The sequence below is a fragment of the Lissotriton helveticus genome, chromosome 9 (assembly GCF_964261635.1).
Source record: "Lissotriton helveticus chromosome 9, aLisHel1.1, whole genome shotgun sequence".
Classification (NCBI taxonomy): domain Eukaryota; kingdom Metazoa; phylum Chordata; class Amphibia; order Caudata; family Salamandridae; genus Lissotriton; species Lissotriton helveticus.
The window spans coordinates 925,504,098-925,792,455 of NC_136070.1; the positions used below are offsets into that span (position 1 = coordinate 925,504,098).

The 288,358-nt window shown below is 46.1% G+C and overlaps 2 protein-coding genes across 5 annotated transcripts; one reads left to right on the forward strand and one right to left on the reverse strand.

Annotated features, from left to right (window-relative positions):
• Positions 1-28,008: 28,008 nt before the first annotated feature.
• COX7A1 (cytochrome c oxidase subunit 7A1) lies at positions 28,009-64,333 on the reverse strand. 2 transcript variants are annotated; one of them, XM_078661122.1, is made up of 4 exons: positions 64,186-64,333; positions 44,272-44,364; positions 44,065-44,149; positions 28,009-28,266 (listed from the first exon to the last, which is right to left on the reverse strand). In XM_078661122.1, the coding sequence occupies exons 1-4, from the start codon at positions 64,198-64,200 to the stop codon at positions 28,208-28,210; spliced, it is 252 nt and encodes an 83-aa protein (XP_078517248.1). In that variant the 5' UTR covers positions 64,201-64,333; the 3' UTR covers positions 28,009-28,207. The 2 variants fall into 2 exon arrangements, with proteins under 2 accessions (XP_078517248.1, XP_078517249.1); XM_078661123.1 differs by having other exon boundaries at positions 44,272-44,361; positions 64,186-64,255.
• Positions 60,862-189,700, forward strand: LOC144782012 (ribonuclease Oy-like). 3 transcript variants are annotated; one of them, XM_078661120.1, is made up of 10 exons: positions 60,862-60,950; positions 86,667-86,775; positions 101,164-101,221; positions 119,150-119,217; positions 129,350-129,407; positions 130,143-130,207; positions 148,155-148,268; positions 165,720-165,768; positions 168,927-169,001; positions 188,639-189,700. In XM_078661120.1, the coding sequence occupies exons 2-10, from the start codon at positions 86,672-86,674 to the stop codon at positions 188,807-188,809; spliced, it is 762 nt and encodes a 253-aa protein (XP_078517246.1). In that variant the 5' UTR covers positions 60,862-60,950; positions 86,667-86,671; the 3' UTR covers positions 188,810-189,700. The 3 variants fall into 3 exon arrangements, with proteins under 3 accessions (XP_078517246.1, XP_078517245.1, XP_078517247.1); XM_078661119.1 differs by lacking the exon at positions 60,862-60,950 and adding an exon at positions 79,714-79,832 and having other exon boundaries at positions 188,639-189,699; XM_078661121.1 differs by lacking the exons at positions 60,862-60,950; positions 86,667-86,775 and adding an exon at positions 79,753-79,832.
• The last annotated feature ends 98,658 nt before the right edge of the window (positions 189,701-288,358 follow it).

Below are 288,358 nucleotides of genomic sequence, written 5' to 3' on the forward strand. Positions count from 1 at the left end.
CTATATCATTTCATTTTCCCTCCCTGTGCACTCCCCTGCCAAACCCCCTCGCCCTCAAAACATCTGGGTTCGAGCTTGAGGCCGAGCCAATCTGCAAGATCTCTCCTCCTCGCTCACCGCCTCCCCCCCTCCGTTACAGGGTTTATCCACCCTCTCCCAGGTTATGGCCATAGAACAGTGGCTGTCTTCAGGTTGTGACTCTGTGGCGCCGCTCAAACGTATCACTTCTAAGCGCGACAAAGACGCTAACCGTTGGTTCAGTAAAGAGCTTAAGGCCACCAAGTTAGCGGTACGGCGCGCCGAGCGGGCCTGGAGGAGAAACTACAGCCCCACTGTGCGTCTGGAGTATGTTACCATCTTGACCCAGTACAAAAAAGACATCTTGGAGGCCAAAACCACCTATTTCTCCTCCAAAATACTGGCTGCTGAAAATCAGTCTAAAGAAATATTTGCAATTGTTCACAACCTGGCGTTCTCGGACAGATCCACCCTTAAGCCTGCCCCGTCCGAGGAACTCTGTCGCTCTCTAAACAATTACTTTATCCATAAAATAGTGACCATCAAGGCCAATATTCCTCCCCCTTCCCCCTCTTTTGCTGATCCCCTGTGTCCCCTTCCTAAGGGCGAACTCACTTCCTTTCCCCTCATGACTAGGGAAACCTTGTCCACCTTAGTTCCCTTGGTCAAGTCCGGTTCTCCACGGGATCCTTGTCCCGCCCATGTTCTCCGTCACATCTTCACCTCCTGCCCTGACCCTCCACTTCACCTCCTAAACAGTTCACTTGCTCAAGGTGTGGTACCCGACCCGTTGAAATCTGCGGTCATCGTGCCTATCTTGAAAAAACCCGGCTCGGACCCTTCTGTGCCTGCCAATTTCCGCCCCATCTCCCTCTTGCCATTTCTGGCAAAGGTGCTCGAGCGCCACGTCACCTGCGCCTTGAGCTCCTTTGTGGAGATGCATGGAGCCCTTGCCCCCCGCCAGGCCGGCTTTCGCCCCGCACACTCTACGGAGTCCGTTGTCATTTCGGTCTTGGACAGCCTCAGGGAGGGTATGGACACTAACCAACGCCAGGCCCTGGTGCTCCTCGACCTCTCAGCCGCTTTTGACACGGTGGATCATTCCATCTTACTTTCCCGTGTCAGGGCGGCGGGGGTCGGGGGGACGGCCCTGGTCTGGCTTTCCTCCTTCCTGAGTGACCGCACCCAGGCTGTCCGCCTGGGTGATTTTACAGCGGACGTCCGTAGAGTTCAGTGCGGGGTCCCTCAGGGCTCCTCCCTTTCCCCCCTTTTATTTAATCTTTATATTGCTCCTCTTATTTTTTCTCTGCAACAAATGGAGGTCGCCGTGTTTAATTACTCGGACGATCTCCAGCTTGTTTTTGACCTGTCTTCTTCTCCCTCCTCTGCTTCTAACTTCCAATCTATTATGCTTTATATCCGGGACTGGATGAGCCACAACCACCTTAAACTCAACCCTGACAAGACAGAGTTGGTGTTGACAGGTGGTTCATCCAGCCCCTGGACTCCTCTGTTTTGGCCCCCTTCTCTTGGCCCCTCCCCGACTCCTGCTACCTCAGTTAAAACCCTTGGCATAAAAATTAATTCCCAACTGTCCCTTCACTCCCAGGTTGGCTCTGTGGTTTCTGCTTCTTTTCTTGCACTGCGTACTATACGCAGGGTGTCCCGTTTCTTTTCCTTTTCTGCCCTCAAACTTATCATTCTGGCCATGGTGGTGTCCCGCCTGGACTATGGTAACGCCCTATATGCGGGGATCCCTGCATATAGTTTACGGCGTCTCCAACTCATACAGAACCAGGCGGCCCGCCTGGTCTTTAACCTCCCGAAATTTCACCACTCTACCCCCCTCCTGAAGTCTCTACACTGGCTGCCTGTTCGAGCCCGGGTCCAATTTAAGATCGCTTCCATCGCCTTCCTTGCTCGTCTAGGTTCAGCCCCAGCCTTTATCTCTTCTGAGATTACCCCTTATGTTCCGTGTAGAGAGCTCCGTTCATCCTCCCAGGCCCTTCTTATGGTTCCACGTTTCCGAACAAAGAAGTGGGGAGGCTCTAAATTTTCCACTCTGGCCCCGTCCCAGTGGAACTCTCTTCCTTTGGAAATTCGATCCCTCACCTTGTACCCACAATTCCGGAAACAACTCAAGGCCCACCTATTCAAGAAGTCTTTTGAATAATCTCTAACGGCCCCCTGCCTCCTTTTTTTCTCCTCGGTAGTCTGTTAGTTGTAGCGCCAAGAAACCGCTGGTGTACGCGCGCTTTTACAAATAATTTTAAACTCAAACTTTAAACTCAAACTACTGGTGCCAGCATGCAGTATTCTGCCAGGATCGTCATGTGATCGGCATTTCAGTGCATAAACCACGTATTCTGTATGACAAGAGACGTGCTTCATGATTCTGAAAGACTAACACGATGTTGACAACATTATCTCTTTTGTATTATGGCTGAATTTACACGCTTTGCAGCGACCACATACAAAAAATCCCTGAACCGGATTGTCTTTTCTTTTGCTGGCTACCAGTGTTTGGCACACTTTGTCCTTAAGGGACCTCGGTCTCCTGTAAGTAATTTGTGCGAACTCTTGGATACCTTGTTGGATATCCTTGTCTGTTCTGAGGGCGCTCCAGTATTTATTAATGGCTCCCCTGACCTCCCTGGCTTGGGAGTTGTAGTCTGTTATAAACCTAACCCCCTCCAGGCCAGTGGCTTCTTTCTTTACTGGTGTTTGATTTGTCTCTTTCTCTTTTACTTTACGTACAGCTTCAGCAATACATTTTTTACTGTACCCCCTGGTTTTAAATCTTTCGCACATAGTAGCTCTTTCTTTCTCATAATCATCCGGTTTAGTGCAATTTCTTTTAGCTCTAAGAAGCTCACCATAGGGGATGGAGTTAATTAGATTCCGGGTATGACAGCTTTGTGCGTGGAGAAGGCTGTTTCCGGCCGTCTCTTTCCTGTACAAAACTGTCAGGAGGCGCTTATTTTATATTGTGACTCTGAGATCTAAAAAGTCTACTGTTGCGCTGTTTATATGGCTAGTGAAAGAGAGGTTGAAATCATTCACGTTGAGGATATCAACAAACTCTTCAGCTTCCTTCACTGTTCCATCCCAAATGATGAAAATATCATCAATGTACCGGAGCCATGTCCGAACTCCGGTACGATATTGGTCCAGCTGTCTGACTACTTGCTCCTCCCATCAGCCTAGGTAAATTCCAGCAAAGCTGGGAGCAAAGCAAGTGCCCATTGAAGTACCAAGTAACTGGTGGTAGATGGTGCCATTAAACAGAAAATAATTTTGGGTGAGACATGTGTATATCATATCGAGCACCATTTCTGTATGAAATAAGTAGGACACTGATCTGTTACTGAGGAAGTGTCTGCAGGCTTTGATTCCCATCTCGTGTGGGATATTGGTATACAGGCTGTTTATGTACAAGGTCATCAGTATACATCCTGTATCCAATGAGACATTAGTGATCTTTTCTAAGAAATCTCCAGAATCTCTCAAGTAAGACGGCAGGCCCTGCACAATTGGCTGCAGAAAATAATCCACATATCTAGATGTGTTCTCCAGGCAACTATTCCTGAAAGACACAATCGGCCTGCCTGGAGGATTTGTGGGGTTTTTATGTAATTTGGGTAGTAGGTAAAGTGCTGGTATTTTGGGAAATTTGCACTTTAAAAAGTTAAACTCATCTGTCTCAATCAGTCCCTGGTTTCTCCATTCATTCAACTTCTCATAGTATGCTTGATTCTTAGTGTCATCATTTTTCTATTACTCTTTTCATATTTAACAGCATCACTTAGTTGGTTCATGCCTTCATCTATATACATTTCTTTTGACATAATCACAATATTGCCCCCCTTGTCGGATTTCTTTATGACAATACTTGAATCATTGGTTAAACTGTCAATAGCTAGTCTCTGTGCTTGACTCAGATTGTTTCTTCCCCTGTTTTTCTTGTTCGCTAATGTTTTAAGTTCAGATACCACACCTCTTTCGAAAACATCAATTGCGTCATTACTTATCATTGGTAAAAAGATTGATTTAGGTGTGAACCCACTTTTACTGTTGAGGTCCAACCTTATGTTTTCGTTTATTAAATTGAGGGTGGGATTTTCGATGACTTCTGGGTTCCCCCCTAGGTCATGCAATACTTGTAGCATTTCAGCATCCCCAATTTGGATTGTACTTGGTGTTACCGTACTAGTAACCGGCTCATTGCTCATCCTTGTGGCGAACCATTTTTTAAGTCTCAGCTTCCTAGTAAACTGAAAGAGGTCAATCCGGCTTTGGGTATAATTAAAGTTAGCTGAGGGACAAAAAGATAATCCAAATGACAGTACTTCAATTTCCGCATCATTGAGTATCCTGTTGAAGAGGTTGATTACAGTCTTGGTGTCTTTCATTTCAGCTTCCTTTGGCCCCTTGTTCTTGTTCCCACCGGGCTTGATACGCTGACATTCACTGCGTTTGGCTTCTTTCCTCCTCTGCCTCCTCTCCCTCGTCCTCTTGTTCCTCCTATGTGTGTTTTGCTCTGAGATTCCAATCTTCCTTTGGCCATGAGCGATAATTCTTTTAAAATTTGGTCTTTTGGGCTTAAGAAACCTGCCCCCATTTCATCTGGCTGGTTCTCACCCTCTTCTACCTCCTCGACCTGGTCCGTGACATTGTCTTCAATTATTTCCAGGGAGGTTTTAGTTAGTGCTGTCTTGGTTTTGGTTACTTGGGTCTGAGCACGTAGGTGATCATACTTTTTGGAGAATGTGAGGACTTGTCCTTTTTCATAGTCCACGTGGTCTCTTAGAAACTTTCTTTGTTTCTTCTCTTTTATTTCTTTTTCAATGATTTCCAATCTTTTTTCAAGTTTACCCATGTCGGTATCGAACTCTTCTTTACTACACATAGATTTCAATTCATCCGTTAGTTTTTCAATCTCCAAAGCACATTTTTCACAGTCTTTGTTTGCATATTTTACTAGGAGTTTTAACATAATTATTGAGCATTGGTGACTGTTTGTCGACCATTCGTCCACTAGCTCGGGGTCTGGGTCATTAAACGTAGGAGTAGTGTAAATCCTGAGGCCACGGGGGATTCGACCCACCTCAATGTATTTAGCCAGTGTGGTGGCCTCCCACCATTTCGTTTGTTCTAGCTTTAACAGTTTCCATAATTTAGTCCAGAGGTCTTGTTTGGACTTTGCTTCACCACTGTTACCCATGCTCGATGCTGTTTCTGTACTTGACAGTGTCGTTTGGATGTCAAACATTTGCCTTGCTGCTTCATTCCTCTTTGTATTCCTGGATGAAGCCATGATTTCATTTAAATATTTCAATGCCAGCGCTGTATATTGAAAATGCGCCCCTTAGTTTTGAACGTCCGTGCGTGTACTAATTATTCTTTCCACAGCAACCGGACCTCCGCTTGCCTTTGTTATTCTATTGATTATCCCGGGACTCCCGCCTCCGCTCACCTTAACATTGAAGAGGTTTTCACGTCTTGTCTCAGCTTGTTGATCAGCGTACAGCTTTTCTGCCTCTTAGTTGTCTTTCAGCGGAGTCAGTCCGTGTTCGGCTCTTTCCGAGTAGTCCCTACGGGGATATTGCGTCCGATGTACGGTAACAAAGGCGGGCCAAAGCTTCTTAAATTTGATCCAACAGAGAAGTCGGCGCGAAGCATCAATGGCCGCTTACAGCGGCGGGCCAGGACGGGATCGCCACTCCCAAAGTATTCCACCACACTCGTTCACCTTTTGTAAAGAACGACGTCCAGGCCAGAAATTTGGTTCAAAAACTGGTGTTTAATTCACAGCCTACTCAACGCGTTTCGGGAACAACTTCCCTTGCTCACGAGTAAATGTGTCTGTTTACAATCCAGTATTTAAAGGTGTATCATGTGATCGTGATTTACAGCAAACATAATAAACAGACTACCGATTCATTGCTCATCTGGAGCTGTGAAGACAGATTCAAAGTTCTTGTCAGCAATATGTGGAAAAATTACAGCGTGTCTATTACTTTGATATTCGTTGATCACCAGTTGCTTTGAACACCTTGATAAATCATTTTGCCTTAGAGCGGTCTTTTTAAACAAACTTAAGTTCATTAAATAAAAAAGAGACTGGAGCCTCGAACTCTCATCCTTACAATAAAACTATGCTTTTACGCCAGGGTCTCTGTGCTTGCGTCATTCACAATTGTGCCTCTTTTGTGTCTCATACCGGCATAGACTTATTTCATGCATTTGAGCCCAAGTGGGCTAAGACCCTCCAGTATATCCGTTTCAACTTTCATACCTCATATAGTTTAGTTCCCGCAAATTGTCTCTTGCCTGTCACTTAATTACTCAAGGTTTAGCGATGAATCATACTTTGATTATAGGATCACCGCCTCTTGCATAATCTGCCACTTGATACACCGTGCCACATACTTTCTGTCTATATATATATATCCGAAATGCATTCGCCGCCACCGGTTTGAAATCTGCTGCATTAAAGTCTTTCCAACCCGTCCCCCTGGGGTCCTGCTTCCTTCTTTCAGACGGAATTCATTTATATATATATATATATATATATATATATATATATATATATATATATATATATAACAAGCAATTTCCACGCGCAGCATGCAGCAACGTGAAACCGGCCACACAAGCGTACTTCAAAGAATCCTTTATTCCGGGCAAAATCAGCATGACGCGTTTCGAGGTAACAGACCTCTTAATCATATGCTTTTTTTCTTTCCAATGGTGGGTTCGTTGGCTTGTTTTAAACGTGACTAAAACATTGAAGAAGGACATTGTCCATTCATTTAAAGAGGCAGTCCGTTTTTATGGCGTTTTTCGTTTTTCACATTTAAAATACATTTGTTTAGTTAAGGATTATGAGTACTTGTTTCGTTCTTTCATGATGTCTAGTGCAAAGGTATCATTATGCTTAAAATGTTCACCTTAACTGTTTGTACTTGCTTCACTCGGACTTTAGTTCCCACAATGCCTCTTGTCAATCCGACTTTCAGTGATACTTCAATGCTGATGTTGGCAAACTTCACACATGTCACCCAAACACTCTCCAAAGCCTGGATATGGAAGAAATCGCCACACTGACAGCCTTTTACTGCCAAAGAAATTCCCAAATGACGAAGAGTAGCCCCGTAAGTTGCTGGTGCAGAAAGTGCTTTTATTTAATTTCGTGCCAGCGCGTCCGCCATGACGCGTTTCGCCTCAGGAAGAGGCTTGATCACATGACATACCACACACCAATAGGCAGACTTTTAAAGTGACGATGCAAAGAATTACAGCATAGACATGGTAAAAATACTCATTGCCTCTGAGTCGACGAATAAATACATAAATAGATACATAAATATTTCAATAATAAATACATTTACAAAATGTCATATGTATAGCAGCCAATTTCAAAAAACCTCTAATGCAATATTGTCAAAAAATACAGAGGAGTTAGATATCTCCCTCTGTCCTGAATAGTAAAGTCCAAGATGCCCAAAGTGTATCGTGCAAATTATATTCAAGCCACAGTGGCTGATGCCTATTGAAGGTTTTATCTGTCCGCTTGCCCTTGCTTGATATCAAGTAGGGCTAAACCTTCACTGTACGGACCCTCTGTTCATTTGGACTGCAAAAGAGGGCTTCTGCTTAACATCGATCTCATTCTTATGTCACCAAATCATGTCATGTCTGTCTGATGCCATCATCACTCTAGAGTGTTACTCGTATCATAATGCCCAAGTGGGCCATAGAGTTGTTTCAAGTGTGCCCAAGTGCTGTAAAGTGCCAATAGTGATGTGCAAGGTGCTAAAGTTATGTGCAAAATGTGCGAGATAAACAGATTTAAAAAAAAAAAAATACATGTATTTCATAAGTTTTTCTCATAATGCCAACAAACTCCTATATTAAAAACAATGTAAACATTCAGTTGTATGTACCTATCCGGACAGGCTACTGGTATCCTAAGAAGCTTAGATGTAGGTGTGTAAATCCTCCCTGTCATTCAAACCTCCCGGGTTCTTTGAATTAAGCTCTAGTATGTACCTGGTCTCCAGGAGACGGAGTTTGGACTCACGATCCCCTCCCCTCCTGGACGCTGGTACAGTATCAATCACATAGTACTGGAGCTGATTAGGATTGCCTGCATGCTTGGTTTCAAAGTGCCTGGCAACCGGATAGGATTGGTCGTGCCCCACAATTGCCCGTATGTGTTGGAGTATCCTCTTGTGGGCCGGCAGGCGGGTACTGCCAACGTACCTGAGACCACAAGGGCACTCCAACACATACACGGCAAATTCTGTTCTACAAGTCAACCTTTTACTGATGGCAATGGGCTCTTGTCAGAAAGGACTGCTGTAATGTGTCCTATTGCTCCCATGGCGACAAGCTTTGCATTGAGGGCATGTTTTAAAGCCCCTACTGGGGCCAACCAGGTATCAGAGAGTTTAGGCTCCAGGGTATTTCTTACCAAAGCCTTGGCCATGGAGGGGTATCTGCGAAAGGTCAAAAGAGGTTTTTTGTTTACTTTATGACCTATGATGGGATCACTCTGGACAAGGTTCCAGTTCTTATTTAGTATTTTCCTTAGTTCCCCATGTTGGCTATTGTACGTCAGTACAATACGCGATGATATTTCGGGATCCCTGTCTTCCTCTAGGACATTGTGATCTTGTGTTCTGTCCCTAGGTATCATGGCCTCCTGTCTGGTAATGGACTGAGTACGTTGTATTGCCTTGGTTATGCTGGAATTCGAATACCCTCTGGCCAGAAATTGTAATCTACTAGATTCCTGCACCACTGCACACACTGCATCAGTGCTACAGATTCTTCTGATCCGGAACATCTCCCCAAAAGGGATGCTCCGGATCAGATGACCCGGGTGGTGGCTCGTAGCGTGCAACAAGGTGTTGCCCGCAGTGGGCTTCCTGTATAACCTGGTTGTGAGGGCATCATTAACAACATATATCTCCGCATCCAGAAAGCACAGAGCAACTGAGCTAATGTTGGAAGTAAATTTTAAGTTGATGTTATTTTTGTTAAGTACCTCACCAAAGTCCCTAGCACTTTCTGGACTACCCCTCCAAATAAGGATCAGATCATCGATATACCGCAGGTACAGTAAAACATTTTTAGAGGCAATTTCGTGGTGTTGGCCGAAGAGGACCTGCTCCTCCCACAGCCCCACGTGCAAGCACGCGTAGCTGGGAGAAAAGCAGGCCCCCATCGCCACACCTCTGACCTGCTGGTAGATGGCTCCATTAAAGATGAAAAAGTTCTGTTCCAAACACATCTGTGTCATATTCAGTAGCATTTTGTTGTGAGCCGCTGAACTGGTGGGGCTCTTCGTGAGGTAAAATTCCATTGCTCTCAGTCCGTCACAATGCCTTATGGAGGTGTAAAGAGCCGAGACATCAAGTGTCATCAGTAACATGTTGGGGCCCCAGGAGAACTGCTCCACCTTGCGGAGGAAGTCGAAAGAGTCCTTCACATAAGAGTTCAAAGATTTAACAGAATCCTAAAGAAAGAAATCGATGTACTTGGATACATTCTCCATCGAGCTGTCAATAGCAGAGATAATGGGCCGACCAGGTGGAATGTCGGCCCCTTTGTGAATCTTTGGTAATAGATAAAAAGACTGGATTACCGGATGTTCCTTTTTCAAGAAACGAAACTCATCCTCCGATAAAAGTCCCCCACTCCTCTAAGCTTGTAGTTTCAAATACTGGTCCACCCACGCTGTTTTGACATTTTGGATGTTACTTCTACGGTAACATGTAGAATCTTCCAGATGGACTTCAGCCTCATCCAAGTACATCTGTCGTGGCCACAGGACTACATCACCGCCTTTATCAGCCTGTTTGACTATTACGTCATGATTTGTCTCTAGTTTGCTGATTAGTTGTTTGTAACATCTATTCTGATTGGTTATTTATTTATTTTTTTTTTTTAAACCTTTATTGAGTTAATCAAAGTATGACAAGCGCAGGCCTACAACCACAGAGGCCGGCCGCAAACACAGGAATCAGATCAGATCAGGAGTCATGCACGTATATACGACCAAATAATATCGACAATACAGATACAACATGTGATTGTATATGCCTCAACGCAGAATGATATCAAAGGTTTAATTTTAAAGTTATGAAGAAGCAGAAGTGGCTGTACTATCGGTGGCGTCACACCATAACATGAAGTTAAGAAGAGATGGGGGGAGGTACCCCGCAGTGCAAACAAGTCCAGGTGATGAGCAATATGAACATTGGGCACACTATGCCCGCCGAGGCTGACGAGGAATAAAAGACAATGTAATAGCAAGCGATTAGCGAGCACACCCTCCCGAAAACCCACCCTCCGGAGACAGTAAGGTATAGGCAAGTATAGACGCCAAACAGAGAAAGAAAAAGATAAGGAGAGACACCCAACCCTACTGTAAGGGAGGAAAAACCCTACCCAAAGAAAGAGGAAAGAAAGAAAGGGGACCATAGAACTAAACAAACTAAAATAACAAACCCCCCCAACACCCGCCACCCTGCACCCCTGTAATGGCTACGGCCTACCCCACTAACAGCGTGCCTGTCGCCCCGGAACACCCCAAAGAAGGGAAATAAAGAACGCGGAGGAGGAGAAGAACAAACATACTCCCGGCCACCTATACCCCCCGCCATTAGCGACCTCCCCAAAACATATTGTCCATTATTAAAAGCAAGTATTAAGCACCAATATGGGGAGGACCTCAACCAAAACCACCCGACTCCCAGTGAGATACACATACAATCCCGGCATAGATCACAAAGCGTAGCTAACCCCAAAAGTCAAAGACAACCATGACAGTTCGATTCTTCACGATAATCTACGTCGCCAAAGCCAGCAATCTCGCAGAAAGCGAAGCGTCCCAGATAGTACAAAGCAGTGGCGTCGGATCTAGGGCAGGATACAAGATGAAGTCAGCCCTGACCAGTGCGATTCTTTATGAAGACCCATGCCACCCAAGCCACAGTATTCATGTGGTAATCGAAACGTCCATAGCAGTTCGAAGCAGCTGAATCGGACCGGGGACAGGATACAAGATGGCGGCATCCACAGGACCAACGGGGAAAGATGAAGGAGATAAGCAGACCTCTCCGACGGTCACTAAAGAGCTGTTCTTGGCGATCAAAACCTTCGGCAACGATGTTTCGCCGAGCTGGAGTCATACCGGGAAAGCTAACTACGGTCTTAGGTGCAACATTCACGAGGCCAAAATCATCGACGTGAGCTGAGTCGGGCTGCCGTGCGGGAACCTCAGAACAGTAGGCCAAATTTTCCACTGGAACCACAGAATGCTGATCGTGTGTCGCAGCATCATCGTCCAGTCGCAAGCAGATATTTCCCAGCGTTTCTGACATTCGGTCATACGTGACTGTGAATTGGGAGTGGAGCGCCCCAATGGCGGCCATCACGGACCTCAACGATGGTGCGCCATCCGTCCTCTCCATCTCCCCCCCCCAAAGAGACGAAGCAGGACTCGAGCCCCAGACTCACTTCCGAGGCTCCAGGCACACACGAAGCCGATGGCAACAGCAGGCGCTCCCTCAGCTGGTGATCACGACACCTTCGCCGACCGCGGGGGCCCCCCCTTCAACACCGCCGTCCCCAGCAGGGTCTCCGGGCGAGCGGCCCCCGACCGCGGCGCACGATGCACACCCTGTGTCACGAGACCGAGTCCTCAGTGCCAGCTGGTAACTGGATTGCAGATCGGAGATGCAGAAAAGATCCGAGTACGGAAGACCGGACGAAACACTGGTTCCACAGCCGCTGTTGATCAATTCCAGCCCGGATGGGCTAGAAATCGAGGTCCCGGCTTCAGCCCTGGAGTAGGCCGAAAATGGAACACGACATAACTCCACCACCCAGTATGTTAGGGAGTCCGGGATTGCACCACCGGTATCAGGCGAGCTTCATACACACGCGAGTCCGGCGTAGGTAAAGGATAAAGGACAGGATATGCGAGCTGCCGGCGTAGCTCCTCTCTCTATTCTGATTGTTGATATAGAATTTCTTTTTGTTTGTGGCGGTATATAATTTCTTGAGGTCCTGAACCACTATTTCCTGGTAAGTGTCCAGATTGTCATGTACCATGATTGGCTGGAAAGTGGATTTATTCATTCATTTCAATCTTTATTTCGATCTATTTGGCTCATAAAAGAAATGCAGAGAGTATACAATTGATTTAAAATAATACCAGATAAGACAAAGATTGAGAAGCATTACAATAAACCTGTTAAAATCAATGACAGTGTGTTACATTTAAAATCATCAGTACATTTCATTCATCCGGAATCTGTCTCAGACTTCATGTAGCGGGTGCGGGTGTGCCACATTGCTGTTAAAAATGTTGCCACCGCAAACACAATCGGGGGTGATAGATCTGTCTTTAAAATTCTATAAGCTGGGAGGTAGTGACTGAAACCTAGGGTTTTTTTTTGGTTTTTTTTAAACCTTTATTATGCAGTAAGGAATATACAAACACGGGCCTACAACCAGTCAGGCCGGCCACGACACAGTATGAGAGGCCAATGACTCCGGAAGGATGTGCCCTGGAATCAGCCAACAATATAGAAGCAATCAGTTCAGTCTGGAAAGGTTAAGTACGGCCATCGAGCAGGATCAAAGAAGGTTAATTTTATAATAAGGGTGTATAGCAGGATCAATTGCAGTTTATGGATATCCGAGTTCCCATAGCGGGCCACAAGCAAACAGCAAAACATAAGGGCATCAATATGGATAATCATCAGCAACAGTTTACATCAATCAGGATATGGACGCCGTATATCAGAGCAGTACCCACCGTGGCTCGTCTCTTGTCTACCTATCACCCAGTTACGTGTTTTAGACAGAACGGAGGAACCGGAATAGCAACAGTGAATATAATCATCCGATATACTAACCTAAAGAAGAAAAAGAGGGGAGAAGGGAGGGAGGGAAGGGGAGAAGTAATAGAAGCAAGAAGGAGAGAACGCCGCGCCGTTGCAAGCGCCCCACAGCAATAAGCACGCAAAGAAAGTAAGGATATCGCCAGCAAGGTGGGCATGTGAGTCGTAATAGCAATGTGGCAAAACCGTAAGAAGGAGAACAACACACCTCCAGTTCCCACCCTCAATCGTACCATGGGAGACAAGCACAGACGCGGCGCTTCGATAAAGGGATACAAAAGAGCCATAGAACTAAGGAAAAGAAAACAGAGAAGAAGCCCCGGCCCACCCACCCCACCCTGCACCCCTGCAGAAGGCTACGGCCTACCCCCCCAGCAGCGTGCCTGTCGCCCTAAATCAGAACCCGAAATAAAGAGAAGTCAAGGAGTGAGAGAGGAATAAAGAGGCAAAAAAAAAAAAAAAAGGAAAGAAATCAAGAGGGGGGGGAGGAGACCATCAATCGAGACGTTCGGCCCCAGCCCCCCGCCCACCCACACAATTATGCAGCATCTAAACGAGATCGACACAATCTCAGGTATCATAAACTCTCAAAGGGGTCGTCCACATTATCATGATTGGGGGTCTGCCTCATCACAATCCGTTCACCGGTAGTCCTCAGGGTTCAGTTTGGCTCACCCCTGGCCTTTCCTAGTCATCATTACCACACATGATATAGCAGTGGGAAGCAAACATTTCAAGATGGAGAGGCTACTCGATCGGAAGAAAAAAAGGCAAGGGTGTAGACCAGGGGGCCCTGGCAACCAGCAACAAAACAAGAATCTTTCTCCGCAGTACGGAACTCTCAACAATGACACCAAGAGCAGCAAAAAACAGGAGTTCAGTCTCGCCGTATAAGAACAGCACGACCTCACCAAAGTAGATCGGAGCAGCAGTCCACAACGCTCCTCGAACACTCGAGCAGGATCGGGCCCCAACATGGAGCCCACGCCCTCGCACTCTACACTCACAACTGCCAGGAGTTTCGGGGCCGCAGGCTTGCAGTCTTGTCGATGCACAGCGGTAGCACTCCTCGCAGCGATCAAGGGGGACGAAGCAGCGCCACCACGAAGTCGAGCCGCATCCATGAAGAACGGTCCATCAAAGATGGCGGCGGACCGTATACCTTTCACAGGGGCACCGGGGGCCAAGGCCGCATGCAGAGACTGCAGGGCGTCAAAAACATCACCAATCGTGGGCTCACGCTCACATGACCAGGCCCCCGCGCACTCCAGCCACACAAGTCCGCCGCCCTGAGGAAATCCGTGTCCCAGGGCGTCGGCCGCCATTTTGCGGGTTCAGCCGCGTCACCACCCTCCGCAACTCTCGGAGCGGGCTCTTAAGCGAGGACACCCCTGAAGTTCACGCAGGCCCCAAGAATGGCAATCTTGGTGCAGAAAGGAGCGCCACCAAATTCGGGGGGTCAGCCTGCGCCACCACCCACGGGCATCACAGCCGACTCCGGGCGCAGGGCTTCAAGATGGCTGGACGAGGCAGCAACGGGGGCGTCCTCCTGCACGGTCTTCCCCCATCCACGGCGCGCCGCGCCCTACCACAGGACCTCCCGGCCGCTGGACCGGGCCCGGTCAGTATCCACCGGGACAATCACACAACGGCCTCTCACAGTCGGCCCTCTCTCCCGCCGGGGGCCGCCGCCCACACCGCCACCCCGGCCGATCCACGCAGGCAAGGCTCCGGTCTCCACACCGCGAAGGCCCCGGACCAAGCAGGAGCACAGCTTCGGATCCACAGCACGCAGGAGCCCCCAGGCCAGACGGTGAGTACGAGCGTTGCTTCACGTTTCCGTTTCTTCCCGAGTGTGTCGTCTCGGGGCAGGATATTTGTCAGGATTTGCGTGTTGGGCAGGAAGGCTGACGGAGCCGAGCTACAGAGCGGCCATTGCGGTCACGAGCTTGGCTCCTCCCCCCGAAACCTAGGTTTTTAAGAAGAGGAACAAGCCAATATTTCATCGATCTGTGATAGGCATTACAGAAAAATATAATATGCAAGTCGTTTTCCTGATGGTGTGAGCATGACGGGCACTGTTCTCTAGTCGATGACTGGGCCCAACGTTAAGTAAATGCCCTGATGGGGAGTGTGCCATAACGCCACTGCATAAATAGTTTTCTGGTCAGAACGGGAGTAATACCATCGAGGACATGCTCTAGATAGTATGAATCTTTAGATTTAATAAACAGATTTGTAAGGGACCCCTCCCGTGTATTCCCCATTAAGGCCAGTAACTTTAGCTCGTAAAATTCCCTTGAGAGGAGTTTGCGTGGGATCCTACTGCATGCATTTCCTGGATCTAGCCATAGTTCTGGTCTTCCTAGGGTCTCACATGTTTGTTTTATGTATCTCAGCCATGGGATTTGTGTTGCATTGGGTAGGCGTAGGATCTCTTGGAGCTCAGTCCTATAATTCGTAAGTTCTGGCATGCTCCAGATACGGCGCCAGAAGGTTATTGGTTTTAGTCCCAGCTCTTCTATAATTGGTCTAAGACCCAGGTCCAGTCTCATCAGGAGAAGCGGGGTGCTTATTGGTAAAGCCGCCAACTGCCTGATGAATTTGTTTTCAGTAGTCAGTAGGTTTTGGGCAGGAGTGTGACCCCACAATTCCCCTCCATATAAAACAGCCCCTCTTGCCTGCATTTTATAAATTTGAAGCACAGGACCTAAAGGTTTATAGGTGGACCTACTTGCCATCCTACAAATGCCTCCCATTAGCTGGACCAATTTCATGTTAGCCTTGGTCCGGTGCGTGTCCCATGTCATATCCTGGTTGATAGTTACCCCCAGGTATTCAAAAGTGAGAACCCTCTCGAGTCTTAGTGCACCTATGGTAGGATTGGGCGTGTTGAGGAGGGGGGGGGTTGAGAATCATGTATTTGGTTTTCAAGGCATTGATCTCAAGCCCCCGCTCCACACAAAAAGCTGAAAACCCGTCCAAGACCCGTTGTATTCCCATGGGGGACTTGGACAGCAGCAGGGTGTCGTCCACAAACATAATAGCGGGCACCCTGCTGCCATTTAGCTTGGGGTGTCAATGTCACCCATCCTGGTCAAATGGGTGATTACCCCGTTGACAAAGAGGCAGAACAGGGTCGGTGCAAGCACACAACCCTGTCTCACCCCCCTGTCAACGGGGAACCCTCCAGAAAGTGCCCCATTTCTACCGCACCTGACACGTGCAAAGTTCCCCTGGTGTAATCTTATCAGAATGGCTAAGATGTCAGCCGGAATACCCAACTCCGCCAGTACGGTCCATAGTCTGTCTCCTGGTACTAAATCGAAGGCGGCTCACAAGTCCACAAATACCGTGTACAAACTGCCGCCCTCGATTACCGCGGTCTTCCAGAACAGAAGATTCAGACGGAAGATCTGGTCCATGGTTAAGACCCCTCTTCTGAATCCCGCCTGGTAGGGACTAAGAATGGTGAATTCCTCTATCCAATTTTGGAGGCGATCTAGTATCAGCCTACCAAATAATTTCTGGGGTACATCTATGAGGCTGATGGGCCTGTAGTTGGCTGGGAGCAGAGGTGATCCCTTCTTAAATATGGGAACAATCTCTGCGCCCAGCCAAGTACAGGGGACCTCCATACCCCTTAGGACAGCGTTGAATATCATCACCAAGTAAGGGGCCCATACATCAGGCTCCTGTTTGAATAAGTCGCCCGGCAAACCGTCCAATCCCGGCGCTTTGCCTGATGTCAGCCCTGCAATGGCTGCTCGTACCTCCATCTCTGTGAAGGGGTCCCCTTCCACTAGTGCGCTGGTGATAGGTGGAGGGTTGTCAATAACACTGTAAAGGGACTGGTAGTGATCTTGCCAGGCCTTGGCTGAGATATTAGGTTCGATAGCCGAGGCTAGCTCCTCAGACCCCGTGTTGACAATACGCCAAAATTTGCGAGAGTCCCTACTAGCTAGTGATATAGTGAGGTTTTCCCATTTGTCCTGTTCCCATTCGCTTTTGGCATGGGTAATCAGGCGCCTATAGTCCCTTCTCCTGGCCTGTATCACAGATCTATCTGTACCTTCCTTAATCGAAGTCAGAAGATCTAATTTGACCTTGCGGCATACAGCATTATACCAAGTGGGGCGGTTATAACGACCACCCGCACTCTTACCTGTGGAAAAAAAAACTTCGGCCACAGACTTGATGAGGTCCTCATGCGCCAACCACAATTGCTTGTGTGTGCACTGGGAGGTGGGGTGCTCCATTATTGCACACACCTTTTCAAGAGTAGGAATGAGCCGGGCGTAGAGCCCAGAAACCTTCTCTGGATTCGAGGCCAACTTCTCCCACCTCACTCTCCGTCTATTATTCATCAGCGCCAGCCCTGGAGAAGCGGCTTCTGCCATAGCCCCTCTAACTTCTAGGCCGGGAAGGGCGTATTCCAGTTTGAGCGCATTGTGGTCGCTGTCTTCCCTAGGTATCACCCGGAAGTCAGTGATATGTGACCACAAAGAGAGTTGGACCAGAATATAATCCAATCTGGACTCCCTGCCCTCTCTATGGTATGTACATTTGGGGGGATGTCGGAGCTTGTACGTCCATTGCAAGCCCGCACACCGTGTTTCAGAGTTAGAGCAGTAATTTGGACAGCTAGAGGGGTCCAAGCTCTAGGGGGGGAGCTGCCGAAGGGGGTACCAACCACACGGCATCCTCCTCCTGGGATAATCCATCCAATAAACCTAAGAGGGGCTCAAAGTGGCAGTTAAAGTCACCTCCTACCAAAAAGGGTGTACCCTGGGGGATGTCACTGAGAAAGATTGAGAGTTCCTCGATGGTGTGTGACACTTGTGTGATGTTTACCGGCCTGGAGTAAACATTTACCACGACCAATCTACTCAAGTTCGGCCACTGCAACAAAACACCGAGAATATCCTCTGAAGCTGTGGGGAGTAATGTGGCCTCACAGCCCATGTCGACAGCCACCCAGGTTGCGAGACCTCCTGAAGGAAAGTGGATTTAGGTTTGAAAGGAGTCTTGCCAGATCTCAGATTCATGCTGCTGCTCCATTGACTGGATGCCTGTTCATTTTGCAAAGACCAGATTTCTTCCAATGTGTTTAGATCTTCACTGTCTGTCATCACCAGGCTAGGTAATGCTCCAACCACGATTTTCCTTTTTGGTTGGAGCTGGAAGAATTTGCTTAGTTTTAACTTACGGGTGAATCTATAGATGTCCATCCTGGTATCTGCATAGTTCATATTGCAGGGCGGGCAATAAGATAGCCCCAAGTTCAGGACAGAAATTTCACCCGCAGTCAGTTTCAAGTTCGTAAGATTGATTATTGATTTTGAGTCGGTTGTTTCCCGATCTTCCTTTGGAACCGATTCCACTGGCCGATTCACTGTGCTTCTACCTGGATCTGCCAGTTGTATGACGGAACAACGCAGGTAAAAGCATTGCATTCCTCTACAACGCCTTTTTTACCTTGCATTTTTTTAGCATGCATTTTTTTTTACCTCACGTCATTACAACGCATTATTAGTATAACTAAGGTAAGTATCAGTAAGGTAAGTTTAAGTATATGTGTGTGTGTGTATATATATCTATTTTTAAAAAAAGGGGGTCGGTCAGGAGGTATTACCTTGCAGAACTCATAGCAGATTAGCACGAGGGACCCCTACGTCTGGATTTTGGCTCATGGGGCAACTGAACCCCTTCAAAACAGTCAGCTATTCAGCGGCATTTTGTTAGGTACATTGATTTACCTGCACTATATATTTCACTTTTTGTATTATAAAAATCGTCAAAAAGTAGAGAAACGTGAGTAAGGTGGGGATTTGTGTACCCCAGTCCTGAAGAAGGTTTTTTTTAAACCGAAACATGTTGACACACACAAAAAGGAGGTGATGCACATTGTTTTGCATACTATACTTCCTACACTTAATTTTAATAGCACCAGCTCGGGGGCCCAATAAAGATTTTTGTTACCCCACGAGCCAGGTACTTCTTAACGTCACTCACTTAAAAACCTAACCCTACTAGTGGAGTGGTGTGGCTCACTGGTAGTGGAGTGGTGTGGCTCACTGGTTAGAGGCGGCAGACCCGAGAGCAGAGAACAGCCTGGGACCAGGGTTTGATTCCCGACGCGGCAGGGTCTTGGACCAGGATCAGCGGACTCGATAATTCTCGCCTCGGTGCCTACTCTAACCAGGGATCACACTCGGCAACTCTGGGCATTAAGCTTGCCTCATCTCTACAATGGCCCCTCACAAACGCCGGGGATGCCTGGTTTCACCTTGGAGACTCCCAGGAGGGACTATCTCACAGGGAAAGCCAGGACGGGTTCCCCAGCGGTCTATAGCGCTACGAGGCCTGCAGTGCGGGTAGCAGTGCGCTTTACAAGACACACAATTTATTTATTTACAATTTACTACGCACTCACATAGGAAATCCTCACTCACACCACACATAGTCATTGTAAGTGCTCCCACGTAGTCGTAGGTTGCAGCACGCCGCACCCCGGAGAGGGGTGCGAGGACCCCTATGATGAAGCATGACACCAAGGGGCCTGTTGGTGTGTGAGGGGTATCAAAACAACTAGGGTGTTCCCCACCATTGGAGGATACACCCGCCACCGAAGGAGTGGATTCTCTTTGTTTAAAAACATTAGCCAAGGGAGAACGAATCCATTTTCGACCAAATCTCTCTCTCCCCCCCCTTTGTTATTGATAGTATATATATATATATATATATATATATACATCTATACATACATGTATGTTATATCTAATCTGGACCCCCCGAACCCCCATGATTACCTTAAATGCGTGGTAAAGTCATGCACGTTAAAGGCGTATTTGTGGTAAAAACGTGCGTGGTAATAAATGTGTGGTAAAGGTACTGCGATGTAAAACTCATGTTGTAAAGACTGTTTCCCGATCTGCCTCCACTTGTTCATGTTCTCACTAGTGAAGGGACTTCATCTATTTGACAACAACCAACGTGGGTCTCGATCACCTGTGGAGTTCCACAGAATGCCCCTATTTCGTCTTACCACATCTGATACATTCAATGGCACCTCTAATAATTTGAACATTGTGCTTTATACCTTGGGTTCCCATGATATTTTAGTAGTGTATACTATTTTAGTGGCATACATTGGGAGATTGTAGAGTTCTGTGAGCAGTTGCAATCTAAATCAAACGGCTATTTCTCATCCAAAGGTTAAACCTAATCACACATCCCAATTTAGTTTTCTATACATATTCCCAGTGATAACACTGAGTGGTGGCAATTTTTGAGAGGGCGGTGAGACACACAGTCACTCCTGTCTGCTTAATTTGTAAAAGAATCAGCAATGGTGCCCAAAGCTCTGCTCCGGCGATACTCAATAAAATCGGCGTGCTGAATACCAAGGCTGCGCACTCATAACTTCACCTCAGGCCTTTTTAATTCACTTGCCTTATATTCTAACTCTTGTAGGTTCCTCCTTTCTCCCTTTGTGATCGTTTTTCCAGCTCTTCCTCAGTCTTTTCACTTTGTGTTGTTTACCTCTGTTGCTCTCGGTCATCATCTGATGAGGGAAAATAAGTGCGATCATCAAATATGAGTGCCAGTGGGCCCCACTGGCGACCAAAGGCTCAAATTAAGCACTGCCTGTGGGCCATAAAACAATCTCAGAGAATCGAGTCAACATGGTGGTAGCTGATCACACAGGGAGGAACTGAGTTACTGTGCCTGAAAAGAGGCCATTGCAATTATGAGGGTCACAATCATGCTTGGTAATTTCAAGTCAGTGGAACTGCCAAGGTAGGTAGTATCTAATTCATGGAACTAACTTCAAGTCTGAACAAAACAATGTGTTGTGGGGTACATTCTCATACATACATTCTCCACCACTTCTGCTCTCAAACCAGTGTGATTGTGGAAATGTTCAACAATACTCTGAGCAGCATGATTGGCTACCAAGTCGGAGGTCCTTTAGGTCTTATAAGGGTAGGAAAATGGTCCTAAGAACCTTACACTGAATGTTGTGGATTAGTTATAAACCTCATGTATTTTGAAGGCGGCGAGATCTGTGGGATTCCTGTTGGAGCACCATTGTCTTTCTATGTGCTTGCATTCGTGTTTGATGGTTCTGAATTCCTGTGTTTACCTGCTGGTGTATTTGTTGGATCTGCTGGTATTGGCCGTCTTCATGTGGGTGACTTTGTCAGCACAATTGGAGATCCAGGCGAAGAAGTTGTTCCAGGTTGCAAGTGGTGTCGGCCCAGGTGGTACTGAGGGCGGCCATTCACTGGGTCTCTTTAACTTCATTCCAGCAGCAGTGGGGGCAGCTCGGGGGCTTGGTGGTGGCACCCGGGGAACCTGCGATGGTGAAGTGCACAATGATGTGGTCGGTCAAGCAGAGCTCAGTGATATGGCTGAACTTGACTCTGTCGTTGGTTGTGAAGATGGGTCCAACGTATGTCTTGCACTGTGTGTGGGGCAGGAGACCAGCAGTGTAAGGCCGATTTTGCTCATGCTTCCCAGAAGGTTGGTGGAGTTGTCGTCTTTGGGGTTGTTGATGTGGAAGCTGAGGTCGCTGAGGAACAAGTAGTGCTTGGAGTCGATGGCTAGAAGGAGATGAATTTGGAGAAGGCGTTGCATTAGCCGGCACGGAGACCAGGGGGTCTGTAGATGAGGGTTCCCCTAATGGTTGTCTTGGCATCGGTTTGAAGCTGGAAGTTGAGGCGTTCGATGAACGGTGTGGTGTCGTCTTCAGTGGTGGTTCATTGGAGGGTTTCCTTGTGGATGATGGCAGTGCACCCTCTGTGTTTGTTGTTGCTGTCAGGAGTCGCTTTGGTGTTGTTGAGGGATGAAAAGGGGTTGAGCCAGGTCTCGCTGATGAAGATCACCTCGGGTGGTGGTGGTAATGGTATCGTGGCATATTTGCAGAGGGACCAGGCATTGAGCAGAATGTACTGGAGCTGTTCCAAGGTGTCAGAGGTCTGCTGGACGGGTGTGGCACAAGTTCCTGTGCAAGCAGGAGGACCACTGTTGCATGTGCAATGACAGTGGCAGCAGGAGAAAGGGTCCTTCTGTTGATTGCGGAAAGGCGATACTATAGATGTTGCGGCATCCGGGGGCCCGGGCCAGGAGCTCGACAGTGGAGTATTAGTGGGTGGTCAGAGGGCCAGTGTTCCTTGCGCTGGATGCGCTCCAGGTGTGGACTGGGAGCAAATGGGCTTGCCTTTGGTGCTCCGGCATTCGCGGCCACGCTGGGGCATCCATTAAGTAGGTCCTGGGAGAGGGAGGGTAGCTTGGCATCAGGAGGTGGTATTGGGGAAAACAGCGGGAAACAGGAACAGCAGTGAACAAGAAATACTTGAGAAATATGTGCATGGCTAAAGGAAATGACTAATGATGGAGCAAGGACTCGTGTAAAAGAGACTTGCTCGGACGCAATTCTCTCATATAACCCGGTAACGAGGTATTAATAATGTTTTGTAATACTAATTATGCACAACATTCCAAATATTTCTAGATAGAGGAAGCTTACCTAGCGCAGCTATATGTGGAGTTAGCGCATAGATGTTACAAGAGAAGCCTCCACCTCACAAAATACACAAATCCATATGCTCCGACACTAGCCTTTCGTCAGGACGCCCAGAGGCAGAGACCCTATAACGGATGCGATGGACTGTAGTGGGAATCGACACGATAGGAGACTTGTATGCAGATGGCATCTTGTTACCCTTTGAGACATTAGCAGCGGGTAACGGACTACCGATGGGCCAGTTCCTTTTACACGCAGCCATTATACATACACTAACGCTAGCATGGGGAGACATAACTGTTGAACCACCGGCACATCAATTATTGCAATATCTACACATCATGGGGAAGGCATCCATGTTATACACTGGCTAGCTCAAGCCCTGCTTGCCCACGTATTACAACCACTTCAGAGGGTTAGCACGCGCTGGACTGAAGACAGAGGCCATCCCTGGACTGATAAAGAGTGGGAGCGTGTATTGGCCAGTGCTACATACATACCACGTAACTCAAGGTTCAAACTAATACAAACTTACATACTACACAGGGCGTATTTATCACCAGATAAAAATAAACAAGTATTTTGCCATCAACACCTCCGAGTGCCCGAGATGCCGTTCCCTAGATGCTGACCTGCTACACATTCTATGGTCCTGTCCCTTGCTTTTACCCTACTGGCGCGCGATCACAGGCACACTTGCCATATGCACTAATGCTGACACATGGGAGCTCTGTATTCTGGGGTTTTCTAAAAGAACTAAGGCCAACAAAGTAAGTTTCAGATTTCGCGACCTGGGCCTAATAACAGCGAAGCGACTTATAACTAAGTGTTGGAAACATAAGGATCCTCCGGAAGTAGTAGATTGGGTGAGATACCTCGAAGTCTGGGCGCAGGCAGAGTATATCACTTTGCTTAGGGAAGAAACGGCAGGGCTGCGAAAATATCCAATTGCTCAGTCCTGGGATGGCATGCTCAAGACCCTTTACACACTGCTGCTGCTCTACGGGGGCCTCCCGCACGGTAGGCATGACCAAACCTCCTGCAGACTACAGGGAGGAAGAGAATATTCTGTACCTAAATGTCACCTTGATCATGACTGCTATGATTGGTGTGGGCCTTGCAACCCTCACAGGACATTGCACATAAATGGCTTTGAGTTGTGTCACCCTAGAATTTCTGTGAACCGCATGACACAAGAGAATAGTGGCCCACATTTCTTGATTGCATGTTGCTCTAGCTGTCACCATGCCTAAATGGCATGTTGCGCATTAGCTATGTATCCTCTCAGTTTTTTTGATATCTCATTGATTTGCTTTGACATTATTATTTTATTTTTTAGGTCTCGCCTGTTAATCCCGCAAGGGATAATAGGCGAGAGTATAGAGCCCAAACCAAGGTCTGAAACCATCGCGGATTTCGGACAGTTCGTGTGGTGTACTCGTGCGGAAAGTGCGTCCACATCAAAGACATCAGCCTCCCTCCCACAGGCATCTGAAGCTTCCCCCAGCGTGCGCTCGGCCTCAGGCTGTTTCACTTTCACGGCCGCGAGGCGTGCTTCAAAGGGATCCGCTCCCCCGCCCCCTGCTTCACACTTTCAAGGAATGCTCTCCCCGCCCCCCACAGCAATGCCAAGAGCTTGTTTTTCTTTTGCTCTTACGTTCTCTTTATGCTCAATATTGAGTCCTTTGACCTTAATGCAGCTTTCTGTGATATCCTATCATTCTTGCTTTCGTTACCATGGTTCCTATGTTACTGCTAACCCATGGTGGTTGTCTCCTTTCTCGTCTTCCCCCCTTTCTAGACCTGCTACCCCTCACATGCACTGCTCACCTCCCCTTCTCTCTAATTCTTGCCTTCCCCTAGTCCGTGCTTTCCCCTCTATCCTGGCTCACCCACACTTTCTTTCTCATGCACTGACTGTGAATCCATCCCCTACCACTAGCCCCACCCTTCTCGGGCCTTTATTCCTCGCTCTAATTCTGACCGAACATGCCTGCCTTCTTTGTCACTGGTTCCTCTTTCTCTCATGAGTGCGCAGACACACTTTGTCACTGCCTCCATCTTGCTCGCTCTCCAATATTCCGTAGCTTCTCGTTCTTTCTTTTCAGTTCGCAACACGTACTTTAAGAGCAAGCAGCAACAACAGCACGCACGCAGGCCGCACAATATCTTGTGCTTCCCAGTCCCAAGGTCGTCATCTTGCAGCCGTCTTCTCTGTGCAGCCATTCTTGCCATCTGTACTGTTGAATGTCTGTCAGACCACAGGCATGTTCATGCCCTCTGAGCAAGGGCTGGGCCTGTTGCTTCTCTGCCTGGCGGCTGCCCATACTGTCTATTAATGTGATATGCTTTCTGAGCTATAATCCCCTGGCCCAGGCGTCGCCCTTTTTTGCACATTTTCTTATGCGGGCTCTCACACACCCATGTCTTTTAAAAGCATTGAAACTATTTGCGCATCCTATTTTCGTGCTTTCGTTAAGCCTCCCCTTGCCAGATCTAACGTTATAACACCGTACAAAATGGAGGCCTCCTCGTTTTTTGTTTTTTCGATTGAGTTGTGCACGTTTAGGTGCAGTCGAGTTCTTTTACTGTTCCACGCTGGGTCAGGTGCTCCATCTTACCTCATAAACGGTCTGTTCTCAATTTCAGGTATCGTTAGCTTTTCACATGAAAACAATATGGTGTTAGGTGCCCACATGGTCATCCCCAATGCTTTTGTAACATGGTGTGCAAACTAGAATCCTGCAGCAGTAAAGGGCTCGAGGTATGTGGCAATATTCACTAAATTATTCGCCATGGAAGGCCATATTATGCAATTAAGTTATGCGCCAGTTTGTGTGTCACTAATGTTTGGTATTTTTTTGACATTTTAGCACACTTGTACAAAAATGATAGTATTATGAAATATGTAAAAGAAAGGACTAGTTTAAATTTGAAATCAACACGACAAGTGCACACAAAAATGGCGCCTGCCGCCCGCAGCCCTGTCCCGCCCTTGGAAATGATTTCAGTCTTAATCAGCCTGTTTCGTTATCCTGTTAAAGTTGTAAACGTGATTACGTTTTCTCCCGAATTTCTGTTCTTAGTCATAAAGTGAAAATCACGCGCTTGTTGGCTGCTAGTAGCCTGACTCCCTTGGCAACAGCTTTACTAATGCCATGAGTCACGCTGTAGCTATAATACATGTGCGACTTGGAGATTTTATTTTTTATTTCGGTTGCTGCTATTTAAAGAGGTGGCTTTTTAAATGGACCGAATTGGTGGAAAGAACATGTTGTCTCGAAGCCCCCTCTAACTCCCCTGCACACCAATCACAACCAACCCCGTCCATCTTCTGTGCATCATGCTGGTACCAATGCGTTTTGCACCAGTAAAGATATGCAAAAGGTCTCGCATTTATGCGAGTCTCACACTCACACACCCTCACCCTCACACACCCTCACGCTCACACCCCCTCACCCACACACCCCCACACACACCCTCACCCTCACATCCCCTCACCCTCACACCCCCTCACCCTCACACCCCCTCATCCTCACACCCCCTCACCCTCACAACCCTCTTACCCTCACACCCTCACTCCCCCTCACTCACCCACCCTCACACCCCCTCATCCTCACAACCCTCTCACCCTCACAACCCTCTCACCCTCACTCACCCACACTCACCCTCACACCCTCACCCTCACACCCACTCACCCTCACAACCCTCTCACCCTCACAGCCCTCTCACCCACCCTCACCAACCCACCCTCACCAACCCACCCTCACCCACCCTCACTCACCGTCACTCACCCTCACTCACCCTCACACACCCTCACCAGCATAGCATAACAAAACATAGCATAGCATAACAAAACACAGCATAGCATAGCATAACAAAACAAAGCATAGGATAGCAAAATAAAACATAGCATTACAAAACACAACAAAACATAGCATAGCATAACAAAACATAGCATAGGGATGTATGACGGTACAACGCGTGGTATTACCACGCGTACCATTACAACGCGTCTTTTACAACGCAAGTCGTTACCACGACTTGCGCTGTAGGGGGGGCAGACTTAGGAATAGTTACATTTACTATTCCAACACCAGCCTACGTACAGTAGGGAAGGTGTTGGAATAGTAAACCTACTATTCCTTATCCTTGAGCGCCCTCCAGCGCAAGTCGTGGTTATGACTTGCGTTGTAAAAGACGCGTTGTAACGGTACTGCGGGCTAACATCCGCGTTGTAAAGGATGTTCCCCTAGCATAGCAAAACACAACAAAGCATAGCATAGCATAACAAAACACAAAAAAACATAGCATAGTATAACAAAACATAGTATAACAAAACAAAGCATAGCATAACATAACAAAGCATAGCATAATATAACAAAGCCTAGCAAAACAAAACATAGCATAGCATACAGCATCACTCAGCACCACCCCAGCATCACTCAGCACCACACCAGCATCACTCAGCACCACCACAGCACCACTGAGCACCACCAGATTATCACTCAGCACCACCACCGCATCACTCAGCACCACCACAGCATCACTCAGCACCACCACAGCATCACTCAGCACCACCACAGCATCACCACAGCACCACCACAGCACCACTCAGCACCACCACAGCATCACGTAGCACCACCACAGCATCACTCAGCACCACCACAGCGTCACTCAGCACCACCACAGCACCACTCAGCACCACCACAGCACCACTCAGCACCACTCAGCACCACCACATTATCACTCAACACCACCACAGCACCACTCAGCATCACCACAGCATCACTCAGCACCACTACATTATCACTCAGCACCACCACGTTTCTTTCTAGTGAATAGATTATTGTTATGACTGCAAAAGAACCGACACTGTAACAGGAAAATTACATGCATCTAATTGTATTGTATTAAATAAAGGTGTTACATGTAGTAGTGACCCACCCAGGGTAATCATTAAATCACAGTGCCATAGCATAGCATACAGCATCACTCAGCACCACCACAGCACCACTGAGCACCACCACATTATCACCCAGCACCACTCAGCACCACCACAGCATCACTCAGCACCACCACAGCATCACTCAGCACCACCACAGCACCACTCAGCACCACCACAGCATCACGTAGCACCACCACAGCATCACTCAGCACCACCACAGCGTCACTCAGCACCACCACAGCACCACCACAGCACCACCACATTATCACTCAACACCACCACAGCACCACCACAGCACCACTCAGCACCACCACAGCATCACGTATCACCACCACAGCATCACTCAGCACCACCACAGCGTCACTCAGCACCACCACAGCACCACTCAGCACCACCACAGCACCACTCAGCACCACCACAGCACCACTCAGCACCACCACATTATCACTCAACACCACCACAGCACCACTCAGCATCACCACAGCATCACTCAGCACCACCACATTATCACTCAGCACCACCACGTTTCTTTCTAGGGAATAGATTATTGTTATGACTGCAAAAGAACCGACACTGTAACAGGAAAATTACATGCATCTAATTGTATTTTATTAAATAAAGGTGTTACATGTAGTAGTGACCCACCCAGGGTAATCATTAAATCACAGTTCCATGGTTCGTTGAAATTTAAAGTGTACTCCAGTCTTATGCTAAGATGTTTCCATCTTGAGGATCAAAGGCTGGGGAGAGGAGGATGATGGGAACAAGGACTTCCTCGCTGTAGTCTCATTTCGCCTCCTTGGGGAAAGCGGCCTTCACCAGCAGGAAAATAGAGTAGCCGGTTCCTTGAAAAAGAGAGATAAAGGAGAGGTAGTCAAAGAGAAGGAGAAGAGAGACCAGGGAGAGAGAGAATCCTCGAGGAGGTCAGCAATAGCACAACCACACAGAACTCTTTAAGCAGACATCTGCACAAACAAAAAGCCAGAACATGCAATATCTGATTATTAAGGCATTTAACAGCACTTGCAAGGGTCAGCTATTTATCACAAAGATACATTTGTTGTGCAGTAGGCACCTATATCAATAGAGGACCTACTTAAGCAATTTGGCTTGCCCTCCAAAAAGCACTGCCAAACGCACCAAAATGACCTCAAACCTCCACAAAACCGAATCGGACTCCAATAGGTGGCCTTTTTCAGACACCCCTTTGAGAGCAAGTGTCAACTGAGACTACATTCTAGAAAATTGACAGTGATGCAAACCATATGGAAAATCCATTCCTGAATATGCAATATGGAATAGAGTCTTGCCCGAGTTCAGATTACATCTCAGCCCATATTTATCAAGTTTTCATGCAACGCAGCAAGCCACTTTGCTGCACTGTGTGAAAGGAAAAAGGCAGGAATGCGCTGCATTTACCATTATATGGTGCATTTCTGCCTTTTCCTAGTGCTAGCGCACTTCTGCCTGCCTTGCATCAATGCAGGCCCCATTGCACCATGGTACAAGCTTGCCTGCGTTGTAAGCAGGGTTGTTTTTGTGCAGGAAGGAACCCCTTTTCTGAACAAAACCAATCCTGATAGGCATTTTCCTCTTTTTATGCGTGCTGCAGAATGTAACACATGTAGAAAGAGGGAAAAACAAAACGAAATAAAGATATTTCTCCTCGTTATGCCTATCCCTGGGGAGATGTAGCATTTTGACACATTCCGAGGCCTATAACAAATGGTAAATCAGGGAATGCATCAAAGTCCATGGGTTGGTGCATGGGAACACCCACCCACCACACATGGAACGCCTCCCTGAAGCAAAGTAACCCAACGCAGGGATTTGCGCTGACTTGCGTTATTCTAGATTCATCAAACCACTCAGGACCTTGCAGGGTGCCCTTATGTGGTTTGATAAATATCACTTCTGTTTTGCGTCGTCCTTGCGCCCCCTTGAACGGCAAAAGGGTAACACAAAACCTTGATAGATATGGACCCTAGTTTTTATCACCAGGATAAAAATTGGGAAATTGGAATGTTGAACAATTGCTCCATTTATGAATTAGACCTTTGTGCCAATAAAATCTTATTTTATTTTTGTAACATATCTTACTTTTGTGTAGTAAAACGGAGCTTAATTATTTTGACTCAAGCTTAGTCCTATCTTCCAGAGCTGTAAGTGGAAGAAATGTGTGAAGTAAAATGTTGAAAATTGATTTACCCTGTGGTTTTTTTTTGGGCGCAAGTGCAAAGTTTCTGTAATATGTCCCCACTGTGACGGCAAACAAGAAGATGGATGTGTGAGAGCTCAGGTGGTTTGATAATGGTTGTAGGGAGAGGGCTATATTGTGAGAATAATTACTTCGTTATTAGATAATCCAGGTTTTTTTTTTCGTTTTTTTCCCCGTGATTTTTTTATTGAAAAAAGAAATATTTACATGGAGCATTACATAAACATGGGAACATGGGAAGAAGAAGAGAGAGGAAAGGAAGAAGAGAAGAAACGCCCGGGGGATGGGGTGGGGGGGGGGGGTGGTCCGGTGAGTTTTATTAGCCATAGTCCGTGTATCCTCACGAGTTTGAGGTTAGCCATCAGAGCAATCCTTAACATATATATCCTGGATCAAACATGCAATACTCTCATTGGCCACAGGGTGTCACATCTGCACCAGTGTCTGCTCCCTCCAAGAACTCAGGTAATTATCACATTCCTCCGAGTGTCAGTTACTTCAGCTTTAGTGATCAGCAGCTTCCTCTCTATGGCCGCAGCCAGCGTTGATGGAAAAGAGTGTAAAAAATTAAATTCAAATACATCTAATGGCATGAAAGAACGCGACCATATCTAAGAACAGCCCAAATCTGTGGGGCAGATTCAACTGCCAAACAAGGTCTTGGTTTGACAGTGTGTTCAGTATGTTTTTTTGTATTGGTTTGTAAATTTACTGAATTCATTTGTTGTTGAATAATTTTTATCACTGAGCGAATTTGTACAAATGTCTGCTAAATTTGATATTTTTATTCAACATTAAAATGGCAAAGAAGGAAGGATCTGTAGACACTTTTACATTTGTAAAGTTGTTTTATTGTGAAAGTGTAAAAAAATAGCATCGGTCAATTGAAAACATTTCCAATTGCTAATAAAACACATAAATGCCGAAATACAAAGCAGATATTTAAAGTTTAAGTGATGCATGGGGAAAACGTGTTAACGACTATAATAGTTTTTTTTAAACACAGAATGATGTAAGCAGTAAGGGCCTCTTTTATGACGTCCCGTGGCGCAGGAGCCTGCTCCATATTTACCAGGCAGCACTAAGCCACTTTTTTAACTTAATGCTGCCTTGTGAATATTGCCCCCTTTAACACAGTTTTCTGCGTTAAAGTGGCATGCAGTGGGTGTTGCTAGGGGCGTTCCCAGCAACATCCATGGCATTTTGACACTGCCCAAGATTTACGAGAAATTGTAAATCTGAGACAGCGCTCAAAACGTACGCCTTAGTGCCTCATTTATGAGGTTTTACAGTAGGGCAGCGTCGCAGGCCTTCCTGCTGTGCTGCCTTACGGCAAAGGAAAAGGGCAGGAATGCGCCTTAGCTATAAGATATGGTGCATCCTTGTCCTTTTCGCCTGTGCCAGCGCACAATTGACTGCTGTGTGCCAATGCAGGCACTATTGTGCAAAGGGGCCTGTGTTGAGGGTATGACGGGAAACCTTCCTGCACAAAAACAATCACAAGAGGCTTTTTCCTTTTTCTTTGTGTGCTGCAGAATGCAGCACACATAACGCAGCACACATAGAAAAAGAAAAACCAAGGAGAAATAAAGATATTTCTCCTCGTTGTGCCACCCTTACGCCTCCCCTGAGGAGGCGTACGTTTTTGGCACTGCCCCAGATTTACGATTTCTCGTAAATTTGGGGCAGTGTCCAAACGCCATGGATGTTGCTGGGAACGCCCCGAGCAGCACGCCGCTTTAATTCAGAAAACTGCGTTAAAGGGGACAATATTCACGAGGCAGCATTAAGCCAAAAAAGTGGCTTAGTGCTGCCTCGTTAATATGGAGCGGGCTCCTGCGCCATCGGAGCGTTACAAAAAGTGACGTTCTGACGGCGCAAGGGGCCTCATAAATGAGACCCTAAATGTTTAAAATGAGAAGGTGAGGCAGATGAGACAGAATGGCAAAGATAGATGGGACAAAGAAAGAGAGAGATGAAAGAGATAACGACTGGTGAAACAGAAAGACAAATAAAGAGGCCTTGTTACAGGATAACTAGAAATAGATCGAAATGAACAAAAAGATCAATGGAAACTGACAGAAAAAGAGACAGAAGAGACCAAGAGAGAAGAAACAGATAGTGGCATAAATGGAGATAGACACAGATAGAGACAAATAAAAGAGACAGATATAGATACCGAGGTACAGAAATACATTAAGATAAACAGACAGACAGAAATAGACAGGAAGAGATAGAAAAAACAACAACAGAGAGTCAAAGACCGAGGCGGACTTAATGAAATCGAGATAGATTAACATCCTAGCTAGCTGATGAAATATGGCATATGCAGAGGCAAAATGCTGCCACTCATCGTAACTGACAAGGAAATTACATAATGGCTATCTTTTTAACTAAACGGAAATAAAGTTGCCACTGCTAAGAAGGCCAATAGCTACAATGGTAACCCATTCCCACAGCCTGTACACAGCCCTGGAGGTTGACCACACTTTTAAATGACAGTCAAACTAACCAATGGTAAAAGAAGGCTGACCAAAGCCCATTTGTTCTATGTAAGATTAATTATTATTTGTTGTTTGTCAAAACATAAGGTGGCACACAGTTGTAGAAGTCTCTAGGCCAGTTTAAAAGGGCAGATAGCTATTTCTAAGATAGACCTAAATATGCATTTGTCTTAATGAACACTTATGTTAAAAGCCTTTGTAGCCCAGCAGTCTTACTCGCTCGGGGACTCTTGTGAATGCTCTTGCCACCCTGATGACTTCATATAATAAGCAGGGCTGTGCTCTTAGACATACACACCTGCAAAATGACACAAGAAGGATGAGGAGATTTGCACAAAAGGAGGCTGAGGAGATTTTTTCAAGATGGGAACAGGGATAATACATATTTCAAAAAAATATAGGGGCAGATTTACAAGCCCCTTGTGACACTTTTGTGCCACCGCTGCATCACTTTTTGTGACACAGCAGCGGCGTAAACAATGCGGCACTTTGTGGCCCATTTACAATATGACGCATCTAGGGAGATGCGTCACGTTGTAAAGCCCTGCGTCACATTATACTTACGTCAGGTATAATGTAGTCAGGGTGGGCGTTCCTACGCAGGAAAGCCTCATAGAAGTGATGCAATGAAATCTACAAGATTTCACTGCATCAATTTTAGAACGCCACTGCGTCCAAACCCTGACGCAGTGTATTGGGAATAGGCCTCCAATACCGCTAAAACAGCGATAATGGGCTTGATAATATGCTCTATGGAATTCCAATTGAAGCCCTTGTTAAATGTCCTTCACATTTAACATGGGCTTCAATTGGAATTCCATAGAGCATATTATCAAGCCCATTATCTCCGTTTTAGCAGCAGTTTTCTGCCGCTAAAACTGTGATAATTGTAAATGTAAATGTACATGGATTTGTATAGCGCAAATCACTACTGGTTTCTAAGCGCTTGCTTAGGGAACCCGTCCTGGTATTCCCCTGTGAGATACCCCGGCAGGGTATCTGCAAGGTGAAAGCCAGGCATCCCGCCGCGAGGGGCCGTTGTGGAGATTAAGCAATCTATTGCCCAGAGTCGCAGAGTGTGAACCCATGAATCGATTAGGCACCGGAGCGAGAATTGTCGAGTCCATGGACATTTTAGGACTCAAGACCCCGCCGAGCCGGGAATTGAACCCTGGTCCCGGGCTGACCTCTGCTTCCAGGTCTGCCTCCTCTAACCAGTGAGCCACACTTCTCCACTTCTCCAGGAATTTTATCACCTGTCTTGATAATATGCCCCTATATTTCCTGTTAGACCTGGTGATCTGGAGAATTGATTACTGTGACGGAATACAAGGGGCTTTCTAAGGAAGGCTATGAACAAGTTCCAAAGGTTGCAAAACTGTGTGGCAATTGTATCCGTGGGGTACAACGTAATGGCCACTTTCACTCTTCAGTGGTGCTGCTCTAATGGTTGTTGACCACGCACAGTGTTTAATTAAAGCCCTCACGCCTGGTGTATGCAGCTCTCCATAGACAGACAGCTTCTTGCCTTTCCTACCAGTTGGAACCATATCCATTAACCAGATGCTGAGGTCCCCACCCAAAACCAAAACCTTGGTACTGAAGACAATTTCTATAATATTCTCAGGGCCCCTATTCAGATTCTCTTATGGAAATTAACAGGTGCCAAAAATGCTCCGGTGACCTCCTAGCGGGAAACAACCTTAACTACGCGGTCAAAACACCGCAGTGCCATCACAACGCAGATTTTACAACACAAGTCGTTACCACGACTTGCACTGGAGGGCGCTCTAGACTAAGGAATAGTGTGATTTACTCTTCCAACACCTTCCCTACTGTACGTAGGCTGGAGTTGGAATAGTAAATCATACTATTCCTAAGTCCAGCACCCTACAGCGCAAGTCGTGGTAACGACTTGCGTTGTAAAAGCTGTGTTGTGATGTACCGCGTTGTGATGAACCGCGTGGTAACGTCATACATCCCCTCCTAGCACTATTGTTATCCTCCTGTTAACTAAGACCACTTCATTCTAATCTACAGCAGCATTTCACTTGGATGTGCTTGGTGCTGACGACTTGACTGCACGAGCGCAATCTAAAAATATTAAATGTAATAAAATTAGACTATTGAAAATAAATTAATCCAGTCAATTAAATTTTTTTTTTTTTTTTTTGCAATTGTCATTAAATACAGAAACACTGCATATTTCATGTTATTTCTGCAGAGTTTTTTTTTTGGGGGGTGGGGGGGGCGGCAAATTGGGATTGGTGCCACCGGTTATAACACTGGACAAAAACAGCCGAATATAGTTGGGTAGACATACTTGATATCACAATTGATGCCTAACCTAATGCTATACTCTAATACGTGTCAGCTATTTTCTGTTACACTTTCGTGAAACATAATTGATACATGGGTCATGATTTCATGTGAATTTTCGAGGCTAATGAACTCAACCGTCCTGATCTAGTGACCTTTTGCCTTCTGGATCTATCAGCACCAACTATCCTAGGTAACTTCCTGTTTGGCCGTTTTGTTGAATCCCTCCATCTCCTTGTTCATTCATTGCCCCTTTCGCCTCCAAATCTCCCACTCTGATTCACGTGGACGTAGAAACCCCCTTTGTCTTTTTGCGCAATCTGTGACTAAATCTCCTGGAGTAGGGAGGACAACTGTTTTGGTTTAAGATTTGCACAGAGTTTTTTTCCAACGCAATCAAACCATAAGGCTTGGAGGGTACAAATCCACTCAGCTGGAGAGATTTTTGTCCTAGGGTCGCTGTGAGGGTCCCTGAACACGTAGGGGCCTACATACAAGTTGGTTTGAGTCGCTCAAGCACCATGCAACGTGGTGCTAGAGTGACGAAAACCTTAATTCAGATTTATGAAGCCACACAAGGCCACTTCATGTGGCTCTGAGTGGGTCCATAAATCTGGAGTAAGCCAACGCAGTGCAAATCGCTGCGTTGCATTACTCTGCCCTGGGAAGGCGTTCCATGGACATTGCGTGGGTGTTCCCACTCAACTCCCATGGTTTTTGACTCATTCCCAGATTTACCAGAGCTAGGAAACCAAAAAGGTACACCTTTCCAGGAGGGGCACAACGAAGAGAAATATCTTTATTTCCCGTGTTACTTCCTCTTTCTATGTGTGCTGCATTATGCAACACACATAGAAAGTCACAAATGCCTCTCAGGATTGTTTTTGTGTAGGCAGGTGTACAAAAACTATCCTACAGGGACCCTTGCCTTGGCGCTGGGCAGCCGAAAGGGTGCCACTGCAGAGGAAAATACAGGAATTGTCTTAAATACAGCGCATTCCTGCCCTTTCCCTCTCACGGAGCGCAGCGCAGGAAGGTGAGTTGCTGCGCTGCGTGACTTTTTCATAAATAGGCCCCTTAGAATATTATTCACATTCAGACGGTTTGTGCATGCTATTTTGTACAAAATCGTGCCATGTCAGCATAAATGACGATTCAAAATGAGAGAAAAGGAATATTCTAATTAAGAGTCACTCTCCAGAGAAATGTCACTTCTGAATGGCTTTTGTAGTTTTGGTCACTGCAAATCTTATCTATAAATAATAAAAAAACGACATTATTAACTGTTTTCGTTTAGAAAACAAATTCCAAGCTAATAATTCTATCACAACATGCCGTTTACGGTATGTTGACAGCACCAATATTCTACTACGAATAAGAATATTTGAGCATTTGGGGACAATTAAACAATATCAGCCTGATTCATCAAGGTACCGTTTTGCGAGTCTCTAATAGAGATTCATAAGGAATTGCTATTAGAGACTCGCAAAACGGTATTCATGTAGGAATTGCTAAATAAATAGCGATTCCTACACATTCCTTATTTGCGAGTAGCAAATTGCTACTCGCAAATAAGGAATAACTCCCCATTCATTCCTATGGGCCAAAAGGCCCATAGGAATGAATGGGGAGTATTCATACACAGTATATGTGTGCAACATGCAACTTAGAAAAATGCTTTTAAAAGCATTTTTCTAAGTTTTTGCTATTTACCGAGAGGTCTGACCTCTCGGTAAATAGCGGGCCAAAATTGCAAATTCGCAATTTTTAAATGTGTCATGAATAGCATTTAAGGAATCTCTAATAGAGATTCCTTAAATGCTAATCCTCGCATATTTGCTAATTCTTTATTAGCGATTTTTGCATTTGGGATGATGAATCCCAAATGCAAAAATTGCACTCGCAAAGGGCCAGATTCTGAGAATCTGGCCCATTTGCGAGTGCATTTAGCTTCATGAATCAGGCCGTAAATCTCTGAAATATATAGCCGTAGCAAACCCCTTAGAGGTGAAAAAAAGCTGCATTACTGTTGTCCTGTTTTGCGATTAATAGGGCTGAGAAATAAGAGTGTATAAAATTAACTTCATCGACAGAGACCAGAATTGAAATTGATCTTTAAGGTGAAACTGAAAACATCAAGAGAGATGAACCAAAATTCAGACCTTTCTGCTTTTTGGGGGATTGACATGAGTAATAATAATAATGTAGTCAAAAACTGACAAATGGATAAAATGAATAACGTAATTTGCTTTAGTGGTATATTTAAGTATCACAGTGGGTTTTCAAAATTTGAAGTTGAGCAAGAAAATTCAATAGATGGCAATGAGTACTCAAAGTATAGTGAGAATAGTTAAATTCAAAGTTGCAACACATCATTTTGTAGAGAACAAAAAAAAACTGATTTCAAATGAGAATTAAAGGAGACTGTGTACCGATGACCTCTTGCTAGAAAAACAGTGAAGAATTAGGTTCAAAGGTTTGTTGAATGGTTAGACAGTGAGCAGGAAGCTAAACAACTAAAGTAGCCTTTTGGCAATTTTACGGTTACAATTATTACGAGAGAGGATTAAGCAAACAGGAACCTGTAAAAACTTGGAAAAGTAGGGTACAAAGCACTGCCTTGGTATGGCATGAATGCTCATATTTGTAAGCACATAGATTTTAACAGCACCTAATTTGTAAAAGAATAAGTGCCAGGGCTTAAACTTTGGCTCAGAGGCCCATGGCCAGCGCTATCGAATGTAGGGGGTGCTGAATACCGAGGCTGTGTACTTTTGACTGCACTGCATACCGCTTTCATCCGACACCAGGCACTTCCGGCCATATTACCTCACTCTTTCGTGATCTTCTTCATCTGTGCTTTCTTTCATTGTCATTGTTTTTCCTGTCTTTCTCTTCCTCCTTTTCCCCCCTTCTGTGTCTGTGTCTCTCTTGTCTGAACAGGAAATATACATGCCAATACCCAAAAATAAGTATTGGTGAGCCTCACCTGCAACTACCAGCTCAATTTAAGCATCGTATCTTATACAATAAAAAGATGGAATTTTAGAATGCAAGCTGTGCCACTGAACATGTATGGTCCATAAAATCTGCCACCCAATTCCGCAAATTGCACAACTGCTAAGAAGAAATCCATGCCTATAAAGAACATGATTGAAGGTCTTCCCATCTTTTTAGTAGCCGGGACCTCCACAGGACACTTTGCGGACAAGCCAGCCATATGGGGTAGCAGGTGTTAGCAGAATGCATAAAGAATTCTCACCAAAGTACGTGCTACCTTGGTGAACACCCTTGGGGCGAACTTCAACCAAAGGGGAGTTTTCTGAATTTTAGATATCTACTGTGAACGACGAATCAATGGAAATGCACTGCTCTGGAATAATGCAGAATTCCCTAATGAAGTTTCTTAAACTGGTAATTTGGAATGGCGTGGAGTGGGAACTGTGGCATACGGAGATGTTGTGAGGGTAAGTAAAATTTGCACCTTTGCTGATGGGGGGACCAGATGTGCGACCGTTTTTTGCGTTCGCAAAAGGGTATTCAACACTTTTGCAACAACAAACAAGGCCCAAAATCTGCCCATTGCCTCAAAATGCCTATTTGCTATCAGCAGCTCAGTGTCGTTCTGCACCTTCCTCATTCATCATCTGACCATCAGCCTGATTCATGTACGGGCCGTTTTGCGTGGCCCTAATAGCGAATCATAGCGACTCGCTATTGAGGACACGCAAAACAGCATTCATGTAGGAATTGCTAAATAAATAGCGATTCCTACATGATCTCTATTTGCGAGTAGAAAATTGCTACTCGCAAAAAAAGGAATAACTCCCCATTCATTCCTATGGGCCAAAAGGCCCATAGGAATGAATGGGGAGTATCCCTCATTTGCGAGTAGCAATTTGCTACTCGCAAATCAGATAGCGATTTTAAGGGTGCCAGGGGTGTCCAAAGGACACCCTGTAGCACCCCTAAAATGCACATTTGAACAGGTGTTGCGCACACACATGTCCAAAGGACATGTGTGTGTGCAACATGCAACTTAGAAAAATGCTTTTAAAAGCATTTTTCTGAGTTTTTGCTATTTACCGAGAGGTCTGACCTCTCGGTAAATAGCGGCCCAAAAGTGCAAAATCGCAATTTTTTTTTGTGTCATGAATAGCATTTGAGGAATCTCTATTAGAGATTCCTTAAATGCCATTCCTCGCAAATATGCGAATTCTTACATAGCGATTTTTGCATTTGGGATTGTGAATACCAAATGCAAAAATCGCACTCGCAAAGGGCCAGATTCTCAGAATCTGGCCCTTTTGCGAGCGCTTTTGGCTACATGAATCAGGCTGTGGCCATGGCTTCACCTGTTCATCCCAAAATATCTGCATAAACGTCTCTCTGCCACCAGCCCAACATTTTTATGTTGTTTCCTCTATCCATCCCAGCATTTTCCCACGGCCCATCTCAGCCTAACACAGATTTCCATTTTTTCTTTTCAGACAAGTATACTACTCTTCTGTCTACAATATAATTTGGAAACTTCTCCTATCTTTAATTTTTACCTTGTTTTTTCCACCATACATTTGTATGAAATGCATTTATGTGCTACTTTGAAACCTCACATGTAATGGGGTGCTCATGAACCCCTTCTTGGATGGAACGTCACTTCAAAATAGTTTGCAGAGGTACAGGTCCTACCCCACACTTGGTTCCCTAGGCTCAAAACAATGAGCTGCATTTGTTGTAGGATGTAGTAAAGTTTACTTCAACAAATGCAGAGTAAAGCCATGTTAAATGTGTCATTGTGTGAAGTTTGCAGAGTAGGTGAACACCCATGAACAAGCTTATGCTTGTGTTGCTCCTCAGCTCTGGCACCCCTCTCATGCCTCGCCACACCACCTCGAAGCCCATTTTGTGTGACTAGGCCCTATGGTTGAAGTGGGCAGGATCTAGTTGGTACAACGTTCCTAATCTTTCTTACTTTCACTGAATCAGTTCCCTGTTCTTTTTGTTAAAGAAACAACTGTCACTGGATGGTTAATTCTGACATTCGGGGTGCCTCTGGATGAAAGGGATGAGGAGGGTCTCCTGTACTGTGATACCAGAGGAGAGGGAGACTCTGAAAACAAAAAAACAGCCTTGTCATGTTGCCTATTACGTCAAATAAATGTAAATGTGTGCAGTTGGCTCATCAGCAGACTTAAACGCCGCTTGGGAGCAGTATGTTGCTTTAATTGGTGGGAGGTATTTGAAGCTTTGTGGTGATAAAACTGTGTTTCTAATGAAAACAAATAAAAAAGGTTTGCTATGGGTACAGTCCGATTGCATGTTCTTGAACATATGAATGCATTGAAGGCACTTATTTCATCTTAAACGCTAAATCTCTTTACACATTTTTCAGCATCCCAACTTATATGGTAATAGAGTTTTAAAATAACGATTTGCATACCACAGTGGTTTTTATGTATCTACCTGAAGTCGAAAGGCCCAAAATATAGTTGCAGATCACTAAGTTCTTTTTTAGCTACTTGCCTGGGACTGCCGCTTAGTCACTGACCCAACCACATTGCACTCAGGATCACAGTACCCATACTTTTTTATGCACTTCAACCGCTGGCTAGTCCAAACATCCCCTCATGTCAATCCACACACCTCCTCACTTCCACTCTATGTGTAAACCATTTCCTCCTAACATCTCAGACATCCATTGGCTGCAATACCTCCCAGTCACTTGTTCGATGCCCCTTCGCTCCAGCATCTCTTTCCTCCTGTATCTACCCTTTCTACGGGACTAGGTCAGACATCCCCTCACTTCAGTCTGCACCACCTTGAGCTCAGACGTCTCCTCTCTCGCCTCCACGCAACCTCACCTTCACACACTGCACTCCCTCCCGTCTGACTGGCATTGCGTTCCCCCTCTCTGTAGTGCCTGAATGAGTGGCGCCACTCGCTGCCTACCTTAGCGCCTCGCATGTCCACCCTCACGGCGCCAGCGAGTGAGAGCCAGGCAGCCTCCTTTAACGGCGCAGCCTTTGTTTCCGGCTCAGGGGTGCTTGCCCCTCGTTGCATCCTGGTCTTTCCGGCACTGATTATTATTGAATGATGGATTCGCCTCACGCTGCCCGTCCTGTGACTCTCGAGCACCAGTGTTCATTCTTTGATTAACCCCACTCCCACCAACCCACGAACGTTTAAAATGAAGCGCCTACGCCCGTGTGTAATTCGTCTGAGCACGCACTTTGAAGTTGGGGGGTGGTGGCGTCTCAGTGAGCCGAGGCGCCCCGACTTTGTGGCTGCACCAGCGGCTAAAGCTTCCGCCTCGTATCCCTCTCCTCCTGATGTCTGTACTGCTTCTACGTGACTAGGTCAGACTTCCCCTCACTTTAGTCCACACCACCTCGCCCGCACTTATACATGCGAAGCACTCCTACCTCGCAGTTGAGACGCTCATTCACTCTCGTCTGGCCACATTACACCCCAGTGCCCTCTTTGTGATGCCCCTCAGTTCAGGTAACCCTCCCCATCTCAGGTCTCGCCACACCACCTCACAGCACCTGCAGGCCATCTCCCTCACAGACTTCAGTTCACAGTTATCAGTTCACACTAGCTCAAAATCTCCAGTACTTGCCACCCCCTCCTCCCCGTCTATCGCAGACACCCCCTCACTCCTGTCTGGCCCCCCACCTCCCTTCTAGCTCAGACGTCTCCTCTTTCGCCTCCACGTGACCTCACCTTCACGCACTGCACTCCCTCCCATCTGACTGGCATTGCCTTACCCCTCTCTGTAGTGCTTGAATGAGTGGCGCTGCTCGCTGCCTACCTTAGCGCCTCGCATGCCCACCCTCACGGCGCCCCGCGAGTGAGAGCCAGGCTGCCTCCTTTAACGGCGCAGCCTTTGTTTCCGACTCAGGGGTGCTTGCCCCTCGTTGTATCCTGGTCATTTCGGCACTGATTATTATTGAACGATGGATTCGCCTCGTGCTGCCCGTCCTGTGACTTTCGAGCTCCAGTGTTCATTCTTTGATTAACCCACCCCCAACCAACCCACGAACGTTTAAAATGAAGCGCCTACGCCCGTGTGTAATTCGGTCTGAGCACGCACTTTGAAGTTGGGGGGCGGTGGCGTCTGAGTGAGCCAAGGTGCCCCGACTTTGTGGCTGCACCAGCGGCTGAAGCCTCCGCCTCGCTGGCAGTGCCAGGATGACTCGGCTGTTTCACGGGGTGGGCACTCTTTTAGCCCCGTCCTTTTCAGACAGGCTCGGCATGACTTACTGCTGCGGCAAAAGGTTAATTATCTTCTTTATGGGGCGAAACAGATGGCCCCATAAAGAAGATAAGAAACCTTTTACTTCAGCAGTAAGTCAAGGAGCCCAGTCTGAAAAGGACGGGGCTAAAAGAAAAAGAAGAACGTCACTAAGACCTCTTCTCCAATGGCTGGCCACCGTTTAGGAGGCCAGCCAATGGAGAAGAGGGGCAGGGCTTAACCCTCGCTAGTGAAGTACACCTAAAAACATAAAATCTCGCGAGGTCGACTGCGCATGTGCGCAGTACGCCACGCGAGACCTAAAGACGGTAGTGGTATGTACTCGCAGTTTACCACCTACTTCAAGTAAGTAGGTGGTAAACCATTGCAAACAGGAAGGGGTCCCCAGGTGACTCCTTCCCCTTTGTGAATGGGCGCAAAAATATTTTTTAAGAGCAGACAGTGGTCCCAGGGACCACTGCCTGCCCTTAAAAATGAAGCTGAAAAGTTTCATTTTTCTTTTTTAAATGCATCCCGTTTTCATTCAAGGAAAACGGGCTGCATTTAAAAAATAATAAAACTGCTTTATTTGAAAAGCAGTCCCAGACATGGAGGTCTGCTGACCCCAGCAGGCCACGTTCCCTGAGAGTGCTAGCCGTTCCCAGTGGGGTCGCAAATTGCGCTTGTCTCATGAATATTGATGAGGCTTGCAATTTGCGACCCAAAGAAACATCCCCACTAAACGAATGGAAAAGAAAATGATATAAAGTGATTAGGTGGGAAGGGATTATTTTGCTTGTTATTGCCCAACCTATAAGGGAAACGTTTAAGGATGAAATAACAAATTTCTAATACGGTAGGTTTCAAAACTGAAACAAAATAGTGGGAATCAACAATGCTGCTTGGTTTTATGTTCTCATTTAATTGTTTTATTATAACTATTATTTTTTCCCCAACAAAAAAAATCTGAAAAGGGAGTAAAGTAGTTGTCTAATAGTGCAGATGGTTCTGGGACACCAACAATTAGGGTCACTACTCACAGAGCCTACTGGTCAAAATCCAGCGACTCCAACTGAGTCCCATGGAATGGTATCACAAGGCAAAACCACACAAATGCAATAATAGTGTTTGTGGTTGTATGTGAGTCACAGATGGTTCTAAAACTTTTTTTATGTTGTTTGCACTCGTATTTTAAGTACCTTACATTTCCTGTATGAAAGTAAAAAAAACTGTTTCAATGTTATAGGTCTATTTGGACAATTAGTGTAATTACTTGTATCTAACAGTGTGTGAGCTCCAGATCTATAAGCACCTCATGGAGTAAACCTTGACTGCTCAACTCACTACCCTTGAATTGTCAACTATAAAACTGAACACCTTGGTTATAAATTAGTTCCTACTGCTTTGCGACACAAGCTACGAAGGACAATATCCACCAAGAATGCTGCTCAGTAACCACAGACTGACACACAATAAAGGAAAAATATTCCCCCAATTTAAAGACATTTTAGGGGTGAAGAGAAGAAGTATAGGGAAGGATGACAAGCATTTGCAATGCAACCGGTCTCGCCTTTGGGACCTTATAGGCATTTAGCTATGCAGCACATTACCCTGGGTGCTGAAACATCTACTGTTCTTTAACATGGAGGGAAAGTAAGCACCAAACTGCTTGACACGCCAGGTAAAGGAACACATGGATAGTAATATTGCCTTTCAGCCGGAAATAGTATAGTCCAAAGCTCTGTTTTTAATATAAAATCAGTGCCTTTTGGTGGCAAATCCCTGAAAATACAAGATTTGAAAAAATATTATTGTCTACGGGTGCTCATGGAAGGCAATTTCTATGGACGGGAATCTAGAGAATTCTAATGTGATTCTGGTATTTTACTGACCTCTGCTGGTCGTTTTCTATTAAGAAAGTTAACTAGAGGCATTTGTCAAAAAAAAAAAAAAGAAAGTCCCTCAGCAGAAAGCAATTCTGGTATTTTACTGACCTCTACTCGTCGGTTTCTATCAAGACAGTTAAATAGAGGCAGTTGAATAAGCAGAAAACAATTCTGGTATTTTACTAACCTCTACTGGTCGTTTTCTATCAAGACAGTTAAATAGAGGCAGTTGAATAAACAGAAAGCAATTCTGGTATTGTACTACCCTCTACTGGTCGTTTTCTATCAAGACAGTTAAATAGAAGCAGTTGAACAGAAAAAAGTCCATAAGCAGAAGCAGCCAAGTCCTAGGGCTGATCTCCAGAGCCCACAAAGTACATACATATATACGTATATACTAAATTATATACAAGAGGTCTCGAAAGCTCGATTTAAAAAACTGCTAACTAAAAATAGCCAATCACAGGAAGCACAGCTCTTACCAAGCAGAGACAGAGTCATGGTGATTCGGTAGAGAAGGACATCACTCACACCACCTTTCAGGTGCACCGGCAAGTTATTGTCTGCCTAATTAGGGGGTGGGGAGACAGAAAACAAAGTAAAATAGTCATTTTACCCAGAATTCTCATCACCTCCCAGTGAGGAGTTTTTTAACTGCGACATCAAAAGATTGAACACAAGATGCACACCTGAAAGATTTTCTGCTGCTCAAGGACTCGGTTTTGGATCCGGGTTCTACTGGATGTGGTAAATGCACGGAATAATCCCTTGCTTAATGCCTGCTAAAAAAACAGAAAGCACCAGAAAATTAAATTAGGTCATACGTTAGAAAATTAGAGAAAAGCATTGCCGCTTTCAAAGCATTGGGATACTATAAATGTATGAACATCTTATATCTGTGTCCAGAATTAAAACAGGACCTGGCATTCAGGGGCTGTAGGATTCCAGGAAACCTATTTTTCTAAAACATCTATTTAAAATATCTTGAGAAGAGCAACTTGATCTACATTCTTTTTTTTTTTTAAACCTTTATTGTACAAAGAGTGCTCACAAATACGGGCCTACAACCCAACGGGCTGGCCACCACATAGCAAAAGCATAATTAGCAGTACAAACGTGTCCACAGGATATGACAACAAGAACACAGGAGAGATACCAAAAGCCATAGAGCAATCAGCAGGGACAGGATATGTGAAGGTTGATTTTCTTTTATGGGAACGGGGAGTACAGGATCATGACGGGCAGTGAGTCAAGCAACAAGGGAGGGGCCGTGGTGAGCCGCGATCCGGCGATCATAGAAATTACAGGATAAATCCAACACGAACTAAACATATCGATAAATACAATCCCAACTGAGGTACCACAAGGAGAGGCAATGGCGTTCGCCGTCCAGCGCCCACCCACCACAGCTACAACCCGACTTAACAAACATAAGTAAAAAGGATCCCATCCTTGAAAGCAATACGGTACACACCCCAATAAAAGGAAGGGAATCCCCCACAAAAGAGGGAGGGGAAGGAAGAAAAAGGAAAAAGGAAGGGACTCCTCCTCAAGCACGCGCCCCCCGGCGACAAAGCAGGAAAACATAAACCGGTACACGGCATCCATTAAAGATCGATGACAGAACACGTAGTGAGCCATCATCACAATAAGACCGGAAGGTCAATGCATCAGAAACACCCCAGGGGGGCACATGACGAGACGGAGTCCCGAAAAAGAGAATACTAAGAGCCATAGAACAAAAAAGGGAGAAAAAAAAGGGGGGAAAAAGACCCCCCAAAGTGACAGACCCCCCCACCCACCCCTCAAGCCCACCCTGCACCCCTGCAGAAGGCTATGGCCTACCCCCCAGCAGCGTGCCTGTCGCCCTAATTAGAACCTGAAATATAGAAGAGCAAAGGCAAGACGGAAACAGAAGACAAAAAAAGGGGGAGGGGAAGGGAAAAGGGAAGAAAACACACGGAAGAGGGCCAAGGAACAGAATTATCTGCACCCACCCACCCGCCTGAGAAAAAAGGCAAAGCCCTCGGGAAGTCAAAAAGTATCAGGATACACTCCAGGAGCACCATAAAGTCACACATAGTCATACCGTTACATGCCGATCATCCAACCAGTACAAGACTACCGCACACAGAGGCAAGTTTGTCTCAGCCCTGTCCTTGTTTGTCCAAAGTTGTAGCCGTCCGATTCACTAAGAACCAGACCGCGAAGAACAGAAGGCAAAGAACAGGGAGATCAAACGGCAGTCCAGATAAGACACGTGGAGTAAAACCCGGAAGATCCAGAAAAGTCAGGGAACATCGCACACAATGCAGGCACAGTTTCAGGGACAGTTCGAGAAAAGCCGACCCAGCTGGGTTGGCACAGGAGCCATGGTCGGTCAGTCGAGGCGAAAAGAGGCAGAAAGAGTCATCGAGTCCAGTCCAGACGGGATCCGGCCCCCGGACCAGCGGCGGAGGAGACAGCACAGGACGATGAAGGGCAACGGAACTCCGCACACCCACAGACGCGGCAGTCGCCGGGCCCATGCTTCCCAGGATAGTTCCAGCCGCACCCTGCAACGGCGAACCCGCACCCAGTGTAGGGGGCCCGAACGGCCCGAAGAGAGGATCCACCTCCAGGGTGACAACGGGTGCGGCCAAAGAAGCTCGCCAGGAGTGTAGGGCTTCCAGGATGTCCTCAAGTGTAGGAAAACCCTTACAGTATCCGGCACCCGGGCCATGCGGTGGGCCTCCAGCGCTCGTCCAGGCCCGGCTGAGACATTCAGGGTCGGCCGCCATCTTGGAAGCCCGGCGGGGCCGCGGCGGCCGTCAACCCCCGTCCGGGCAGCAGCGAGGCAAATGAAGACCAGCCGACCGGCAGCAGGGCACTCCAGGGCAGGAAGGGGGGCCACCAGAAGATGGGGGATCTCCGGCTCCCCAGTGCCGCCGGTCCCGTTCTCCGAGTCCGGGCGGAAGAAATCAAAATGGCCGGACCGGAGAACAAAGGGGGAGCAAGCCGAATGTACGGTTAGCCCCGTCAACGGAAGGCAGCACCTCCACCCAAGGCCTCCGGCCCACCGGAGCCGGCCAGCAAGCCACAGCCAGCCTATACGCACAACGGCCTCTACGACCACGTCCACTGCGCCATCAAGGGCCGATCATCGTGCTCCGCCCCGTCCGGGCGCCGCCGAGAAGATCCAGGCCAGCCCGCTCCGGAGACCCCGAAGCGAGCGGGAGCGCCGTACAGGATCCACGGCATCCAAGGACCACCGGAGCAAAAGGTGAGTGCCTGCAAGGCGTCTTAGCGCTACAGCACAACAAAGAGGGCTTCCCGGGGCAGGATAACAGCAGGATAGACGATAAAAACAGGCAGGCGAAAGGAGCCGAGCTAAAACGCGGCCATCTCGGACGCGAGCTTGGCTCCTCCCCCCTGATCTACATTCTTGATAACTTCTATTTAACAGTTATATTTATGGTGTGAGCGTAAACTGTCAAAACATAACTATGGGTACAAAACCTACTTACCATTATTGAGGTTTGTTCTCCAGTGCAATATACACCTTTTAATAATGAAAAAATTTGACATACCGGTGGTGCAAGGGGCGTGTAAATAATCTCCCAGATTAGAACAAGAGTTCGCAAAAATGTAATGTGGTATTTGACTAAAGGTCTTTATCAGTCAGAACACATTCTCTGAAGCACTACATATGCCAGTGGTGTTAGCCAACGAAAAGCTCCTGGTGTTAACCCCTTCCATGCTGATGACGGCCCCCGGCCGTCATGCACTATGGTGGGCGTGTGCTGATGATGGCAGGGGGCCGTCATGAACCCGCCCACTCATTAAAAGCGCCGCACAGGCGCAGAATCGCGGCCGCGCCCAAGGGGTTAAGGACAACCTATATAGTTTTGAAAAATCTTACTTTACCTTTGTTCATGCTAAAACAACAAAAGTGTAGGATTTTTGGAAGAGTGTCTAGTAAGATCCGCTAAATGCTATTTCCATGTTTAGTTATAAAATGCCATGCTAAATATTTCGAACTGGCTCCAGTGTGCTTAAGCCTAAGGCCATTTTGCTTACAATCCCCAAAAAATTACCAAATATACACCAGTGTGATTAATCACTGAATGCAAATGCAGTATCATTTGTGTAGGTATTGTCACATTTGTCATAGGCGGGTTTCCATTGTTTCTCCGTTTGTATTGCTTCCATTTCTGCTTTCCATTCGGCTACAATCTTTACTAAGCACTCTGTTTTCCAAGCTGTAGTTTTTTTTATATTAAAAGGGTTAGAATTTGTTTCATTTCACCGTATTCTCATTCATAGTAAAATTGGCGATTCTAAGATACAGAAAGGCTATCAGCCTGATTCATGAAGGTAAATGCGCTCGCAAAAGGGCCAGATTCTCAGAATCTGGCCCTTTGCGAGTGCAATTTTTGAATTTGGGATTCATCATCCCAAATGCAAAAATCGCTAATAAAGAATTAGCAAATATGCGAGGATTAGCATTTAAGGAATCTCTATTAGAGATTCCTTAAATGCTATTCATGACACATTTAAAAATTGCGAATTAGCAATTTTGGGCCGCTATTTACCGAGAGGTCAGACCTCTCGGGAAATAGCAAAAACTTAGAAAAATGCTTTTAAAAGCATTTTTCTAAGTTGCATGTTGCACACACACATGTCCCTTGGACATGTGTGTGCGCAACACCTGTTTCAATTAGCATTTCAGGGGTGCTACAGGGTGTCCTTTGGACACCCCTGGCACCCTTAAAATCGCTATCTTATTTGCGAGTAGCAAATTGCTACTCGCAAATAAGGGATACTCCCCATTAATGAATGGGGAGTTATTCCTTATTTGCGAGTAGCAATTTGCTACTCGCAAATAGAGAATATGTAGGAATCGCTATTTATTTAGCAATTCCTACATGAATACCGTTTTGCGAGTCCTCAATAGCGATTCGCTATGAATCGCTATTAGAGACTCGCAAAACGGTACCTTGATGAATCAGGCTGTATATCTGCTCTTCTGTAGCTCATCATTTTTTTTAATAGTAATGTGTGTGTAACAGATGTTTCCCTGCAATTCTGTAGTTTACAGGATGGAATAAACTTCTTGCTTGAGAACATCCGATTACACTGTGATACTTCAATTACTTCTTCTTCTTTTACAACTTGGTTTGACTGATGACACTTTTAATTACCACCAGTCCAAAGAGCCAAGAAGAGTAATTCCAATATCTTATGTTGACCTAGTGAAAGAAAACCAAAATGTAAAACAGAGGACTCCAAGCGAAGAATCACACAAATGCTGGGATCACCAAGGAATCCAACCACCGTTGGCAAACGACACTAACCCAGACAACTACATGAAGACAAGTAAAAAGTATGGTAACAGTAAGAAGTGTTTATGAAACCCTTCCTGAAAGGACAAACGTCAATCAACATAGAGCACCATGGTCACCAAGGGGCTTGAACCCTTAATAAATGCAAATAAGAACAATTGATGGACAGAATGCAGAACAATGTCATACATTTACCCCAGTACAGAGATCTGGGCCTAAATCTATCGTTTTTTTGCTCACCGTGCCATTCCAGTTTGGACCCAGGCATGTGCAAATCAGTCTTGACCCTGCGCCCAATGAGAACAGTCCAGCCCGAACTGCCAGGCCAGGTCCTCCCTGGACTGGAAACAAGCATACTAGGACCAGTTTCGGGCTTTCAGCCCTCATCAGCAGGATAGCTTGACTCCAGTGGCTTGGAGAGCACGGAACCCACGTCTAGGCATACCCGTCCCACTCGGGGTGACAAATGAAAAAAGAACAATTGATGGACAGAATGCAGAATAATGTCATATATACACCCCAGTACAGAGATATGGGCTTAAATCCATTGTTTTTTTGCTCACCATACCATTCCAGTTTGGACCCAGCCATGTGCAATTCAGTCCTGACCCTGCGCCCAATGGGAACAGTCCAGCCTGAACTGCCAGGCCTGGTCCTCCCTGGACTAGAAACAAGCATCCTAGGATCGGTTCCCAGGATGTTTGTTTCCAGTCCAGGGAAGACATGGCTGGGCAGTTCTGGCTGGACTGTTCCCATGAGGCACAGGGTCAAGGCTGATTTGCAAATAGCTGTGTCTGAACTGGGGTGGCAAGTGAGCTAAAGAACAATGATGGATTCAACCCAGATCTGTGACTGGGCATGAGTGTCTGAAAAGCTTCAGCACTCCGTACATCATCTCTTTGTGTTTGCTTTGTTTGCCCTAAGTTGGCAGGGCATGCCCAGTTGTGTGCCCCTTGCTCACGTAGCCACTGGATTCAAGCTAGCCTGGCTGATGAGGGCTGTTATCCCGAAACCGGTTTACAGTATAGGGAAGACATGGCTTGCCAGGTCGGGTTTTACTGTTCCCATGAGGCACTGGGACTTGGGGTGAGTGTCTGAAAAGTTTCACCGCTCCGTCCATCATCTCTTTGTGTTTGCTTGATCCCTTAATACTCATTGTGAAAGCCAGAGGGGCTAAAGAAAAGGATTATTACAAGAGATACAGATGAGAAACTCCATTGTCCAAGAAAAATAAAAAAGCAACTGCAAGCAAACATCCCAAGGAGGGATAGCAGGTCAGCGTAAAGCACAAACCCAATCTCCCAGCGCCAGTATAATGGAAGAGGAACTTACAGGGCCAAAAGCAAATAGCTACGCAACAAGGGTATGCCCCTTATAGACAGAAACCAATTATGAAGGAACTCAACTTCAACTAAGCCTAGACAGGAGTAATTTCAACAGGACATGCCGCAGGTGGGCAGGGCTGTCTAAAATTTGGCCCACTATCCAATGGGGGCACCTGAAGAAAGTGCAGGTCGCAACTACCATTGCAACAAGAAGTAAAAACATCTAGGAGTCCAGACCATGCTGCCAAACCAGGGATGCAAATTATGGGAGTCACAGAGCCTAATTAGAGTATGTTCAGGAGCCTTAATTAAAGTAAGCCATCAGATGGGTTAGAATCAGACTACGTGCAGAACATACCCAGCACCGAATACAGAATATCAAATCCCGGCTGATGTGCTGACATATATATATATATTAGTCCCCGCCACACCCAGGGAGCCTGAATCTTTCTGGGGATTGGTGGTGCTCAACATCGACTGAGGGATCTGCAACAAGAAGATCCTATCTCCAGTAGCACATAACAATCCAACAGCAGGCAGATGAAGAATAGGAACTACCAATAACATTGTGTCAATACGCCGTTAATAAATTCTGACCGAATGACAATCCCTACTGGACCTTTGACCCTCATTCCGAAAATAGAAGGAACACTGGGCCACCCTAAATATAACAAAGTAGCCCTTAACATGCCCTTCATTCTTATGAAGGATCCACCCAAACGCCAGACCTTTAGGTTGGGAAAGTACAACGACGACAACTAAGCACACCCTGTAAAACCATAAAGGTAGGGAGTCATAAAAACAAAATAATCAAACAAACCCAAGTCTGTGAAAACCCATGTTTCTCACAAGTGACCATCACAAGAGACCAAGCACACATCTTGGAGTGTAGAGTAGAGGACAGAGCTGCCAATTTGTAAAGCTCAAGAAGTCCAACGGGGAAAGCCTCCATATGTCAAGCTGTGGCCAAACGCAGCCAGCAATGGACCATCAGACTCCCAGTAGGCCCAGCTCAATGCCCTTTGAGTTGTCCTGACTCCGAGCCAGGACAGTGCACATGAGCATTGACTTGCCGAAACCTATACTAAAACTATTGACTACAGGAGAGAACATTAAAACACCATAAGACTAAACAGACCCTCAAGCGGGGAAAAGCTGTGGTGAGCCTAAACCATCACCAAATGCCCCCAGAGCTGTCCGCCGAAGCCCGGTGTGGAAAATTAGTACGGTCTGGTAAACATTATCTGCGCCATCTTGCCTTCTTCCCTGATGCCACACTTTTTGTCGTGCGCACCCGCCATTTTAGGTGCCTCGATCAGAACAACCCTTTTTGCATACCACTGGCCCCCGGCATAGCCCTCCTCCCTCACAAAGCCCGCACTCTGACAACCCCCGCTCGCACATGCCTTGGGTCATAAACCCCTCTTCAGCGCAGCGTTGCCTCAGAACCCCATCCTGTCCCCAGCGCGACACCTCCCTTCCTTCCTTTCATGTTCCCAGGCCCTTTTTGATACAAAACCCCTTTTCCTGTGTGCCCGTTTGTCTTCCTCGTTCCCAGGCCGACACCTAGCTCTGCCGATACTGTTCCTTGCCCCTCCCCGTACAGTAGAAAGCTTCCCTCATCAAAGGACCCCCGAGTTGATCAAAGCCCCCACCCTACGAGATCCGATCAAACCCCCACATTCCATGAATCGGCGGAATGTCCAGCTGCGCGATAATCATCACCTGTTGTGACCGGGGTGGGGACTTCAACTGTAAATGTGTGTGGGAACGGGCCTGAAGGGGAGATTCGGAGGATATCCTTTCACACTTCAAAGCATTACAAGACTGTGTTACCTGCAATAAAATTCATTTAACTGTGTATAAGAGGCCAGGCCTCAGAGATGCGGCTAGAGCACCTCATGACGATACCTGCTGTCTGAATTGTTGTGTTCTCCTCCGGAGAGAATAAACCTTGTTTCCTGCCTTCCCGTCTCCAGCGCCTGCCTCTGCATTGATTAATAATTCGTGGGTTAAAGAGGCGATACCGCCGGGCAAATATCGATTGTCCCTTGACCTTAGATTCAACAATTGGCGCCCAACGTGGGGCCCATCAGCGACTCGTGGATCCAGTGGGAGAGGTCCTGACGACAGAGTGAACGACTGCAACGATCGGGAGAGCTCTTGCCCAATAGACCCTCGTCTGGCAGCCGATCATCCGAACTTCACTGGTTCCGAACAGACCTCTCTCGAGTGATCTACGGTCCTGACTGGGAACCATCAGGAGTGCTGCGAGGAATACAAAGAAAAGAGGACGATCGGGCGCTGGATTCGGAAGACAAGAAACTGTCCATACGGTCCGGGTAAGGTCGTGTAGACACGACGAATCACGAAATAATTGTTTAATTGTTCAGAAAATACTAGTATTACTCTTTGTTGACCTATTTGGAGATTCACTGTCTGCACACGAAGAAACAGTAGGCTCTTTCTCTTTGCAAACAGTGAAGGATAGGTAACGCAGCCGTCGTGCCTATCTTCCTCCCCCACTGAATTAATTATTTATTAACGGCCACTGATTAACTGTTTTTGACCCCGAACTACTGTTCGCGGATTGTTTTCTGGAGATTCTCTGTCTGCAAACAGGAAAGAACAGGTTCCCCTTTGCAGATAGTGAAAGGGTAGAGGAAGCAGACCTTTTGCGAATCTACTCATTCTCCCCACTGAATTGTTTTTTTTTTTTTATTGGTTCATGAGGTATTCACTGCCTGCAAACAACGTAGAATAGAAATATTCTGTCTAGTCTTTGCGCGCAGTGATAAGATAGGCAGTGCTGACTTTTTGTCCCTCGTTGTGAGCTGTCATGTCTGTCTTCTCCCCACTGGTCGATAGCTGGTTCAACCCGGACCGTTTATTAGAGGTGGATCATCTAGCTCCGCTGGAAGGCACCCCTAATAAAGACATGTTCATAAACTATGGATTAGTTACCATAGCCTATAATAAACTGTGGCACAGGTATACCAAAGAAAGTCAAGAGAAACAGTGGCCACTGATAGGATCCTTCGATCTTGATAAAATAGAAACGTTAGAAATAGCCCTTCGTGATAATAAGACAACGCCTATTATGCTCGACTGCCTCGGTATGTGGCGCAAAGAAGCAATGCAACGAAAGAAAAGAGACGAGGACAGAGCAGGTAAAGGAACATATCGACAGGACGACCCCAAGACACAACGTCCCGAAAGTAATCCCCCGACACTACGCACAGGACGGCCAGACTTAGGGCAAAACCAATGTGCTTTTTGTAGATATGCCGGGCACTGGAAAGCCCAATGCCCGACTCTACTGAACGTGAATAGGAGCAGAGGACCGACAGGAATAACAGGCCGGCAGAAAGGGAAAAGGCGCGAGACAAAGATGAATCAGACTGACTTGAACAGGCCAGATAGAACCACCACGTTTGATTATGCCCGATGGCACAGATTTCGCCAAGCCGATTTCAGCGACATGTTCGAGTCCTCATAGATCCAACAACGATAAGACGGGAAAACCCAGTGTAGCTCTAAATTGACAGACGACAAACCCCGAAGAAAACAGAAAGAATAATGTACACACATGATCAAGCATCCTTACGTTTAGCCAAGTAGGGAAAAGTTTAGGGTATTTCGAGGTAAAGGGTTACACAAGTATCCTTCGCCGAGAGGACTAGGGATATTGCCTATGTCTGAAAACCTACTACCTCCTTTCTTCGGCATCCTTATAGGCATATAACTAAAGCCTGCCCCATTGCTCTAACAAAAAGTATGCGCAGCATATAGGAATAAGATAATTATGGCCAATAACTGTTTTATGTTTGTCTTGGGTCTTTTTATATCATATTTGTACTGTCTCCCCGTCTGAGTTTGTGTGTACGTGATACATGAATCTGCGTCATCCCTCTGCCTGTGTTACCGTGGTACTTAAACTTCTGTTAACAGAAGCTTTAGCATGGAACAACCTGGAAAGAAAGGAGTGGGAAAACGAAATCCGTAGGCCACTTATGAACTTGAACTTTTATTTAACATAACGAACAAGAAACAAATAACAATACGTAATAATAACACCTATTAATGCCCTAACAACAGAAAACGTTTGAAACAAGAACGGTAAACTAGAAAATGAAAGTCAGCAGAACATTCGCCCCCCCATTCTGGAACCTTCCAAAGTAGGGCAGGGTTGCGGCTACGCCCAACCGGCAGCAACCCATATAAGGCGGGTCCTGCTGCCAACAGTCGGTCAGGAAATCATAACATAGGGTGGAGCTGGAGGAGAGACAGGGGCCGGCAGAGTCCGGCCGCAGCGGCCCTGGGTAGTTGCAGGCAGTCCCGCCACATGTCCTCCCGGTCCGGCCACCAATGGCCAGGGACCGGGGCCAACTGGATCCGGCTGCAGCCGATGAGCCAAGGAACTCGTTCATGGGGCCAGAGCAAGGGGCGTCCGGCCGACCTCCACCGGAAGCCCGGCCCAGAAACGGACAGGACACTTCTTTCTTTTCCCCTCCGTAATGGCCGCAGCAGCACGCCCGGCGCCACTTCTGTCATGAACAATGGCCGCGACAACTCTGGGCGGCGGAATGTCTTGTACATACCTCCGCGAAAATTAGTCCAGGTCGGGCTGGGAGGGAGAGGCGACGCGGACGAGCCTCTCCCACCTCCACGGATAGGAGGTTTCCCAGCCCCCGGCCCAGCGCCGAACTCCTCCAGCCAGGCGGTGGTGCCAATACCTGCGTAGCACCGAACATACCATGGTGGCGCCCCAGTACTTGCGCAGCACCGAACATGCGCCGCAGGTGGCCATACTTCCGCAGCACTGGGCATGGGCCTTGTGGAGCACAGGGTATGGAGAGACCATCGTGCATGCCCATGAAAGAGAGCGGCATGGAGTGCACCGGGAGAGGGAGATGGCGCGAACGAGTCTCCCTCGCCCCCCAGGTGGGGGTACCACAGCTGCGCCCTAGCCGAACGTCCTGCTTCCACAACACGGAGTTCCATTCCCTATTTGTCCCCAGAAAGGTCTCTTCCACTCTTGCAGACTCGACGAGGGGGGCTGCTGCAGGCCTCAAAATGGCGTCTGGGTCCGCTGGAAGACGGGCCTCGGCCACTAGAGTAACTTTGAACAGCAATGTAACTCGGGCGCTTGCCCACCGGGGCACGAGCCCCCACCTCCGACAGCACCCCCACAGCCTTGAAGATTCTACAAACATCCCAGGAGCCCTCAGCCCCTGCAGGTTTCCGGTGAGGGACAACTGCCTTGATCGCTAACGAAATAAGCATGACGTAGCCACTCCTTCTGTTAGCATGAATTCTCGAACTGCTGAAAAGGACTCTGGTCCAACTGCCGGTTGTAGGAAACATTTTTTTCTTGATACTACTTCCGGACCAACCCGGCCCCGCCCAAAATGGCGCCGGTAACAATAGGAACTTACGAACGCCTCGTGGTGTTTTCTTTTGCTAAAAAGACTCGATGTTCCGAGATATGTTATGATCCTTTGTACACTTGACGGAAAAGAGGGAGGATTCACTCGACGAACATATAAAAGGACCGCGTGAAAAATGTTTTTCAAATGTACAATTCATTATGATATTATCATGTCTGACATGTAACCTCGCTTTTTTACACACTCCCATGGTATACCTATAGGAATTTGATTACAACTAGTCCAACTGTGTTTCCAATTATGAAATGAATGCCCCTTGGTCCCTCAACTATTCGATAGACGTTTTTAGTTCCCTGCAAATGAATGAATGAACCTTTTAAAACATGTTTTTAATCCTACAAAATAGCCTCCCCCCACTGTACGCACTTTAGCCATTGCCGTATCCGGCCAACCCCGATCACACTGTCCTATCAACATGCTGAACGAATGTGAAAATAAAGGTTTTCGAAACTATGAACGGGTATTGCATGCTTTATTTAAAATGTGGGATCGGCGGGAGGGTTCTTTTCTGTGCACCCTACTCTGCTCTCTCTTTAAGGTTACTAGAAGATGGTTGCCCAGCACCGGATGGAGGATCGAATCTGAAACACGACACTCTGCCGTCAAATATGCGAGTGACTCAGGGACTCGCGCATGGAGAAAGACCTCGACTTCTGGGGATGGGTAAAAGCGAAATGGTGTGAAAGATGGAATATAAAGGATGGGTAAAGTGAAACGATGTAAATGATAGAATATTATAAAGATACGACACTCAAAGGTACTAGGGAACAGAGTTGCCCGAAGAACTGATAAACCTTAGAACATCACAGCGTTGAAAGAGGTTTAAGGACCCCGATAGCTAAATACACCTACCAACTAGAAACCTCGCACTAAGTGCTTCTGATTCTCTAACGTTTCCCTACTCACAGCCTATAAGGACACACTGCCCCCACCCCCCCCTTGGCTCCAGAAACCAAAACCCCAGGGATTCTATCCCGAGGAGATAAGACGAGTATGAGGTAAGTAAAAGACTTTCGTACCCGTGCTTTTGATATGCTCGAATGTTGTCCCCCTCCCCTCCCCTCTTTTCCCCCCCTGCAGGCCACATCGGAATCACGACCAAGGTATGGTGAAGATCTGAAGCCTCGCCATGTCTGATACACGAAGCGGACTAACACTGCCTGGTGGCACCTAAACACACCCACAAACTGCTCTTTTACCAAAAGAGCCAATAAATTGTATGACATAATGAAAGCGATCACCCTTGATCCGTGTTGCGTGAATGGACACCTGTCACGTATGTCTGAAACTATGAGATGATGTTTGTGTATGACTGACGCGTGGACTTAACTGGTTAAAGGACCGAGGATACAAGAAATGCGACAATAGGTGCCCTTTTTACTCGATGCATGTCCCCTGTACCCGGCCTAATGCTCATCCATCCCAAACTGCATGCTTTCAAAATTCTAACACAGACCCGTAATGTCTTATGTTGTGTAATGCGCTGAATAGCCTATCTTAATGCACGGCCACTCCCCATGTCGCACGTGTACTATTTAGCCTGTTGTTGTACATCTCTCTCTCTCTCTCTCTCTCTCTCTCTCTCTCTCTCTCTCTCTCTCTCTCTCTCGCTCTTCCGAACGACTGGCACCTAAATTGGCAAGCCGCCACCCCTAGTGCCCCACCAATTGGCCCCAAATACCACAAGTATTTGCTCAAAATTTATCCTAAATAAAAATCACCCTGACGCCGTGTCACTACCTCTCCTTTCTGCTAAAAATTGATGAAACCGAGATTTGGCCATTAGGGAAAGGACAGGTAAGACGACTGTGTTATAAAAAGATGCCTCAGATAACGCGACCTTCCCCGTCCCGAATTGTCGCAATACCCAAACAGTAAAGGTGATCGAAACATCCCCATCTTCCCAGAACACCCCCAGTTTCGTATCAGCTGCCCCAGACGAGAGTTTTAAAACTGTCCCTCACCCCCGGTTGTAAGAGATGGGTCGATTTTCGCCCTTACCACAGTTTTCTATGTCCCTAGTTGTTTTCCACCAGACCCCGGTTTTTAATTAAGTAGTCAGGTTGTAAGAGGCTATGTAGGAACCAGAATGATGTTTACAAAGTTAAGATTAGACCGAAGTGAAGAAATCGTTGCAATGAACCCTGTTGAAAGTAAAATGTTTAGCTGAAAAGGCAGGATGCATTGATAGAATGAAAAATGTTTAGCCTATGTTCATCTCTCAGAAAGATACCTATCAGACCATGGTGATAGCACATTGCGTTTTTAATATAAAGCCCAGGAGAACGGTATAGCTTTGTAAGGCTCGTACTAGGAAGGTGGGTCTCCGTCAGAAGAGCTGACGTAACTGTAATGCAATGAAAGGTACCAGATCTCGTACCATGACCAGGCAGAAAACACCATTGTATTCTCATTTACCTGGAGCTGGGAGAGAAATAGACTTATGTGATTACCTTCCTCTGCCAATTCTCTAAAGACTGTCTTTTCAAACTCATTTAAGGGTACGACTGTCGGAGGAAAGAAGGACCGGATGTGGGAGCACGTGGCCTGACTACAGACTATGGAACATCTGGGACATTGGCCAAGGCGAGACCGCGACAGTAAGGAGCTGCAGGACGAGGCACTGTTTTCGACAAAAATAAGAGGAAAGGGCTGACCTGATGCCCCTGCTCGATGTCCAATGTATGCCGAAAGGTCCCCGCTCTCTAAACTCGGTCATGAGCCCGCCTATCTGAAATTTTCCGTCCCCCTAGTCTGTTCCCGATCTGGCCCTGCTCCATCCCCCTTTTTCTCCGACCTACCCTAAAGGACTGCTCACACGCACATTTCTTCCATCTGAACCTTTTTGACAATCAACTCAAAGGACACAGGGCGAAAAGGACCTTTTTGACCAGAAACGCGAGGAAAAGGTCGTGCCCTGCAACGCGGGACCTAGAATAGAGCTGAACCCGTAGCTCCACCGCCGGTGCTCCACAGCGCCAACAAAAGACGACAAAGAATGCTGAGAACTCATTAACTCCGAACATTGACACCCTTAATTATCGTTTCTACTACGTCTCATTTCTCTCCCAGCCACCATTGTATTAATTATGCTCCACCCTAACATGAACAGAACTCACATATGTAATGACCTATCAATTCACATTCCAAACGACTATAAGTAGCTATGAAATGTATTCAATGCTCTCACTACAGAATCATTTTTTGTCTGTTATTGCATTACTATGACTTTCCTGCAAACTAGTTTTTTTATCGATAGACCCGCCTCCTAAGATGAAAGATTTTAAAATGTAATGTTTATAACTCCTTCACCTGGGTACCTACTTCTTTTCTTATGACCACCACAGTCGACATGAATTGGAAATAGGCCAGCAAGATGTCTTGGATATGTTAAAGGGGGGACTGTGGAAAATTAGTACGGTCTGGTAAACATTATCTGCGCCATCTTGCCTTCTTCCCTGATGCCACACTTTTTGTCGTGCGCACCCGCCATTTTAGGTGCCTCGATCAGAACAACCCTTTTTGCATACCACTGGCCCCCGGCATAGCCCTCCTCCCTCACAAAGCCCGCACTCTGACAACCCCCGCTCGCACATGCCTTGGGTCATAAACCCCTCTTCAGCGCAGCGTTGCCTCAGAACCCCATCCTGTCCCCAGCGCGACACCTCCCTTCCTTCCTTTCATGGTCCCAGGCCCTTTTTGATACAAAACCCCTTTTCCTGTGTGCCCGTTTGTCTTCCTCGTTCCCAGGCCGACACCTAGCTCTGCCGATACTGTTCCTTGCCCCTCCCCGTACAGTAGAAAGCTTCCCTCATCAAAGGACCCCCGAGTTGATCAAAGCCCCCACCCTACGAGATCCGATCAAACCCCCACATTCCATGAATCCGCGGAATGTCCAGCTGCGCGATAATCATCACCTGTTGTGACCGGGGTGGGGACTTCAACTGTAAATGTGTGTGGGAACAGGCCTGAAGGAGAGATTCGGAGGATATCCTTTCACACTTCAAAGCATTACAAGACTGTGTTACCTGCAATAAAATTCATTTAACTGTGTATAAGAGGCCAGGCCTCAGAGATGCGGCTAGAGCACCTCATGACGATACCTGCTGTCTGAATTGTTGTGTTCTCCTCCGGAGAGAATAAACCTTGTTTCCTGCCTTCCCGTCTCCAGCGCCTGCCTCTTCATTGATTAATAATTCGTGGGTTAAAGAGGCGATACCGCCGGGCAAATATCGATTGTCCCTTGACCTTAGATTCAACACACCGGGGTGCCATGGACAGATGCACACAAACAAAACAGGATGTGGATTGGATGAGTCCATCCTTTATGAGGTCTACGAGGGGTGTGGCCTATTCAGGGACTGTAGCAGAACGTTGTTGTTACTAAGACTTAAGGAGCTCGGAAAAGAGTGCCTGGCTTGAGCAGACGGACTGTCCTCATAAAGTAAGGAATGGAACGCGGAAGGGGATGAGGAGGTAAGCAACTGTGAGTACATCTCCTGCAATGCGTCCTCTGCAAGAATGAAATGGAAGTGTTTGTCATTTGGCAAACGTGTAATTTATGAGCACGCCTAAACTCAATTTATAATTTGTATAAATTTCTCATGTTTCTCCCCTTGCGTTGTGAATCTGCCCCGTTGTCTCTGCCATCATGGTATACTCCTGTTCCTACAACATTCCATTTCTTTCTACCAGATTCTTTTTGCGGTACCCCACTTTCCGTCGCTCATCCTCAGTCGCCAGGCCTTCTCGGCTCTTTCTTCGCTCCCTCTCATTCTTTCTTCCTTGAGGCCTCGCCTTTGCTCATCTATTGCCCTACTGGCCATATCTTCTTTGCTTTCTCCACACAGCTTTCCCCTGCTGAGCCTATTTTTTTCTCTCCACATCTACTTCTAGGGTGGACCTTTCTGCTGAGGATGTACAAGAGCAAAGTTTGTGGCATCAACCTGCAGTGATTTATTTAGGAAATTAGGCTCTGCTTGAACAGTTTTCCAAATCACTTTCTTGGTGCGAGGCCGAATGCAGTCTTCTCACCACCAACACTCTAGGGAACCAAGCCCAATTTTTGCGACTCACTTCCTCAAAATAGTCGAATGTAGCTGCAATGTAAACCACCATACTCTACCATCTGCCCTGTGCTCATGTTCTCTCTCAATACTGCTTCACAGAGAAATGAAACTCAGACCAGAATGTTTCTCTCACAACCATACAGATTCAGAGACTGGTCTAGAAGGAGCCGATTGGAGGACAGTGCATGGTGGCGTACTGGGTAAGGGAATGTGAGAGATAGACGCACATTTATTCATTTGATTCAATGCTGGTAGCTCTGGTTAGCTCTGCAGGTCCCATTATTATGTTTGTAGATTTTTTTATGTTCTCAATCCATTGTCTCCTCCTAGTTGTGGCAAGAGGTCGTCCACTCTGAGTTCCTACGTATCTGGGAGAGACAGCTTGTGCAGAGAAGGAGTAAAGTCAGTTAGATATCGATCCACAAGCACTACGTTTCAGTATTCTTTTATACGATTACCACTGGGTGTCATGCAGTGAAATCTTCCAAAATGCACTGCTTTATGTTCATTCTTTATATAATTGATATTATAAGATGTCAGTGCTCAGAGTATGAGGCTAGTTAGGACCTGCAGGTTGGTCTATGTTAGAGTCCTCCAGTGACCAGCAGGGTAGGGATTATGTAGCGAATTGGTATAAAATAGGATGTATGACGTTACAACGCATACTTTTTACAACGCAACATCCATTACAACACATTCCATTACAACGCATGCCATTACAACAAATTTTTAAAAACTAACTTTACAATGCATTCCATTACAACGCATACTACCTTTACAACGCATACCATTACAACGCATAACATTACATTGCATGTATGGTAAGTATTGGATAGTGTAGGGGTAACAATTACTATTCTAACTCCAGGGGGGTGCAACAGTAGGGTAAATGTTGGATAGTGTAGGGGTAAAAATTACTATTCTAACTCCAGGGGGTGCAACAGTAGGGTAAGTGTTGGATAGTGTAAGGGTACTATGCGTTGTAATGTTATGCGTTGTAATGTTATGCGTTGTAATGACATGCGTTGTAGTGGTATGCGTTGTAGTGTCATGCGTTGTAATGGTTGCGTTGTAATGGCATGCGATGTAATGGATGTTGCGTTGTAAAAGTTTTGTTGTAATGGTAGTGCGTTGTAAAAGTTGCGTTGTATAGGTTGTTTCCCTATAAAATGACATGTTTAAATAGATAAAGTTAGTGTCATTTCTCTACCCCCAAAATGTGTGTATGTAAGAGGACCCTTAGTAATAGACTGGTGGAAGTCTTGTTGACCTCCCTAGAGTGAAACGATAGGGTGGATTATGTGTGTAGCTTTGTAAAAGTCAGAGTGTCAATCCATTGTTTTTTTATTTAGGCGAAATGATGTGGCTCTAGATTGAGTTCAGGGCCAGCGTTCTTTAATCTGCACCTTTGTGGACGCTGTGACAGTTGGACACACGCAGTGGTGCCCTCTCATTCTGAGGGTGTCTTGTGGAGCATAAATCTACAGGAGGTATGCGAAATACTGTGGGGCATATTTACAAGCCCCTAACTCCACCAGAGCGTCACTTTTTCTGACGCTCTGGTGGAATTGCGCCATTCCCCATATTTGCAAGGTGGTACTACGTCACTTAATGTGGCTTAACTCCACCTTCTACCACAGTCCACTGGCAAACGGGAAGGCAATGGGTGTAGCAGTGGGCGTTCCACTGTAACACCTGTTGCTTTTTGACATTGCCCCATATTTACAATGCTGGGGCAGCACCAAAAACTAAGGCCAGGTAAACTAAGGCCAGGTAATACCTGGTCTTAGATTGGCGATACGAGGATAAATTATTAATTTCTCCTTGTTTTTTGCTCTTTTTATGTGTGCGCTGCATTCTGCAGCACACGTAGAACAAGCAAAATCTCTGGTATTGATTGTTTATATACAGAAAGGTTCTCCTTCCTGCGCAGGCACCCTTGCAACATGGCGCATGGTGCTTGCGGTGGGGCTAGGCAGCTTTTTTACCGCCAGCGCTAGGGGAACGCAGGGGTGCAACGTATTTTTATAAATATGGCGCATCCCTGCATTTTGGAAATGTAGGAGCGCGACGTTGACAAATTTGGTGTAACACCACGTGTCGGAATTTTCTTGTACATATCCCACTTTGTTTCCTGTCTCTGATTCTGCAAATGCCCGATTTGACAGTTAGTAACTCCTTTTGTCATAGTAGGTCATGGAATGGTAAGGAGGGACATATTTACAAGCCCCTATCTTCCCAGGAACATAACTTTTAATGACGTTCCTTGGGCAATAGGGGCTTCGCTTTTTTTACAAGACGGCGTTAAGCCACGTTAAGGCGGCATTAAGCCACTTAATGTGGCTTAACGCCACCTTGTAAATATGATCCCCTATCACGCTACACTTAGCGTGAAAGGGGCGTGCAATGGGTGTTGCGGTGGCCGTTCCGCCGCAACACCCATTGATTTTGACACTGCCCCATATTTACAAGGGAGGTGCAAATATGAAACAGCGCCAAAATTAAGACCAGGGAATAACCACTTTAACCAACCTTAAAATAATAAACGTTTCAGTTGTCTTACAGGTTTTGCAGTTAGTGGATAACTCATTCATCTACTTTAGCACTTTGTTAACGCGTGATCCGTCAGTTATACATGCATCGATGAACACATGCAATAACTCACTGAGCAATCTTACTGAGAATTCAAATAAGTGACCTACAACTTACATGCAACATTCTGCAATAGGCACTTTTGACCCTCTAAGTTATTTTATAATTCAGACCTGTGATTAGAGTAACCACAAACCTCTCCTGCAAGTGCATTAACCACCTGCGCTGTATTAACCACCTGAGCTGTATTAACCACTGAGATGTATTAACCACCCGAGCTGTAATACTAGCATATCCTGCGACTTGCTGGAAACAGATGCCTGCAGCAGGTGCCTTAACCCTCGAAGAAATCTTAACAGGTGGTATTTGACAAATTAAGGAAGGCAGAACAGTTTTACTGCTACATTTTCCGTCCTGTCAATTTATTTGGGGGGGGGGGGTCAGTGTTTGTAAAATGAATCTATACGTACTGCCAGACCAAAGGCTGACTATCACCTACTCCATTCCTCCTAACAGTGCTGTCTATGGCGCCTCGCCCCTTTTCAGACGCCACCCCTTGCCTCAGCTTCAGCGCTGTTGGCAGTTGACTGACTCTGCCCCAGCCCGCTCTCTTCTAGAGAATTAACAGGTTTTCCCCGGGACTATTCTGGCTACTAACAGTCCCTTGAATGTCCAAAGACTGCAAGCCCCTGTAAGAGTTTCTAGAGTTCAGGGAGCCCCGCTGCATGAAACGAGGGAGGCGCTGGGTGCAAGGGCTGTGGCGCAGCAAAGCTCCCTGGGAGTTCGCAGCAGGCCCCAGCGGTCGAGGTTAATTAATGCCCGGAGCCGGAGCTCGGCAGTTACCGGAAGAGACGCCATGTCCTCGGCCCTGTTCCTGCGTCTGCTCTCGCTTCCCTCTGCCGTCTCCCTGCCGTCCTCTCAGTCACCTTACAAGGGCACCGGCTCGCAGCCGCGGGCCTGTATTTTTGTCCCAGTGCCAAAGTAAGGCAGGCCTCGCGGTTCAAATCTCGACCTTTGGAACGGGTACCTCGGCTGGTTGGCAAAGGGCCTGGCGCTGTACTGGGTTTCATCTCTCACAGACTAGGAGAGAGCTCGGACTGGGCCGAGACAAGGCCCATGTGCTGGTGCTGAGACAATATTCATGGGGGGGGGCCAGCAAAATTAGCAAAACTTAGATAGTGAAATAGAACAGTGGGTTGAGCGCCTGCGGCGAAGGTCTGTTGTCACCTGCAAGCCGTGGGTATGAATCCGGTATTTCATCTTTCTGAGGTCAAATATATATATATATATATATATATATATATATATATATATATATATATATATATATATATATATATATATATATATATATATATATATATATATATATATATATATATATATATATATATATATATATATATATATATATATATCACGCTCGTTCAAATCCAATTCCAGGAAAAGAAAAGACAGCACTCGAGGGATACTCGTCACACAGTAGTTTATTAACTACAAGCTCGCCACAGACGCGTTTCAGCACTTGGCCTTCGTCAGTGTGTATGTGTTTTGCACACGTTAACCGGTCATACATATACCTTGCAAAGTATAAAGGGAACACCTCTCAGTCGACATCGACAGAGGACTGCAGATCACCCAGTGAGCGCCATCTTAGAATGGTCAGTTATATACATAATACCACAATGGCTAAAATGTAAATCTTAACCCTCTATCAAACCTTGGATAGGTAGCAATGCTCATATGGGGGATACATAATAATTTACAAATAATGTACTATACATTACTAAATCAAGCCGTGGATCGGCAATGGTCCTCTAAACTGAAGAGAGGTGACTGTATATACATCCTATTATACATTTTATATGCATCAAAAAAGATTATTAACCTTCAACATGTCATAAACAGGGCAAAAGCGTGTGAGATTCCAAAAAGAGGAAAAGAAATGGCGAGATGAAAAACATCCTATAAGTGGTAAATAAAAATCTAGTTGAGCGTTGATTTAGACACGCAACGTAGGAAACAAAGAGCCCTTTGAACCTAACAGAATACCACTTATGGCGTGTGTACAAAAACAAATTCTCCATAATGGTAAAAATGCATATGCCTAAATTGGAAAGGAAATCAATGTATCATCACACCCCTCCTACGACTATGCACCACTATACAGTATGTACACAAGCAACCATTTATATACAATGATATATACAGTGTGATCCATTAAGTTTCAGAGAATACAGAATAGACTTGGATCATGAGACAGTATAGCTGCTATTCGCCTAGATGGACCACCAATTCTTCCCCACTATTCATCCCTTTAGGCCACTTCGTGGAGAGGTCTATGATGTAACGCGACTCGAGCCTCCGCAGGCGTCGCAAGCAATCCCCCCCTCTGGCATTAGTTTTGATGGTATCCAGGCCAAAGTATTGAAGCTGGTTGCGGTCTCTATTATGTTTCTCGGCGAAATGCCGGGCTACCGGATATGCTTGATCGGCCTTATCGATAGCTCTAAGGTGTTCTAGGATCCGCAGTTTCAGCATATTGATAGTGCTCCCTATGTAGCGAAGGCCACAAGGGCACACTAAACAATACACTGCTAGGGGGGTGCTGCAGGTGATGAACTGTTTTATACGCAGTATCTTGCCCGTCTCTTGGTTCTCCACTGTGAGAACTCTTTTGCTCCCAGCGCAGGCTTTGCATTTCCCACAGGGGAAAAACCCGCTCATGGTTCTTAAAGTATTGCTTTTGGGGAGTGGTTTCTCTAAGTGGCTAGTCACCAGATGGTCTCTTAAAGATCTGGTCTTGTTAAAGGTTACAAGTGGGTGGGTTGGTAGGTCATCTTTGATGGTACTATCTGTTTTAAGAATGTGCCAATTTCTCCGCAGCATAGATCTAAGATCCTTAGCTCCAGCCGAAAAGGGAGTTATGAGTCTGAATTTCCCCTTGCCATCCTCAACTTTCTTGGTGAAAGGTTTGGGGGTAATCAGTGAATCTCTAGGGATAGCCCTAACTTTTTTTAAGGTATTTTTCAAAATAGATTCTCCATAACCCCGAGCTTTGAACCTGTTAACACAATCATAGGCTGCCTTATCAAAATCTTCGATTCTTGAGCAGTTCCTACGGAGACGGAGTAACTCTCCGTAAGGAATGCTTTTGATCAATTGAGGCGGATGGCTGCTACTGGCGAAAAGAGTGGAATTACCAGCTGTTGTTTTTCTGTGTAATGCTGTATGGATCTGCTGGTTATGCGAAAACACTTTCAGGTCCAGATATTCGGCAGACGCCGAACTAACAGTCCCCGAAAAATGTAAATTATAGGCATTGTCATTCAATAGATCAATATAGGCTTGCGCTGTTACTGTTGAGCCCCGCCAAATAATAAACAGGTCATCGATATACCTGAACCAACCCTCCGTCCTTCCCTCCTCTCCATCCACCTTGCAGCTCCTGGGCACCTGCTCCTCCCACCAGCCCACGAAAAGATTCGCGTAGCTGGGAGCGAAGCAGGTACCCATCGCTGTCCCAGACACTTGTCTAAACAATTGATCCTCAAATAAGAATATGTTATTGTTCAGACAAAAATCAATGAACTCAAGAATCATGATATTATGGGTCATAAACCTCAATTGTCTTAAGTTCAAGAAGTGTCCAATTGCCTCTAAGCCCTGTCGATGATCAATGACAGTATATAGACTGGTAATGTCTAGTACAATCAATAGGCATTCCTTGTCCCAGTTCACAGTTCTTATTAAGTTCAAGAAAGCCTTGGTGTCTCGTACATACGAGGGAAGTGTTGTAACCAACGGAAAAGGGAACTTATCTATGAACTTGGACATTTTTTCAGTTAAACTGCCGATCGATGAGACAATTGGACGGCCTGGGGGGAATTGACTGTCCTTATGTAATTTTGGCAGATGGTAGAAGGTCGGTGTGAGTGGTTGGGTAGTCCGGAGAAAGAGAAATTCATCTTTGCTCAGCATGTTGCACTGGTGCCATTTCCCTATCAGTTTGTCATAATTCCGGATACTTTCCGAATATACCTCGTTATTGCATTTGACATAAAACTTGGTATCGGATAGTTGGCGTAATGCTTCAGATCTGTAGTATTCTCTGGTAAGGATCACAACATTACCCCCTTTATCCGAAGGTTTAATGATGATTTTTTCATCCTTCGTAAGATGTTGCAGGGCCATTTTTTGTTGTTCAGTAATGTTGTGTTTTATTGGATGATTTACTTTCCTGTATTGCATGAGATCTTGTGTCATGGCCTCCGAGAAGGCATCGATCGCATCCCAGGGCATCTGTGGGATAAAAATTGATGGAGGTTTATATCCACTCTCCTCGCGATCTTGTTCGATACCAAGAGCGAGAGCCCTTTGACCTCTATTCAGGGATCCAGATGGGTTCAGTGTGTTTACTTCTTCACGCAGTTCTTCAAGTGTCTCGAGAGATTCAATCTCTCTTCCCACCAGGGCATCCGTTGCTGTTGCCCTAATTCCTACTCCTCCTTTTTCTTTCAAATGGGGCCGTAGTTTGAAGTACTTATGTAACTTTAACTTGCGTGTAAATCTGAAGAGGTCTATCCTCGTCTGGGTATACTCAAGTGGAGTACTGGGGCAGAAAGTGAGCCCAAGACTAAGTAAGTTGGTTTCGGTCTCAGTTAAGATTCTTTCAGATAGGTTAACCACCGTTAGATTTTCACTGGTGGTTTCTACTGTCTGACTCATTTCTTGGTTCCTCGTGTTCGGTTGCTCCAGTTGTTGGACTTGGCTCTGCCTCTTCCCTTTCCGCCATCGTTTGTTGCCGCCGCCTCCTCTCCTTGTCCGCCTCTTTTTCTTGTTGTTTTCTGCGATGGATCCGCCATGTCTGGTGGTTTCGTCTTGCCATCTCTTAGCCATGTTCCCTTGATGATATCGTACTCCTGGTGAAAACGGGTCTTTCCACTGTCAGTCTGTTCAGTTGATCGTGACTTTTGGCGTGTTGTGGGTGGCCCCCTTGCTTGTTGTTGTTCATCCCCTGATTCGCCTTCGGTCACATCCGATTCGGACGTGGGGATTTCAGGTGCTGAGGAGGTTTTCGCTTGTAGTGCTTGACGCGATGCATCATACTTCCTTGCGTATGTTAAGACGCGTCCCTGCTGGTAATCATTCTCGTCCCTCTGATATTTTTCCTGTTTTCTCGTGCGTATTTTCTGCTCATACTTAGTGAGACGCACTTTCATTTCCATCTTCAGTTTAAGCACTAATTCCTTGTCTGATTCCTCCTCAAGTTTCTCTTCCAAGATTTTAATCTCCTCCAATGCCTTGTCACGGTCACTCCAGGCGTACTTGATTAATATTTTCAGGGTGCCTTCTGTATATGTTGCAGTATGTTGTTCCCAATCTGTGAGTAGCTGGGGGTCAGGGTTCTCATATGATGGAACAGTGTGGACCCTGAGCCCCCGTGGTACTCTCTTTTCTTCAACATAGCTAGTGAGGCTTGTAGCTTCCCACCATTTGCGTGTCTCACGCTCATGCAACCGTTCTAGCTTCATCATCGTCTCCTTAATTTTTGCTTTATGTGGATCTAACACTGGCACATCTTCATTGGGCCTCTCACGCTTGTCGCGCTGTTTAAACATGTCTTTTGCCGCTGTGCGGCGTTCTGCATCTGAAAACATAGTCCCGGTTACTAATTGCGCTCTCGCTGGTTATAGCGCATGCGCATAGATTTGTGGGCTTCGCTTGTGCCGGCTGTGTATAAACGAGTTGTCCCTCTAACGCTCTGCCCGATATCCGCTCTCTTGTGTGAAATGCACACCAATGCCAAGGAAAATTATGTCATACGGCGGTCCGCTTACCCGACCCCGTGTTTCCGATTGACTCCAACGGATGACCCACGGCACACCGGTGCCCTCCAGGAAACAACACGTACTCTCCGGGAAGGGGGTGGATCTTGCCGCAATAGACCCTCCTGCTGGCGGTAGGGCGGTTGGGCGGTGCACGGAGATGCCGTTAAGTTCGTCGCTCCGTACTTCGAAGACTCTGTGCACTCGTGGGCGGGTGCTGTCAGCGGCTCGAAGAACGCCGCAGAAACATCACGCTCGTTCAAATCCAATTCCAGGAAAAGAAAAGACAGCACTCGAGGGATACTCGTCACACAGTAGTTTATTAACTACAAGCTCGCCACAGACGCGTTTCAGCACTTGGCCTTCGTCAGTGTGTATGTGTTTTGCACACGTTAACCGGTCATACATATACCTTGCAAAGTATAAAGGGAACACCTCTCAGTCGACATCGACAGAGGACTGCAGATCACCCAGTGAGCGCCATCTTAGAATGGTCAGTTATATACATAATACCACAATGGCTAAAATGTAAATCTTAACCCTCTATCAAACCTTGGATAGGTAGCAATGCTCATATGGGGGATACATAATAATTTACAAATAATGTACTATACATTACTATGAATAAGGTGTTTGTTAACACGGAAACGCGTCAGGGAACAGAAATGGAGGGATTTCCTGCAAGGTTTGCAATAAAGGGTTCTGTGAAACCGTCCTTTGTGGAGTAGCGTCTTCATGATATGGGGCATTTTGGAGAAATGTTACGACGCGGCAAGCCCTGAGCCGCGGAAGATGCACCGCCTGTTCATATCAGGTCTGCGAGGTGGCTGCACTGTCTTCACCTGCCAGCTCAAGGGATGCCAAAATTATAACCACGCAAGCAATCCACAAGCACACTGGAGTGCGATTTAAATAACTATACATTTGGGGATTTTACATAAATATGGCACGAAAACGGAACCTACTGGAAGGCTGAATTGGGACTTCAACACCCAGCATGCCACTTACTGGGAAGTGACTGCATTTGGAGAAAATGTTCGTTGAAGGACAATCCGTGTCTTGCCAAGTTCCCCCTCCCCCTATGAATAAGGTGTTTGTTAACACGGAAACGCGTCAGGGAACAGAAATGGAGGGATTTCCTGCAAGGTTTGCAATAAAGGGTTCTGTGAAACCGTCCTTTGTGGAGTAGCGTCTTCATGATCTGGGGCATTTTGGAGAAATATATATATATATATATATATATATATATATATATATATATATATATATATATATATATATATATTTTCACTTAAAAAACCATAGGTTTCAGGCCTTATATAGTTAGGAATTAGCATTTAAAAAAACATTGAAATTGCTCCTATATAGTTAGTTGTACTAACTATATTTCGCGCACCCGCAATCCACTGCTGATGATGTCACATATTACATCATTCATGACATGGTCAGTGACATCACTGATGACATCACTGATGACATCTCAAATTACATCACTGATGACATCTCATTTGACATCACTGATGACATCATCCAGTGACTGTGTGTTTCTGTAAAGTTTAAATATGTTTTACATATTGAAGAATGAGTGGATGTATAAGTGTCTGGATGAAGGGTTTAGTAGGTGCGTGACTGACTATGAGTGAGTGATTAAATGTGTCTTACTAAATGCAAGGGTTAGTGACTAAACTGTCTGAATGTGTGCATCAGTATGTCTGTTGTTGTGTAAGCTGCTGCATGTGTTGATAAGAAGCTATATGAGTGGCTATATGGGTTATTGATTGGTTGCCCAAGTATTTGAATGGGAGACTGAGTGTGTGTGTGGGTGGCTGGGAGGTGTGTGACTGTGCATAGATGTGTGAGCAGTTGATTCACTAGGTGTATGAGTTCAAGAGTGCATGTGGAAACAGCTATATGGGCGGTTGACTGTGTGCATGGGTGTGTTGATGAGTGAATGGATATCTCAGTGCTACATGTCCAAGTAAGTACATATGTAAAACACAGTGCATGTGAGAGTTGGCATATATAAATGACTATACATGAGAGCCAGTGAATGTGCGAGTGGCTGTATGGATCATTGTGTACTTGTATCAGTGATTGTATAAGAGAGTAAGTATGTGTTAGTATATGTTTGAATAAGTAAGGTGTTGTGTGTATAACTGTATAGTTGAGGAAATGGAAGTGTGATTGATTCTTTGCATGACTGACTAGGTGTGTGAGTAACTCCATGAATGAGTGGCAGTGTGTGAGTGTCTGTATAGGTGTATGAGTGCATATGATAGTGTTGTATTGATGAGTGACTGTATGTATGAGTGATTCTATGGGTGAATGAGTGAATGTGTGTGTAGACCTAGGAATCAGTGAGTGTGTATGTAGTAACTGGTATTGGTGTGTCAATGGTTTCAAGAATGGTAGTCTGTATTTAACACTGGGTGTATCAAAGGTTATATTAGAGTGTGAGGAGGTGCATCGTATTATCACATGAATGATATCATCAGTAATGTGATCAGTGATGTCAAATGAGATGTCATCAGTGATGTCATCAGTGATGTCATTTGAGATGTCATCAGTGATGTCACTGACCATGTCATGAATGATGTAATATGTGACATCATCAGCAGTGGATTGCGGGTGCGCGAAATATAGTTAGTACAACTAACTATATAGGAGCAATTTCAATGGTTTTTTAAATGCTAATTCCTAACTATATAAGGCCTGAAACCTATGGTTTTTTTAAGTGAATTTGCAAGGTTTTTAAAATGCTAATTCCTAAATATATAAGGCCTGAAACCTATGTTTTTTTAAGTGAATTTGCAAGGTTTTTTAAATGCTAATTCCTAACTATATAAGGCCTGAAACGTATGGTTTTTTAAGTGAATTTGCAAGGTTTTTTAAATGCTAATTCCTAACTATATAAGGCTTGAAACCTATGTTTTTTTCAGTGAATTTGCAAGGTTTTTTAAATGCTAATTCCTAACTATATCAGGCGTGAAACCTATATTTTTTTTCAATAAATTTCAAAGGTTTTGTAAATGCTAAGTCTATTAGCGGATAACGTTTATATATGTTATTATCCTTCAGGGACCACCTGAGCAGCCATCTTGTTTTCTCAGGAGAAGTGAGGCACAAGAGAGCACAAAACAAGAGTGGAAAACGTGAAAAGGGGGCAGGGTTGAGACCCCCTGACCCCCTAGCCCTTTTCAGGGGGTCCCAGAAAGACCACCAAGTACAAAACATTTTTTTTTTTTTAAATCGTGGGTACGCGCACGGTACGCGTACCGTACGCGTACGGTGCGCATACCCCGCGATTTTTTTTAATGTATTTTTTTTTTTTGCCCTTGGGGGTCCTTTTGGGACCCCCTGAGAAGGGCTAGAGGGTTGGGGGGTCTCTACCCTGCCCCCTTTTCGTGTTTTCCACTCTTGTTTTGGGCTCTCTTGTGCCTCAGTTCTCCTGAAAAACAAGATGGTGGCCAACACTTCCTGGTTTGGACAGTTTGGAATGTTGACAGTCGACTGCCAGCCAATCAGAAACTCGCTCGCGCACGTAAGGGTACGCGCACGTACGCGTACGATGAGCGCATATAGATATATAATATGCTCAAATTCAATTTTCTCAACAACTACTGGAGGGATTTTCACCAAATATAGAAAAGGCACTACTGCATACCTGTCCCTACCATTTTGCCAAGTTTGGTGTAATTCCGTTCAGCCGTTCGGGCTGTAGCCGTGTCTAAAGGTCCCATAGAAAATGCCATTTGAAAATTTCCAAATTCAATTTTCTCAAGAACTATTGGAGGGATTTTCACCAAACATAGCAAAGGCACATCTGCATACCAGGCCCTACCATTTTGCCAAGTTTGGTGTAATTCCATTCAGCCGTTCGGGCTGTAGCCGTGTCTAAAGGTCCCTATGGAAATTAACATGGGGAAAACACGTTTTGGGACCCCCCTTTCAGCCCCCGCTTGACGAATCCCCCCAAAACTTTCAGGGAAGGAGCGGAGCGGAGCTGGCCAAAATTCTGGAAAATTACACACAGATTCCTCAATCGGCGCCAAAGTTATTCCCAATAGAATGTTGAGCGCATAGAGATATATAATTTGCTCAAATTCAAATTCTCAACAACTACTGGAGGGATTTTCACCAACTATAGAAAAGGCACTACTGCATACCTGTCCCTACCATTTTGCCAAGTTTGGTGTAATTCCGTTCAGCCGTTCGGGCTGTAGCCGTGTCTAAAGGTCCCATAGAAAATGACATTTTAAAATTTTCAAATTCAATTTTCTCAAGAACTACTGGAGGGATTTACACCAAACATACAAAAGGCACTGCTGCATACCAGTCCCTACCATTTTGCCAAATCTGGTGTAATTCCGTTCAGCCGTTCGAGCTGTAGCCTTGTCAGAATGTCACTATGGAAATTAACATGGGGAAAACACGTTTTGGGACCCCCCTTTTTTCTCAGCCCCCGCTTGACAAATCCCCCCGAAACTTTCAGGGAAGGAGCGGAGCGGAGCGAGGCAAATTTAAGGAAAATTACAGGCAGATCCCTCAATCGGCGCTAAAGTTATTCCCAATAGAATAATCGGAATTTCCTATGGTAACTAGGTCCTAACTATATATACCTACTGGCCACCGCCAGTAGGTAATATATATATATATATATATATATATATATATATATATATATATATATATATATATATATATATATATATATATATATATATATATATATATATATATATATATATACAAAAACAGAGTGCCTGCAGTAAGAAGAACCTCTCGACAGGTAAGATTATGCTACCATTCTTTATTGCAGGGTACAGCAATGGAGAAGCCTCACAGCCAACAGCAGTATTTCCAGGTTTCCTGACGCGTTTCGTGGACCAACCACTTCTTCAAAGGTACTGGAATGAATGAAGCACAGGCATGTCGCTTTTTAAAACACAAGAGTTCCGCCTCATGGGCGTGGCCACCACCGTGGCATTCTGGTATTTGAAGTATTCAACATTCATAACTTCTGTGTTTCGTCATACACATAGTGAGTTTGCATGACTCTGCTCGCAAATGTTCATCAATGAAATCCCAAGTGGGTCGTGGTAAATGGGGCTCCACCGTCGCTGCCACGGGTTATCTGCAATAAATCAGCCACTGTCGTCTTAAGCAGCTGCGTCGCTTGGCGTCGCTGCAGAAGTGCTAGGAAAGCACCAGGGTTGCTCCCGCGGCTCAGGCGGGGCCGCTTCTACATCCAAAAACAGAGTGCCTGCAGTAAGAAGAACCTCTCGACAGGTAAGATTATGCTACCATTCTTTATTGCAGGGTACAGCAATGGAGAAGCCTCACAGCCAACAGCAGTATTTCCAGGTTTCCTGACGCGTTTCGTGGACCAACCACTTCTTCAAAGGTACTGGAATGAATGAAGCACAGGCATGTCGCTTTTTAAAACACAAGAGTTCCGCCTCATGGGCGTGGCCACCACCGTGGCATTCTGGTATTTGAAGTATTCAACATTCATAACTTCTGTGTTTCGTCATACACATAGTGAGTTTGCATGACTCTGCTCGCAAATGTTCATCAATGAAATCCCAAGTGGGTCGTGGTAAATGGGGCTCCACCGTCGCTGCCACGGGTTATCTGCAATAAATCAGCCACTGTCGTCTTAAGCAGCTGCGTCGCTTGGCGTCGCTGCAGAAGTGCTAGGAAAGCACCAGGGTTGCTTCCGCGGCTCAGGCGGGGCCGCTTCTACATCCAAAAACAGAGTGCCTGCAGTAAGAAGAACCTCTCGACAGGTAAGATTATGCTACCATTCTTTATTGCAGGGTACAGCAATGGAGAAGCCTCACAGCCAACAGCAGTATTTCCAGGTTTCCTGACGCGTTTCGTGGACCAACCACTTCTTCAAAGGTACTGGAATGAATGAAGCACAGGCATGTCGCTTTTTAAAACACAAGAGTTCCGCCTCATGGGCGTGGCCACCACCGTGGCATTCTGGTATTTGAAGTATTCAACATTCATAACTTCTGTGTTTCGTCATACACATAGTGAGTTTGCATGACTCTGCTCGCAAATGTTCATCAATGAAATCCCAAGTGGGTCGTGGTAAATGGGGCTCCACCGTCGCTGCCACGGGTTATCTGCAATAAATCAGCCACTGTCGTCTTAAGCAGCTGCGTCGCTTGGCGTCGCTGCAGAAGTGCTAGGAAAGCACCAGGGTTGCTTCCGCGGCTCAGGCGGGGCCGCTTCTACATCCAAAAACAGAGTGCCTGCAGTAAGAAGAACCTCTCGACAGGTAAGATTATGCTACCATTCTTTATTGCAGGGTACAGCAATGGAGAAGCCTCACAGCCAACAGCAGTATTTCCAGGTTTCCTGACGCGTTTCGTGGACCAACCACTTCTTCAAAGGTACTGGAATGAATGAAGCACAGGCATGTCGCTTTTTAAAACACAAGAGTTCCGCCTCATGGGCGTGGCCACCACCGTGGCATTCTGGTATTTGAAGTATTCAACATTCATAACTGTTTTTGGATGGGATTTCATTGATGAACATTTGCGAGCAGAGTCATGCAAACTCACTATGTGTATGACGAAACACAGAAGTTATGAATGTTGAATACTTCAAATACCAGAATGCCACGGTGGTGGCCACGCCCATGAGGCGGAACTCTTGTGTTTTAAAAAGCGACATGCCTGTGCTTCATTCATTCCAGTACCTTTGAAGAAGTGGTTGGTCCACGAAACGCGTCAGGAAACCTGGAAATACTGCTGTTGGCTGTGAGGCTTCTCCATTGCTGTACCCTGCAATAAAGAATGGTAGCATAATCTTACCTGTCGAGAGGTTCTTCTTACTGCAGGCACTCTGTTTTTGGATATATATATATATATATACCCCCCTAAACGAATTATTGAAAAAGCCTAATTAAACTGAGAGGTGCAAATTTAATCTTTTTTATTTATTTATTTATGCGTTTTTATATAGCACAGACTTTACCCGAAGGTGTCAGAGCGCTTCACAATAGGAACAGCACTGATACATGAGAACATTACAAGTGAACAAATTACAAAAGCAAACGTTACATTACATGAGGCAAAGTGACAATCGTGAGCAAACAAAATACAAGAGGTAGCAAACGGTGCATCACAGGAGGAAAAAGTGACATGTGTGCAGGTTACAAAAGCGTACAAAGTACAAGTAGAGGTATAATACTGCAATAAATGGAGGACACTCAAACACAAGAACAAACGTTACGTAGGCAATGGTGGCCCTTGTGCAAGTATTGAAAGCAAACAAAATGTAAGAGGTAGCAAACAGTGTGTCACAAGAGAAAAGTGACGTGTGCATGTTACAAAAGAGTACCAAACACAGGTAAAAGGGTAATACTGCAATAAATGGCAGACTCTCAAACCACAAGTACACTGGGAAGGCACTTCCATAGTCATGGAGAATAGAAATTTTCTATAGTTTTCTTAGGTTACCAAATAGCTGCCTGACTGTCACCTAGGGATCCGTTAGACAATGGGTACTCACAAACATTTTCCCAAAGACCAACAAATTAATCTGTGGTGTGACTGAGGGCCGTGCTGATGCCAGTAGCATGCTTCCGGTCGGGGGAATTAGGAGATGTAAGCTGGGTGTAAGGGAGCGGCCCATGCACAATTAGTGGTTGAATTGCACATGAGATCAATCCCAGCTACGGCCCTTGACCAAAATGTGTGAGCTTTGGCAATTGTTTTATTTCACTTTGCCTATTAGCATTGCTGTCAGGGTGAGGGGAGGCGTGAATTTTTCTAAATTCATGTTTGAAAACTGTCACTTAAAAAATGTAATCGCAATGCACTTTCATAATCTGATGTACTAAGGTGAAACACTTCTGGAGGTTAATGAAATCAAGTTCTTTCAAAATTAGAAAAAGTGTATCATATTTTTACACGTTTGTTGCGAGATTTCTTTAAAAATGTAAATGTTCTCAAAGTGGTGCAGGACAGGTGCTGTGCTTTTTTTTTCTTTTTTACGTCAGTTCGACTGTAAATAAATGCTTGCCATTTATTTTACATGTTTATGAGTATTAGTGCTTTGTAAAGTAAACAGCAGCGTAGTGCTGCTGTTCAACCAGGGACCACATGTAAAAGTCAGGAGGGGCGCATGCGGCCCTGGGCTGTACTTTGAGTATCACTGCCATAGACCAAACAATTCTTTCGTTAAGCGAGGGTCATTATAAACACTGGTGCTGGTTCCGGTGCGCTTAGTGCAGCATTGTTGTTATCATATGTAAGAACTGCTCATTGTGCCTTGAATGTTGTTCAATGTGCTTTAGGTTCAGCCAAGATATGATAGAGGTGTTCCATGTACGGCCTCCGCAGCCATTAATGCCTCTTGCCTACTGAGCTCACCCCTTGTCTAGAGTTGCATGGACCACTCATGCAACCTCAGCATTATACTGGATGGTTAGCCACGCCAGCAGACTCGACTACAGCAATGCACTCTATGCCGGCGTCACCCAGAAACTGCTTCGGAAGCTCCAGAACATTCAAAACGCCGCAGCCAGGCTGGTCTAAAACATCCCTTGCCGCAGCCACATCGCACAACATGTGTGTGATTTTCACTGGCTCCCAGTCAGCAAAAGAATAACATTCAGGCTCCTCACCCAGGCATTGAAGGCCCTCCACAACACCAGACCAGCATACCTGAACAGCTGCTTCTCATTCCACACACCCAACAGATCCCTCTGCTCTGCACAAGTTTCACTGACCACCGTCCCACGCATCTGCAGGTCCAGACCCGGAGGAAGATCCTTCTCTTACCTCCCATCAAGGAAGGACATCAAGACCTGGCTCTTCGTATGAACCCAGTGCCCAGATGGATCTGCAGCACCCCCTGCGTCTTGAAACCCTCAGGAGTGAATAGCAGCGCTTTACAAACCCCTGATTGACTAATTGATTGAAAGACTGTTTAGCAGCTATCAGCCACGCAGAAGCTCCAGGCATTGGAGAGAGCAACATGCTCCTCCTTTACACTCTGACGTCATCTGATGTGGGTGAAAACAGCCCTGTGCATGGTTCGCATCCTATGTTTGGCCTGATGTTTGTTGCCTCTGAAGGGCTAAAAGACTAATGCAAAATTGCATTTGAGCATGGACTCAGACAGTATCCTGCAGCTCAAAGGATGCTCAAATGTGTGACGCTAATGGCCAGGCGCCCCCTGCAAATCGCAGAGGGGCTCCCTTATTCGCTTCACGGGCTGGAGCCTTGGAGCAGATTCTCTCGTTTGTGTCACCAGGAAGTGAAGGAGGGCCGGACGTGGTGTCATCAGGAGGTGCCAGCGACAGGTGCATTCAAGGCCTCGAGAGGCGGGGATCGGCCTCTTTTTCTCTCCAACATGCTCCAGCTCGCAGCTGGCTGGATCTCACTCCCACCACCCACATCTGGAAATAGGTGCAATTGGTAGAATTTCTAGCAGCAGAAAAAAAGCCTACCCAAAAGTGTGGACTGCTTTACTGAACTGACCCCTTGGATGGGGTGTTGATTTGTGTGGGCACTGGGCAGCAGGAAGGGGGGGCTGACCTGTGGGTAGTCCTGGACCTTTCTACTATACCCAGGATGCCTTGAGTTGGACATTATGAGGTAATTTGCCTGGTGACAGGTGCCCTGGCAGGGACAGAGCGCTAGACAGGGCCCTTGTGTATGTGTTGGTAGGGAACTGCGGGTATTGCACATCCCTTGGTGTGATTGGGGGGGAAGTGTCTACTGAGATATGCTTGCCAGTAATCTCCAGGATGCCCTTGGGCGATGGCTAAGGTAAAGGGGCCTTCTGGCACTTTGCATCCTGAGTGTTGCACTGTAATGAAAAGCTGAGACCATTGTTATATTTCTTGCACAATCCTTGAGCTGTTGTGCTGATCTGTCATCTTCTATTCTCAAAACAATACTATCTGCTTTACTATGGTTATCATTGCTCAACGATACTATGTGTCTATGTGTATAAAAGGCAACACCTTTGTTAAACCATGTTTATCACTGTTGTCTCTTATCTTTTTTGGTAGCTGATTCAAGGGGGCAACGACTGCGCGTTGTGAGCGCACTATACGTGTGGGAAAGTGGATGTGAGAAATATTTCAAGGAACGGCCTGTTGTGCATGTGCATTTACCTCTGAGCTGGTGAAAGAGGAAACAATCATGCGGTCCCTCCCCATGCCTTGCATTTATTGCTGCTGTTGTGATGTGTCACTTTCTGGTGGGAAGTGTCAGCAGCCAGGGGCCACAATCCTCTGCTGTGTGGAAGTCAGTGTTTTGCATGATGTATGTGTGTTCAATTACTGCCATTTTCCATTTCTAGATTTTATGTGTGGACAAAGAGCAAAGAAGCCCAGGCCATGAATGAGACCTAAAAATAAAACTGAAAATAAATTAAGACCCTGGGGTCGTGGTGGCTGAGGGTTTCTGAACGAAGGGCTGTGATTGGGCTCCCCCTGGTCCTGGTTGTTGTGTTGTCTCCCGTGCTCTATTTGTGGAAGTGAAATTGCGCCGCTTCCCCTTTCTATAGTGCGGCTGAGTCTGTTCTGCACGAGAGCTCTTTATTCGGTGTCCCCCTGAGCAGATAAGAGGCGCAGCTCCGGGCGTCTGGAACATTCCACCCTCTGAACAGCATAAAGACAGGACCTTCGAGGTATGTGTTTGCTCGGACAAGTGGTGACGTTGTGTTGGAATGCTGCTGACGCAGTTTCGAACGCAATGGTCTGCTGGGGAGTCTCCTCCTGGGACAGGGTTTGGTATAAACACGAACTTTCTTCTTCGCGTCTTCGTGTTTTATGGGATGTTGTGCCTCACAGTCCTAAAATACGGAGACACCTTTCGGCTTGGATCATGATGGGACTTTCCTTTAGAGCTGGCAGTCACATTTTTCTTCCGACCGCTACAGCACGGGGCAACTTTTCAGCGCAATCCGCCCATTGGCTAACTTCACCTTAAGCGACTCCGTTCGAACATTCACAAGGAGCACATCCGCACAAAGTAGTTCCCCTTATGCTAGACGCTACATAGGTAGTGTATGATTTTTGAGGCAAAAAATGTCGTCAGACTTTTTTAGGTTTCGTAACCTGGCGAGGGGCGAAGCCCCTCCCAGATCGAAATCTGTTGTTTTTAATAGTGAGGTTAGGACAGCCTCTGTTTCCAATTGGCTAGCTCCATAAATGGAGGCTAGCCATTGGGAGGCAGAGGCTGTCAATCGCGCTTTCTCACGAAAACGCGATTCGGGGGCGTTTCTGGTGCTTTTTTTAAGCCCCGCCCCTTTGTCCCGGGCCGCGCTGCGATTGGCTGCCGGCCCGGGACACCCCCGTGACGTCATTCCCGGGCCGCGCTGTGATTGGCTGCCGGCCCGGGACACCCCCGTGACGTCAGCCAATCACAGCGCGGCCCGGGACCTGACTTGTTATATTTTCCTGTTTCTTGACCTATTTTTTCATTCTCCTCTTTTTACTTTTTCTAGTCTTTCACTACTGCGGATAGCTTATTGTCCGATTTCGAATATGTTCACTCCCACATCGTTTCATGTGATGTTTTTCCTCCCTCCCAGCAGAGTTCACTCCTCTGCTTTATCGTCTCTTGGTTCTCTCTCCACCTTTTTCTTTGAGGGATGCTTTTTCGCTCGCCCCACTCATACTTTTAGGAATAGTGTCCCTGTTTACACTGCATTGATAATATCCGACAATCCTGCCCCCCCCCTGTTTCAGGACGCTCTCGCTCCTTTTCATTATCTTTCTCCACATGAGGATTACTCTCGGGTTTACAGCAGTTGACCAGCAGAGCGTGCGCTTTTGCAAATTAGTTTTCCATCTTCAGATTTGCTAGACAACATGCAATAAAACCGGGTCAGCGCCAGTGCACAAGTTTATCAGTTTGGGAAAGATGCCATTGCAACATTCTTGCTGCTGCTTTTGAAGTGATCTCATATACAGGTAGGACATTTTGGGATTTCGGTAATCGATGTAGTAGCTGTCTTTTATTACTGTAGTTTTACGATTCGAAAATGCTTCAACACTTAGGTGTGCTATCGATCTGGGTGTTTGGAAAACAAAAAAAATACATCTACCCAAGTTCTGTTTAGAGCAATAAGATATTGGACGAGGTTCCCGCCCGTAAATGCGGTTTCTTTGTATGCAGGGGCACGCACAAAACGCATTAGAATGTCCTTTGCCTGATGTTACCATACAAATTGGAAGTTCCAGAGGAAATGCACTTTTAAGAAAAGGAATCATTAATATTGTTTTATGATGGCTCCCTCCAGTCGCTGCAGCTCGGTTCCATCTGAATGCAGACTGTGTCCGCCATGCAAAATCCTCAGCTGGTGCCTTTTGCCGGATTTAGAAGTTAACAGAGGAATAGTAACGGCAGCTCAGGGAGCAATCAAGAGCAAGCTCCTGTCTGTTGTGTAACATTGACCCGCTTCCTTAAATCTTCATGTGACGTAGTTGAGTATCGTTTCTGATGAATTGTAAATCAGCTGATCAGAGTGATAAAGTGTGGTGGACACACCACTAAAATATTCATTTTCTCACAGTGTTTACCTCTCGCCTAGAGATTACAGTCCAGTTTTCACGGAGCCTCCCTTCAACACTCCTGTGACACTAGGATGTGTTAATACCGAGTTAACATTTTTCTTGTATTTCGCACTGTACGGGCAGAGCAGTACTAATTGTTTGAAGATTGTATATTTATTGTATATTTCTTGATTGTGTCTCATTTTTTTTGCGTGATTTTGTGTTATGATTGTATGCATCTTTAATGTATGCTGTTGCCTCCCCGGTTTAATTTGAGTGCATAGCTAACAGCGCAGGGACCTGGAAGGGGCTCTGCGAGCCTTACCTTATGCTCAGGGAGCAGTCCCACAGATGCGAAATGAACAACCTCCACCGTCCCTTGCCGTCCTCCAGTCATAGCAATGGCACCGACCAGGTTGTAGGTTGGGGTCAGGAGAGGAAATCCTAAACGTTGTAGTGCCTGTTCTCTTGTAGGTAGGCCTGGTTGTATATGTTACGTGGCTATATGGGAACTCATCTGGGAACAGCAACCTGCAAAAATGGTTGACATCAAACTCAGGATTGTTCTCTGGTGTCTCAGTTAGTAATCCACTAAGAAGGAAACTTGAGGTTTGGTGTTCAGGGGAAAAGGAACCAGAAAACAAAAAGTAGGGAAAGGCAGGAAGCACAGCCATTGGAGGTTGTGTATAAAGAAAGGATAAGCGCTCCTGTGCAAGTAGGAAATGAGCAGTGAAGAGAACAGCCTCTGGAGTCACTCCTACAATAAAGACAATGTGCTTGTGCGCGTGTGAGTAGAAAGGTATACATGGAAGCGCTCCTGTGCTGGCACTTCAGGCTCCCCCAGGGTTGATAAGGGTTTATGCAATGTGCAAGCGCTCCTGCGCTGGGAAATCAAATGTGTAAATGTGAACACGCCTGCACTCACCCAAACGGCAACAAATGACAACCCTCTCCTGCGCTTGTGAAAACAAATGCAGGAATGCAAGGGCTCCTGCGCTTGCACAATAGGTAGATATGATAATGCGCTCCTGCGCGTGAGAAATAAAATGTGTGAAGGTGAGCGCTCCTGTGCTCACTCAATTGGCAACAAAGGACAACGCGCTCCTGCAGGTGTGAAAATAAATGCAGGAATGTAAGCGTTCCTACGCTCGACAATATGTAGTATTGACAGCGCGCTCCTGCACGTGTGAAATCAAACTGTAGAGTTGCAAGTGCTCCTGTGCTCATACTGTAGACCCCACTGGTACCGCTGGTCAGTACTCACTGGGCTGCTGCGGTACGCTGGAATCCAAAAGTTTTGAACAGGCCAGCTTCGCTCGATAACAGGTGAATCCCCGATGGATACCGCGGAACAAGAAGAGAGGCTTACAGGATAGAAATAGAATAACGCCGGAGAGAGAGGGGCGGCGAGGAAGAGAGGGGAGAGTGAATAGAGGGGAAGAGAGAGAGCGACGGGGAAAAGACTTAGAGAGGGGGTGAGCAGATGGGAGATCGCGATAGAAACGGAAGAGATTCGGAGGAGTGTAGAGAGAGTGAACAAGCAAGTGAGGGGACGGGTGATCGTGATACAGAGGGCGTGTAACCCTTGGTGCAACGTTTTCAGAATAGCCATGGCCTGGCCTTTCACCTCCCCTTTCTCTGTACTGTAAATCTAGCCTCAGACCAGGACTGACAGTGGCCACCCTATTTCCCATAGTCCATTGAACCAGCCAAGTTCCACAACAGTGCTTTCCCTTCTACTTAAACCTGGCATCTCCAACAAGTGGCTTGTGAGCTACCAGTAGCTCGCCGCCTACCAATGAGTAGTTCTCTTATGTGCAGCCTACTAAACATGAAAGCCTTTGCTTGGTCGACATTTTATTAGTTTGTCAAAATTTAAATGCATATATTTGAGACGAAAATGTGTGTGTTTTCAGAACTGACAGGGTGATGTTTGGAGAAAAAGCATTTACATCTTCAAAATAAATTTAAAGCTGTTATTTAAGTTGGAGAGATGTATCACTCATATTGTTACCCTGGTGCATGGTGACTGCTGCTATGGCTGTTATGCATAAGCAATGTAGATACAATGCAAATTTATAGTGTTTATTTACTTTACTGCTAGCAACCCTGCCTAATGCACTGATGTATTTACTGCTGACAGTCTTTGATGGACTATCACATCACTTATAGTAGCTCGGGATACAATGCCAATAGCTCTAACTTTGGCAAAGGCGAAACCGTTGCATTGTAAATGCTTGTTTTTATATATCGGTGAGGGCTCAGTGGTTCCCCAAATAGTTACCTGAATGATGAAACAAAACAAACATTTCCACCGCCAAAAGGTTAGCAGCTAATGCCCGACCTACAAAAGTTGTTTTCATGAAAGTATTTCGAGTGGGTGGGAAATGAGGAGGCACTTCGTGTCTTAATTTTAATGTTTCCATAGTATGAACAAATGTAGTTTGGTTTTAAAGCACTCGTAAGCTTTGATAGGTTTAATTAATATAATAATTGCAAATGATTAATGTTTGCATATTCTTCAGTATTGCAAGTGCTGAAAATGGGGGACAACTGCAAGTTATCAGGGACTAAACAGATTAATCCAGCACAGAAGTAATGGTACCTACTGCCACTGCTTTGAGCTTTGCCAATTATAGTAGTGGGAATAAACTGTATTGCTTGCGTACATTTCACCCCTCCCCTTGCATTCATTCTATGTGATAGTGACTTTTGTTTCAATTTCCAGCACCATCTCTTTTTTTGATTTATATAATCAATATCTGCTGGTTCTACATAAGGTCACCTAAAAAGTTATTTCTAAAAATACCCAGTTTTTTCGAACACTCCTTTTCCTGCTTGCTAACGGAGGAAGGGGTCCATCTAAAGATCAAAGGGCAACATGCACACAGAGCTTAATTTGAGCTTGTAGTTTCCAGTGCTCAGCACTGGAACTTAATTGTCGGCACTGGCATTTAGGTGTCTGCACTGGCACTTATGACAGCTGCCACATGGTGGCGCTGTTTGTATGAATTAGAGATGAGCAGAACAGCGATTGTTTATTAATTCAGTACGCATTAAAAACAACTAATATATACCACCCAGGCTAGTTTTATAGCTTTGGGGGCCTGAAATAGGTGGCTTTGTCAAACTTTTAGTGTGCTAGTTAGTACTAGATGTGTAGGTACTGCCATTGGCAATGACATCAGTGGCAATGAATGGTGCAAGCTGCAGAAGCCTTCTGGCTAGAGCCCTGGCACTTATATTTTTAGAAATTAATCACTGCATGCACAGCCGTTGAACTGGAATCACTGAGGTACACAAATTGCCTACATTTAACCCCTGTAATCTTTTTAATTCCTAAAGAATTTTATTAGGATCTTACAAGGTTGATCATACAAATAGTAACCGTAGAAAGAAGCCGTGCATGGGTGCACGTTTAGTAACCCCTTTGTTCTAGTCTAAGGATACAGTATGTGCATCCCATGCCAGTACAGCAACACACTAAGGGGGAGATTTTCAAACCTTTTGTGCTGGTTTTGTGTCACAAAAGTGATGCTAACCACCACATATTTTTTTTGTTGCTATTTTTTTGCGCCGGAAAACACCCTCTAAGTAGCGCACTGCTTTGTGTTACTTTGCAAAAAAGGGGCGTTAAATGGGTGGTAGATGGGCGTTCCATGCAACCACCTATGGCTTTAAAGCAAAACCATATTTACAAAGATTTGTAAACATGGTTTTGCACCAAAGGTTAACGCCCCTTCAAAGGAGGCGTTAACAGGAAAAAAGCTTTAATTTCTCTGTGCTTTTCTGACTTTGCATGTCTGCTGCACCGTGCAGCATGTGTGCAAAGTGGGTAAACCTTGGCATCGTGCCTAGCATAGTATTTTGTGCAGGAAGGGTAGCCTTCCTGTACAAATCCTATACTAGACTCATGCACACATCTTAGCTCTGCCGCTAAGGTGTGTGCATGGCACACAGCAGCTGATATAATAATAATCCACATTTGTAAAGCGCACAATCACCCGAAAGGGTGTCTAGGCGCTAGGCGCCGTCGGGAAGATTAAGCAAGCTATTGCCCAGAGTCACATGGTGCTGGGCTAATCTGCCGCCGGTGCTGGGGATCGAACCATGATCCCCAGATTCTGGAGTCAGTCGCCCTGGCCGCGGCGCCACACCTCTGCCATCACTTCCGGCACAAGGGAAAGGGGAGGAGAGAGCCATATATTTAAAAATATGGCACTCTCCTGCTCTCTTCCTGTACAAAATACTATGCTAGGCACGATGCAAAGCTTTTTCCACTTTGCATAAGTGCTGCACAGTGCAACACGCATGCAAAGTCGGAAAACGAAGGAGAAATGAAAGCATTCGCTCATGACACTCGGTACTCAGAAAAAGAAGGGAGCTTATTGACCGGTGCTAGCTCTAGTGAAGGCCAGGTCAACAACTGTGGATGTCATGGCCAACCACAAAACAAAAGTTCATGTCTTTGAAGGAAGTGAGCTGGTCTTGAAGTACTAGAAGAGTCGCTCACCTGCACTTACACTCATCTTTGCCATCCTGCGCCAGTCTATGATGTCTCACAGGGTGCCACTGGAGGGCTGCAAGTTCATGTGTGGGCACCTTTTAAGGAGATTCCTAGACTGATATGGGTGCTCTCTTCCACGTTAGGTGGGCATTCACAGCTGCCTGTTTCCCCAGGAAATTACCCCTCCCTGCTCTTGGTGTTGTAGTCCATGTATCTTGTTGTGTCTATTCCTTTGTTGTTGTTGAAGTGCCCTATGGCCCTTCTGATGTCCCCCAGCTGTGGTTTGAATAAAGGAAAGTATGTATCATGTCCCTGCCATCCCACATGAAGCAAATGTCTGAACAAGCAGGGAAGAAACTGTTTGTTACCTGGAATATATTGCTGCCAGGGCTGCAGGTTAGTGGGACAGTAAATTGGCCATACCGAATGACAACCAGTTACTCTGTTTCTTTTGCAGTGAGGATGTCGAAGGCCAGTTTATGCTGGGCCCTGTGGCTCTTTGCCGCTCTGCTGGCTGTAGCAAGGACTCAGTGGGAGCAAGAAGCGACTGACAAGGAAGCACCCGGGTGAGAGGCGCTCACTGCCCTTCTTAGAAACAAGATACATGGATAGTTGTTCACAGAAACAGCAACTAATGACACCCCCTACATGCTCTGCACAGAAAGGGATACACACAGCACACACAGGCAATCCCTCATAGATAGGGACAGTCCCTCACAGATTCAGCCCACAGGATTGCCCATCTGGGCACACCCCATAGGGCCAGTCCCTCATACACACAGCAGATAAGTTTAGTTCCTCACAGCCACAGCCCTCAGGGACAGTTCCTAAGAGATCCAGGCCACAGGGACAAACCTTCACATATAGAGAGAGAGTGCTATGCAGATACAGGCCACAGGGACTGTTCCTCACAGACACAGACCACTGGCACAGCCCCTCACACACAGTATACACAAAACTGGTAAAAGTATAGGCAGGGCACAGGAAAGTTAAATGTCACAGCAGTTTCTGTAGGTAGGACTGATCCTCAAAATTGAGTGTGATTAATATATCCTCCACCTTCTTTTATTTTCACAAATATTGTGCAATATAATTTGTACTGCCGATTTAATACATATAAACATTAATGTATTCAGAAATGACAGGAATTCACATTCAAATGTTGGCCCTACAGCATTTAGAGGTCTTCTTCAGGAGGACTACCTGTGCCCGTGCTTAATTTGAGCCGGTGGTTTCTGGTGCTTGGCACCGGCACCTAATTGTCAACACCCACACTTATGACAGAGGGACACATGGTGGTGCTGTCTGTCTAATTTAGAAATAAGTTCAACAACAGACGTTTATTAAATCGATATACATTAAAAACGATTAATACCTGCCACGCGAGCCATTCTTGTAGTGGTGGGCCCCTGGAATAGGCTGTATTGTCACACTAGTAGGAGTGTGACGGCTAGCAGTTGTGTTGGTACTGTCATTGGCAGCACTGGCCGCGGAAATCGATGCTGCAAGTTGCAGTGGCCTCCTAACACGGGCACTTGTTTTTTCAAATTAAGCAGTGCTTGTAAGCATCATTGGAAGGAAACAATTGACATGTTAATTGCAGTTAAATCATGTGCTTAAGGTACCACATGTTGCTACATATAGAGAAAATGACGTTATTAGGCTGCACTCTGTTAAAGACGTACAATATAGTTAGTGGGAAGCCTGTGACATTTAGGTACCACTAGGTGTGGTCTACGCCAAGTGTTCTTCTCTTGCATGGGTCAGATTAAAAATATTTGCTAGGTCAGGGTATATCTTAATAAGAGACTACATGGTCTATGACCTTGCTATCTGCTTGCCCCGTACCTGCATGTTTAAAATATCATCGGATCTTCTTTTTGCTCTAGCATTTCTGGGGGACTGCGGTTTTAGTGCTGCATTGTGAGGTATTTTTTCGGTAATTCTTTTATTACTTGAAACTGCTGGGTAGATGTGATGTGATGACAACCCCTAGCATGGAAGCCAGAGTTCAACCTTTGTTTTAGTTATGTTCATGTAAAAGACTTGTCTAGATGTCTCATGTTCACTCAGAGTTGGTACTGTTGTCTATAAATTTTCACGCAGGCTTATTGAGCGCCATATTGAATGTGTTAGAATAGAGGCACATTGTTGAAGGCCGTATATGAACAGGAAGAGAAATCTTGGTCAGATGTACTAAGCATTTAAAGGTCGTAAAGGCTCCAATTCAGCGTTTAAAACCATCAAAAGACTTTTTTTCAATGTACTAACCCCATTTTAGGAGTCTGAAAAGTTTTTCCGACTGCTAAAATGGGATTGCTTATCGATACCGATTCGGGTTCTGATCGGGACGTGCTGTAGGCATCCTTCCAAATACGGAATCAGTATCATATGGAGCAATGTTTTGCTACCGAAATCAGGTTGCAAAACAGTGACATTTTATCAAAATCTCAGAGGTGCTGGTAATGCATACGCAAAAACAAAGAGTTCCCATTGGGATCACTACCACTTTAAAAAAGTTTGCTTTATTTAAAAGCATTCACAGACATGGTGGTTTGCTGGACCCTTAGGCCACCATCCCTGTGATGGCCTCCAATCATAGTGAACGCAATTTGCAACATACTGCATTAATATTCATGAGGTAATTAGGATTGCGATCTACTACAATTCAGATTTTTAAGAACCAACCTATTAGTGCGTAGGTCGGTTTTTAAAAATCTTTACTGGTTGCAATTAGCGACCAGACATCCATACATCTGGCCCTCATTCATTTATGAATAGTATGCAAATATCAAGTACAGATACGAGATCTCCGAATATGAATGACTGCCGCTCATAGATGTAGAAAATTGCAGAGATTTCTGCTTGTGTAAATCAGTTTATTTGGATAGTGAAACTCTCTACTCCATCATGGTGTCGTGTGTTCTCAATGCTGGGTTGAGTGAGGAGGAAACTGGTGAGCTCGATCATACTTTTTTGTCAACTTATGAAGTGTTTGTTAATGAGTCTGCAGTAATAAATTAGTTATGCTTCTATCCGCAGATCTGCTGGAGGTTTCAGATGTATACGTTAATGCTGTTGACGTATCTCCTGTAGTGCATTAGTTGTATTGTTATGCTTAGATCTGCTAGAGTATTCAGAAACTTACGTTTTGGAATGATTTTCAACTAGTATAATGTGTACCCATCAGCACTTGCAGGACTGACTTTGTATCTAAGGGCCTGTTTACGATGGTGGTGGGACCGAGGTGGTCCCACCACCATTGTAATAGTGTTTTCCGCCCGCCAAATTAGGATGGCGTGCGGATGGGTGGCGGTCGGAGAGACCAACCGCCACGGATCCGACAGGCTCAAGGACCCCGTCAGTCTGTTGGAGGGACTCTTATCCCTACTACAGTGGCAATGCCTGCCAGGCACCGCCGTAGGAATTACGATGTCCCTTCCCGCCAGCCGTTTCATGGCGGTTTACCCGCCATGAAAATGGAGGCGGAAAGGGACATTGGGGGCCTGTTGCGGACCCACCTTCCATTCTGGCCCTCCAACATGGCCCCTGGCGGGCACCTATGGTGCCCCCCAACATATTCCATTCAAAGTAGACAAGCATCACCCTATTCACACGGAACCAGGGTGCATTTTACATTACAAGAGACAATGGTACCTGTGGAATTAGTATGGAAATAAACCTAGTATTTATAATAATGATATTGATTCAGCACGATTGCAATAATTTCGGAGAAGATGTAAAAATTTCCAAGAAAGCACATATGAAGCCCAGTAAGTAAAATGCATAGTAATTTTATATTATAGGATGCACTAACATAGTGGAGTGGTACAGAGTAGAGTAGAGAGGCGTAGAGTGTAGTGATGTAGCGTGCAGTGTCTGAGTGCAGTGGTGCTTAGCAGATTAGAGTGGCGTAGAGTGGATTGGCATAGAGTATAGTGGCTTAGAGTGCATTGGCATAGAGTCCAGTAGAATGGCATTGAGTGGTGCAGAGTAGAGTGGTGTAGAGTTCAACAGCAGCAGAGTGCAATGTTGCAGATTAGTGTGTCGTACAGTGCAATGGTGTAGAATGCCTGGAGCGCATTGGGGTAGAGTGCAGTGGCAGAGTAAAGTGACAGAGTGCAATGGTGTAGAGTGCAGTGGGTTAGAGTAGAGTGTTGCAGAGTAGAGTATAGTGACGTAGAGTGCAGTGATGCAGAGAGGATTGGCACAGAGTGTACTGGTTTTGAGTAAAGTGTTGTAGAGTGTGCAGCAGCGTAGAGTAGAGTGGTGCAGGGTAGATTGCAGTGGCGTAGAGTGGAATGGCACAGAGTGGAATAAAGTGATGGAGATTAGATTGTTTCAAAGTATAATGAAGTGTCACAGAGTACAGTGGCATAGAGTAATGTTATGACTGCTGTCGAATAAAGTTTTGAAATGTTATGTATGTAATGTCGTTTAGAGCAGTGGTGCAGAGTAGATTAGAGTGGCTTAGAGTGCAGTAGCATAGAGTGCAGCAGTGCAGATTAAAGTAGTGTGGGTTAGAGTGCAGTGATGCTTAGTAGAGTGGTGTGGGGTAGTGTGCACTGGCATAGAGTAGAGTAGTGTAGAGTAGAGAGGCACCGAGTAAAGTGGCGTAGAGTGTAGTAGTGAAGAGCAGAGTGGAGTGATGCAGTGTGGAGTGGAGGGGCGTAGTGTGGAATGGTGCATAGTAGAGTGGAGTAGGGTAAAGTGGAGTATGTATGCATGGTGTGGTAGTGAACTGCTTTTACAAACAACACATCTACATTTGAAAAGACTGTTACATTTGCAAAGACATACAGTATTACTGATAAAATTATACAGCGCAAAAACGATTTTTTTTGGTCCTATTAAAATAATTGTTTCCACCATACTTCAGAATTACCCAAAAATTTGCTTTGTTTGTGCTTTCTATATTCTGAAATATCTGCACAGTTCATTTAGTCATTTAAATTTAGCTTTGTGCTAGAAAAAAAGAACATCGTACAGCACACCTGCAGTAGCCAGCTAGAAAAAATAACATCCTACAGCCTTTCTTTCTCACATGGCTGCCCAGCAGGATTGTCACCTATATCCTCTCACTTTTAAGTCAGAGAAAGAAAAGTAAACACCAAGCTCCCTGAAAGACAGAGCGTGACATATAACCTTTGTTTTTGAATACACAGCAAATATGACAATGTATAGAGACCATGTTACATAAATGTAATACTAGTGGAAAAATACAGTAAATAGGGGTTGGGCATGGGAAGGGACAGACTCAAGCTGGTCAGCCTAAACAAATAAAAGCCAGCAAATAGAAAGCAAACAAACGCAAGTTAGAGGCCTCAAATCCAATGGTAAGCAATGGTATACACCCGTTACAACGGATCTTTTACTCCGCACTACCATTACAACGCGACCATTACTCCGCATACCATTACAACGCATTGCGCTGGGGGGCGCTCTAGGATAGGGAATAAGTATAATTTACTATCCAACACCTTCCCTAGGGTCCACGGGGACTGGAGTTAGAATAGTAAATTATACTTACCACTATCCAGCGCCCCAAGGCGCTATGCGTTGTAACGGTATGCGGAGTAAAAGTCGCGTTGTAATGGTCTGCGGAGTAAAAGTATGCGTTATAACGTCATACATCCGTAAGCAATGGGCAGAATGCATTCCCATGGAAGCATTCCAAATGTCTTCAATGTTGTGCTGTCTGGTACGCTTCATCCTAAAAAGTGCTTGCTCTCCGCACAGCTGTAATCATTTTGTTTATTTATCCAGCTGCCTAAACTTGAACTTTCAGGGGCACACATAGGCTATTGGAATGCTATTAAAGTTAGCCAGATAATTGCTGGTGTTTTTTCTCTGGCATCAGCACAGATGGGAGGGCAGTCATAACCCTACAAGGATTTTTAGGTCTGGTTTGACAGTGCACCTTATCAGACCTTTTACCCTACTCCAATATCATTTTATTGGTCTTTGCTTCCACACAAATACTTATCTATTCCCATGCTATTTACTTGTAATGCTTTGTATTACCATACAACATTCCTCTAAAGCCAGGCTATGAGCATTGCCAATGTTTGTTTGAATATTTGGCTCTGAGATTAGTTTGGCGCTATATTAGTTCTTTCGCCAGGCATCTGATGATGTAAGGGGCACTGTTAGGAAACAACCTAGCCTTCAAAGACCTCTTCTGAATCCAGCAGTGTATTGTTTGACTCTAACAAGGTTCAGGTTGCTTCATAGCATGTGCATATCCCACTGCAATGATTTATTGCATGGCACGTTTTATGGGTGCATTGAAATATAAATAATAGTTATGAATAAGTGAAGTAATCAAAGTCAGGTAGCCGAGACGTGCAAGTCAAAAACAACAGTAATGCAGCCTGCAAGGAGAACAGGGAAGTGCGCATGACTTGTTTGGGCGGCCCGAGAGGGCTGACCAAACAGTCATTGCGCACTTTGGAGTGGGCAAACCACTCCTCATCTGCCCTGCCCAGACAGCAGAGCAGTCCTACCCACCCGCCCGCCTGCCTGCCACAAAGCAGCAGGCCAGGAAACATAAAATGGCAATAACTCTAAGTTATTGTCATTTTATGTTTCTCACTGCTTAAACGCAGTGGGGCGAAGCTTCTCCGCCACAGCTGAGGCGCCGCCCCCTGGGTAAATTTTGCTTGATGCGTTCTGTGCTTTTACTCTGCCCTTGGATCTGAATAAAAAGCATGCCTTCAGCAACAAACAAATCAACTTGTCTACATAAAGAGGAAATACATATTTTTATTTTTATTTTTATTGTTGCTTTTTCACATTTTTACTTTCCTTCTATCTGACCATGTGCACCACTGCCAGAGGCATATGCCGTGTATGACATCTTCAGCCAAGTCTAACTTTTCAACCAACTCAATGGCCGAGGTGAATTATAATATCCCTCTACATTTACAGTAGACGGAATGCCAATCAATGTAAAAAGTTGGCTCCCCTCTATATCTGAATTATCATCTACACGTGACTCTTTTTTAGCTTCTGTTTTAGGGGGCAGTGGGTAAACATGTTATCTGACAAGACTTTTTCTCTTTCTAACCCCATCAGCTATTCTGTCACTGAGAGAAGCAGAGAGTGGAAGACAAAAAAGCATTGGCCAAGCCAATTGGGCTTTGCTTTTCAACCAAATGGCTTGCCAATGTTTTTTTGCTGGTGGTCTACCGTATCGGTAAAAATAAAAAATATCTGAAAAAGAGTGCGACGAGCAAGTTAGTGCCATTTGTTCACATCATCACACGATGGTGGTCCAGATGTACGTGCCCTTGCATTACCATGCTTGACCCCATACGGCAACAAATGGCGGTCATTTTAATTATTGTTTCATTTACCATTGCAAGATGGTGGACTCCACTTGGAGGGTGGGTAACTAAAAAAACAAGCATTGGCAAAGCTCATAGGTCTAGGCAATGTGAGAGATATAGGCTTTGTCAATGTTAATGTTTTCTAGTCATGTATATTCGTTTATTATAATACTTTTTGCATTATGAGTATTAAGAACCTGTCAAATAAATATTAAGCTATGCAACCATGTGGGTCATCTAAGAAGTACATTTCGATAATATCTTTGAAAAAAGTTTCCCTCTCATTTTGTCAAAGGGCAATGATCCTAAATGCTACAGGCAGTGATGACCTTAGGCAAACGTGGCTAAGCATTTGTAAAGCGATCTTTTCCTAAAGCGTGCCAAACAAAATAGTCTGTGCCTAGAAAGAAGTGTGCTGCTGAAATACTTATATTTATTTAAGGTAATAGAGAATATGCTGAACTCCTATCTTCTATATTCACCACCACTTTGAGCCAGGGGAAAAAATAAGGCGATCGTGTAAAGTGAAGCCTACGACGAGGCGGCGTTATGATATTCTTCAAGCTGAAGTGTCACACGTTCTCGTATTGGCCGCAAGGTGGCACTATGGATTCAACTACCTCTAGAATACGCACAAAGAAAATATCTTCTGATTAACTTAAACACAGAACTGGAATTTTACATGTAATCATTGGAAAGGAGCACTATTTGTTTCAGTTTTTTTAGCAAACATGCTAAAGTAGTCAAACACACCGCAAAGCGCGTTGTCATGTCTTGTGAATAACGACAGACAATATCATTAATTCATAAAGGAGCTTTATTCTGTACCTCCTTTCATGTTCCTGTCCCTACTCTAACTGCCCTAGTTCCTGTCCCCCGGCTCCTCCTGTTCCTGCTCCTCCCTTTAACTCCACCCCCCAACCACTAGACTGCATCACACAATCCCACATCTCCCCCTTCCTTAACAAAATGAGCTTAATGTCCTCAGTGTTCGCAGTTCTGCAATCCACCACACGGGTTGGCGGACAGCCTGTTCTTCAAGCCTCAGTAGTGTCGAATCAGTGGTGGGCTTGGCTTTGGTCAATCTTTCCATTGTCTTAATCAGGGCATTCTTGACCACGTTGCGTGTGAACTGTTTACTCTCGCAGTCCGCAGTCCTCATGTTTCCTTCCGGTGGTGTAACTACGGTTGGTTCAGATGCTCGATCTCTTTCATGAGTGGATAATGTTCTGGTCCTCTTCCGAGCACCCGCATCTACTTTTATTTCCTTTTGTCTTGTCCGGTCGAGGGCAACACTGCCCTCCAATTCAGGGTCATGTATACTAGACAGTACGGTGCTATCTGATGAGACTGTCTTGGTTTGGTTCGGTACTCATTCGCCGCATCTACTTTTACTTCCTTTTGTCTAGTCCGGTCGAGAGCAACACTGCCCTCCAATTCAGGGTCATGTATGCCAGACAGTACGGTGCTATCTGATGAGACTGTCTTGGTTTGGTTCGATAACTCATTCACTGCCTCGGGTTGTCTGGCGAACTCGTGAGCTATCTGTGCATAGGCATGTTTCTCTCTCATCTGATGATCTCTCTCTACTGACACGTCCGGCTTTCCTTGCGGAGTGACTGGCTGGTCTCTTCCCATCCGGTGACTAAGGTCCACTGTCTCTGTTTTCCTTTTGTAGGTCCTTTGAGTCAGCCTCGCGGACCCCTTCAGGGGTGACGGTGTCTGATCTATATCTGGATATATTTGTGACTGACATGACAGGTTGTCCTGTGGAGTGACTGAGTATTCAGAGAACTTAGTGTGTGACATGTTGCTCTTGACGGGACGGATGTCCTTTGGTTCCATGGTGCGTTCGGGTGGTTGACGCCATGTCTGTTGTCGGGACCATGACTCGGTCGACTCACGGGATTGAGCAGACGTGCTTTCTGGTTCAGAGAAGTCCTTTGTCGACTTCCAGGATCGGACAGAGGCACTCTCTGAATCAGAGGAGTTCCTGGCCATACCCCTTTTAAAGGATCGGACAGACGCGCTCTCTGACCCAGAGGAGTTCCTGGCTAGGCCCCTTTTAAAGCGTTCCTTAGAGAGGGTATCAGGTAATGGATTTCTGCAATGAGTAGGCCGTGACACGTTGTTCTTTGACTCAGGGTTGTCTTTAAGACGCTTCTCCGGGCGCCTTCGACGACTTGTCTTTGACGTTGTTTCATTTGAGAAGTTGTTCAATAACCACGTGCTTGTTCTTTGTGTTTGGTCTTGAGATTTTCCATCTTTGCCTTTCTCACATATCAACGACTTCTTCTCAGTTTCTTCATTGTCCTGGGTGCCATTGATGCGTTGGTCTTTTCCGGTTCGTTGTTGGGGAGGACCATTTCGTCTTATGCAACCTATTTCTTCTTCCCACTTGTTTGGTGCTCGGACACCCATGATACGGGTGTGATGTGTTCTCCTGCTGGATGTTCCCTCAGACTCATCTTCACGACTTGACGAAGAGTGTTCCTGCGCCGACTTCCAGTTTTGACCATTTTGATCTCTCCTTCTATAGTTTGTCTTCCTTACTCTCTTGTTGTGTAGGTTGCCATCTTGTCCAGGGGTGCGATCTGTCCCACTTGACGCTCCCTCCTCGTCAGACTTTGAATGACACCTTGAGGGTGAAGAACTCCTTGAGGTTGTCCTTTGACTGACTGACTCTGAGTGCTCCTTGTTACTGTGTCTCTCCCGTTGTCTTTTCGCTGGTCTGCCTTCCCTCTCTCTCTTTTCCGTTTTGTTTGTTTTCCGAGTTTCATCTGTCCAGGCATCTTGACAATTTGCCTTCAGACCCAGGTCCTTTGATCTGTCTCTTGCCTTGACGTGCATTCCAATTTCAGCCTTCCTGATGATTTCTTCTAACGACCAATGCCCTCGCAGGATCTTGCGCTTTGTTGCGGGGTTTGCGCAGCCTTCAATTATCCGGAGTCGAACTGCGTCCTCATTCGTAAAGGTGTTGAAATGGCAGCCTTGTACCAGGTTTTGCAACCGAATGATGAAGGTTGGCAATGGTTCACCTGGTTTCTGCCGAGCTGTGTTGAAGACGATGCGGTCCTGATCCACATCTGCTTGTGCGGAGAGATGAGCACATAGCTTCTCTTGGAGTCTTTCATAGATTTCGGTGTCTTCTTTGGAGAGTGTTCTGATCGGGCATCGGCCCTCAGGACCCACCAGATGGAGGAGTAGCATTAGACATTTTCTTTCTCTTTGTTCACCATTGGCGTCCAGGAAGTCACCCAATGTTGCCAGCCATTGGTTCCGTTCGAGACACAGACTCCAAGTATCATACTGCACTCCTGGGGGTGGTGCTTTGATGCAAGGGTTGCGCCGTTGTGCTACTCCTTCCCCCGCCATGAGAGGAGGATTCTGATCAATTATAGTCACAGGGCACGGGCTGTTCACTCGACTTCTCGTCTTCTTAGCTGACCTTCTTCTGCCGAGCTCCTGTGCCTGATCGTTTCTTTTGATTCTGGTACGGTTCGCCACACCTGGGTGACTACTGTATTCTGTCCACCCTTAGTAAGGTTGTCTCAGTGAGTTGAGCTTCGATTTCCTGACCATGCGTGACTCAGCAAATCCCCACTTTCTTTGAGTTGCCTGCTAGCTGCAGGTGATTTGGGGCTCTTCCGCGATGATACATGACACCAGTGACATCTCGTTCTTGTGTTTCTTTCGGTCTGGCACAGGTTATCCAGTGGTTTCAATGATGAAAGAATATTTCCTTTTATGTTCACTTACTCATGCTTCTGGATCATTTATTTTCTTTGGTACTTGCCTTTTGCTCGTGCTCGTTACATTCAGGATCTGTATTCGTCCATGCTTGGTATGTTCGGGTTTGTGTTGGTTTGTGCTTGCTTTCAGTGTATCTCTTGCACTTGCCAGTGCTTATTGTGTTTATTGACACTTTGGTTCCTTTTACTTCAGGTTGCTGGTACTCGTGCTTGTTTATCTTTGGGCACCTCTCGCATTTGCCCATGCTTGTTTGTGTCCACTTGTTGCTTCTATCTACTTCTGTTTCTGTCAGTGTTTGTTCCTTTATCTTCGTTAGTGCTTGCTCTCTACATTTGCCAATGTTTGTTGTGCTCTTTCTCTTCTTGTCTTTACCAGTGCTTGTTTTCTTTTCTCCTTTTACATTTAACAATGTTTGTTTTCTTGGGCTGACCACTGCTTGTCTTGTTCCATTTGCCAAGTCTTGTTCGCTTGCACTCATCAATGCTTATTTTACTTCCATTCGTCAATGTTTGTTCTTTTGTAGTTGCCAGTGCTTGTTCACTTATTCTTGCCAATGCTTGTTCCTTTATATTTGTCAATGCTTGCTTCTTTTGTTGACTTACATTTATCCAGGCTTGTTCCTCCAACTTGATTTGCCTGACTTCAATATGGCCGACTCCGATCCCTGACGGGATTGGAGGAGTCGCCTGACTCCAAAATGGCCGCAGCTATGGGAATCTCGTTTCCCACGAGATTTTCGGTTTTTCCATTCTTCAGGCTCCCTCCGCCACAACCGGCACTTACCGACAGACGGTTTCTCCAGTGATGACACCTTCCCCGGTCACCAGGCCAACAGCACCCCAGATCAGCAGGTAGGATCGGAGTGGGCTCCCAACCTTTTCTTCACCGCTGCACTCCACTCTTTCTACCGCATCCGGGGTGAGCACCTGGTCGAGCGCTCACGCGCGCTTCTTGGACGGGATCTCCAGCGCTTTACCAGCGCTCTTTCACTTGGGCTCCACGCAACCGGCAGGTCACGGAGCAGGGGGTCACATCACGAGCCGCCTCACCTTGCTTTGCCAGGTCCCGCGCTCACTCGGCGATCGCGTGCCAATGCTCACGCATCGGGAGTCAGGTTTCCGATGCCGGGAGTCTTCGAGCTCCGTTTCGAGCTCTGCTTTCGTCGCGCTCGTTGTCGCCTGCAAGCAGGTCTTCTGGGGGCAGTCTCCCTCACCTGGGGTACTCTTCACCACCTTGGGTGCACAGCAGAGTCGGGGTGGGCTCCTGACTCCTGTTCCATCAGGGCACGCCAACTTGCACGCATCAGGCGTGAGTCGCTTTTTGGCGCGATTGAGCGTTTCTGTTCTTCAGACGCTCGGGCGCTCGTTCCCTCGGCTTCCTTGGGCTCCCTCGATCTCCTGGCTTTGGAGAGAGGGTTACTTGCTGCTGGCTTCTCGTTTCGGGCGGCAGCTCGGCTCCACACGGCAGTGTTCTTCTTGTCTGGACACTGCATGGGACAGGGTGCTCTCACAAGGTCCGGTGAGCAATGGGCATGCACATCCCACCCTCGTCGCCAGTTGTCATGTCTTGTGAATAACGACAGACAATATCATTGATTCATAAAGGAGCTTTATTCTGTACCTCCTTTCATGTTCCTGTCCCTACTCTAACTGCCCTAGTTCCTGTCCCCCGGCTCCTCCTGTTCCTGCTCCTCCCTTTAACTCCACCCCCCAACCACTAGACTGCATCACACAATCCCACACGCGTGCTTTTGAATTTTGAAGACTCATTCTGAGCTTTGCAGACTCATTCTGAGGTATATTAAATTGTAAATTAATTTACAGAACGAGAACACCTGATGATGCGTTTATAACTTCAGTGTTGTAAAACAAGTGAGAAGAAAATTTAGCTTATGTCTTCTAAAGTTTTCCTGCATGTATTTCATTCACAGATAAAGCAGAATTTGGATGTGAGGGCGTTCTGGCTGGGGTTGAGATGGGGCAGGTGGGAAGGGGAAGAGGAGATGGAGGACGGAGCAAGTGAAAACACAAACACTCGCGTGGAGTGCTCAAACACAGAGAAAAAAGTAGCTTCTAAAATAGGGGCAGAGGATGGAAACTAGCACTTGGTCTATGCTCTGGGGAGGGCTAAACACATGGACAAACTGACATAAAGGATATGACAGCGACAATGGAGGGAGCAAATGGTAAGCCTACGGGTGGGCTGAAGCCCACATAATGAAAAGAACATGTCTCTTTGAGACAGCGCATGCACTGTCTAGCTGAGACCTAAAAAAAACAAATGATTTCAAAAGGTGCACAAAAACGCTGTTGAAAACAGAGAGCTGCCAGGACATCCAAAAAAATGAATTTATTTTTAAGGAATGTGACTGAAGGAGTGCAATGGAGGAGCGGGTTGGGGGGAGTAAATGCATGGGGTCAACAGGCAAAGGGAAGGGTAGCAACAGAGGAGCTTGAGGCAGGGGAATAACCAAGAAGAAAAAACAAACAGGGTGGGAATGTTAGCAATGGACAAGCTGTGGGTGGTAGAGGAGGGGCAACATGCAGCACCCATTGAGTGGAGTAGAATCGTAGGGTGGAGTGGGGTAGAGTGGAGTGCCGTGCAGTGGCACATAGTGAAGTAGAGTGTTGTAGAGTGTCAGAGTGGAGTGGCAAAGGGTGGATTAGGGTAGAGTGAACAAGTGTACAGCAAACACACAATCATGTATGGAAATGGCATCACCTAGTGTACTGATTTGTTTTGATCACATTAAAATATATGTTTCCACCACACTTCCGAATTACAAAAAAGGCACTTGATTTGTGCTTTTCTAATTCTGATATATTTTGAAATATTTGCACAGTTCATTTACAGACATATACATTTTGTTGTGTGCTAGAAAAACTTTTCTTTTTCGGTACCCGGCAAGACTGTCAGATAAATTGTCTCACTTTGAAGTTAGAGAAAGAAAAGTAAATACCAAGCTCCCCAGGAAGACAGAACCTGACATTTGACCTTTGTCTATGAACGCACAGCAAATGTGATAAGATAAGACATATTTTAAAGGCCTGTTTACAGAAAGTGAGAACTCGTTGAAGAATACAAGGAGGGATGATGAACAAGCTTTGCTCCACAGGAGAGGCAAAGACATGCTGGACAGCCTAAAACAAATAAAGCCAGCAAATAGAAAGCCAGAAAATGTGTGTTATAAACCACAGAGTCAATGATAAGCAATAGGCAGAATGCATTCCCAGGGAATCCTTCAGAATGCTCACAAGATATCTTTTCACACCCTGACAGCTGTAATGTCTGGTAGGCTTCAACCCAAAAAGATGCTGGTCTGTGTGCCTGCTCTGGTCACTTAGCGGTTGTGAGAAGTGGGGTGAGGAGGCGCTGGCGTATGCAGCCGGCTCAATTCAAGACGAAGAAGGTCATAAAGGACTCCTTCCTTCCACGTGTAATGGTGCAGAGGTCAAGCTACATATGTCACTACTTTCATGTAAAATATTATTACAAACCACCAGGGATGTCATTTTCGTATCACAGGCTCAGTCTGACATCAGAACACTCCTCTAAATAAGAACATAATGTAACTATTTTGAAGGGAGATTGCAAACTTCCACTTTTTACAACATTACGGCAGCCCTGAAATGTTTATTAAACCTGATTTAAAATTTCCATGCATACATGTGTTATAAAAGTGGCACTCCCCAGTTCCCTCCAATTATGTTTGGAGGAGCGTACCAATCCTTTGCAGGTGTCAAATGCACTATTGTTCTGTGCTCACTGCAGTATTGCCTCATATTAGTCTTGAAGTAAACCTCATTTTTTGTAGAATGGGATATGTAGCATTCTATTTATTGCACCTTTATATTTTTCTTCATGTTCTAGGTTTTGTGACTGGACATGCATGAAGTTTGTACAAATATGGCCTGGTTCATTTTGTGTGGTAAGTAAGATACTTATAACCTAATTTCTTACCCAGACACCTGCTTTAAGTTCATGCACCTACTTTAATCGACAGTAATGGGGGTTCTAGGCAATTCATGCAATCAGTGCTCCCAGGTTTTGCATTTTCATAAGCATTTTTATTATTGAATTTGGGGCTGTAAGGCAGACTAATGTAGCCAGAAATATTGTTGGACATCAATATTGTGTTATGAAATTGTTTAACCGATTAACTGCGGCGCGAATTCCGCTGCGGTGTGGCGATTTTAACAAGTGGGCGGGGCCGCGTCACCCAACGGTCGTGCGCAGCACTAGCCAGGTAGTGCTTGCGACGGCCGTTGGCCGACAGGAGCACGGAAGGGGCTAAAAGAGTACTTCGCCATTGGGTCTAGATTTTCTACTATTAACTCCAGTGGGGCAATATTTTTTAAAACAATAGCCATGACATGTTAGTAATGCATGGCAATATTCTTACTACGATATTCTTGAACCATACTCAACTTGGCAGGGCTGTGACTGGTGGATCTGGCGCTGAGCTGGTGGGGGTGGTGGGGTGGGGGTTGGTGTGTTTAAAATGAATCTTTGGTTTACAAAGCACTTGCTGCAAAGTTCATGTGTCCAGTAGTTTTCAGGCAACAATAAAAATGTCAAGATAACTCTGGTGATTAATGTACCTGATGGAGATAGATCAGAGTTTTGTCTTGTGGCAGTTTTGACTCATCACTAAGTAGAGCAGAGGGTTAATATACCTGCTGCAAATAATGTGTCCCATGCAGATCACAGAACTGTGTTTTATGTGGGTAGCTCAGTGGGTTACTACTTTTGTTACAGAGATCCCTTTGGTACTTGAAGTTCATTAGTTAATCCTAATATAACAGAGTGACCCATGAATTGTCATTAAAGAGCTGAATGCAAACTACATGGTAGAAATTAGAACGTTATGTTTTTCCTCCCCAGTCTTTCATTATCCCAATGTTGCTGAAAAAGGTTTGTTTGGGTGGAAATATTCGTATTAGTAAAGCCAGCCCCAACTACTGTGGTTTGTTTGAAATCCTAAGTTTGTGTCCCTCCAGACCAAATATTCTTAAGATATACTGCCTACTACCATGGATGATGTGACAGCTTGCAATCCTCATTGTTTTATGTAACATTTCCTATAGACTGATTTACACACGTATGATTCATTGTCTCTGTATAAATGTGTGAGTAACGGTAAGTGCTCTGACGCCCTACACTGCAATGAGTAGCGCCATGAAATGCATGCGAATGAGGGGCTACGGGGAGATGAGGGGCACTGCTGGAGGGATCAATCTTTCCTTCTTTTGCAGCACCTGTTCTTTTAGCACATGCAAATGTCCATCAGGGAGATGCTGCAATTCTGCTTTACCTTCCGCTGTTCTCCTTTCTTCCCTTCATTAACCACCCCAGAATCTTATTTCACCCTCCTTTCCATCTATTTTATGGACACTTGAGGTTTTGCAGTCCTCCAGCTTGTCTCCAAAAGCAGGGTAACACAGGCTGCTATACTTCCTGCTAAAAGCATCTCATTCCCTGAAAGCTTCTGTGACAAACAATCATTTACGATTTTAAGATGGCAAAATAACGGTACTCCAGCTCTTCAACTACGCAAGACACCAGTCAGCCCAAACCTGTGGCTGAGACTGTTTTAACTAGGACGTTCAGTGCCATTGTTATATGATATGGCCCCTGTATTTCACTAGTAGAAAGTGTAACATTGTTTAATGGAGTAAATCTGCTGCACCACTGCAGGCAGGCAATAAACAGATAACTGACACAATATCGAAAACAACAATATCATGATACGAAAATATTGGAACAACAATGCTCATTACAATAATATCGTGCACCTATGCGTATAATGGTAAGTGCAAAAATAGCGAAAAAAATATTGTTTCACACTAATATTGTTAAAAAAAATCCAAAAATATGGGGCGTGTCCAAGCCGCTGGCCGCGGAGGCTTGGAGCTCCGCCGCGGTTTCCCTTTGTTGAGCACGTAATGGTGGTGTAAATGGCGATCAGGAACTCCGACGTCACCTTGTGAGGTGTAGGAGATATTGGTGTGGCTCATGCTGGGGGAGATAGGCTGATAGAGGCTCGCGGTACGGATCGGCGCAGAACTGCCTGAACTGACTCGGTGTGGCCTACCACCACGAGGGAAGCCGGGCCTCGAGTCACGAGCCAGCCAGAGCGTGGAACTGCAAGATTGTTGGGAGCGGTGGGTGTGGCCCGACGGAGGACATGTTGCTGTGAGAGATTGTGGGGGGGGGGGGTTGGAGGCTTGTTCCAACGGCATCAGGGGCACTGGCATTCCCCGGAAGCCCCGTGGCGACAGGGGCCGCAGGCGGGCTTGTGAATCGGCCTCCTGGCTGTGTACTGTGCTGCCTGCACTTGCCCCTCCTGCGGCTGCACCCGTCCTGCCTGTCTCCTGTCCCGCCTTGGCATTGTGGTAACCCCCCCCCCCCCATCTTCTCTCTCTCCCAGTGCGTCGAGTCGGGTCGTGTTAGAGGGTCGGGCCTATCTGGGCTGAGGGGCATCCTACCGAAGCAGTGTACTGTGTGTGGGGGCACTCATACGTACCGGCTGCGCCCCAACCTGCAATGGGGGCCCCACCCCAAGGCCTGACCTTGCAGTGCCTGCTCGAGACGACTGCCTAGATCTGGGCAGCTGATTCCTCCTGACACTCTCTGACCACCACACTGTAGTGAATGCCCTGCAACACGTCTGGGACAGCTGTTGGGCACTGTTGTCGTTGTGTATGCACTAGCTGCTGGGATACGGCCACATTTACGCTTTTGTTGGATACACCTACTGGAGTGTATATGCTTGGCTGTGAATCCTTTACCACCACCTTTGTTTTTGAGCGTGCACATCATATTTTGGGGCCATGACCCAACCCACGGTACCCGCCAAGACCGATCATAGTCTGGCTCCTGAATTTTAGGGATATGGATACTGCCTTACGGCTGGCACGTGAGAAGGGTCAGCTTGAGTGGCAGGGCTCGAGCTTATCCCTGTACCCGGACTTCACTGCTATGGTCCAGGAGGCACCTAGAAAGTACCCAGGGGGAAGGAGGCCCTGCGGAAGATGGGACTACGATATGGGATGTAGTACCCAGCACGGCTGAAGGTGGATGTTGATGGTTGGTCCCGAGTGTTCGACTCCCCCATGATGCCCAAGAGTTCTGTCAGAAGTATTCCAAAGCTGTGAGAAAGAAAGGCACAGCATCGCCACAGCATACCCAGGACATACGGTGCTAGTGCAAACCTTTTTTCCGCTAATTATTCAGACTACACCTTTTTTCCCAATTGCAGTAGTATGATGCTACGTTCCCTCTGCTTGTGCTGCACCACGGTGGACTCATGCCTGTGGCACGTTAGTATGCCGCCATAGACGCATCGCATGCAATTATGCAGGCACCCTATACCAATAATAGGGGAAGCGGCGGGGTGTTGGCACCCCCCCAGTGCAGTTGCGCATTTGTTTATGTTTGCATGATTCTTTCATCATGGTTCTAAGGAATAGGGACTTTGCTCCAGAGTTAGGTGTTGCGGATGGGTGGTGGGAGGGGGGACTTGTGTTTGTTGGCGAATATTTGTAGCTCGCTATTTTTTTATTTATCAGTTGCAGTGTTGCTTACGTAGCCTTGATATCAGTAAGTTAGAAACACAGGAAATAGAGTATGGTTAATAAGGTTGTTGCAGAGGCCAGTGTGGTGCTAACGTCTTGGAATGGTAGGGGTTTAAATAATGCCCGTAAGTGTAAGCAGGTGATCAACTACACGCAACAATATCAAGTGGACATTGCATTTTTATAAGAGACTAACATTGCGCCAAATGTTAGGACATCATTGGCATCGGGTTGGGGAGCACATAAATACTTTTCTGGATACATCTCTTATGCCAGAGGGGTCGCAGTGTTGATACACTAAACAGGTGCCGTTTCGGGAGGAGGTGGTTTATCTGGATACAGGCGGTCGTTATTTATTGGTTAAAGGTTCCATGCTTGAGCACTCTGTGCTACTTGTTAATATATATGCCCCAAATGTTGATGACCCCAAGTTTTTTTAAGCTATCCACCGACACATAGTTCACATGGGGGAAGATTGTATTTATATGGGAGGGAATTTCAATTTGCTGCTTGACCTGGGATGAGCACACACAATAGCCACAAAACCGAGGGCGAGGCGCGTGGTGCTGTACACTACTGAACAGCTGGGATTGGTGGATGCGTGGAGATATCACTGCACGGACAGGGAGCGGTATACTGATTATTCTGCGCCCCATAATATCTGGACGCAGTTGGACTACTGGTGCTTGTCTGATGGGATAGCAAAATGGATTGACGTGGTTACTCATCTCCCGTGTACTTTATAGGATCATTCTCCTGTGATGGTAAACCTGCATGTCCCTAGAGTGGGGGGGGGGGTGAGGGTGAAGCGACTGTGGCGCTTCCCAGATATGGCTTTGAGGGTTACTGTCTTTGCCACGGAACTTGGGGAAGCGATAGTTGAATACTTTACGATTAATGTTGGGTTGGTGAATCTAAGGCTACCCTGTGGGAGGCCTTCAAGGCCTATGCAAGGGAGTGTGTATCTCAAAGAACGCTGGGGTACTTAGGGCTCTTTGTGCAGATAGAGCACGGCTTGTGAAGTTAGATTGTGGTGCAGTTCATACCGATTCCCCCCAACTTGCAAAGTTGTGCGGACCTCTTGGCAGAATTCTGCAAAGCCGCGGAACGGGAGACACATTATCTAGGTAAATACGCAGTCGCTCGGCAGTATGGGGAGGGTGAAAGGGCTGGTAGGACACTAGCCAGACTGATGCAACAAACTCGTAGGCCCACCTACATAGCGGAACTGAGTGGGGAAGATGGTGAGCGGATCACAGGTAACATAGGGGTATTGAGAGAGGTACTTAAGTATTATATAACTTTATATAGTTTTATAGCTCCAGAACTGCTGATCTCCCTTTGGCCTATAGTGACTACCTCAATGAGGTTTCACTTGTTTGGATGGAGAAGGCCCACCAGGAATTCCTGGCTGAGCCCTTTTCAGAGGATGATGTAACAGAAGCCATCAATGCTCTTGATGGCTCTAAAGCGCCCGGGCTGGATGGATTCGCGGGTTGTTTTTATAAAAAATATTAGAGCCTACTTGTGCCCCATCCTATTGATATGTATCAGGAGGCCATCGAACTTGGAATGCTTCCACCCACTTTGAGAGAAGCTGTTATAATTTTGTTACCCAAGCCCGGAAGGACGTATTAAAATGTAGCTCATATTGTACCCTGTCGCTCCTTAACTTTGGTAATAAAATCTTAGCCAAAATGCTGGCAACTAGACTTGCCTTGATTGTGGAGAAACTGATCTCACCAGCGCGATTAGGGTTTATTCCCTATAAATCCACAGCCCTCAACACTTGCACGCTGTTTGTCACGCTGAATAGGATTTTGCCGGGCCGCCGTCCCCCTCGATGCTGAGAAAACGTTTGATCGCTTGAGTGGCCCTTTTTATATGCTGTTAAATCATAGGGGACACTGTTCCAAGTTGAGGGTGCAATGTGTCACCCAGTCAATGCAAAGAAAGATTGAGAATAGAATAGATGAGAGGCGGAGGAAAAAGAGAGAGGCAGAAGTTCATCCCCAGTATCAAGGATCCAATCCCGAAGGGGAGGGCAGAGTCTTGCCTCCTAGTTGCCCTCACACACCCCGAAGGATGTCATGCTTCATCATCGGGCTTTTGCTCCTCGTCGGGCTGGCGCTGCAATGCCAGACGGTCCCCCGAAGGGTCACTTTCACGGAGATCTTTTAAGAGAAAAGCCGTTTGGTGAGTGCGGGTGTTTTGGGAGGATCCAGTGGGAAAAGTGGTGAGGTGCGTGCAGGAGTAGATAAATAAAACTACCTAGGGGTATCCACAGGGAAACCCTTTAATAGCGTGGTGCCCCTGGTAGATAAAAAAGCCAGAAGGTTGGTGAGTTACTATAAGGCCTGATGTGCCCGTGTAACTTAGCAAAAGGTCGACATGTTTTATGTCTTATTTGTCTGAATGATCAATGGCATTTCTTCAGGACCTAACTGATGTGGTAGATGTGCACATAAAAATGGGGTTCCAGTGTAGAGATGGTAACCCACATAGGTGAGAGGTGGCTTGGGGTTGACCACAGGGTTGATTTCCCTACTGTGTGGTGTAAAATCTCAACTTGTAGATATGCCCAAGCAAAGGAAGTACCTAAAAGGGATAATAAAATAAATAAAGAGTGAACTCATGCGTCAGACGTGTCATGGCCAAAGTTTACATTAAATCTTCGCACATCACGTGAGGTAGCGTCCGTGACAGCATAATCTGACCAGTTAACATTCGAACACCATGAGCAACTCATAGTACGTGCGTAAAAGACATGCTCACAGTCAACACGCCATGGTGCATGCAGAGACACCCCAGGGGCGCCATGTCACGGTGAAAGATCACAGGGAGTGGACATAGCACCTGAGGTACCCCGCATGACCCCCGCGGGTGATTGCTGTACTAGTGGTCCGTGTAAGCAGACAAGAGTCCAATCAGGCATGCCAGGCGTCCAGCCTAGTGCGCATCATTCCCGGGGGTAATTGAAGAGTTGAAACCCCTCCATCGGTATGTCACGTTACCAGTGCTGGAACATCTTTGCATCGTGCAATCTTGAATGGTTACCAATATGGTGGTGGCCAGCCATGTTTAAAAGACATATTCAAACAATCATATTGGGAATGAAGTGGAGGGCAGTGCCCTGCTTACCCTCACGTAAACGGGAGCAGTCTCCCAAGGCTAGTATCCATTGGATACCCACACCCTATTAGCTATATATAAGGGAGAGAGTGCAAATGCAGACAGAATTGCCGTGACTAACAACTTCGGGAATGCGGAGTAGGTAAAGCAAGCCTAATGCATACACTATTGTTAGTACAGTCTTCCACCGTGATGGTGGTTTTTACTCACGGTTGCGTCGGGTGCCAGCTCTTTAGCCCCTACCCTCTCCCAGCGGCTGCCTGTAATGAGCGTGTGTGGCGCCTCCGCGTGATATTCATAGCTGTCGGGGTAGTAGAGGAAGGCGTCTCCTCCTTCCTGTTTGGTGTACTCCTTTGAGGCCAGGAGCATATTCTCTTGCGACACCCCGTATAAGGACAACCTCGTAACATGGAAGAGATACGTCCTGATACTGAGGAGAGGACCCAGGACCACCTGTCACTCCTTCTTCGAATGGATCAATGGACTCAATCAACAACTCCGGTTCACCGGTAAAACAAGCGAATCAACCATCCCATTCCTGGACCTGAAGATCATCCTTGATGAGGGTGTACTCAGGACAACACTACAAAGGAAGGCCACTGATTGCACCCCCCTCCCAATGTGAAAATAGCCCCGGGGAGATGGTGGTCCCCAGGGGTCTGCAACGGACCCCCAACCTTAATTACAATTGCCCTGGGGAAGTGGTGGTCCCCGGGGCCGTGTGGGGGAGAGCTTGAGCCCCACACACAAGGTCCCGGGCTCAGGGGGCCCCCGCAGGCCCCCCTCTATATTGTGTGATTGCCCCCGGGACCTGGAAAAATTTTGCAAAGATTCGCCAACCAGCGCCAAAGATATTGACAATAGAAAAAAACCTTTTTGAATAGAAACGAGGACGTAACTATAATTACCGACGGCCAGTAGGTAATAATGTAACTATTACTAAAATATATATTTTACATTAGATTATTTTGGGTTATTATTTTAATTTACCACTATAAACACACACACACACACATATATATATATATATATATATATATATATATATATATATACACACACACACACAGGGGCGGATTGGCAAGGCGGGCATTCGGGCATGGGCCGAAGGGCCGGTGCCTCAGTGCCCTCTCTGGGCCGTTTTTTTCTCCCCTGTCCCAGTCCACAGAGAGTGGACAAGGAAAGGGGAGGAAAAAAAACGGCCCACAGAGTGCACGGAGACAGACAGTGAAAATGAAAGCAGCCTCGCTGTGCGGCCGGACAGCGATTGTCAGCTGTGGCCTCTCCTTCACCCCCTACCCTGCCAAGCAATCAAGCTGAGGCTGGGCTGGGGATGGGGTGATTGTTTGCCAGAATCGGCCTCCCAGGGGGCCAGGTGTTTCTCAGGCCTTTGAGCCATTTGCACCTCGGCCCCCTGGCGCCCATGCAGCCCACAAACGGTGTTAGTCTTAACACCTCGCCCACAGCACTTCAGGGCATAGTGGGCGAGGAAGAATAGGTCTTGCTGTGGGGGCCAGGTGATGTTTGGAATTTTTTTATTTTATTTATTTATGCGATTTTATATAGCGCGGACTTTACCCGAAGGTGTCAGAGCGCTTCACACTAGGAACAGCAATAATACATGAGGAGAAAAATTACAAGTGGACAAATTACAAAAGCAAACGTTAAGTTACGTGATTCAAAAGTGACAATAGTGAGCAACCAAAATACATGAGGTAGCAATCTGTACATTACAGGAGGAAAAAGTGGCGTGTGCAGGTTACAAAAGCGTACAAAGTACAAGTAGAGGTAATATAATACTACAATAAATGGCAGACACTCCAGCACAAGAACAAACGCTACGTAGGCAATGGTGGCACTTGTGCAAGTATCTAAAGCAAACAAAAGTGAGAGGTAGCATACAGTGTGATACCAGAGAAAAATGACGTGTGCAAGTTACAAAAGGGTACCATACACAGGTACAAGGGTAATACTACAGTAAATGGTAAACACTCAAACTGCCAGAACACACTGGGAAGGCACTTCCCATGCACCAGCTTCACCTCAGCCTCCCCCCTGGCTACCTGGCTACCTTGGATGACCCAGAAAGCTGTGTTTTGTGCTCCCCTGCCAGGACATTTTCCCGAGGCCTGGAGGGCTGATTAATTTACTAATTGCAGGGGCCTTACCTCTGTTCATGTGCTCCTGAGCTGAAGGTCTGGGGAGGGCTAAGTAGGTTAGTAATAGCAGGGGCTTTGCTGCTTTTCAGGTGCTCCTGTGCTGGAGGGCTGGAATAATTTTGTGACAGAAAGGGGCCTTGCTATTTTTTTTAGTTGCTCAGCATGTAGGCCATTGTCACCTTGGCCCTGTGTCCTGTGCAAGAACAGTATCCTCCCACTTTCATTCCTTGTCTGTGCAAATGGTGTTTCATGAAAGGGCACGCCCCTTGAATGTGGGCCACGCCCCTTAAATATAGGCCACGCCTCTTGAATGTGGGCCACTTTTTTCGTTAGTGCCCGGGCCGAATTGTGATCCCAATCCGACCCTGTATATATATATATTGTTCACCAAATGCCCACGAGCTTCGATAGAGCACTCCGCAGCTTGCCGACCATCCGGTATAATTTTACTGACTCTCCAATTGTCCCCGCAGTTGTTCATATCAGTCTGACGCTTTTAGATGCATTCCAGCATCTTAATGATAGGCTTTTGCTCACAAACATCTTGGAAACGCTCGTCTTTTATTTCCATAACGCATACTCACAATTTAATAGTCGCCCTAAGTGGTTTTTATGGCATGCTGGAACATGTAGTTCTAGCACGAGCAACTATAATCCCTAAGTGGGTTTTCCATCGATATTGTCCATTAAAAGCTTTCTCATATCCTGTAGTAGGTATGCGAGGGAACGAGGAGAGTTTATTTAGATTTTGGCTCACTGTGCTGTAACCGGGAAAGATCAGTTCTACGCCACAGCCTCTCATACCTTTCTCCGAGATGGTGCTTCTGACCACGGCCGGACCGCCGTGCATTTAAAAATTGTTCACCAAATGTCAAAGAGCTTCGACAGAGCACTCCGCAGCTTGCCGACCATCCGGTATAATTGTACTGACTCTCCAAGTGTCCCCGCAGTTGTTCATATCAGCCTGACTTGTTTCGATGCATTCCAGTATCTTAATCATAGGCTTTTGCTCACAACATCTTAGCAACACTTGTCTTTTATTTCCATAACACGCATGCTCACAATTCAATAGTCGCCCTAAGTGGGTTTTATGGCATGCCGGAACATGTAGTTCTATCACGAGCAATATATATCACAAACAAATGTAACAAACCACCTGCAAAACTTTACAAAAAAATTACCAAATTGATTAAATATAAAAAACTATAAAATCTCAAAGAGACATTTACTAAAAATATTGTAAATATTCAAACATAATATGTATATATAAACAAATAATATAAAATGACAAAAATAAACGAATAATAATACTAGATATATTCATACATATTAAGTAAATTATTGAAGTTTTGGAATAATAGACATACTATTCCCACTCCAGTTTATGCAACAGTAGCGAAAGCGTAGGTTTTCAGAAGGGTTACTTTTACTATTCCCACTCCAAATAGGTCAACAGTAGAGAAAGTATTGGACTTCGGGGGTGGGGGGGAGATTAACTATTCCATCTCCAGTCTGTGCAACAGAAGGGAGAGCGTTGGACTTCAGATTGAGTTGTTACTATTATTGGCGGTGCTGGCAGGGGCAATGTGTGGTACAAGGTGCAGTGGCATGCTGACGAGATTCATGGCACTTATTTTTTTGCAAATTAGGCACTGGCTGAGTGCTCTGTTTTGCCTTTTCGGCTTGTTTTTCTGCCCTCTGTTTTGTCTATCCTTGTTGTATTTCTGCCCTCTGTTTTACCTATTCTGTTCGTTTTTCTGCCCTCTGTTTTGCCTTTTTTGCTAGTTTTTCTGCCCTTTGTTTTCCCTCAAAAATGCATCTCATCCCCTTGGGCCCTGCCACATTTCAATGGGGGAGGAGGGCCGCATAGCCCCCCCACCCTGGGCCAATTTTGGACCCAGGGACCCCATTTGCCGTGGCCGGACCATTATTCAATGGGGAAGGGGGGCCACATGGCTTCCCTCCTCGGGCTGATATAGGCCCCTGGGACCTCATCCCCCGGAGCCCAGCCATGTTTCCCTGGGTGCCCTGGAGCCCACCCAGTGTGCTTATGGACCGCAGGGGGAGCCTCAAGTACCCCACAGTCCCAGATGGGTACCCGCCTCCTGCGGGAGCAGGCATTGCTACTGCACACAGGGCCCTGCTGGAAATGCAGCTCCCTGTGTGCAAGAGCATTAGTTTCATCTCCTTTCCTGCCCTCATGTCTGTGGGCAGGATAAGAGTAGAAACCTCTGCTTCCTGCGGGCTTGAACACTTTGACAGCTCCCGCCCACTGGAACCAGATTGTTTGCTTTTGGCTTGGCAGGACTTGTCAGCTCCCGCCAAGCAAAAGCAAACAGGTATGTCCTGGGGGTGGGCATCCTCGGACATAGTAGTAGCTCACCCTGGGGGGTGGTGGTCATCAGGGCCATAAATGCCTCTAAGAGGGGACTTGTGCAGGCCCCTCCTTTTTTGTATTTGGCCGCAGGGAGGTGGTGACCCCCAGAGCCAAGGGTCTGCGCAGACCACCTCTATGATGTTAATTGTAGCCCCAGGGATATGGTGGTCCAAGGGCTGGGTCCGCACAGCCTCCCTAGTCATTTTATTTATGGCCCCGGGGAGGTGGAGGTCCCGGGGGGATGGGGTCAGCATGCCACCCGCATTATATTTAACATAAGACCTGGGGAGGTGGAATGTTCTCATTTTGAACATCCAACAGCACTGTTGCCATTGTTTTCTCACGAGGTTGACAAGGTAGGGGGTGTACTCTTTTATCTGTGTCTCTTACACTTAAACTGGATAACTCAGGATCCTTATATAGGGTAATAATATCTTATCCAGGCCTCCATCATCCGTGAAACAAGATATTGCATACTGAAGCTAAGAGGCAATATCATTGTATATGTGAGATACAAGCCTCATTCCTTCTTATCTATCCTCAAGATATCAAAACTTAGCCTGTGTCTTCCACCACATGAAGTAACAACATAGTGCATCATCTAGGCTCTGAAGCACATTTTTTGAATAGATATATATATATATATACATTCCTAAAATATGTAAAGACATATGGGAAGAATATTCATTTTAATCAATGCTATCTGCCCTACTTGTGACTGGGTTAGAGACAATCAGAATTCAACATTTTTACACAGCAGCTAAATCACAATTTTTGTATTCAGTTTACAACTAACAAGAACATAGTCAGATATCATGATTGCTAAGCATTGAAAATATTCAAGGTGAAATTTAAGGCTGACCTGTGGTATGCTAATGCCCGCCATTGGAGTATTGCACCAAACAGGTACAACAATGATTCATACGAAATAATAGGTACTGGGCCTAATTCACAAAGGTAAACGTACATGTTTGAGCAAGTTTATGCTTTTTCCGTATTTACAAAACTGCATTTTAATAGTAAGTTTATGAGTGCGAAGACTACGCATTTTTGTGAATACTGAAAAAGCGTTTACTTACACAAACCTATAAGTTTACCTTTGTGAATCAGGCCATCAGTGTGTGTTTTTTCAGGTTTACGCCCAACAGACACACTTGTGGTGCAATAGCTAAAGTAAACAGTTGTGACATTGGGTGCCCTTGCTGTTGCACCCATTTAACTGATTGAGGCCCAAAGTTCAATTGTTGGAGTTTGTCAAATTGGTAACTCAAAGGCCTTTTCGGAGCTTAAGGAGCCCAGGGCTTTTCTACCACTGCGGCATTTCTTCCTTTGTTCCATCACTTGTCCCAAACAGCAAGCCCTTTTCAACCTGTTTGCAAATATTGTATTATCTTTATTCACTATTAATAGTGATCTGGGAGTTTACACTTGGCTTAAAGTAGCATTGGTGTCCTTACCGTCCTCATGCTTTCTGGTAGTCTGCCGATTTATATGGCCTCCTCCAAGACTTCCGGCAGCTTATCAATTAATATCCCTCCTAATTCTATATAAATCTCACTAGGGAACTTATCACCTCTCAGAGTCTTGCAACAATTCCATAAATGTTATGGCTTGCATCAACTCTTCTTTCGTTAACAGTTCCTTTAGAGAATGTTGCTGACCCTCTCACAACCCCCAGAATATGCAATTCATTTAGGTGTATTCTAGCAATTTTGTATCTTGCACACGTGCAAGTCTAGGTCCAGATACAAATCAATGTAAAATGTGTTTCTTTAAAAAAATAAGTGTTCATTTGATTAAGTATTCATAACATACTAAGGAAGTGGGAAGATTCACTGGCTGTTCTTTATGACCAAAACTCTGCAAGGTGGGTACACTGATGTCTTGGGTGTGAATGGCCACAGTACTTATCACTTGAATATTTATTTCAATAAAGTGGGTTATTAATTTTTGAAGCGGAGACACTTAATATAGGATGAAGCAGATATCGGCTGCACCAACTGGGTTGTCCTGCCCAATGTTTTTACCTTAGGACTTAGTTCTGGAATTAAGGCAAATTCTTCTTGGGACAAGATCCAAGTCTAAGGCCAGCAAGAATTCCTCAAAGTTGGATACATCAGCATCAAACTCATGCTGAAGCTGCTGATTTTGGTGCTAAAGCTAGATTCCATATCTGCTGAGGTTGATTTGTCGCTGGGAAGGATTTACAGCCTCACTCTGGTCCAAGATTTTACCTTCAGACTTCTAAGTAACGTTTTTAATTCTCAAACTCATTTAGTGAGGTAAGACTGGCAGTTGTAGGTGGGGGCTCCACAACACCAGATACCCTTTTCAGGAGGTCCAGCTGAACCGACTTTGATTGCAATGAAGACCTGAGCAAGACAAACGTGGTATTCTTGCTTACCTACACTACGACCTCTATGGTTATCCGTAGCACCTTGTGTCGATCTTCCAAAAGTGTAAAAAAAAATTAGAAATCTCACGTTTGTCAATTCTAGAAGTTCTTTCTGGTCATTCAACAGCATCCATATCCTAAAGGCACGCTTCTAAGGATCATGTCCCCTCTCAAGCCAGGAGTACTGCCAGGATCGGACCTCTGTGGTAAGCTGGATTCTCTTAGAAACAAGAATTCATCTGCTTTTTGTGACTTCAGAGCAGGCAAACAGGAGGTAAGACATCCGACCCTTGGAGACCACTTCCTGTTCCTGGCTGCCAGGAAAATATCTGCAGTGTTCATTCTTCTAGCAGGACCTTGAGCTTCAAATGTTGTCTTCCATGACCCTTGAATGTATTGAGAAGGTGGTGGCCTGGCGCCAGACTTATCCTGTGCACTAGCCGGTGATTGAAGAATTTTACCTACCAAATACTGGCTACTTTCTAGCCTTGCACCTACCTCCTTTAGCAGCACTCCCCCTTCACTTTACTGCAGAAATTCCCAGAAATAATCAGTCTAAGATGTCTGAACCCTGGGAGTGTCTTTGGCTCTCTATGGAAACATTCTCCTATTTAGGTGAAATTTCTTCTCCTCAGGGGTCCAATCTCATTCTCCGTCCTACTGAAGTTTTACCTTGCTGTCTATAAGGGCTCTCAGAATAAATAGAAGAAGTGTTATTTGGAATATACAATACAAAATAGCCATTGTCTAGTCTGTCTATGGTTCTGCGTTTGGTTCTTACCTCTTCCTAAATAACCAAAGCATGTTAAGTAGCCAGTAATTGACAATACCGCTGCCTTCCTAGGTCCAGAGGCCAGTCTGTGGTCCTCTGACAGGCAGAATCACCAACTCCATCCAGAAATGTGTAGGCCTTTGAAAGTATGATGAGTGGAAAAACTGGTTTTAAGTCAGTTGTGGCTCAGTCATCTCAAAGTACATATTTATAAAGTTACCTTTCTGCTAAAGTTATCAAAAACCTTATTTGAAGATTAAAGCCGATTTGGAGGACCAAGTTGAAAATAACTTAGAATTATTTTTCTAACATTTCCCCAAACAGAGATGTAAAATATAATTGTAATCACACCTAGCCCTGTCATTGCTAAGGGTTGTCTAAACCTCCACATTGGAAATGGCTTTTAAATTTTCAGTCACTGTGAAGACACCTACGTCAAATATATAGCATGCTATTTTGTCATATCTGGAATCATGCCCGGTGGGCTTACAAAGCAACTTTAGGGGTTCCCTAATACATGAAAATATGTTGTCTTACAAGAGAAAGGCACTTGCCTAGCTAATTGTTACAGTAGTGTCTTTAAACTACAGCTTACAGAGAGAATAGGGGCGCCACTAGCACCATATATTGCTAGAAAATATGTGGGTGGCTTAAAGACAGACTGCCACCACTCATGCAATGTATGCACTATCTACCATGACCTTACTGGAAAATAAACATACCAATTGGGTGAAACATTTGATCAATGCAATTTTAGGGTCAGAGCACACACCGTGGTTCTGAACAGTAGTGTCATAATACAGTCTTAATACCAGCCAAAAGTGTGATCCAGAACAAAGCATAAAATCAAGGGTGTTCTTGCAGAAAAGGCTGATTTCTTCCAAAGTGCTACACATAAATATTATAATTTACACTGATTTAAAGTGGCACAAGAATATCACATTAGCAATGTGACTTCACTGTATCATGGCATGTTAAACCATGTCACATTACCAACAGCAAAAAGCTTGGGTAATTGTGTGGTAAAACATTTAGTATAATATGCTATACATTGTACTGCACATTGGTCTATTTTATTCCACTAGAAACCGAAATACCTGCCATCTGGTCAATAGCCATGGACTTACTGTTCTAACATAAAAGACCATCTGAGTCATGCCCAGGGTATCATGTATCACACCTGTATCAATTTCTGCCACAGGCAGTACTCCCTTAGTGCACTTAATTTTCCAAAGGTAAATGAGTTGAGCGGTTAAAGCTTGCTCCACAAGAAGATAGTACATTTGTAACTCAGATACATTATGAGCGAGTAAAGACACGCAATAAACTTCCATGTCCAGTCAAAGCTACATCTAATAACTGGTCTTTGTTTCCACATAAAAACAACAAAAACAAGCCAAAAAGTACTATCACTTCATTGCGTGAGCTACAGCCCCAAACAGTTTTATATTTTGTTCCTACTTAGGCACTGCAATTCAAATAGGATGGGGCTCTACAAACCATATTGCCCTATAGGGACAGGTCAGTGAGTTATCAGCCCTTCTACTAGATGTTTTTGTCTCAGTTCTCTGACGGCATGGAGCAAGGTCTCGGCAGTGGAAGCTGTGCCACATCCCAATAAGAGGGGGAACAATACAGATTGAGATGAGCAGGGTCTGAGCACTAAACTGGCAGCCATAAGACACCCAAAATCGCCCCAGGAACCCGAACAGTAAAATTCTCCTACAGACTGTGGCATGTCCTCTCTGTTCCAATTGGAATCCAAGTTGGAAGACTTGAAAAACATGCAAAGGGCTAACAAAGTCCAGGTTCTGGGGCTCCCTACTTCCCAGGGAACCTATGTGATTCACACTACGTCATATTATGTGTCTGATTTATTTATATATTTCAGAATTAATTCCTGCACCATTACTCCTTACTTCCCACTGCCTAAGTTCATCAAGGGTAGCAGGGTGAAGCTGACATATTGAGTTCAATGGTGCTACTTTACTAATAATGGTAGAGACAGATGTACGACCATCAGGGTTTGAGACTCTCAAATTGCGGTTTTTAGCGACTCGCAATTTCCGAGTCTCTAAACCTGATGTACAGCAGTGTCTGAGACACTGTTTGCTTTTCCCAAATGGGTCGCAAGGGACTTGCCTCATTAATATTCATGAGGCAGGCAGGTCGCAATTTGCGAACCATTGGGAATGGCCAGCACTCACAGGAATGGTGGCCTGCTAGGGTCAGCAGACCACTGCTTTTTAATTAAAGCAGTTTTTTTTAATGCAGTCCATTTTCTTTAAAGGAAAAGTGGATGCTTTTCAACAATAAAAATTGTAAAGTTTACTTTTCATTATTTCTTATGGGCAGTAGTCCATGAGACCACTGCCTGCACTTAAAAAATGTTGGCAGCCCCATTCACAAAGGGAAAGGGGCACCTTGGGGCCCATTTGAGAATGGCTTACCACCAATTTAAAATTGGTGGTAAACTGTGAATGTTTTGCGACCGTATTCACGGATGAAAAACATTCCTACATACCAGTGCGACTTGCTATTAGTAGGGGACTCCCTTGCCATGCCCCTTCCTAATAGCGACTCGCAAACCCTATTTTGCGAGCCAGTAATCGGTTATCGACTCGCAAAATAGGGTTGGTACATTTGAAAATGCATTTTACTTGTCACAAACGCCTGATGGGCCATTTGCGACAGGTAAAATGCAACGTACATCTGGCCTCCAATGCTTTAGTTTCTCCATAGTGTATTTAAATAGTGTGGACAGACTCCATATAATTTTACGCGTACTTTTCTGCCTTACAGTCAGTACTTAATTTGTAAAAAAAATAAGTGCCAAGGCCCTCGTGTAGAGGTTACTGCAGCTTGCATCACCATTGCCCCTCCCAGCACTGACACCGACAGTACCAACACAACTACTAACCATCATACTCCTACAAGTGTTACGATTCGGACTATTCCAGGCCCCCAAATCTGTAAGAATAGCTTGAGTGGTCATGTAGTAGTATTTTTTTTAAATTGAATTAATGAACAACTGGTGTTATACTCAACTCTAAATTAGACAAATAGTGCCACCATGTGGCAGACTATTATAAGTGCTGTGTTGACAATTAAGTGCCAGTGCTGAGCACCGGAAACCACTGTCTCAAATTAAGCACTGCTTACAGTACACGGTCTGTCACTTGGGCCAGCCCTAAGCATGTCCTCCTTGCATAGGTCTATAAATTGTAAAGTTGTAGAGAGGGGAGTTTGGGATCAGAAGGAGTGGCGTATTACTAGTGAAGAGTACTGAGACAATGCCACTTTTCGAGGGAAAAGGAAGAAGACTATTCACATGGTCATTCCTGGAGCTCACAACGAGACCCGTGTGCTGGGAGCTGTGCTTGTGGGACAGGAGAGCTCTGTCTGTGAAAGGAGTAAACTGAAGCTATGTCTTTTTATTTATAGGGCCTAAGCACCAAATTCAGCTGCGTGATTCCATCATTTGTGAAGAACTGGACCATCCACGGCCTTTGGTAAGGAGATCAGCATGGTTGTAGTGTGGGCCTAACAGCATTAGCTTCGATGCCAGATGTCACAAACTGAATGAAGAAAGACCAGGGGTTTGTGGCCTCACTCCCACTTCACTATTTCAAGTCAAACAAGGGCTGACAAAGCCTTTAGGTCTAGTTTAATGTGACAATATACGTAAACACAGGCATTCACAAATGCTGTATATGTGCATTGCATGTACCAATGCCCTTTATCACCTTACAGCATGCCATATTGCCTTTGTCGATACTGGGAAAACTATAGCAAAAATGTATTGTTTTCTGTATAGAATGCATATAGGAGATAAAGAGCCGAATGCGAACCACAGAGTGCTTATGGAGTTCACTTTTGAGTTGTGAAATAGTCTCCAATTCATTGCAATAGAGCACTTCCTAGAATGAGACATGATATGCCAAAAATCCAATGGCATAAGATGAGTTAGTACTACTGCTTTGGGTGCAGTCAAGGCCCACAGTATGTATATGTCAAAGAGTTGGTAACAATACATCCCTCAGACAACTACGCTATCTTGCCAGATCTAAAAAGACCCCAAAGGCAATAGTGTTTGTTTACACTCCTTTTCATGCTCAGAAGTACAACTGATGTTTCACAATATATGAAACATTTGACTATCTTGTGGTACCCATTTCCTAATCTGAAAGGATGAAAGACTTATCCAACATCAATGGTAGTCTATTATCCAACATCAATGGTAGTCTATTTCATTTTCATTTTCAAAATGCTTTATTCGGTATGTATAAATACAACCATATAGCAACAAGCAAAATAAAATTGTAATACATCATACATTTGTATCAGTTTTAGTTTACCAAATGCCATCCTTACTCGAATGCGATATACATTTAACAGCTCATGTCGGGTAGTCTTAAAGTGCTTTTTGATACGCTTGTCTACTAGTACATGTGCAAATTAACAATATAAGGTGCCTTACTAATGTACATTATACATTTTAGGAGCGCATATCCAACATTCTTAAAGTGCTTATTTAGTGCATACGTCTAGTAGTACACATGCAAATTAGCAAAGTAAAGTGCAAAATCGATATACCATCCTTCCTGGAGTACATATACATTCAATGACACATGCCTGAATAATCTAAAAATGTTTTCCAGTGAGTTCTTCTATTGGTAAATGTGCAAATTCGCAATATAAAGTGCTATAAGTGGTCAAGGTACTCATTTTCTGATACATGTGCAAAAATTAGCTGTGTTAAATAAATTTGATCAGGTGCAAAACCAGCAACAAGGAAAATGATTAATAGTCACAATCATGGGTTGAATTCATACGATAATTGATTTCCGTACAGATATACATTTCAAAATATAAGTGGCCACATGGAAACATATATCTGGGGCCTCTAAATTAAACATCAGTTGCATCGCTGTTTTTGTACTACACATTTTGTATTTTAAAAAGATGGGTTTCAGATAACATTTTCTAAAAGAACTATAAAAATTACAAAATAGCATAAAATGACAAACACTCTGTTTAGATTTACCATCACATCGGCATAGACAGGTCCCGGATCTCTTAATTGTAGGGAATGCCACTAAATGGTGCACAATTCCCAACCGCAGGCGGGTTAATACAAAACGGTGGGAACTGGTGCTAACAATGGTAAAATAGGTTTGAAAGCCTTCATTAGTATTATATTCCAAATAGGAATTGAACGTACTTTGTTTTATATATCTATTCATTCTGGTCCCGTCTGTATGTTTAAAGAATGTGACTTTAAGCTCGTGCTTAGACAACACTGGCCCCATTGTTTGGTCTTTAAAGATGTTACAGCCATAAAGCATCTTGTACCAATATTGTATATGACATAACCAGGGAATATTTGAGCAGCGGTCGAGCTTTAGACAATCTTTAATCACATCCTGAGTGAATTTCGTCTCTTCTTTTGCCCAGATCGAGCGCCATAGGGACAAGGGGCGTAGAGCAATTAACTCATGAACATGATTTATACCCAGTTCCCTGTGTACTATCTCAGTTGAGGCCATAGTCGGGACACAAAGTAATCGTTTCAGGAAGGCATTCTCCTCACGCTGAATCAAGTTAGCACTCTGGGTGTGATATCCCCATATCCCGGCCCCGTAAAGGGCTGATGTTATACATCTTGAGTTATATATTGACAACATCTCATGGATTCTGCGGCACCCTAATTTAGCAGCAAATCTAAAAACGCAGCTTGTATTCCTAGCCAGTTTAAAATGGACACTAGCTTGTTCTTTGGCCCATCTCCCGTCTCCTGAGAAAGTAATGCCTAGGTAGCAAAAACTCCTAACGGGTTCTAATTTCTCCCCATCTAGAAAAAAGGACCTACATTTTCTTGGTTTCTTACCACATGTCATTGTAAATGTCTTCCCTTTATTGATTATCAACTTCCTACTCCCGGTGAATTTATAAAACCTATTAATCAATTGTTGCAATCCATTCTGGGTCCTGGAGAGAAGAACCGCGTCGTCCGCGTATAAAAGGACTGGAATTGGGTTACCATTAATGGTAGGTGCATCTGCGTTAGATTGTCTTAAAATTTGATCTACCTGATTCATAAAAAGGGAAAACAAGAGTGGGGCAAGTACACATCCTTGTTGGATACCTCTGTTGATTTTAAAAAAGGGGGTGCACTCTCCATCTGGTCCAAATCTGACTTTACTGGATAGGTTTTCATACAACCTGGCCAGAAGATGGATAATTTAGATTGGGGCGCCCATTGTCAGCAAAACAGGCCAGAGCAGTGTGTGTTCCACCAGATCGAATGCTGAACTCAAGTCAGCAAAGCACAGGAATAGATTACCATCTTTAGCTTTAGTATACTTGCTGACTATAAGTTCAAGGTTCACACACTGCTCCATTGTACCCATCCCCTTACGAAACCCATACTGTACTGGGAATAAGATGTTATTTTCCTCAACCCAGGCTTCCAATCTCACTAATAGAACTCGACTAAGGATTTTGACTGACGAGTCCAGGAGTGAGATAGGACGATAATTTCGTGCTTCTGACCTGGAGCCTTTTTTATAGAGCGGCACAATAATTGACTGTCCCCACGTTACAGGAAGCTTGTCTTCTATGGCCCCGTTAAAGTAGCGTGTCAATATTGGGGCCCATAGTGTCATTTCATATTTATAAAAATCCATTGGCACCCCATCAGGCCCAGGGGCTTTGCCACCCTTACTATTTCTAATTGCCTCTGCAACCTCATTTAAGGTCACAGATAGCTGCATTTTCTACCATTTAGAACATGATACTGTTTCTACAGTTAAAATTGGCCCATCTAGGTTAAATCAGAATTAAAAATCCCAGTAAAGTGGGCGATCCATGCGCGACAACTGACATGAGAAGTAATCTCAGGGATGTTATCATTCTTTAAAAAGGGACTATTTACAATTTCCCAGAATAATTTATGATTTTTTGTTTCTGCAGCCATATCCAAATTTGTCCACGCATCATTTTGCAGCTCTCTTTTTCTGGATGCTAGGGCAGTCTTATAGTTAAGACGCTCTTCTCTAATTTTGTCTGTATCTCTGGGCTTAACTTCAAGTGCTTTTTTTAGTTTTTTTAGTGACTGGGCACAGTGCTTATCAAACCACACAGCTTTAATTCTCCTAGGCTTCCTATTTCTAGCCACAAGGGAGTTTTCAATTGTTTTAGTTATTTGCTGAAAGTTAAAAAGTAAAACGGACGGGATCACGTTAGATGCTAAGCAATAGCCTACCTCGCTACTGCATTTAAAAATTGTATCTGCCATAAATTGTGTGGGGTCTATTTTAATCCACTTCATCCTCATGCCATTAGGTCTTACAGCCGTAATCCCTTGGATAGGTCTTCCGTACACATTTGTATTTGGGCCCCAACCCATTAATTCCAGAAAAATTCTGTTGTGGTCACTCACTGGCTGTTCTATAATCCAGACCTTAGAATAAACAGATCCGTTAGATACCAGGATATGGTCAATGTTTGTATGGGCATCTCTCCCTCTAAATGTTGGGCATTTCTCATTATTTTTATTCTTTGTACAATCTAGTAGCTCCAGATCTAATTTGGCTACTAGATTGTTAAGTGCACTTCCGTAATTAGTGTGTGGAAAGTGATTAAAAACTGTGCTGTTACCACCAGAGTATTCTTCACGATGTCCACAAACCCCCTTCTGGGCGTAACTACATGCTTTAATGTTAAAATCTCCTGCCCAGAGAATTACTGGGCGGTTACTTGGTATCGCAAGTGTTTCTTCTATTGCCTGCTCTACGTCCGATACAATCATACCCCGGTTGGGTCCAACAATATTGTTATAAAAGTTGACTATAACTAGATCCCTACTTTTACTATGCACCAGACGCAGAACTGATGCATGCTGACCCACCTCCATATATCCACCAGGGCTGAACTCCGTTAGGGTAGTGGATACCAGAGTCAATAAACCACCCTTTGCTCTACCTGCCAGAGATGCTACTGCATTCACGCTATATGTAGTGTATCCGTCAACGTTAATTTGTGCTCAATGCCACGTCTCTTGTAGACATATTATGTCGTAACCCTGCTTGATGAAATTATCCCAAAATGGAGTAGATACTTTAGCAGCAATCCCCGCTATGTTCCAGGTAATAACCTTTAAAAAATCATCCGGGCTGCCATGTAAAAGTTCAGGGTGATCAGTCACTCTTGGTGTTTCAAGACTCACATTCAAATTTCTGTCCATAATGATGGTTGCATTGGGCATGATTATATCATAGTTTTTACACTGGTTACTATTAATCATATTTGGCACATTATCACCTTCTGCCCCATTTTTACCCCTTAACCCCTGTTCGTTTGTGGCTATTCCGCCAGCTACAGTAGTTTCAGGATGCAAAACTATGGGTGTTTCCTTCAGTCAATCATTCTCATCTAGTGAGTTAAACACCTGGAATCTATTGAAGGTCGGGATTGTGAAGTTGTCCCATATATTATATAATGGTGCTGGTTCGTTAGCTACATTGAAATGATTAGGATGTACAGCCCCGGGGTGGTTAAAAGTTTGCATTGTGACTTGTCTTCCTAACTGTTTCCTGTAAAAATAGTCTAGGGGAAGCAGGGTAGTGTTGTATTCGTGATTAGAGGGCATAGGTGCATTTAAAATCGAGTCTCTAGCCCATTCGGGAACCCTGAAATTTATAACTATGCAGTCCCCATTTATCTCCTTTTTGCTCAGTCCCACCCATCCTACTCTCTGCGTGGAAATAATCTGATTTGCCCATCTTGTTGGAAATCCGCAGTTTTTGGCAAGCCAGTACAGTGTTTTGTTTTTCAGGGTTTCCTGATTTTCGAATTAATTGGGTGGGCTTCAGTTTAGGGACGTTAGCAAGGATAGCTACATACGATCTACATTCTGGTGGTAGGTTGATCGTAGCAGGGATAATATTATTATTAATGTGCCGCATAGGTATTGACATGTTCTTATTGTTATGAATGGGGCCACCTGTCTCCCTTTGTCCCACATTGGCTTTCTGACCCATCTTTGTATTTGGCCCAATGGTAAGTAGCTTTTTCGGTTCACTTACTGTTGCTACTGGGGTTGGAATACTAGGTACTCTGCTTGCACTACTTAGCTTATTGTTATTATTACTGGGTTTCCCAGTTAGTGCATTAATTACAGGTAACTTTACTTGTGTTCCAATGTGTTCTAATAGATCTAAGTTAGCTATACCCAGTTTTTCCAAGTTCTCCACTTTTTCACTTAAGGCCTTTAATCTTTCGGTCACTGGTGCAATGTGGGATTTTATCATGCTCTCTATTTGTTGAGCCAGACCCTCTCTATTAATTGAGGTTGGATCTTTCTTTCGTTTGTATCTATATCCCTTGCCCAATCTATTAACAACCAACAGTTTCCTATTGTGAGCGGATTTATGTTTAGGTTGATTAGACCCGTGATTGCTCGTACTACTTAACAGACTGATGCTAGATGAATCAGCTATGGGTATAATGTCGTTAGTGTCACCGCCATCCATCTCCACTGTGACATTAGGCGCATCATTCGATGTTAAGGGTCGGTTTATCTCACTTGTTATCAGGTTCGGAGTTAGTGACAGCCTACTCTCCCTAGCAATAAACACAGTAGGTTCTAATGGTTGCGGTATATCAGCTTGGTTCAACTCATTCCCTGGCAAACCTACATAGGATTGTAGCAGCATTGAATCATGTAATAAATCTGTCACACTTGATATATTTACAGGTGCGTTTACTACTTGTGGGGATTGGCTTATAAGACACATACTTGGTGGTAGAGATAATCGTCTCTCAGTATTTTCAATAGCATTAACAACGACCCCAATAGTTTGTTGCAGCATTCTGTCGATTGCGGTTAGAGTGGGTAGTGGGGTTGGCGTCAGCGTCAATTTCCTGGTTACTGATCTTGTATGCATGGGTTTTTTTGGGCCGTAACCCTGCTTTTGGCCTCCATCAATGAATTAGTTAGCCACTACCAGTTTATTCAAGAATATAGGGGGTGGTTACCTTTGTCGGTTTAATGGCAAAGCCAAGGGAGGTGGCCCAGCCCGGTCTCTTTCGGCCTCTGAGGGCCTTAGAGGGCCCGCCCTTTGCCCGGGCTTCGCCCGGTGTCCCGCGAGGCGGGGCTTACAGCACCTTTATGCGCCGCCTGGCGCCGTCCGATGTCACGTGTGCAGCAGGGCTCGCTGGGAGTTGTGGTCCCCTACCAGCACTCCACTCGGCGGTCGGGCCGGTAAGTTGACAAAACCGGCGAGACAGCGGGAGGCAGGTGGGGGGGTCCGGTCTCAGGGTGGAGATATGGCAAGGAGTTCACTCGCAGCAGCAGCAGGCAACAACGTTTCCCCACTCAGCAGGGGCTTACAGCACCTTTATGCGCCGCCTGGCGCCGTCCGATGTCACGTGTGCAGCAGGGCTCGCTGGGAGTTGTGGTCCCCTACCCGCACTCCACTCGGCGGTCGGGCCGGTAAGTTGACAAAACCGGCGAGACAGTGGGAGGCAGGTGGGGGGGTCCGGTCTCAGGGTGGAGATATGGCAAGGAGTTCACTCGCAGCAGCAGCAGGCAACGGTAGTCTATTATCCAACATCAATGGTAGTCTATTATCCAACATCCATGGTAGTCTGTTATCCAACATCAATGGTAGTCTATTATCCAACATCAATGGTAGTCTAACGTGTGACCCTGAGTTTACGCAAAGATCATGCATCTATTGTTATGACGAGGGTTGCCAGCACTAGAGAGCCCTTCCTCTCAGATCAGGTATATCTTTGTGAAGTACAATGTTGCCCCCACATATTGTACAAGCATGCCAGTCTTTCACTAATCAGGACATGGCATCTAGTCTTGAGTGACCCATGTCCGGGCGCTAAAAACTAGACGCCCCTGGCTTCCCAGTACAGCGCTTCGGTTACTCTAGAAGGTGTGCTGCAAGACAGCGAGTGCAAATGCAATTGCTGGTAATCCTTGTCTTCTGAAGCACAAGCCATAGGACTATGACCCAAGTAGCCAAGTCATGTGCCCCTCAGTTATCCTAGGGAATGAATACTCTGAGTGCATGGCACAGGCAACATGCCATTCATATCAATGTTTCAATGTTTCTGCAGTTATCAGGAATCCAGAGCATCACCATCTTTCAGGCAGGTTACCACACAGATGCTGGGAAGCAAGGCCTGGGCTTCTCTTATCATCCTGTGCATGTTCCATACAGATACCTAGTAATCTACTGGTAATCAAGGACCCGGCCACTATTCTTCCAAGTCTTTGTACCATATAGATATGGAAATCACTCTAATCCCCAACCAGGCATGTTACTATGCAGATTCATCCCTGGCTTGTAGCACAAATATAGGGAATCTAGTCAGCAGCAAGCTTGACCTCTGAGTGCTTGGTATATGTTCTTACATGTTGTAGGACTAAAGTGCTTAGAGGTGATCTACCATACAACTTACATGATTCCCAGCATACCCTGGGAGAATTGGGTAAGTTAAAAGGAATAAAAACAAAGAGGGTGACATGAGCATTGTTTCTTAGTTTAAAGAAATTGAGGTAATTTTGTGAAACTCTGAATGAATCTATGTATTTTTCTGCTGAATTCAGGCAGGTCTCCCAGGGGGTGCATGATGCAAGCTTAAAAGCTGTGAGCAACGGTTTTATGTATATGCACCATATTCTGGACACTTTAGGATAAGGAGGATGACTACTGTCACAGTTGAAATGTCTACATCTGACACCACAACTTTTTTATATACTGACCCAGGTTGCTGAAGATAATGATCAATTCTAAATTCTAGCGGTAAAAGGAGATCGATGTTGTCCCCTATTTCTCTCTGATGGTAATACACTTTGGAATGCTTAACTAGAACTTTATGCCTCTCAGTGATTAGAAATATTTTAGAATCCTTATAGGACGGTGTTGATTTATATCCAGTGCCAAATGAGCTTGCCCCCTAAATATAATCCCACTTAGATTTGTGATTCCAGAGCTAAATCAATCAGCCTGTTCCTCTCAGTCATGCCAACAAAAACAGAGGCAACCCAAAGCACAACTAGCATTTTCTTCCAAGAACTCCACAAGCGATGCAGGGATGTAAGGTCCAACCAGACATTCTACCAAACATATAGGCAGAAACCATGTCCCAACACACCTATCTATGGCATACCAAACCTCAAATATAGTAAATACAGTGTATTGTAACCTTGTCCCTCTTGGGCTTGTTACAAACAGATACAGGGTATCCAGAACTCAATCAGAGTGTCACAGCCACATTACTATATCAAATACAAGATATCCAGTGTCCAACACCACTGCCAGTCTCAAGCATGCTTCCACACAGATTTAGTAAACGCAGTGTCAAACAACTCGGTTGCTTCAGACGTACTGCCCTACTATACAGGTATGCCGAGCTAAGTCAGCTTGCCTCTTCCAGGAGTGCTGATACACAGTTTACAGGGTGTCCAGGGGACAATGTGCAACTCTCCTATCCCTACCAGACTATCGTCTTCGGAAGTAAACAATTATCAACACAAGCAGCCTTTTCTCTAAGTCATGCTACTCAACAGATAGAGAGGAGACAGGAATTCGGTGTCTTCTACATTCCAGGTACGCTGCTACAAATGCTATGAATGTACAACCCTTTCGGCCTTTTCCCCACAGGCACGCTGTCTTACAGATACATAGCAGTAGGGTGAAACTGTCCGTTTCCATCCATCCGTCTATGCAGTCTCAGGGGAATCTCAGGTTCCTTACGGCATACCGCCAAGGCGAAAGACAGTGGTTGCCTTGAGGTAACCCTAACCCTTGTATCAATGCTGTAGTGGTAAGGTTCTACTTCCCTAAATCTACTACACTGTTTCTTGTTTGAAGGATCCCTTTAGGTCAACAAAAAAAAGAGAGGGGGACCAGGAGCCTATTAAGTCCAGTGTCCATGCTCCACAAATGACCGTTTAAATCATAGGGGACACTGTTCCAAATTAAGGGTGCAATATGTCACCCAGTCAATGTGAAGAAATATAGAGAGTAGAATAGAGGATCAGAGGAGAAGAAAAAGAGAGAGGCAGAGGTTCATCCCCAGTATTAAGGATCCAATCCCGAAGGGGAGGGCCAAGTCTAGCCTCTTAGTTGCACTCACTTTCGCACACACTTTAACACACTTGATCCACCCCACACACTCGCACTTACCTAATGGCTTTTCTCTAAAAAGATCTCCGTGAAAGTGACCCTTCAGTGGACCATCGGGAATTGCAGGGACGGCCCGACGAGGAGCCAAAAAGCCCAATGATGAAGCATGACATCCTTCAGGTTGTGTGAGGGCAACTAAGAGGCTAGACTTGGCCCTCCCCTTCGGGATTAGATCCTTGATACTGGGGATGAACCTCTGCCTCTCTCTTTTTCTTCTCCTCTGATCCTCCATTCTACTCTGTGTGACATATTACACCCTTAATTTGGAACAGGATCCCATTTTTAATAATCTCTTTAGACCAGGAGCATATCAATTGTTGGTGGCAGTTGACAGTACATAGTTCTCTGCTCTCAAGATCTGTGGGTGCTCAAGGAGGGGTATCTGTGCGCTTTGTATCTCCTTATCAACATCTCTTGTTTAACCCCCTTTCAGGCCCAGTGAAATCATGAACTGCTGCCCATGCTGGCATCTCTTCAAGTCCGACTTGCAGGTATGTTCTGAATGTACATTGGCTGAGTGGAATGATTGCTGGTCCAAAACTGTGTACTTGGTAGCACTGTTTCGGCAATCAACGGGTCCGGAGAGGTCTTCACTGGGAGGATTTGTTGATGAAGTTTTCCTTTAAGAAGAGAGAGAGTACAACGTCACAACCAATAGTGTAAAGGAGTCAGTCTAGCACTCAAGATCCAACATGAGGGCATGATTTTCATGGTACTGACGGGTATAGCTCAGCATGGATACTGGGATGGACAAAGAAAGATCTGGCAGTACCTTCCTCAGAGACCCTTCAATCCCTTGCTTGTTGGAGCATGCGCATTCAATATCTCCTTGGATAAGAAACTCCGGTGCCTCTACAGAAAGATTTTGGAGGTGTAGCTAGCACATACTAGGCACGAGTAGTTCTGTGTTTTAAAAAAACACCCAGGGTTCTTAAAAAAACAAACTCCATAAGTCAAATATCCAGGTTGAAATGCAAGCCGCCCAGGCAAGGTAGCTATAAAACCTTTACAATGAGTAATACTTATGGTGTAGCCATACTCCATGCTATTCAGACAGTGACGGATAGAGGTTACCGTGGAAACAAACCAATGTCGCAATGAGGTTGTGTGGATGGCAGTTCAGTGTTGTGGCAACAATGTTGTAATCTCTGCAAGTGGGGCAGCATGGGTGATTCAACTGAGTGCCAATCAATGTCTTTCTGACTCTACATCTTCTCTTATTCTAGGACCTTCCAAATGAACTTTCCCAGCACTGGCCAACTTTAATAAACAAAACGGACTTCTACTTCTGGTAAGACACTCTCTTAACTACTCCAAAGCATTATGCAGGACGTTTCTCTACCTGCATCCTTACTATGCTTTAACACTGTGCACAGGCACCAGCTAGCAGTCTTCAAAGGAGGCTCAGCTTTCATCTCCATCCGGTGGTTAGGAACATGCCTGAAACTTAAGCACCAAACAAGGGAGAAATTAATAAGAAAGGGACATGGGGCAACTGTAGGAAAGGAATGAGAGATGTGGGGGTAGCACAGGGATAAGAGAAAAGAGTTTGCAGATGGAACACCTTTAGCATATGATTAGATGAAAAGCAAGCTGAAAATGTCACAAAAACTGGCAGAAGCCATAATCACTTCATCCTGGCTCATGTTGCATCTGTTGTAGCTAAGAAAGACCACACCTACCTGGTCAACACTTCATGTGTGGATGTCCTGCCCGAAGGACTCTGCTATTTTGGGGAATCCACACCCCGTTCCATGGCTGCCTTTCCTCTATGTCGAAAAACTGTCATCTTTTTTTTTGAGCTACGATTTTAGGTAGCTCACTGCACTACCCAGCTAAACCTCATTGAGGGATTTTCTGCCTTTCTTTTTATTTACCATCTAGGGAGAGTACACCTCCTGTTATAGGTATATTTTTTCTGCAAGACCATGCCCTGTGCACCAGTACACACCCTTGGTAAACGTCTTTGTTTAGTAAAATTACGTTGTTTGGGGGAACAAACCGGAAATCCCTACTTTTGCAAAGGTTCACAGTAATGCCCACCCACCTTCAAGCTCACTGCACTACCCAGCTAAACCTCATTGAGGGATTTTCTGCCTTTCTTTTTATTTACCATCTAGGGAGAGTACACATCCTGTTATAGGTATACTTTCTCTGCAAGACCATGCCCTGTGCACCAGTACACACCCTTGGTAAACGTCTTTGTTTAGTAAAATTACGTTGTTTGGGGGAACAAACCGGAAATCCCTACTTTTGCAAAGGTTCCCAGTAATGCCCACCCACCTTCAAACTCTTCGCCCCACAATTAGGGCTGCGGGGAACGCACTGAATATTTAGTTTGGGAAACACACTTCTAAGAAATGTACAGTTAAGTAACTTGACAAAAACACCATTTGTAACACTAAGGGCCTGATTACGATGGCGTGGCACCGATCCAACCACTGAATCAGGATGCGGGCGATTGGAGTTCAGCTGTCGGGGGTAAAGACAGCCGTGTCAGACTGGATCAAGGATCCCGTCAGGGCGGTGGTTGAATCCTATTCCTTGCAAAGAGGGCGGTATCTGCTCAGGCACCATCGTAGGGATTAGGATGTCCCTTTCCGCCTGCCCTTTCTTGGTGTTTCACCCGCCATGAAATGGCAGGCGGAAAGTGACTTTGGGGGCCTCTAGCAGGGCCTCCTTCCCTCCTGGCCCTACGCATGGTGCCTGCCACACAGTGCAGGGATGTTGTAAATGTGTACAGCCCACAGCACATGCCACAATGCAAAATATACACATTGCGACAGCCGTGAAGGCGGTCTCATCATAATGCAGGGAGCCGGATCACCGACTTCTAGTCGGGCTGTCCTGCTCCCTTCACCGTGCCGGTCGGACATGAGTCCGACCGGCATTGTAATCAGGCCCTAAGTTACAAGCATTCGTCTACAGGTAGCTATTGTGTAAAATACATTAATAACTTACATGTTTCACCATATATGTACACAATGTGTAACACCCGCTCTAACACTTCTATAACTTGAACGGATTACTTAGACTGCTGTGTGACAGCCACCAGCGTCAAACACAATGCCAGGTAGAAATCGTAGCATCACATTTTATCTTTTTATAACATAGAGAATTTACTTGCGCTCCTTTAAAATAATTTGCATGTCATCCCCATGTGTAATGGTGAACTCCATCTTTACCTCTTTAGAACTGATGGGAATTAGCTAGAAGAATTGTCATGTTTCATAACCCCTTAAAACTGTTAGCAAAGGGACAATATGGACTTGATGATTGACATTCAGCTGAGTGTTCATGAATCAAGTTATTCATGCATATATAATTAACTTTATTTACAGTCTCAAACTTCCTACATGGAGGCAGTTATGTATAATGTTCAGACACAAATGTATACAGCCCAAAATGCTAACAGCGTAGCACATTATCAGTTCAAGGTGGGAAACATATACTCAATTCTCACAGCAATCCACATCCTACCGTGTCAGGCATGGGTAACATTTGCAAATGGCATTTAATAGATCCACACTTTAGCAATGGTTTTTAGGGCTCGCCTGGCGTTGGAGCGCGAAGCGCTCCCGCCAGCGAGTTCTATAGTCACCTTCCTCCCTGCCAAGGGAGTGTGAGCTGTGAACGAGCAGCTCTAGACCTGTGAACGAGCCGACTCAGGTCCGTGAACGCGCGGGAACGTCAATGTGCACGTTCACGCGCATCACGCTCCTGTCCTCCCGCGTCTCTGCCGAGGCGCGCTCCAGGCCGACTTGCGGTGTGCGTCACAGCGTGTTCCAGCGGCCGGAGGTAGGTAAGTGAGGGCCGGGGGGATTTGTTTGCTTGTTTGTTGCTAGCTTGTGATTAAATGTTTTTTTTAATGAGGGCAGACAACAGGAATCGCCCGTGTTGTGTGGCGATCTTGCGGCCCCTGTGAGAAGCGTGGCCTTGGAAACTGGGCTTCACATGCGTGGGCACTATTTTCGCTGAAACTTGTTTTTTTTGCTAGCTCGGCCATTGCAATAGGAGGCGCAGGGATCAAGCTGGAATGAGGCAGGCACGTTTGTGGGCTGTGACACTGCATGTGATTTATAAAATCATGAGTGGTCCAACCTGTATGTTCATTGTGGGTGTACGGAAGGTGAGAGAGGGGTGAGGATGCTGCTGTGTTTTGCATTTCCCTGGAGGTGTATGGGTGTGTTGCACGTCTCTTCCCCCGTTGCCGCAATTCCTCGGCTGGTATGTGTGTTAATGCCAGGCACATGTCAATGTAGCTCTTGGATGGGTAGTTTCCAAGCACTGTTACCAGCAACCTGCGAGATTGCTCATTCGGTTTATGCTCCTGCTACAAAACTCTTACATTACAATGCAGTGACATTATTAGGAACACATTTTTTACTTCTATTTTACTCTGCGCTGCATACAACTCTTTTACTGGTTCTAAGAGCTGTAAATAATAGCTAGTTACATTTCTCGTGTGTAGCATGCTGAGAGCGCTGCGTGGGTTCTTGCCATTGACCTCGTTGCTTGAAAGTCTGTTTATCAAGCAATGAATTACACACTTTGTTCTCAGAGCGAATGGAACCCCCCCCCCCCGCCCCTCCCACTCTTGAACGCTCCCACCCTCCACACTAACTGTTGGGAGCCCGGAGCTGCCGCCTGCTCGGTAACACACTCTGCGTGTCTTACCACAGTTAAATTTCTCCTGCATTTGATGAACAAACCACTCACTAATGAGCAAAACAGTTGAATAAGTCGCTGACGTCTTTCACCAGCTCAGGGTTGATAAACATGTCCACCAAGTCTGCCAGCACCGCCGTTCTGCTTCAAACTTTCTAAAGGGCCTCAAGACTTAGTAGTGGGTCTTGTGTGCTGCACTATTACATTTTTCAGGCGTGTTTGTGTTTTAATGCATGTCCCTTAATTGTGAGCTACGGAGCTTTTGAAATTAGGGCGATGATTCCCAGTGGGAAAAAACATACACTGTTAACTATAATTTATATAATGGCAGTGATTACCCGACCACAGTGTCATGGACTGCGACCAGCCAAACATTGCTCATCCCTGCCAAATAGGGGCCATTGAGCAATGTGATAACTGCGACCCTGGAGTGACTCACTCACTGGACTAGTAAATATGGTTCTTGAGTGTGTCTGTGCAGCAGGAAAAATAATCAATGTATAGGTTCTCATGGTGATTAAGAATGGACCAAGAATTATTTTCCTTACCAGTTTTAAGTACAAAAACACTCCATTTTAGATAACTCTCCACAGGTAGGCTGCTAATAAGAATGTTTTCTTTTTGTATAGTACGTTGTGAACTCAATCACCCTCAGACACTTCTAAAGCTATAACAACCAAGCATTAGAACAGGCAGGAAGATGTTGCCAGCATTGCAAGGACAAAACAAGCATTTGCAATGCAATAGGTCTCGCATTTGCGAGAGTTTGAGCTATTGGCATTGTAAACGATAATGCCATTTATTTTTATGTTGGTTTCAAAACAGATAAAAAAGGCATTGTCATTAACAATGCCAATAGCTTAAACTTTCGCAAATGCGAGACCTATTGCATTGCAAATGCTTGTTGTCCATAGCAGGCGCTTTAGGCAACATTTCGTGACTCACAAATTATTGTCTTTTCACCTGAATAGGTTTCAAGGCAAAAACTTTCACCGTAAATTTTTTGTTGGTAAAGTCATAGTTTGCCACAGCATTTACTGAATTTATTATTTCATTAAAAACAATCTAGTTGCAAATGTTTCCACTGAAACTCATATAGATTTATTAAATATTGGTGCCCTCTTCTTTTTTTTAATTTTTTTTAAAAAACCTTTATTATCCATTTCAATAACATTACAGGCATGGGCCTACAACCACAGGGGCTGGCCGCTAATCAACGTAGAAGCAAATAGATTGTAGTATGTTACAGTTCTTCAGCCGACATCCCCAAGGTCCGGCAGTGATTCAGGATAAAAGTCTCATTGAACGCACAGTTAAGTCACAGGATGTGATAAAGGTTTCATTTTTAAATCAACGAAATAAACGCAGCGGGTGCTACACAATCGAAGGTACTAATACGGTGGCTAGGCAGAGAAACAGGATATGCAAATCAGGAGCAGCAACTATTGTGACGCTAGCGTTAAAGAATACTATTCAGGATATGAAGCCATACAATACCCAGTCTACATTAAGCGGCAGTCCCAAGGGCCCGCCCATCCAAGGATCAGGATAATGAAAGAAACGAGAGCACCCGATACGGATATACGATACTAATCAGAACGTTTCGCCAACTATACTAATAAAAGGAAAGAAAGGAAAGAAACAAAAAGGCCATAGAAACAAAATAAAAACAAAAACAAGAATCCCACCCTCCAACCCCCCACCCTGCACCCCTGCAGTTGGCTACAGCCTAACCCCCCTAGCAGCGTGCCTATCGCCCGAATAACTAAGACCCTAAAAGAAGGAAGAAGTGGAGGAGGAGAAAGCGTATGAGCACCCGGTCTCCCTCTCCCCAGCCGGACACCAACCACCCCCGCGATAGCTCAAATAATACCAGGAGATATGGCAGTAAAAATACAGGGGAATCACTAAATCCCACCCGACCTCACTCTAATACCCAGATCCCAGTCCCATGTCCGCCAAGGCCCCAAAGTCAAACCCATCGAAGCAGTCTCATCCTTGGCCCTTCGATCTTGCACGCCAACACCATCTGGCAGCAGCACCACAGTCATTATAGATCCAGGATACGAGAGGAGGACCGCAGAGGATAGTCCACAGAAAGCCCGAAAAACAACATTGTTACCGGCCATGATCATCAATAGGCCCTCCATCATCGGCACCCTGATCAAGTGATGTTCCCTCCGCGGAAGCGGCAAAGCAGACGGGGAAGGCAGAGATGTTGTGGCGATCCAGTCGGCTCCGACGGAAAACTCCAGGATAAGGAGGCCAAGCAGAAGTACCCCAGGCGACGACAATGGCGGGTGCGACCAACTCTCCGGGGGACCAAGTACGCTACTCTCTATCGGTACACAACTCTGCACCAGATCGTTGTGCCATGGGCGGTCGTCATTGGTCATCCCAGACCTCACGTGAACCGTCGACATTGGTAGCCGTAGTAGATAATCAGAGCCTGGTCTCGTGCAGTCCACTTCAGGCCCATCAGCAAGCATATTATCGAGTCGGGATTCAATATGCGCCTGCAGTTCCATGATGGCGGCCAAAACGGTCCGCAATGTCGGCTCTTTAGTCATCAGACCCGACTCCGCTCTTCCGATCACAAACATAATAGCAGTCCCCGAAGAGCCCGGTCCTCCCGGGGGGGCAATAACAGAGCGGAGCGGATCGCAACTGAGGGCGTCCTGTAGACAAATTGGACCTGGACAGAGAGCGAGGGCTCACCCCCAGCGGGCCCCGGCGACGTCTAACCGGGTCCCGGGGTAGGAGTCCCCAAACCTCCACAGACGTCTCAGGTCAATCGTCCGACGACATCAAGAAAACTACGTCGATCGCCACCTAACTCAGACATGCAGACTTCCACGGTTGTGACCGGACCCCGTCTTAGTCACACGGCCGATGTTGTTCCACTACGTCCCGGCTGGGCTCAAACTCGAGGCCCCGGCTTACAAGCTGCGATAGGCCAGGATCCAAAAGACGACACAACTCAGTCAATTCTGGCGACAAAGGTCTGGGGAATGAACCATACGATTCAGCAAGGCGTCACCTCCCTGGAGGTCGGGCAGAACATCAGGATAAGTTGCAGGATCAGCCGGCTGGAAACGGAGATCAGCGGAGCCGGGCGCCTAAGCAGCCATCTCAGTTGGTAGCGTAGCTCCTCCTCCTGCCCTCTTCTTTTTAAAATGTTTTTGTATATATTTATGAAATGCTTTTTAGGACTACCTAGGATCATAACCATAGCCCTATCTCTAACCCTTAACCTAAGCTCCGCTCTTAATCTAAATCCCCCCCCCTTAACTGGCCCAAACCTTGTTCCTAATGCCAAGTCCTAAACTAGCACTAGCCTAGAGTTAGCCTTCTTAGGAGTCCTTACCAAAACCCTAATTCACAGCTTGAACTTAACCTTTAAAAGTTACCCTGATCCTAAGGCATCCCTAGCCTTGGCTCTAAACCAATATTTAGGCATACCCTTATTCTAATTTTAAAATGAGTCTGACCCACTTCCTAATCTTGACCTTCACCCTACCCCTGGCACTAACTATAAACTCGCACATAAGCCTAAACCTTAGTCTCACCCTGGCCCTAACTTAGACATTTACTCTTACCATAACCAACTCCGACCGAAAAAATTAAATTGATGTTTACTATAATACAGATCCTAATCCACACTCTAACTTTACCCCAAACCTAACCCTGACCATAATCGAACCCAGACCTTGGCCATCAGGCTAAGACTATTCCTGACAATATGTTTTACTCCAACTTTAAACCTCCACATAAACCAGTTCCTAAATCTAATCTTGGCCCAGTGCCTTGCCTTATATAATTTCTGTGAAAATAATTTCGCTGATTTTTACTTCTTTTATTTAGTTTTCCAAATAATTGTTGTAAAGATTATTTTTTAAATTGACATGGTTCTCTTTGAAATTAACTAAGATCAAATGGCAGGATAACAAAGACTTTTTAAATATCGCAACCCCAAAACCATCATAGCTCGCATATTTGGTGTTGTTAAAGCACAGTGTAAAAAAGCCTTCTTTATCCCAACGCGTTAAGATTAGCAACACCTATTGGTTATCCGTAGAATCCATATATATATATAACTGCAGATCTGCAGACTTGCACACAGGCTGGGGGCGTTTATATTTAGAAGCCCCTATCACATGGAACTATCACCCCTATATCCTTATGTACCATTTCTTGCAGAATAGCTCAAACTTATCTACAACCCGTAAGAGCTCCCACAGCTACCCACGCTTAAGCTACGAGCTCCATACTTCTGAACACTTTGAGGTAGGAAGCCCCTCAAAACAAAGCCCCTTCCCTCGAGACACTATCGTAAACAAACCACGGGCTAGCTTGTCGGCCACTCAACCCAGAAGGTCAGTGTGCAGGTGCATATCCTTCCAAGGCTGCTTCACTCTCTATGCACCCAATAGTTGCATCATATGACTTCAACCCTTTGAAATAAGTGTAACAATGCATTGCTCCTCACCAGTCTTGGGGCACACAAAGTTAACATGGCAGGGCCAGTTCACACTTTCTTGGCCCAATCCAAACACATTGTGTTAGATGTCCTCTTGCCTGCTCTAGTCATGTTATCAATGAATCCACCCACTGCTCACATTCCAGACTCCCCAGCCAACATGTCTACCAATGTCATTGTACCTGTTATATATCTTTGGCCCAGATTCTTAACTATGCCACGTCTCCTAACAATCTAGTCCATTTTACAGACTTATTCTTGACGTCACTGGACATAAAACTTACTTTTAAACAGTTAAGCCCCCTCCTATTCAATAAATCTTCCTACATATGGTCTACAAATAAGATCTCACGCGCACTTGCAAAACATGCACATTTTTGTACATTCTTACCAAACACTCCTAAGTGCATGTACAAATGTGTACACAGACACATACGCATTTTTGCATGCACGTTTGTGCGCACACTTGCATGCATGTTTTTGCACAAACATTTGCACCTCACCCACATTACTGCACACACACATTTGCAACAATATCTACATACACATTCTTACACCAAGATTTGCACACAGGACAACACATTAACAGAAACACACACATCTTCAATAGTGTATTCACCAGTTGCCATGCTCTGAGACTTACACACGTCCACCATACCGTATTTCCCATTTGCAAGTTCAGTATTTGATGTACAGATGCATGCGGTATTGTCGACGTTTTAATTTTTCCATATGTCTAAAACTCATGCTGGGTGGCCCAAATGTGGTTTGTCTGAACATGCTTGCCTCTAATACTTAAGAAAAATGGAATTTGTAGAGTGTAGGAAGTTGGGCATTTGTAAAGTGTCATCTCGTCAAGGTTTTCCATTGCCTCAACTAACAGGTGCCCCTCAGTTCCAGCAGATGGTTATATACGTTTTTAGAATGTTTGAGGGTGATGCTGTTGGAGGCTGTAATAGTCCCTTACATCAGAACAGAGGTAGTGTGAGTTGAAACATGCCCAAGCCACACAGCTACTACAGCAGGGGAGATGCTCTGGCTCGGTGCCTCTCTTCAGTGTGGGTTGAATCTTCTGGAGCTCTAGGCCTCAAGTAACAAACTGTCTGTTAACATGAAGAAAATTAAAGTTAAATATTTTTGAACAGGCAGGATGCAAATGTGGATCTTTGAGGGCATGTGGATTCACGATAGCTGATAGTTATAACTATCTTGGTATTCAGAATGATCTTAAGCTAACTTGGGACCTCTGACTGTAATTAAGAATCATATAATTCTTGACACAAGAGTAGGTTTTGTGCCCTTTAATATACTGTATTGTGGTCGCTCGAATTTGGGCTACAAAAAGGCCTATGCTACAGGACAGAAATGGTCAAGCTCGGCAAATGTATACATGTGGTGCAGACAGTGCTAAAGGATAGGTTGCTGGAAACTGCCCCCCAACAACCGGACACTGCCTCGCCCACTAGCAGCGAGTAGCCCAGCGCCCAACAAGACTGGCTCCTAGAAACGAGAAGTCTTTCTTTGCTTCACTTTTTAATTCGCTTTTAGCTAGTCATTATTTGAATTACCATATAACTGAGTATGAACGAACTTTTTATACCACTTTTATCTCAGCACATGAATTTGTTGTATTCTGCTTTTATTCTGCTAATGTTGATGCCTCTGTAATGGTTTTAAGTCATCATACAATAAAGTATTTCTTACACCACCCATGCTACAAAGGTTTCAGCAGTTCTGATGTACAGTCCTGTCATTTGAATTTTGATGAATATTAAGGGGCTTATTTATGAGCCCTTGCGTCACTTTTGCACCGCCTGTGTGTCACTATTTGTGATGCACCAGCGGCGTAAAAAAATGCACCTCGTTGCATCATATTTACAAAGTGACGCCTCTAGGTAGATGTGTCACTTTGTAAACCCCTGCACCACATTATACCTGCTCCAGGTATAATGTATGCAGGGTGGCGGTCCTACACAAGAAAGGGTCGCAGAAGTGATGCAGTGAAATCTATAAGATTTCACTGCACCACTCTTCACTCTTCTTGGATGCAAATGCATCAATATCTTGCGCCTGCCTCATGCCAGGCGTAAGGCTGACGCAGGCACATTTAACTTGGGACTTGACCCATGTGTAATGACCCATTGCTGCAGTTGTGTCACTTTTGTGACACACTCCAGCAATGCAATATGAAAAGTGCAGGAAACAACCTGCAGCCAGTGTGCACAGTTCCTGGGAATATTTAGTTCCTAAAATGTATCAGTTTAACTCGACTTTTCAAGTAGTTACTTCACAAAAATAATTTATTCCTTTTTAACACATTTTTTTTAAACATCATCATATAAGTGATCAATTAGATTGTGCATTAGACAATTACCTCATTGTCATATTTAATACACTGTTCATATGTATATATACATTGTCGCAATCTGACAATACTATAGAGCAATACACATGTATGCATATAATCTCATCACATGGTTCGAAGTCCAAAACATTTCATTGGCACTCTAATTTCAAGCAGTCCGGAGCCCAATGTATTTCGGGAATAAGATTTCCCTTCATCTGGGGCGTTGGCCTCTTCACGTATTCCAACGTCGATCTTTAATGTAATATATCACTGTCTCTTGCAAGAACCGTGACCCCCCTCTGGATAAACGTAAAATGAATGCCAGCAAAAAAAGCTGTTGGTGTTGAAGTCTATATTCCTCTTGTATTCGACAGCCTTAACTAACTGAACGGTAACTCCACTGTCTCTTGAGAATGCTGTATGTGTATCCAAACTTTGAACGTCAAAATGATTACCTGCGTTAGAACATCACAGCCTCCGACCGTACTACTGTGCGCTGTGCGTAATGACCCATTGCTGCAGTTGTGTCACTTTTGTGACACACTCCAGCAATGCACCATTTTGGCACCTACAGATGCGTCAGAAATACTGACATATCTGTAACTCATTGCGACATGATGCGTCATACTGTAAATATGACGCATCATTGGTGTCGCTAGGAGGGCGCAATGAAAAGTAATGCATCGCTGTTTTCATGCAGCAATGCATCACTTTTCATAAATGAGGCTCTAAGTTCCAGCATGGAGGTCCTATCTTGGGCAGGGAACCAAATTCCATAAGAGGCTATGAACCTCAAAGGCTCCTGCTCTTGTTCGTTTCTAAAATGGCGGCATGGAGTGGCTTGGGCAGGCTCTGACACCTCACTGATTCTTAAAAGGGTCGAACAGGTGGGGGTCTGAGATAAGATGTACGGTGGGATATTACTGTATTGGCATTATACTGGACTGTTTGAATCAATAAACTTTTCCAGACCATGGGTTATCCTATTCAAATTTCAAGGTTGGTATATGTACAGAACTTGCAGCTTGTGCGGTGTACGTGAACACAGCAACCCTGTTGGAAAAACCTTCCTTTATAGGATTTGCATCATCACAGCCTTGAGTAGGGATGCATTTGTGGTATAATTAAAATAGACTTTACAGGCTGTTCAGATTGCACATGCTGCCATTCCTATAGATAATCGGAGAGTGGCAATAAATCAATAGAAAGAAATACGTTTGTCATCAGTGTCAAACGGACGAGGAATCTTTGTGCATATAGTCATGGATTGCGATAGGCTGCAAGATGTTAGAAAACAAAACCTCGCTCTTCTAATTGGATGTTTGTGTATTCCAAAAGGACGTGAGTGGCAAGTGAACTGGATGATTCTATTGCCTTTGGAAGATAAAGATAATGGTATGAAAGGGATTTTTGGTGGATGATTACAAGTGGCCCATATAGGATGCGAAACATATCACACCCTAAATGCAGTTAGTTTCTAGAATTCTGAGTACTTCAGTCCATCGCTTGTGCTGATAAGGCGATACTCTCTTCTCAACCAGGCTGAAAGATCTTGATCGGCCAAGCAATGGACAGAGGAAGAGTGATAAATCCCAAAAGTTTAAGCAAATGATAGGTAAGGACTATTAGGGAAATGGCAGAAATGTTGGCTTTGAAAGAAAATACTTTTGGGGAAAAGAGTGGAAGCAAAGGTCGGCTTGAGGAAAAAAAATATATTGGGAGGGAGACCTTTCTATGTTGCAGCAGATACTGCAGTGGGTGTAAGGCATGTCCTGTGAATGATGTAGAAGACAACATTCAGCATTTTTCCTTTTGATTGGTAGAATTAATTAATTAACTGGTAAAAGTCGATAGAAATTATTTGCTACAACTCTGTACTATTGTTAGTAAGGCCATCGGCCAAAAAGAATACATTTCTGGTGGTTACAATATCTCCAGAGAGAATAGGAAATTTAGAGGACTACAAAAATTTACTGCAATTAGAGACGTAAAATCAAACTGTAAAAGACTCCTTTGCAAATTACATTTGTGCCAGGTACTTGCAGTGTTTTTGCTGCCAACTAACCAATCAGTGCGAGTAATGGCGCATGTTAACAGTTTTTGCACCTCATCTGCCCAAGAGCAAAACGTTGGTGGTAACAAGTGCAAATGTCATTAATCGCGATTTGTACACAGCAGACTTGAGTACAAGTGCAAAAGTGGATGGAAACAACATCTAAATTATTGTTAAATGAACATTCTGTTCCATGCTATGGGCACTGGGGGGTACCTCATTAAATGGATGACTGGCACATTACTGACTCACACGCAAATCCCTCTAGATGCACTATGAACAAAGTGGGAAATAGACCTTACCAGGGCATTCAACGACACTGAATGGGAGGATGCCCTCTCACACCTACGCCCTCAATACTCAGAAACGCCCATACGAAACTCATACAATTTTATATTCTTCACAGGGCTTATCTGACCACTGGGAAGATTAACAACCTTTTTCCAGGAGCTGGCCCCTGCTCTCCCGTTGTCAAGTAATGGACGCCTAGTTGCAGCACATGCTGTGGACAAGCCCCACATTGGCTGCTTACTGGGTCGCTGTTGTCAGCCCCATACAGGCTCTGTCAGAGTACATCAATGTGGATGGTTGGGACATTGTTACCCTGAGTCTCTTTAAATGCCCTAAACATCGCACAGCCACACCCCGCTTTCAAGACCTGCCTTACATTCTAGCCCTAAGAGTTTTCATTTGGCTTTAAAAATGGCTGCATCCATAACTGATATTTTATGTTTTGATTTATTTGCCACTGTTCTGAATGCAAACAATAAAAACAGATTAAAAAAAATGGTTGCATCCTCATCAGTGGTCACATGGCAATGGTGCGTTCTTTCTTTGGTGGAGGACAAGAGACTCCTTTGTCGCAGAGAGGCGTACGACCTCAGGGACAGTGATGTAACATTAGCCCCACCCCAACCCTCGCAGTGCAGCAAGGGGGCCTGAGCTCCAGGGGGCACCCTCCGACACTGGGCAAGGGCGGCAGGCCCCTGGCCTTATCAATCAGTGGGTTTTTGTAGAGCGCAGCTTGTTACACCGGGGGGCCTTTAGGTGCTGGGTTTCTATGAGCCTCCATCTAAGTGCCAGTTCTTGAGCTTTCCAGGATTTGGCAGCGAGGTAGGAGAAGGAACGTCCTCCGTAGAGGCTTAGATGGATGTGGGGAATGTGAGCCAGGGCGAGGGAAGAGGAGGGGACCTCTCTGGTTGGTCGGTGGAAAGTCATTCAGTGGTTGATGTAGGCGGGTCAGCGATTGTGGAGGGACTTGTAAGCGTGTGTGAGAAGTTTGAAGAGGCCTCTTTCTTGGACCGGGAACCAGTGGAGAGCTTTGAGATGAGGAGTGATGCTGATTTTTCTGGGAAGGTTGAGGATGAGTCTTGTTCCTAAGTTCTGGATGGTCTGGAGGCGGTTTGAGAGGTGTTTGGTGGTTCCTGTGCAGAGTGTGTTGCCGTAGTCAAGGCGGCTGGAGACGAAGGCTTGGGAGACCATTTTCCTGGAGGAGATGGGGATCCACTGTAAGATCTTGTGGAGCATCCAGAGGGTGTGATAGAAGGCAGAGGAGAAAGCATTAATATGTTGCCTCATAGTCAGTTGGCTGTCCAGGACAATTACAAGGTTGCTTGCGTAGTCCGTGGGGGTTGGTACAGGGCCGAGTGTGGTAGGCCACCATGTGTCAGTCAAGGGGTAAGGCTTACTTCCAAAGAAGAGTACCTCAGTTTGGTCCGAGTTGAGCTTCAGGCAGTTTGACTTCATCAAGGTGGCGATGTCGGACATGTTGTTTAGGAAGTTTGCTATGGTGGTTGGTGTCTTCTGTGAGGAATAGGATGAGCTGTGTATCGTCGGTGTATGAGATGATGTTGACTCCGATGTCAGCAAGTGGCGTCATGTAGGCATGGAGCTGAGGAAATGGCTCTGGGGTACGCCGCAAATGATGTTTATGGGTAAAAATGAGACGGGTGGGAGATGGATCCTGAGGGCCTCATTTATGAAAAGTGACGCATCGCTGGCAGAAAACAGTGATGCGTCACTTTTCATTGCACACTCCTTGCGACACCAATGATGCGTCATATTTACAGTATGATGTATCATGTCGCAAGGAGTTACAGATACGTCAGTATTTCTGACATATCTGTAGGCGCAAAAATTACGCATTGCTGGAGTATGTCATGAAAGTGACGCAACTCCCTCAATGGGTCATTTCACATAGGCAAGTCCCATTTCAAATGTGCCTGCGTCAGTCTTGCACTTGCTGTGAGGCAGGCATAAGATATTGACGCATTTGCGTCCTAGAAGTGACGCAGCGAAGTCTCATAGATTTCACTGTGTCACTTCTACGAGGCTTACTTGTGTCAGAACGCCCACCCTGCATACATTATACCTGGCGCAGGTATAATGTGGCGCAGGGGTTTACAAAGTGACACATCTCCCTAGATGCGTCACTTTGTAAATATGATGCAACATGGCGCATTTGTTACACCGCTGGTGCGTCACAAAAGTGATGCACCAGCACCGTAAAAGTGACGCAAGGCCTCATAAATAAGGACCTTTGTGTTTGGCCAGAGAGGAAGGAGGAGATCCAGTTGAGAGTGTTGCATTGGATGCCAATGTGGAGAAGTCTGCTGATGAGTGTGTGGTTGGAGACAGTGTCTAAAGTCGCCGAGAGGTCGAGGCGGATAAGGGCAGCTGTTTCACCTAGGTCGAAGAGGTGTCTGAAGTCATCTGTTGCTGTGATTAGGGTGGCCTCTGTGCAGTGGTTGGGCCAGAAGCCTGATTGGGAGGTGCCAAGCAGGTTTTTTTCTTCAAGCTAATCTGTGAGCAGGCGATTTATGGCTTTTTCCAGGACCTTGGTGGGGGAAAGGGGGCAGCGAGATGGGGCGGAAGTTCTTGAGTTCGCTGGGGTTGGCGGAGACTTTTTTAAGGAGAGATGTGACCTCTGCATGTTTCCAAGCATCGGGAAAGGTGGCTGTAGTGATGGATTTATTCAAAATGTATGTGAGGATGCTGCTGATTTCTTCCTTTCCTAGGTTGTAGATTTGGTGTGTGCAGGGGTCTGAGGGTGCTCCGGAGTGGATGGAGTTCATGATGGTGAAGGTGTCTCGGGTTGAGAGCTGCTACAAGTTAGTAAGTGGTTGGTGGGTTGGAGGTCGAATTTCCTGTAGATGTCGGAGATCTTGTGATAGACGTAATCTGCAAGGGAGTTGCAGAGGGTTTGGGAGGGGTGGATCGTGTTTTCGGAGGCAGCGGGGCAGGAGAATTCTCTGACGATGCTGAAGAGCTCCGTGATGTTGTTGGTGCATGCCTCTAAGTGGTTGGTGAGGGCGTCGGTCTTGGTCTCCCTGAGGTGGTGGTGGTAGAAGTTAACAGCGGCTCTGAAGGTGCTTAGGTCGGAGGGGTTCTAGCTGGAGCACCAGCGATTTTCTTGTTTCTTGCAGTGGTGTTTGAGGGTCAGTATATAGGGTGTGAACTAGGTGGCTTGTTTGGGGGTCTGTGGATTGTGGGGTTCGTTAAGGGGGCAATACTGTTAGCGGCTTTGGAGATCCAATTGGAGAAGTTCTGGAAGCTGAGTTCAAGGTGTCAGAAGGGATGAGCCTTATATATTTGAGTGTGGTAATACAGAGGGGTGCAGTGACTCTGCTCCAGTTTTGGCAGGTCTGGTCGGGGGTTCTAGCAGGCCGTTCAGGGTGAAGTGTACAATGCTGTGGTCCATCCAGGTCAGTTCAGTTACGTGGGAGAACTTGACTATGTTGCTGGTGGAGAAGATAGGGTCCAGTGTCTGTCCTGCGCTGCGCGTGCGAGTGGTGACCAGCTGCAGAGGTAGAAATTGCTCATGTTCTCCATGAGGTGGCGGAGTCTACGTCGCTGGGGTCTTTGAGGTGGAAGTTTAGGTCGATTGCCCGGTGGCGATGAAGTCTGGATAGATTTGCAGAAGCTAGGTTGGGAGCCCGGAGTTCTGTAGGTGAGGGTTCCTCTGATAGTTGTTTGGGCATCTGATCTGAGCTGAAAGTTGAGTTGTTCCATGATCGGCCTAGGGTCGTCATCCGGGGTGGCACATTGTAGGGTGTCCTTGTAGATGATGGCAATGCCTCTGCCACATCCACCAGGGTGGTCATGGTGGATCATCTTGTATCCTGGTGGCGTCGCAGTGGCCGATGAGGAGGTTAGTCAACTTTCAGTGATGAACATCACATCAGGAGCGTGGGTGGTTATGGTGTCCCAGATTTCCATGTGTTTGCAGAGGGATCTGGCATTGAGCAGCGTGCAATGGAGCAGTAGCCTCTGGTCGGTGTTGGCTGGGTTGGGATTGTGGGGGCCTCATGTCGCAACTGAAGTGGCAGCAACGACAGGTGAAGGGCCCTTCGGTGGATCGTGGCTGCAGTTGATGTCCGGGCTCCTGGGGTCAAGGGCTCGAAGCTCGTCTGAGGTGTACCAGTGGAAGGTGGCGGAGCCAGCATTACTGGCGCTGGGTGCAGTCTAATTGTGGGTGGGCGCAGACGGGCTTGCCTTTGGAGCGCTTCTGGTGCAGCCCTGCTGCAGCCTCCATTAAGTAGTCCTGAGAGGCGTGCGTGGCAGTCTGGGAGGTGGGGGGGTAGGGTCAGAATGGCGGTAAGCGGTGAAGATGGCATAGACCAATTGTGGCGGTGAAAGACAAAAACAGGGACAAGATCAGAAGGAGAGCTGGCAAAAGAGGAAAAATAAAGGCCAAAGGAGAAGGTCAAGAAGTGGAGAGTGAAATAATGGCTGGAAAAAGATAGAAAAAACTAGAATAAGGAGTATAAAGGGCAGAGAAAGAAAAAGACTAGTGTCGGCTGGGGGACTGGGTTTCGAACTACAGAGTATGCAGCTGGAGGGCCAAGAGCGGTTACCCTGTGCTGCTGTGACGTGGGGGAGTGGCAACCAGAACAAGGAGTAGAGGGCTACTCACTGGAGCCTCACTGCGGCCTCCATTAAGTAGTTCTGGGAGGTGGGAGAGGCAGTCCAGGAGGGAAGGGGCAGAATGGTGGGCAGTGGCGAAGCCGGCACAGACCAGTTACGGAGGTGAAAGACAAAACCAGGGACAAGATCGGAAGTAGAGCCAGCAAAAGGGTAACAATAAAGGCCAAAGAGGAAGGTCAAGAAGTGAAGTGAGTGAACTAAGGGCAGGAAAAAGATATAAAAAAGGAGACGAAAATAAAGAAGACAAAAGGCAGAGAAAGAAAAAGACTAGCGTGCCTGGGCTCTCGTCAGGAGGCCACTGCAGCTTGCACTACGCATTGCCCCAGTCATGCTGCTAATGACAGCAACAACACTACTACTAACCATCACACTCCTACAAGTGTGACAATTCAGACTATTCCAGGTCCCCCAAAACTATAAGATTGGCTTGGGTGGCAGATAATAGTAATTTGTAGTGTATATTGAATGAATAATTAATTGTTGCGGTCACCTCTAGATTAGCCAGACAGCTCCACCTTGTGGCAGAGTATTACAAGTGCCGGTTTTGAAAATCTAGTTCCGGCTCAAATTGAGCACTATGACTGCGTAACCTTTGGAGCTGTACAACTGTTGTGTGATGGAAAAATTAATTAAATACGTTAAAAATAATTAACATTTTGTATAGCATGTGGAAAACGGAAGGAAATAGAATAGAGACAGCCATAAATAGTCTTGTACAACAATGTGATTTGCGCTGTGTGAACACGTGTATTTTTCTCCCACAGGATGAATGAATGGCAGAAGCACGGGACATGCGCCGCCTGCATCGAAAGCCTCAGCTCTCCCATCAAGTACTTTGGAATGGCGCTCAAACTCCTTGCAGCTTACAACATTGACAAGTGAGATTCGGAATTACTCAGCCCCATCTCTTTCCTCAGCACCCAAAAAGAACAAATAGAGTTTGGTGTACCTTTCGCCTCACAACTCCCCGGTGTAATACCCTTCTAATGCTACACAACAGTTCATTATGTTATGTTAGCTCAGACGTCTTTGTGAAGTTACACATAGTAATATTTTAAGAGTCCTTCCCAGAGGCTTCACGAGCTGTCACAGAAGGCACCTCAAATCTTTTTATGTGCTTTGTAGAAAAATTGAGGGGGTTTGCATAGGATTAATCTTAAGGGTTTTTGTATACTTTATTTATTGAGAAAGTACATATGTAAACACTTGCCCCTTTCTGGGCAATAATTGCAAACATGTTACACAGGACGAAGAATTAGTAATGCTTTATTACTCCCAGTACTAATGCAGCTCAGTTCCCTATAGTTAGCGTCTATAGTGACTTTAGATCGGTAATGCCAGGCCCATCACAAACTCTTGTGAGGCAGAACCTACCCAGTATCCTGCTTGATGCTTGCTCACCCGTTACTACTGTACCTGTGTACAGTACAGTGCTTGATTTGTGCTGGTGGTTTCCGGTGCTCGGCACTGGCACGTAAATGTCAGCACCGGCTCTAGTGACAGTCCACCACATGGTGGCACTGTCTTTTTAATTTTGAGATGCGCACAACAACCGTGTTTATTAAGTCAATATACATTGAAAATGTATAATACCAGCCCCTCATGCCATTATTATAGCTTTGTGTGGCCTGAAATAGTCTGAATTGTCACACTTGTAGAAGTGCATGTTAGGTTTTTATGTTGGTGTAGTCACTAGCAGCGCTGGCAGGGTATGGGTGGTGCAGGCTTCAGCGGCCTTCTGAGTAGGGCCCTGGCATTTAATTTTTTACAAATTAAGTACTGCCTATGTGCCCGCCTGAAGCGATTTTGAAATACATTTTACGTTTATGTCTCTAATATTTCTACTTGGGAGTGTGTTCGGAGCTTCCATTACACTTTCAGTGAAAAAAGATTAACCAATTTCACTCCTGAGGCCTCTATATAATCTCTAGTTATAGAAGTACACTTCAGATTAAAGACTTGCTGGGATATAGCTTAAGGGGCATCTGGGGTGTCCCACAACCCAGAGAAACGCATGCTTGGCTCAGGAGGTTTGGTCTGGGCCACTGGGCTGGGTCTGGTAGTGTCTGCTTTTCTCCTGGGATCAGGACTCCAGCAGCTGGCGCATGCCACCCTAAACCTTTTAAGATTTGACAAACACTCCTCCCATTCCCACACACTGTAGGGCAGTCATTAACTTTCATTAAGACCGGATCCTCTCATCCCTTTTTCCTGTGAGTAGTAGATTTCAATGGTTTACTTTCTGGTGGGTCGTCTTGAAGGTTAAAAGTGAAATGGTGAGTGTAGGAAGGTGGATACCTGACTATGGTTACCCCAGATTTTTTGCCTTGTGTTTAGCTGGGTTTCGACTTAGTTGGCCTGGGACCCTGCTATTCAGGGCCCCAGGCTATCTGCTCTCTCTTTAAAATGGACTCCATGTACCCTAGGTGCATAACTAAATTGGCTTGGGTCACCTTATCAGCCCCTGTACAGTGCACTATAGGTGCCCAGGGCATAGGTGCATCCAAGGCCTACCAGGGGCTGCAGCATATCTTTTGCCACCCCTGGCTGGCCATCCAAATCGATACAACTGGCTGATCACTCAGCTGGGGCAAGGTGGTGTACTCACCCCTTGCTTAGATATAGTATACCTATGTCTAAACCTATATCTGGACACATATGCACCTATAAGTCACTCCTATGGCAGGCCTTTACAATCCTGGAGGCAGAGTGCTTGGTTTTATGTGAGATGGTGCTCTAGCATGAGCTGAGCCTGTCTGCAGCGTTCGGAGCCATTTCCTTACTGCTGTTCCAGTGATACTGCCATACCATATACTCTTAAGTGCATTATAATCCTCTCGGTTATTGCTAACTTTGGTTTGGCTTTATTAAAACATGTCGTGTTTGGTGTCATACACTTTGGAATACTACCCCCTCGCCAGTCCTGGCGACGGGGGTAGCATTCCCCCCTTCTAGAGGGAGAAGACATGTTACTTTACTTAAAACGCGGTTAATCCTAACCAGAGCCCCAGCATCACAAAATGGATGCTGCTGCCCCGACACAAGTCTGACCTCCTGCTGCTGACCGAAACCTGGCAGGGGAGGCCTGGACAAAGGGTTTCCTGTCACAGGGAGGTGCTACACCACTCCAGACAGGAGATAGTGGATTGGAGCAGAGAGGGTTGAAAGAAACTAGACACTGCCTGGGGCACACAAGGTGTCCCAGGCCAAATCCAGTCAAACCAGTTCTGGGGCACTCCAGCCCCAGCTCTGGCGCGAAACTGGACAAAGGGAAAGGGGTGTAACCACCCCCTTCCTGGGTCCCCCCCATAGGAGGCCCCTAGCAGGAGATCCAGCCCCTTGATTTGGAATAAAGGTAGGAGCTGTGCCACAGAGCCTCAGATCATCCTGACTGAAACTTATGAAATGAAACTCTGGACCCTTCGACATCCTACTCGACGTAGAAGACTGAAGAATCTCCCTTGTGGTCAAGGAGCACCCTGTGCAAACAGGCACCATCCAGCACCTCACCGTTTGCTTTGTTGCAGTTCCCGCCAAAACTTGAGCGACAGAGATCAACAAGACCCAGCTTGCCTGCCTTCCAACAGCCCGATCCACAGTCCCTGCAAAGCTGAGACCCGTGGAGGCGACCTGAAGCGTGGGGCAGGCCATCTTGGAAAAACTACAAAGCGCTGACCGTGCAGCTCCCGGGGCTTTCTCGAAGCTGTGCATTGGAGTTTGAGAAGCTCCAGCCCCGAGCAGCTTTTGCACTAAAGCTCACCCCTCCACACTCACTGAGTGCTGCGTGGGGCCCTTTTGCATTTTCCTGCTCGACGCGTTGGTCCGGTCGCTTGCCCATTAGCTAGTGGCCCCAGGACTGACGAACCAAAGAATTTACACTGCTAGTCTGGTTGCTCCAGACTGGCCCTCGCTCCCCTGAAAAGGAGCACCCGCTCTGACCTTGCTAGTCCGAGTAAGAAGCGATCTTCGAATCCTGCGTGGGTTGCCCTTGCCAAGGCTTGTTAACTCCGATCCGGAAGCCGACACCGCCGACACCGCCGACAGCGAGAGCCTTCGTGGGACAGCTCGTGATCCACTCCTGGACATCCTCGTGCCCCAGAGTCCACGTGGCAGCGGAGACCAGATTCCCGTCAAGCACCTGATTGCGCCCGACATTGCCTGGTTCCTCCCTGGTTCCTTCCGGGTCACTGGCTAGTGACCCAGAATCTGTCCCCTCTGCTTTCAGGTACTCTACATCTTCGATCCACCCTTGGATCACACCGGACACTTCTCTTCTGGCCGCCTGCAGCATCTTTATCTCCAGGCTCCATAGATCTACACGACGAAACCCGACACGCTTTTGCACCTGTGCACCCGCTTCCTGTGGGTGAGGTAACTCTTGAACGCCAGTGCTCCTGTATTGATTTACACCTCTAGTGTCTAAGTCTAAAGTTTTGTCCTTCTAGCCCAGTCGGAAGACCCTTAAAACTGTAACTCGATAACTTTTACGCACCATTGACTTGCATTGGTGCATGCGTGTGCTTTTAGCGCTGCACCCGAATCCCGCGGGCTACTCCCGTCCTAACTGCTGTTAGTCCAGTGTAGTCCCAGCGATTCCCAAGGCCCTAGGCCTTACCACTGATCGAATAGTGATACTTATACCACTTTTTTTATATATAGTTTGAGAGGCCACCGGCTCTATCCATAACTGTGCAACTTTCATATGTTATACTGTGCTTTTGTTTAAAGGCTTGTGCTTCTATACTCATAAAGAGTACAGGGGATTATTCTGAGAATAAATACATATCTTTTTATAATATATAACTTGTGTGGTGTCCTTTCATTTGATATTACAGGATTGCATATGGTAAAACAGCTGGCTTCACATGCCCTCTTGAGTTAAGCCTTTAGGCTGCTTAGTCCATGCTACCCCTAGGATAGCTTGTCTTTTAAGGTTGACTTACAACCATCACCATAAAGGATTGTTTGGACTGATACAAGGTGCCCCCACAATTGGAGACATCATACAGCAGGCCAACTTCTCACAGTGAGGAGAAGCTCAATGTAACTGTCAATGGCATATGGGTATTTGGCATGGAGTCGTCGATAGGAGGACAAAAGAATACTACAGCCCTCCTTACCTTTTCATACTTTACATGGCCGAGCTGGAGTTCAAAACAGCACTGGAACCTGTTTGACTCCATTTCCTTATTGTACCAATTGAGCACAGCAAGAGATGAAACTATCTCCAGGAAGATCGAAGCTCTTCTATCAATAACCTATTTAGCAAATTCAGCGTTTAATGATTTATTTTATGGCAACATTTGCCATAGGTATGAAAAAGGCAATATTTTCTTCATGGACTAACAAAGCACACAGGGCTTTTCGGCTCATTTCGCCCTGAAATCCTCCTGTGTCCCTCAGCCTACTGGGATTTGTTATTTGGTCTTGGGTGAAGCAGAGAAATATGAGACCTTCCATATGGGAGTTCATATTAAAGTAGGAACTTTCCATATGTTAGTCCAAATTTCCAGATCTCTCTCTTTAATAAGACAATCCTGACCTTTAAATCTACAATTGCAAATGTCTGTGTGTTTTACTTCAATTTTTCATCTAAAAAATCCATTCTGCTGAATTCAGTATTGTTAAAACGTGGGATGGTGGAACAGGTAGCGTCTCAACCTCCCACAGGTATCTGTTTCCTTCCTCTCAATTTGTGAAAGGTCTCCATAACACGTTAGCATTTCCTCCCTCCTTATCAACTTTTGGTGATTGTAATTGTATTTTAGCCAGACCCCAAACAGAAAATACTGACTATGGTCAGAACCTTAAGCTTGAGCTAGACTGTAAGAGGGTCATATCTGATCACGCATTGGCCATTAAGATCACTTACTTAATTCACCAAATTGTTCGTGGCTGTATCAAAATGTACATGAGGTCACCCACATACTGACAGACAGATGCTGTACAAAGTAAACCTCCAGTGCTATATCACATTTAGGAGATGCTTCCTAAAATGTCATTTAAGATTTAGGATTTGAAAAAAGAAAGCAGAGTGGTGTTCTACTTTCCATAGAAGAAGATTATTTTGGACGAAACCAAGCCAGAATCTGAGGCGCAACCTATTCAGAAAGAGCTTATATAACAAACTTTAGTAAGCAAAACCTTAAGAATCTCCAAACACCTGACAAATGTTTTTGCTAACCAAAAAGACATATTCATTGTTGTAAATGTGAGAGGGGGACTGTGAAAGTGCTTCTCCGCAGGGGCCGTGTATAAGTCAAAACAAGTGCCAGGGATCTAATTGTCAGTCTGAGAAATTACAAACTCTTCAGAAAGAAGCTGCCTATCCTTTATATTGCTGTAAGACCCTCATCACACACCCTAAATAAAGGCTTTGTGGGAAGCTGACAACCTCTTGTCAAATCTGGCATGCACAGTTTGAAGTATAAAACCTAATTCTTTGGTCTGACCCAAGGTTGATATTCTATGGATCAATGACAAGAGTCAATATTTTAGATGGGAACAGATTGATAGTGTTCAATGGATCACTGAAAGAATATCGACTACCACAATATCGAGTACCCAAAATATCGAGGTGAAAATATCTACTACAAAAATATCGAGTTTGTATGTACAAACAGGTAAGTACAAAAATATCGACTACAAAATATCGTTTACAAAAATATCGTTGTAAAAAATATCGACTTTACTAAAAACAATGTTTAATTACATTAATATAAAAAATTAATTACTAAAATATAATTAACAATACTTAAAATAACTTTTAATAATTAAATATTTAATGAAAGTAAAAAAAATATATATTTGTAATCATATTTCTTAAAACATATATATATAGTAACAACATTTAATTAAATAATAGGCAATATTGTATATGTACCCCAAAAACCCAAAACTGACCCTGAACCCTAAAAATACCCCTTTACCCAAAAACTAAAAACTGACCCTGAACCCTAAAAATAACCCTTTACCCAAAAACTGAAAACTGACCCTGAACCCTAAAAATACCCCTTGACCCAAAAACTGAAAACTGACCCTGAACCCTAAAAATACCCCTTTACCCAAAAACTGAAAACTGACCCTGAACCCTAAAAATACCCCTTTACCCAAAAACTAAAAACTGACCCTGAACCCTAAAAATACCCCTTTACCCAAAAACTGAAAACTGACCCTGAACCCTAAAAATACCCCTTTACCCAAAAACTGAAAACTGACCCTGAACCCTAAAAATACCCCTTTACCCAAAAACTAAAAACTGACCCTGAACCCTAAAAATACCCCTTTACCCAAAAACTGAAAACTGACCCTGAACCCTAAAAATACCCCTTTACCCAAAAACTGAAAACTGACCCTGAACCCTAAAAATACCCCTTTACCCAAAAACTAAAAACTGACCCTGAACCCTAAAAATACCCCTTTCATTTAACATAATTAGCAATTAATCAATTAAATAAAATTAATTACCAATTACATTTTAATTAATTAACAAACATTTTTTAATTAACAATTAATTAAATATTACTACCAATTATTAAATTAACATATTTAATTAATTATAATTAAATTACTTCCCACCCTATTCCCCTATAAACCCACAACCCGCTAGAGAAAATACATTATTTTAATTGACATAATTAGCAATTAATCAATTAAATAAAATTAATTACCAATTAAATTTTAAATAATTAACATATATTATTTAATTACCAATTAATTAATTATTACTACCAATTAATAAATTTACATATTTAATTAATTATAATTAAATTACTTCCCACCCTATTCCCCTATAAACCCACAACCCGCTAGAGAAAATAAATTATTTTAATTGACATAATTAGCAATTAATCAATTAAATAAAATTAATTACCAATTAAATTTTAAATAATTAACATATATTATTTAATTACCAATTAATTAATTATTACTACCAATTAATAAATTTACATATTTAATTAATTATAATTAAATTACTTCCCACCCTATTCCCCTATAAACCCACAACCCGCTAGAGAAAATACATTATTTTAATTGACATAATTAGCAATTAATCAATTAAATAAAATTAATTACCAATTAAATTTTAAATAATTAACATATATTATTTAATTACCAATTAATTAATTATTACTACCAATTAATAAATTTACATATTTAATTAATTATAATTAAATTACTTCCCACCCTATTCCCCTATAAACCCACAACCCGCTACAGAATTAAATTACACAATAATTAAAAAAATAATTAATTAAAAAAAATAATAAAATAAATTGACACTTTTCACACATATTATAACATAAACACACTATAAATAATTAAATATTATTTAAAAAACTATAATTTTTTACTATCTAGATTATATACTTGGATATTTTCACTGTCTATATTATTTACAGTCGATATTACTTCACTTACCTTAAAAACGATATTTTGGCTGTCGATATTCTGTCTAGTCGATATTTTCTCCAAACGATATTTAAAACTCGATATTCTGTCCAGACGATATTTTGGAGTCGATATTATGTCTGTGCACCGTGTTCAATATCTGACTTGGCTACCAAAACAGATGGCAATCAATGTCTCCCCTGCAACATGTCACTGGGAACCTGGACACATGGACACCTACAAAAGAAAACAACAACCTCAAAGTAGTCGGCAAAAAAGTCAGCGTTCTCAACTCATGCAAATGTAAAGATCCTGAGAGAAAGAAAACACCACAGTCAATTCCAGGCTATGCAGAGACTTCCTCATTTAGTGTCATAAGCTGAATGCATGGTACACATCTCCTCTTTTGATCCAGAGCCTTCCTGATGCCACCTTTAATTTCTGGGTGCATATGATGTTAGCAAGGAATTTCATCCAATCTCTTCATAGCGTTCTTGTAAAAGCTTTCACAGAGAAGTACCTCTTTCTGTCAACGGCGATGGAATGTCCTTCACTAGAGACATGGAGTAGTAAATTGCATAGTGTCTATGTAGATGGCACAATTTAGTTCTGGACATTCTTTCCTCCCTGGCTAGAGAGGTAGTCACTGCCATAACCTTCGACACCCACAATGCAGGCTTGTATAGGATGGCCAACAAATGGTCAAGCTAGTGGATCTTGGTAAACTGCACCTGCCCTCATGGCGTATGGTGGTTCAAAAAAAGGACGACGCGTATGCCCTTTGAGGATTCTTCCATTTAACAGGCAATAATCTAGGAGAACATCATTATGTTGGTATTGGACTGATCATCCTCCAAGGATGCATCAAAATCAGAATTCAGAGTCTAGTTTGGATACCTATTGTCCTTCTTCGAAGAAGATCACAGCGATGCAGAGGTCGATGAAAGTGAAACTCATCTCTTGGAGGCAAACGATTATATGGGAGGAGGAGATGGTTATATGCCTCTTTTCAATCCCTTTCTTATGTATCTGTCCAGGGCCTCTAAAAGCATGCGACGCTCTGGCTTGTGCTACCCTACCAATGACAAGGTAGATGATGTATCACCTTATAGTGGCTCCACACCTTCTCCCCTCTAAATACCTCGTTCTTCGAGAGTCGGGTAGAAATGTGGTAGTTGACAGGCGGGAAAACATTAAGAGCTGTGTGTGTGGCCTCCTAGCATCTCCGAGATCAGAGGAGCAGCCTTGACAGAGAGATACAACCAGCAGATAATTGTATTGGGAAGTGGGTTTGCACATCATGAAAGTCAGTGTGTCCTGTATGTGTCTTACACCAGTCTGCAAAATGCTGCTTCTTCACCCCCTTCACAACTCAAAACATCTCAGCTAAGCAGATGTTAATACTGGAATCATCGTGGCTATCAGTTGAATCAGGATGACTCATGTTTAGAGGGTGTCGCAGATCCCATCAGATGGGGTGGTGAAGGGTTGTTAGTCTAATTGTAATTAAAACTCATCTGCCCCTATGCTGTCCAGATATGCTGCCCATTGCACGTCCCCCCTTAGTCTAGGGAAAAGCCACACGCGGGCGACACTAACAGGCGCAGCCCTTTAAAATATCAGTTGGTTCCACCAGGTGACAGACTCGTACCTCTAATCCTGGCTTCAACAAAAAACTAAATTTTCATGTTTTCTTTAATGGGGGATGCAGGTTTTGCGTCACTTCGGGAGTGATTGGAAAGGGCAAGACGAGACAGGCAGCGCACAGTTTTGGCATGTGCTATACCTGTATGTGGCATGGATCACTGATACCATGGCTACCCTTTTGAGCTAGCTGAAATGAAGTGGGTGGCCCTGCTGCCCCCTCCCCCTCACATAATGGTTATCATCTGGACCACAGGCTGGGCCCGGGGTAGCCGTAAAGTGTCGAAGCTGTAAACGGCGAGTGGAGTATGAGAGGAGGATGGTAGGAAGCTGATCAAAACAGATTGCAGTGTAGATACTTCCCAGTTCATGTTGAGCATACCAGGAGCAACTTGCTTGGAAGCGAGTATTAGATACAGTGGAGAGATCAAAGAGGCATTCTTAAAATGCAAACAGAAAACCACATATGTTGAAATGATAAAAAAAATAGTGCAACTATCTGGCAGTAAAAATGGAAGTTGTGAAACTTGAGTCCTGCCAACTCTGACTTCCGGCCTATTGAGACCTTGTGTGTCCATGGGAGCACTTGAGGTGGCTGTGCTCCGCTACTGCTGTCTGAAGTCATGGAGGGAAGCAAGGCTGGACTGGGAGCTAAACGCAGCCTAGGAAAATGTTTCAACACTAGGCACATGGTATACCAGCCAGGGGCAAGGGGTCAGGGTGGGAGCAGGGTGGGGAGGAGCATTGTTTGCAGTACAGGATGAAACCCTGTGGAGGACCCTATGCAGTAACAAGCATTTGCAATGCAATAGGTCTCGCATTAGGAAACTTTGAGCTATTGGTATTGTAAATGACAATTTTTTAAATTTATGTGTTGGTTTTGAAAATAGCGAAATTAATAGCTTTGTCATTTACAATGCCAATACTTTTAACTTTCGCAAATGTGACACCTATAGCATTTGTAATGCAATATGTGTTGTATTTACGTGACTTAGATGTATCGATATTACAAATAACAATTGCTTTTAATTTTTTTAAATAATTAATACTTAAATAAAAGTTATTGTAATTTTTAAATGGCAATAGCTTAAAGTTTTGTAAATAACTTTTGTGAAGATTATGTTCAGTGTATTTTATTGTGACGAAAATCCAATAACAGAAGTGAAATATTAACATCTTTTTGTGACATTTGTAATAAAGCTTGAAACATTGAGAGAACATATTTGAACCAGTTGTTGTTGAATGGTTGCACAGATTGGTGGTGTTGTGGTGCTGACTGATGCTGTGGCGTTCAGTGATGCTGTGGTACTGCATAGTGATGTTGTGGTGCCCCTGAGTGATACTGTGGTGCCCCTGAGTGATACTGTGGTGGTGCTGAGTGATGCTGTGGTGATGCGATAGATACAGGGAGATGAACGATAGATAGAGGGAGGGTGAAAGAGAGATAGAAGGAGGGAGGGCGAGAGATAGAGGGAGGGAGGGCGAGAGATAGAGCGAGGGAGGGCGAGAGATAGAGGGAGGGAGGACGAGAGATAGAGGGAGGGAGGGCGAGAGATAGAGGGAGGGAGGGCGAGAGATAGAGGGAGGGTGAGGGATAGAGGGAGGGCGAGGGATGGAGTGTGGGCGAGGGATGGAGTGTGGGCGAGGGATGGAGTGTGGGGCGAGGGATGGAGTGGGGGGCGAGGGAGGGAGTGGGGGGGGTTGAAGGATGGAGTGGGGGGGATGGATGGATGGAGTGGGGGATGGATGGATGGAGTGGGGGGATGGGTGGATGGAGTGGGGGATGGATGGATGGATGGAGTGGGGGATGGATGGATGGATGGAGTGGGGGATGGATGGATGGATGGATGGATGGATGGAGTGGGGGGATGGATGGAGTGGGGGGATGGATGGATGGAGTGGGGGGAATGGATGGATGGAGTGGTGGGAATGGATGGATGGAGTGGTGGGAATGGATGGATGGAGTGGGATGGATGGATGGATGGATGGATGGAGTGGGATGGATGGATGGAGTGAGGTGGATGGATGGATGGAGTGGGGGGATGGATGGATGGAGTGGGGGGATGGATGGATGGATGGATGGGTGGATGGATGAAGTGGGGGGGATGAATGGATGGAGTGGGGGAATGGATGGATGGAGTGGGATGGATGGATGGGTGGGATGGATGGATGGATGGAGTGGGATGGATGGATGGATGGATGGATGGAGTGGGATGGATGGATGGATGGAGTGAGGTGGATGGATGGATGGAGGGGGGGATGAATGGATGGATGGATGGAGTGGGGGTGGATGGATGGAGTGGGGGGGTGAATGGACGGGGTGGATGGATGGATGGAGTGGGGGGATGAATGGATGGAATGATGGAGTGGGGGTGGATGGAGTGGGGGGTGAATGGACGGGGCGGATGGATAAATGGAGTGGAGGAGTGAATGGATGGAGTGGGGGTGGATGGATGGATGGAGTAGGGGGGATGGATGGATGGAGTGGGGGGATGGATCGATGGATGGAGTGGGATGGATGGAGTGGAGGGGATGAATGGATGGATGGATGGTAGGATGGATGGAGTGAGGTGGATGGATGGATGGATGGAGTGGGGGGGATGGATGGAGTGGGGGGATGGATGGAGTGGGGGGATGGATGGATGGATGGATGGAGTGGGGCATGGATGGATGGGGGATGGAGTGGGGGATGGATGGATGGTGGATGGAGTGGGGGGATGGATGGATGGAGTGGAGGGGATGAACTACTAGAAGCAAATTTATTTTCGGAAACGCAATGATTATGGGAGTTACGTTTTAAAATACGGGTGAAGTGTTCTGTAACATACACATTACGTGCACCCAGGATAACCATTTAAAGACAACCGTTCAAAAAACATTTCCAAAAGTGAGATCGATGGCCTAGCAAAGGAGAGTTAAATAGACTGTTTTTGGTGGTAGGAGGGAGGGCACCCTACGGGGAGATGGAGCTGAATGCTCGGAGCTCATGAAATGTTCGCCGCGCTGAATTGTTCAAAGGTATTTTTACGCCCTGCAAAAGAAAATAAGCATGTCGTGTACACAGCGGGGGTGGAAGGACAGTTAAATAGACACTGTTTTTGGTGGTAGGAGGGAGGTTGCAAAAGATGGTATTTTCACCATAACTCAAGCAGATTCTGCTTACAAAATAAACAATGAAGCAGCCCCTTCCTCCCGCCCCCGGCACACACACAGACCCTATTCTTCAAACTGGTTTCAAGTCTTGGCGGGACAACATCCTTTGATTCTGGACAAATCACTTATCTTCTCCGTATGTGCCCATCTGTAATACAACTCGATCCTCATGTAAAACACTCCCAAACCTTCAGGTCGAGTTCGCACCATATTAAAGTGCAAAATAAAACATATAAAACAGGCGACAGAGTTTAAAAGCACGCACTCATATGGAGTGTGTGGACAAAGTTAAAGGATGTGGCGTAACAGATGGAGTAGTCCCCTTTAAAGGCTGGGGAACCAGGTTTGAGTTTCGGTGGGAGGCTCAACATACACAGCTCCCAGTGTACGAACAAGCGCATGAATAAACTGAATTTGCAGCCCCCCCCCAAAAAAAAGAAGTACGCGCTATAACAGGACGTGGTGAAAAGTACAGAGCTGCCGACTTTCGTACTTGGAAACCGGTTTCGAGTCTTGCCACTGCCATGCCTACAAAAAAAATATCGATCAGCACAAATTAAATAAACAGTGGGAATCAAAAAGAAAAAGAAAATTACAAAGGTAATCGTTAGAACTACTTAAGCCGGCAGCGGGGGGGGGGGGGGGGGGGGGAGAGGCGTGTAAGGAGAGTTAAATAGACAGACTGTTTTTGGTGGTAGGAGGGAGGGCACCCTACGGGGTGATGGAGCTTTGGAACTGAATGCTCGGAGCTTGTGAAATGTCTGCCGCGCTGAATTGTTAAAAGTTATTTAAACGGCCTGCAAAAGAAAATAAGCATGTTGTGTACACAGCGGGGGTGGAATGAGAGTTAAATAGACTGTTTTTGGTGGTAGGAGAGAGGGCACCCTACGGGTAGATGGAGCTTTGGAGCTGAATGATCGGAGCTCGTGAAATGTCCGCCACGCTGAATTCTTCAAAGGTATTTTTACGCCCTGTAAAAGAAAATAAGCATGTCGTGTACACAGCGGGGGTGGAAGGACTTTAAATAGACACTGTTTTTGGTGGTAGGAGGGAGGTTGCAAAAGATGGTATTTTCACCATAACTCAAGCAGATTCTGCTTACAAAATAAACAATGAGGCAGCCCCTTCCTCCCGCCCCCGGCACACACACAGACCCTATTCTTCAAACTGGTTTCAAGTCTTGGCAGGACAACATCCTTTAATTCTGGACAAATCACTTATCTTCTCCGTATGTGCCCATCTGTAATGCAACTCGATCCTCATGTAAAACACTCCGAAACCTTCAGGTCGAGTTCGCACCATATTAAAGTGCAAAATAAAACATAACAAACAGGCGACAGAGTTTAAAAGCAGGCACTCATATGGAGTGTGTGGACAAAGTTAAAGAATGTGGCGTAACAGCTGGAGTAGTCCTCTTTAAAGGCTGGGGAACCGGGTTTGAGTTTCGGTGGGAGGCTCAATATACACAGCTCCCAGTGTACGAACAAGCGCATGAATAAACTGAATTTGCAGCCCCCCCCCCAAAAAAAAGAAGTACACGCTATAACAGGACATGGTGAAAAGTACAGAGCTGCCGACTTTCGTACTTGGAAACCGGTTTCGAGTTTTGCCTCTGCCATGCCTACAAAAAAAGATATCGATCAGCACAAATTAAATAAACAGTGAGAATCAAAAATAAAAATAAAAATAAAATTACAAAGGCAATCGTTAGAACTACTTAAGCCGGCAGCGGGGGGGGGGGAGCGTGTAAGGAGAGTTAAATAGACAGACTGTTTTTGATGGTGGAGGGAGGGCACCCTACGGGGAGATGGAGCTTTGGAGCTGAATGCTCGGAGCTCGTGAAATGTCCGCTGCGCTGAATTGTTCAAAGGTATTTTTACGCCCTGCAAAAGAAAATAAGCATGTCATGCATAAATACAAAAGCGGACACCGTACTGTAAAGAAGCATGTCATGTGTATAAATAAACAATGAACAACAAGGGAAACAAGTTTAAACAAGTCTTCTTTAAAAAAAACAAGCTGCCTGTGGGAGGGAGGCTGATGATGTGATGACGGGCAGAAATGAAAAGCGGCCGTAAAGCAGGGGGCGGGGCAGCGGAACCCTTTCATGTAGCTCACGGCTGAAAGTGCAAGCAATTAGGGGGGAGGAGAAGTGAGGCCAGCGCGCACTGCGCACGCTGGGGAAGCCTGTGGGAGGGCGGCTGATGGCTTTGATGTGGGGAAATGCGCGTGCTTGTGTTCACGTGATTTCACGTGAACTGTTTGAAATCCGGCCCATTGGTTTGAGAACTATTTTGCCCACTAAAATTCTCCCCTATCCCATTCCTGCGGAATGGGACAGGCTCGACCTAAAAATGTTGGGGGCCCCCTCGCAAATTATCTCCTAATACCCAATGCACTGGCTTTATTTTTTTCAAAGTGACAGCTGCCAGAAGATGAGCTTTTAAGAGACTAAGGGCCAGATGTAGGTAATTCTATTTTACCGACTCATAAATACCGAATTTTACCGATTCGGTATTTATGAATCGGTAAAATAGAAGTACCGAGATGTAGGTAAATCCAGATGTGGATTTACCGAATTTTTAAAAGTCGGTATTTACCGATTCGGTAAATACCGACCGGTAATGCCCCATTCATTCCTATGGGCTTTGAAGCCCATAGGAATGAATGGGGCATTACCGGTTGGTATTTACCGAATCGGTAAATACCGATTTTGACAAGGGTGCAGGGGGTGTCACTTTGACACCCTCTAGCACCCCCAAAAAAGGTTCGGGGCCATGTGGCAGGCATACCTGCCCTAAGGGGAGGTCTGCCTGTCATATGGCACAGGTGTGCATGCACACATGTGCATGCACACCGGAATCGGTATTTCACCATCAAATAGAATTTGATGGTAAAATACCGATTTTGTAGGCCTTGTGGGACTCAGAAGAGTCCCACCTACATATCATATTTACCGAATCGGTAAAAATACCGATCGGTAAATTTACAGAATCGGTAAATTTACCGAACGGTAAATTTACCGACCGGTAAAATTACCGATTCGGTAAAATTACCGATTTGCCCTGTTTTCGTTCCCCTACATATCAATATCCATTTACCGGTCGGTAACGGCCGAATTCGGCCGTTACCGACCGGTAAAACCCTACCTACATCTGGCCCTAACTGTTATGTGAATCTGATGTCTCTGGTTTATATACTTTAAGTTGTTAATGGTAGTGGTGTAGTTAGACGTACTGCCACCCGGTGCGTCCCCTAAGTTTGCCGCCTCAGTGCAGGTAAGGGGGGGACTGACGACCGACTTGGTGGTTGACAGGCACGACTCCCACCACCCTAAAAAAAAAGTGTTGCCCGGGGCGCTCTGCCCCCCTCCCCCTCCAGTTACGCTACCGGTTAATGGGTAAATTACATTAATACAGTATTTTCTCTATAGAGACTTTAATGCAAATTTTTTGTTTGTTTGAGTTGATTAATTTTTTTCTATCTTTTGGAAACAATATTGCGGGCCCCTAAAAGTAGTGAGACTCATAGGCCGGTGCCTACTTTGCCTATTTGGTAATCTGGAACTGATTTTTTGCCCACAGCAGCAAATCGTGCATATGCCTAAAAACACCATGAGCTGCTTTCCAAGGGACTGCTTTCTTGGCTGAATGTTTTAATGAGAACATCAATAGGCTCTAGAACAAGACCAAGGCTCCACCAGTCCGACAGGGTTTTCATTTTATCCCGTACTGCCTTTCCAAACCAAGAGGGAGTGGTTGGTGGCTGACTGTTTCTTTCGGCGCAAAGGGCTTGTGAGGGAATTAAAAGGCCAAACTGAATATGAATAATATAGAACAGAGTGAAAGGTGAGCACAGTTACTAACTGAAGGACCAGAAAAATCTACGGAAAGAATGAAGAAAATATAAGAAAAAAGAAAACAAAGAAATCAAGAAATATTAAAAAGGTAAACAAAAAAATGACACAAAGAAAGCAGACTTAAGACGTTTAAGCTGAGTGATAAACATTGATCAAAACAGTGATGGTTGAGGAAGGAACAAAAGCATTAGTAAAACTGAATAAAGGGTCAAGCAAAGCAAAGGCAACATTAAAAAAAGTAATAGCGGAGACAAATTATAGCAACAAAAATGACATGTTAATCAGAGAGAAACAATATGTGGCTAAAATAATGAGGAGCGAATTGAAGAAATAAACATACTAATTCAAATCAATTCATTATTATAAAGACACGTGAGCCCTGATTTACTACACATTTGCCCCAGTGCCTATTCACTGCAATGCGACGCAAATGGCAGCGGCAATCAGTTTTTACAGGCACATTTTTGTATACTAAAAAGTTGAATTGAGTGCTTGTAAAATTGCTTTATGTTGTGTACTGCCTAACCCATTCATTTCTGCTAATAGAGGGTGACAGGCAGGCACAGTGCAAACCTGACTCTGTCAGAAAATCCTAGCACCAGAAGAAACCAGGTGCAAACAATGAGCAAATGGAAAATCACATGATTTTAATACGTCACACATGTCATTTCCACACAAATATACATATGGTGCGATTTACCGAAAGACGGTTCTCTTCATGTATGCTCCTCGAGCGCAAATCTCTCGCAAGACAAATCTTGCAAGGCTATGAGTGGTGAAGGAATCCTCATTATAGTCCAACGATTCCTTTTGGGCACCGATAACACCCTCAGGGTGTGACCCTTTGCAAACATGGGGCTGCACAACTCTTTGCCCTTTGCGCAACGCAGGGATGCAGATTTTCATGCATTGCTAAGCAATGTTAAATTTAGTAACCTTGCCCATGGTTTTGCCATCTTGCACATACATCCAACAAAACGTTTTACTCTTCTGCAGTCTTAGATGGAGAGGTTGTCCAGGCACTGAGCAGGTGAGAGTCTAACCAAAACTAGGGCCTTGTGGGAGTACTCAAAAAGACAGGTCTGTAGCTGCTTGCGGAGTTCAAGAAGTGAGGAGGAAGTTCTTATACAGGAGCTGCACATGCAGGTCAGATCCGTCACCGCCCCACCGCGCTTACCTGCATGGGCCGCTCCTGCTCTTAAGTAAAGATTGTTACGTTTGACTCCAGTGCGGCAAAACTTGTTGTTGCCTAACTGCTATTATTTTTTTTTCTTCATTTCAGAGCCTTAGAGAAAGCACAAATTCTGCCGTCCTGCAAACAGAGCTACCAGGTATGTGTCCTGCACCACGTGATCAACTCTACAACACTGAGTCCCATCCAAGCACATAATCTACCTCCTTCGAGCATCAGTCCTCAAGCCGCCTCCCTTTAATGTAGGTCTGGCGTTAATACATTCTTGCAGGGACCTTTCAGTCAGCCCTCTTCATCCATTGGTCTGCTGTGGTGCCATTCACATATTACTTCTGCCCACCACAGCATACAGCATGCATGGGCCACAGGGTTAGCCCACTTCAGCTGTTGACTTACCCGGCAGTGACTGACAGCATTCTACTCTTCCATACAATGTGTGCAAACATAAATGCACCAACAAAATAAGCACTGGCAAAGACAAAAGGTCAGCAGCCTGTGCCAGCAGGCCTGTTCATTGCCAATGCTTCTTTATTTAGTTGCATTTTATGAATGCACAGACTAGGCGCTAGATGTAGTCAGGTTTGTTCTTCATGAGAGAAAGGTTCAAATTATCACATTTCACAAGAGAGTACTACGTCACCATTAGCCATATTTATACAGAGCTCTGAATAGAAGTGTTAAAACAGAATAAACTGAATCCAAGCTGGCATCAGACGTAAGGAGTCCGTGGACTAGGGTGATTAATGTGGTAATAAGATGCGATTGTTGCATTAGGACATCCTAGGTGTGTACGCCTTGATCTCTGCCTGTTCTGCTAAATTCTAAGCAGTTTACATGTACAGCTAGTATCACCAAAGAACTAGTAATTCTCGCTTTGGAAAAAGGGGGAGTGTTTGAGTCCAAGGATGAATTATGGACAACTCCTAATGAGGGCTAAGTGCATGATAGAAGGTGGTAGCTTGATGAACAGAGGTAACGTGTTCGATGTCCTTGGACCGTTACCTAAGAAGGTTTGAGAATTGGTTCATTACAGTTTATGAATCATCACTCCAAAAAAAAGAAGAAAAAACGTAACAAATGTATTTGAATTGCAACTTTGAGTCCGCCTAGAGGAACAGGGGGAAATATTTACAAGCCCCAATCACCACCACAACGTCACTTTTAAAGATGATGTGGTGGCGATAGGGGCTTCGCTTATTAACAGGGCAGTGTTAAGCCACTTAGCGTGGCTTAATGCTGTCTTATAAATGAATATATGATGATACAACGAATTCCGTTGCAACGCATGCCTTTACCACGCATGCGTTACAACGGAATTCGTTTACCACGGATAAACTTTTCCTCGAATAATTGCGTGGTGACGTCATACGTCGTTAAGAGAAAACGGCATTTTTTTCCGATTTCTCTTTAACGACGCTGACGCCGACGTGACTTATGGTGAGTTGTTTTATTTGGGGGGGAGACCCCCCCAAGCCCCCCTTTTTTTCTTTTTACCTTTACCACATATGCCTTTACTACAAACATCGTAGTAAAGGTATGCGTGGTAAAGGCATTAGTGGTAACCACGCATGTGTTGTACTGCATGCGTGGTTAAAGATTTCGGGGAAACGGCTTCGTTGTAAAGGCCGTTTCCCCTTATAAATAAGGCTCCCTTTCATGCTATACTTAGTGTGAAAGGAGAGCGCAATGGGTGTTTCAGTGGGGCAGTGCCAAAATTAAGACCAGGGAAAACCTTGGTCTTACCATGCCACAACGTGGATACATTTTTAATTTCTCCTCGTTTTTGCTGTTTCCATGTGTGCTGCATTGTGCAGCGCACATGGAAACAGCAAAACTCCATTGATTGTTTATGTGCAGGAAGGTGTCCCTACCTAAACATAAACAATCAGTTAAAAAAATTACATTTTAGCAACTTCTATGTGTGCGGCATTAAACAGCACTCATAGAAGTTTCAAAACACCATTGCAGATTGTTTATGTGCAGGAAGGGACACCTTCCAGCACATAAACAGTCTTGTGCTGCAACACAGACACCCTTGCAATATGGTACAAGGGTGCCTGTGTTGGTGCTAGGCTGCTAAAGTTAGCGCCAGAGCAGGGGAAAACGCAGGGCTGCACCATATTGTTGTAAATATGGTGCAGCCCTGCGTTTCAGAAGTGGCAGAGCGCAGCGTTATGCCAAGAGGGCTAATGCCGCGCTCCGCCACTTCTATTGTCAAATATGCCCCTGAGTCCCTAAAAGGTTGGTTCCAGAGTCTAAAACTCCTTGTTTTCATACAATGCTTTTACAGCATTCCGGGCTAAATCTTCTCTTTAACAGACTTTGTTCCTAAAGAATTCAAAATAGTTATCAGTTAAAACTAACATTAGGTTTAAGGCCAAGTTACCATGATAGGGATTTGGCTTTTAAAAGATGGTTATTTAGATTTGAACACACAAGGAGGCTCTGAATAAGAACGAAACATCTATTTGGAAAGCAATTCATACAGCAGTGAATCTCAATGAAAAGCCTAAGGTGTGCAGTGCAACACCACAGATACCGAGCTTCAGTCATCATCCATAATGAAGCCTGTTCAGTAACAAGAGGCGAGCTGTGTCTTCAAGCACCAGTCCTCACCAATGCCTTTAAAGCCACGTAAGTTTTATCTATACCCTCAGGTGTGCTATGCACCACCATATCTGCCGTCCCAAACTTTCATCTTCACAAACACCACCACAAATTTACGGAGCTCGCGTCAGTGGCCCCGGCTATGAACGTAAGAGTTTCAAAATGGTGATGATGTACTTAACCATACACATTACAAATCATTCATGCTTGGCGCCCCAAGAAGAAACTACTGTGGTTACGAATAATTCAAGGCTATAAAGCTATTGTTTCCAAGAAATTCCAGGTAGTTGGATCTTTTATTCCTTGCAACTCCAGGGAGATGAATCATTGTTCAGAAAACTCAGGGGAGATGAATCCAGTGAAATGTATCTTTCATATCTGGACACTCAAGAAACAAGGCCATGAATGCTGGAGTCTCCATGCAGATGGATCCTTTATTCCTGAAGATCACAGACAAACGTGTTATGTCAGCAGGCTTCAAGCAAACCTGGATGTGCTTGAACCCACTCCTAGCCTAACCCCACTGTAGGTTGGGACTCTCCCTGTGTATATCATATACAGCCCAGAATGTCCTGTTTCCTTGACAGCTCTCATAAACTCAGCTGTTCTGAGCTTTAACTGTCTCAGGGCACTTTTTCTTGTGCAGTTCATTTGACTTGATTAATGCTTATAAATGTTCTCTCTTCTCAGTACGAAACCCTTCACCGTGCCCTGCTACCGGTTGTAGGCGAGGCTTACGGGGTCCAGTGCGTGACAGATGACAAGGTGAGACATTTCCTTTAAGTCTTTTCGCATTCGTCAATGCCGAGGTAGCAGCCGACAACCAACTTATTATGATGTGTACAAAACAAAACAATCCATTGTGGTGGCAAGTGAATCATCTTGGGCCAGTATCTCCAAATTGTATAGGCTACTACAGGTATGCAGTGGCTAGAGCAGTCTTCATTTCTGTCTGTGTCACAGTGTTGAGTTTTATCTTGAACTGGCGCCCATGTGCGTCAAGATTCCTTTACTTATCATGCTTAGACAGTTCTTGCTCCAGGGGGTTTTCTGCAAGGGTTGCATATGATTTGAACAAAAAAACAACCTGAAGAAAATGGTTCTGATGAAATCTGTTCGTCAAACCTTTCTTGGCAAGTTTCTCTTCACAAATGGGTTTCACAAGTTGACCAAATTAAAGCCCTTACTGAAGAATAACTCCTTTCTTCAGACTGTTTCTCTGAGAGGGTGTTTTTCCCTTCCTTCTCCCTTAAGCCCATCCAATCCTGCAACTTTTTTTCTTTTAAGAGGGAGTTCCACCATAAATCTCCCTTCATGGAATCTTTCCACACTTCCCCTACCTTTAACTCTTTTTGCGCTCCTCATCTTGTTAAAACCTGCCTTTTTGTTTTTGCCCTTCAAACACCCTTCCCAACACTACCACACATCAGCTGCCGCCCACCCACAATTACCTCACACTTTTCCCTTTTTACTTTCGTCAAGTTGTCTTATTCTTTTATCTAGTAACATGTTTCAGCAGGTTTCCTACCCACAGAATCCTCCCGCACCATAGATATTTCCTCACTTAATGAATCATTGACACCAGTTCTTTCTTTTTAGGTCGAGCCTGGCGTAAGCAGTGCGAAGCACTGCTGTCGCCAGCGAGCTCTATTGTTAGTGAATTGCCTCGGAAGTGGGACAGGAGATGGGCACGCGCAGAGCTTTCGGCGATTTCAGCAGGTGTACCCGCACGTACAGCCACGCCCTGTGCACATCTGCTGTCCCGTTCTGAGGCAAGTCAGCCTCGTGCAATAGCATTATTTTAACACACACACGCGCGCACACACACACACACACACACACACACCCAGCCAGTGCACGCAGCTTGTGAACGTGCGCACACACACACATGTAGCAGCCGCCCCCAGCCAGTGCACGCCTACTCAATCCCAAAATAAACAAACACACGCACCAGCCCCCGGTACAACTAAGCCCCACTCACCGGGCTCTTTTGTCGCTGCTACAGGCTCAGGACTTCTGCAGCCACCGTGGGGCTCTCCCTCAGGCATGGGGGCCCCGCGTCACCTCTGCTCCAGCCACTCTGTTGGCGCGGGCTTCCCGCAGAAGGCTGGAGTCCCGCCCCACGACAGGCGTGACGCTCCCGAACTTCCAGTTTTCGCCCACAGGAGGAAGCCACTGGTTGTACTTCGTGGTACTGTAACCGTGTAGACTCTTTCAAAGATCCGACTTCACAAATACGACAATACACTGAAAAGAAAAGGAATGGATCAGCCCCCCAATCACAGTTCGAGTGACACTAAAATATGAACTGGCTGATCCTGTGGGACTTATTTTCAAGCACTTTGACAAGTAGAAAGAGACCAAAATCTATGTAGACAAAAATTCAAAGCCGTAAAAACGTACACATTTTAGTTTTCTTTCAGCTCCTCGTTGCAGTGTGCTGATAAGGCATTTTAAATTAATCAATGTCCCTCACATAATAACCGAGACATGTGCAGTTTTTCACTGCAGGGGTCAAGTGCGAGCTATTTATGGTTGAAGATTGTTTTGAGAAAGAATAGCATATATGTAGCTAAAGTAAATGTCATATTTTGCTCGAATTCTAATTTTTTTTGTGGTCATAATTTAATGCTGTTGGGCACAAAAGTTGGCCACATCTCAATCGAACTAGGGCCCTACGTGGAAAAAGAAACAGGAAGTAAAACATGTATGCACCAATGTAATCCCCAGCAACACAGCGTGTGCTATTTTTCAAACACTCAGTGAAGCTTTTTTGTAGTTGCAGCTGCCGTGCTAATATGTAAAAACATTAGCCCAGAAATAAAGTCACATCTGAGCCCACTTCATCTAATCTGAAGCTCAAAGAAGCACCTGTATCAACAAAGATCCTAAGAAACATGTGATTCGACAATGACGCACTTCGGAAACACGTGGGAAGATGGCGGAGGACAGTTTTCCCTGTGCATTTTTCTTGCTCACATTAAACACTGACAAAGTATAGACCAGCCAACTCACACGGTGCCACGTGTGCACACAGATCTTGGCTCCCTTCACACAGTCACCTGGTGAGGAACCGCAATCACACGGCGGCAGGTAAGACCCGCTGGACACCACTGAAAAGAGTGCATTTCCATCTTGTCTTTGGAAATTGTAAGCAGCCGATGTCCTTTAAAGGGTATGAAAACACACCACGACATGGTCAACAGCCTCAGTGACCCTTTGTTTTTTTTGGGAGGGGTAGGCAGTGGTGGAGGATTGGTGGAGGGCAGAGTGTCTCTAAGGTAGTGATTGAAACCAGAAACGTCAGGTCAGTAGAATAAGGTTTAATACTACATATGAGCTTTATGGTCTGGTGCTTGCCGAGTCCCCTATTTGTCTTTTGTAACTGCAGCACTTGTACGGCTGGGGTCACCCTCCCTCCTTCAAGGCAATCAATCAGACCACACCAATTTTTTACTCTTTGGAATAGGGGGAGTTACCCCTCGGCCGTATTTTATTACAAAATTAAACATTGTTTATTCATATTATGTACAATTATGCAGAAAGTCCGGATACATTGTTAGACAGATGATGTAAAGTGGCTAACCTTAAACTCTAATACACATGACACTCCTACCGTAAATCTAACAATGCATATATTCACTTTCTGCGTGTCCCCTCTAGAACCTACGGCAAGGTCAATGACTGGCAGCCTCTATATCCCAGTAAACTACAAATTACTCCGCCGGAGTAGGCTTGCGCCGGGGGTACAGCTTATCGGACGGATATTCTCCCCCGGGCCCCCCGACGCCCTGTGCCTTACACTCCATAAACGGGGGCTGCCAAATTCGGCATACTTGCACCTTGATGCGCATGCGCGTGCGAGGGTGGCCACAGGCCCACTGGGAAGAGTGGCTCTCCCCCGGCCTCCGCACCCCGACAGCCTACCTACCGGCTGTCACTGCCCCTGGAGTTACATGGTTCTGACTAAGAGTACCCTTAAAATGCTTGCCTTAGGGGATGGTGGGTGGGGAAAACAAATTACGGGCCGCTGGTGGCCCGGGTGCTGTGCCTGCGGGGAGCAAACAAACAAGATACTGTTCTGCTCCCCGCACCCTCTTTTTAGGCGCCCTCGTGAACCGGACCCTCCCCCTGTACCCCGCCTATGCGCCCCTCACGAGAGGTGGGTGTAGTCCCACTCCCACCACCTCGTCCCCGGGGATCGGCGCGACTGCCATAATGGCGGCACCCGCTATTCTAGCTCTCGCCTTGCCTATCACAGTGACTGAGGGTGAACACGCAGGGACCCCTCTGCTGCCAGCACATTAACTGAATTAGTTAACACACAACTCTACATTCTATGATCACTTGCATTATGACAATCTAAGACAGAGAGCACAGTTCTGAATTTTCAAGGAGGCTCAACTCTCAACAAAACATATCAGGTACAGCACCCCTCCCCCTCCAAAGCCCTGCCCACTCCTGTCTAAAATGGGTAAGAAGTCACACTAGGCATCTATGCACAATGCCTTCCGTGATGGTGCCATGCGGCTCCAGGGAAGAGATCAGGGCGATGGCAAGGCGGAAGACAGTTTTGGTAAAGAAGGATATTTCACTTGCTGGGTTTAACACAGGAATTTAGTAAAGAGGAGCCAAGACGGTGTACACCTATGAACTACATCGGCTGGCCTGAGGGATTCCCTTCCTCCGGTCTACAGTTCCCTACTCTGAAGTTCTTATCGAGTATCAAGTCCATCTACAGCAGCTGCTAAGCTACCTTTTCTTGCTTGACCTTTTCTTGTGGTCTAGCATATTTTATTTGTCAAAATCATGTTTTACTTTAATAGCAAGGTACTCTGATGAGTAAGGGGTGTCTGCATTGAAATAAGAAATATAAATTGCACGGAGGACAAGCATTGGGCACAAGCACCCCTGAAATCCAGTTAACCACTACAGTCTTCACGAAGTGTCCAAGATAGCGGTTGGCAGTCTTAAACACAAGAAATAACAAGCATTTGCAATGCAATAGGTCTCGCATTTGCGAGAGTTAAAGCTATTGGCATTGTTAAATGCCTTTTATTTTTGTTTTAAAAATCAACACATTAATAAAAGGCATTGTCATTTACAATGCCAATAGCTCAAACTCTTGTTAATGCGAGACCTATTGCATTGCAAATACTTGTTTAACCAGTAGGATGATTGTAAATAGGGTTGCTTCTGATGGAAGATGTAATTATTGACATTCCTCAACTTGGAGAGGTTTAGGGACAGAGTTTGATTTATTCTCCACCAAAGGTGCTGATGCGACTGAATTAAAAACATGTGGAAATTGGGTCAACAGTGTATGGGTGGACTTAAAAGACAAGCTATGATGACTGTGAAAATCTAGCCAGTCCAAAGACACCTAAGTTGTTACATCGGATGTAATAATGAAAGCAGAATGTGCCTCACTTATGTGCAACTTTGATATTTGAATTTCGATAGAACCCAGCCGGCTTATAATATGGTCCATGAAACCAATAAACTGACCCTCTAGAGATTCCAACTTAATACTAATTAAGGTAAGTTCATTAACTTACCCCACAATCCTTCCCACCAGTGGAGGGATTGGGATTCCTATGAGCGCTGCAGGTTTTGTCCCTCATTTCTCTTTCCCACGCTGGGCACATTCCATTTTTTTTCCGGAGGAAAAAGCCAATTACAAGTTGCTTTGGAATCCTGACTGTCAGACTCTGCAGTTGTCCAACAACAGTCAGAGAGACTGCAGTTAGACCCTCTCCCTTTCTCTGAGGTGGCTGACCCAGGCAGCAATGGAGCGGTCAGTTTACTCTTGGCATTGCTAGATGTTTTTATCAGGAACAGACTTGCTGACAGTAGACAACTGTTCTTCCATGGAACCAATTTCCTGTCTAAAGCACCGATGGTATTTGTAAGAAAGTTCACAAATAAATTTGAAATGGAAGAATCCTTACCAACAGAAGCTATGGATTTTCTTTTTTTCAATAATACTTGATCAAAGTGTCTAAGTTTAAAGCGATTGCCTATCCCAACCTCGTTTTGGGTCAGATGAGTGCAGTCATGCCCGGTCTGCACCTGGGCACGTCCCACGCGGATACCGCCCGGCTCTTATTATGCCAACAGCCATGCATTTCCAGGTGATGAGATCCCAGCTGCATCTTGGGATGGTGAGTCAATGGCAGTAATCTCTGTAAAAACAGATGCACCCATGCAGCAGGAACGTATTGCTTAGGCTTCTCTTATTGTAGCAGCACAGCAGCCCCGCCTTCCCAGGTAATGAGAGCCCATCTGCACCCTGGGACAGTGAGTCCAATGACAGTAGTTGTGGTAGTAACAGAGAAACATCCCTAAAAGCTAAACATTTTCTTCATAGGACCACCTAGTCACACTGGGGCATATGAGGGGGTAGATGGTGAAAGTTTAGGCACCATGGTGAAACTGCATCTTTCCTAGGTTGTTGGTGGTTTCCAAATCCACATGTTGTGAGGCTGCTCACGGTGCACGCAGTGGGCCCCTTTGGAGGGCGGCCACCTTAGTGCCACATTAGGCACCCCAAACCAGTCTAGTGGCCAGACCTCCGGTGGTCCCTGAGGTCCGGCGCGTTGCACGCGTCACTTCCGGCGCACCGAGTGGGCGGGGGCAAGGTACTGTTTGTTAGTTATGCGTGGTAATTGTTATCCAATAGTGTATTGTGTTTTCCATTAAAAGGCGTTTGCAACTCTGCATTTCTTTATTTTGCCAGGGTCAAAGGTGTGGGTGATCGGCCACTCAGGCTTTACTAGGGTGGCGCAAAGGGCGGAAAGCAGGAGTTGGAAGCATGGGTTTTCTCGCACTGAGGTACTCTGGTTGGGGTTCCCAGGCATGTGATGGCACAGCTTGCTGAAGAAGCTGCGGCTCAGACTTTAGGGACAATGATTTGATGTTCATGGGTAGAAAGGCACTGCTACATTCAATGAAAGCCACAATGGGTGAGATAAGTAATCAGATTGGCCAATGTGAGTTGCGGTGGTCTGAGATCACTCCACGGATGGTCTGGCACAGGGCCAGGTCAGGAGAGGCATTGACATTTCACTTAGGAGACTAAACAGCACCATGCGCAAGTTCACGGAACAGAGGGGATTTGGCTTTATCAGACATGGACTCTTACATGCCAAGGCCACAGGGTATGTCAACGAGGATGGAGTTCACCTGTCTAAAGTGGGCATGGATCTGTTTCTGTTGGACCTGGGCAACTCCCTAGAGTCGGCGGGTTGTAAGTAAGAAAGTTGCCTGCCATGGTGGGGGCCCTGGGTCAATTGCAAGTCTGGGAGGAAGCAGGTCTCCAAGTTTTGGGTGATCTATACGAAGATGGGGCCATGTTACCTTACCAGACACTACAGGATAGATTCGATCTTCAGAGAGGATGATTTCTGTTGCATGCAGCTTTGACGAGGGCAATACAGGCCCACTGGCGGGAAGGGCTTACGGAACCCAAGACGACGATGGCCTGCCAATATATCATGATGGCGGCTGGGACCTTCAAGGCGGTCACGTGTCTTTATTCTAGAATGCTTAATGAGGGGTTGACTCCTCTGGAGACGCTGAAAGGGAAGTGGGAGGTCGATATAGGGAAAGAAATCCCTGAAACCGCCTGGACGCAAATAATACGGAGAGCGTGGAAGAGTTCAAGAAATGCAAGATTCCAGCTAGTACACTTCTACATCCTTCACAGAGCGTATTTGACGCCTGGAAAGATCTGTAAATATTTTAAAGTTGCTGAAGCGGCATGTCCCAGGTGGACACGAGCCGGAGTAAAACTAGAACATATGCTATGGTCTTGCCCAATGATGGGCTCCTACTGGGTGGAAGTGGGAGACACCCTAAATGAGATAACAGAGAGACAGTTGACATTTGATATAGCCACTAGCGTCCTACACTGGTTCCCCCACACATCCAAAAATAAGATAATGAGTAAATTAATTGACATGGGGCTCATATTAGCGAAACGGGAAATCACGAGACATTGGAAAGCGACAGTAGGGCCTAACAGCAAGAGATGGAGAAATGAGTTTGTAAAGTGGGCGAATAGTGAGAGTGCACTGCGATTTCAACAAGCGCGAAGGCGAGGAAATGATAAAGAACTGGAAGCAGCGACAGTGTGGGAAGCGCTAGTACAGGCATTACGGGATTATGAGACACAAGAGGACTAGCTGGAGTGGTACACCGTACAGGGGAAGCCCCGTAGCATAACAGGAACATCGATAGGATTAAGATATAGTGTTTTCCGGCACACAAACGATATAAGGGATTGTTATAGCTCATGCATCAGTGACGAGAACTGGAAGGAGGGAGGGGACAACTGTTGTTAGAAAAGGGAGTTGAGGGTATAACAAACGGGGTTTATTGGGATATATAATGGGGACATCGACTCCTTACAGATGACACATGGATATGACACACAACGAGATTTGGACGGGGGGTATCCTACCATTGGCAAGGTAATATCGAGGCCACTGGGCCACCTGTATTTATGTCTGTTTTGTATGAAAATCAATAAACTACGTTTAAAAAACAAAATAAAAAATGGTTGGGGCCCTGGGTGTGACGGGTGTCACATCCAGAGCTGTGGCGGAGTTACATGGTGATCCAGAGGCTGAATGGTACACAGGCATACCCTCTTCAGGAGCACAAGAAGGGTGAAAATGCCAAACAATCCCAGGAGTTTTTTCGGCAGGACTTTGTAGGAACGATGGTGCCTCTGTGGTATATAAATAAATAATACCGGATCTAGGTTTGACTGGACATAGCAATAACAGATAGCTCAATAAATAAGAGTCAAGATTCGAGGTAGTAGGAGTTTGCAGGTTTAATACAGCATAAAGGACAGGAACAGGACAACCTGCACAGGAATAGGATGGCAGAGCCCGGCAGCTGCCGGGGCTGGATCTGGGATGAGCGCGCTAACTTTAATAACAGTACACAAGCATATATACTAAAACAGTTGCATTACAATACATACAATAGGCGGAGCAGTGGGTGTGGTCAATAGCAGTCGCGAAAGATAAGGGTGAAAGTGGGTGTAACAAGAGGCGTATACATAGACATGTGATGTAAACGTAACAGAATATGTCATAAATGGGGCGGAAACATGGAGGGGGCTACCTAAGGAGCCGGGACCTCTAACCTAATGGTGCGCGCAAACTGACAATGACGTGTTACCAGGAGAAGCTGGGGGCTATGAACTCTGTGCTAGGAGCAGAGACTGAAGTCTGGAGAGTCAGGGCGACATGTACCTAACACTATCTAGTATCTGATGTTTAGAGAACATGTTGATAGAATCCAAAAGTTATCGGGGTAAAGGCTAACAGACTCTAAGACTGGTGCATGCATTATTCTACATGTAGTGCGTGATGAAGAATATTAAATGACCATAAATACAGTATTTCTCTTACATGGAGACGTAAGGGCTAGACGATGACGGAAACTATTGATGCGATTCAGTAGTTTAGGAATGCAGAGAAGGAGGGCCGGACTGATAACTAGAATCATAACATACTCTTGGCAGACTAGCAGGCAGAGCCAGGCCGAGCCGGGCACTGTGAGGCAGGAAGTAAGTGAAGGGTCAGGAATACAGGTGGGGGCTGTATCGCTCCTCAGCGAGGGCTCAGGAGACAGGAGCTGAATCTGGTGTCCGGGCCCTTTTGAGGCCTAGAAACGGGGACTTTTCAATGAAATAACGTGCACACTGAGAAACGTGGCAACGTATCTTTACATAGGCCTAATACTCGTAGCTTTCACGAGAACTGAAAACTGGCATACTAGAGATGGACACAACTATAATTGCGTCTTTAATCGAACATGGGGGATACATATGCATATTAATCATGCACACATAACATAAGATGGGGAACACGTAGGGACACAGAACATGGCAAAATTTACTTTTCCACATTCCCTCCTTGTCACTACGTTTCCATCAGGAAACATCAATATTCATGATACCATCTATCATTTCATACAGTATCATTTGCTCGTCTCGAATTTTCTTGGAACGGGATTTAGAACGGGACTTGGGACTAGGAATACAAGAGGTAGCACAAATGTCACAAATCGCAGGGCCACATTGTATACAGAGGCAGCAACTGAATATGATCGCTACTGCAATACCTAGAAAGGACAACACTTTCCATCCCCAGGCGGAAATTATATTCCAGAACCAACCGGACCATGTCCAGGTGCCTGGATCTTGGTGTAACATATGGGCAATTTTATGGAGTCTGGTTATAGCTGAATAAACAGACGGCGCGTTATTTGGAATGAAAATGCAGCAACTAGATCCGATGACTCTACATGCCCCGCCCCTATCGGCCAGTATGACGTCAAGGACGAGACGATTCTGGAGCACGACAATTCTCATAAAGGATTGCTCTTCGGTTAAGTTACCTAGAGCAGAAGTAGTCTCAATCACTACTGCTTCAAGTGTTCTGGTTAATCTACGTATCAGTTTACTATTTACGACAGTACCTAGATAGGGAAATACACCTTTATTGATATCTATGTATTGTTCTAGAGCAGTTTCAGGATAATCGACAATCGGGAGGTCTCTCTTGTGTCTAGTATGTACTAGGTGGGAATTCCTATGGTAGTCAGGTGGGGCTAGAAAAACTGGTGGCAGTAGGAAGGCAATGTAACAGGTTCCCTCCCAATCGAGGGGCAGACGAACATATGCGGTCTGACCACAAACAAAATAAGAATGACGTGAAGCTTTGAAAATAGATTTCCCACTGTCACTATACTTGACAATAGTAGTACAATCACTATGTCCTACATGTACGGAACCATTCTTTCGGACACATAATTCGCCTTTGACTGGTAATACTGACATAGCAGGGAAGTCTGGAGTAGTATCAGACTGAACATTCAGGACCATGAAATTCGAAGAATAATTTCCCAAATTATAAACTTCATTTTCTAGATCTAACCCTATTCTGTGGGGAAGACCTTGCTTGTCTGGAAAACATGTACTGTTAAGAAAAGACATATCTGTTGAGGATGACGTTAACGTGGACCATGCTCCACACGAACCATTATGTGAGAATGGATAAGGAAAGAGTGGCAGAACTCCCTTCGGTGTCTGGAAAGGGGGGAGTCGACCACACACCCAACAATTAGTGGCATTGCTGGTCTGGTGTGAATAATGTAACATGCGGATAAAGGAATTATTACGCATAGCAAGACGATAAGATAGTTCATGAGGAGGCAGATCACTAAACGTGTGCTCTACTGTAGTATTAGAAAACTTATTCACATGAGAAATAGGAAAATACAAATAAAATGCATAACTTGTGCAGGTAAACATGAGGCTGAAAAACAATATGAAACTTAGAAAAACGATACATCGGATTGAGTTTTGACTAACTCTCTCACTATGGGGGTCTATTTTATACATGTCAGAAACCGGTCTAACCGTTTCACCTAGGGGAGGACTTAGACAATCAAACTGGCTGACTTATTTTACTAGACCTTAATTTTAGCTTATACTCCTGTTGCGGAGTTTTCTCTAACAGGGAGGGATTTGTATCATAGTCTTTTGCGGGACAGTCCTTAAGAATAGTACTTTGGCAGTCTTTCAAGTCCTGGGAAATGTTCTTAGAAACAGTCTTTAATCCATAAAACTTTTTCACGTGAGACAGGTGGACCCAGCCCTTCCTGCCTTCCAGCTTGACGGCAGTACGGGTGGCCAGGAGGACCTGTTTTGGCTCCTTCCAGCGAGGCTCCAGCGGACTTGAACGATCAAAGTTCCTCACAAGAACCAGATTTCCGGGAACGATCTCATGCGGTGCCACCTCGGTATTGTCTGGAAATGCGGCAGAAACCTGGGAACGACAAGAGTGTAGGGCAGACATCAAGGAAGCTAGGTAATCTGTCAGCATATTACTTGAAACATCGGTAATACTTCGGGGTCTAGGTGTACCCCACATATTAGGGGGGCGGCCGAATACGACCTCGTACGGGGACAGACCTGATCTGGAATGTGCGACCATGCGCATATAAAACAAAGCGACTGGCAGAGCTACTAACCAGTCTACACCTTTCTCTTGACATATTTTGGCAATGCGGATTTTCAGGGTCTGATTATGTCTCTCTACGAGACCGGCTGCTTCAGGATGGCGTACACAATGGAACTTCCACTGGTACCCTAACAAAAGGGAGATGTGTTTCATAAGCTCAGATGAGAATGGCTGGCCGTTATCAGAATATACGACTCTAGGGAGTCCGTAGCGGGGGAAGAATTCACGAACCAACTGCTTGGCAGTGGTCGCGGCTGTGTAATCTGGGACTGGATATGCCTCTGTCCATCTGGACAAAGCGCATACAACTACAAGGACATACTTGAAACCTCGACATCGCTCCATCTGAATATAATCCATCTGGAGGACTTCAAAAGGGTGGTCAGGGGGCTGAAATCCACCTTGTTCCACCGGGACACTTTTACCTGGATTGAACTGGCAACATATCATACAGGTACGGACTTTCTGCTTGGCTGCAGCTCGTAAATGCTTGTTGAACCAAATGTTCTGGATACTGTCTAACATAGCTTTTTCTCCTAAATGTGCTGGACTATGTGCGGTATTGATATTGACTTGAACCATAGAGTCGGGGAGAAACCATGTGGCTCTACCCTTTGTTATCCATCCCTGATCTGTCTGGACCCCTCCTTGTTCGGACCATTTCTTGATTTCATCGGGAGTAGCATGTAACTGGATATCTATGACATCTTGAGTAGGGTCCTTAACTGTCATACAGGTAGTCGGAGCTGGAGTATGTGTCTGTGTTGGATTAACTGGAATGTCTGGAGTCTGTATAAGTGCTGTAAGCTTGGCTGTGCGATCTGCTAGATCATTACCTTGAGAAATAATGTCAGTAACTTTCGTATGTGCTTTGCATTTCATGATAGCAATAGATGTCGGTAAATGTATGGCATCTAACAGAGCTTGAATAAGGAGACCATGCTGAATCTTGGTTCCATGAGAAGTCATGAAACCTCTCTCCTGCCAGAGCACTCCAAAGTCGTGTACGACTCCAAATGCGTAGCGTGAATCTGTATAAACATTAACTTTCAGGTTCTTGGCGTGTATGCAGGCTTGTGTCAGAGCAACTAGCTCTGCTGCTTGAGCAGACAGGGTGTCAATACGGTGTGTTTCTATAACTTCAGTGTCAGTAGTCACTGCATACGCGGCTACTATTTCTCCTGTACTTGTTCTCATACATGAACCATCCACATAAAGTGTCAGGTCGGGATCTGGTAATGGAATATCTGTCAGATCTTGTCTTGGCTTAGTCATAACATTAACTACTTCCACACAGTCGTGTGTGACAGGATTTGAAGTAACTGACGGTAACAGTGTAGCAGGATTTAGAACGTTGCAGCGTCTGATTTCTATGTGTGGCTGGAACAGTGTCAATTCATAACCTGTTAAACGTGCAATTGTCAAGTGCTGAGTTTGTGTTCGGTTTAAAAGAACTTCCACAGAGTGTGGAACATGTACTGTCAAGGAATGTCCTAATACTATGGAATCACTTTGTCTGATAGCTAGTGCTGTGGCTGCAACTGACTTAAGGCACGCAGGCAGAGCCTGGGCTACAGGATCTAATGTGCTCGAAAAATAAGCACAAGGCTTGTATTGTCCTGCTTGATCTTGTGTGAGAACAGATAATGCTGTACCTTCGCGTTCTGTGACGAAAAGTGTAAAAGGCTTACTGTAGTTCGGTGTAGCTAAAACTGGAGCTTGGCATAAAGCTTTCTTTAACTCATTGAAACTAAGTGTATGTTCAGATGTCCAAGGGAGGACAGTCGATACGGCTGCCTCCTGTGTCGTTAACTGTATCAGTGGTTTAGCTAGAAATGCATACTGAGGAATCCATTGTCTGCAATAAGAAGTAAGGCCGATAAAAGCACGTACCTCCTTCTGTGTCTTGGGCTGAGGAAGACTCGCTATTAACTGGATACGGTCTGGTGTCAACTGCCTACCCCACTTGGACAGTAAGTGGCCTAAGTAGATCACTTGCTGGACACAAAATTGAAGCTTCGAAGGGGACACCTTGTGCCCCATCTCGGCAAGAAAATACAAGACTGTAAGTGATGCTCGCTCGCAAGCACGTTCAGAACGGGCTGTGATCAGTAGATCATCGACATACTGGAGCAGGGCAGTGTCTGTTGGCATGTGAATGTTGTCTAGTTGTCTCTTAAGTGCTTGACTGTAAATGCTAGGACTTTCCGTGAAACCTTGAGGAGCTCGTGTGAACATATAGCTCCTTCCATTTAAACAAAATCCGAAAAGAAACTGGCTGTCTGGATGAATGGGGACACTGAAAAACGCGTTCTTGAGGTCTATGACTGTGAAAAATGAGGCTTCGGAATCAATGGCTGTCAATAGGGAAGAGATATCTGGGACAACTGGGTACTGGGGAATAATACATTTATTGAGTTCTCGAAGGTCAATCACTAATCGATATACTGGGGGTGCATTTGGATCAGTACGTTTCATGACTGGAATGATCGGAGAATTACATACATTGGAGGTAGTTTCTACAACTACTCCTTGAGCCATGAGCTCGTCAATAATTTTGGATAAGGCTGCTACAGCCTCAGGTGGCAATCTGTACTGTCTGATTCGTGGCAGGACTATACCTGGTTTGAGAGTCACACGATGGGGTGTGATTTGCATAAAGCCAACATCAGTTGGACCTTGCGCCCATAGATGCTGCGGAACATTAGACAATCTTGGATCAAAATCTCGTAATACATAGTGACCCTTGAAGTCACGTAGAAACAGTCGTTTTCCCTCTGGGGAACAGCAAATAACTGCACCTAATTCTCTCAGTGTCTTAATACCTAACAAATTTTCTGGACATGACTTCGTAAGTAACAGATCAGTAGTGCGGGACAATGGACCTACTTCTAGAGTAACTGGCTTAGATATCTCGTTTACAATAGGCTTTCCTGAAAATCCAAGGGAAACATTTCTAGAGCCTGAGAGCGGAGCCCCTGGAACTTCGGCGTGACTGATGGTCGGCCTACTTGCCCCTGTATAAATCAGAAACTTTCTGTCTTTCCCTAGTACTTGACTATGAACATAGGGACCTTCTTGATCTACAGGAATTTCGATGAGAGGCAAGCCTACCTCCCTCTCTAGGCTGTTTCATGAGTACTGTTGATACTCTGGATACTCTGTCTGTGCATACTGGTACATCTGCTGTGTAACATGCTGTGTTGCAGCAATAGGCTGCGGTGCTGGAACTGTCTGCTGTGCATTCTGTGGCTGAGAAGTCTGTGAAACTTGTTCTTGTCTCGGCGGACGTGGTCTTTCTTTAGTTTTACCGGTGGCTATATTGTGTTTCAGAACTGCACACTCGTTTATGAAATGACCTGGCTGTTTACAATAATTGCATGTCCCTTTAACGGGAGCTGCAGGATGACTGGCTTGATTCGGACCCCTCTTCTGACTGTCTTGTGGAACAGATTGTGCAACTAGTACTTTCATTTTCGTGTCTTTCATACGTTTTCTCTCATGTTCTTGCTCTTCTCTGATTCTATTCTGGTGGTACTGGAGCATCTGTAACATCTGGGACGGGGTACTAGCTTGCCATGTACTTTCGACTTTCAAAACTCGATTCTTAACTTGTGGACTTGAATTCTCGACTAATTTAGTAACAAAAAGATGAGGGTATGATTCGCTACTCGTCTTCAAGCCACTGTTTATAATAAAACATTTCTCAAATCTAGAATAAAAATCACTAGTGTCTTCGTCTTGTTTCTGTTTACAGGCTGAGATTGCATCCCAGTCTTCCTTTTTAGTGGCTAATAATCTTGGCAAAACTTGTATTAACAGTTCTGGGAATTCTTTACATTTCTCTCCTAGACCGGTACCTGGTACTCGTATCTTATCTTCAGCTTCTAGAACTGCCCAATCGATCTTTTTCTCTCCCACCTCCCATTCTTTTTCCTTGAGTTTCTCGTATACCCCTGCGGGCAACAGGACCTTTAGCATTTTAATAATATCTGGATACGTATATTCTCCCATACGGAGCATGTCTTTTAATTCTCGGTGGAACCCTGCTGGATCTTTGTCATGGCAGGGAATTAATTTCTTCATTTCTAAGAGTTCCATCTTTGTAATCGGGGTGTAAACAAATACTCTTTGCATTTCACCATCTGCTGTCCTGACTGGGTGTACTTCTCGTAACGGATTCTGTCTATCTATGTAAAACGGTTTACTTTCTGGAGGTGAAACATGAACAAAATGCGGGTTCAGGAACGTTCTATATTTGTGGCGTTGTTCTAGAATGACACTAATTAAATCGGTACCTAAACCTTTCCATCTATACTGGAGTAACTCGTTCAGGACATCGTGTAACGGACCTGGATCAGAATGTTGACCCTCATACAATGTAATGAGGTGCTGGATCATATACATACCCACCATTCGTTGCTCGGCTGGGGGCAGTTTCAGAAACATTTGTGCCACTATTTCGTCTGGAAAAGTGGTAGAATCAGTAGCCCATCGGACTGCTGATCGGGCTAGTTCTTGTTCATGCATAGTACTTAACTCACTATAACCGATTCGTGATTTCAGAATGTGATCGGTAGCTTGAAATACTTGTTCTAGAGAACCTTGTTCTGGTGCTGGATGATGAAAAACTGACTTGTGTTCTAGGCGTAAATGGCGGTCTGGAAATCTAGATTTTCCTACATACGCTATTCTGGCGGGATTCTCGTCCTCTACCTCTTCAGTAGAAGAGTCATTCTCTTTCTCGCTTACTTGTGCTGCTTTACGTTGTTCGTGTAACTTTATTATTTCCTTACGAATTCTCTTGTACATACTCTCTATACTACTGATAGTTCTGTGTTTACCCTCGGCTATATTATCACTCCACCTTGTCAGGATTCTCATTTCGGCCGGATCTTTGGACGGGTAATCTTGTTCTCTTATTAAACAATTAATCAGAAACTTTAATATCATGAGCTGGATCTCAGCTTTCCTTTGAGACATGGCTTCGTCTATACTTTCTGGATCATCCCCTGTACGGATGAAACGATATATTCTGTCTAGATCTTCTTTCATATTCGGTAGGGTGTCCAAATACCCGGTCACCCGTCTTACACGGATGGAATATATAACTGTACTATCATCACCTGCAACTGGATCATAGCGGCATTCAGTAAGAGCTCGTCGGATATCTGCAACGGACTTATATTTGGGCGTACGCTGTAACGCACATTCATGTAACTCGACTAATGTTACACGTTGGTGTGGTGGCGGGGTACCAGGAGGACCTCCTCCTGCGGCCCCTAAACTAGAATCGTCGACTGATACTCTTCGTGCTGGCAGAGTGGGAAATTGTAATGTAGGCTGGACCGGGGGTACCGTAGCAGGTACTCCGGTGTCTGGAGGAGCAGGAATTACATGATTTACAGGGACTGGCGGAACAGGATTTGCATATTCTGGGACTGTGTCGTCCAAGTAGGACGAAATGAAAATATCAGCTGCAGTCGGTTTGTGACGTAGCTTGGTCGGAACTAATGGTGTCGGAAAATTACTGGATGCCTCTGGGGTTGCTTTTGGCAAGCCCTCGGCAAGAAGAGGATACATACCCTTAATGAGGGCATTCCTCTGTCTGTCTAACTGTTCGGTTTTAACTCGTTCACCTATCTCGATTAATTCCCTTTCTTGGGCTTGTTCTAAGGATTCTCTACTTAATTCTGACTTTCTGATTTCTTTTTCGGTTCTTTTATGAGATTCTTTGCGCCATAACTCGATGGCATCTTTCTGTGACTGTCTGGCTTTCTTTTTCCATAATGCTTCTTCTACTCGCATGATGCACTCGGCATCCCACGTACCTGATACGGGCCATCTATACTTTTCTTCTAACTGTTTGGTATACTCTACCCATAAATCTAGATATAATATGGCACTTATGCCATGCTTCTGATACATAAAATGACCTGGACTGTCCCTAGGCGGGACAGGAACTGCTGCTTCTAACAGACCTTTTCTGGTTTTTAACTGACGTAGTTTCGAAAATAAAGGCATGACTGAACTGTAATCTAGACACAATATAATACACAATGAACACGATAATTACACCACTTTCATACCACGACATTAAAATACATGAAGAACATTTAAAATAACAGTTCGGACAGAATACTACCTGGAATACGGAAAACAGAATACATGAATTTTCTCGAGAACAGAACTGACTAGAACAGAAACTAGATGCACTGCTGAAACAGTACGAAACTTACCGGTCTCATAAAGAGACACGTCAGGACCCGCATCCACCGAAGTGGACACTTCGTTTTGGGATCTGTGTACCACCAAACCCCACGGACCAGAGACAATTAAATTGACCCTGTCTAGATACTACCCCAGCAACGGTACTCACCGGGCAGCAAGAACGGAAGGCCTCGGACTGGACTGGACTGCTTCGACGCCGGACGGACGAACTTCGGACTTCTGTTACGGGTGGGCCTCCGGATACCTCGGACCTTGGACTCTCGGCTTGGGCTCTGGTCGGGACTCGCCGCGTTCCTCCACCGCCTGGTCTGGATGCTGGACCGCAACCTCCGTCCCCTCCGTGGGCCTGAGGGATACTTGAAGCAGAAATATCTGCACGTGGCCGGTATGGTTCCGTCACGGCTGCAGAGGGTCAGGGGGCATACGTGGCTTCACCGGCGTGTGGGGAAAGGGCAAGTCCCTATTCGGGCGCCATTATGTGGTATATAAATAAATAATACCGGATCTAGGTTTGACTGGACATAGCAATAACAGATAGCTCAATAAATAAGAGTCAAGATTCGAGGTAGTAGGAGTTTGCAGGTTTAATACAGCATAAAGGACAGGAACAGGACAACCTGCACAGGAATAGGATGGCAGAGCCCGGCAGCTGCCGGGGCTGGATCTGGGATGAGCGCGCTAACTTTAATAACAGTACACAAGCATATATACTAAAACAGTTGCATTACAATACATACAATAGGCGGAGCAGTGGGTGTGGTCAATAGCAGTCGCGAAAGATAAGGGTGAAAGTGGGTGTAACAAGAGGCGTATACATAGACATGTGATGTAAACGTAACAGAATATGTCATAAATGGGGCGGAAACATGGAGGGGGCTACCTAAGGAGCCGGGACCTCTAACCTAATGGTGCGCGCAAACTGACAATGACGTGTTACCAGGAGAAGCTGGGGGCTATGAACTCTGTGCTAGGAGCAGAGACTGAAGTCTGGAGAGTCAGGGCGACATGTACCTAACACTATCTAGTATCTGATGTTTAGAGAACATGTTGATAGAATCCAAAAGTTATCGGGGTAAAGGCTAACAGACTCTAAGACTGGTGCATGCATTATTCTACATGTAGTGCGTGATGAAGAATATTAAATGACCATAAATACAGTATTTCTCTTACATGGAGACGTAAGGGCTAGACGATGACGGAAACTATTGATGCGATTCAGTAGTTTAGGAATGCAGAGAAGGAGGGCCGGACTGATAACTAGAATCATAACATACTCTTGGCAGACTAGCAGGCAGAGCCAGGCCGAGCCGGGCACTGTGAGGCAGGAAGTAAGTGAAGGGTCAGGAATACAGGTGGGGGCTGTATCGCTCCTCAGCGAGGGCTCAGGAGACAGGAGCTGAATCTGGTGTCCGGGCCCTTTTGAGGCCTAGAAACGGGGACTTTTCAATGAAATAACGTGCACACTGAGAAACGTGGCAACGTATCTTTACATAGGCCTAATACTCGTAGCTTTCACGAGAACTGAAAACTGGCATACTAGAGATGGACACAACTATAATTGCGTCTTTAATCGAACATGGGGGATACATATGCATATTAATCATGCACACATAACATAAGATGGGGAACACGTAGGGACACAGAACATGGCAAAATTTACTTTTCCACACCTCGGTAGTCCTTCGGGTGACTGTAAGCCTGAGCAACCCGGGGCTTGCCTGGACACGCTCCACCCCTAAAAGGGTGTGAGTAAAGGAGTGGACTGGTGGTCCACGGTATGTAAGGGGGAGACTCCCCAACAAAGGATAGCACTGATTGGGTTGGTCACGGTGCAGTTAGGCACATCAGGTGGGCAGGGTAGCCTAGGGGAGTCACAGCTGCCTGCCCTTGGATCGCCAGTAAGTTGACCCACCATGTTGGCATATTTCTTCATGAAATAAACCTGCAGAAATATCTTCTCCATCAAATACGAGTCTTGTGTGTTCATTTATTATTAGAATGCTATGATTTGCAGGTTGGGTGAGTTACTAAAATTGGCACTATAAAGCATGCATTGTGAAGCATTTTGCACCATCATTAACACATTCACACTGACTGATGGCTTTTGAACTATTTCTCTTGCAGAACCGACAGATTCTGACACAAGTTAAAGTCTCGCTGTTTAGAAATTTTTCAAGTGGCTGTCTTGATGAGGAGGCGGCTGTGAACCCCTCTCCCTATAAACCCTGCTTGAACACCAAGGAGATTTATTACTTCCCCATAAGACTGGAAAAACCGCGAGAGCCGTGCCCATGAGCTCACTGCTACCACTGAAGACAAAGTGCAGATAAAGACAGAAAAGATAATGTGAAATGTTTAAACGGTTAAAATTGGGTAGCAAAGTAATTCTGTTACATTGCAATTGCTGACATAAAAATTTAAAATATTCCAATTGCACCAGAAAATATGGATATGGATAAATGGGAGAGGATGTGGTCTCATGGCTAGACTACAACTTTGGAGCTGGGAAACCAAGGTTCGAGCCTCTGGGTCGACCCCACATCCTGTGATTCTGGGCAAATCACTTAATCTCCCCCGTGCCTACCAAAAAAATTAATGTGACCTTTTGTAACATAACTGGTGCTCATTTAAAGCGCTTAAATACCTTCGAGTTGATATCGAGCTATATAAATCTGCAACAAAAAAATGTACAGAACCTGTGCAGCTCATGAGCTGAGAAACCTCTGCAAAGGTTGTACATTCAGCGTTTGAATGGTTTGGGGTGACTTCTCCCCTCCTTTTTGTGGTCACACCTTTCTCTTAGTTCTTTTCTCCTCCCACCTCCCTCCCCACCTCCCTTGCTTCCTACCCCACATATAGGGAATGTAATGGCCATTATTATTGCTGTTCTTTGAACTGCACCTACTGACGGCGCACAATGATGCTGGAGTTGTATTGTTTCTTCTTCTATTTTTCTATTTCTTCATTTGATTTATGGTCATCGACTGATTGTGACAAGTTGACCCCTCGTGGAGTTCCTGCTCCTATGAATTGCATCCTTGTATGCCAGTAAGCTATATGCCCTGTGTTACTCTGCAAAACTCAATAAACAAATTTTCAACAAAAAAAAGGATAAACGTCGTAATGAGGATGCTGGAGGTAAAGTGGGTTTAATAAACTTTACTCAGAGGATGCTCCGTTTCTGTTATTATTTAAACCATAGCAGTAAATTAGATTGTGAACTTGTTAATGGTTAAGCAATTAACTTCTCTTATTTTCATGATCTCAAATGATACCGTTGCAAATGATCTTTGTGCTATTTATATAAAGGGAAACAAGCCATCTTTATAGAATACTGTAATGTAGTAGAAATGTGTGGGCATTAGGACCTGCCCGTCAGCAGCTAGTCTGTGAGATGGAGGGGCAGGAAGAGGAGGAGCCAGGGCAGGAAGGGGGTAGAATACGTGTGGGTAGCAGAGGAGAAAGTCAGAAATAAAGAGCTCTTTACCTACTGTAGTGTCTGCGTGGTCAGTGTCCTCCATAGACACTACATATGGTGACAAGGGTGGCCACGACTGCTGCATTGCGTGCCCATCCTCCGACGTTTGTCCCGACGAGGTACCGAGGTGCTGGAGCCCCCCCGACGTCGGTCCTGAGGCGCGGGGAGACCCGGAGCTGTGCCTTGCTCGACGTGACCTGGGAGCCCACCCCAGTCGCGTGTGATCGTCGTCGCGATCTGGGAGCCCACCCCAGTCGCGTGCTGCCAGGAACACTGCACCTGCCTGGTGAGTGTTTTTTTTCGTTGTCCCGGTGGCTGGAGGAGTCCCGGTGTGTCTGGAAGCTCCGGTGTGTGTGAAGAGGGCCTAATCTCTCGAAGCGCGAGATTTCAGCGGTGGCCATTTTGAAGTCAGGCACCTGCACCAATCCCCTTCGAGGAAGTCCCGGCTGCCATTTTGGAGTCAGGCAAAGTGAAATCAAAGCATCAAACCTTGGCAAATGTAAATGGAAAGCATCAAACCTTGGCAAATGCAAATGGAAAAAGAATCAAACCTTGGCAAATGCAAATAAAAAGCATCAAACCTTGGCAAATGCAAATGGAAAAAGCATCAAACCTTGGCAAATGCAAGTAAAAAAAACATTAAACCTTGGCAAATGCAAATAAAAAAATAAAAAAGTGTCCAGAAGTAAATCAGAGTGTGTTCTTCAACAAGAGAAGCGTTCTTTACCCGATTCATACATGTGTGAGATGCAGACACCTGGAACTGGGTAGTGTGAGCATATCAAGTGACATTTGTGAATAATTTTGGAGCAATTTTGTGATTAGTCTAACACCTGCTACCACAGTGTGACGCAGTGTAGGAGCTAGTTGTGAGCTGTCGTCTCTGTCACTTTTCATAGTCAGAAGAAGTCGGCTCCACCATAATGTCTACAACACCACCACCTCAAGCGGGTCCGGCGCCAGCCAATGCCAGTCACGTGGGGGTGCTGGGAGTTTCATTTCTGCATCCACCTGAACCTTTGGTCCTTGAAACAGGAGGAGGCATGGGTCTTCGATGGAAAGAGTGGCTTGAGGATTTTTAAGACTTCATGAAAAGGTCGCACGTGACTGAAGCAGGACAACAGTTGATAGCGTTACGAAATCTGATAGGGAAAGATGTTGGTCAAATCATAAAGGAACTACCTGCGGTAACTGTGTCATCCTACGCTGATGTGTGTGAGGCCCTGAACCGCAAATTTTTGCATAAAAGAAACATTGATTACGAAAGATACACGTTCAACCTGGCGGCTCAAGAGAAAGAAGAGCCCATGTGCGTTTTCATCACACGCCTTAGACGGTTGGCTCGATACTGCGAGTTTGACTCTTTCTCGACAGAAGATGCCCTTCGTCTGGGAATCATTGAAGGGTGCCAGTCCAAGTCGCTGCGTAGGAGACTACTAAAAAAGAGTTATTCGCTAGATGAAATTGAAGAGATGACACGGGTCCATGACCAGGCCGAGAAACAAGCTAAGAAAATGGAGGCCGGGCGGAGTGAAAAACGCGAACAAGCATTCAGGATCCAGTCTCGGAACACACGCACGTATTCGCCCGTGAAACCAAGGTCATCCAGGTCCAAAACTCAACATCAATCGGTGGGCCAGCGACGTCGTAGCTCGTGCAGAACCAACAAGCAACAAGAACGTCAACTCAAGTGTTATCGGTGTGGATATGACTTTCCTCACACGGACGCTTGCCCTGCGCTGGGTCAAAAATACAGGAAGTGTGGAAGAGAAAACCACTTTAAGAATGTATGCAGATCGCTGAGGAAAGAAAGACAACGAGATCGTGGAAGACAGTCTAGACCAGTGAGCAATCGCTATCATGCCAAAGCAATACGAGACCGCAGAGATTCGTCTACTGGATCGTCTCATTCCAGTTGCCAGTCTCACAGAACATATCGGTCCCGGCCCTCGTGTTCACCTGAGTCAAGGTCACTGTCACCCATCTCGCAGGACAGTGACGAATACATCTGTATGGTGGCTGATCCCGATAGCCTGAAGAAATACCCCCGGCTTGACATCAGGATTGGTAGTCACTGGGCCAAATTCTTGTTGGACAGCGGAGCGTCGCTCAACTACATACCTGTGGCTGAATATCACAGGATGAAGATACCACCTCAACTAAGCAAAGCCCATGTGCAAGTGTATACCTGGATGTCCAAGAAACCGCTTCCTTGCCTTGGGAAATTTTCAACTAACCTCACATATCAAGATCGCACAATACAGGCGTACATTCATGTCATTGATGGCCCTGAAGTGGATTTTCTTCTGAGTCTTCCTACTGCGGAACGACTTAAGTTAGTGGACATACTATACAAAGTTGATGATACACTTTATGTGGTTCAAAAATGTCCTAAATTGTTTACGGGGCTGGGAAAAATGGCTCATTGTCAGATTAGACTACATATAAATGAACAAGTCAACCCTGTAGCTCAACACCACAGAAGGATTCCGTTTCATCTGCAACAAGCTGTGGAAAAGGAGTTACATGACCTACTCGAAGCCGACATCATCGAACGTACAGAAGGACCCACGCCATGGGTCTCTCCGGTAGTGGTCATACCAAAAAAAGGTGACCCTGACAAAGTTCGATTGTGTGTGGACATGAGGGCACCTAACACCGCCATTGAGAGAGAGCGTCATCCTGGACCTCACATCAGTGATATGATCGCCTCATTAAATGGTGCCAAGATATTTTCCAAACTGGACCTCAACAAAGGTTCACCAACTAGAGCTGCATGAACGGTCCAGATATATTACCACTTTTTCAACCCACATAGGCTTGTTCAGGTACAAAAGATTGAGCTTTGGGGTTTCCTCTCCTGCCGAAATCTTTCAGGAAGCCATCAGGAAAATTATACATCATTTCCCAAATGCCCTAAATTACAGTGACGACATCCTGATTCATGGCTCAACAATTCAAGAGCATGACACCGCCTTGGATCGTGTTTGTCATGCACTCATGGAAGCCAATCTTACGTTAAACAAAGAGAAATGCGAGTTTCATAAATCAACTCTGAAATTCTTTCGCCACATTTTCTCTGGTGCCGGAATGAGACCTGATCCCGACAAAGTGGCGGCACTCAAGGACACTCCTAGACCCCGTGATGCTGGCGATGTACGCTCATTCCTAGGGATGGCAAGTTACTGGGCTCGCTATATCTGAGACTATGCAACCATCAGCTATCCCCTGAGAAAACTCACCAAACAAGGGCATCCTTTTCAGTGGTCCACCCGATGTGAACAAGCCTTCAAAGAAATCATAACGGCTGTAGACTCAGCAAACAACATGGCGTATTTTGACCCAAAAAAGAGAACGAAGATCACTGTTGATGCAAGTCCTGTTAGGACTGGGGGCTATCCTAGCTCAGTACAATACGGACAGTGACCAACGATACATCATTGCATATGCAAGCAGAAGTCTCACAGACACCGAGAGAGCCTATTCACAGCCCGAGAAAGAAAGCCTCGCCATTGTATGGGCGTGTGAACACTTCCATATTTTCATATATGGTAAACACTTTAAGTTAATCACGGATCATCAAGCCATAATTACTATATTTGGCAATCCACGGGCCAAAATGCCACCGAGAATAGAGCGATGGGGTCTTCGTCTACAAGAGTACACATTCACTATTGTACACAAGCCGGGAAAGGCCGAAAATCCGGCTGATTATATGTCAAGACACCCCAAGGAAAATACCAAGTCCAGACCGTCAATAGCCGAAGAATATGTCCACTTTGTGGTGGCTCACTCTATACCTCCCTCTGTACCCCTCAAGGCCATCAGCAATGCCACTCTCACTGACGCAACGCTGCAGGAAGTCGCACATCGCATACAGACCAATAGCTGGAGACATCTGGAGGATTATGAGCCGGACGACAGGATCGACGTACAAGAACTAGCTTCCTTCAAGCATGTGAAAGAGGAGCTATCAATTTCTGCCAATGGCCTGATTCTACGAGACAGTCGGATCGTCATCCCAAAACAACTGCGTCAGGGAGTCCTCAACTTGGCGCATGAAGGTCACAGAGGCATTGTGGCCACCAAGAGAGCCTTGAGAGAACGTATCTGGTTCCCGCTGCTAGATCAAATGGTTGAGCTCACATTAAAAGACTGCCCCCAGTGTCAACTGGTAAGCCGGCCTGAGTCTCCTGCACCCCTGCAAATGTCTCCACTGCCGGAAGGGGTATGGCAGCACGTTGCAGTGGACTTCTTCGGGCCATTTAAATCCAGCCAATACATTCTAGTCATCATGGATGAATATTCGCGTTTTCCTATTGCAAGGTTTGTCGCTTCAACAAAAGCTTCCAGCACCATACCGGTTCTAGATGAAGTGTTTGCAGCTTGGGGCATTCCAAAAGTGGTGAAGACTGACCCCCGTTCAATAGTCAGGAGTTCACAGAGTTCTCAAAATACCTCAACTTTAGACATCGCAAAATCACACCACTGTGGCTGCAGGCCAATGGGATGGTGGAGAGATTTATGTCCACACTCAAGAAAACCATTCAACAAGCTGAGTCATCTCGGAAAGATACCCAAGTGGCCTTAAATGAAGTACTGAGAGCCTATAGAAACACACCTCATTCCACCACTGGCAAGTGTCCGGCCACCCTGATGCTAGGTCGGTCAGTGTGTACTAGAATACCCATGGTTGAAGGTACTGAAGGAGTGGCCTCTCATGAGTCCGAGCATGAAGAGGTTGCTACGATCGACAAACTAAAGAAAGAAAAGATTAAAGCCTATGCTGATAACCGCAGGAGAGCTACACCCTCATCGATTCAGGAAGGAGACTGGGTGTTAGTTCGGCAAGAACAACAGAAGAAAACAGAGTGTCGCTATCATGAGACTCCTTGGATGGTTACCAGACAAAAGGGAACTATGATCACTGCTGAGTCTGATGATAAACGAATTACTAGGAACGTGTCACACTTTCAGAAGTGTAGTCCCAAAGTCAAAGAGATGCTGATCAGTCCTCCTCGTGGAGAAACGACAACCGACGGGATCCCTGCCAGTGATCGGACAATGTCCTCACGTTCTGATCAAGAAGAACTTGGCATCCCTGATATGCATCTGCGACCACGACGAACCATTCGCAGGCCACGTCGTCTGATTGAAGAACTGTAACTATGTTCTATCTGTTTACCTACTTTGTAGCCAAGCGGAAGGCATCAGCTCCACGCACCAGTCAAGCAGCGCATCAGCTTCCCAGCCTCCCGAGCCCACCTCTCGCCGCACCCGCTTCGCGGGTGCCGCTTCGCCGGTGGGTGCTGGTAGAGGCACCTTCTTGTAGGATTGAGGCGAGGATACCGGCAGCAAGACTCCAAGGCGGTAAGGGGCGCGAGGGACCAGCGGGGCTGCGAGCGTGCGGGGACTTCATTTCCCAGAAGTCCCTGCAAGACCAAGGAAGAGCTTCCGGTCCGCTCTCCCTGCTGGCCCGCCCCCCGCCCACCTAAGCCAGCTAAAAGCGTCCCTCTCCCTCCACCTCGTGGGACATTTACCTACTTTGTAGCCAAGCGGAAGGCATCAGCTCCACGCACCAGTCAAGCAGCGCATCAGCTTCCCAGCCTCCCGAGCCCACCTCTCGCCGCACCCGCTTCGCGGGTGCCGCTTCGCCGGTGGGTGCTGGTAGAGGCACCTTCTTGTAGGATTGAGGCGAGGATACCGGCAGCAAGACTCCAAGGCGGTAAGGGGCGCGAGGGACCAGCGGGGCTGCGAGCGTGCGGGGACTTCATTTCCCAGAAGTCCCTGCAAGACCAAGGAAGAGCTTCCGGTCCGCTCTCCCTGCTGGCCCGCCCCCCGCCCACCTAAGCCAGCTAAAAGCGTCCCTCTCCCTCCACCTCGTGGGACATTTACCTACTTTGTAGCCAAGCGGAAGGCATCAGCTCCACGCACCAGTCAAGCAGCGCATCAGCTTCCCAGCCTCCCGAGCCCACCTCTCGCCGCACCCGCTTCGCGGGTGCCGCTTCGCCGGTGGGTGCTGGTAGAGGCACCTTCTTGTAGGATTGAGGCGAGGATACCGGCAGCAAGACTCCAAGGCGTTAAGGGGCGCGAGGCACCAGCGGGGCTGCGAGCGTGCGGGGACTTCATTTCCCAGAAGTCCCTGCAAGACCAAGGAAGAGCTTCCGGTCCGCTCTCCCTGCTGGCCCGCCCCCCGCCCTTTGCACCTCCTTCAAAACAACACTTCCCTCCCGCAGCGCGGGACGCAGCTCGGGCGAAGACAGGGCAAAGACAGGGCCGTTTGAGGCCGTTCGAGGACAGCAGAGGACGGCCCAGGCCCTGTCACCCTGCACCCCACGACAACCCCCCTGGGCCCCCTTGAATTATTTAACGTACATTATTGGGGATCAGGATGCGTCCCAAAACAAGAAGCACGTCCAAGAAAGCAACACTGGTGACGCAAGTGACCGGCCCTATAGACCTGTTTATATCCAGGGTAAATGACACCATTGACAAAAGCATCATCTTACTGGAGAAAAGAGTCTCTTTAGACCTCATACAGGCAAAACGATCTTCGCTCGGCTCAATTGCTACCGCAAATTCTCCTGTCCATCAGGGGGCAAACAATAATAATTGCTCCTTACCCCTGCCACTAACCATCGTTCCTATGGTGACTGTTCCAAACTCAGTAGACTTATCCGTAACCCAATCGGACTCCGATCAATCATATGTTGATCTTGACGCAACTCCTGATCTAGAAGCTTGCCAATCACCGGATGAGAAATTAGTTCAAAGTCCCATTTGTAATTCCTTACCACCTGAGCTAGAAACATATGTAGAACTAACAAAAACAAAGGAAATCATCACTACTCTCTCAAAGGAAATGCCAATCATCAAGGGAAAATCAAAAATAAAGAACCACAATTTGATTACACCTACCCCAAATCCCTCGGCAGGTATACCCTGCTGGGTGGAAAACATGGTTATGGATCTAAAATCTGACCTTGAAGCCAAAATAACAGCACAGATTAAACCACTCATATCAAAGCTGGACAGACTTACGTCATTAATTAACACTAAATGCAGTTGCAAATTAAGTAGAAATGGTCCCGCCCCAACACAGGGAGCAAAGGAAACACCTCAAAAATCACCCAGCACCAAACAAATAATAGGTAAAACAGTTAATCCTAATATTTCACAAAATAAAAAAGCGGCAGAAACACTTCCTTTAGCAAAAAAAGGGAGCAATTTGGAAGTCTCCCAAAACACTCCGGAGGTGGTAGCTCTTCCTTCTGCCACACAAACAGGTTTAGCAGGTCAATCAAAAACAAATAATAGACAAACAAAAGGGAATCTCACTATTCCACCAGAGACCCCCTCTCAGGAAAAACCATCAGATCTGAAGACAAAGCAACCTCGGCCCAAAATTATTAACTTACCCCCGGAAGCCTCTCCCCTCGTGGTGGTGCTAACAGCGGTGCCCCCACTGAAGGAGGGTACGAGAGAAACTTTTGCAGAGTTGAGGAACAAATGTGCCCAATGGCTCCAACTCCACAGACCATTACCCGCACATATTAGGGGTGACATCTTCTCTGTACGTAGAGGAGACTGGGTTGGTAGAACCCCGAAGGCAATAGCGGGGGACGTCATCAGTATCAAATTCAGGGAGATCGGGGCGTCAAATTATATCTGTAATTCGCCCAACAGAGGTCCTGCTACAAAAATAAATCCCCTCCCCTTGTCTTACTTTTTATCCTCACCTTCAAGGCAGAATTTTCCCTTTTATGCATATCCACCAAACCCCGGCCCTGCAAATCCCTCCGAAAATAACATATATCATCCCCAACACTACTTAGATAGGCCTAATTTCCCACAAAACTTACAACACTCAGTTTTTCAGTGGCAATCACCGGCCTTATTTTCCCAATTCGCACACCATGCAACCCAACACCCCATCAACCTACCACAATACTCACATCATACCACCCAACAAGGGTGGCAACCTCACCAACCTCAGCAACCAATGCATTTTAGTACCCATCCTTGGCAACAGCCGCGGCAAGGATGGCTTCCCCCATTCAACCCACTAGGCCCAAATCATCATGGCAGAAATAGGGACGAATGGAGAGGCCAGGACCACCGGATAAAGTGCAACGATTCCACACGTTGGGATAGTTGGAATGGCCCCCAATTAGAAAATAGATACAGCCCCCTGGAATGTGTTGATTGACTACCACAATCACAACCTCAGGAAGACTCCCAACCTCAAATAGAAAGCCCGTTAGTCTCCTCAGTCTCAGAGACCCTACCAGCTCCTGAGATCCGAAATGAATTAAAAAGTACAAAAAGTTCAAGGGATAGCGTAATAATCCTGAGCTTGATCTCGTGGAACACTGCGGGATTAAAGACAAAAATAGAGGATGGGACAATCCTGTATCACACGCTTAATCACCAAGTATTATGTTTACAGGAGACATGGTCCCTACAAGAATACCACCTGCAAGGATTTAAAACGTACTCATCCCCTGCGCAGTCGGGACATACAGGTAGACCAAAGGGAGGTCTCTGTATTTTTATAGCCAACACTATCCAAAACGTTAAAATAAAGGTTATCGAATTGGCACAAAATTTGCAGATCCTTGGTCTTTACTTCCAGAAAAGAGAGTCGATGATTATTATCAATTTTTATAATAATCTGGATGAATTGGACTTCGAGAAAGTCTTGGCCCACCTTCACGAGAAACTAATTAATTTAAGAATGAAACAAGGAGAAGGAGGCCCGGTAAACATATTATGGGCAGGCGATTTCAACCTACACGCCTGTACCAAACCAAAAAGAAAATGTCCCGGCATGGTGACGGAAGAAGGCCTCTTACTCACTCATTTTTCCCATAATAAAATGGGAAGGCAAATGAATGATCTCCTATCCGATCTGGATCTCCAGATAGCAAACACCTCGGACTATGGGGAAAACTCACTTGCACCTACCTACATTGGAAGAGGCTACCAAACTACGGTAGACTTTATAATTATATCAGCATCCTTACAACTAAGAGTAAAGAACTTTGAAGTAATACCAAATTCCCAAAGCGACCATGCAATTCTAACTCTGGAAGTCTCATTAATTCACCAGAAATGTTCTCCAGAAATAATAGCTAACGCACTGACTCAGGAAGATATTAACATGGATAAAGTAAATGGGTATTCTATAAAATGGGAGAGGACAAATCCAGAGGAACTTACTATGTTATTATGTTGCAGCTTTTTCGCCTTCTCCAATAAAAGCGCCGGGACACTCTTTTTGAGTAGCCGTGCGCTATAAAAATGAACCAATAACATAACATAACATAACATAACATAACAAAGAGCTAATAAGATTAGTCCATCCCCAAATTGAAATTTGTTTGGATACAGCCACCAATGACACGGATCTTTTAACCAACTTCGCCCAAATCATGGGAAAAATTAAGGTGTTACTAACAAGAAAACAAAAATCTAGCTCATCCAAGCCTAATGGCTGGTTTAATCAAGAGTGCACCAAGGCTCATACAAATCTAAAGCTAGCCCTAAATAAAAAAGAAAGGGATCCCAGAACAATAGCCACTCTTAGAAGTGAATATCTAAAAATAAGAAAAAGGAGGAAAGAGGAACTGAAGCGAGAGCTGTGGAATGAACTTCACACCAGTGCCCAGGAAAAAAACTCTAAAGCTTTCTGGAAAATTATAAGAACTCCTTTTTTGGCAGACGACATTTGCCCAAAAATCGAAGCTGCCATAGACGCTGTAACTTGGGTGTCACATTTCACCAGCATCTTCCGAAAACCAACCCACGATCAAGACCTGGAAGAAGAGGAAAAAATACTCTCACCATACCCAATAGATATAAGCTTTGATATTCCTGAAATTCTCGTGGCACTGAACTCCACCAAAAAAGGGAAAGCTCCAGGGCCGGACGGTGTCCCGGCAGATCTTTTCAAACATCAAATAGATCTCTGGGCACCAATTTTAACAAGAGTCTGCACCGCTACAGCAAAAATAGGAATCTTGGAGTCTTGGACTAGGTCCATTATGGTGCCGATTTTTAAAAAAGGTAATCGCATGGACCCCGCCTGCTATCGCCCAATCTCCTTGTTGGACTCATTGGGAAAAATAGCAGGAAGAGTGATTTTAGAAAGGCTTCAGGACTGGGCAGAAGAAAGAGGTATCTTATCTGACCTTCAATTCGGATTTAGAAAAGGATTAGGTACCGTGGAACAAGCCCTAAATTTATCATTAATTTTTGGAAAATATGTGCATGCAAAGAAAGCAAAACTTTATATGACCTACGTAGATTTGTCGGCGGCGTTCGACTGCGTCGCCCATACAAAATTGTGGTCCCTCTTAGCACAGATGGGGGTCGATCCTCCACTCCTGAATTTCCTAAGGGAACTCTATTCTTATCCATCTGCAAGAGTTCGTTATGGAATAAAGGGAGAATTGACGGAGTCCTTCGCAGTAGAGCGTGGGGTCAGACAAGGTTGTGTCCTGGCACCCTTTCTTTTCTCCCTCTATACCAACAACTTGGAGGTTGAGCTACTAAAGGGTGCCCGTGATCTCCCCTTGGCAAAACATCGCCCGATCCCCGCCCTGCTGTATGCGGATGACGCCGTCCTTCTCGCACAAACTCCCCGTGAACTCCAAAGGTCCCTTAATAGTTATTCCCAGTTTATGAGAACTCTTGACCTCCACATAAATGTGAAAAAAACTTTTGTAATGAATGCTGGGGTTGGGAAAAAACAGCAAACCTCTATTTACCTTGATAGTCAAAAAATCGACTCAACCAAAGAATACTCTTATCTGGGGGTCATGATAGACAATAAACTCTCCTGGAAACCAGCAATAGAAGCCAGAAGCCATTGCTTCAAAAGAGCACTAGCCGCTTTGGTATCGTTCTCTCAAAAACTAGGAAAACGTCCACCTAGAGAACTGATAACTATATATAAAGCCAAATGCCAATCCACAGCTTTATATGGTGCAGGACTATGGGGACACATGGACGTCACCTCTCTGCAAACTGCAGAAAATAAATTCTTCAGATTTATCCTATCCGCCCCCAAAACTTCCTCCACTTACGCCTGCCACTTGGAACTAGGGGCACCATATATCGAAGACCTTGCCAAGTTACAACCAATTTTACTTTGGCGACGTATCTGGACATCGGATAAAAATACCCTCACAAAAATGATAGTGGCGGACGCAATGTCCCTGGATTATGTTTTGAGAATTAAATGGCTGGCCTACATTCGGACCTTTCTTCGAGATCTCGGAATGGAAAAATATTATCTTAATCCCGAAAAAATTGGAGAACTCGCAAAGGAGAATTTAAAACAGCGAGCGTTGGACCATTTGATCAAACTAAGACTTCAGGTCGAGGCTGGGAAACAGTCGGCGCAGCACGCCATGTTGGTTCAATCTACTCTTTCAATGCAGCCTTATTTAAATCTTGACATTGGTACCTTTGAACGATTCCTCCTGATAAGATTCAGACTGAACTTATTTCACAAACTGGTGGTTTTCCCAACACCAAACGTGTGGGACCTAAATTCATCTCCATGCCCATGTGATGGGATATCAGGTCAATCCACGCTTCACACAGTTCTGTTCTGTAAATTTTATCAGGAACACCGCAAACTCTGGCTATTGACCCTTTTAAAATCGTGGGGTCTCAGACAATGCAGAGTGGCCATGTTGAGCCTGCAGCTTCTGGATACCGAAGCCACATGTTACCATGTCCTTAATTTTTTGAAATGTATATACAGACATAGGAAAAACCTTTAAGAAAATATATTTGTACTGTATATACTAATGAAATTCCTTTCTGCAATCATTTTAAGTAACTGTTAACTAGATCTCTTTGAAGATTTTTTAAATTGTACTGCTTTTATGGATTGTAATAATCCGAATAAAGTTTATTATTATTATTATTATTATGTTGTCACGTTATGAGTAAGCTATGATTATTCATTTGTTCAGAAAGGGGAAGGTGTAATTGAGTAGAAATGTGTGGGCATTAGGACCTACCCATCAGCAGCTAGCCTGTGAGATGGAGGGGCAGGAAGAGGAGGAGCCAGGGCAGGAAGGGGACAGAATATGTGTGGGTAGCAGAGGAGAAGGTCGGAAATAAAGAGTTTCTTACCTACTGTAGTGTCTGCATGGTCTGTGTTCTCCATAGACACTACAAATACTAATGGCGGAACCCACGCTGGAGTATAGAACTTCTGTGCTAGATGCTTTTGGACACGTGGCTAAAGCATAAAGCTGCCGATAAATGCCACTTTTCGGAATGTTTTTTCCTTCGCTTCAAAGCCTGCAGAGTCAATGTTCTTGCATAATAATTGGCTTAAGCAAATGATACCAGTGTTTCGGAATGTATTACATCAAGCGTAATGGCAGAAAAGAGCTAGAGACCAAGGGCCATATTTCAAGAATTGTGGCGCATGGCAGTGCATCAGGTTACATTTTGGCAGCCTAGCACCAAAGCAGGCATGCTTGCACTTTAGTGCAAGTGCCTGTGTTGTAGGCAGCATTGTTTTTTGCGGGAAGGCACACCTTCCTGCACAAAGACAATCCATAGAGCCGTTTTCCTCTTTCTATGTGTGCTGCAGAAGGCAGCCTAACCTGGGGAGGTGTATCTTTTTGGCACATTCTCAGGTTTACCAGGCTTGGTAAATCTGAGAATGCGTCAAAAACCATGGGAGTTGCATGGGAACACCCACCTCGGCGCCCATGGAATGCCTCCCTTTTGCAGGGTAATGCAACGCAGTGATTTGCGCTGCGTTCCATTATTCCTTATTTTTAAAACTATTTAATGTCACTCACAGTGGCTTTGCGTGGCTTCATAAATATGACTTGTGTCGTGCATGTACCAAATTGCACAGTGCAAGAATGACGTAAGCCCTCATAAATATGCCCCAAGTAGAGTTTTTTTGTCATCAATAACTCGTGTATCTACATGAAAGTGGAAAGGTGCCTCAAATTGCATTATGGGGAGGACACAGTTCTTGAATGAAAGATACACCTAACATGCTGACAGATGTTTCATTTCAATTTCAGTTTTAATCTTAAAAAATAAAAAATTTCTAACTCACTTTTTGTTAGAATACTTGCTTTCTCAGAATGTTTATCTGGCTTGCAGACACTGTCCTGGTCAGAACTGAAGAAAGACTGCCCTCTTTAAAGATGCACCCTAAAGAAGGCAGAGAGGACGTCCACCGCTTTTCGTCTTATGTCACTCATTCACCACACGCTAAATCAGTACCCACGTCTGAAACTGCCCTCCTTCACCACCACAACCACCACAACCACCCCTTTCCTTCCTAGCAGCTTGTTCCATGAGTCCAAAGGAAGATGGGGCGCATATGGTGAAAATCAATCGGCAGGTTAGTTTGAAGCGCTAAAGGGTCTTGTAGTGTTGCTGCCAGTGGGGTGTACCACTGTAGCACACGCCCCCTCCCACTGTTATTGCATGGTCTACCCCTGGAGCATAAGGGGTCGTTGGTTCAGCCCAGGCGTGTGCGTGGACACGCAAGTTAAGTAATAAAAGGCCCAGGGAGCTGGGCGTGGTCAGGTTAGTTGCCGCCACCAACTGCAATCCATGTGTCCTGTGTCGTTTCTCCTTAGGCCTTGACCAGGACACTACACTGGCGACGACGGTGGTCTTAGTTCCACCCCAGAGCGTGCCCTGCCGCGCCACCGCGACCCAGGCGTGCTCCGCTGCCGAGCGCCGTGCAAGCCTGCACGTGGCGCACCGCCCGGCACACCCGGCACCCCACTCACCAGTGCCGACTGACGCATCCGGCCTGCCTCCTGTGCCGTCCTGCGTCGCCCGCAGCTCCGCGGACCTGGTCATCACCCTCAGGTACCCCTGAGTGGCCCCGCTGCTCCACGCTGCCTCCAGCCCTCCGGCTGCACCGCTGTACTCGGCCCCGGTCCCCGGTCGGTTGATCGGCCTTTCCGCGCATGCGCAGTGAGTGCCCGCACCTCACTCCTGGCGCGCGACGCGGCCGATCCACCATCTCTCACGCTTCTCGCGTGAGCACGGACCCTGCCATCCCTCACGCATCTCGCGGAACGGGACCTCGGAGCCATCCACACCGCTGGTTTCCGTTACCGGACGTCTGCAGCGACCCACGGTGGTTCTTGAAGCCCCTCCTGTCACCCAATTGACAGTGCCTCAGCCATCATGGCCACTGTGCCACATCTAGAGCCTTTTGCTGTCACAGGGAGCCCCCCTCTCAGGCTGCCCGATGGAAAAAGTGGGTAGAGCGGCTTGAAAATTACTTCGTCGCAGCGAATATTGCGGTGGGGCGTCAACGCGCGATGCTGTTACACCTAGGGGGTGAAGCCATCCACGACATCTCCAAGGATGTCACTGAGGGTGCCCCGCCCCACACGTATGCGACCCTACGAGACGCCATCACGAGGTATTTTGAGCCGTTTACGAATGCGGATTACGAACGCTTTCTCCTACGCCAGGCACGCCAGCTCCCAGAGGAGTCCGTAGACGTATTCTACGCTCGGCTCAAGAAATTAGCCAGCACGTGTACCCTCCCGGATGCGGCAGATGAAATTCGCGCCCAATTCATACAAGGATGCGCCTCCCTGAAGCTGCGTGAGAGAGTGCTTGAAACGGACGCAATGCCCATGCGCGACATCCTGGCCCTGGGGCGGTCCAAAGAGCTCTCCAAAGCACGTGCCGCCCACATGGAACCGACTACAACAGTAACAATCAAGACGGAACCCGTGTGTGCCGTCAGGTCGCAACCATCAGACGGCCGGATGAGAACCCCCAAGAAAGGGCGGCCGAAACCAAGCCAGTCCTCCCACGACCAAGCCTGCATGTGGTGCGGAGGTGTCACCCCCCACAAGGGCGCCTGCCCAGCCCAGGGCAAAATCTGCAGCGCGTGTGGAAAAGCAAATCACTTTGCAAGTGTCTGTTTATCGTCCCAACGGAAGAAGCAGAGTGGCCTGCCCAGGAGAGTACGACAAGTGGCACCAATACAGAACACGTCGAACAGCAGCGACATGGACGACGACGAAGAAGACGCCGCATCAGTCCACGTGGTGCGCATGCTCAACGCCCTAGCAGCCGCGTCGTCGACCGAACCGATGTGCACCGTCCAAGTGCATGGCCAAGCGGTCAGAGCCCTCATCGACACCGGCGCCACAATAAACCTCATGGCTGCCAGCGTGTATCAATGCCTCGAAGACGCCCCCACGCTTCACCCCACAAGAGTGCAAGTGTTTGCCTACGGAACCCGGCGCCCGTTGCGCCTGTGCGGAGTATTCCAGACGACTGTGACCCACGACTCAACGCAGCTGCAGACAAAGATCTACGTATCCCAAGAAGGTTCAGGGTTCCTTCTTGGTTGCAAGACAGCACGGGAACTCGGGCTCATACATTTTGCCCTAACAGTACAAGCACAAGGTTTGGACCATCTAGTTACAGAGAATTCCTCGCTATTTGAGGGCATCGGATGCCTACGAGGTCCCCCCGTCCGACTCCACATTGACCAGTCGATAGCCCCGGTAGCCCTCCGGCACAGACGGATCGCTTTTCACCTCCGGCCCAAAGTCGAAGCTGAGTTGAGGATGCTTGAACACGCCGGTATCATCGAACGAGTGACTGGACCCACGCCATGGGTATCCCCCATCGTTGTAGCCAAAAAGCCAAAACAACCCGAGGCTGTGAGGATATGTGTGGACATGCGCCTCCCCAACCTAGCAATTAAGAGGGAACGTCACCTGACGCCGACCATTGACGACATCATCGGGGAGCTTGCAGGGTCTAAGTGGTTCTCCAAGATGGACCTGCGGTCGGGGTATCATCAGATCCCTCTTCACCCAGACTCGCGCCCAATAACAACTTTCTCCACCCACGCAGGCCTGTGGAGATATACAAGACTAAACTTCGGCATTTTGAGTGCGGCGGAGGTGTTTCAGAACATCATTCACAATGTCCTCCAAGGCCTCGACGGTGTGCTCAATGTGAGCGACGACATCCTGGTTCATGCCCCAACCTTGGAAGAACACATCACACGCCTCCAAGCAGTATTCAACCGGCTAAAAGAAAGAGGACTAACTCTCCACAAGGACAAATGCGAGTTCCTACGCAAAGACATCAGCTTCTTCGGATACAGGTTCTCCGACCAAGGAGTTGGCCCCGACCCGGACAAGGTCAAGGACAACCACGACGCGCCAGCCCCCACGTCTGTGACAGCCGTCCGCAGCTTCCTAGGTATGGTGACATACTGCGGGCGTTTCATCAAGGATCTGTCGGACTTAACAGGGCCCCTCCGCGACCTTACTAAGTCAAATGCCGCCTGGATGTGGGGCCCAGAACAGCAGGAGTCGTTCATGAACACCAAAGCAGCCCTGTCGGCCGACACGACCCTGGCCTACTTCAACCCGCAGCACGAGTCTCAACTACTGGTGGATGCCAGCCCCACTGGCCTGGGAGCAGTCCTATCGCAGCGTCAGGCGTGCGGAGAGTGGGCCCCCGTAGCGTACGCCAGCCGCACGTTGACACCGACCGAACAACGGTACTCGCAAATTGAACGTGAGGCGATTGCCATCCTATGGGGGTGCCGCCATTTCCATATCTACCTCTATGGACATCCCTTCTCAGTAATCACCGATCATAAACCCCTAATACCACTGTTCCAAGGTTCATCCTCTCGCCCACCACCGAGAATCGAGAAATGGGTGCTGCAACTGCAGGAGTTCCACTTCACCGTAGAATACCGGCCCGGCACGAAAAACCCCGCGGATTATCTGTCAAGACACGCCCGTCCAGTCACTGTCGCGGAAGCAGCTGAAGCAGCAGCCACGGAAGAGTACGTCCGGCTAGTCGTTGAGAGGCCAAAGCCACGTCCAATGTCTCTGGAGGAAGTAGTGAGAGCCACTAAAGATGATGATTGCCTCCAGATCGCGATCCAAGCCATAGAATCCGGCGACTGGAAGGCGCTGCAAAGCCCGGCATCCTTTCGCACACAGGACGCCCAAACTGTTCTGAAGGCCCTGTATCAAGTCAAACAGGAACTGTCCGTCTCAGCCGAAGGATGTCTCCTGAGAGGCCCGCGCCTTGTACTGCCCAGCAGCCTTGCCCAACAGGCTGCCTTGCTGGCTCACGGATCACACCAAGGGATCGTCAAGTCCCAAAACAGACTCCGAAGCAAGTTGTGGTTCCCCGGACTCGACAGAGCCGTTGAGGAAGTGGTTCATAGCTGTCCGGTATGCCTAGCGACAAGCCTACCAAACCCTCCAGCACCGGTAATCATCGAAGAAGGGCCGACCTCCGCGTGGATACGAGTAAGTGCAGACTTCGGCAGCCTTCCCGGAGGCAAGTACATGCTTGTTGTGGTAGATGACTTTTCCCGCTACCCCGAAGTAGAAATTGTGACATCGACAGCAGCATCCGAGGTGATCCCAAAGTTCGAAAAGATCATCGCCACCCACGGGATCATGAAGGAAGTCCGCACAGACAATGGACCCCCGTTCAATGGCAGCGAGTTTACAGAATACCTGCAGAGCCATGGCGTCAAACACAAACGGATAACACCAAGATGGCCGCAAGCCAATGGAGAGGTCGAAAGGCTAATGAGAACTCTGAACAAAACAATCCAAATTGCAGTCGCCGATGGCCACTATCTGGAGCTGGCCATCTACCAATTCCTCCGAGAATATCGCCAGACCCCACACTGCACTACAGGAGTCGCCCCGAACAGACTCTCCTTCAACCGGGCTATTGCTGACACCATCCCGCACCACCCCATGTGGAAGCTGGCCCCTAGCCCCAGTAACCGGTCCATGGAACAGCGCACCAAGAACAACCAGGAAGCATCCCGAAGACGGAGGGCCGCAGACAGGCCCATTCAAGTCGGAGACACAGTTCTTGTGAAAGACCGCCATCCCGGTGGGAAGTTCCGCCTGCCTTTCGAGCTGGACCCCTGGAGGGTCACCGAGGTAAATGAAACAATGATCACGGCTATCAGAAATGGGGAATCAGTCACAAGAAACATTTCATTTTTCAAGCAAGTACCCGAGAGAGGAGAAGGCCCGGAACCGGATGACTGGCACCTGTGCCCACCGCGCAGACCATCAGGACCAACCGAAACAAGCACCACGACACACCCAACAGGTGGCCTCGCCCTGAGCAACAATGAGCCAGAAAGATCAACTGAGGCCCCCAGCGCCGCTGAGACTAGAGAGGCAGAAGACCATCCCCCAGCCGCAGCAGAAGGCCGCAGCCAAGCAGAATACAACCTACGTCCGTGCCCCAAACCTTCCCAGAGGTACCGAGACTTTGTGGCCCAGTGCTGGCGGTGAAACAATCCAGATGGCTGACCCCGCCGAGAATAAAGTAAGACTGTTCTATTTTGTGCCTGATATGTTATGGTTTTTGTCAGTAAAATTCAGAGACTGCACCAAAGACTATTTAGCGGACTTTGTCAAACTTAGCAGAGTTAACGGTCACAGCGCCTCCGCTGACCAGAGAGACTTTTGTGTGCCATCGTGTTTTCCAGTTTGCTTTATCCCTAGGTAAAGGAGGAATGTAGTGTTGCTGCCAGTGGGGTGTACCACTGTAGCACACGCCCCCTCCCACTGTTATTGCATGGTCTACCCCTGGAGCGTAAGGGGTCGTTGGTTCAGCCCAGGCGTGTGCGTGGACACGCAAGTTAAGTAATAAAAGGCCCAGGGAGCTGGGCGTGGTCAGGTTAGTTGCCGCCACCAACTGCAATCCATGTGTCCTGTGTCGTTTCTCCTTAGGCCTTGACCAGGACACTACAGGTCTGTTAAAAAGGAAGGATGTTTCAGAAGACCGCAACGCCCTCTGAGAGGCTGATGTAGGAATCACTCTCTGCCGTGTCAAACAGCACCGAAAAAGCACAAGAACCATGAAATTCACCCGCACAATGAGTCAGGAAGTCCACTTTCTGGACTTGGGCTTTCGGTTGCAAAGATGTGGAAGATGGTCATATTGCTAGGGTGTGCAAGAATGCTGTGAGCTACCAGAAAGTTTCCAAATGATTTGCCTTGTCGAGTTTCCACTCTGCTCGTCAGAAATGGGGAAATACCAACAGAGTGCAGGCAAGGAAAACCAGGACTCTCGAAGAAATATAAGACTCTTCAGTCCCTAGAAAACTCCAGCATACCGGAGGAGGCTTATCAGGGAGAAACTGGATGCGTCAAAATAAACTGAAGATTCCTGAACTTCTGGACAGTGGAAGCCAAGTAACCCCAATATATGTGCCCGACTATCAAAGACACCTGAAGCATCTACCTGTGTAACCACAGGAAGGGTTATATCTACTTGGTGATGGAGATGCAGCTTTAGATGACATCTGCTGCATGAAGTCAAGAGTTGTAACAGCAAGAGGTGGCTTCAGGACAGGCCCAACAGGGCACCTGGCACACTTTGCCAAGATCACAGCTTTTGAGAGGAGATCTTGTGTCATAGGAACCAATTCTTTCAGGTTTGGCACCATGCAAAATAAATGGTTAAAACACAGTATACCACCACCTTGAAATTACACCCACTGTGTCAGCAGGCATATTTGTGGGAAGAAGCTGAACTGCAGAAGGTTGATATATTCTTTAAATACACTTTGGACATGGGGCAGGACAATGGTGTGGAGAACCACATCTGCATATCTGAAACAGACTAGTCAGAGAACAATTTAGAAGACTGGCTCAAAATTATGTTGAAGAAGGGTTGAGAGCAACTCAGAGGTTTGCTGGGGAACGGCATAATGTGAGAATCAAAAAGCTCATATAGCTCTCAAATTGTTGTTTGTCAAAAGAACAATGACATCCTCTGCAGGATAGTGCCAGGCCAGTACAGAACGCCAGGAGTGGAGGATGTCTAAGGCTGTTTAGCAAGCAGCCCATGGTTCTAGTCCACAACCAGAACTCAAAGACCCAAAATGCTGAGAAAATTGCTTTCATAGACCCTAGTGGACTCTACAAATGTAACAATATGACCCAAGACATACCAGAAGCCTTTGCTACCTTTAAGCACATAATTAAAAGCACTGTAGGAGAACATGAGTCTCCTCAAAGTGTTGGGTTTACTCAGATGGCATCATTGTCTCTGACAGAATGAAGAACATAGCGCCACATTTCCGAAAATTGTAGACTGACAGAAGGTGCAAAAACTGAAACTCCCAATAGACTAGTGCCAATCTTGCTGAAGCAGCATGAAAAGTGTTGTGCACACTGTATGAATTGAAGGCATCGCTGCTAACCCACCGAAAACCGCAGCCGTTCCAGGTTGGAAAAGACAAAACACTTTGAAAGATCTACAGAGATTCCTGGAATTTTGTGCCTGCTATTGCAGATTTGCTCCAGGATTTGTTAGAGATTGTGAGCCATAAAATTAACTGAGCAGAGGGTAGCCACCAACCGGATCAGACGTGTAAACCAACAAGAGCCCTGGGACACTATACTAGAAAGTATGTGACTTCTCCGAGATAAGATTTTCTACTCAATGCCAAATGAATTTAGCCTACACATCAAGAAACAGATATCAATTTATTTGTTGGCCTATGACGATCTGAATTAAATGTTAAAGCTAGTCAAGATGGGGTAAGAACAGTCCTAATCCAAGTAGAAGATAAGGAAACACACAATGTCTACCTCTGTTGGAGGATTGCCTCTATAAAAAAACTCTCCAACTACTCATTTGAGTTTCTTCCACACAAATGGTTAGTAACAAATGTTCCTTGGTTACCTGTTTGAACTCAGATTTACAGTATGAACTGACAACAACCCTCTGACTTGTGCTGTAATAAAGGTGTGTTAAAACAAATGGGCGTGGGTGGCTTCAGCAATTTTCAGATTTTCAAATGTGTTATCTTCCTGGCAATACACATGTTGATGTAAATGTTCTATCAAGGACAACTTAATATTTCGCATACAAAGAGATCTATGCCCAGATAACAGAAGCAGGGGGGCAAGCTGTGATGAACCATCTCAGTAACTCGCCTTAAAAAAAAGATGTTTTTTTGGCCACTTCCAAATCCGGACCCAAAACATACTATAATGTGATTAATCTAAAATGAACGGTTGTCTCCTGACCAAATCAAACATGACAAACCCAGGGCATCATGAGACAAGACTAGTGCTTGCCTCTAGTCAATGAGTCCTAGACCTAGGATTACCCCTCTTTCCCTTCACTTTCTGTCAGTAGGCGACTTTTTTTGCGCCCAGCCTTGGAACAGTTACCCCCGTTTTTTATTTGTATCTAGAAAAAGGAGCACGGATACTGGACTGCAGCTAGCTCCCAGTCCCCCCTCTCTTGATATATGTACCACCATGACCTTCATGCAGAAGGACAATAATCCAGTAACTCAAACCAATGCTTTTTTCCTTAAAATTACATAATTCTCAATGATTAACTCTTATTTTCCAATGCAGCACAAGTGGACTCTCAAACATCTTTCCTTCGGCCAACGCTTCACAATCAATTTTGACACAATGGCGTACTCTGAGTCATTCCAAACAGCATTCATCCTTTCACTCCAGCCTACAGCTTGCTCCAATTTGTGCTCATTTGTTAGTCATGCAACTGGATTATCTTCATCCTCCTCACTTCACGCGCTGTCACAAGGCATGCACGACAGGAAATTTGCCGTAACTTTAGTCCACCCAGGAATGTATTCCACTGTGAGCACATGCTGATATAATTTGCATGCTTATTTAGCTACATGCTGTTACATCTTCCCTGGACTACCCTTCTCCAATATACTCACTAATGGTTTGTGGTCAATAAAAATGAGGAAAGGTCTATCCCACTAGAAATCTTTGAACATGGCTACAGCCCACAAACATGCTAAGAGTTTGCATTCTATCACAGAATATTTGATCTCGGAAAGCCTCATTTAGTGTGATACAAGCTCAATTAAATGCATTTTCACTTTGTCCTAGCTGGATCAAAAAGACACCAAGATCAATTTGGCTTACATTAAGAGTCACTACAGATTTTAGGTTTCCATCAAAGGACTTCAAAGATAGTGGCTCTTGCTCCTCTCACAGTTCTCACCCCATTCAAAGTTACGTCCTTCTTAATCAGTCTCATTGCTCCAACTTCTTTACATAGTTGCTTATGTAACTTGCCCAAAACTCGCTTTATCCAAGGAGGGTTGTAGGTTCATCCTTGTTACTTTGTTGAGGGGACTTTATGATGGCAGACACTAAGGACGGTTTGGGGACGACACCATCTGCGCTGATGGCATGTCCTAAATACTCCACAATAGACTGCGCAGATTTGCATTCCTACATTCTTTGAAGTACCTCATGCAATGTTATGACATGTTCCTTTTCAGCTGTAGAATATATCATCTTGAAATGCATGCATGCCTTTCCTTCAAACAGTTTATTAATTATTTTTTTAAACACTACAGAGGTACAGTTAACGTCAAAGGGCATTTTGCAGAGCTGGAATGCACCGCGCAGTGTAAGGAATGTTGGTTGGTTTCTGAAATCTATATGAAATCAAACCTGATGATAGGCAGCAGTGAAGTTGAGTGGTAAATACTTTTGCACCATTAAGGGTCCTCCACACACTCAACTGCAACAAGAATAACAACTGCATTCTCTCCTCACCTCTCGACACCCACGGTCCTTCCACCTGCCGGAACTGCCGCCACTCCTTCAGCATCGCCAAAACCCTGGACCCACCGACCAGCAAACTCCCCACTGCAGCCCAAACCCTGCAATGCATCCTCCTCCATGTCTGCTCCCTCCACAGACATGCCACAGAAATCTGGAATCTCCTTGACAGCACCTCTCCCGACATCGTTTTTCTTACCGAAACCTGGACATTGCGATCACCATCCCCAAAGGATACAAAATCACCTGGAAGGCCCGCCAAAACTGCCCCAGAGGCGGCATCGCCATCGCCCACAAGGCAAACCTCCGAGTTAGCAACTACACCGACTAGCCTAGGGGCCTTATGGAACACCTCCACTTCACGATACAGGTCAACCTGACCACCACCCTCCAAGGCACCCTCATCTAACAACCCCCCGGACCCCGCGCACCATTCTCCAACTCCATCACTGACATAATCACCCCGCATTCTATCACCTCCACTGACTACATTTTGCGGGGAAACATCAACTTCCACCTTGATAGCCGCCAAGACCCTAACTCCATCTGCCTCCTGGAAAACCTTCACGTCATCTGACTCAATCTGATCGTACCTGGGCCAACACACTCAGCAGGACACACCGTTGACCCTATCTTCACGGCAGGAAACTCCATCTCCTTCAGCCACACCTCCGAACTCCCATAGATGGACCACGGCTGCGTCCACTTCACCTACAAAGCGAGCACCATTAAGGGTCCTCCACACACTCAACGGCAACAAGAATAATCACCCCGCATTCTATCACCTCCACTGACTACATTTCGCTGGGAAACATCAACTTCCACCTCGATAGCCGCAAAGACCCTAACTCCATCTGCCTCCTGGAAAACCTTCACGTCATCTGACTCAATCAGATCGTACCTGGGCAAACGCACTCAGCAGGACACACCGTTGACCCTATCTTCACGGCAGGAAACTCCATCTCCTTCAGCCACACCTCCGAACTCCCATAGATGGACCACGGCTGCGTCCACTTCACCTACAAAGCGAACATCCCCCGCAGACGCCTACCCCAGCTCCAACGCAGGAATTGAGACAAGATCTCCGATGAGCAGCTCACCGCCCCCTTGAGTGGCTCCGCTTCCACAACCTCAGACAACGACCCCATCGCCGCCGCCCATACCCTACGCAAAGGATCACGGACTGTGCCAACACCGTCACCCCCTCAAGAAATCCTCCAACCCTCACGAAGGCCAGCTATTTCTCCACCAGACTCCGGGAATCCAGAAAACCTGCAAACGTCTCGGAAAACTATGGAGGAACTCTAAAACCTCGACAACCATAAAACAGCCACCACTGCCAACCATAAACTCAGACACTCTAGGAAGAAAGCTCTCCAGGACAGAATCCCCGCCCATGCACACAACAGCAATTAATTCTTTGGCATCATCAAAGAGTTTGCCCAACCCAACAGCGAGTCCACCAACATCCCACCCTCCCAGAACCTCTACAACAAACTCAGCGCCTTCTTCCATCACAAAATCAAGACCATCTATGAAAACTTCGACAAAAACAACCTCCATGGGAACCCACCGCTTCCTGCACCACACAGCCGACACTGGACAGCCAGACAGCCCTCAGCATCAAAGACACCCTAAAGACTATGAGGACCACCCACTCCTGGGCCCCCACCGACCCCTGTCCCTACCACATCTACCACAGAGACGCAGACATCATCGCCCCTTAGCTACAAAGAATCATCATCCAATCCTTCGAGACCGTCACCTTCCCCGATGACTGCAAACACGCCAATATCAACCCTCTCCTAAAGAAACCCTCAGCTGACCCCACCGACCTCAAGAACTTCAGACCGATCTCCCTACTTCCCTATCAGGCGAATGTCATTGAAGAAGTTGTGGACAGCCAACTCGCCTCCTTCATCGACGAGAACCACATACTCGACTCCTCCAAATCAGGCTTCAGGAAGAACCACAGCACAGAGACCGCCCTCATCGCTGCAACAGATGACATTTGCTCCCTCCTCAACAGAGAAGAGACGTGGCCCTCATCCTCATGGACCTCTCAGCGGCCTTCGACACAATCTCACACCACACCCTAACCCGCAGACTCCACAATGCAGGAATCTGGAACAAAGCCCTCGACTGGATCCGCTCATTCCTCTCCAGCAGAACGCAGCGGTTCAGACTCCTTCTCTTCATCTCGGAACCAACAACAACCACCGGCGGAGTCCCCAAGGATCCTCCATCAGCCCCAGTCTGTTCAACATCTACATGGCCCCTCTCGCTTCCATCTTCAGATTACACAGACTCAACATCGTATCGTGCACAGATGACACACAACTCATCCTCTCACTATCCAACGAACTCAACATCTCAAAACACAACTTTCAAGAAGGAATGGGAGCAGTCACTAGGTGGATGAAGAACAGCTGCCTACAACTGAACACAGACAAAACCGAAGTACTCATCAAAGGCCCACATTCCGATGCCTGGAACGACACCTGATGGCCCCCCGCCCTCTGGAACCCACCCCCACCCATGGACCAAGCACAGAACCTCAGAATCATCCTGGACTCTGAACTCAAAATGGACCACCAGATCAATGTCGTCACCTCCTCCTGTTTTCCCACCCTCCATCTCCTACATAAAACTTTCAACTGGATCCCCCACAAACACAGGAAAACCGTCACCTACGCCCTCATCAGCAGCAGACTGGACTACGGCAACACACTGTATGCCGGGATCAATAAGAACCTCACCTGCAAACTCATGAACATCCAGAACACTGCCGCCAGACTAGTCCTCAACCTACCGTGCCACAGCCACATCACTTTTAAGCTCCTCACCCACACGCACAAAGCCCTCCACAACACCAGCCCCGCCTACATGAACGAACGCCTCTTGTTCCACGCAACCCAAAGGTCCCTACGCTCAGCCCAGCTTTCCCTCGCCACGGTAGCACGCATCAAGAAGACCAGAACAGGAGGTCGTTCCTTCTCCTACCTCGCGGCCAAGGCGTGGAAAACCCTCCCTCTTCAGCTCCTTCAGAAACCTACTCTCTTGAAGTTCCTGAGGGACCTCAAGACCTGGCTTTTTGACGTCTCACCATGAGCGTCCGGCACCGTACGTACCCTGGTGGGCCATGGAAGACCGCTGATCTCACCTGCGACGACACCCAGCGAGTGCCTAGGAGCTGCATGTTCACCCCCCCAACCCCGCAGCACCTTGAGACCCTAAATGATTGATTGATTAAGTGTAGTTACCAACTCATAAGTGAGGGACAATGGTTGATACTAACCATAACTTGGAGATTCGACTCTGGGAAATTGATGCATATTCTTTAATTCTCACTCTTTTTCTTAAACAGCACCACAGGAGATAAGCAGAAGCTAGCTCAATTACGCTATAAGACTGTCATTTGTCCAAAATCTCTTTCATTTTTTTCCGAGATAACAGTGGTGTGTTATGTACTTTCAGTTTGACTGGTTGTGCTCTATCCTTTGGAAGTATGCAGTGTTGGAAGCCCTTGAGGCGACCTAGTTCATATCGCAAGACACTTTCATAGTCCAAAGGTGGTTTTCTACCACTCAGAATACAAACAGTGCTTTACATGGGTTGATCAGCAATAGTAAATTCTGTTATTCAGCCCATCCTAGAATATTTATGTCCTGGCTGATTACATAAGCCTTGGCAGCAGTTCATTGCCCCTCAAAGCACAGTTCCCTCTTGAAAACATCTTCAAGTTTGATGTTGAGTCCTCTGTAGGTACCAGGCACTATGCAACTACATCATTCGAGCCAAGGACTGCCACCAACAACAGACGATATTTCTTATGCTCTTCTTTATCTAACATGTTTTCATCTTCCTCGCTGACACAGAAGACTCAGATCAAATCACTGCCCTACACACCTTAAAAGCAAGCATCTGCAATGCAATAGGTCTCACATTAGGGAAAATGTGAGCTATTGGGATTGCAAACGCTAATGTTTTTTTTCGGTTACAATTTTGCCACCAGTAGCATAATAAGAAAAGAGATTCCTCCAATGAAGGCAAGAGTGCAGTACCACAGGCTGTTACTAGGTGTCCCTTGTACACCTAGTAACAGCCCGTGGTCCTGTATCCTTTCTTTAATACCAAATATTTGCATCCCATTACCCAGTGGCTAAAGGAACGAGCACAAGCATTTTTTCCTTCATTAGTGGATTTTGTTTTTTTATTGCAAAGGCTACAAAAACCAAAAAAGAAAATGCTTGTGCTTGGTCCTTAAGCCACTGGGTAGTGGAATTCCTTTATTAGGTCTTAGGGAAAGGATGCAGAAACTGCCTGTGGTACTGCACCCTTTCCTTAAGACCTAATATTTAAATTCCATTACCCAGTCTCTTAAGGAACGAGCATGAACATTTTGTTTTTAGCTTTTTGTAGCCTTTGCGGAATGGTGCGCTTTAACTTTATATGTTTAAAGCTAAAGTGCACAGTGCTGTCAATGCTAGAAAAGAAAACAAATAGAAATTAAAGGAGGGCGGCCGCCATTTTAAAGGTAATGCCAACAACGATGTAAAGGCGGCGGCCTGCCTTTGTTAGTGTATATGTTTACTTTTTTGGCATTGACGGCATGGCACACTTTAACTTTAAATCAAAAAACGTGTTTCCTTCCTTAGAAGTAACGTCCCCAAGCTGGCACACCTTGATTGAAAGATTCAATAAAGTTTCATAGAAGTCTTATTGCTGGTTTATTCATGAGTTAATTTTATTTTTTGTTGTTCATACTATTTCATTCATAGTATATTTTTACGAAATGTATCTCATTCCATAATTAGTATGCCCAATGCATTTTGGGCAGAAGCCGTTCATCGGATCGAATCTGAAAGTGTAAAGGATGACATTTTTTTCATCATATAGAACAAATGTGATCATGAATATCAAACGTGTAACAGTCCTCTGTGGCTCAAATGCGTGCAAAATAATATTCTGTCAATTGCGTTTTTGCCGACATCATGTTAGTTTAAAACGTTGTTGAACCAGGAAGAGAGGAAGTGTAGGAAGATAAAATGTCAAGTGACTGGGTGAGGAAAGGGTAAGTGACTTGAAATTCTACGAAGCTTGTGTGCGGTATAAGATTGTATTATATTAGTGAAAAACGAGCGTGTCCGAACGTTCTAACATATGAGGTGACAGTGAACTAGCGTGCAAAAAGCATATCAAGTGCTGGATAAAATCCAACCTCTTGGTGTGCCAGCTTGGGGACGTTACTTCTACGGAAGGAAACGTGTGATTTGATTCATTGATCACCCTCATGCCTAGGAGGGTTTACCAACATGGCACCCACCACCTGGAAAAAATCTAATTAAACACACTCACATGGAGTGCGACAATCCACAGTCCATTTGGATTCTAGTACACTTTAACTTTAAACATTTAAAGTTAAAGTGCGTCATACTGAAAAGGCTACAAAAGCCTGACAACAAATGCTCGCAAAGTAACTAAGTAAAAAAGAAAATCGGCAGGCGCCCAGGTTTTTTCTTCTATTTATTTATTTTTGTAGCAATGCTATCAAAGTAAATATGGTCGTGTTGGGAAAATGTGGCCGCCAAGTCAGTATTTTAGTTTATTGAATAATGAGGCTAAGTGGTGCAATTGTGGGAGAGTTGTCCTGAGCAGGCAGGAGAAAGTCATTTAAGAAAATAGTGCTCACAGATTGTAATGAAAACATCCAGAGTAACAACACATGTAACAGGGGCAGTCCTCCTGGGAGGTTACAACAGTAGAAAAGGAGGTACTTAGGAGGGACTACTAGGCCAACTGACGAATCAAAAGCCACCATTTGCAAAGGACAGCAACAGGTACCAATTGAAAAGATGTGCATAAAATGGACGGAAAATGGGCAGAGGTAAAAATCCAAACCTGAATACAGCATGTCTCGAATAAACAGCGCTAGCGCTGCCTAGGTGCGACCTAAAAATACCCTTTTTATCACATCTGCTTTAGTCTTTGCCCACGGCCGGACAACTTCTATACAATACCAAGAGGTTACTGGCTCAACACCAGTTGTGTACATTTTTGTTAGTCTTCGTATCTGCTGTTTTGATGCAACTTTATGCGTATTTAGATCATTTAATTTTTAGTTCATACAAAATTGGCCATGATAACTTGTGAGCCAGGTTTTCTTAGTATACTTATTAGTTCTTGCTAGGGGTGTAGCGTTTAAGATACTGATACCCATGCTTTTTTTTAAAAACATGAACACGGTATTAACGGAACTGGTGTGGGGCTCGGGTAGAAGACGCATCAGTCTAGCTAAATTACAGTTACCGACGGATGGCGGCAGCATGGGGGTACCAGATTTGATTGCCTATGGATATGCTTGTCAGCTCCAGCGGCTGGCCTACTGGCTGGCAGGTCGTAATCTGCATGAGCTGAATATGTCAGGAGCCGACAGGGACAGGGGGACTATACACCGGCTGTTACTCCCAAAGGCACAGATACCGGGCACGGCGCCGCCACTGCTGAGGCTGGCACTCACACAATGGAAGAGGGCAGTGAAATACACTAATAGGCATTCGTCCTACGCACCCACCATACCACTACTGGGGCTTCCGCTGGGGCCCGGCACGCTGACGGGTCGCAAACTACGGCCTTGGAATGACGCAGGAGTTATGCACGTAGGGGACTTCTTCGCGGAAGGCACCATTATGACACACACGGATTTTCAACATTTGCACCAGACTCCGGGGACGTTGTTTATACTACACGCACAGATGTCACATTACATAACCTCGACCTGGGCAAGGGACGGCGTAGAACCAGACACGAACGCATTACTCACTATGCAATATCTGATGGGATCAGGCAGTCATTTGACGAAATGGCTGACCAACGGCATCAGGACCAACAGGGCAATTTCCCTACAGCCTCTACAGGAAAGATGGGAAGGTGACATAGGTAGGGGACTGAGGGACAAGGAGTGGGAGAAGATCCTAAACTGCCCTAAAAAAGTGTAGCGCAATCCTAAATTCAAATTCATACAGCTCATGATAGTCCACAGGGCATATTTAACCCCCCACCGACTACATGCAATGTTCCCAGAAGCGGTAGACACATGCCCCAGATGTCACTCAGAAGATGCTGGACTTTTGCATATGTTCTGGGACTGCCCTAAAATAGGTTACTTCTGAGTGACGATACATGAGATCCTAACGGTGGTTGCCCCGGGCAGACCCTATGCATTGCCACTGTACGGCATGTTAGGGGTTGGTCATGTAGAAAATAAACGAATTGTTGCTACTCGGTTTGTGGACCTAGCATTGTTGTTGGCGAAACGATCGATAGCAATGAAATGGAAGTCGGCCAGACCACCAGACATTGAGGTCTGGTACAAAGAGGTGGTGCGATGGGGGAAAGCGGAAGGGATGGAATTACAAAGGGAGGAGCGCAGGGGCCTTAGGAAAACGTACATTTCACTGGACTGGAACTCAATCCTAGGGGAGTTCGAAAAATGCGCTGAAGCACATCTGGAGTAAGGTTACAGTAGGATGGATATTAAGGCACAGGGACGCTTGAGCGCAAGACACTACACAATCTCAGTCTTGCTCAGGATACAACGCTAATAACACACTCGCAGCAAGGGACTGCGGAACATGACGACGTGTTACACTACACTTATGATTTCAAGGGATGACGGATGTATGATGAGAACATTATACTGAGAAGTGGATATGGGTCATTGCTGATGAGGGACCAAGCAATGCCATGTATATAGTGCACGGGAGGGAGGGGGGAATGGGGAGTTTTGACTATTTACGTAGGTTAAATAAGAAAAATGCGATGTATGTAATTCACTGGCAATGTACTAGACTGATTATAGTATATATGATGGGACATTATATGACAGCATGTACCATTTTTTACCATCTATGCACAATAAAAATATTTCTTTTTAAAAAAGGGTGTAGCGTTTAAGAAGGTACTTTTTTGTGTTAGGTGCACTTTTATTTGAGTGATGGATTCTATTTTTTGTGTGCACTGGACAGCAATTCTCTGCAACAGAGAAATTTGGCTGAACATGCCACTTTGAAATTCAAACAGAATCAAAGAGACATACCCCTGTGGTTAATGCACTAGCGAGTGCATGCACTCTAGCCACAGGTTTGACTCATCATAAAACAGCTGACAGTGTTAATGTGCCTGTTGCAAAGCACAATGTGTAACATGCAGGTTTCTGGATTGAATTTAATGTATACAGTTCACTGGGATACAGCGTCTGCTGCAGTGATACTTGGGTTATCTGCAGGTCAAAGTTATAATCTTTGCAATATAAATCAGCAAGTTATTAACCAACTTCTAGGAACTGTATGCAAACTGCGAGGCATAAGTGTAAAACACTACTGTTTTTTCTGAATCATTCATTATTCTAAAGGGGGGGTCAAAACTGTTTCATTGGATGGTCTCAATAAGTGCTATGTACGGGATTATTCGTGTAATTACGCATCCACATTTCTTACCTGCAGATTTTGGAAAACCTAAAATTGTGTCTCTGAGTCACAGTTTAGATCAAATACTTATGAAGTGATAGCAACTCTGTCTGCCTACACCCTTAAATTAAAAGAGTGAAGGTACAACAGATAACTGCGCGATTACCGTGAAGCTCAAGCAACATTTTGGGGCATATTTACGACAAAAGTGGCGGAGCGCAGGTTAGCTCCAAAATAGTTAATGCGGTGCACCATCACTTTAGGTACGCAGGGATGCAGCTTATTTACAATAATACGGTACACCCCTGCGTTTCTCCCTGCATTGGCACTAAATTCAGCTGCCTAGTGCCATAGTAGTACCATAGTACCATAGTACAAGGGTGCCTGCTTTGAGGGAATGATTGTTTACGCGCAGGAAGGTGTCCCTTCCTGCACAGAAACAATTCAGAATGGCGATTTAAAACTATTGGGCAGCATGCATAGAAGTTGAAACTCGTCATTTTTTTAATGATTGTCTATATGAAGGAAGGGACACCCTCCTGCACATAAACAATCCTTCATGGCGTTTTGCTGTTTCTACGTGTGCTGCATTCTGCAGCACACATAGAAACATCAAAAACGAAGAGAAATTAAACTTTCCTCCCTGTTTCACCATGTTAGGGCCAGATTTTCCCTGGTCTTAATTTTGGCACTCTCCCATATTTACACCCTCCTTGTCTCTATGGGGCAGCATCAAAATCAATGGGTGTTTTGGTGGACAGTCCACTGCAACACCCATTGCCCACCCCTTTCAAGCTAAGTGGCATTTTGCTTCTAAACCAGGAAATGCAGGTGTTTTTAACTGTATGAGAGGAGCCAGGCACTCTCCCCTCAAGATCAATAACTAATAGATGATTGACATTGTGCTTCGTTGTCTGGAGCGATTTCCTCCACTACTTTACACAGCTTACTGAAATTTGACATAAAAGACCGGGGTGCATAGGAAGTCTATTACCTGGCCTTCGCAGCCAAAGGAGCCTTTTCATAGACTTGCAGTACCAATTCCATTTTTTTTATCGACCTAATCTCCATGTGATGGATAAGACTTTGGAAGTCTTCCTGAGAAACTTGACAGCAAGGAGTCAATATGCCCTACCTCAGCCACTGAATGCTGTGTGCCCTGCACAGAGTATAGAGTGGACATGAGTGTAGGCATTGATAGCAGGTCTAGGTCTTTTCGCTTCATCCAAACCTCTTTGAGGATGGTCTTAAACAGTCATAACCCCACGTGGAAAGAAGCTAGAAACTACCTGTTAGACGGACCGGGAGGGTCGGCCGAGGATAAGGGGAGAGGTCTCCGGGGAGAGCCGTCTCCAGTGAATCGTACAGACAAGTAACTTCCCCCCCACAGACGGACACCACACAAGGATAAAGTTCAACGATACTTTATAGGCAATTCTTCAAGTACGGTAGAATGGTACAAGGAGGTCTGGACTCAGGGGTCCCCTCTATTCTGGTCTCTGTTTGGGAAAAGGGTAGCGGGACAGTCTTGTTACCAAAAAGATGGAAATAGCTCTCAATCCTCGAGCTCGGTGGTGTAGATGAACGGGCCGCGGCGGAGCCAGCAGGTCCCGAGATGGATGAAGGAAGACGACGGTCCGCGGCAGAGCCAGCAGGTCCCGATGAAGGTGGTGGTTACAAACGGTCCGCGGCCACGCCAGCAGGTCCCGACGACGATGAAGGATAGGGTGGTTCCCAAAGCCGCGGCAGCGCCAGCAGGCAAGACGAGGGTGCACAAGACAGAGCTACGGCAGCGCCAGTAGTCCGTCAAGGATGAGTTCTTCTTTGCGTCTCTCGACTCCAAGATACAACTGCCGTCCTGCTCTGCAGCTGCCCCAGTTATAGGGCTGGTGTGCTTTGATGTCCGGACCCTCGCACTTGGAGGTCGGGAGGTCCGGGATGAGGGAGTCCAGACACCCAGCAGGGGGGTGGAGCCAGCGCCCGGGGAGGCGATGGGCGAGCGGCACTTGGCGGGGGAGAGCCATCGACACCTCTTGCTCCCATTGACTGACCAAGTAGCCCGCTCACCTCCTGGGTGGATGTTGGTGCCGGAATGTCTGAGGCCTGGCCAGGCCCAGGGTGGAGGTCGATCGGGGGCCAGGCGGCCTCGTGGTGGAGTGTCCAAGATGGCGCCCAGGATGGGCGCGCAGGCCGGTAGTGGGTCGGCCTACGCGGTCAACAGGTTCGAGTGTAGGGGTCCCTGCGGGGACGGTGGACGTGCAATGGTGGTGTGTGGTACTTGCGTGGCTGGGCTCGGGCCTGGTTGGACCGGGGGAGAGCGGCCCTTCATGTGGCCTGTCCAACATGCGTCCCCCCCAGCTGAAGGCGGGGAGAGTTACCCATCCTCTTGGGGACTCTTCTCGTCGAGGCGGAAGAACCGGGACAGGCCATCTGCGTTGGCGTGATCTGGCCCAGGCCGGTGTTCAACTGTGAAGTCCATCCCTTGTAGGGAGATGGACCAGCGTAGTAACTTCGGGTTTTCCCCCCGCATCTGCATCAGCCACTGCAGGGGTCGGTGGTCGGTCTGTACCCGAAAGTGTGTGCCAAAAAGGTAGGGCCGGAGCTTCTTGAGGGCCCATACCACCGCGAAGGCCTCCCTCTCTATGGTGCTCCAGCGTTGTTCCCGTGGTAGGAGTCGCCGGCTGATGAAGGCCACCGGTTGATCACGGCCTTCGGTGTTCACTTGAGACAGGACTGCCCCAATGCCATGGTCGGAGGCATCCGTCTGGACGATGAACTCCCGGCTGTAGTCGGGGGCCTGGAGCACAGGGGCGGAGCACATGGCGGCTTTCAATTGTTCAAAGGCAGCTTGACACTCTGGGGTCCAGTTGACTTTCTGGGGCTGATTTTTTGACGTGAGTTCTGTGAGGGGCCTCACGATAGTACCATAGTCTTTCACGAACCTTCGGTAATAGCCCGTGAGGCCCAGGAAGGCTCGTACCTCGGTCTGGGTGATGGGGGGCTGCCAGGACTGGATGGCGGCAATTTTTAGCTGCAGAGGGGCCACCAGGCCGCTTCCCACCTGGTGCCCGAGGTAGGTTACAGACCCTTGCCCAATTTGACACTTGCTGGCCTTGATCGTGAGGCCAGCTCGCTGAAGGGCTTGCAGCACTGCTCGGAGGTGGTGGAGGTGCTCGGACCAATGGTTGCTGTATACAGCGATGTCGTCTAGGTAGGCGGCGCTGAATCCTTCGAGCCCCGCCAGGACCTGATTGACGAGCCGTTGGAATGTTGCTGGGGCATTCTTCATGCCGAAGGGCATGACTGTGAAATGGTAATGGCCATCGGGAGTGGAAAAGGCAGAACGTTCTTGTGCCCGGGGTGTGAGGCCGATTTGCCAGTAGCCCGCCGTCAGGTCGAAGATACTGAGGTAGCGGGCAGCTCCCATGCGGTCGATTAGTTCATCTGCCCGGGGGATGGGATGTGCGTCTGTCCTGGTGACCGCATTCAAGCCCCGGTAGTCGACGCAGAACCGGAGTTCTGGTGTGGTGCCGGGGGCAGCGGCTTTGGGGACCAGTACTACAGGGCTGGCCCAGGGGCTGTCTGAGGGCTCGATGACCCCGAGCGTGAGCATTTTGGCTACTTCTTCCTGGATGCAGGCCCGTACCCGATCTGGCACGCGGTAGGCCCGGTGGCGGATAGGGGGGCTGTCCCCCGTGTCCACATCGTGCGTACACCAGGAAGTGACACCTGGGGTGAGGGAGAACAGGCTGGCGAATTGTGACAGGAGAACTCGGCACTCCTGGCGTTGCTCTCGGGTGAGGGCCTCTGAGAGTCGGACCCCATCTACGGAGCCGTCTTTCTCCCGAGTCCGTAGGAGGTCAGGGAGGGGCTCGGAGTCCTCTTCAGCCCCATTGTCTGTGGCCATCAGGAGGCTGAGTTCTGTCCGTACAAAGTGCGGTTTCAGTCTGTTAGCGTGGAGGACCCGGAGGGGGTTCCGGGAAGATTCCAAGTCGATGAGATAGGTAGCCGGACCCTTGCGCTCGACCACTTTGAAGGGCCCTGTCCACTTGTCTTGTAGGGCGCAGGGTTCGGTGGGGGACATCACCCATACCTGTTGCCCAGGTTCAAATTCGATGGAGGAGGCATTCCGGTCATACCACCTTTTCATGTCCTCTTGACTGGCCTCTAGGTTGGCTTTTGCTAGTTCTCGGAATCGCCGGGTCTGGTTGCGGAGGGTTAGGAGGTAGCGGAAAACATCTGGTGGGTTCTTTAGAGGGGGCATCTCCCAGCCTTCCTTGACTAGGCTGAGCGGCCCCCGCACGGGGTGTCCATATAGCAGTTCAAATGGGCTGAAGCCCAGGGACTTCTGGGGAACCTCTCGATAGGCGAAGAGGAGGCACGGCAGCAGCACATCCCACTGGCGACGGAGGGGCTCTTCCAACCCCCCGATCATCCCTTTGAGCGTGCGGTTGAACCGCTCAACGAGTCCGTTTCCTTGAGGGTGATAGGGGGTCGTGAACCGGTAGGTAACCCCGCACTGTTGCCAGAGAGACTTCATATATTTCGAAATAAAGTTCGTGCCTCTGTCACTGACGACCTCCCGGGGGAAGCCCACCCGGGAGAAGATCCCCATCAGAGCCCGGCCGACTACCGGGGCTGTCACAGTCCGCAGGGGAACAGCCTCCGGGTAGCGGGTGGCGTGGTCCACTAGCACCAGGATGAATCGATGGCCTTGTTTTGTGCGCGGGTCCAGGGGCCCTACGATATCGATTCCGACCCTCTCGAACGGGGTGGTGACCACGGGAAAAGGTTGCAGGGGGGCTTTCAGTTTGCGGCCGCTCTTTCCACTGGCTTGGCACGTGGGGCAAGATCGGCAATGCTGGTGTACATTGTCCCTCATTTTGGGCCAGAAGAAGTGGGTCACCAGGCGGCTATAGGTTTTGTCTTGACCCAGGTGTCCTGCCAGGGGGACATCGTGGGCCAGGTTTAGCAGAAAGTCTCTAAAACGGAGGGGTACCACTAGGACTCGGCTGGCCCCCAGCTCCGCGATTCTCTGCTCACTGTACAGCAGATCATTGTCCCAGTAGACCCAGTGAGTTCCGGAGGTATCCCCTGCGCTTTGGGCTAGCGCTTGCTGGCGGAGTCCCTCGAGGGAGGGACAGGTCTTTTGTTCTTGGCGAAATTGTTCTTGCGTGGGCCCCCCCTCTTGAGGCCACTGGTCGGGGTTAGCGAGGTCTGGAGGTTGAGCTGGTTCGGGGGGGACGTCACGGTCGGTGGTTTCGGCGGGGGCGACCGGAGGCGGTGGCGCCGGCCATTCGGGTTCCTCTGGGCGGGGGTTGGCACGGGCGGTCATGGACCGGGTGGTGACGCACGCCCAGTCCGGGACGCCCAACATCCCCAGGTGCTCTTTTCGTTCGACTGCTGCCCATGGAGAGCTTTCCAGGTCATTACCCAGGAGGCAGTCTACGGGGGCATCATCTCGGACCGTCACCTTCAACATGCCGGAGACCCCTCCCCATTCGAAGGGGACGCAGGCCATCCGACACAGACTTTCTGAGTTATCGGCTGAACGTACAGGGCAGAGAATGTTTGGTAAGTATTGTTCGGGGGTCACCAGGTGACAGCGGACGGCTGTTACACTGGCCCCAGTGTCACGAAGGGCTTCAGCCCGGCGTCCATTGATGCCCACCCATTGGCTGTACTTCTGGGTATTAGCGGGTAGGGGGACCCGCGGGACCATGTCTCTCCCCCCTAGGCAGGCGAGAGCCATGGCGGCTGGCTCCCATTCTTGGTGTTCCTGTTCATATTCTTCTTGTTCCTCTGAGATCTGTTCCTCCCCCAGAGCAGCAGCGGCTACTTGGCGGGGTCTTGGGCTCTGGTACTGGGGGCAGTTTGGGTCGTTTGCATAGTGTCCGACTCGTTGGCATCGATGGCAGGTAACATTGGCTCGATATCCCGGTCGCGCTGGGGTGCTGCCCCGGTTGGCCGGGGGGGTGGTGCTGGTAGTGGGGGTGACCGGAGCGTTGCTTCTTCCGCGTCCTTGGCCTCCTCCTCCTCGGGGACGGTGCTGACCATTGTTGTTCCGGTTCTGTTCGTAGGACCCATTTCGACCCACTCTGGTGATCTCCCACCGGTCAGCTTCGGCTGCGAGCTGCCGGGGATCCGTTAACTTGCTGTCGAGGAGGTGCTGGCGAAGTTCAATGAAGCAATTGTTCGACAGATGCTCCCATACCATAAGATTGAACAGTTGTTCGTAGGTTGTGACCTTGCTTCCTTTGATCCAGCCCTCGAAGGCTCTGCTAAAGTAATTGACATAGTCCACCCAAGTTGTACCCGGGATGCGGGTGCAGTCTCGGAACCTCTGACGGTACATCTCGGGTGTGAGGCCATAGCGGGTGAGGAGTGCAGCTTTCATATGGTCATAGGAGGTCATCTGGTGGTCCGGGAGTTGCAGCAGGGCGTCGCGGCCCTCATTGAGGAATCTCCCCCACAGACCGGCCCCCCAATCGCTTCTATCGATCCGGTTTGCAGTCATAGCGATTTCATAGGCCTTAAACCATTGCTGGATGTCGTCCTCTCGGAAGTATTCTCGAACGACATCCTTGGGGATGTGTACCTTCTTCTCTGTTGCCCCTGGAGTGTGGGGTTGCTCGGACACCCCTGCTTCTTTATTCTGTTTGCGTAGGTCGATTTCAGCTAGTTTCCGCTCATGTTCATATGCCAGTTTCTTTTCCTCGAGCTCCCTTTGTCTCTGTTTCTCCTCTCTTTCTTCTCGGAGACGCAGGTGCTCTAAGTTGATTTTCTGTTCGGCCAACTTCAGTTCAACGTCCATTTTGAGCCGGGCCATTTCTAGCTCGTGTAGTCGGGTTCTTTCTCGTTCCTGGATCTCGTCTGGCGAGAGACCCGTTCTTCGCTCTTCAGGGGCCATGGGGGTTTGTGCTGCGATGTTTTGATCGGGGGTTCCGGCAGCCCCGGTTTCTGCCCAAGATTCTAGGGCCTGCTTAAAGTCATCTTTGGTATTTAGTCCGGTGGTAGCGATACCTAATTCGATACAGAACTGTTTAAGTTCACGATGGCTGTACTCGTCCAATTTCTCCATCTGGAATTTCTCCGTTGATCCGCTGTCTTTAGTTGACATCGTGATTCGCCGTGGGGTGAGCTACTCTCTGTACGGTTTATGCGGTGATTCGGATCGCGCCGCTGGCCACCAATGTTAGACGGACCGGGAGGGTCGGCCGAGGATAAGGGGAGAGGTCTCCGGGGAGAGCCGTCTCCAGTGAATCGTACAGACAAGTAACTTCCCCCCCACAGACGGACACCACACAAGGATAAAGTTCAACGATACTTTATAGGCAATTCTTCAAGTACGGTAGAATGGTACAAGGAGGTCTGGACTCAGGGGTCCCCTCTATTCTGGTCTCTGTTTGGGAAAAGGGTAGCGGGACAGTCTTGTTACCAAAAAGATGGAAATAGCTCTCAATCCTCGAGCTCGGTGGTGTAGATGAACGGGCCGCGGCGGAGCCAGCAGGTCCCGAGATGGATGAAGGAAGACGACGGTCCGCGGCAGAGCCAGCAGGTCCCGATGAAGGTGGTGGTTACAAACGGTCCGCGGCCACGCCAGCAGGTCCCGACGACGATGAAGGATAGGGTGGTTCCCAAAGCCGCGGCAGCGCCAGCAGGCAAGACGAGGGTGCACAAGACAGAGCTACGGCAGCGCCAGTAGTCCGTCAAGGATGAGTTCTTCTTTGCGTCTCTCGACTCCAAGATACAACTGCCGTCCTGCTCTGCAGCTGCCCCAGTTATAGGGCTGGTGTGCTTTGATGTCCGGACCCTCGCACTTGGAGGTCGGGAGGTCCGGGATGAGGGAGTCCAGACACCCAGCAGGGGGGTGGAGCCAGCGCCCGGGGAGGCGATGGGCGAGCGGCACTTGGCGGGGGAGAGCCATCGACACCTCTTGCTCCCATTGACTGACCAAGTAGCCCGCTCACCTCCTGGGTGGATGTTGGTGCCGGAATGTCTGAGGCCTGGCCAGGCCCAGGGTTGAGGTCGATCGGGGGCCAGGCGGCCTCGTGGTGGAGTGTCCAAGATGGCGCCCAGGATGGGCGCGCAGGCCGGTAGTGGGTCGGCCTACGCGGTCAACAGGTTCGAGTGTAGGGGTCCCTGCGGGGACGGTGGACGTGCAATGGTGGTGTGTGGTACTTGCGTGGCTGGGCTCGGGCCTGGTTGGACCGGGGGAGAGCGGCCCTTCATGTGGCCTGTCCAACACTACCCATATTGTATATCCACAAAGCTGGGAGAATGCGAAGGAGAGTTCATCGATGTCTTGTATTATCCAGGAGCTGCAATAATGGCTCTCTTTCCACATGTTTTCTCATAAAACCCCCACAAGTCTCAGCCAAGGAGTTTATCAAGGAATACTTTCTTATTGATCTGGAGAGCGTACTTTCTGTTTGCCATTGACCCTTTAAAGAGCCTTTTCCACAAAAACCTTCACTCTATTTTCAAACAAATCTCTGACGTACTCTGCCTAGGGCCCTGTGATGAGCTCTCCTCTTGAGAGAAGTGGACGGCGACTCTGACTTAGGACTAGGAGGGGGACTGGTGAGTTGGGTAATGAAGTGCATGCTTCTCCATGGCCTGTTAATAACAAGAATTGGCAAAGCGAGAGCTACTGACTTTGGCAATGTGTTTTAGCCATTATGTACACTACTGTGGCAGCTGTTCAGCATAGCGGAACGTTCGTGACGTGGTTTGGGGGGTAGATTGGAGTGGGGTAGATTGAGGTTGAGTGGAATGAAGTAGATTGGGGTAGAGTGGAGTGGTGTAGATTGGGGGTAGAGTAGAGTGGGGTAGTTTGGGGTTGGTTGGAGTGGAGAAGTTAGGTAGATTAGCATGGTGGAGTGGGGTAGATTGGGTTGGAGTAGGGTAGATTGGATTGGAGTAGATTGTGGTAGATTAGATTTGGGAATATTAGAGTGGGGTAGATAGGAGTAGGGTAGATCAGGGCAAAATGGAGTGAGGCGTGGTAGATTGGGGAAGAGTGGGTGGATTGGGTAGATTGGGGTGGTGTGGGGTAGAGTGGAGTTGGGCAGATTGGAGTAAAGTGGGGTAGATTGGAGTAGGGTAGATTGGGTGAATTATATTAGGGTAGAATGGAATGGAGTGGAGGTAGATTGGGGTTTGTTTGGAGTGGGTTAGATTGGGGCGGAGTGGAGTGTGATAGAATGAGGAGTGTAGTTTAGTGGGAATGAGTGGAGTGTAGTGGGGTAAATTAGGGTGGAGTGGGGTGGACTGGGTGGATTAAGGTAGATTGAATTGGAATGGGCTAGATTCAGATAAAGTCTGGTTTCTCTTGCTGACCATTGTTCCTGCATTCATAGAAGGAATCCTACCTCCTGAATATTGATGAGACAGAACAGTATTTCTGGTAATCTCTGTGACCAGGGCCTCTGAACTGTTCCTTACTGATATATCCAGCACAATGCAATGAAGAAAACTGGACTGCAGACACTACATAAATATAGCTCTGCTGTGTGGTGTGGCGTGGCTCATAAACCATTTGGCCCATTCACTCACTAGTTCCCAGTTTGCTTGGCCTTTCTAGAAAGTCCAGTGTTTGACGTTACTCTCCTTTACACAGTAACAGAAGTATTAAATTGTTCTCGTTAGGGATGTAGTTTTTCTTTGTTCAACTTTTAAGAAGTCCTATAGTGGAAGTCCATCTCCAAAGTGTGAGTTGTTCATATGTTTATTAAATAAAGGTAGTAGAACTGAGATAGCACACTTGTTTTAAGCACTTCCATTGTGCAATAATGTTTTCGTGTTGATAACACTGACATTGATATCCTTTTTGAGTCGAAGTCACCTGGTTTGCTAAAGACATTCAGAAAGCTAACCTGGAATGCATTCCGCTCATTGCTTAACAATGGCTTTGTGGTATGTAACTCAAGTTTTCTGGCTATTTGCTGGCTTTATTTGCTTTAGGCGGTCCCACTAGAGTTTGTCCCTCTCGTTTCTCAAACCTTGTTTACTGTATTCTTCCACAAACTCGCTTTCTCTACATAGACCAATAAATATAGGGGCATATTAGCAAGGGCACAATATTTTAATCGTCCTATCAGCAAGCTGTCGCTAACAGCTGTTAGAGACAGCTTTCTGGCAGAAGCGACCGTTTGGGGGGCGCTTTGCATGTCAGCGATATTTATTGCTAATGACATGCAAAGTATGCGTTCTCGGCCAGAAGACCACGGAAACAGCCGCTAACAGACCTAGGCCTAGATGTAGGTGATAGCAAATTACCGAATGGTAAATACCGAATTTTACCGATTCGGTATTTACTAATCGGTAATTGCTATGTAGGTTAAAAATTCAGTAAAAATACCAAATCGGTAAGATTCGGTAATTACCGATTCGGTAATTACCGAATCAGTATTTGCCATTAAAGCCTTGAAGCCCATAGGATTCAATAGCAAATACCTATTCGGTAAAATTACCGATTTTACAAGGGGGACAGGGTGTCACTTTGACACCCTGTTGCACCCCTGTTACTGGCTTGTGTGCCATGTGACACACAGACATGCCCTTAGGGCATGTCTGTGTGCCACATGGCACAGGTGTACATGCACAGATGTGCATGTACACTGGAATTTGTTATTTACCATGTAATAGTATTACATGGTAAATAACGAATCGGTAATGGCCTGTGGCACTGTTTTCAGTGCCACCTACATCTGTATTTACCGATTCAGTAAATTTACCGATTCGGTATTTTACAGAATCGGTAAATTTACCGAATCAGTAAATATACTGAATCTGTACATTAAGCCTACCGTAATTGGTGACCTAATGCCTATTAGCAATGAGGCCCCGGTTAGCGATGAAAAAAGTTGCGCTAACCGGGGTTATCACAGGAATTGTTACACCTACTAAAATCCTGACTTAGCCATTATCCTTAATGGGAGGTGGATTCTAAGGCTGAATCCTCCCCTGCCTATTAGCAAGCTTTACGTTAGCGATAAATGTTTTATCGCTGTCTTACTTGTGTTTTTGGTGGATTTTGCAGCTATCACTGGATCTTTTATCGCATTGGAGAGAAACATTGGTAATAACGCGCTATCTCCGCGATAGGATCCAGCGATAGACGGCGATAAAAAAATATGCGCTAAGCGCGATTTGCGATATTTATCGCACGCCCTTGCTAAAATGCCCCACAGTTCTTATCTTGTCACATTTTCTGTGCATTCAAAAAGAGAGGTCAAATTACTTTAACTGAATTTGAAAGGTGTAAAATGTGATAAAGATGCACTTTCAGACAGCGATATTGGGGTGATTACAAAGGTACATGGGATTGCTACCTGGTCTTCCCTGTGGTGCTCTGGTGGCACAGACCTCAATAAAGGAGACGGACAAAGTGATGCATGTAACTGTGGTCTCGGAACTGACCACACCAGTTACTGGGTTCATTTTTATTGACTTGCTGACACACACGTCAGGCCAAACCAAAGACACTTACGCTCTCAGGGGGGCACTCCCATTCCCCCTTCCTCTGGCATCCCACATGGTGCTGCCGAATACTGATGCAACACTACATTCCTCCTTTACCCTAGGATTGAACAACAGCAATGCAGCATATCAACAAAAAACAATATAGAGTCAATTTAGGACCTGCAGAATGACAGGAGCACCTGTGGGATCTCCGGGCCGGCATGACAGACCACATATTCTAAATCAGTCAAAAAGACAGTATTATGCTGGTATGGCCCTGGGTTGGACCTTAGGTGGTACTGCCCTCGGGCATTTCTCGCACAGGATTCTGGGGCAGACCTTTTGTTATCAGGGGTCTGGCTTGACTCATTTGACATTGGATCCAAGGGTGGCGATGGCACAGCCAGCCAGAGCTGAGGCGCCCTCTCAGATACTAAGGTATCAGTAGTGATTCGGTCCTTTGCTTCCTCACAGTCAGACATGCCATCCCTGTGCATATGTCCAACAGGTAACCTTCAACTAGATCATCAGCTAGAAGACCAGGTGCTTTTTTGAACTGAGAGATGTTTCTGGTGACTATCCCTGCCCCTTTTATGGCAGACACCATGGTCCCCTTGATCTCAGTAATGGTCCATGTGTCAGCTTCAAATGGGAAGGCAGAATTTTCCGCCTAGTTGGCGATCTTTGACGAGTGCCCTATCTCCAACATGGAGGGTGCTTTGCTTAGCCCACCGTTGTTGTGAAGCACATTCATTGTTTCATGTTCTAGAGTTAGAGCAGTGTGGGGATTCAGCTGGTCAGCCCACAGAGGATGGTGGTGGATAATGTCATTCAGTGTTCGTCCAAAATATAGCTGGTGGTGGAGTGAAGTGTGAGCCAGTACTTATGCAGGAAGTTGTATATGGCACACTCAACATTGTTGGCTGCTGCCACAGCAATATGGATAACTTTCGTTAGGGCCCTCACACAAAGTTCCACCTTCTCTTTGGCTTGGGGCCATTAGGGTGTTATGCAACAGTGTTTTGTTTTCCAAGAGCATAGGTACTCGGCCTACTCATGTCCATCAAAGGGGGGCCATTGTCAGTGTGGATTTCCTCAAACAACTATGGGTGGCCATCATTTTCTCAATCTTCGGGTTGACTTAGTTCGTCAAGGTGGTTGGAACTATTTCAATCTCCGGATATTGACATAAGTGATCTACCTCAATGAGCATATGGTTGCCATCAGGGAGATTCTCAAAGTCCGCACTGACTCATGGCCAAAAAGCAGTAGGGCATTCTTCCATGATGACTGGTGCCAGAGATTCTGGTTGACTGGTGGCTTGGCAGGCAGGGCAACTTCTGACAACCTTTTTCACTTCTTGATCGAAGCCCGGAAACCAAACTTTGCTTCCTAGCCTGTTTTTGGATTTGACTATGCCCTGGTGTGCTCCATGCGCTAGGAGAACAGTTCTTTTCCTCAGAATGTCAGGAAGAACAGTGTGTGAGCTGCACATAAGTCAGCGTTCTTCGGTGATGGACAGCTCTTGTCGGACATGGTGTAGTCTATCACAAAAAGGAGCTCAGAGGGAAAAGAAAGAACAGGGTTGCCCTCCACTCAGAAAACTTCAACATCCACAAAACCCTGTCTTATGGGCGTAAATTATGTCAGTATGCCTTGCAACAGATCAGTCTCATGTCAGTGATCACTGTTGCACTCCCCTATCCACTATCATTTTTTGGGGTATCTTACTGCAATACGTCCGATATCTTAGAGAATTATTAAAAAAGGTATATTGGCCAACGTCTCTTGACAGTCACATAGAACAACACAGAATGTCTGAAACCTTAATCTACACAGTGCATCCACCAAATTAAATTGGAATTTAGCAGAAAAAATGTTGCAGACGACGCGCTCCGCGAGCAAACTTACGATTGATGATCACAATCGTACTGGCCAAGTTTGCATTAAGAAAAAATTACTTTAGGAGGATTGCATAATGCTCACTTCCCTCTGCAGCTGGTATGAGTGAGGTGGGCTGCCAGAGGTCGACATAGAACGAAGTGTCCAACAGTGGTGTCCAAGGTGTGTAGCCCTGACGAATTTGCCGAAACTATTGAGGCAGAGAAACATGTTGGCGATAGGTAATGGTATGCGATGGTAGCTACCAGCCTTTTTAATTCAACAGATCACGCCTGATAATTAGGAATAAAGTTGCGAAGAGGTGTGCCTGTTGATTTTAACCACATTCTTTTGTCACGAGGAGAGTTATAGGTTCTGCCATCACGCACTTTTCATTTCTTGGTTTTTTGTTTGGACATATTCTTGTTTCTCTTTTTTTAACTGAATGACGACCAGTGATGAGAAAAGGGGCCCAGTCTGGTGAGTTCTTGCCAGTTACCCCGAGGGTGGTGTTCCCGTGAGGTGTCATTCTGTTCGCCACACATTTTTTGCAGAAATGCTTTTTCTGCTAAATTCCAATTTCATTTGGTGGATGCACTGTGTAGATTAAGGTTTCAGACATTCTGTGTTGTTCAATGTGACTGTCAAGAGATATTGGCCAATATACCTTTTTTAATAATTCTCTAAGATATCGGACGTATTGCAGTAAGATACCTCCAAAAAAATGATAGTGGATAGGGGAGTGCAACAGTAATCACTGACATGAGACTGATCTGTTGCAAGGCATACCGACATAATTTACGCCCATAAGACAGGGTGTTGTGGTTGTTGACGGACATGGTGTAGTGACTGGAGAGTTGACTTGGCTTCTTCTGTACGATATGCAGCTGGGCGACAAGGGTTGTAATAGCCGACAGTGTACCTTTGGTCTTTCTGAGCCTTGTTCTTGTTCTTTTCCCCACACCCATGGGCTGGTGGACTTGGTTAGCTTTTGGAGGGGGCCTGTGATATCTGATAAGTTCTTCATGAAGCATCGGCAGTATGCCACCACGCCCAGAAAACTGTGGACACCTGACACGGATAAGGTAGTGGGGCGTCCCGAATGTCTTTCACTCAATGATGACCTATACCTCACTTCAGAGAACTGGTATCAAAAGAAACTGATGTTTTTTCTAAGGATTCACACATCTCTCTGTGGAGAGTCAAGATGTGCTATTTCAGCCTGGTAAACACCACCCAGAGACGAATAAGGTAGCTTTCCAATGTTGGGGCATTCACTAAAATATCATCACTCACATTCAGTACACATGGGATTCCACTCAGACCTTCTTAAATCATGTGCTTAAAAACTTTGACTGCGCTGGAGATGCAGAAGTTCAGCTGGGTGTATATCCAGAGGCAGGCATATGTGGAGAAAGTAGTTATGAGCCGAGAGTCTGGATGGAGTGGTATCTGGTGATAGCTAGATCGAAAGTTAATCTTCGAAAACCACTTCAACCCAGAAAGTTTCCCAATGATGTTATCGATGGTTGGTGTCAGATGATGTTCACATTTGATGGTCGGATTGGGTATCCTCATATCAACGCAGATGAGTACTGTCTCGGGTTGCTTTGGTTTCTTTGCAACTACAATATGAGAAACCAAGTAGGGCCTCTTACCTTTTTGATGATGTCTGCTTTGTTCCAGAAGTCTTACCTCTCTCTCACCTTTGGGGCGAAGATGGAAGGCGATTCATCAGTGTTGAAGCACCACAAAAGCAACACATTTGGCAATATGCAGACAGACAATCTTACCCACCAGGCATCCAGTGCTAAGGAAAAAGAGGGCGAAGTCTTGCATCAGCTTGTCAAGATCACTGGCATGCACACAGAAGGTAATTTGCACCAAGCTCAGCTCATGGGTGGTGTGGCAGCTGAGGAAGAAACCACTTCCCTCCTGGGACACACAGATGTTGGCCTTCAATGCATGTGGAGTCATGAGTGATCTCTGCGTGGAACATTACTTCCAACCGTAAAGCTGAGTGGTTGCTGAATGCATATACTTGGATCCTAGTGGTGGGCAGGACTGGGGGTTCGATAGGCTGCAGTAGATTTCAGCAGCTATAAGGTTGATGGAGGACCCTGTGTCTATGACGGCGGAGACAGGTTGGCCTTGAATGTCAACGAGACATGTGGGATTCATTTGGTGTGTGTTGCGATGTTGGTCAATCGCCCTTACAACATGAACTACCTCTTGTTCATCATCGTCCATATCGTTTTTGGCTAGCACAATGGGGTGTGTCTCAACAGTACTGACCGATTTCTTTGGATCTGTTGGCGGCTCCTCAGGGTGAAGCGGCACACTTTGGAGAAATGATTGAGCTTGCCGCAGACGCTACCTGTCTTTCCTTGTGCTGGGCAGTCACCTCTGTCGGGGTATGAGCCTCTGCACCATCTGCACAGCGGGCTGTTGCTCTCAGGTTGGGTGACGCTGGTTTCGTTTAGCAAACTTCCTTCGTATCACATTGATGGGTTCTTCTTTGACGGAGGACATGTGGGCTGTGTAGGGAAATGGGTTTCTGTTGTAGTAACGCCCCACACACACTTTTTACCAAATTTATGATGCACTTTGACTGAATGTGCCCTGGGTCCCTGAAAATCAGGTTCCCAGGGCCTGTGTTCTTTCTCAAACTGTACCTTTGTTTCCACAATTGGCACACCTCTGGCCCACATGTCAGTCTTTTGTAAAAGGTACTGTACCAAGGGCCTTGTGACCAGAAAGGGTCTCTATGGGCTGCAGCATGAATTGTGCCACCCTCAGATATCCCTCACCTAACACATACACACTGCCATTTCAGATTGCGTGTTTTGGTGCAGACAAAACTTAAAAGTCAACATGGCACACACTCCTGTGGCATAGGTAAGTCACCAGTCTAGCAGGCCACATTGCCCTAATGTAGGGTGCACTATACCACAGGTAAGGGCACAGCTGCATGAGCAACATGTCCCTTCAGTATCAAAGTCCATTCTTAGACATTGTAAGTGCAGTGAAGCCATATAGAGTACATGGGCTGGGAATTTGTCATTACGAGCTCCACTGCTCCATGATGGCTTTACTGAATGCTAAGAAGTTTGATATCAAATTTCTCAGCACAATAAACTCAAACTGATGCCCATATTTGGGTTATTGCAAAATGCACTCAGAGGCCATCTTAGTGATGCCCTCTGAAAAACGACCAACCCACTAGTGTGCAGTTGACTGGTCTGCAGCAGCCTGCCAAACACAGACATGTTTCTGACCCCCTTAGGTGAGAGCCCTTGTGCTCTTGTGGGTCAGTAACAAAGGCTGCTTGGGGTGGAAGAGCTTCACACCTACCCCCAAGGAAATACAGCATTCAGGGTGGTGAGACTCAAAGGCTTCCTGCCCTTTGATATGCTAGCCAGGGTCTCTCCAGCTAGTGGAGATGCCCGCCCCCTTGACCAAGCCCCACTTTTGGCAGCAAGGTCCGCAGGGAAAATTAGTAGTCAGGAGAGGTGGATCCCCTCTCTGCCAGGACCACCCCTAAGGTGCCATGGACCAAGATGATCCCCTCCTTAGGAAATACTCCATCTTGAATTGAAGGATTCTATCCAATCAGGCTAGGGTATGTCCTCTCCCCAAAGGGAGGGGATATACAAAGGGTCTAGTCACCCTGAAAGGCATGGAGCCCACTGGCTACCAGCTGCCAGTACCTCTAACACCCTAAATTCAGTATTTAGGGGCACCCTGAACCTTAATCCTCAAATTCCTGCAACCTACGAAGTTGCAGGACAAAAATAGATGCTATGCAGCAAAGCTTGAAGACGATAACTGACTTGGCCCAGTGCTCCGAGCCTGTCTCCAGCTCGAAGATCCTGCAGAGAAGACGACACCTGTCCTGTGGCCAGTGACTTCCAAGAACCCCGGAAAGAATGCCACTCTTCAACAAAGACCAGATCTCCTGAGGACAGTGGCATTGTCCAGAAAACTCCAACTTCAAGAACTCCGGATCCAGGCCATCTGCAACCACTGCCCACTCTGCACCTGACTCCCATGGCCCAAGTCCCCCCCCCCCAGTTATTTATTTATTTATTAATTTCAAAAACCTTTTTTGAGGTATTGTACGGTACATCAGTGCAATACACCTTCAGCAAAGCAGTAAGCATTGTTGCATCAATATTGGGCCACCTTCCCGTAGCAATATCATCGTAAGAATAACTCCCCCCCTTACACCCTGGATCCCCGATGGCAAGGTGAGTCCTTGCAGCATTGGCGGTGACATAATCAGAAGGAAATGGTAACATACAGTGCAGATAATGACACTTCTTTATGCAAGCGGAGATAGCTTATACAGTCCACAAGAGCACTCCCTCCAACTCTTATAACTCTCTGTAGTATTGACAGTCCAGTCTCATCGTATAGTGGCTTCTGAAGTATTTCTACAAGTGATTCTTGCTGCCCACCCAGCAACAAGACATTGCAAACTCCTACGTAGCCCTGTTGATGGAAGTCTAGGGGGGCTCCCCCCAGGTATGACATTGTTTTCCGCCTCTGCGGTGGTTCCCTCCCTTTCCGTATCAGCTGTGTTGTCTAGTGCTAACAGGTAAGTAGTAAGTGGGCTCCAAATATCTTTTGGGCGGGATTTCACAGGTAATATGTCTGCGTAGAAACCCAGATTATCCTGCCATGTAGTCATTTCAAGGATCCAGCATTTAAATTTGGGCGCACGCCCTCTTCCCCATCGGCAAGCCACCTGTTGTTTCGCCAAGAGCAAGGCCATAGCTAAAAAAAAATTGTGTGGAGTGTTGATATCTTGGGATAGTCCTAGGAGGCCTACGAGTGGACAAGGGTCTAGTTGGGTTCCTAACACGGTTGATAGCTCCTCAAATGTGTGCATCCAGAAGGTTGCTACCTGGGGGCAGCTCCACGCCAGATGAAGAAAGGCAGCTCTCTCCCTGCCGCATCTAATGCACCTGTCGTCTTCCCTAAGATGGAATCTGTGTAATCTGTTGGGAGAGTACAGCATCGGAGATTCCAATTTACGGGCTATGCGCTGCCACACCACTATTGTACAGTCCACTGTGGAGGGGTCACGTCCGTGCTCACTTACGGGCGTAAAGAGGTAGGCCGATGGGGGCGTTGGCGCCATGTAGCCATCCTCGACTGCCAGGTGTGGCATATAGGGCGGTGGGTGGAACCAGTACATCGCGAAGTGGGCCTGTGCGCAATAATAGTAGTATTCAAAGTTAGGCACATCATACCCTCCTTGATGATAGGGTAGCATCATAGTATGCAGGCTGAAGCGCTGCTGTTTCCCACCCCATATAAGCCTTGTGAGTTGTGTCTTGAGCATTCTAAAAAAAAAAGGACCCTGGGTGGTACGGTATATTAATAAAAAGGTACAACAGTTTGGGCAGCAATACCATGTTGATTAATGAAATCCTCCCTGCCATAGAGATGGGCAAGCGCAGCCATTTAGTGATGGAATCAGTAATTTTGTCTATGGTTGTTCCGTAATTACCTCTCAACAGGGCGCTCCTATCCCTAGAGATGTTTATGCCTAGGTATTTGAGTTCTTCCAATTCCTAAAGCAATGGATAATCTAGCTGATTCGGCTGGGTGTTATCTGTTAAGGGAAAAATTGCAGACTTAGACCAATTAATTTTAATTCCAGATATGACCCCAAATTTGGTGATTTCCCTGAGGATGGGGTTCAGATTTTCCTGGGGTTCGCAGACATAGAAGGTCATATCGTTCGCATATAGGGAAATAAGCAACTTTCTGGCCGGGTAGATCAGTGCTTTGTCATTGTGATGCTGGCGCAGCTTTGCAGCAAGAGTCTCGATGGCCAGGGCAAACAGGATGGGGGACAGGGGGCAGCCCTGGCGTGTTCCTCTGGAAATGGGGAAGGGAGAGGATCTGTCTCCATTTAACAGCACTGACGCCACCGGGCGGAAGTAGAGCAACTGTATCCATTGAAGGAAGAAGGTAGGCATTCCCATGCGGCCCAATATGCCCATCAGGTAATCCCACTCTAGGGAATCAAACTCTTTGGTAGCGTCAAGAAAGACCGCCACCGCAGCACATTGTGGGTCAATATCTTGCAATACTGCAGCTAGGGTCCTGAGGTTATGCGCAGTGGCGCGGTTCGGAATGAACCCCGCTTGATCAGGTAACACAAGTTTTTGCATCAGCAAGTTGAGTCTGGTCGCCAGTACTTTTGCGAGTATTTTCATATCACAGTTTAGTAAAAAGACAGGGGCCGGTATGAGTCACAGCTTATTGGGGACTACCCTGGTTTGAGTAGCGAGGTGAGCAAGGCCTCACGCATAGACTCCAGAAGACACCCCTCCTCTTGTGCCGCATAGTAGACATCCCTAAGAATAGGGGCTAGTATGGGGCATATACTTTGTAAAATTCAATCGGTAGCACGTCCAATCCCGGGGTCCGCCCGGACTTCATTTGCATGATGGCTTCCGTTATTTCATCTAGCTCAAGGTTGTGATCTAGAAACTTACGCTGTGTGTCCCCTAACCACACCAAGGCTTTGTCATCTAAATACGTCGACAGCTCCAATGGGGCCCCTCTCCGGGAAGAGTATAGTGTGCTATAAAAAACTTTGAATGCGTTGAGCTGGTCAGGGAGATTCCTGTGGAGGTTGCCCTGCGCATCTTGTATTGTCATAACATAGTTGGAAAATCTGGGGGCCTTAACCGCTGCCGCCAGGGCTTTACCTGGCCGGTCACCCTCACCATATATCCTTGCGATATATGCTTGCCACAGAACTTGCTCTCTTTGTCAGCTAGGACTTCGTATTCCGTCAGGGCTTCGCGCATTTTAGCCTTAATGGTGTGATCGTTGGGTTTCATGGTAACGTCCATTTCAAGCTGTCTGGGTGTCTTTTCAAGTTTGCTAAGATCGTTGCGTAGTGTCTTGAGCACACCCCCACCTTTGGATATGCACCACCCTCGAGCCATGACCTTGAAGGCTTCCCACATTGTGGTAACACTAGCAACTGAGTGTATGTTACGTTAAAAAAAGTCCTGAATGTCTGGTTCTAGCTCGGCCTTAAAGGCTGCATCTTGCAAGTGCAGGGGATTGATGCGCCAGTTCCTATATGGTGACTGTTGCATTGGGATCTGCAGTTCTATCATGACTGGCGAATGGTCAGAGTGTGTGCGGGCTAAGTGCAACGCGCGTATTAGCCAGTGTGCCATTCCTGCCGAAAAGAATATGTAATCTAGTCTAGCTCATGACGAGTGGACCGACGAGAAGTGAGTGCCCTCCCTCCCAGCGGGGTGTGCTTGCCTCCAGAGTCTATTAGACGGTTGTCCACTATGAGGTCTTGCAGTATCCTACTGGAATTAGTATAGTGGGTATGAGAGGAATTGGATCTATCTAGTCGGGGTTGCATCGTCGTATTGAATTCCCCATCCCATACCACGTAGGCGGTACCTACCTCCTGAATCTTGGCCCATAATTGCAGGAGTGTGTGAGGGTCGTCTATGTTCGGGTCATAGTAGTTGGCAAAAGTCACATCGTATGAGCTGAGTCTTCCCCGGAGGAGGCAGTAGCGTCCACCCGCATCAACTTCTGTCCCTCCCGGCACGAATGCCACCCCTTTTCTGACTAAGATCGTGACTCCCCGGGTGTATGCAGAATAGGATGCAAAGGCGCGATGCGACGCCCACCTTGAAGCAAACAGGGGCGAAGTTTCAGGGCCTAGGTGCGTTTCCTGTATCATGGCTACTGCAATATGGTGGCGGTCTAAATATCCCAACACTTGCCTCTTCTTACTCGGGTTGTTCAGCCCTCGCACATTCCATGACAATATCTTAACAGTATGTTTGTCTCGTGTACTATCCTCCATCCCCGCAGTCAAAATAACATATATACAATTGCATAATTGTCACCATTAACAAAGGAATACGTATCCATATGACATCTCAGGTACCCTCTCCCCCCACCCACTCCGGCTCCCCCAAGTTGTCAGGTATATATTCCCCCCCCCCCATTGAACAAACCCAATGCAACTCGTACTTCCCAAGTGTAACATGTCAGTGTGGGAAATGCCCCTGTAGGGTAACACTAGGGGCACACGACCCACCCTCTGCCTTCCATACTTTCACCCGCATCTGGTACCGTCTTGCCAAAGACAGACCTGGCGGGATGGGGGCAGATTGTAGAAAGATATGTAGTAAACAGTTACATACATCACCCTTGTAAGTCAGGACTGCGGTGGTAGAATGGCCCGAGGGCCTGTAGGTTTGGGTACAATGGTAGGCCCTTCAGTCCTGGTCCAGTAGTGGAGAATGAGGTCCAGAGCAGCCCCGCGCTCCAAATTCTGCTGACGCGGCCCTGCGATGACGCTTGAGATAATCCTCCACATGTTGCGGATTTTGAAAAAAGTGCTGCTTCCATAGATGAGTAATATTCAGTTTTGCTGGGTACAGCATGGCGTAGGGGATCTCCTGCTTTTGAAGTTTCTTCTTTACTGTGGAGAATTTGCGCCGGGCCTCTTGTGCTAATTGGGTGAAATCAGGGAAGAATGCCAGGGTCATGTTTTCATAGTGCACTTGCTTATGCTCACGTGCGAGACGCAGGACCGTATCCCTGTCGCGGTAGTTCAGGAATCGGGCTATCGCCGGTCGTGGCGCAGCTCCCGGAGGAGGACGAGCCGCCAGGGACCTGTGCGCCCGCTCCACCACCAGGTGGTCCGAGAAGGATTCCCTGCCGAACAGGTCCGTTACCAATTTCTCAACGAAATCTTCCATCCGGCCTACTTTGGTGGATTCTGCCAGGCCTAGGATTCGTACGTTGTTTCTTCTGGAGAGCCTCCAAATCCTCATTCTTTTCGGCGATAACACGGAGCAGTTGTTCCATGTGGGTAAGTTGACCTTTACTAGAAGTAGCGCCATCTTCCAGGTCTGCCACCCTGGTTTCGGCCTCCTTGATGCAGTGTTCATGCTGTTTCCATTCTCAAATTCATGGCATCCATTTTGGTGTCTATTGACGTGAGGCTATGTCTCATGCCCAGCAGGAGCGCCTTCCAGTCTTCTTCCACCTCCCCAGTGGCACCGGAGTCCGCGTGCTCCGCAGCTTGCGATTTGGGCGTCTTTCGTGTTTCAAAGGGGATCTTCGATTTTGGTATCTGTGCGCCCCATCTTGATAGAGTCCCGGTTATATTACTGGGGGCGGTGGTTCCCACAGGGGAAGGAGTACAGTGCACAGCTTTCAGCTGTTGTGATGACTGTTGTACTGGTGTTAGAAATTCGGCAGTACTGGTCTGATTGGCGCAGTAGGGCTCTGGGCCCTGCAGGATGAGAGGCTGCGTCCCTGTTGTGGTGGGGCCAGCTGATCACTTATGTCTGGCGCAGAGCCAGGGGTCCCCCCCCGGGCCCCTCGCCACCTGTGCACGGCGCTATCTGCCCCCTCGAGTCTCCGAGCACCAGGGTCCTGGCCAACAGTTCCCCTCGTGTTAGCAGTGGTGCAGGAGAGGGCACTGTCAGGTCTTTCTAGTATGGGGGGCTGACAAAATGATGGATTCTCTTAAGACAAAATGGCGGCCGCACCTTCCCTGCGCTTAAAGTTTCTTCTCAGGAAGCAATGTTTAGCAGTTTGGCCTGGAGGAAGAAGGTTGTTTTCCCCTGCCCGCCTCCGCAGGGTTTTCTGGCACTATCAGGCACCCCGTTTACGACTCACCTGCCTTCCCTCGCTGTGGTGCACACTACCCGGGTCTCCGCCAAGATGACCTCAAAGGCGCGGGCCACCGCTCGCGTTGTCAGTGAATTCCCGGGGGGGAGGTGCTCTGCTGTCCGGAGGCTGAGAGGGCAGGCGAGTGTCACCAACGTCGGTCGCAGCTCGGCGCTCCACTTTCCGCCCGAGTTCTGGCCTCGGGCTGTCCCAGCTGCCACTGCTGCGTTCGCGCCTCCACACAAGTTTCTCGCCGCCCGTTCCCGGCAGCGGCGGTATTTATTCAGCACTCCAGCTATCTTGCCGCACATGAAGGGTACTCCCAGCTGCAGCAGAGATCGGGGCACGCAGCGGTGAGGATAAATTTATTCCTACTTGTACAAGGATGGTATTGATGAATAGTGTTCTACCCGGCTGGGCTGGAAACTCACAGGTGCGTGGCCATCTTGGTCGTGCGCCACCTAGCGCCCAAAAAACCCTCCCATGGCCCAAGTCTGAGTGATTCACCTGCCCACTGTTGTCTCCCCAGCGATCCATACCTCGACTCCATTGGTGGCTGACCTCTCCTGGACCCCACGAAGTCGCCTGCAGCCTCACCAGAAAGGGTCCCACTGACCGCGACTGGCTCCAGGGAAGAAAATTCAACACCAAAAGGCACCCATGCATCCTCAGTTCCCCAACTTTGGGGAGCCCTGTCGATGATGCCCAGGCCTTGTCCAGCATCCCAACGTACCTATCCAGATGGAGTTCATCTACATCCAGCCTCCTGGTCCTAACCTGCAGCCTCTTTGTGTTACCGAGATCCTCCATTTGCTTGCAATGGGCGCCCAACAATGATTTGCACCCAGTATCCAGCCGCCCTTGTGCTGCTGCTGGTGTAGCTTTGGTGCTGCCTTTTGTAGCCCCCCCATGTTTGCCTTAACCCCTGGGGCCTGTGCCCTAAAACTGCAGTTACCTACCTGCAATATACACCTCGGTGCCCCAGGTTTCCATTGACTAACATTGGGCTCAGTGACCTTTGCATCCGGCCTTCCTAGTGCTGTTGGTAATGCAGTCCCTCCCTTAAACTTCCCCAGTGTTGGGCTAAACCCCCGAAGACTGAAAGATTAAGTTGTGTATTTACCTGTTAATGCATATACCTGTTTTCCTTCCATAGGATTGCATTGCATTTCTCCTATTGCATTTAAACTGTCTATATTTTACAACTGATAAGTTATACTGTTTCTGATTGTCAATACAAAAGTATTTTTACTGCTGTAAAGCGTTTTTACTGTCAAGCAAAACAATTCCTACTGCAGCTTGAAAAGTATTATTGCTATGCTTGAAACTGTTTCTTACCTGCAACTGAGTTCCTCTTGATTCTAAAATAAAATAACAAAGTAATAACTTCTTATAGAAAACATTTTGTCTTGGATTCAGTCTTTGAGTGTGTGTAATCATTTCTGGCCTGAGTGTGCATATAAATGCTTAACACAGCCCTCTGATAAGCCTAACTGCTCGATCACACTAATAGAGCTTATAGTATTATCTACTTAAGCCTCTATAAGACTCTGTGCACACTATACCTTACTTTGGTATAGTGTATACAGAGCCAGCTTCCTACAGGCTGCTCATGTTTTTAAAGTTCTTTGGACCGCCCCAGATAGCCCTCTGATAAGCCTAACTGCTCGACCACATTACCACAAATAGAGCTTTAGTGTTATCTACTTAAGCCTCTGGGGATCCAGTGGACTCTGTGCACACTATACCTTACTTTGGCATAGTGTATACAGAGAAAGCTTCCAACAGGCTGCTCGTGCTTTTAAAGTTCCTTGGACCAGCCCAGGGTCAGGATGTCTCTCATAAACATGCTCAACTCTTGCATGACATACTCGCTTAGCTTTTAGGAGGCACACTCCGGTCTGAACTTCACTTTCACCTCATCTTCCACGTGCGGCAGCATGTGCGTGCTCGCTAGTTCTTTCAGGCGGCTGTAGAAAACATCCATGGACTCGTCTAACCACTGCAGCGCTTGGCGGAGGACAAATCTATCATAATCAGGATTATTGTAAAGTTGGGCGGTGATGGCATTCTTCAGTGTCGTGTAGGTGCATGGTGGCCCAGCTTCGACCACAGTCTTAGAGATCATGTGTATGTCTGCACCGCCCAGGTGGAGGAGTAGAGGCCGCTTCCTGTCAGCAGCAGAGTCCACAGCCTAAAAATAAATCTTAAGGCGCTCAACCCACGCCTTCCCTCGAGAGGCCTGTGGTTGGGGGGGCTCGGTGACTGTGAAAGGTTCCAGGGATGAGATGGGGGACGTGGTGGTGTAGCAATGCGGTCTGGAGCTCCTCTGGCACTCTTGGGGCACACAGAGTGCAGGAGGCCCAGTTGGCAATGGACCTGAGAAGACCATGCCTCTGTTGGGTGCACATAGTGGGCAGGGCATGATACCCCTTTCACCAGCAGCACCGAGGGGCACTCAGGGACTGTGACTTGACCAGGTATGAACACAGCAGCCACATGCAGTTACAGGTACCTCGTGTCAACGTGCATGCAGGGTTGTCTCATCCTACTGAAGGGCCGAAGTTGCTGGGTGGAGGGGCCACAGCAGGAGGAAGCATCACCAGTGAAGGCATATGGCCAAGCTTCACCAGGAGCACCACATCCAACCACAGACTTCAGATCTCCAGTCCAGGCGCACCAGGCAGATTCAGGAAACTACCAAGATGACCCAGAGTTCGAACTACAGACCTGCCGAGGCGAGACTGAAAGATTAATCCCTTCTGTCACCTGGATTAAATACCCAGTGTGAGAACTTTTTAGGAATCTTTCCTGACATCTAGGCTTTATTGATATTTGATTTTTTTTTTAAATGAGGAGGGTTAATATGTATGTATGCATTCCAATCTTGTATAGCGCAAAACACTGTCACCAATATTAGTAGAGGAGAAGGTCAAACGCAGAGATGTAGTCCACTGAGAATCCTTTAATATTCACATCTGAGTAGCTCTGTGTAGAGAGGTTATGACGAATTTGTATTAAGATGAGAAAAACGTACATACTAAAATCCATTTGACAGCGTCCGTGCCTTCGCAACACTAGCAGAACCCTGGGAATTAAACACTTTTAGGATCACAGGCCCTGATGTCTCAGATACAGGACCTGGGTACGTGCAGAGGGGAGGTCTCCACTGCGGAAGAGAGAAAAGGAGATACCACTTTTGAGGACGTTATGACGGGTAGCATGGGGTGTTCATTTAGGTTCAATGCTGGGTCATTTTAGCGACAGGGGCTGGAGCTTAGAAAGAATACGATTTTCCTCTCCTTGGCCTGATTGCCCACAGTGATGAGGTATGATGACATGTGGAAAGCTCTCCATTGTGACGTGTCCCTGGTATAAAAAGCTGGTATCCAGGGATCTGCAGCAGTGCACACAAGGATACCAGACCAGGAGGACCCCTGCCAGTGACTGGAGCTGAGGGCACTGAGAAGCCGGAAGCTGCAGGGGCTGAACTGGCTCCAAAAATGATGGGGACAGGGGTGGAGGCAAGAGAATAATGTGAGTAAATGAAAACAACTGAAAACCAAACGGAACTCGAACCAAAGTAAAATCTGACAAATTTCCCATTTACTTTAATCTTACATTCTATGCCACCATTATTCCAACTCACAACCTCTCCAACCCAATTATTCCATTCTCAACTTAATTGTTCCAGTCTCTTTTCTAGTCCATTCTCTTTCTTTCCTGCCCCTTCCTCCCCTCCATAGCTCTTTCCACAGTCCTTTGTTCTCCAACCCTGCCCCTTTCCTGATCGTTGCCTCCAATCTCTTACTTTCTGTTCCCTGACAACCCCGCTCATTATTCTGGACTCCACACCATTTCTTCCTCTCATTACTTCCTCTTCGCCACCCCCTGTCCATTATTTCATGTTCTTTTTCTTCCCTTCGTTTCCCACCCCCTCCTATCACTTGTAGTTCTGTCTCCTGCTCTTTCCTTCACACTTCCTCCTTCTCTTGCCATCTCCCCTTCCCTACTCTATTCCCTTCTCCAGCTTTCCTTCATCACACCCGTTTCTACCCCTACCCTCACTAACATGTTCCTTCCTATCCCTCCATCCCCATTCGCTGTCTCTCTTTCCTAATCCTTTTCTCTGTCCTCTACTGTCTTTCTCCATCTCTTCCATGCCAACCCCGCCCGTTCCCCCTCTTAATCCCCACTCGTTTCTTTCACTCTTTTTGCTTCTGCATTCAGACATTCCCATACCTACCCTACCACTAGCACTGTTTTCCTTAAGCTCCCTATAATTTACACTTCCTTTCCCATCCTTTTACACCCTTTCAATTCCTTTACAGTTCCTTCATTTCATGCCCTCTACATCTTCTGACCCATACCTTTCCTCCCCTTCACCAATGATGCCTCCCTACCCATTCTCCCTACGCTTTTCCTTCTATTTCAATCACAGTCCGTTCCTTCTCATTCCTTCCTCTTCATAAATACCCCATTTCCTTTCTCCTTCTTTTCCATCTTCTCTTCCCGCTCCACCAACACTTTTCATTGCATCCCTTCTGTTATTTCCCTTTCTCTAACTTCTCATTTTCCTGCCCTGTTCCCTTCCCCATTCCTTACCAGGGGCAGCTGGCAACATTAAATAATGGTGAGGCACTCACCATGCCTCACCATAAATGCTGCCAGCCGCTGGGCACTCCAACCCGATACTCATCTCCCCACACTAATCCTGATGGTGACGAGAAGCAGGAAGGAAAGGGAAGGACTTTGCTCCTTGCACAACGCAAATCCAACCAATCGGTTGGAGAAGGCTAACCTAACAGTTTGAGGGTGGGGGCCTGTGCCTGCAATCCTTTGGCTGTTTTACAGCGCTGGGATTGCAGGTTTTGAAGTGTGCATGTCAGATTGGCCGGCTGTGGTAGCGGGGCCAATCTGACATGCGTACTGAGCACCTACAACGCCATCTTACAATCTACAGGAACCTGTCCGCCCCCACCGTCCACTAGCTATGGCCAGCAGCACACACAATAATAAAATGGTAGTGATCATTTTATTATTCTGTGTTTACCACTGCACTCGCAGCAAATGGGGAGATGCTTTTCTGCCCACGAAGAGAAACTGCCCCTGCTCCTTACACTGCTCTACTCTACCATCCCATACCCTTCACACTATGATCCTAGGTCTAGTTTTCATCATCACTCCCCTCCCTTCCCTACGTTAGCTCCTATACTCTTTTTCCCATTCCCTCCCAATCACTTTTATATTCCACCCCTTCCAGTGCCTTTCCTTATCCTTCCTTTCCTATGCTATTCTTCCTCTTACCTACCACACTCAATCCATTGCTTTCCCTTTCATCCCTTTCTCACTTCAATTCCCCTTTAACTCTCCTAATCTTTTCACTTATTTTACTTTATGCATTCTTTCTACTACCTTCCATTCCATCTTTTTCCATAGCCCTATACCCATTCCTTTCCCCTTGCTTGACTTTCTTTATCTAGCATTGATTTATGTATCTCCCTTAACTACCCTACATTTCTTCCCAAAATCTACAGTACCGTTCCCATCCCTTTCCTTCCCATTTCTTCCTCATCCCATCCACAAACAACCAATTCCTCTCAATAATCCCCTTTCCGCCTCCCCTCTCCTACTCTTACTTTTCCTACACTAACCCCACTCATTCCTTTCCTTCACCTCCTAACCTCCATCCTCCCGTTACCTTATAACATCCCTTTCCATTCAGTTCCCTTGCATCCATTTTTCCCCTTCCATCATTTCCATTCTACAATTTTTCTTCTTCAGGTCTCTTATTTTGTCTTTCTTCTCCCCTTTTTCTTTCTTTCCCTTTCAATCCCTTACATTCCTTCCCTTTCCTTCTACTCTTCCTTTCCTTTCCTTTCCTCTCTCTCTTACCCTTTCTTCATCTCCCTTTCCTTAGGGAAACATCCTTTACGACGCAACTTTCACTACGCAGTACCTTTACAACGCAGGTTTTACAACGAAAGTCATTACAACTAATTGCGCTGGGGGGCGCTGCAGGATAGGGGATAGTTTAATTTACTATTCAAAACCTTTCCTACTATCCACGGGGACTGGAGTTGGAATAGTAAATTAAACTATTCCACTATCCAGCGCCCCCCCAACGCAAGTCGTTGTAACGACTCGCGTTGTAAAATCTGTGTTGTAAAGTATAGTAAAAGCATGCGTTATGATGACATACATCCTTTCCTTATGTTCTCTTCTACCTCATCTCAACCAATTCTTTCTTTATCTTATCTCATCTTTTCCTACTTCATTTGAGCTTTTCTCTTCCCCTTCCCTTACCTTGCAAACCTTGTTTGCTTCTATTTCCAAGTCCCTTTCCTTCCTCAACCTGTTCCCTTCCCTTTTAGTTCACATTCATTCTTCTCGTCTATTATAAAAAATCAATGTCTTTCTCTATACTCCTCTCTCCTTCCTTCTCCTTTCTTCTTCCCCTTCCCAACCCCTTTCCCCTCACTTCCCTCTTCCCCTAATCACTCTTCTTTTCTTCAAACCCCCTTCGTCTTCATTTCCCTTTCAACCACTTCCTTTCCTCACCCTTTATTTCTACACCCTAACTTTCTTTCGCTTTCAATTCCTTACATCCTTCCCTTTCCTTCTCCTCTTCCTTTCCTTTCCCTTCCTGTCTCTCTTATCCTTTCTTCATCTCTTTTCTTATGTTCTTTTCTCCCTCACCTCATTCAATTCTTTATTTATCTTATCCTATCCTGTCCTTCCTCTTTCAGTTATCTTGTAAACCTCATTCTCTTCCCTGCTCAATGCACTTTTCTTTCGCAATCTGTTCCTTTCCCAGCCTGCTCCCGCCCTTCGCTTTTTTTTACACCTATTTTTCTCTTTCATAAAAAACACCCATGTATTTAATACTCCCCTTCCATTCCTTCTCTTCTCTTCCCAACTTCTTCCCTTTACTTCTACCTTACTTTATTCTCTTCCTCTCCCTCCCTTTGTTACGCTAGGCCAATTCATTCCTTTCCTTCACCTCTCCTACTCCCCTTACCTTACATCCCTTTGCCCTTACTATTCATATCATAACATACTTTTTCCTATGTGTCCTCTTTTCATCATCACATCTCCCAGCCTCTACTATACCCCTATTCCATTCATTTATACTATCTCGCTTTTCCTCTTGCAATCCCTTCCTGTTACCTTCACTGCCCTTCCCCTCTCTCCATTTCTCCACGCCCTTGAAATCTCTGCAATTAATTCCTCCCTTCCCCTTCCTTTCACTTGCTAGCCTACCAATCTGTTGGCCTCACATCTCCTATTCCAATCAATTCCTTTACCCTTAATATCCCTCTTTGCTTCCTGCCTCCCATTCCATCCCCTCCCATTACACTTCCATATCAAGCATTGTTGCCCTCCCCCATCAGCCCTTTCAATTTCCTTCTACCCTCTCTGCCACGTCCATTTTTTCTGCTATTCCCTCTTCCTTTTTGCATCTCCAGCTCGTTCCTACCATTTTAGTGTCCTTTAATTTTCCTTTTCCTTTTCCTTGTCTTTCCTTTCCTTCCATGTTGTTTCAAAGTCATCCTGTTTGTCCTGTGCACCCCCATTTTTTGCTGGAGGATACTGGTGGTAACTGACTCTGACTGTACCCTGGGCTCTATTGACAGGCCCAGGCCAGTGCTGAAAACACAAGTAAAAAACCTACACATGCATTAGGGTACACTGTGTGTTAGGGTACACTTATAATTGGCATGACCTACCCTATAAGTCCCTAACAAATAATAGGGCAGGGGGATTAAAACTACCTATAAGACCCCAGTCCATGATAGGGCATAGAAGTTTAGCGACCAGCAGCCTTTGTTGCTCTAACATGTGTGCACTAATGAGTGCCTGAGGTCAGCAGCACTGCTTTTGAATATAAACTGTGCCCAAAGTCAACTTTAAAAAGTGATAATCTACATTATCTTTGCATATTAGGTACCCCTGGGGTCTCTCCCCTAGGTGTCCCCGGGGTAGAGGGGTCATGTAACTATAAGCAGAGCCTTTATCAAAGATTTTTTTACATGTACTGGTGATGGAGAAATTGCACATTTCATTTTCCCCATTGTAGATATCTACCCAAGTAGGATAACAATACATTTGTTTATGAACTCATAAACTTGCTAGGAATTGAATAAAACATATCATTAAAAACTTAAAAGAATGAAATTGATAAATCCATTAATATGCCATTGCTGAATTTATCCTAAATTGTACAGACAAGTTGTTATAAGACATTCTTGTCTGCAAGCCAAAATGTAGCCTTCCTGCAGTCTTCCCTGATTGGTCAGAGTTAACAGAATTAGCCAGGTTGCTTTAATGAGTGATAAGTGGCTCACCAAGGAAGAGACTATCTGCTGGAGAGGGTTCTGCTACACAGGAATGTCGGAGCGGGGGGGGAGGGGTCACAAAGTATGAAGCCTCAAAGGAGTAACAGGACAAGCAGGGAATGCCAGGCCTACCTACCCAATTCCCTCTGACCCAGCCAGATAGCTAGCTTAAGGAAGGAATCTACAAGTTAGGTAGAGGAGAGCTATGGAAATGAGCCACACTGGAGGTTGGTTTAGCTAGTTCTTGCTCCTCTGCTGAGAGTTCAGCCATCGTGAATTTTGGAGGACTAGTGCTTTCTGGGACAAGAATATGTCACACTTTTGAGGAAGTGGTCATGCTCTGGCTGTTGCTTTGGTGATCATTGAATAGGAGCGCTCTCTTGCTTGACCCCAGAGAACACTGAATAATTATGTGATAGGTGAATAGCCTCTCAGTTCTGCTGCCTGAAACTACAAGGAAAAGGACTGTCATGCTGGAATTTGAATTTGCACACATATGCCCTGCATTCTGACTGCGCTTTCTGTACACTTTGGTACTACAGCTCTGGGGACTGTGTCTTGCTTCAAGAAGGATTAAGAAGTGGACTCCCTGCAGCTACATGTTAACAGCAGCTACATGTTAACAGAGGCCGCATGTATCATCTCCACAAAGAGTTCCCCAGCCTGGAGTGCATCCAGTAGACTTTAAAGGATTTGGCAAGGTGCATTGAGGGAATTGTGGTCTGAACCTTTCAAGATTCATCCAGGAGATTCCAGACCCCTGGAATTGTGTTTTGGACATTTGAGCCCACAAGGAGAGCTTCAGGAAACATCTCCTGAAGTTTGGAGAACTTTTGAAAAGCTCCAGTAAGGTTTCTAAGTGCAAAGGTAAACTTGTTGACTGGAACTTCCCACTTGGTGTATCTGACCAGATGTCCCAGAGTGGCGCTCGAGGCTTTTAAGCATTATAAAGTGGTAATTCTTTAAAAATGTATTTCTCCGGTTTCCTACATTGGAGTTTTGTCATTTTGGTGTCTATTTGTTCATAGAAATATTGACTATGTTTATATATTGGTGTGGGATTTTTCTTGATTGTTGTGTCTTACTTATTTAATGTATTTGTGTTTTTAGAATGCTTCACATACCTGTCTCCAAAGTTAGACCAGACTGCTTGGTTACAGCTACCAAGGGTTGAGCGAGGGACCAATTTAGTGAGACCTTTACTGGGAATCTATGACAGAATATCGAGAATGCAAATATCGACAGACAAAATATCGGCGCTGGAATATCGAAGGCACGTATATCGACAACCTATCTACAACATGGTAAGTACAAAAATATCGAAAATAAAATATTGATGTTAAAAATATCGTAATTAAAAATATTGTTTTTTTTACATTAAAAAAATAAAAGTGAAATTAAATAAATAATACTTATATATAATTTAAACTTATTTAAACATTTGTTATAATGTTTAAAATGAATAAATAATACATATTTATTATTAAATATTTAATTAAAATTAAGCATACAATATATAATATATACTTAATTAATATATATATATATTTATTAAATTAATTAAAAATATTAACAAATACTATAAATTAAAAATACATCAACACTCATAAAATAATAACATAAATAATAAATAATTATATTTAATAAATAACAACAATTAAATATACTTTCAATATTTTAAATATTAATTAAATACAACATTATGTAACATATTAAATACATAAATAAATATAAATAATATTGGATAGCGTAGGGGTAAAAATTACTATTCAAACTCCAAAGGGTGCAACAGTAGGGAAAGCGTTGGATAGCGTGCAGGTAAAAATTACTATTCCAACTCTAAAGAGTGCAACAGTAGTGAAAGAGCTGGATAGCGTAGGGGGAAAAATTACTATTCCCACTCCATAGAGTGCAACAGTAGGGAAAGCGTTGGATAGCGGGTGGGTAAAAATTACTATTCCCACTCCAGAGAGTGCAACAGTAGGGAAAGCGTTGGATAGCGTACGGGTAAAATTTACTATTCCAACTCCAGAGGGTGCAACAGTAGGGAAATCTTTGGATAGCATAGGGGTAAAATTACTATTTCAACACCAAAGAGTGCAACAGTAGGGAAAGAGTTGGATAGCGTAGGGGGAAAAATTACTATTCCCACTCCATAGAGTGCAACAGTAGGGAAAACGTTGGATAGCGGGTGGGTAAAAACTACTATTCCCACTCCAGAGAGTGCAACAGTAGGGAAAGCGTTGGATAGCGGGTGGGTAAACATTACTATTCCCACTCCAGTGAGTGCAACAGTAGGGAAAGCGTTTGATAGCGTACAGGTAAAAATTACTATTCCAACTCCAAAGAGTGCAACAGTAGGGAAAGAGTTGGATAGCGTAGAGGGAAAAATTACTATTCCCACTCCATAGAGTGCAACAGTAGGGAAACGTTGGATAGCGGGTGGGTAAAAATTACTATTCTCACTCCAGAGAGTGCAACAGTAGGGAAAGCGTTGGATAGCGGGTGGGTAAAAATTACTATTCCCACTCCAGAGGATGCAACACCAGGGAAAGCGTTTAATAGCGTAGACTTTTATTTTAACATACTTATAAATTATTCTTATATTTGAAATAATGTATAAATATTTTTTTAAATACATCAACATCAATAAAATACAATTACTAATAATAAAACCAATGCAATTAAAAAAAAATATTAGACAATTAGTAATTATTTTATACATTAATTATCAGTAAAAAATTTGTTTAAATAATTAAATATTTACTATTAAATTTCTTCCCACCCAATACCCCTATAAAACCACAACACGCTCCAATACTAAAACATCACATTTAATAAAAATTAACAATAATTACCAATTAAATAATTAATTTATCAATTAAAATAATTAATTTCCCAATAATAAATAATTACAAAATACATTATACATCAAATAAATTAATTAATTACAATTAAATTACTTCCCACACTATTCCTCTATAAACCCACAACCCACTCTGGTACTAAACATAACATTTAATAAAAATTAACATTAATTATCAATTAAAAAATAATTTATCAATTACAATATTTAATTGCCAAATAATAAATAATTACTAATTTAATTATACATTAAAATAATTAATTAATTACAATAAAATCACTTCCCACCCTATTCCCCTATAAACCCACAACCCGCTCTGATACTAAAACATAACATTTAATAAAAATTTACATTAATTACCAATTAATTAATTTATCAAATAAAATATTTAATTGCCAATTAATAATTAAATTATAAATTATTTACACATAAATAAATCATTAATTATTTACATTTAAATTACTTCCCACCCTATTCCCCTATAAACCCACAACCCACTCCGGTACTAAAACATAACATTTAATAAAAATTCACATTAAATACCAATTAAATAATTAATTTATCAATTCAAATAATTAATTGCCAATTAATAATTAAAATAAAAATTAATTACACATAAAATAATCATTAATTATTTACAATTAAATTACTTCCCACCCTATTCCCCTATAAACCCACAACCCGCTCCGGTACTAAAACATATAATTTACTTAAAAATTAATTTATGAATATATAAAAAAAATACACATATAATATAAATTAATTTAAATACTTAACAAATACATATAACACATACATAATAAAAAACATAAAAATAATACTAATATCGATATTAGTGACATCGAATTTAGTTACATCGATATTAGTAACATCGAAATTAGTTACATCGATATATATGCTATCGATATTACTAACTTCGATATTACTTACATCGATATAAATAAATTCTATATTACTTACCTTAGGATCGATATTCTGTCCAACGATATTCTTGACATCGATATTCATGACCTTCGAAATTTCAAACACGATATTTTGGTAGGTCGATATTTAAAACTCGATATTTTGACTGTGTACCCTTTACTGGACCCTATACCGTGTTAGTGGACATATTACTGGTGGTAAGTATATACTTACCCCTGCCAATAATCCTCTTTTTAAAACATGCCCTTACCTTTCCTTTCCATGTCTTCTCTTCCAAACCGCTTTTCATTGCTTATTTCCTTTCCTTTCAGTTCCCTTGCACCCACCCTCCCCCTTCCATAATTTCCATTCGACAGTTCCCTCTCCTCTTCACTTCTCATTTTGTCTTCTCTTCCCCCTTTTGCCTTTCCTTCCCTTTCAACCCATTCCCTCCCTTGCCTCTTCCTTTATTTCAATACCCTAACCGATCTATTATTCTCCTCTCATCTTCCTTTCTTTTTCCTCTCCTACCCTTTCTTCTGCTCCCTTCTCTTCTACCTCACCTAATTCAATTATTTCCTTATCTTATCCTTTCCTTCTTCCTTACCTTGCAAACACTGTTTGATTAGCTTCCCAATGCTCTTTCCCTTCCCAGCCTATTTCCTTCCCAACACATTCCTTCCCTTTTATTCACATCCATCCATCCAACTTCTATTAAAAAGCCATCCATGTCTTTCTTTAGACTCCTCTACTCTTCTTTCACCTTCCTCCCTTCCATTCTCAACCTCATTCCCTTAACTTCCCTCTTATCCTTATCACTCTTTCCTTCTCTTATCCTAACCCCTTTCCCTTTGTTTCTCTTTAAACCCATTCACTTTATTTACTCTCACTTTATTGCTATAACCTTACCTATCCATTTCCTTTACCCCACTTTTACCTTTTCTTACCCTCCCTTCTTCTACCTCTCTTCTACCTCACCTCAAACAATTCTTTCTTTATCTAATGCTAGCGTATCTTATCCTATCCTATTCTTTTATTTCCACTTCCTTTCCACTTCCCTTATCTTGCAAACCTTGTTTGTTTCCCTTTCCAGTCTGTTCTCTGCCTAACCCATTCCCTCCCTTCCCTCTTATTCACACCCATCCTTCTCTTCCAAGAAAAAACACAAATTTCTTTATACTCCCTTTCCTTCCCAACCTCCTTCCCTTCAACTCTACCTTTTCTCTATTTACTCTTTTCTGTTCTCTTCCTCTCCCATATATCTCCATCCCAACCCTCATTCAATTTCTTTCGTCTCCTGCCTTTCTATACCCTAAGCCTTCCATGTCTTGCCTCTTCCCTTCCTTCTCCTAACCCATCCATTCCTCTCCTCTTTTTTCTTCCTGGGTTCTTTTCTGAATCTCCTTGCCATCACTTACTTTGTTCCCTATCCCAACTCTCCTCTGCATGCCTCTCCTCCCTTATCCTTCCTTCCCTATGCTGCCCTTCTTCCCCTCCCTTTCCTTCCACTCCCCTTTGTTCACCTGCCTTCATAGCCCACATCCGTTTCCTTCGCTAACTTTACCCCATTCCCTCCATTGCTCTTTTCTTTGTTTTTCTTCCCTTTGCTATTTTTTCTTTTCCTCAACTCCCTTTCCTATTATTCCTTTGCTTCCCTTTCTTTTACTTTCCTGTCCTCTGCTTTCCTTTCCCTCCCATCCCAATCCCTTTCACTTAAAATCCCTGTTGCCCTCCTTCCCTACTCTTTCCCTTTCTTCCCATACCTACACTGTGCTTATCAAGCAGCACCGGCAGTTCTAAAAAGCAGGCGCTGAGACGGGTCGGGCTCTCCATTTTTGCCCTTACCATCAGGGTGAAACATAAATCTTAACTCTGCAGCAGTACCGCACTTCACTGCCTTTGATGTAACTTCATAGAGGCTAGTTATAGTACTTTCACAGTCTCATCATTTCAGATCTGAAGCATTTTCAATATTCTATACAAGGCAGCCATAGTTGTTGCTTATTTGTCTTATGCAGCTAACAGCTATTGGCAAAGCCAATAACCCTGGCTTATTGTAGGTGTAATGTTACTTGTTGTATTATATATCTGGATGCAATGTCAGAAGCAGCAAAATACCAGTTGGGCAGCACACTATGCTAAGCCCAGATGTTTAGCTTATCTGTTTTTAAGCCACACCTTTAATTAGATGAGCCATGCCCCTTTGAGAGTCCCCCCCTCCCAGTTTTCTCATCCCACTTAAAACCCTGGGGGAAGGGAAGAGGGAATTGGACAGGATGCAATGGGAGTAGGCGGGGAGAGAGGAGAATGGGAGTGAGGGGAAATGAGGAGGGGATGGGAAAGGGGAGGAGGGGAGGGGTAAAGGTAGGAGGAGAGAAGAGACTAGAGTAGGCAGGAGAGGATGGAAGGGAACAAAAGAAGGATAGAGGACATGAGTATAAAAGGGAGGGGATGGGGTAGAGGAGTGGAGTGGAGTAGGGAGGAAAGAGGAGAGGAGATGTGGAGAGGTGGGAGAGAAGAGAAGATGCATGGAGAGATGAGAATGGAGGGGTAAGGGAGGAGGAGATGGGATGGTAGAAGAGTAGGCAAGGGGAGATTAAAGGAGGATAGGGAGTGGGAGGAGAGGTGGGAATTGTAGATGAAAGGGAGGAGGCGAGGGTAGAGGAGGGGATTGTGGTAGGGGGTGCACGGAGGACAAGGCAGGCAGAGGATTTGAGACAAGGAGGGGGAAGTGGAGGTGAAGGGAATTAGTGAATGAGTGGGGTGGAGTGATGGGAGAAAAGATATGTGGACAAGATAGGAGACAAGAGAAGAGGGGAGCTATAAGAGGAGGCGCACAGTCTGAATATCACGTTTTTAATATTGATATACAAAAAAATCAAGTTGCAAATATCGTGATACAGGAATATCGACAGCAAGAATATCATGGTCCAGAATCTCGACTTTAAGGTAAGAAATATTGTTTTAAAAAATTTTGAAGTCAGTAATATCGTTTGCAAAAATATTGTTGTTTAAAATATTGTTTTTATATTAGTGTTATGTATTTTAAAAGTATGTGATCTTTTTTAAATAAGTATTTATTTTGTTTTTAAATATATGTGTTACATTTTTAGTACTGATTAATTGTATGTTAACTAAGGGGTCGATTCCGATTCGGGAAACAATTCCGTACGACGATTCGAATTCGTAGCCGTTTCCGTACGAATCGTACAAATCCGTCCGAATCGCGTAGTACGATCCGTAGGTAAAAAATACATCCGAATCTTTGCAAACCGTACGAAAAGCAAGGGAAAATCCATACAAAACGGACCCTGAAAGTGAACCGTACGAATCGTAAACATGATGTACGACCCGACAAGTACGATCCAGACCCGGGAATCAGAATGCGATTTGTACGGAAAACGTCACGTATGAGCTGCGATTCGTACGGACAACGTCGCGTTGCACACACAAATAAACAGAAGCAAATACAAGTAAACGAGCCGTACTGACCCACACGGACACTGTAAAACAGCACAAGGAGGATGGAAACGACTCACACAACACTACAAAACACGGCTCCAGTGTACAAACCATGGAAATTAATGTCCTGGCCAGATCCAAACAGGCAAACAGAAGGGCTAACTTAGAAACACCCTTTATAACACACCCACCAAAAATTCAAACTAAGCCCCAATCACAAATGGACCAATAAAAAGGGCCTACACACACAAACCATGATCCTTTGCAACAGACCCAATTAGCAAGACACACTGACAACACACCACCAACTGCACACATCCACCTTCACACATACCCCAATCACATTCTGACCCACACCCCCTTCACATTCAGATCCACACACCCACATCCATACACACCGTCACCCCACACCATGTCCGCACAGAAGAGCCCAAAGTTCACAAAGGAGGAGATGGAGATCCTTGGAGATGAAGTCATTAGAGTCGAGCCACAGCTGTTTGGTGCATTGGTCAGACGGACCAGCATGGCTGAGAAAACACAGATAAATAAACAAAACAATCACAAGTAAAATTGGTGTTGCAGTCATCTAGCATGAGTCAACAACATACGTGTGGGGATTTGTCAAAGTATGCCAGAGTGTGGAACAAACTCAAGCCATCCATACACTGGGATTTGATCTGGTCGAGGACACACATAGGTCACAATGTATCATCAAGTTTTGGAAGAGTTTTATGAAGGTGTAGAGGTCATGGGTCATGTGGAGGTGCCCAGGCAGGGAGTACCAGGTCCGTTTGGTGAGGTGGGAGAACTATCTCCCGCATGCAGTTTTACTGTGGACGTGATGAATGGCGCCCAGGGCAAGGTTGGCTGGACGGAGTTGGGGCAATGGGGTGTTGGATGGGAGACGTCCATGTTCGTCTTTGGGGCTGGGGTTGTGGAGTGCCTCCTGAGTGTGGCTGATGAGTCTGAAGGTGATCCTGCAGTTGACAGTGAGCCTATTGTAGGTATCTCAGGTGGATGATCATGTGGCTGTGGCAGGGGATGTTGAGGATGAGGTGTGCGGATGCACCCTGGATGTGCACAAGTCCTCCTGGAGTCTGGCTGTTGTTCCTGCGTAGAGGGCGTTGCTGTAGTTGAGTCGGCTGGTGTTATGGACCTGGGTGAATGTCTGTCTTGCCTAGGAGTGGATCTATCTGAAGTTCATTTGCAGCATGCGGAGGGAGTTGCAGCATGAGGTAGAGATTGTGTTGAGTTACATGGTTATTGTGAGTGAGGAGTGTACGATAAACACCTGCTTGCGTGCGTGGGCACTGTGTGCTGGTGTGCTGCTCAGGCAGGTGTGACACAAGTTGTCCCAGCTGTAACGGGACAATCCTCAGATGATGACCTCAGGCTTGTCCAAGTCCAGCTCCAGGTGGCTGATGTTCATCCATTGTGGCTGGGTCTCTGGTGAGGGTGAGGAGCAGCTGGGTGTAAATGGCATAGGACATGATGATGAGGTCATGTGCGCATGTGATGGTGTAGAGGGGGGTCATGGAGACCTTGAAGATTATGATGCTGAGAGATGAGCCCTGGGGCATGGGCCCGATGACCCCAGTGTACTACATGCTGAAGGGGGGAGGCAGACTCCCTGGGCCTTGCTGGTGAGGTACTTGGCGATTTCATCCTGGGCCCTCCTCTGGATCCCAGTGTTGGAGATGTGCGATCTGACAGTGTGGTAGCACATGGTTTAGAATGCCGTTGAGAGGTCGAGGGGGTGAGGGTGGTGGTCTCACCATTGTTGAGCAGGGTCCAAGATGTCGTTGGTGGTGGTAATGAGGGCTGTTGCAGTGGGGTGATGACTGTGGAAGATGGACTGGGTCGGGTTGCCTGGAGGTGTTTGCTTGGAGGGAGATGGTCAGTTGTGTGTTGACTGTCTTCTTGATGACATTTGCTGGGTAGGGAAGCAGGGGGATGTTCCTGGCGATCCTGCCGTACTGCCGTCCATTGTTAAAGAAGGGCCTGGGTCTCTGCATGCCTCCAGCTCCCATGGAATGTGGCGTACTCAAAGGAGACATTCATGACGTGCCGGAGGTGGGCTCCAAGGATGGGGTATGCTGTGATTGAGATGTTGTGTGGGAAGGGTCCTGAAGGAGAGCCGTAGTGGATTGGGTACATGAGCCGGGTGGTGTCTTTGCTGCTGACGGGAGTTCAGGAACTGAGGGGGGTATGTCCTGTGGGTAATAGCGCTGTCTGCCTCTGTGTGGCGAGGCTGTCGTGTACGTCCACAAGCTTGCAGTGGTAGAATGTTGAGAGGGATCCCCTTGGCCTTGTAAGGGTGGGATGTCTTTTGGATGGAGAGCTGGGGCTAGATAGTTCACACACGATGCCGATGAGCTCCTTGATGTTGTGTGTGTTGGTGCCTATGCCCTACCTGAAGGATGTCCTCTTGTACGTGCTGATGATATGGTGATGTCTGTGTGTGGCGGGTTTCAGGGCTGAAAGGTAACTGATGGTTGTTTGTTTCGCAAGGTTTGCACGAGAGTCCGGCTAGACCTGTATGAGTCCAGTAGGTCTGCCTTGTCCCAGGTGGCTTAACTGTTGTTGTACTTCACAGGAAAGTCCGCCAATGTGGCAAGAGTGTTGGATCACTCGCTGATCCAGTGTGAGGTTGCAGGGTGTGGCGGTGGCGTTGTTTGGAGTGTCCTGGGCGAGGGTGCCACACAGCTCGTCTGTGGTGACTTAGGTCAAGCATCTCTGGGGCATCTGTAGCGGAGTGTGGGGCAGTGTGTTGCTTGTCGGAGAACTGGATGCAAATGTTGATGTACCAATGAAGGATGGTGGTGTGGTTGTCCTCCAGCCAGAAGTTGCTGTCCCCCTGCCACATGTAGTCTGTGTAGGTGAGGGCCTGCGTGCTGATGTAGTTGTTGATTGCTTAGCGAAATTGTGGGTGTAGGCCTGGAGATCTGTAGATGAGTGTTAGACTGAGGGTGGTCAGGGGGTTGGTGTCAAACCTGAAGTGCAGGTGCTTCACAATGCTGAGTGTGTCCTTGTTGTTGTATGTGGCTGAGGGTGTACTTCAGAATGAATTGCAATTCATCCTCCTGGATTTTTGGTGCGGTCCCTGCGGGTGATCTTGTATCAGTCTGTGATGGCAATGTTGAAGTTGTGTGCTGAGGATGCGTTCAACCAGGTTACCGTAATGAAGGCGACGTGTGGGGCTGTTGTGTTGAGGAGGTAACGGAGTCCAATGGCGTGCTGGTGGATGGAGCGGGTGTGCAGTAGGAGGCACATGACCTGGTTGTATGGATATGGTCTGTGAGGCGGGGCAGCGTGGTGTAGGCAGTAGGAGTTGCACACACAGCAAGTGAAGCTGTCATGTGTGCGCTTAGGGGTTGCCTGATAGCAGGTAGTTGATTGTCTGGTGTTCATTGTTTGGAGGGTGGCTGGAGCATGAGTCTGTTGTGTTACGTGGGTCATGCAAGGACCAGAGGGTCTTGCACTGTGCATGTTGCAGGCACTGACGGGCGCTGACAGTCCTGCCTTTGGCACGGAGGTGGCGCAACAGTGGCACAGACAAGCTGCTGCCTGCATTAAGAATGGGTGGAGGGAGGAGCATCTGGGAGGTGTGTGGGTTGCAAAATCAGGGCACTCAGTGGTGCGGTGCCGCAGGGGAGGCAGCAGCAGGAATGAGTGAACACCTGACGGCGGAAGGGGTGAGACACCAGGCAAAAAGTAGCACACAAAGACAAGGAGATTAGAAAGGCACAGTGTAACAGGTGTATGGAAAGGAAGGAGTGTCTGGTTACTCATGGGTCACTGAAAGAAAATGAATGAAAAATCACCAAAAATGACGGGCACAGGATCAGGCACCAAAAGGCCAAGCTGCGCCCAGGACACACAGCGTCAGCAGGTGTTGCCTGCCCGTTGTGGGTAGCAACCTGCACAAATACATACACAACCAAGTACTTCATGCACAATAGGGATCATTAGCCATGAAGAACTGCATGCAAGTTGGCAAAATACACATACTCCCATATGCACAATCTTTGTCAATTATTCCATAGATGACGCATGCAAAGTGGCAAGAGATCTACAGTGACAGTGATGAGGCACATTGTACTGTGTTGAACACATTTACTACACAAACGGATCAAGTATGTGTTGAGGCCATGCTGCATGAGCCAATGTCCATGCCAGTGCCATTGCTCTGAATAAATTAACAGTCATGTAATGAGTTTACCTGTACTGCTGGTGAAACAATATGCACAGGACTGCCTGTGACTGTCAGGGCCTTGAATCCTCTGAAACGTGCAATGCTCAAAGTGGTCCATCTCCTGATAGCCCCTTGGTCTGAGTAGAAATTACAGACTCAAAAGGGCGAGGAAAGGAAGGGAACAGCAGGGAGGGAGATCTGAAACAAAGGTAAACAAGCATAAGGATTTAACACTTCTTGTCACTGAATCACAGAATACCTCAGGACCTATACTGTAACAGTTACACCTGTAAAGGAAAACAACAGCCACTATATTCTAGTTGGGATCACAGTAATGAAAGTGCTACTAGATCTGAGGATCAAACAAGGACATTACAACACACTTACAAAGAAGGATGTTCCATACGTTTACATGTATTTATCCAGCAGTTAACAACATACCCAAAAAAGTCTTAACAGCCACGTAACTGGGAAATTTGAGCTTACTTCTGGACGAGCTCTACAAGCCCCTGCTGTGAAAACAGAGATGAACAATGCACATTAATTCATAGCACATGGAAAGGTGATGAAACACCATAACACACCTAAGATTATGTTGTACGAGTTGCTAAAGAAATGGCCAATATTATGATCCTGTTTCAAGGATTTTGCAAGTAGCACAGGGATCACAGAAGATACATAAAAGGTAGCAGAGTATTGCAGCGTTATGAAGGGGGTATGACGCTCTGCAGGCTGCTTCAAGGCAAGTTAAGCCATGCGGTAATCCTGAAAATCACAGTGTATGAATAAGGTCCAATAAACAGAAATTCAAACGCGCTGCAGCACGACTCACACAAAGCCAACAATCCGTAGTTACCCCAGGGAATCAGTGCGGGTCAAGAATGGAAATTACACATCCCCCGCAAGAGCCTTAAAAAGCTCGTCCAATGAGGGAAGGAGTTAGGTAAACACAAGGAAGCCCCGCAAGAGCCAGTCATCGGCTCGTCCAATTGGGCTTTGAAATGCCAAGCAGAACAAGCTGCTGGGCTGGAACTCAACAGAGAGAGTAATGAGGAGCGATAGCACAAAAGCACCCCTACCGTGACCAGGATATGCAGCACACCACAGGAGAATACTGGAATTTACGGCACCCGACTGGTGTCACGGAAGCGTTTACATTTGCTACAGCGCAACGTTGTGACGTCATCAGCGCAACGTTCTTGGCTTCATGGGAATAGAAATTTCTCATCAACTTACAGAGAAGGCTTGCAAAGCAGTGTTCTACACCGGCCCTGAGGAAGCGACGTGACAGTAACATGACATACTGGCACAAAGGGCAATGCATTCATACGAACAGACTCACAGGACAGTTCACAGAACATGTGGTATATACGCTGGCCCACACCTTCACAACATGTTTGTTGGAAATCAAAATGTACTGGCACACAAGATTAAGTGGATGAGCCAAACACATCCTGCTGCACACAGCGAGGCTGCAATTCCCCATAGGGCCTGTTGTTGTGATGTCCTACACAATGTCAACACGTGGTATCCGCAATGTGTCAGGGGCAAGGTTTACACACATTGATGCCTTCACCAGAGTCCACACTCCACTACAGATGACTGTCAAGAAGGGTGACTGTCATGTCATGGGAGTGGTGCAACATGTAATTTGATCCATGCTGATGAGACATGTATGCATGGTACTACAACATGCACAGAAACAGATCCCACACATTCCCAAACCATACCAACACAAAAAAGCCTGTTTGGATCTCTTACCCGAACTGACATTTACACATGTCCGTGCATGGAACGCTGATTCAGCCCATGTTGCAATCATCATGAGGAATAGCAGAGGACAAAGAAGACACGAATAGACAACAGGCACAACAACCTGGGAATGACAGACACACAAGAGGTCACCGGTAAAAATCTTTGCAAAAGACATGGGCAGTTACGAAACAGGAACTAAGTAGGACACATGCAAATTTCAAGGAAAGTCATTGCGAATTACTGTGTGGCATGACATCAGCACTTGCGTGACACATCAGAACACACATCAAAGTGACTTTGCATACAGTCAGCTGGACACACACATTGCAACATATGCCACTCAATGCTACAAGCTTGCTCACTCATTCCCAGTGACTCACAATTATGAGAAGAAGTTGCATATGAACTGACTCCGGATATCATCCTCCTCCTCATCACTTGCATCGTGACCCAGCACATGATCCCCAATGGGTGGATGTTCCTGCTCCTCAGGATCCAGGATGAGTGGCACTGCCTTCTCAACTGCCATGTAGTGCAGCATGCAGCACATGATGAAGATCTTACAGACCTTGTCCGGTGCATATGGGAGGTCTTATCAAGGCACCGGAATCGGCCCTTCAGGAGGCCAAACGTCCTCTCCATCACTCGCCTGGTCTGCCCGTGTGCATTATTGTACCGCTGATCTGCAGCTGTTCTTGGGTTGCGGAGAGGTGTCATTAGCCATGGCATTTTGGGATATCCCGAGTCCCCTACATAGATACATCATGTAAATAAGTGGGTCAGGAGATGCCGTCAGAGCAAAAGATACTGAAACACACAGGACAAACAGAGTTTACCCACAAACAAGACATGCCCGCTCATTGCGCAGCTGCAGCATCATTTGTGGCACCCTGCTACGCCTCATGATGAATGCATCTATTGATTTACCAGCGGCCGTGAGGCGAATGGCTTGTTGCTCTTCATCTCTGCTCCTTTCCGCCGTGAGGGGAACAGCCTTGGAGCTTTCCTGCCCGCATTGTAGGTCAGCGCTGTGAGGGGAACGGCAAACTACATATCCCAGAAGCCCCTACCGGCGCAGGTGAAGGTCATCGTCTGAGGGCGCCATAGACCCTCATAAGCACCGAGGCTCACCCGCAGCGCAGGACACGCGCGGGCGGTGCCCGGGCGAAGCCGGGGACAAGGGCGGGACCGTCTTAGGCCGGAGGAGGCCGGGCTGGGCCACCTCTCTAACCCCTGTATTGAACTTGGACTGGGCATTTAAAAAGGTATCGTAATTGCAATGCTAGGGAAAGGTTGATTTAGGACTGTATCACCTTGGGCTATAAGTTAAGTAACTATTTTGAGGATCGAGTATTGCCCATCCCTCATAAATAATTACAACATGGCCAAAAGACGAGGCCACAAAACCCTTGATGGAAAAAACATGCACCACTATAGATTCTTACCTAGTAAAAGCAGTTAGTGCCTTATCTGAGGAAATTGATCGCACTGAGAGGCGTCTATCCAGGGGGTCTCGTTGTGTGTGCAGAGACCAGGTTAGCGAAGAGTGTATTTTGGCCAGTGAAGACAGACAGAGTATTTCTATGCCTGGTGTTAGTGTGACCAACAACAATGAAGTCCACTCTTGTATTTCCAACACACCCACTCTATCTATACTGGCTAACTCTCCTCACTCTTCCCCTTCCCCTTTAAAAAATCAAAGGGATATAAAAAGAAAACAACAGGTCAGGGAAATACAAAGGCCAAGAAAGACAAAAGAATCACATGGGGGGGTTCATTAACCACAAGTAATAAACAAGATTTAGATGTTGACCATGGTACATTAACCTTAGAAGCCATTTCTGACAAGCTAATTGAGCTACTTAGGCCATTTCACGATTTCACATTGGACACTAATAGTAATAGTACTTCATCTGTACCTAAAACTAATAATCACCATACAGAGAGACCATATACAGAAAACCTAGGCCCCAGGGAAAAACCAAAGGAATACTCTATGTTACCCAGAGTAATGCCAACTACTGATCTCAACCCTGGCTTGAACCAAAGGGAGAAATTAACCCCAGGGGTTAGTAAATATCCAGCAAAAGATGTTACCAAACTAGGCTATCTAGACCCAATGTTTTCCACTACAAACAAGACACCTACGTCTATCAATTTACCACCTGAATGTGGTGCTTATGTTGCGGTCCTTGTTAATGTGCCTAACTTACGGAAAGACCACAAAATGCTCAAGAATAAAACTAAACATTGGCTAACTAACAATTGTGGCTTTCCAATGGCTGGGTTAAACCAGGTTTTGCTAACTCAAAGGGTGGGATGGATCGGTCCCCTCAAGAAAAGTTTTGAGGGAGACTGCATAATTATTAATTTTCAGAACCCCTGGGTGGGCATGGAATACCCTTGCGAGCGCCCCTTCTCCGTCACATTGGGAGTACAATACGACCCTCCTGCCTTTAGGATATTTCTATAGACATTTGATGACAACCAATAATTATGACAGTCACAATCACAGCCCTAACTTTAATAAAATGCTACAATCACTAATACCACCACCCTGTATCACCGTTCCAACATATAATAGATTTCAAGCACTAAGCTCCTTATAGGACAACGACTGACTTACGATAATCCATGGAACGTCTTGGAAACATAACCCAAAAGGGACTTTGTACAAGGATGCTGATGGATTAGCTGTAGACTACCCTCCCCACCAATCACAGGTTAAGCCATCCTTTTCTTTAATGCCGCAAGATTGTAGGAAACCCTATGCAGAATTAGCCATAACTACTATAAGAGAAATAAAAGACATACCCCCGGGGGGGGGGGGCAACAGAAATTCCGATAATAACAACTGGGGAAACAACTGATATATCCTCTTTGGAGACCCCAGGTACCCCCTTATGCAAGTTTGTAAATGGTCATTTAAACGAAGGCTACACTCTTGTAACGTGGAATATCGCAGGCCTTAGAAAGAAACAAGACGAGTCGTTCTGGAGGGATTTTATTATCTCAGATTATGACATAATTTGCTTGCAGGAAACCTGGTGTAGAGAACCGATCTTTGTAGAGGGTTATACCTCGCACTGGCTAAATGCTGCCGATTCTGTGGCAGGTAGAGTAAAGGGTGGCCTCCTGATTCTTGTCTCTAATAAACTGAACGTGTGTAAAATCAAAAGTTGTACAGCAGTAGATATGTATAGCCAGGTGATAAGGCTCCACTTCTATAAGGGCAAATACTTGGTTTTAGTCAACTACTATAATAACATGCTTGATAACAGACGGGGGTCTGTAGTTTACACATTGGAAAAAGAAATTGAAAGGGTGTTGGCATCGACTAGTAAGGTAGCCATTATCCTTTGGGTCGATGACTTCAACATTCAGGAATGTCCGCTGGCTCAAACTAAGATATACGGATTCAGGAAGGGCCATGACGTCGATGATAATGACGACTTTGTGCATTTCCCCCATTGTAAATATGGTACAGCCTTAAATACACTAATAGCAAAATTCGATCTTGAATTATTAAGCTGTACTGTGACCAGGGGAAATATTAAATGCCCAACCTTTACTGGTAGGAATGCCGCCACCAACATTGATCATATACTGATCTCATGTAACAGTGATTATTCAAACCTATGGATTACAGAACAGGCCGTAAGTGACCACAAGAACTGCGTTACTTACCTGTAACAGCAGTTATCCAGTATTGGTGTCTTTCATAGATTCACATGCCTGAATCATTCCCCGTCGTCGAGACGGGAGCCTCCGGTACATAAAAAAGTAATGTCCTATAGACATACATAGAGAAAATAGGCCTAAGGGTCTCACCTTAGTAGCCTTTCTTTGTCCTTATGCAAAAAGGACCAAACTCTCACAGTCAGCCAATCAGCTCCGACCTCCCTCTAGAACCTTCCTGGGAGGAGCCTCAGTCCCTCAGATTTTCGTACGCACTCAGTTAGTTAGGCGTAACATTGTGAGAAAGGGATGTGAGACTTCCCAGGGGAGGCGGGAGGGTTGCATGTGAATCTATGAAAGACACCAATACTGGATAACTGCTGTTACAGGTAAGTAACGCAGTTCTTATCCAGTATTAGGGGTGTCTTTCATAGATTCACATGCCTGAATCAGAGTAGCTAGCAATTAGACATGCACATTCGTGATGGAAAGGTGCCCTGCAGGCATGTTAGACAATGTACACATTGTACTATAGCATGTAAAAAGACAGCATAAGCAGAGCATCACAATAGCAGAGAATGTGCATACCTGGATGGCGGGATGAGGGAAGGCTCACCTCACTGAAAGAGATGGCGTAGCACCGCCTGGCCCACTGCTGCATCCTTCTGAAGTTCGAGATCCAGGCAGTAGTGTCTGGAGAAGGTGTGCGGTGACTTCCAGGTCGCCGCTCTGCATATGTCCAGGATCGGCACTCCAGCGAAAAGTGCTGCTGATGTGGACATCGCCCTGGTGGAATGTGCAGTGACACGATCAGTCAAAGGCCGTCCGGCCTTGGTATGACAGAACGCAATCGCCGAGGAAATCCATCTCGAGATGCTTTGCTTCGTGAGAGGCAGGCCCATTCTTGGATTGCTGTATGCCACGAATAGTTGTGAAGATTTTCTGAAGTCTTTGGTTTTATCCAGATAGAACTTTAGACATCTCTTGAGGTCTAAAGAATGGAGTGCTCTTTCGGCTGCGGTGGAAGGGTTTGCAAAGAAAGACCTAAGGACTATTGGCTCATTGAGATGAAAGTCCGAAGGCACTTTCGGTATGAACTTTGGGTTCGGTCTTAACAGCACTCTGTCCTGTCTGAATTGCAGGTATGGATCCTGAATGGACAGGGCTTGAAGTTCGCTCACTCTCCTGGCCGATGTTAGAGCGAGCAAGAGCGCAGTTTTCCATGAGACGTGTTTGATGGATGCCCGATGAATGGGTTCAAAGGGATGCCTCATAAGTTGGTTGAGAACTAGGTTCAGATGCCACATTGGGGGGACTTTCCGAGGCCTCGGAAAGGATCTATAAAGTCCCTTCAGGAATTGATTGACAAGTCGATTGGACCACAAGGAAGGTCCCGTGAAAGTTCTGGTGAACCTCGATATAGCTGCTAGGTGGACTTTTATGGACGCATGTGCCAGTCCTGATCGTGCCAAGTGCAGCAGGTATGGCAATAGCTGTTCAGGAGTGACTAACAGCGGTTGCAGGCCTTGGGCCGAACACCAAATGCAGAATCTTTTCCATTTGAGAGAGTAGGTTTTGTTGGTACTGTCTGCTCTCGCTTTTGCCAGTATATCTCTGCAGTCCTGCGGGATATTTAGGCCACCGAACTCTCTGTGCTCAGGAGCCAGGCCGATAAGCTGAGCGATGGCAGGTTCGGGTGTTGCACCTGCCCCTTGGACATCGTCAGGAGGTTCGGGTGCTGTCGCAGACGAATCGGTGTCTTGATAGAGAGCCGAAGTAGATCCGAGAACCAGTGTTGTCTCGGCCAGTACGGGGCAATCAGGATCAGGGTACAGGGCTCCGCCTTCATCTTCCTGAGGAGCCTCGGGATCATGGGAAACGGAGGAAAAGCGTAAGCAAACACGCTGAACCAACCGATGGAAAAGGCATTCCCCAGCGATCCTTGTTGGGGATGCCAGCTTGCGTAGCTTGGGCATTTGGCGTTCCCCTTGGTGGCAAACAGGTCGATTCTTGGGACTCCCCATTGAGAGAAGATGTGAGTCAGCGCGCTGTCGCTCAGTTCCCACTCGTGGGAGAGTGATCGTTGCCTGCTTAGGGCGTCGGCGATGGTATTTTCCTTGCCCGGCACATAGGCGGCCTTGAGTGCGATTCCCTGCAGCACTAGCCAGTTCCAGATCTTCTGCGATTCGCGTGATAGAGAGAGCGAACGCGTTCCTCCCTGTTTGTTGAGATAGTGCATCGTCGTGGTGTTGTCCGTTTTGACGAGCACTGGGGAGTGCCGGATGCGTGGTAGAAAGGCCTGTAGCGCTAGATACACGGCTCTCAGCTCCAAAAGATTTATATGAAGCTGTTTTTCCTGAGTTTCCCATTTGCCGCTGATCCGAAGGTCCTGAAGGACAGCTCCCCATCCCTCCAGGGAAGCGTCCGTGGTGATCACCAGAGGTGTTGCCGGAAGGAGAAATGACAGTCCTACGGTCAGATTGTTGCGACTCCTCCACCAGGTTAGACTCTTGGTCATTTTGGGTGTTATCCAGACAGTGTCCTCGAAAGAGCCAGTACTTTGAGTCCATTGGCTCGTGAGCGCCTCCTGCAACGGGCGCATTCTGAGTCTGCAGTGAGGGACGAGGAGTATACAGGAGGACATCATGCCCAGGAGGGATGTATAGGTCCTGACCTTCAGGTTTGTCCTGTTCGCCACAGCCGTGGCCAGGGACAATATCTTGTCTGTCCTTTCCTTCGAGGGAAAGGCTCTCGCACACTCTGTGTCCAAGGTTGCTCCGAGGAATGTAATTTGTCGTAGGGACGACACAGGATTTCTTGAGATTGAGGGTTAATCCCAGCCTCTGAAAAAGATTTGTGCAGGCGTTGGAGGATGTGGCTGCGTCTTCCTCCGAGGGTGCTTTCACCAGCCAGTCGTCTAGGTAGGGGAAGACCTGGTGACCCATTTGACGCAGGAAAGCTGCCACTGGTGCAAGGCACTTCGTGAAAATCCGCGGCGCGGATTTGAGGCCGAATGGTAGTACCTTGAATTGATAATGTTGCCCTGCCACCTCGAACCTCAGGAATTTTCTGTGACACTTGAGGATGGGAATGTGGTAGTAGGCATCCTGGAGATCCAAGGAGGTCATGAAATCCCCTCTTTCTAGAATGCCTAGTATTTCTTGAATCGTCACCATCCTGAACGATTGGCTTCGTAGGAAGACGTTGAGCGCTCGGAGGTCCAGAATGGGCCGCCACTTGTCCTCTTTCTGGTGTACAAGAAAGAAGTGGGAGTAAAAGCCCTTCCCCTTCAGGGGTGCCGGAACGCGCTCGATAGCTCCTTTCTTCAGCATTACAGAAATTTCCTGGAGAAGCAGGCGTAAGTTTCTGTGCGCCCGCCTGCGAGGAGGAGTCCTGGGAGGGATGGTGGTGAATTCGAGGGAATGGCCAAAACGTATAATTTGGAGAACCCACTTGTCCGTGGTTATGAGTTGCCAATTGTTGAGGAAATGGGTCAATTTTCCTCCAATTTGTAAGGATGGATAGGGTGGCTGGACTGGCTGGAGTAGCTCGTCACTGGCGGCCTCCAGTGCCCCTCTTTGTAGTCTTGCCTCTGAAGGTAGATCGTCCATAGGATGATTGACGGCCTTGAGGTTGCTTGTGTTGGTATTGACCTTTGTTAGAATAGGAGTACGAGGACCTATTCTGATAGGAACCTCGATACGAGGACTGTCCTCTAGATCTGTTGCCTCGAAAGGACTGGTTTCGGGACTGTAAGGTACCCAGAGCCCTTGCCGTATCCGTGTCCTTCTTCATGGTTTGCAATGCCTCATCGATTTTGGACCCAAAAAGGTGCTGGCCATCGAAGGGCATGTCCAAGACCTTGGACTGCACCTCCTGGCGGAAGGACGTCGCTTTAAGCCATCCTTGACGGCGTAGGACCGCAGCTCCAGCAAGTTGACGAAAGCCAGTCATGGCTGCATCGATAGCACAGTCAATTATTTCGGCAGCCGAAGATTGACCCTCCACTAGTAGAGCCTGGACTTCCCCATGGACCGAGTCCGGCAGGTCTGACAAATATGGGGCTATGTCTTCCCAGAGTTGGGGATTATAAAGCCCCAATAAGGCAATGGAGTTGGCTACCTTGACGGTCATGGCCGAAGTCGTGGTGAACCTTTTGCCGATCGTGTCCAGTTTTCTTCCTTCTTTGTCCGGAGGAGCGGACAGCGGGGAGGAAGGGTTGCGTGAGTGTTTCTGGGCCGCTTGTGTGACCACTGAATCCGGTTTAGGGTGCCCATTTAGGCAATCCGCTGCAGACAGTGGGGCTTTGTATTTTTTGTCTAAGCGCGGAACAACCGCAGACACAGAAGCGGGCGTCAGCATTATCTTCTTGCCTTGTTCCCATAGAAATTCTATTATTGGAATAGATTTCGTCGTCTTTTGAGTCTGCTCCTTAAAATCGTGTAGGAAGCATTCAGTCTCTGTTGATTCGATAGTCATATGGAATCTCTTCGCCGCTCTTTCCACAATTTTATGGAAGCCGCCTATGTCTACCGGCGGCGAGTCCGCATGGCGCGGTTGGGGCGATGCTGGTGAGGACGCCACATATTCATCCTCCTCATCATGGGAAGAGTGGGCCTCCTGGACATCTCCTTCCTCCAATTCTTCCTCCTCATCCTCGTCAGACGACACTACCTCCTGAGGTTGAATCTTTTCATGGTGGGCCTGAGGGGGAGGTCGAGACGGTTTTGGGGCTGTCGCTGGGTTAGGAACGATAGGTGGCTGATCTCTACTGTCAGCGTCCGGGAAACGTTGTTTGTAATCCTGTACAAGGAATTTCAGGTCGTTCACCAGAGCAGCAGGGAGGCAGATCATGGGGGTAACCTCCGTGGTGACTTTAGTGTGGACGGAGTGCTCCTGGTAGGAGTATTCCTCTACCTCCTCGTCAGTGCTTTGGCACTTGACATGTAGGTCCGAGATGGAAGTAGCGGGGCCCAGGTGGTCATCCTCCTCTGATTCTTCACTCTGGAAGATTGTTAGGTGGGTGCAGCTCCACTTTGCTTGGAGACATGGTCTCCGGCGTAATATGCGGCTTAGTAGACTTGCCCAACGCAGGACTGGAGGTGGAAGCTGTCGAAGGCGTCGTCGACGGTGGTAGCGTGAGGGATGCCACCTCCACGAGCTTGGTTTTCTTCCATGTGTCCGGAAGTGTCTTCGTCGACGACGAGTCCTCCGTCGACGGCAGCTTTAACTTCGTCGACGACGAGTCCTCCGTCGACGGTAGGGTCCTCGTCGACGGAATCTCCGTAGACGGCAATTTGGTCGTCGACGACCGGGGCGTCGTCGGTGCACTCGTCGACGGCGAGCCCGTCGTCGATGTCGGTCTCGTCGACGTTTTCGTCGTCGACGTCTTCGTCGTCGATGCCCTCGTCGACGCTGTCGTCGTCGGGGCCGTCGGTGGTGGGTTCGTCGTCGACGCCGTCGTCGTTATCTTCGTCGACGGCGTAGTTTTCGTCGACGGAGTAGTTTTCGACGTCGACAGGGTCTTTGTCGTCGACGATTTCAGCAGTAAAATGGAGGAAATAGGCCTACCTGTCGATGACGATGATGGAGATGTTATCGTCGACGGTGAAAGAGACAACGCTGACGTCGTCGAGACCGTGGTAGTCACTGAGGTAGTCCTCTGAGGTCTGCTAGAGGCCTGAGCAGGCTTTTTAAAAGTCTGAGTATCCTTAACAGACACAGAAGATGTCGTAGATCTTGCCTCTGAAGACTTCTTGGCTGTCTTCCTAGGAGGGGTGTCTGAGGGGCCAGGGGAAGTTACCCATGGCCTCTTTTGAGAGACTGCTGAGGTTTTAGAGACACTACCTTCGGAAGATTCCAGAGTGTCTCTGTCCTTGAGTCTGTCGAGCCAGATGAGAAGGCGGCCTTCCCTGTCTCTCACGGTCTTCCTAGGGAAAGACCTACATATTTTGCAGTCTGCAGGGACGTGGTCCGGATAAAGGCAATATAAGCATAAGGTATGCTTATCATCCACATGGAGCCTTTTCTTCCCACATGAAGAGCAGGCCCTGAAAAGGGCTTTCTTCTGGGATTCAGACATCGAAGAAAGCAGTGGAAAGCAAACACTTACTGCCTCAAAGTGTTACTGAAGTAGTCCTTGAAGATTGTAGAATGAAGATTCACTTTTCAAAGGAAGTAGATGAGTTATAAGGAATCCTGAGAAGAGCTCAGGCTGGAGACTCCCTAGCACAACGTGCGGTAGAAAATCTGAGGGACTGAGGCTCCTCCCAGGAAGGTTCTAGAGGGAGGTCGGAGCTGATTGGCTGACTGTGAGAGTTTGGTCCTTTTTGCATAAGGACAAAGAAAGGCTACTAAGGTGAGACCCTTAGGCCTATTTTCTCTATGTATGTCTATAGGACATTACTTTTTTATGTACCGGAGGCTCCCGTCTCGACGACGGGGAATGATTCAGGCATGTGAATCTATGAAAGACACCCCTAATACTGGATAACAGTATTTCTTTTTCACTGCTATGCTGGGGGAATAAAACACCTAACAATGATGATCGTATTTCCAACATTGCCCCCATAAGACCAAACGGCATGAGGATAAAATGGGCTGGCGTTGACCCGCAAAAGATACAAAGGGATGTAGTAACAAAATGTAGAAGGGAAATAGATTATTGTCTCGGTAATGAGGCTTATTCAAATTTATTGATCTCTAGTTTTTTTAAAGATACATAATATAATAGAAGGTCTAATAACTAAGAGCCATAGACCAAAAAACAGGAGCATGCTGGATGGTTCGACCATAACTGTACTCAAGCTCTACACAGTTTGAAACAGGCCCTTGGTGCTAAACCACGAAATATAGCACATATCCAAGATTTACGTCTCAATTATAAGTTATCTATTAAGGCTCGAAAAAGAAAACTTCAAGCTGAGGCATGGGACCAACTTAGCCTAGCAGCAGCCACTAATAATAGCAAATTGTTTTGGGAGACAATAAATTGCCCTTTTTTAAAGGATGACTGTGTACCAGACTTAACTTCGCATGTAAATTGCAACGCTTGGATCGAACATTTTACAAATATTTTTAATCCAGATAGGGATGTTTTAGATTTATCGCTAATTAATGATTCTATGTGGCCCACACTACCTTTGTTAATAAATGTTGAAGAGGTGCGTGAAGGGCTGGCCAACAGCAAGGGGGACAAAGCACCAGGCCCGACGGGGTGCCGATTGACCTGTACAAAAATTTAAAAAATGTATGGGCCCCGATTCTAACTAGGATTTTTAATGCTGCTGTAGTGGGTTAATTTCCGTTGTCTTGGGGCCAGTCACTAATTATTCTACTTTTTAAAAAGGCTCAAAATCACAAGCATGTAATTATCGTCCAATATCATTGTTGGATTCGTCTATCAAGGTTATGAGCAGGATTTTGCTAAAAAGGCTTCAAACTTGGGCTTCAGACAATAACATTCTTTCACGAGCACAATATGGGTTCAGAAAGGGTTTAGGAACCCTGGAACAGTGTGTCAATCTTGATCTTCTCATTAGTAAATATGCATTAGCTAAAGGGGGCAATATGTTTTTATGTTTCGCCGACTTGAGTAGTGCTTTCAATCTTGTGGACCACAACTCTGTGGTCTACATTACTTGACTCTGGCGGCCCAAAGGAGATTGTATATTTTTTAGCAAGAGTTTATGAGAGGTTATCAAGTAGAGTACGCTATGGGCCCGCTGGTGAATGCACCCCTTTTTTTAACATAAAAAGAGGCATTCGACAGGGTTGCATCCTGGCTCCGCTATTGTTTTCACTATTTATTAATCAAGTTGACGCAACATTAAGACAGATACCTGTGGATGCTCCATTGATAGACGGAAATGCTGTACCTATTTTATTATATGCAGATGATGCCGTTTTATTGTCACGTACTCCGATTGGCCTTCAGCGGCTCATCAATAATTTTACACTGTTTATTAATTGGAGAAAACTTTTAATTAACAAATCCAAGACATTTGTTATGACATGTGGGAAAAACATCAAACCAGCCAGGACTTTTTAACTAGAGAATACTAAAATGCAATCGATCAATTTGTTCTGTTACCTGGGTATAACATTTGCAGGCAACGGGAAATGGACATGCGAACATGAAAATGTGCGTTATAAAATGGGCAGGAATACTAATAGTATCTTTAGATTCTCTGCAAAATTGGGGGACCACCGAGTAAAAGATATGGTGGCCATCTATAATGCTAGGTGTGTGTCTTCCGCCCTGTATGGGGCAGGAGTCTGGGGCCACTGCCACAAAAAGTCACTTCAGCAAGATGAAAATATCTTCCTTAAACGCTTGCTGAGTGTGGCAACATCGGCTTCCACTGAACTAGTACACCAGGAAGTGGGAATCAAATATATTTCGGACCTAGTTGCCCTACGCCCCCTGCTATTGTGGCGATCTATTTGGTCCAAAGAAGAAACATTATTTACGCAATTAATTATTAAAGATTGTTTGAAGCGGGATCACTGTTTTCGCATTCCCTGGCTAAGTTTTATCCACCAATGGTATAGTCTTTTGTTTAATTGCACCACTCAGGTGGAGCCCGAGTACGCTGCCTCAATTGCAAAGAATGAGTTAAAAACAACCTTCCTAGCACATAAAAGGGAAGCCCGTGGGAAAACAATTGGGGAACAACCCACCTTTGTATTTTATCAGCAATTAAACCTTAGAATTGGCTTTCAGGCATATTTGACTGAAGTGACTAGAATCTCCCACCGTTTTGTATTGACACGCCTAAGGTTGGGGATTGTTCACCATCTTGTGGCTTTCCCGACCATGAAAATAAGTTCCAATTCTGTATGCCATGTGATAAAATATCTAACCAAAGTTGCTGTCACTTTTTAATGTTTTGCAAATTTTATTCTTTTCTAATGAAGTTTAACCTGAAACCTATCTTTTTAAAATATAATGTACGATCACTAAAAATGCTATGAAGTTAATGTTTTCTCTGGAAGGTCCGGACATATGCTTTTATGTTGCATCCTATATTTTAAAATGTATAGCTGCTAGGAAATCTACCAATTTTTGAGTATGCATATTTATATGTCGTGTTTTAAACAACCAAGGTAGCACGTAAGCACTTTATGCAATTCCGGAAGACAGATTCTGTACATGTGACTTATATTCAATAATTTATGCGATCAACTTGGGTTGCCATGTACTAGCCGCATATTTAATTTAGCATCAGTGGCACATTGCACTTTTTGCAAAATTTTGCACGAAATGCAAACTGATTGCATATGAAATTTTATTGCGAAATTTGCACATAATGTAAAATTGATATCACTTGGCACTTTTCGCATCATTTGCACGAAATGTAAACTGATTGCATATGGTATTTTATTGCGAAATTTGTACATAATGTAAAAATGATAACATTAGGGACATTTTTGCGATTTTGCACGAATTATAAATTGCCTATGTCCTATATAAAATTACCCATGCTGTTTAGCAAATTTCTGAGAGTTTTACGTGTCCAGCTAATAATAGTTCTGTATTTTAATAAGATGCTTATATGGTTGTTATTGACAAACTGAATAAAGCTTTTGAAACGAAACAAATTCATTGTGTGCCGATCCTGGAAAACGTGCACAAACGTGGGAAATCAGCATGTTAGCAAGACACACCACAAGGGCATTTATTGAATGATAATGTTTACGGTTGCGGTAAGCCTGCTCCTGTGCCTGTGGTGGCACCAAAGCCACATGTGTCCCATCAATGGACCCAATGACATGTGGCATCCCTCCCAGGGCATAGAAATCACCCTTGATATCTCTCAACTCTTCAGGAGTAGGAAATTTGATGAATTCATCAATGTGCTCCAACATGGCTGCCAAAACATCACGCAGGACACGGCTAAACATTGTCTGTGACATTCCACCTACATCAGCTATGGTTAATTGAAACGTACCTGTAGCAAAAAAAATGGAATGCTGCCATCACCTTTATCTTGGGGGTCAGCGCAGTAGGATACCTGTGTTGCGGTTGGGGATGTGGTGCCAGCTTGTTTGTCAACTCCTGAATCAACTGTTGAGTGAATCTGTAACGTTGGATGCAGGCACTTTCCCTCATGGTAGCCAAGTCTGGGAATGGCCTTGGTAGAGGCGGTGCCCTGCAGGACATATTTGGGAATAATGGAGATTAACAGTCTGCCAATATCAATTGCAATGTACATAGCACATGCAAAACTGCTACTAGACATCATGTCACTATGGAGTCTGGCGTGTGCAATACATCCAGGACACATATACCAGCTTGCTGGCACTCCTACAAAAAGTCAGATACACCTGTTGATTGACAAATAAACATGGCATGCCCTGAAATGAGCTGCTGGGCCGGTCTAAGTGAACAGCACGAGATATCACTGGAGTGACACACGTCACCGTACCTGCAGTGGAAGGTTGTCATCCCATCCAGACAGATGACTGCAAGGCACATGCACAGGTCACATGGAATGTCAAATGTACATATCAAACACATTGCGATTAAGGTGTACACGTGACAACTAAACAACACAGCCATTGTCACGATGCAGACATGTATGCCTGGGGAAATATGATGACTGATGCCATCAGACCCAACAGCCGTGGGAATGCACATGTGGCATGGTGTGCATAGATGTGAAACCATTCCCATCTCAACACAGACCCATGTTAGATGCACCAACAGCAGATGCAGTTTACGGAACACAAACAGCAAGCTCAGAGTAACACACAACACACACCTGGCATAGTCACATAGGATCATGCTGAGTGTGACATGTCAGTTGACAAAGTTCCCCAGTCCCTGGAATCAGGAGACAGGTGCCAGTAGTGATGACTATGCCATCCCAGTGTTGCTGTGCATGACACAATCTGCCTAATGATACACATGGGACAAGTGTCAAGGTGATGTGTGCCACATAGTGCCCCATCCCACATGACAGGTGTCCATAGGTCATCACACATTGATTGTGCAACAAGATAAGATGCCCTGTGCTAGATCACTGGCTGCCACACCTAGGGCCTGCACATGAAAGTATGCAAAGACAAGTACTTGATAGACATCCTTGTGCGAACCGTACCCCAACATCCCTGCCGTGTGTGCGCCTCGTATCACTATTGTAATGGTGCCATACGTGAGTGTGTGAACCGCACCGTACCCCTGCATTCACATCAGCGTGTTAAACGCACCGTGCCCCTGCATTCACATCAGTGTGTGAGACGCACCGTACCCCTGCGTCTGAAATGCACCATGTGAAACACACCGTACCCCTGCGTGTGAAAAGCACCATGTGGAAGGCACCGTACGCCTGCATTCACATCACCATGTGAGACGCACCATACCCCTGCGTGTGAAAAGCACCGTGTGGAACGCACAGTACCCCTGCATTCGCATCACCATGTGAAATGCCCCGTACTCCTGCATGTGAAAAGCACCGTGTGGAAGGCACCGTACCCCTGCATTCGCATCACCATGTGAAAAGCACCGTACCCCTGCATGTGAAAAGCACAGTGTGGAAGGCACCGTACCCCTGCATTCGCATCACCGTGTGAGACGCAACGTACCCCTACGTCTGAAACGCACCATGTGAAACGCACCGTACCCCTGTGTGTGAAAAGCACCGTCTGGAAGGCACCGTGCCCCTGTATTTGCATCACCATGTGAACCGCACCGTACCCCTGCATCTGAAACGCACCATGTGAAACGTACCGTACCCCTGCGTGTGAAAAGCACCATGTGAAACACACCGTACCCCTGTGTGTGAAAAGCACCGTGTGGAAGACACCGTACCCCTGCATTCACATCACCATGTGAAACGCACCATACCCCAACATTCATGGCGTGTGTGCGCATCGTATCACTATTGCAATGGTGCCATACGCGAGTGCGTGAAATTCACCGTACCCCAACATTCATGGCGTGTGTGTGCGGCTCGTATTAATATTGTAATGGTGCCATACGCGAGCGCGTGAAACGCACCGTACACGTGTGTGTATCTCAAATTTACTTAGGGGACACATAGGGGACGAGTAGTAGGCCCTGAATGCATCCTGGGTGTCATGGATACTGAGTTTAGAGTAGCTATGTGTCCAACAGGTGTCCTGCAAAAGTTAGTTGGCCAAAAAAATACAATGTTGCAAATTGATTGTTGAGCTGAAGCTCAAATTTTAAACGATGCGAATGCTGTCAGAGCCGTATCTTTAAAGGGATTGGAGGAAACGTACGATGCGAATGAATCTGACCTATTATTCTGTACTCCTCAAACTGAAAGCCCCTCAGCAGCACTGATTTAAGGCAGCATGAACCCCTGAGAGGGCACTTGCCTGCACAACATTGGAGTGGACCACACTGCTGCTGTCTCGGCATCATCTGGCATATCATGGCTTGTACTATGGAGAGGGCCCCTGCCTTCACTAAGGAGGAGAACCAGGCCCTCCTGGACAGCCTCCTACCACAGTACAGCAAGCTGTATGGGAGACCGGAGGAGCAGGTGAGTGCTGACTCCACTACCTTTGACTGCGCACCTGCTGTGTGAATGTCACAACAGGCATTGTGTATTGGTGGAACAGACATGCAATGTGTTTTGGAGTGAGTCCCAGGGGGCGTACATGGTGGTGTCTCTCATGCAGAGCTCACTTGCATTGTGCTTACTGTGACATTCACTGCATAGTGAATGACACATTCAGCCATGCCAGACCTTGGTGGCTTTATTTCCAAATGTCCTGAGGTGGAACAGTGGTCCCCCCGGAGTGACAGGTGACTTTACTCACAGATGTTTATGACTTGAGGGGACCTGTGGTGAGATTGTCCAAATGATGTTTACAACCTCTTGGACATTGATGTGTGTGAATGTGCCGTGTCATGTGGGTGAGTGTGTAAGTGATGTGTTGCACCACTCCTGCATGGCGTATGCAGCAGCTCTAACCATCTGATGTTACAAGTAAGCAGTGCTGTGTGCCTGACTTGCAAGGCTAGCACGACACCTGTGATACCCCAGTGGCAAGTGGCACATGTGCAAAGTGAGGGTTGTATCCGCTGTTGTCAGTGACAGGCGAGTGATCTGTGACAGGGTGCGTCTGTCTGGTCTGCTGAGGGTTCTTCAGTGGAGTGGGATATGACTGCTTGGCACGTGCTGTCCCACACCCTGCAGTTGCATGTGTTGCCCAGTGTGTGCCATGATCAGTGAGTGTGTTACACCCGTTACGCCATCTGTTCGCTTTCAAAGCCATGTAGTGCATTGTGGCTTGCACACAGGCCAAATTCACATGGACAATGATGCAAGTCCTGTCAGCATCCTATGCCCTGTTCACATTATCAAAGGTGTGCAAGTGTGTGTCTCTGGGACATGGCGCAGGTGTAGTAATGTTGTTTCACTGTGTCTTCCAGACAGGTAACTGCCTATGAGAAGGGGGAAATCTGGCGGGACATCGTCAGGGCTGTCAGGTTTGCGGGGGGCCCTTGCCGGCGGCTGCGCAACGTGCAGAAGAGGTGGCAGGACATCCGGTGCTGGACCCGGCGTATTACCCAGGTCCAGCTGAAGCTGTCACCTCCACGCCGGTATGGTGGATGCCATCACCTGACTCCCCACATGCTCCATGTCCTGGCGCTGGTGTTCCCAGACCTCGAAGGGCAGTTGCAGGAGAGACAGCAGCAAGGAGGGGGTAGGTACATGGCTGTTTGTTGTGTTGTGTCACCTGCTTTTTGAAGTGCTCTGAAGCCTGGCTACACTCCCATAGTTGGGGTGTCTGCTCAGACAGGTTATATGCGCAGTGTCTTTTCGGTTCCCCATAGTCACCTGCTGCTCATTTTCATCCCTTCCCCTCCTTAACATGTGTCCCTTGTCTGTGTGTAATCACATTTGCACATGTTCATCTAGGGTGCAAGAAAATAAGACTGCACATTGATTTCCGCATCATGTGGGAGGGTGGTCTGTGACATGTGTTGGGACCTTGCCTGTGCCATGACCTGTGCACTGTGTTTGGCCTTCATATTTTTTTGCACTGATGATGAGTCTCAACATAGGAGTGGGAGGTTTCAACTGCACACCCTTGCAGCATGCATGACCTATGTTGTGTTCTCAGACATGATGTACATCAGTGGGAGATATGCATAGTGCCATGACGGTTACTCATGGTACAGTCAGCTCATTCCAGACCCACGGATCAGTGTGCCCACTACAGTCCCCTGAGACACCCTGGCCTCCTAATCATTTGTGTCATCCAACACTGTGCCCATTCTATGTGGGTTCGGCATGGGTCTGCCTCTGTGGCATTGGTCCCTGGCATAGTTTGTATTTTTCCTGTGCCTGCTACATGTGTCCACTGGATAGGGATACAACATTTGGCTTGTGCGTACTCACACTGGGCAGTGCCTGTGTGCCTATTCACAACAATCTGTTGATGGTTGTTTGTCACAAATATGTATTGCCAGCCCCCACAGGGTGAGCTTGGGTTACTTTTGGAATTGTTGCTGCACAGTTTTTGTTACCCCGATTCAGAGGTCTCACTTCTTGAGCTACATGGGCCTGCCTGATTTAGCCTTGCCAGGTCTGACCTGAGGGTGAGAATTGTCTAAACAATGATTCACCGTGCACTGCCCCTGTGATGGTGGCCAATGATTATTGTTGGGGCTTGGCAGCTTATGTCATTTTGTTCCAGACATGATTCAGGCTCATACATTTTTGCCACATGTATGTAGTTCAGATGCAACGCTGTTTTGTCTTAGTGTGCACACTTCTGTGTTGACATTTTGCCTGTGGATAACAGTGTGTCCACAATGCAGCAATGATTTTGTTCATCAAAATTGCTGGCCCAATAGCTTAAGCATTGTCTAGAGTTGGGACATGTGTGCCACTCCACATGACAGCCAGTAGGTTTTATGTGCAAGCAACTGTGTCATCAGGGAATGGATGCCCATGTGAGGACTGACATATTTCAAGTTGTGTCACACAAATGATTGTACCTTGGCACTCACAACACTTGTTAAAAGTTGTTCATGTTTAGAATGTGTTAATATGACGAATTGTGTAAATGATACTTATGTGCCTGCATGATAGATGTCTCACAAGGTAGTGCACACAAAACGACATTTCCACTTTCTTGAAAGAAGCTGGCACCTATTCAAAGAGGCCAGTGTTAGCGATTAATGGTGTGCCTTGATCTCCATATACATGTGCCCAAAGTGGTCTTGAGGTCTTGAAACTCCTTTGTTGTCAATTATACAAACTAATGAGTGTCAAGACATCAAGACCTCCGTTGGACCATGTATATGGACAATCTGCAACACCATTTGTTTCTAACAGTGTTTTATCCTAAAGGGTGCCAGCTTTTTCAATGAATGTGTAAATGTTTTTTAGTGTGAATTTCATTGTGAGACATCTTTCATGCAGGCACATACGTGTTCTCTTTACAAGATGGTGAATTACCACATTCAATACATGTCGATTGTGTAAACATTTATTTACATTTATTTTTTGCCCAATGGACTTACAGGGCTCTGAGTGTGGTGTCACCTTGGGGAGTGAGGTGGGTTAGTTTGCCCTGAGGGGCACCACTACTGTTTATTTCTTTGTGAACTTCAGGTGGCATCACTTCATTGTATTGATCTGCTCTCCTGTAAACAAACACTAGCTTCTCTATGTATTTCTCATTCAAGTTGTGGCCTGGTGTGTTCTTTGGCTCATTGTGTCAGTAGCATTGTGTCTATACCAACTGGGCAGTACAAGGCTCAAATATGTGCAGAGTAATCTAGCTGTTACTCATGATGCATGGCATGATTTGCAGTGTGAACTACTAATTTTGTGCTCATGCGTCAGATGTGTACAGGTGACTGATGCATTTCTGTTTCTTCTCCTTGCCCACAGCATCATCACCAGGAGAAGACAGCTGCACGGACCAAGAGGAGGGACCCAGCCACAGTGCCACCAGCGTGGAGGAGTCAGAGCGAGTCAGTGGCACGGATGGTGAGGGGAGTCAGTCGGCGGAACTGTTGGAAGGCGAAACATCTTACCACGCCAACTGATCTGATTCTGGCTCCTTGGAGGAGGGGGAATACGCAGCAACACCGGGCAGCTTCACAGAGTCTGTACCCACCCCCTCCAGCACCATCTCCACCCTCCCAGTTGTGCCCGTCCCTTCTGTCCGTGCAGCCCCCATGTCTCCTTCAGCCCCGGCACCCCAGGCCCTGCCCCGGTCACCCCTGCTGCCCTCAGTGTTGTCTATGGACTTACTCCAAAAAACAACAAGTGTGGAGGGTCAAGGGGAACGTTTAATGACCTGTCTGTTCAATCCCCATACTCATAATACATAACACTAAAGAAACAGACCAGGTCCACGATATGGTGTGTATCTGAACAGATGACCGTGAGACATATGGATGCAAGTCTAGACAACCAAGTCGCAGAGGTTTGTGTAAATCCCATCAGACCACCCCATTGGTGGTTTTTCATCATGTGGGGTTGGTAAATACTCAAGACCTCTCCTGACCAAGTAGTGCCAGGATAACATCACAACCCTATGTGTGTTGTTCCTCAACAGAAAACATGTGAATCAGGTACAGTGCTCAAAATAATCGTGAAAAATAGATAAAATTGACTACTAAGATTATGGAAGGATTTTACCACAGGTAAATCTAAGTGTCAAAATTTGATTAAAAAACACGCTCGGTAGTTAATCTTGGATACTACCTCGTAGCGCTAACATGGTGGTCGACATGTTTCAGCCGTCTGGGGAACTACCCCGGCTTTCTTCAGGACCTATTATGTGAAAATGCTACTACCAAGAGGGGGTAATAGTAATGTGAGGAACAGAAAACAAAAATGTTTTACTATACTTGGAAGACGTCACATATCTACCAGGAACATTACGCTCCAACGTTCAATGATGGAAGAGAATCAAGCCTTCTTCCTGTCAGGAGATAAAAGATAACACAGCCACGCAGGACTAAGTCACCTATATACATCCACATAAAAACACAGACTACGTCCAGAAGGAACACACAATGCGTGAACAATTTGCATTCCGCATTACTCAATAAAAAGCATAATAGCTTGATCACACAGAGGCATTTCCTCACGGTGATACTCACCCATCTTTGTGTGGGTGACGACCTCACCTCACCCGGCAACCGCTCGGGAGAATGAGGCCCCGCTCTACAGTGTAGAAAAAGGACATAGTAAGTGCATAACATCCTATATGTCCAGCCAAATTGCTCTACACATAACCCATCAAACGTGTGATGGAGGTACCAGTATCAGACCACACAATTATATACACAAGGATGGAAATCTCTAAGTACATTAATTATCAGGATTTCAGTTGTTCAAATGCTCTTGATCTGAGGTTAACAGTCTTAAAATAAAACATATAAACTAACAATGAAAAAAACTTTACTAAATTCAATCTGCCCACTTCACAAGAGACTCTATCAAAAGGACTCTCTATAGTTGCTCTTCGTTTTACGAGGCGTGTGCACCAAAGTTTCAGGACAGTTTCTATCAATGGCAGACACACTGACAAGTTTAAGCAGCAAGAGGATTCTGCTTCTTACCTCTCCATCGGTGCCCCGCATTTTGGCCGAGCGGAAGTGGAGGTAGTAAGTATACCGCCCGCCCTCTCCTTATAAGAGAGCAATGATAGGTTAATTGGTCACCCGGGACCGCTATAGCGCTGAAGCTCCACATTAGCCGGTTTAAAATTGTATATAAACGCGTCTATAGGGCATTTCCCAATGTGGTGAAATTTTCTGGCGAAGGATGTTAAGCGCCGAATTCAGAGTTTGATTTCTGAGTATTGACAATCGAAAGGATGCGCACGCCTCTGGAGAACGCTGTTCTCTTGCGCCCCCGTCGGAGAACGCTGTTCTCTTGCGCATGCGCATTGGTAATGGGATCGCGGAAAAATAAACACTAGGATTACTTGTAAATCCAATAAATTTAACTTTAGCGCTGTGTTGTAGGTAGTAGAAAACACGCGCTGCTTAGGGGAGTAATGCGGGACAGAGCAATCACGCGCACATGAAATGAGCCAAGGTTCTCGTTTTTGATAATATTAGACACTGATAATGCTTGCCCACGTGATGAACCCTAAAAGCGATTGAAAGACAATAGTGTCTTGCCAGTGATAATAAATGATTATAAAATCAGTAGCTAGTGCTTGAGACTGAAAACACACAAAACACTGTATGTTAAAACAATGAATAGAACTGGTCTTGGTTAGACTTATCGATCCATAATCAATACATATAATTGACAATGGCTGTAAGTCAGTCATGTTAATAGTGTAGTGTGGTTGTCAGCTATTGATTTTAAAGACAAAGAGAACAATGAGATTCAATACCAGTAAACACAAAGCTAGGTCTGTACATGATGCCATCACAATAAGTTGGGTGAGCTGTCTATGTATACAAAAGTGCGTATACATAAATAAATGACCCGCAGCAAAAAGCTGCTCTAAATACAAAAAACAACAAGTGTGGAGGGTCAAGGGGAACGTTTAATGACCTGTCTGTTCAATCCCCATACTCATAATACATAACACTAAAGAAACAGACCAGGTCCACGATATGGTGTGTATCTGAACAGATGACCGTGAGACATATGGATGCAAGTCTAGATGCATTTGTCCTGACCTGGCATAGCGGTGTGACAGCGCGCACAAGCCTCACTGCGCTCTTGCTGATCCCGCCATTTGTAATCTGCTCGGCTGAGCTTCAATAGCTGGGAGACATTTTACCATCACTTAGCAACGGAGTGCTGGACTCGTCCCTCCCTCCCGCCTCGTTCTGACGCCGGTGACTAGCACCGTTCGAGCAGAGGGCGTGGAGGGTCCGAGCCAGCACTTCCGGAAGCTGCCTGCAGCGCTCTAGCTGTTGGGCGCTGGGGGGGATATAAGGCGGATGTGTTGCCGGCAGCGCAGCGGGCGCGACGAAGGCGCGCCGGAGTTGCGCCTGAGTTAAGCCCGTCTGCGCCCGTCCGCGGCCGATTGCGGCCCAGGGCCAGAACCCCTGGTCCT

What these genes read in the sequence shown, in the direction of transcription:
- LOC144782012 (XM_078661120.1), top strand. Translation starts at nt 86,672, where the DNA reads ATGTCGAAGGCCAGTTTATGCTGGGCCCTGTGGCTCTTTGCCGCTCTG. An exon ending in ACTGACAAGGAAGCACCCGG is followed by an intron (nt 86,776 to 101,163) that starts GTGAGAGGCGCT and finishes TTCATGTTCTAG; the next exon opens with GTTTTGTGACTGGACATGCA. An exon ending in AGTGCGTGACAGATGACAAG is followed by an intron (nt 169,002 to 188,638) that starts GTGAGACATTTC and finishes TTTCTCTTGCAG; the next exon opens with AACCGACAGATTCTGACACA.
- COX7A1 (XM_078661122.1), bottom strand. An exon ending in AGCAGCAGAAAATCTTTCAG is followed by an intron (nt 44,150 to 44,271) that starts GTGTGCATCTTG and finishes CCCCCTAATTAG; the next exon opens with GCAGACAATAACTTGCCGGT. An exon ending in CATGACTCTGTCTCTGCTTG is followed by an intron (nt 28,267 to 44,064) that starts GTAAGAGCTGTG and finishes CTCTTTTTCAAG; the next exon opens with GAACCGGCTACTCTATTTTC.